The 288358-nt window shown below is 34.6% G+C and overlaps 17 protein-coding genes and 2 non-coding genes across 22 annotated transcripts; 9 read left to right on the top strand and 10 right to left on the bottom strand.

Moving 5' to 3' along the window:
- Positions 1 to 3316: 3316 nt before the first annotated feature.
- LOC132548369 (uncharacterized) lies at positions 3317 to 5416 on the bottom strand. The gene is made up of 2 exons (XM_060212231.1): positions 5277 to 5416; positions 3317 to 3479 (listed from the first exon to the last, which is right to left on the bottom strand). The coding sequence occupies exons 1-2, from the start codon at positions 5414 to 5416 to the stop codon at positions 3317 to 3319; spliced, it is 303 nt and encodes a 100-aa protein (XP_060068214.1).
- Positions 5417 to 26686: 21270 nt separating this feature from the next.
- On the top strand, positions 26687 to 27643 carry LOC132548415 (putative uncharacterized protein DDB_G0291608). Its single transcript, XM_060212279.1, has one exon. It carries the CDS (start codon positions 26687 to 26689, stop codon positions 27641 to 27643), a length of 957 nt encoding a protein of 318 aa, XP_060068262.1.
- A 5587-nt stretch (positions 27644 to 33230) lies between these two features.
- Positions 33231 to 38348, bottom strand: LOC132548442 (radial spoke head 14 homolog). The gene is made up of 10 exons (XM_060212308.1): positions 38214 to 38348; positions 37801 to 37906; positions 37369 to 37455; positions 37021 to 37155; positions 35800 to 35876; positions 35461 to 35609; positions 34772 to 34888; positions 34471 to 34585; positions 34026 to 34088; positions 33231 to 33667 (listed from the first exon to the last, which is right to left on the bottom strand). Exons 1-10 carry the CDS (start codon positions 38304 to 38306, stop codon positions 33584 to 33586), a joined length of 1026 nt encoding a protein of 341 aa, XP_060068291.1. The 5' UTR covers positions 38307 to 38348; the 3' UTR covers positions 33231 to 33583.
- A 1303-nt stretch (positions 38349 to 39651) lies between these two features.
- LOC132548356 (uncharacterized) lies at positions 39652 to 53583 on the top strand. Its single transcript, XM_060212212.1, has 14 exons — positions 39652 to 39742; positions 40016 to 40251; positions 41317 to 41376; positions 41627 to 41698; positions 42007 to 42058; positions 43295 to 43406; positions 43739 to 43951; positions 44210 to 44258; positions 46206 to 46278; positions 48694 to 48742; positions 49370 to 49491; positions 50583 to 51142; positions 51764 to 51907; positions 53374 to 53583. Exons 1-14 carry the CDS (start codon positions 39652 to 39654, stop codon positions 53581 to 53583), a joined length of 2043 nt encoding a protein of 680 aa, XP_060068195.1.
- A 1212-nt stretch (positions 53584 to 54795) lies between these two features.
- Positions 54796 to 60806, bottom strand: LOC132548436 (sodium channel modifier 1-like). The gene is made up of 7 exons (XM_060212302.1): positions 60741 to 60806; positions 59122 to 59194; positions 57731 to 57801; positions 57211 to 57299; positions 56838 to 56938; positions 55818 to 56584; positions 54796 to 54965 (listed from the first exon to the last, which is right to left on the bottom strand). The coding sequence occupies exons 2-7, from the start codon at positions 59170 to 59172 to the stop codon at positions 54875 to 54877; spliced, it is 1170 nt and encodes a 389-aa protein (XP_060068285.1). The 5' UTR covers positions 59173 to 59194; positions 60741 to 60806; the 3' UTR covers positions 54796 to 54874.
- Positions 60807 to 60926: 120 nt separating this feature from the next.
- On the top strand, positions 60927 to 79662 carry LOC132548466 (CCR4-NOT transcription complex subunit 4-like). Of its 2 annotated transcripts, none has more exons than XM_060212339.1 (19): positions 60927 to 60995; positions 65566 to 65634; positions 65848 to 65916; positions 66181 to 66246; positions 67804 to 67850; positions 68262 to 68351; positions 68592 to 68739; positions 69096 to 69260; positions 69720 to 69787; positions 72329 to 72433; positions 72717 to 73037; positions 73348 to 73655; positions 73933 to 74055; positions 74995 to 75201; positions 75493 to 75602; positions 75792 to 75933; positions 76181 to 76309; positions 76698 to 76796; positions 77023 to 79662. In XM_060212339.1, the coding sequence occupies exons 2-19, from the start codon at positions 65611 to 65613 to the stop codon at positions 77031 to 77033; spliced, it is 2232 nt and encodes a 743-aa protein (XP_060068322.1). In that variant the 5' UTR covers positions 60927 to 60995; positions 65566 to 65610; the 3' UTR covers positions 77034 to 79662. The 2 variants fall into 2 exon arrangements, with proteins under 2 accessions (XP_060068322.1, XP_060068321.1); XM_060212338.1 differs by having other exon boundaries at positions 68232 to 68351.
- A 3872-nt stretch (positions 79663 to 83534) lies between these two features.
- On the top strand, positions 83535 to 87413 carry LOC132548350 (uncharacterized). Its single transcript, XM_060212206.1, has 2 exons — positions 83535 to 85798; positions 86106 to 87413. Exons 1-2 carry the CDS (start codon positions 83903 to 83905, stop codon positions 86331 to 86333), a joined length of 2124 nt encoding a protein of 707 aa, XP_060068189.1. The 5' UTR covers positions 83535 to 83902; the 3' UTR covers positions 86334 to 87413.
- An 18803-nt stretch (positions 87414 to 106216) lies between these two features.
- Positions 106217 to 117655, bottom strand: LOC132548441 (condensin-2 complex subunit H2-like). The gene is made up of 20 exons (XM_060212306.1): positions 117637 to 117655; positions 116852 to 116994; positions 116223 to 116324; positions 115971 to 116026; positions 115650 to 115725; positions 115446 to 115514; positions 115053 to 115132; positions 114511 to 114671; positions 113711 to 113785; positions 112790 to 112890; positions 112397 to 112468; positions 110853 to 110922; positions 110085 to 110201; positions 109661 to 109785; positions 108542 to 108611; positions 107985 to 108119; positions 107675 to 107739; positions 107257 to 107358; positions 106876 to 107022; positions 106217 to 106495 (listed from the first exon to the last, which is right to left on the bottom strand). Exons 2-20 carry the CDS (start codon positions 116984 to 116986, stop codon positions 106358 to 106360), a joined length of 1896 nt encoding a protein of 631 aa, XP_060068289.1. The 5' UTR covers positions 116987 to 116994; positions 117637 to 117655; the 3' UTR covers positions 106217 to 106357.
- A 579-nt stretch (positions 117656 to 118234) lies between these two features.
- On the top strand, positions 118235 to 170110 carry LOC132548360 (lipase maturation factor 2-like). 2 transcript variants are annotated; one of them, XM_060212219.1, is made up of 16 exons: positions 118235 to 118383; positions 120348 to 120398; positions 120632 to 120834; positions 121668 to 121696; positions 122148 to 122353; positions 122649 to 122674; positions 123268 to 123420; positions 157448 to 157559; positions 157709 to 157849; positions 158204 to 158309; positions 159691 to 159790; positions 162840 to 162955; positions 164364 to 164488; positions 164599 to 164806; positions 165126 to 165243; positions 165793 to 170110. In XM_060212219.1, the coding sequence occupies exons 1-16, from the start codon at positions 118287 to 118289 to the stop codon at positions 165952 to 165954; spliced, it is 1953 nt and encodes a 650-aa protein (XP_060068202.1). In that variant the 5' UTR covers positions 118235 to 118286; the 3' UTR covers positions 165955 to 170110. The 2 variants fall into 2 exon arrangements, with proteins under 2 accessions (XP_060068202.1, XP_060068201.1); XM_060212218.1 differs by lacking the exon at positions 162840 to 162955 and adding an exon at positions 161743 to 161858.
- LOC132548395 (malignant fibrous histiocytoma-amplified sequence 1 homolog) lies at positions 126691 to 135385 on the bottom strand. The gene is made up of 4 exons (XM_060212260.1): positions 135302 to 135385; positions 131539 to 131875; positions 128494 to 129878; positions 126691 to 128316 (listed from the first exon to the last, which is right to left on the bottom strand). Exons 1-4 carry the CDS (start codon positions 135383 to 135385, stop codon positions 126691 to 126693), a joined length of 3432 nt encoding a protein of 1143 aa, XP_060068243.1.
- A 1120-nt stretch (positions 170111 to 171230) lies between the features above and the next one.
- LOC132548454 (synaptonemal complex protein 3-like) lies at positions 171231 to 177109 on the top strand. The gene is made up of 8 exons (XM_060212321.1): positions 171231 to 171381; positions 173206 to 173269; positions 173957 to 173991; positions 174352 to 174469; positions 174790 to 174889; positions 175440 to 175538; positions 176602 to 176706; positions 177056 to 177109. Exons 1-8 carry the CDS (start codon positions 171231 to 171233, stop codon positions 177107 to 177109), a joined length of 726 nt encoding a protein of 241 aa, XP_060068304.1.
- A 1510-nt stretch (positions 177110 to 178619) lies between these two features.
- Positions 178620 to 191717, bottom strand: LOC132548374 (uncharacterized). The gene is made up of 3 exons (XM_060212235.1): positions 191619 to 191717; positions 182743 to 182794; positions 178620 to 181230 (listed from the first exon to the last, which is right to left on the bottom strand). Exons 1-3 carry the CDS (start codon positions 191651 to 191653, stop codon positions 180889 to 180891), a joined length of 429 nt encoding a protein of 142 aa, XP_060068218.1. The 5' UTR covers positions 191654 to 191717; the 3' UTR covers positions 178620 to 180888.
- Positions 191718 to 193683: 1966 nt separating this feature from the next.
- Positions 193684 to 193765, top strand: Trnas-aga (transfer RNA serine (anticodon AGA)). Its single transcript has one exon. It is a non-coding gene; the product is annotated as a tRNA-Ser (tRNA).
- Positions 193766 to 193947: 182 nt separating this feature from the next.
- Positions 193948 to 194029, bottom strand: Trnas-aga (transfer RNA serine (anticodon AGA)). The gene has a single exon. It is a non-coding gene; the product is annotated as a tRNA-Ser (tRNA).
- A 7543-nt stretch (positions 194030 to 201572) lies between these two features.
- On the bottom strand, positions 201573 to 205643 carry LOC132548376 (pyridoxal 5'-phosphate synthase subunit PdxT-like). Its single transcript, XM_060212238.1, has 3 exons — positions 205436 to 205643; positions 202867 to 203237; positions 201573 to 202112 (listed from the first exon to the last, which is right to left on the bottom strand). Exons 2-3 carry the CDS (start codon positions 203227 to 203229, stop codon positions 201765 to 201767), a joined length of 711 nt encoding a protein of 236 aa, XP_060068221.1. The 5' UTR covers positions 203230 to 203237; positions 205436 to 205643; the 3' UTR covers positions 201573 to 201764.
- On the top strand, positions 205039 to 211811 carry LOC132548375 (pyridoxal 5'-phosphate synthase subunit PdxS-like). Its single transcript, XM_060212236.1, has 7 exons — positions 205039 to 205628; positions 208315 to 208371; positions 208607 to 208707; positions 208898 to 209099; positions 209483 to 209629; positions 209957 to 210139; positions 211384 to 211811. The coding sequence occupies exons 1-7, from the start codon at positions 205607 to 205609 to the stop codon at positions 211686 to 211688; spliced, it is 1017 nt and encodes a 338-aa protein (XP_060068219.1). The 5' UTR covers positions 205039 to 205606; the 3' UTR covers positions 211689 to 211811.
- A 2558-nt stretch (positions 211812 to 214369) lies between these two features.
- Positions 214370 to 221901, bottom strand: LOC132548414 (uncharacterized). Its single transcript, XM_060212278.1, has 6 exons — positions 221834 to 221901; positions 219967 to 220135; positions 219253 to 219377; positions 218469 to 218544; positions 216691 to 216844; positions 214370 to 214680 (listed from the first exon to the last, which is right to left on the bottom strand). Exons 2-6 carry the CDS (start codon positions 220126 to 220128, stop codon positions 214370 to 214372), a joined length of 828 nt encoding a protein of 275 aa, XP_060068261.1. The 5' UTR covers positions 220129 to 220135; positions 221834 to 221901.
- A 978-nt stretch (positions 221902 to 222879) lies between these two features.
- On the bottom strand, positions 222880 to 243697 carry LOC132548361 (synembryn-A-like). 2 transcript variants are annotated; one of them, XM_060212220.1, is made up of 15 exons: positions 243553 to 243697; positions 240840 to 240887; positions 238013 to 238232; positions 236821 to 236890; positions 235381 to 235456; positions 234177 to 234229; positions 233269 to 233449; positions 232435 to 232529; positions 232007 to 232178; positions 230565 to 230663; positions 229725 to 229789; positions 229438 to 229520; positions 228847 to 228994; positions 228333 to 228452; positions 222880 to 228089 (listed from the first exon to the last, which is right to left on the bottom strand). In XM_060212220.1, the coding sequence occupies exons 1-15, from the start codon at positions 243637 to 243639 to the stop codon at positions 227960 to 227962; spliced, it is 1647 nt and encodes a 548-aa protein (XP_060068203.1). In that variant the 5' UTR covers positions 243640 to 243697; the 3' UTR covers positions 222880 to 227959. The 2 variants fall into 2 exon arrangements, with proteins under 2 accessions (XP_060068203.1, XP_060068204.1); XM_060212221.1 differs by having other exon boundaries at positions 232010 to 232178.
- A 1947-nt stretch (positions 243698 to 245644) lies between these two features.
- LOC132548452 (formin-binding protein 4-like) lies at positions 245645 to 272233 on the top strand. Its single transcript, XM_060212318.1, has 18 exons — positions 245645 to 245731; positions 247624 to 247691; positions 248106 to 248153; positions 249114 to 249176; positions 249453 to 249550; positions 249848 to 250181; positions 250684 to 250882; positions 251236 to 251626; positions 252174 to 252284; positions 253170 to 253365; positions 253875 to 254326; positions 254876 to 254980; positions 255290 to 255423; positions 265083 to 265467; positions 268703 to 268742; positions 269108 to 269727; positions 270310 to 270493; positions 271008 to 272233. The coding sequence occupies exons 2-17, from the start codon at positions 247625 to 247627 to the stop codon at positions 270472 to 270474; spliced, it is 3408 nt and encodes a 1135-aa protein (XP_060068301.1). The 5' UTR covers positions 245645 to 245731; position 247624; the 3' UTR covers positions 270475 to 270493; positions 271008 to 272233.
- Positions 272234 to 288358: the final 16125 nt, after the last annotated feature.

Genomic DNA, 288358 nt, shown 5'->3' with positions numbered 1-288358 from the left:
TTCTCTTGGAGTTATACAGTGTAGGTCACTTTCATTTCTTTGGGTAATTCAATGTGCCCACTTATTGACATTGCATATTTACCATTAACAATGAAATGATACAAACGTCCACGAAAACACAGCTAAGAAAATGTCAACGTGTCAACAAAATCATAATCCAAACTCAAATTCAGTAAAAATTGGGCAAAATATGATCAAAAGAAAGAAAGAAACTAACAGATAAACCTATCAGCATCAAAGACGTCCAGCTTCATATCGCACAAAAATAAAACATTTTTCAATGAAACCACTATTACAGCCGTAAAAAAGATCAAAGTAGGGGAAAGAGAAATCATAACGTTTATCATTGATCACATTATTCGTTGATATATCGGCACTCCAATGTGATAAAATATACATATATATATCCCTTTAAGAAGAGTTAAGAAGGACGTAACAGCCGATGCAGTTAAAAATAATTTTCTCAATTTGTGCCGTTTATAAATCTTAACCGTTGGGCTTTGCTTTAAAATTATATCACACGTGTTTACATTTGTTTTACATTTAGGAAAAACGATTCCCGTCATTTCTCTAATAACTCTTCATGTAAACCTTGTTTCTCTGTAATAGGCTGAAGACTTGGAATTTCAAATCAATATCACAATCACGTGGTATGATAGGTTCACTGAAATGGTATGCAGTAAATCACTTTTAATTTTATAATGATAGATTATACAATTTCAGATATTTGAAATTATGAAATTTGCACCTTCAAGTCAATATCCAGAAATGCTAGGTATACAGTGTGCATTCCTTGAATGTTATAACCTCAACCTGTTGAACTAGATTGTGTCTGAAGAATGAACCATTGTCCTGTTACTTCTTAGAAGTTGACAGCAGTTTCTTACATATTTTCGAATTCTGTACAGTACCTGTCAGGTTGTTGGATAACTTAAGTGTAAATCCAGTAATATATTCACATGTTAGATCAAATAAGACACACACAAAAACAATTTATTCCGTTCATATTGTTTGATGAGTCAGTGTTTCAAATTCAGCTCAAGACAAGAAGTAATATGATGATATTCGTAGAGCTAGACCACCAAACAGGTTAATAATCAGAACAAATGCTTCTCTCTTGGCTAACTTATGCTTGTTTTCATACGAGGCTGAATTTATCGAAGAGCTTATAAAATCTGGTCACAAAATCCATGCAAATTCTTTCATTTTAATTTGTTGCTTATGTCTTTAAATTACAAGAACTGGAAAAACACGAAAGACTTTTACATCAAATGCTTATCTTGATATTTCCCAACGATGATACCTACTAGGTAGCAATAAATCAAGCTGCGTAAGAATCATGAAGTGTGATCATTTCCATTTCTAGACATTCCTGCTTCTCCAACCTATGGTATTTACAAGTCACATCGATGTGAAATCTTGTTTCCAATAGTATGATTCCTTCTCAAGATGTCCACAGCTAATTATAAAAAACTGCTCAAAATGGATCTCGATGAAGACAATGGATGAGTTTTAGGATCTCTTCCCGGATCTCAGTGAGGGAATATTTCCTCTCCTTATGACAGTTAGTAGATCTAAGTGTTGTTTATTTAAGTCTGTTAACTTACATCTATATAGCAAGATTTACATTACAAGTTTCGTACTTTCTTTGTGTTTAATGTTTTAACCAGAAGTTTTCTAATGTTATAGATAATTTGGTAGGTTTAAGCTATATTTTTATCAAGGACATTAAGTGCGGATTTTCTCTGTAATAAATGTGTTACCAATGATGAATTGTCTTCAATAAATATTTTTAATGTATTCGTAGTTTTTTCGCAAATAATACAACATTGTTATTTGTCATGTTTATAAAAGATACCGACTACATAATATGACTATGACTATTTCTATAAAAGAAAAAATAGAGTTCAAACTCTAACAATAAAATATGAATATTCCTATTAAGAAAAAATAGTATTCAGAATTTAACTTTTCAGAACGTTGAAATCACCACCTTACCAATGGTTACACAGAACTCGTTGATGTGGAAACGAAGGGAATGTCTGCATTATATGAGAACCACATAAATGGAACGTTAAACTAGATGTTGGGTTATTTATCTGAATTATTTCTCTAAATTCGTTCTATTTCCACTATATATCTTGCATAAGATGAGATGCTAATATACACGGTTTATAATGAAATGATAAAAACTCATTACCACCAGTTAAGTAAGACCGGTGTTTCTACTCTCTGTAGAGTTATATACACATTAATTCACAGACCTGTACTCTAAGCCCTCTTAATATCCTCGTAACGTATTATTTTACCTCCATAACGGTAGTTGTCTTGCATATCATTTCACACTTTAAGTTTTGTATCGTGACAGCCAAGGGGAGGTAACTCTATTATTTTAGGCTTTACATCCACAATGTACCAAGAATTACACCAGTTGTTTGTAGAGTTAGTTACACACAAAATCTATTGTATTTGGGTGATTTTCTTCATTATCCTAGTGATAACATTATAGACAGATCATCCTACTCTTCCTCAATTCGATTGTTTGATGCTTTTCGGACCGTGGTAAATAAATCAAGGTCACGTAAATACGTATTATACATGTCTATTTCCCTATATAATTATAAGCGTCTTCATATTCCACAATTTGTGAATTGAATATATAGAATAATAATGTGCGGATCAGTTTGTTTCAGTGCTGGTATCTTAACCGTGAGGCCATCGAGCAGACTGCTGTTTCCGAGTATATAAATAAAAAATACATTAGATATCAATATACATATCAGCAATTACTAATTGCTGATAAATGATTTATTAGTGATACCATTCATCAAGTAATTTTTATTTTGTTTGAGAGTTATTATCCTTTAACCATAATGACACATTGTTGTCACCCAATAAGACTCGCATGACGGGGTATATATAATACAATGGAAGACTTAAAAGTCCCTTGGGTTATCACCCATAGATGGCCTGTCCAATTGGAATACTTAACTAATTAGATCACTACCATTATTCATTGAAAGCCCGAAGTATGAATCAAATAAAGTCACATATTCCACTTCATGTTTGTCACTGTCGATTGGGCTTAAACATGTCAAAGGTAATCCAGACGTCCACATAGCCACCTTTCCTTTATGTTGACCTTGTGGTGATCTTAGATGTAGTCACCAAAATATTATGTTATTTCAAACAGGACATGGATAATTTAGGAAATTTGTAAGTATTGCACCAGATAGTTTATCACAAAGACATTATAAAACTATATTTGTCATTCATCTATTACACTGGACGATACGAATGACAGGACATCTCTTCCTCACGTGACTGTATGTTCTCGCCTTTCCATACCTCTCGGAGTTCTACTTTCAGCTACCATTGTAGCCATTCGTTCTAGATACTGGTGAACTCGTTTTCCTCGTCGTTTTTCCAAACTTTTCCAACGAAAACTGAGTTCATTAATTTTTTTCTCTGCAATTTTTCTGAAATGCAAGCAAAGATAATTGTAGAAATTTCTTATAACCCAAAGTGCGTGATTTGAAAAAAAATGTCTATTAAAAGCTAAAAAACTGTAGTTTCAGAAAATACCATTTTAAGTGTAATCTACCAAAGAAATTCGAATTTTTTCACTTTTGTATACAATTTTCGGGATGTACAAAACAAAAAACAAAAACAAAAATAATTGAATTGTAATTTGTTATCAGATAGAAAGAGCAAATACTGCTATAAATAGAATATATTTCGATTTGAGCATATTCTCGAAATATATGGGAAACTTGTACAAATCGATCTGCGGACGCCATTTCATTTTTAATTAACACCTGCATGTGAGAAATACTTGAAATATATTTCATATCTTCTCGGTGATAGACTTAACACTCATTCACTATTTAGACAAACACTGCGTAATGAATGGTAACGACATTAAAATCGATTGATATTAATGTTATAAAATAATGAATAAAAAAAGTATTTTTATGGGGTGTACAACAACCAGTAAAATAGAAGTATTACGTGTGGAGTGTTTGTCGTCTGTTTTTAATGCGGAGTACTTGTTTTAATTTACAATTTTTACACTACCTGTTATATCTCATAATGACCATAAAAGAAACCAAATTTAGAAACATTTATTAAAATTCCAATTTCCGGATACAACAAATAATGTGCAAAACCCTGCATCAAAGACCTGCATCATTCAACATAGAAACTTCTAGATGTACGGAGTTATATTTTCCGGAATTAACACCTAAAAATGTTTAGTTAAATTTAAATAAAATAGTACATTAAATTATGTATCGACCGGGTTCCATTGTATATTTTATTTAATGATCGTATCTCATTATACGTTGTCTATAAAGATGTCGCTGAGTAAACTGACGAAAACAAAGTACAATATAAGACCAATAACTTATCGAGCATTTGTCTACTACAAAGTGTGAACATATAATTACTTGCATGTCACGTTTTAATTTATTCAAAATACACACGTAATCGACATTCTTTTTGAATGAGTAATGTAATGAGTTAGATTCCCTAATTTCACCATTTGGTTTTCAATATTGTGGTATTCTAGGTTTCTCCAAGGTTTCAATGATTAAGACCCTTAACATCTCTGACCTAAGCGGAGGAAACACTGCATGCTTCAGTTTACTTTTTACTTTGTATTAATGGTAATTGTATTTGTATAGTATTGTACCTGTGCGATCATTGTTACCAACAAATTATTGTCAGTCATTACAAACAAAAATATTGACGAGTGAGTTCCCTTCAAACAATGATAACTATGTTATAAATAAATATATTTTATTAAACCGGAATGATGATAGGAAAATCTGTGTGTTTTCTCATTTCATATGGTTTTTACGCATGTTTCGGTGGTAATATCAGAGTGCAAATCAACAGTATAAGTAAGTATGAAATATTTTTACTGCTTTGCTCGCAGTCAGTACCAACTAAAGAAATAGACCAGTTTCATTAACCTTGAATAGAAAAATAATATTTTCTAACATTAACAATAATACTACCTTACGTGTTGAAGTGTTTATAATTTTATTTATAAACAATAACAATAATAACATATGGTGACAAATGTATGTCTTAACACTCTAACATGACCAATATGTGCCGACAAACTCTTGCTCAACATTGTTAAAACAAGCGCAAAACATGAAAAGGTCATACAATTAATATCATTAGAGAATGTTGCAAATCGATAATATACTCTAACATAAGTATAAAGCATCATTCACATTGATTACATTTTATTTAAACTAACCAACCTTCTCTCCTCGTACTTCCGCCTTTCTCGTGTCATTTCTTCCTGACGTTTTCGGAATTCTTCTGCCCATTTTTGCTCTTCTTCCCTCTCCTCTGGATCCAACAAATCTTCTTCCTCCAGGATTTTAGTGTCTATCTCCATAGTTGTATATATCAGTTTTGACTTTCGATCTGAAGTAGCGAATAAAGGATACATTATGTAATGGTGCTACAGACATTTCACTATTTTGTAATCTCGATTATGTTCGAAGATTACGAAGGATGTTCTTATAGGGAACCTATATCGACGTAACAAATTCAGATCAGAAAAAAACGTTGTGAGATTTAAATATATTTAGGTATATAAAATATTGTTTTATGTCTTCTCTGAGTAACTGCTTGGCTTTGTATCTCCTATATATTTTGTCGAAATATGTCACACGATATTCACCCTTATTAAATTGTTTTGGATTACATTGTGTTCTAGTTTTCATTGTCACGTTTGCAAACCAACACTACCATTCAGAAGCTTCCACACAAACACGACCGTGTAAATGTAAGGAGAACGTGACACCCATATACTATAGTCTTATTCAAAACTACAAAGCACTGCCGATTGATTAGCTGAAATTAACATATAAAGCAGACTTTTATACTCAACAATTATTCTTTACTGAAATAGTTCAATATGACGTGTCATTCCATTGATTAAACCTTAGCATATCTGAAAGAAACTGGAGGACACGTTTTTTAAGAAAACATGCAGTATATATGAAGAGAGAGAAATATCGAACAATGAAAACAATGTATTTCAGAACTGTATTGAAGATCCAGACAATTAGTGAGGATTAACTTCTATTACAGTCTAGTGTTAATCTAATCTCATAGGTCGTTGACTGATGTTAATTAAAGTGACGGTCTGAACAACTTTTGGAACTATGGTACAAATATCAAATTAGATCCTACAGACGTATATGACTGCATTACAGTTAAGCTGCAAGCAGTATGTGTAAACTTGTATATATATTAGCATAATAATGATACACAGACATGTGTTGCAATTTATACACATAACACGCGCTATGATTACTCATATATAAACTGCCTACCTATGAATTTTCTACATATCTCAAGAATCACACAAATTATTGACGATCAATTTTAAAGTATGTATCAGCAACAATGCAGATAAAACATGGAAGTCTATTCTATATATAAATCAGATATATGGCTGATTATTTTCAAGTAGTAAATTACTCTCAATATAAAGATAACGGATCTACTGCCGGAAAATGTTGATTAAACCCTGAACAATATACCTAGGACTTCCTCCTTTAACATTCATGTTAAATATTAATAATAAACTTACCTTTAGTTAAATAATGTACTACTTTTCATTTCGTTCCTCCCTAACGTTTTCGTTGGTACTCGTCTGAAATAACAACCAGTAAAAAAGATCACATAATTGTGTTGACCCCTGTCACTTACTCTATGGTATTACTATGAACACGGCAAAACAAACCAGTAATTGACGACCTGTCGACAAGTATACTCTTTATAAGAATCTGAAATCAGAACCTGTGTGTGTATTTAAAAGCATGGAACACGTTTGGGCAGGTGACAGAAGAATTTTAATTAAATTTTGGCCGAAGTATTAATGTATAGATAAGAGATTATTTTCAACGTTCATATTAACTTCTTTATATAATATGTAATTAAATTTCTATATCAACTCAACAAAAGCAAGAGCAGCTAGCTATATAAATATGCATTGTATTCGTTGAGAGGAAACTTCTGTTGACTTACATTGATTTCCTTTGTCCTTATCTCGAAATCTAATGACATGAGGTTCATAGTTTAAACATTAACCGTCAACAGCTTATCCTAAAAACAATGTAACAGGCCAGTCTTGAAAAAATGGCTATAAATATGGCTGTCATATCGTTGATCAATACACACTTACCAACATAGGAGATCCTTTACAGTATCCGTGCTTACCCTATATGTTTTACATACTTTCCCAGTCAACAATAACAGTACTTATATCCAACTAGGCCAGTTTGTCGATCGTAAATCATGCGAAAAGTTGATCAAGTCTAACTAGGGAAGGGAAGCATTTAAATGGATTAAGGTGGAGCCATTTATATATTGGACATAGGTTTATATATACCTACGTGCGATATACGAATGAACAGTTAGTTTGAAGGTGTACTCGACATATCAGAGTATTTGCAGTTAATACGTTATTAATAGCCTGTTCACGACATATGACCCAAGGAAAGTTTATGGGTTTCTATACAAAATATTGAATACTTTCAATAATTTCAATGTAGCCAATATGACAACTTTTCAATTGATGCTGAACGTTTTACACAATCCATATGTAAAAACACCTAGGTTTATTCGGTGTCAAGTCGGGTGTAAATACAACGCTCTTGAATTCAAATGTGACGTAAACATATTGTATTGACCCCAAATTGAATCTCATTTTGACACATGATTCAGATAGGATCTAGGCACAGGGGGTCATGTCTAGAAAAACGGACTATTAAATACTGGTTGTATGCCGGATCTATATTCAAATTGACTTAAAAAATAGATATTTCTGTATTTTAAACAAAATTAAAAGTATTTTTGGTGTCTTAATATCGATACGATGATTAATATGCTGACTTTGATATATGACTTCCCAGCTTGTTCAATAGTCGCTAGAATTGAGAAGAGTACTGAAATCACTTGAAGTTTTATTTGATAAGGTTAACTATAATCATAATGTATTTCGTTATTTTTTTCATCTCACCCTAAAAATATTCTGGAACTCCGCATCTTTAAACCTGTCTCTCCTATAAATGGTGTCTACATGCTGCAGTCAATTTTCTTTTCATGGTTTCTTTCAAATAAGACATTTTCACAAATATGATATCAACAGCTGAAGAACAGATTTGTAAACAAGGTTTTAAGAAATAAAATATCGCTTTCATAATTTCATATAGAAATACACATTAGTAAGGAGCGGCGTTTTGGTGCACGTTAGTGTGCCTAATCGTTTGGTAATACTGATAACAAACTTCAAACCCGATCAAAGGAGGTGAGGATGTGAACAAAAGAAAGACGCCAGAAAACGTGGATTAGAAATAGAAGTCCTTACATCAAAAAAGGGAAGGCACAGACACTTCCGAAGGGTCATTCTCCTTGTTGTAACTTCAATTTGAATTAAATATCGGCATTCTCACTATATGACTTGTCAATACAATACGTAAGATATTGTGTATTGTCTGCTCTTAAAAGGCACAACTATTAAGAAATAAAATAATGTAGATGTTATGACTGTTAACATCTTGTTTACAAACGAGAAATCATTAAGTAAGTGATTAAAAACGGGGGTAATTTTCACACTGCACTAAGATTCTGTAATTATTCAGGCTACCTTCAGAATCTGTTCATATTCACACTACACTAAAAATCTGTAAGGTTTCATACTACACTCAGAATTTGTCAGTATACAGACCACACTAAGAATTTGTCAGTATACAGACCACACTAAGAATTTGTCAGTATACAGACCACAATCAGAATTTGTCTTATACAGACAACACTCAGAATTTGTCAGTATACAGACCACACTCAGAATTCGTCAGTATACAGACCACACTAAGAATTTGTCAGTATACAGACCACACTCAGAATTTGTCAGTATACAGACTACACTCAGAATTTTTCAATATCTTATGTTGAATAGTGTCATAAGGATTAAGTATTCAAATATGATCTGAATGAAGAATATGCATGTCACATGTGTTTAACATGCAAGCTGTAAAATACCCGTCACCCGATCTCTATACCGTATAGTGTGTGTAACGTTACAGGACGAAGGGGGCTATCATACATCTGATATGTCAACACCGTAAAAGGGTGTATTCAACATGTACTTTAAATATAGGTATAAAATGTCTGTGGGGTTTACATATATAAATGTGTATGCTTAACCTTCACAGACTAGAGTGATCGCACAATGTACACTGTGTATGGCAGCAATACCTGGAAAATCGTCTGTAATAACGTGTGTTGTTCCCTGTCCTTTACATGTCATACGAGACTATCAGTTCTCCTAATTACATCAATACAAGTTTTACTCAATGACTCCAGAACATTTCGGGCAAGTAATACATTTCTAAAGTATACATGTTTCCGAAAACGTTTCTGTCATGTTTCAGGACAAAGGAATTAATTCGAATTCTCTAATCAAACGTTGTATATTTCGTTTCTATTTGAGAGTAGCCTTTTATATGAAAGTAGAAATTAATTGAAACTTTCGTGACAACGAAATATTTAAATTAATTATATTCTTTGTTCATCAAAATGTTTGAACTGTTCGCATTTGCTTATAGCATTTGTCGAAACCGCCTTGACAGTTAACAAAAATTATTCACATGCAAATATACCTTAATTCTTCTACTGTAATCGTTTTGACCTTATTTGCAAGGCTGGAATTTGATTTCCGTCATTATGGAAGATGTGACTACATTAGCTATTTAATCAAACAGGTGTCATACGTCTAGCAGTATTCGTTTTATATCTATATCCTCGCAACAAGAAGTGTTCGATGATAGTTAGTATGTCTGGTAGTTTCATTGTTACGAATCTTTATCTCACTCGGGAACGTGACATTACTTACTTGGGTTGAACAATATTTACATGGCGGGTGTCCTCGATGAAGCAGAAAACACTTACCCTTCCGGAACACATTGTCTTATTCTTCTAGTACTTTTTCAATGGTGTTCGAGTGAATCTGAAATGCTGTCCTAGTTTTATCTATGTTTAGTTCAATTAAGATTTTGCTCAAAGGTAGCCATATCCTTGTTTTTATTGATCAACGGCCTCCACCATGTTCCTTTTGTGCTATATGTGGTAAAAGCTATGTTAACTCACATTTAAAACAGGATTCAACACAAAAATTATGTTTTATCCTCACATTGATGTCGTGAAGATGCCGTCCTGATTAATAAGATTGATGTCTGGTGTGATAGGATAATTGAACATCGACGTGGCCGTTGCTGTATAAAGTAACGTCAATAGTTATAGGTCGATTGAGGAAGAATCTGCCCGGAATAAATCCTCCTTATCCCTCAATACAATGTTCTAGTATTGATCGTATAATCACGCTAAAGTATTTCAGAGATCAAACGATCATTAAGCTACCAGACGATCCAACTTGGTGATATGTCTATCATTTCAGTCTATATCAGCTGTAGGCTGGGTAGCCATGGTATACACGTACCAGATGCCTGGTTCTACTCTGTATCAGATTGGGAAGTCATATTTGTTGGGTTTTTTCTGTAGTCTACAGATTATTTAAGGCGATTACTATTGTGGGTTCATCCTTGCAAATAAAATGCTTTCGGAAAAAGCTACCATTCGAAATACAAGAAGGAAACAATAGTAACCTTCGGATCAACCACAGATAACACTTAATGTCTAGGGATGATTAGACTCGTTTACAAGTTTTATCGACCGTGGATAGAGCTTAGAGTCTAGACACGAGATGATTAGACTCGTTTATAAGTTTTATCGACCTTGGATAAAGTTAATATTTAAATAAGAGATTTTTAGACTCGTTTATAAATTTTATCGACCTTGGATTAAGTTAATATTTTGAAAAGAGATGATTAGACTCGTTAATATGCTTAATGGGAAAATAGAAATTACTGACGTGTCAACAGAGCCTTAAATGAAACTCAGATGCTTATCGACGACGATAGAAATCTCGGTTAATCAAAGTAATTTCACGTTCCGAAATTACAACAGAACTTCCAATTATACTATAAGAACATTTACACGTACACCTTCATATCGCACAAAGAAATGTAAAATTTCAAAATGAGATCCCCATGACTTCCCGATGAACTCGGTTCTCATTTTGAGCGCCTGGCCTTAATTAACAAATACTTTCATGCTGGTTGTCGTCGATTTAGCAGAAGGCATTTCCTCTCAAGAACAACAGACATTGTTATAGTATAGTCACTCTTACCTTCTATGTCATATCTAGTCTCTCTTCTGTTATTCTCATTATGTAATGGACTATTCTTTCAATTATGATTTATGGAACAACTTTACGTGCACATTCAATGGAAAATCATTTTCATATCAATGTTATTTACCTGCGTATTTCATGACCGTCTTGAACACTTGAGTCAGAGTATATTTAACATAGTTATGGAAATTGATTTACACTATTCAAAATAGGAAAACTGATTAGATACCTTGGAATGCTCATTATAAAAAAGGAACAATTTTGATGTGGGCATGAATATTTTCATTGATCACATTTTACGATACCTTAGAACCTGTTATATCTCTGAGTGCATCTTGAAACATAATTGAAATAAATTGTCTTTGATATGGATTTTATTTATTTTTTTTTATCTTTTGTATATATAACCATCGAAATTGATACAAAAGTTATTCACTTACTTACCATAATATAAAATACAAGGTGAACTATTTTCCTTGATTTCTAACTTTATTAAATTATTCTTGTTTGTCTTTAAAATGCTCAAACCGTCTCGAGTTTTGTTCCCTTATATAATTTAAGTTTAAATACACGTTTACTTGACAATCTCGTCAGTAAGATTATTCGTAATCAAGTTAAACTATTGCTTATAATAACCAAATATAAATTACATTGTCAATGTAACATCGGATATATATCACTCATGTTTTACATTTCATTGCCGTTACCTCAAAAAATCTGACAGACAAACTTGGCATTTGTTTGTAAATGTCAGATTTACGATTTTACTGTCAATTAAATGTGATATTTATTACCACGGGAACGAAGACTACGCCCGTTAAATATTAATGCTTTCATTTTACACCGTATAAACAACTACTTTCTCTAATTTAGGGTGATAACCAGACAAGTTGTAACAAGCAGAGTGCGCTTAACATAGAAATTTAGACAGGGATTATGAATTTTACCTGCTGTCCTCATTACATGAAGATGACTAGATATGAGATTTGAGGATTTTTTCTGCATTGAAAAAAGTTTTTTCTTACGTCCTTCTTAGTACGACTTTTGTAGAGCAAAGGTTCAATGTTATCTCTCCTGACCGGCTTTAGAATGGTAGTTACAACGTCCTGCTGAACGGTTAGCATTGTGGCAGTATAACGACTAATTTGCAAGTTGTGACCAGGTTAGGGTGACCTGCTGATGCCTATGGAAGTATACCTACGTTTGGAAGCACTGAAGTTTGCATCGTTTTGTAGATTAAAAGAAGGCAAACATTATCAGCCTCCTACATGGGAAATCTGTCCTTCATTAACCATAACTATAGATAGGACATTTAGTAAATTAAAACCAAACTGAACTTAATGTAGACATCATAGCATAAAATCCAAGCAAAATACGGCACGTGCAAATATTACCATGAGACCAACTTTGATCTCTTTGATCGAACCGTTATATGGGCACCTCACAACAACATGCATTTACTATATTGACCGGCTATCAATCGACATAAAGGAGAAACCATTACAATTCTTTATATAAAATTTCATACCATTTCATTCCCTTTTTTTATTTTTTTATTAAAATTCCGTTTTCGTATTTATAACATTATCTGAATTCCTAATGAATGGTTTTATTCATATCCAAATGACTTTTGTGGATCAATCTGCCCTTGTACTTATCGTACAGTGGTATACTATCCAAATCCATCACACTGCCCGGGTGGTATAGACGTCACACACGTCACTAGTAGTAAAGATTGATGCCGACTGACCATTCACAGCAGGTGATAAGTGTCAACGATACCATATGCAAGGTTACCCTACTCGCTTACTGTAATAGTCGGTTAGGAATGCGACGCGATAGGGAATCCCTTCAGCACTCAATGGCGACGGTAAGCAATAAGTCCAGTGAGAAACACGTGTGTCAATAACGTGTCCAAAATGAACGCTTGAAATAGCCGTTTGTTTACTGAATAGGTCATGACTGATAGCCTTTGAAAAGTGTTTATGGTATTTAATGATGGACTGTTTTTGCAACGATTAAAAGTTTTAAAAGTTCTAAAAATCCCTTTGATATGCATTGCGCTATAGAAAGATAGAGCATGGGTTTGTATCATGTCAAATCGAATAACAAATTCTTACAAGTTTATAGCCCATGAACATTTTGGGTCTCCTGTAGTTGCTGATGGCTACCTCACAGAATAACATACGCGAGATCCGTCATCTAGGGTAGTCGGGGTTTAGTGTCCTACCCAAGGATACAACTATGACAGCACAAACAGGCCCGTTTTTCACCTTCCTGAGAAATGTGGACCGACATGGCCAGGAAGCATCGAACCACGTAACTCGGGTCTCCACCTGGAGTTATCTAGACTAAAGCCCCACCTGCGGAACCGTCGTGGTTCCTCTTAAAATGAAAAGTAACATGAGAAAATATATAATACCACACTCAATTTTACATTTACACTATACGGAGGTACAGTGTCGTGTATTCTTTTTGCAATATTCCGCACAGAGAAATCTAGTTTCTCAATGCAATATCTCAACATTACCATAAGTAATATGTTGGTAGTAACTACACTGATAATAACTACACAATCCGTACGAGGATTTCTTTTGGGAGGGAAGGGGGTTGGGGGGTTGGGTTTATCCAAACCAAATCCCATATACGTATTAAATTTTACCGCTTCTAAACTGACATCATATTTCCTACTGTTTATGATCAAGTGACGTGACTAAAATGATATATATACATGTAGGAATACAAAACATGTCAAATCAACAATTAGCTTACTTTAGTATATCTTTATTATATCACCGTTTCAAGGACTTTAATATTGCCTTGTAGGAACATGTCAAGGCCAACTTCTGTGACAGAATATGCATGTTCGGAAAACAATTTAACGCAAAAAGCCAAAAAAATGAAAATTATGTTTTACATAACAACTATAAAATTTAGTTTTAGTAGAAATAGATTTCATCGTATACTATGGCTAACCTGTATTACCTTTGTGCGTGTAAACACTCTTAGCAAGCCATGTTGTAAACGATGAATATGCTAAAATCATGCTCTTCAGCTATCATATCAAATTAGATTGGTTCGATCACCTGGAAAACGTCGCATGACAAATCGAACATCTGCTTGGTTCACTACCTTCAGCAAACTCTCTTTTAATTGTATTTGTTCTGACATTTTAAAAGGGTCATGGTGGTACATATTTTATTTACTGATTTCAATGCAGTTGGTTCACCTGTAAGATGATGTCTGTACCAGTAACTAATACACAATAGATGTGAGAGAATCTGCATTGATGCTATGTCAGTAGAAATGTCGACAATCGTGTTTCTGCCATCCAGGAAGGTCTACACGTTGGTGTCAAATCACCATGTGACGACACTATGTAGCATACACAGCACCGTGTCACGACACTGTGTAGCATACACATCACCATGTCACGACACTGTATAACATACACATCACCATGTCACGACACTGTGTAGCATACACATCACCATGTCACGACACTATGTAGCATACACATCACCATGTCACAACCCTGTGTAGCATACACATCACCATGTCACGACACTGTAGCATACACATCACCATGTCACGACACTGTAGCATACACATCGCCATGTCACGACACTGTGTAGCAGACACATCGCCATGTCACGACACTGTGTAGCATACACATCGCCATGTCACGACACTGTGTAGCATACACATCGCCATGTCACGACACTGTGTAGCATACACATCGCCATGTCACGACACTGTGTAGCATACACATCGCCATGTCACGACACTGTGTAGCATACACACCGCCATGTCACGACACTGTGTAGCATACACATCGCCATGTCACGACACTGTGTACCATACACATCACCACGTCACGACACTGTGTAGCATACACATATCAAACGTTTTATCGACTCTGGGTTCATACTTCCTCAAACATTCTGGGAATCCAGTAATGAAATGCTATCCGTATATGATGATGTTACTCTCGCACCACATATGACATTTTTCACAAACTAGTATCAATTTAGCTATTTTCTACCTTAATCACCATTGATTTAATTACATGTTGATATCTGTTGAGGCAATAAGGATATTCCTTATTATAAAAACTTAACGGTAAACAAAACGAACTCCCATATTATTTATTACGTTACAATAGACTCCTAACTCTGTCTTTTAACGTTAAAATAGACACCTAACTCCGTCAAAATAGACACCTAACTCTGTCTTGTAACGTTACAATAGACACCCAACTCTGCCTTATTACTTATCGACATGTAAGCAAAATTCAAATTCAAAATCGGATACCTCTGATATCATACACTCTTAATTAAATTGATTAATCAGATACAATCTTTATACTTCCGTTATTAAAACAAAGTTGTAATCTTCAGTTTTTCTCATTTATGAATACTTTGAACCAGCACCCGTTAAGATTTATTCTCTTTCGTGTTTTGTTAATCTACATGCACTTTAGATCAATGTGTTTTACATAACACGCCATGTCCATTACGTAAAAAGATACTATCTTCACCCGTGTAGATTAACCTATGTAGCTCCACCAGTGGCATATCAACCTACTTTTTTCGATGGCTAGCTTACATCGATTCTCACCTTTGCCATATGTGTAAATGTAAATTTTATTCATTTATTCTTGCCAATATTTCCATATTGGAAAAAACTAGAACCCTGTTTGAATTCGTTAGATTAGTCAGGGATTACCATCCATAAAATAAGTGATTAAAATCAGGACATCAGCTTTCATTCTTTTGCCTTGAGGAGATTTAACCTTTCCCAGAATCTATTAGACGATGTATCAAAGGCGTGTTGCTTTTACTTTTGATCAGATTATCAGAATGGCCGAATGAAACACCAGATACCCTGTTTTATCAGAACATAACCATGCATTACTTATCAATTACTAAATACGATATCCCTAACAACACTTCATGTAATTGAAAATGCATGTATAAACACCGCCCCTGCATATCGCTTGGTAGTACATTAAACATATCCAGTAATATCCAACTGACATAATGCTAAATATTCAGGCCCCCTTTACTCAAAATAGTGTAAGCACTAGATCAATATAATGATACTTACGTTCTCGTTAATAAAAATCTTGAAATAAAACAAGAGTAATTACTCACCAATTATTGTTCCTCAAATCCATCTTCAGCATATATGTTTTCCTCTATTTCGACCTGTAAGGCCCCAAGTCCAAATCACCATTCAAATTTGAACTAAATGTCAATCTATTAGAACTTAATTTACAAAGTCAATATGAATGTATCATTTTACCTTGATCTTAGAGATATTAAATAAAATCTAAGACTGGAGTCAGTTTATAGTCCAGTGGACTAGACATAAAAATCCGCCAGGATCACGTTGGTTTATAAAGTATTATGAGATTTAGCTATCTTGCTTAGTTAAGTCGGCGTGTAATACACTTGAACCAATAGTCCTAGCAGAGTCAAAGCAAGTGACCATTTGTCACGTACCTACGACATAAACAACCCGGTTTGTGTGAGCTATGTTTATACGTTTCTGTCTATATCAGTTCATATCTATCACACTGTTCAAATACACGGCGGATCAATGACATCACCTACATATGCCACAGATATATAAGACGAGTCGGATACAGCTGTACTGGCGCTGCCAACACCAGAGTGTCACGTTGGAAATTCGAGAAATCGGGCTCAGCATTTAACTGATACATAGCATCCTTATTGACTTTGTCGTCTGTCTTATCGGAATTCTATTGAAGACCATTTTGGTCAATGATCAGAGTAAACACATGGTCAACAACTGATAGTGTATTGTCTTGATGTCCGTGATGGCGACTCTTTCGCTTAAAAGGACATGTCAAACTAAAATAAAGGAAATCACAATGCAACGCCATTGTTTTATATGTATCGGCCAGCTGACACTATGCCACACAACCTCTCTTTTATTGATATTTTTTAATGGTGGTTCAGAAATTATTTATAGGCCGATGATACATTTTTAAATAGCCTTTGCTCCGGTTTTATACATTGCATTGAAGTAATTATTTTCCCGAACTATTTCTGTCACACAGTATCTCTCCTTGTAATTACATCCTAACAATAAGAACCAAGAATAGTTTACGTTAATTGACAATCCACTTTAAAATGTATGGAATCGAACAAAAAACAAGGTCTTTAGCTGGAACCCAAAAAGGCTATCTACTGAGAAGTTTTTGTACCCGGGTAATTTTCGCAACACAGAAACTGTTGTTATACTAACGTTAAAACGACTTTATTATGTTCGCATATATTATGTTATGTTAATATATTTCACAACCCAATGATGTTTGTTTTAGTATTCTTTTCCTTTTAAAAGCGTTTCAAAATTATCATTCCTACGTATAAGTACATATTGTGTATGGTTATAAAGATAGACATGTCAACAGACATCAAACTTAGATTCGATGAAACTAGGGTAAAGTATGGATAAAAAAAATTTACAGAGGCTACTACATAACCATAAGGAGAATAAGAACGGATGGTCCTAAAGGGTAAGCGTTTTCTGCTTCATCGACGACAACCGCCATGGTCAATTGAAGTAAGTAATCTCTTTTTCTATTGCTGCACATCTATCAGTACATCAGTTATGTATTGCAAGTTAAAGTCAGTCTAATATAGGTCATATATATCAATGATTTCAATATTGGTTTAAACATTATTCTATTGCGTCAAAGCATGAAAAGAAGAGAGGAGGAAATCTCACAGACTTAGATGTTTTATTAACTGTATTATGATTAAGGTCTTTTGTATATTATTTTGATTCTAACCAGCAATTAACAAGGTATGTAAGACAGGTATAAATGATCGATTGATTTCCGTCATCTTGAGTAGGTTTTTATTGATCCAACGTGTCATAATCTTTTATTATCTTTATATTTGTGTTTGTTTTCTGTTTCACATCCCGCTGAAAATAACATAAGATTTTTTATAAACAATGTTTTGATGAGGCGGTTATTTGGCCTCGTTACACATTTCATATTACATAAAGACTTATTTCGAACGCCTGCCGAGAGGGACGACAGTAGACAAGTTTAATCGAAATCCTCCCCGTCACGAAAACGGAAATGGGTAGAAGCAAGGGACAACATATAGCTAAATGGAAAGGAATTATGGTATCAAGAAAAACCCTATTAACATAGAAAAAGTTTGGTTATGGTACCGGAAAATAATATATCGATTTCAAGATCCTTGTAAGTAAAACTTATTGAATGCACAATATGCCACAAAGTGTCTACAATGTATCTTTTTTTGATGCTACCTATAAAAAGAAACTAAATCTTTACATCTGATTATTGCTTTCCTTATATTAACGGCAGAGAGTGGATTTAAAAAATATAATACTGAGGATGATTGAATTTCAGATAAATTAGATAATGAAGGGACTGAAACAATGCACAAACATCAGGAGAAAAGCGGTATAGGTAAATCCGGTGTTCATTCTTCGGCAGTTCTTTTTATGATGACTGGTAACTGCACAGGCATATATCACCAGGCATCTTATTCACAATAATTTATCTAATGTGTGCAAGGATATTTTAAAAAATAATAAGTGTCGTCGCTTTACTTTATACATATCTTAATAAAATCAACGGGAACAGCTTTCCACCAAGTGTGGTGATTTCAATTTCCATTCCCACTTCTAGACAACATACCAGCATCGAAACCTTTGGTAATTATATGTCTTAATTGATTTGATATTCAAAGACTTGTTACCAATACCACGAAATTCGTACAAGATGTCGACAAGTGACGAAAAAATTCACAACACAGGGTTTCGAGAGATGCAAATTATTGGAGATGATGGAGATGTTTTAAAGTCGTCATTATGATCTCATTGAGGAGTATGACATTCCCAATGCGATATGGACGTGTTTAATGCTCGTTAGTGCATTGTGGTTAGTTGTTGTTAACCTTGTTCTCAATAAGGAATATGACATTACGTGCTTGCCGATAAGCAGAAAGACACATACCACTTCCGCAACACCTTGTCCTATTCTAATTGTACTTTTTCAGGAGTCTCCATGTAAATCTTTGTATTGTTTATATTTCCCTTATTTTATCGAATAAATCAAGACCCTGTTGACACGTCGGTATTTCCTTTGATGTTCTATCTTATCAAAGCAATGATTACTACGTAAGAAATTTTGACTAAAAGAAAGTGTTAAATTATACAAACTAACCTTTCCCTTGTGTCCCATATGTCCCAATGGTGTATCCTTGTGTTATATGATTACACGATTCTAAATGTTACATTGGTAAGTTTAATTAAGCTCACAAAAGGTAGCACAAGAGAAAAGTCACCGTAAAATACACGCACGAAAGGTTAAGGTTTTCACTGTACGAGTTTAAGCAAACTCATAAAATGTTTGGATATGCAATATTCAAAGAACGTGTTAAACGAACTCGCCAAATCTATGTTTGATCATATTAAGTGCACAGACAGATTTTAAATAAACGTTCAAAATGTTAAAGTAAACAAAATATACAAATAATTTACATTTATAAGAATTCTCCAATTGTTAAAGTATAATACATACGTATGTTTCGGTACGAAGTGCCAAGCTTATTGGGATTATATATACATAGACTACAGGCAATGAATGAAGACAGGTAAAAAGCTCATTAAGTTACAAGTTCACATTTCTAAAGCGAGATTCGACATACCTTGCCCCACATATAGGCGTTTCTTGTAAAATCTAATTCCTCTTTATAACTTTATAATGCTACTCATATTGGCCGAAGATTATATTTGATATAAAGATCACTTAACCTCGTGAATTCCCCATAAAAATTCAATAGGAGAAGGGTAAACTTGAGCTAGTAACTTTTATAAGGTTTAAATATCCATTTTGAAACAGGTCTAACGTGATACAATGATGCCATTGTTATAAGTGTACACTAGTGGTTACAACCCAATATCACCTCAGTAAAACGGAGTTGATGTTAAACAGTCAATGGAAGATGCAAGAATGAAATGAAGGCATAGGTAAGATACATTATTTTCTTTCGATTATTAAGTATGCGCATGTATGGTAGTTTTTTTGACCTCATATACATGTAGTTTTAGTGTCTCGTTACAAACTGAAAATACCTATCGCCTTTCAGAATAGAACAAGTGGTAATCCCAACAAGCTCATGGAATTGATTAGACGAGCTCAGTTAACTAATATGTAATGTGATTACATCGGAATAAGTTTACAGACCAAAGTACAATCAGTAAACACGACGTAAAATGCATCAAACACACTATTACTGTCAAATAATCAGATATTATGGAAGAGTAAGCAGTCACATACATCCAAACTGGTAGGAAGCGACAAGTTAGCAGTAAGTTGTATCAAACTAGTTTTCATCTACAATATTCAAAGCGCTTTTAGTCCACACGATGTTTAAACTGGTTCTAGTCTACGATGTTTAAACTGGTTCTGGTCTACGATGTTCAAACTGGTTCTGGTCTACGATGTTCAAACTGGTTCTAGTCCACGATGTTCAAACTGGTTCTGGTCTACGGTGTTTAAACTGGTTCTGGTCTACGATGTTTAAACTGGTTCTAGTCTACGATGTTCAAACTGGTTCTGGTCTACGGTGTTTAAACTGGTTCTGGTCTACGATGTTTAAACTGGTTCTAGTCTACGATGTTCAAACTGGTTCTGGTCTACGATGTTTAAACTGGTTCTAGTCTACGATGTTTAAACTGGTTCTGGTCTACGATGTTTAAACTGGTTCTAGTCTACGATGTTCAAACTGGTTCTAGTCCACGATGTTCAAACTGGTTCTAGTCTACGATGTTCAAACCGCTTTTAGTCCACGGTGTTTAAACTGGTTCTAGTCTACGATGTTCAAACCGATTTTAGTCTACGATGTTCAAACTGGCTTTATTCCACGATGATGAAACTGGTTCTGGTCTACGGTGTTCAAATCGGTTTCAGTCTACAATATTCAAATCAATTCTTAACTACAATATTCAAATAAATATCGAAAGTACTTGAACCAATTACCTATGTTTGAAAATATGATGATATATTTCACTTGCTCAGTCATAAAGTTACCATAGCTAATGAATCACTTTAAATGCCATATATTTCATTTTATTCTTTGAAAAGTCAGGTCACTATTGGATTACAGTAATATTGCTGTGTCATAGATGCTGACATTTCTGTCTGATATATTACTACAGAAACTGTCTTTTATCTCTTACAACAATTTCATTATGTCTATTTACATGTACGCCATTGAAGGATAGCCTTCAAATGTTTCAGCGTCAAAAATCAGTATAGCTACGACTTGTTCCTGGAATAATGGTCTTTTGAAATTCTGGTTTTAGCTTTGTTCCCTGCTGTTATCACATAAGGTTATTGAATCCTCGTCCTTTCCTCCTTTTTCACAAGAAGGTCATTGGTACATAAAAGAAATCAGGTTGGGAATTATTTTCTCATGGTTTCAAAATAAAAGGTTCCTTCTTGATGTATAAACTAAACAGTAATGAATGAAACACGTTGCTATTCCATCTAATAAGTACAAGAAAGTCATGACACACATGTAAATATTGACAAAACGAAATTATAATTAATCATTAATTACTTTTATGTACTTAGATGACTCTCTAAACGGATGTTTTTCATGTCGGCCAAGTTTATGATTCAATGACGGAATACCATTTTACGTAGTATTATGGTAATTTTGTTTACAAATTTTACGTAGAATGAGTTTGATTGACCCGTTACGATGGAATATTACTTTTCTCACGATGGTATCGAGCCAAATTTTCTTAGAAATAGTTTTTTGAAGCTGTCAATGTGAAATCCAGTTGAATCAGAACTACTCAAGGAAATCAAAATCAAAATTATCACTTTGTCATAACTTACGGGATGAAATATTTTCACCTGTCAATGTGTGAAGCCAGCCAGCTGCTATTCAATAAAATTGTTCATCTTTGTGTTCGAAACTAATTCAGTATGAAAATGTATTCATTTTATTATTTAGTAATCATTATGATAACTGTAAAGTTTGTTTAATTCAAGTACATTTCACGTCAGAGATCAACTGATTATTTGATATCATAGAACTCCAACATCAATCTACTTTTGTATTATAGACCGTGAAGAAATCGGTTTTAATGTCATTGATATATATCTCTTAACACAATCAACTGCTGATTCCCATCAGTATAAAACATGTTTGCACCAAATCTAATTTGTGGAGGAATGTAAAAATAACAAATGGGCGTGTTTTAGGAATTTTCAAATGAGGTAGATTGTGTTGATGATATATATCACCAATCATGAAGACCTCCTGTGGGTTTGATTAATTTAAAGCAGAACCAACAAACATGCTAGGTAAATTTAAAATACTGAATTATTCATTTTGTTTAGTAGTTTATTCAGTGCAGTGTCCTTCTATATACCAGTTCCATGCGCAAACTTCTTGGTAGATACATACTCAACACCTGTGAACAGGGAAACTATGATACTTGGATGATATATACGCAGGTGCATTGTTGACAACCTGTAAAAGGTAAAATATTTGACATCAACAATTAATTTCAACTACGGTGTAAGTATTTTTTTTAATTACTTAAAGTCAACATATGCTGCACTCAAATTAGGTACTGGTACTCTCAGAAACTAGGATGACATGCTTTTATTTGTTATGTAAAACAATATTTATTATTAAGACAGAATACACTTCGATATAAAGGTTGTACATTGTACGTGAATTAAGCTTTGTTCTACTACACTACACTATACCTACACTACACCACACATACACTAAGCTACACTACACTACACTACACTACACTACACTACATGACACCTACACTAAGCTACACTACACTAAACTACATGACACCTACACTAAGCTACACTACACTACATGACACCTACACTACGCTACGCTACACTACACTACATGACACCTACACTACACTATACCTACACTACACTAAATGACACCTACACTAAGCTACACTACACTAAACTACATGACACCTACACTAAGCTACACTACACTACACTACATGACACCTACACTACACTACACTACATGACACCTACACTACGCTACACTACACTACATGACACCTACACTACACTATACCTACAATTCACTACATGACACCTACACTAAGCTACACTACAATACATGACACCTATACTACACTATACCTACACTTCACTAGATGACACCTACACTAAGCTACACTACACTAAACTACATGACACCTACACTACACTACACTACACTACATGACACCTACACTACACTACACTACACTACATGACACCTACACTACACTACATGACACCTACACTAAGCTACACTATACTACATGACACCTACACTAAGCTACACTACACCACACTACATGACACCTACACTACATGTCACCTACACTTTACCTTTTAATAGTTTGGATATTCGTGTTACCTGAATTACAATCTCTTCATAATGGCTAACACAGTGTACGGAAAGCAATTCAGTATTGCTACTGTACACCATGCCACAACAGGCGTGATCAGCCATGATTTGATACAAAGTAACAATCGGTCAATTATGTTTCATGTTCCTGGCTACATACAAATTCATCATTCAGCTTAGTGCATTATAAGTATTTCTTTAATAAGCGTATTTGTTCAAAGTGGCATAACATTTTAAAAGATTATTTCTGCACAGGAAGTTCGGGTTTTTAATGTTCTATCGATATGATCCTTTAAATGATCAATACATTTGACCACAATGTATTTTTGCAGTGTCAAACCTTCCAATGATAAGCTGACCGTGCTGATACTAGTGTGTAGCTGGATAAAGAAATGTATACATGTTTGTGGGCTTTATCCTTTATTTATTGTGTCTGAAGTGATCTTGCATGTTTACTTAGACTGTTTATTGACATATACAAGTAGTCAAATCCTCACTGGTATTAATAAGGAAGGCGAACGTTGACATTGTCAAGGATTCCTATTTCAGTAGTAGGTTTATATTTTTTACAACCAAAACAGTAAGTATATTCTCTTTTCTTTCTTTGCGGGGGAGGGAGATAACTAATGCCCACTAAACTTCTATAAGGTTTTAAAGGTGATATCAAACATTTTTTTTTCTCTGTCATCCTTCATACATGAATCAAATTTATCTATAACAGTGTACTACTCTAATATCCATTAAAAAGAAAGGCCACCATGACCACTTTACCACCTACCAATGTCCTTCCCTTTGTCTTCTCAAAGAAATTATATCGCTACAGGGTTTCAACTTCCTATGTGGAGTCAGTCGAATTCAGGATCTATATCCTCTTCCTTTCTTAGTGCATTATCTGGTCGCCATTGTTTGATCCTCTGCACAAAATAAACACATTGCGTGTATTGGTACTGAATGCATTTCTCACAGAACAAATAAAATTATAGACTTGGCTGCCTTGAATCACGTGATGCAAAGTTCTACTTAGTCGATACTCTTTGTCATGTCAGGTGTCTTCTCTGGCTCTCCTTTTGGTAAAATTCAATATTCCATAATCTAACTTTGTCCAATATTTACATATTGTGTACCATTTATGACATGTTCTGTTATAGATATATCGACCAACCTTTTCATCATCAAATTATTGGCATATATCTGAATTCATTATTATCATTTATCATTTCTGATCGATTATTTAATACATAAGTATTTAAATAAGTGGAATTAAAATTTAACGATTATTTATTTTTGTAATTGTGTAAAATTTGAATCTAATTTCCCGGTATTCTATTTCAAATAATCTATGAAGGTACTTTCGTGGTAATTTTTCGATAAATTAAAGTAATTCCAGGATATCATCGCCAATGATATGTCTCCTGTTCTAACGTAAATTCATTATATACACAATGCTAAACACACAGTCAACCGAACTTTATTTTAATGAGACATTTTGCTCTAGGCAACTAGTTATATACTTCATCACAAACACACTCATGAATAAGCAATGAGTGCGGGATGGTTACTATAGTCTTCGAAGTGGAATCCGATGTTTAAGTTCCGGAGAAATGATTTTGAAATAAATGACAGATTTCGCATAGTAAGTTTTGGCCAATCCCGTCGTGTTACTTGTTATAGTCTCATTCATAACTTTGAGTTCTTTTGTGTGCATGTTTTGTGCGTGTGCTGAAATGACGGTGAGATAGAAATGTTTCTGAATAAATATCTGCTATGAAAAGTAACAGAAAATCACAAAAAGGTATTTAGTTATGAAAAATGCAATTAACTAACACCGAGAATAACACACCCAAAGACACCCACAGACACCCACACACATACACTCACATACATCCACAGACGAACACATAGATACACCCTCGTCCTCACCCACATACTTCCTCCCTAACATAAAAAGAGTGAAGCTTTACTGCTATCTTTGATATGCACAACACTTGATCTACAAAGCCATTTTGTTCAAATGCTTGATGTTTGGAATGAAGAATGCTTGTTCCTACTTGATGCACAATTTAGTGGATTGCGTAGCTTTACAGAAACAATGACACACATGACAATAGGTGTTATCTTTTTTCGTGTTTTAGATGATTCAGTAAGTATTTCAATTATTATGAAATATCATCTAGACATTTTTTCAGAGTATCTACGACGTAAACAGGAATAACGAACCCGAGGTTCATTGTTCAATAAACACACTCGGCGGATACAAATGAATAATTTTCTATATGAACAATTCCGTAAGGAAATCAGCACATGCGCATTATCCGTCTGTTCAGTCCATTTTGTTTGCATAAGACTCTCAGTTAATGAATGTTTCTGGAAACTGGCTTTGATGAGGCGTTAGCGTGATTCTCGCTTAATATATATCTTACATTTGTTTTGTATGACGCAGACTAGTTGAGCTTAATGCAATGTAAAAACCTGACCATTGAATTTGTTTCATTAAATATGGTAAGATAAAAAGGCATAACTAAGTGTAGCTTACATGTTACAAATGCACAATATTTGACATCAGAAGATCAAACATTATTTCTAATCTTATTTCACTTTACATTAAGCTAACAAGAATATTGACTTCTACCTGCTAATGACTTTGAAATTCCCGCAGGGATCTTAACTACTATAATCCCTGGTAAACGAGATTACACGAGATTACAACGCCACAATCAGATACTTTCCGTTCATACTGAACAATGGATGTTATAGGGAAACCATTAAGCTCTCAGTAGGGGATGACGCTGTGAACTAAGGGAACTCCGGAAGTGAAACGTTTGTTTTGCAATATGAGAAAATTAATCCAGTTTATGTCTTTGCAGGATGGTGTTGATTATGCAGTGAGGACAACTACATCAACAGAGGTTGGCTTGATATTACCAGAATGACGTCTGCAAGCGATACAGTTCTTGACGAAAAACTGTCAAGAAATAAATCTGTAACGGAGCCCTGGATTACAAGTCCGAGAAATGATGACAATAAGACTGAAGGAAGTGTAAATAATACGACAGAGGATACCAAAAACGGCAAAACAGCGTTAAAGGAAACAACAGAAAAACCATCAAACTCGACTAACAATGAGGATGAAACATCACAATCTGTCAGCGAGACTGCCAATAACGAAAGTGGTAAGAATGAACATAGCAATAATGATATCAAAGAACCATCGCTTGTACAGGAGAAAGCAGAACAGCAATCACATGAAAGTAACAATGTCACGTCTGAAACGAAGGAGATTAAACCAGCTATTATCGGAAACGTGATAGTAAACAAGTCCGCAAAATCCAACGGTATTGTTGATTTTGAACCAATCACAGATGACGACTTGGACATGTACGATCCAGAGTTGTTGATAACAGAGGAAGAAAAGAAGGCCTTTGAATATATGATCGAACAGAAAAAGGAGAAAATCGAAAAAGATAAAGCACAGTTTGAGACATGGGTTGATTCCATTACTAGGCGGAGAATGTTTGCCTTAAGCAGATTGCGCAAGCTTGGAAAATGTCACGGAGAACGTTTCCAGTTTTACGGAAAAGTGCAGGAATATGTGAAAGAAGTAGAAAGTGTTCTCAGTTCAGTGTCTTCCTCCACAAAAGTTCACTCAGGAAACAGGATCACGACAGCGCAATCCAGTAAACCGCCCTCTTCCACTTCCTCACCCACAACGACAAAACAAGCAAGTAGACATGTACCACAGACAGAAAGTCTCCAAAGGGAGACAACTGGATTCGTTAATGTGCCAGAAACAGATCAGAAATCTGATTCGATAAGTAGTAACAGTATGGATAACAATAGTTTTACAAATGATGAAAGTCCCAAAATTGTTCCAGTACAATCATAGGGTTGATATTGAGTATACATTGACGAGTGTTTACCTCAAACAGATTACTTTTCGACGCTATCTTTATAAGTTTACATTTATGCTGGTGATTATGTCCATTGTTCTTCCATAGCTACGTATGTATTCCATTTATATTTCTACATTTACTCCATTGTTGGCTTTGTTGATAGATAAAATGTTCTGTCTTAATTCTTAGTCTGTTATGGTCAGTCAATTATTTGAATCAAATTAATTATATTCTCTATCTTTATACGCCTCTTTGTTATGGGGATTCTACAAAAGACACCTGAATAAATATCAACATGTAAACAGAATTAAACTTACACCACAAAATAAAGATAAGTCGCGATCATCTACATGATTTTTATAAACATTTAAGATATTGTTTCAAAATTACATTTCGCGATAATCTATTTTTACGGTTCCGTTCGGTATAAGTACACCGTGTCCATTACATAGTTTATGTAGCGGGATGTTGCTTCACTAAAATAAAGGCAGCTACGAGAAAAAGTTCGACGACGTTGTAACACGGAATTCTAAATATTATGGCGCTTCATGTTACGATTAATTCTAGATTTCTTTCAATTTAACTAGTTTACAAAGTGCCGAGGACTGGTATCAATTACATATTATTTCGAATTGGTGCCAATGAAGAATTTATATAACAATGATAAGATGTGAATTAGCATAACTACGGAAAGGATCGCGTACGGAGTGTAACAAAATACTATAAAATCTTGCATTTTCGTCGGGTTCCAATGCCATGGTTTTTTTTTTTTTTTTGATGATATCAAAGTGAAGTGTCATGAAAGGGTATATAGCTTACGAAGAGGAATAGTAAAAAACCGATCAGAGGCGTCATATATATACAAATCAATGATATGGTTTATTATCAATTGCCAATACATCATATACCAATAGTCTTAAAGTAAATAACAGGCAAGTGACTAGGGATATACCCCTTTTTCTTTAATCATTTTATTGTGAACATTTAAATAAATCTATAATGAGATTCACGTGGTATATCTTAAACAAGTATCTTGTACAATTCTTGGAGGTACAAACTATAGACACTGGAGATGGACTATAAATCCCCGAGGTTTGCCATAACCTCCACGTTTTCACACATATATACTTGACCTATATTTCTGAAATTGTAAGACATATGAAAGTTACTAGATTTATTTAATTGTGAGTCTAGTGAACATCCACATCTAGATTTTTACATTTCTTTTGGCCGATTTCGATTTTCCTCAGTCGTCTCTTGGGTTTCAAAATTTAGGGCCTAAGCATCACTGATGAGTCCTCGAAAGACGAAACAGCTGTATGATATAGTTTAATTCATTATTTGGCTCTACTGCATCCAGTTCTAATTTTGAATTACAATGTGATTTTCACTGGTGTATCTTTTGCACTATCTTGTACCTAATCTTCGTGCTACGAGCGCTCAAAGAAATCAGCAGATTCCCTAACAAGTAAGTAGTGGTTACAACTAGGAGGATGGAAAAAACTACAGAATTGTGCAAAAACTATGCATCTACATTATTAACCATACCTTAAAAAATAAACCACATAATAGCAAAACCGCAGTTAAACCTGAATACCAGTAATAACGTTGTACCGACTACTGGAAAAGGTGCAAGTATATATGACTATGTATTCGGGAAAGACAAAACACAGCTTTTACCCTCCAATTAATGTACGTTTTCAAAAGGCGTATAAATGGTGATAAAATGAAACAAAACCATCAAACATATTATCAAGAAATATTTCTTTGAAACACTCGCGAGGAAAAACTCTTCTTCTTACATCCTATGCGACGCCTAATATACATTAGAGTGACAGAAATGGAGAAAGGATGAGTGGTAACAGGAGCTATCAATAGGTGTAAATGTTGGGCGGAAACTTTTCTCTTAATCAAGCGTAACATGTTATGAGACCACCCGTTAAAACCCCTGAAGATGTTGATACCTAATAAAAAAGTGAACCACATGGTTAAGAATAAGAACCAAAATATTTAAGAGTAGCCAACATTTTAATCATTGTTGTTTCGATAAGCTTTACATTGATTATCGTTGACACCACACATGTGTCGCTACCTTTAAAACTGTTATTTAGTAATTTCCACAAATTACGGAAACACAGTGAGGATAACTTTTAACATACATTCCTTATATTTCAATAACAATAATGTATCAAGATTTTAAAAAAATATCAATCCATAATTAAATTTTACTAAATGTTATCGTAAATCAGCTCGGAAATACATATCATTATTCATTTTGCTATCGATCGTAATATCACTTACCTTGTGTAGATTCGCGCTGGTGTAGTTACATACCCTGAGAGAAATAGATTAAAGAGTGACACAAACCGTCGAGACTTCAGGAACTTTCAGTAAACAACTTCAGATGTAAATGATGGTCAAACTACACGTATACGATCGATGAAACATTGACCAAAAACTCACTTTTCTTGGTTAGAGAATACACAAACGACAGACACAATATATTTTTCTTTTGTGACAAAAACAGGTGAAACGAGAGGTAAATCTGCGATTAGAATTTAGTGGTACATGGAAATGGAAAACTTGTTTGGCTTAATGTTAATTAACGTCATATCAACAATTATGGTTATTAGGGATGGTCTCTTCTATGTCTGCTAAGTGAGTCTTTGTTGACTGTGCGTGCGTTTGTGGGAGGCTGCGCTAAGCCTCCGTGAGTACCGCGGAACTGGAGTCGACACTGCTGTCATACTGAAGAATACTGCTAAGGTAGTTTCTAGGTACCTCACTGACCAACATGCCAAAGGCCAGTCGCATGTCAGAGCAACAAGAATACGTGTCTTCCCAAAGAGCACAGTATGACAGCAGACCGCGTCATTCTGATAAACATAAATCACCACGGGCAGGGAGAATCGAACCACGGACCTAGGATCTTCACTTGAGGTGACGCTCGACCAACTGAGCCATCACAGTCCCTTTCAAAAACTTGAAAAAATTAATGCTAAGAAAGAAGAGAAAATATCATATCCCAAATTTCGTCGCCTCTTCCGAATCATGCAATGAGGACAGTATAATTCTTACGGACTACTTACAGGAAAACCGATGAACGAATCCTTATCAGACGATATAGGTGATATTTTTTAATCGCACAGAATGTAAGTCGAACACCACTTCATAAAAATGTGTTCCAGCGTAAGCTTTGAATAATTTTATATGTTATGTTGGACGATTAAAAGTTCAGATACAAAGTTAAAGAAACATCGCACTCAATTTAACAACGGACCACCCCATAATATCCTGCTATATGTTTACTGGTATCAACCTTCGCAAAATAAGGATTGATACCATCAACTAAATATGGCGCAATATATATCGGTTGTGTAATGTTCAATCAAATACGACACAGTTAACTCCCTTGCATCTGTTATTCGACAATGGAAATAACATTCACATAACATGTGTGAAGTGACATACCAATAGCAGAAAAATAATTTGCACTTGGATTAATACAAAATACAAATTCCAATTTCCTTTTTCCATAGGTATTTGTTTTCCCGTTATATTTCATAATTGGTTTGTTTTCTGTTGTATCTATGTTTATTTTTGCTATTTCCTTGTTCCCTGTTGTATATTTGTTTATCTAACAATTATATTCTTCCTTTTTAAACTTCCTTTCGTTTGAAAATTTCATTCCTTCCTGCTGTATTTCCTTTTATCTAATAATTACCAATAAAATGCCACTCCTTTTAAACCCCTTTAAAAGCTAATTACACCAGTTCTCGATTTTCTAAATCTTTTGCCATAGGCTCTACATAATGGGCCAATTAATATATAGAAACTTTGTTGTACGAAAACCTAAAGTAAGTGCATTGCCATTAAATATTGTCATACCTAAAAGTGTGTCTAAAATTTTCACATTTTTCATTTTTGAAATTGTTTAACTTTTCTTTATTTGCAATATTTTAATACATATTTGCGATCATAATTTGCAGATGTTCTTATTTATTCATAAATAATATAATTTGATAGTGTTCACCATTGTTTTGATGAAATAGTGAATCCTTCGGAATCTCACATGGATTCTAAACATATTGAAATAGCTTACTACAGATTGAAATGTTTGTAAATAAAAAAGTGGTTGAGACAATTTCCCATAAATCTCTAAGTTGCTAACTGATATATGACCACAATGTAATGACTACTGATTCAATACTGGTCACAACTGCCATGTGATTTTAGCAGGATTTTGCTAAAAGTGGTGTGAATGCCAAAGCATAATCCTTGCTGTAAGTCTTTTAACTGTAGTCAGATGATGTCTAGACCCTAGAGTCTCTTGTTAATTTCATTTTTATCTTTTCATACCTATTCTAGCAATGTTAACATACTGGTGTAATTTGTTTTTACTCTTGCAAAAAAAAATTCAAATAAACACAGGGCCAGTTTAAATTTTCCAAAAATTAAAAAAAAAAAAATTTAAAAAAGAGTATTTAACAGATGTTTGATTACCACACTGTGTATATCAATAACTAGTTTGATAATGATTACTCTCAAATATTACTTCAGCAACAGGATCCAGTGGTAATATGTGGGCAATAGTTGGTCCTGAACAAAACTTGTACCAATGAGACGTTTAGGATAACCACTATGGCAGTCATCGTGAAACAATTATCAGTAACTAATGTTTTATTCTCATAAACAATACAGTGTAGAGAATACAGTTATATGACATAAACAATGCATAGTCAGACAGGTGGAACATTAGTATTGTGAATAAATTATCTTATTAATAAACTTAGTTGATGATATCCCTAAATCATGTTGTGTAACATAATTGAATAATGTATGAAATTAAAATTTTTGGACAAAGGGCATGGCCCATTGGTCATGAAGAAAATTAGAACTCATGTGACATTCAAGATGGTTGCCATTTTGTGAATTGCTTTGAATAGTCTTATGAACAGAAAGTGAAAGTCACATTGTGTCCATGTGTAGTCCTTGCTGCAATTTGGATCCCAGACATGTCTATAAAGACCACAAAAACAACTGAAAAAATACCTTGTCATTGTAATTTTTGATCAAGAATGGACTATCTTTGTGAAGAGCTTCATAAATCTCATTTGAAATGGAAATTAATGTAAGGTTCTATTTATCACAAAAGCAATTTTCTTGTTCTATATCAATTTTTTGTAACATCACAATGCATATGATATCATGAAGTTATGTTACCACAATGGTAATAACAAAAATGGATGTAATAGGTGTTATAACATCGATAACTTGGCAGTATGTGACAAACATATCCATTTTTTAGTAACATGATGAATACAGATATTTGTACACTTATGTCTGTATTCACTGATTTTAATAATTTTATCCATTTCTTTAAATTCTTTAGAAGATACCAAAATGCTAATGGCTCATAAAAAGAAACCCCTTCAAGGAATAATACAAACAGTATCTCAATTGAAATGATAATCCACACGATATTGGTATATTTATATGTTTGTATTGATAGTATTTTACATGATATATACAAATGATGACATCATACTTCATTTACATAATTGTTTGAACATACTTGAATTGAGATACAAGATGAATTTACATATCCATCAAACACTTCATAAATAAGACATTTTTTTTATGAAAAAGAATATCAACGGAGATTTAAGCAATGGCTCAGTCCTTAAGTTGTTACTCTAAAGCAAGACTTCTTGTTTAATCAGAAGTTCAGAGTTTTATCACAGATAGTTTGACACAATATTTCCTCCAAATAGAATAGGTGTGGTTTGTAGAGACTTTGGTACAACATTTCTGGTTTTTCCAAGGATCAAAAGACATAATCCATCCTTTATCTAATTTACCACTAGTGGTGTACAAGTAGACATTAGTACAAATCATTTGTAGTTCCTGATTTTGTGATGACTGGTTTGTTTTCATGGTTTCCAAGTGATGACCTTGACAGCAATAGTGGCTGCCTTGACGACAGCAGGTATGGGGTCCAACATTCTAGCTTTGATCTGTAAAATAACAATAAAAATTCAAGTCAAAATATTGGTGCCAATCCAGAGTAAGATTAACCAAAAATGTGTTCAAGTTTCTAACTCTTCATATGTAATATGTATAAAGATAGAAATTGATTTTGATGACACAGATCTGATCAGTAGAAAAAAATGTAGTGTAAATGCTGCACAACCAATATCTTCAACTTGGTCCTCATAATGAATTACTAAAAGTGATGAATACATTTATGTTTTAATAAATTATCATAAATAATGAACTTTCATATCTGAAATAGCATATTTCTTATTTTTTTTTAAATTTCGGTAAACAAAAGTGAATGCTTTGTAATGAAACTTCCACTTGAATCTCATTTACCTTTTCAACATGATTCAGTAAAACCTTCCTCCCCTCAGGAGCTTCAGACAAACAGGTGAGAGCCTGCACAAGTAAACAAAAATTATCAAAATACCATCTGACAATGTAAAAGGGTTACCATTAATATATAATGGACTTTTGATAAGTATTCATATATTGAATTATTAATTGGCCATGATGTGTCCTAACAATGTCTTTAGATGACCTAAACCTTAAATGTAAGACATTGCTATCACAACTCATATTCATATGAAGATAAGATTTAAATCTCCTCTCTTATCTCTATGTAAAACAGATGATGTATTTTGTCATGTGATTTTACGCTAAGTGAAGAGTGGTTGTGAATACTTCATAATGGAAATAGACACACTTAATCAGAAATACTCCGTATGTTAAAAATTGTCTCTTTTAACAAAAATAAAAGGCAAAGAAGGTGTAAGCTGACCTTTAAAGCGTTAAGTCGCACCTCGCTGGTATCATCATCCACCAATTTTACTAGAGGTTCTATTGCCTTAGCATCATTGATTGCTGTGTACTTCCCTTTTGTGGTTATAGTTATACTGAAGGAAAAAGGACATTATTTCTATTTAATCATGAATAAGAGATACAAATATATTGGTAAATAAAAATATGAATATGATTAAAATCTCAGTTAAACAATATTTTAATTCAATCTGCATGTATATTATACAAAAATTGTTGAATAATAGCTGTTATTACAATACAAGAAATACACACAAACTTACGTCATCAGGGCACCAGCAGCATTAGCACGTACATCTGCAATTGGGTCAGCTAAAAGTTTGACCAGAGCCTGGACAGAGTTCACTTCCACTGCTTTGTTCTTCCCATCCAAAGGCACACTGAAAAACAAGTGAAACTTTCATACATTATACTGTATAGTTGACTGGATTCATTTGCTACATATGACAATAAATAAGAGGCCCAAGAAGCATAAATCCCTCACATAGCTAATTCAGCTATTCAGTTACTTAACAAATATTCAATATGTCACATATTTTCTGACATTGTTCCCTATTGGGTTCTGGCCTTGTGGTCAAACAGAACTTAGATTCACTATTGATAAAAATTTCTTCAGTCCAAACTTGGACAATAACCTTGTACAGAAAAAAAATTTTAAGAACTTAAAATTTCTCGAATTATGTCCCACCCCTCTCGCCCCAGGGGGCCAGGATTCAATGTTTTAACAATCATTCCTACTGCAGGAGTAGGTTTTAAAGAACTGCCCATACTCTATTTCCCCTATTGAGCCCTCCACTCCCTCCGACCCAGTGAGCAATAAAAAAACAAATATGCTTTTAGAAAAAACATAGATTATGTAATTTTCTAACAAATTTAATTCAATTATTGTTCTATGTTTGCACTTCACTCCAGTCTTCAGTCTAAGATTAATTTAAAGAAGAAGATTCATTACCTCAGATCCATAATGTCTCTGGCAGCTTTGGCTCGGATTACTGGTGAGTGGTGGTCAGCAAGCTTTGTGAATGTTTCCATAGCATTGGCCTTCAGCGCTTCTTCTGTATCCACCCTCATACAGTAGTGCAAAGTGTCTAGTATACAAACCTGTAAAAATGACATATAAAAATTGTTATTCACACATACTCTCTATGAATTCAGATGAAAATAAATGATATATTGATAATGTTTAATAAATTTGTTTCATTTAGACTGACAAATGTCTTAAAGCTTAGATTTACAGAAATGGATACATGGCTCCAACTGGCAAGCATCTTTATGCATCAACTCCACTCACCTTAATCTGTTCTAATTCAAGAGATAATTTCTTCACTAAAATTGGAATTAATTTGGCTGTCACTATTCCTTCTGCTCCTGTGAATTTACAAAAAGGCATTCAGCTGATGAATATACTTTGCTATATACTTTTCATCTTAAATGTGGTTTCAGTTACCATTTTGTTCATACTACTTTGAATAGATGGATATATCTCTTTATTTATCAAATGATATTTCATATTCTGTATGAAAAGATATTGAATAGTTACAATCTACAAGTAACTATAGGAAACCTTATGTGAAGTTATTGGAAAAATCATCTGCTCTTGATTTTGTATTATGATGTCGTAGATAGTGTAGTATTTGATCATTATGATATGAAAGATAATACTGTACTTTATTGTATATTATTGTGTCATTGATAATATTATACTTGATTGTATATTATGTCATAGATAATACTGTGCTAGATTGTATATTATGTCATAGATAATACTGTGCTAGATTGTGTTTTAGGATATCATAGATAATACTGTGCTAGATTGTGTATTATGATGCCATATATAATACTGTGCTAGATTGTGTATTATGATGTCATAGATAATACTGTGTTAGATTGTGTATTATGATGCCATATATAATACTGTGCTAGATTGTGTATTATGATGCCATATATAATACTGTGCTAGATTGTGTATTATGATGCCATATATAATACGGTGCTAGATTGTGTATTATGATGTCATAGATAATACTGTGCTAGATTGTGTATTATGTCATCGATAATATTTCTTTAACTGTGTATTATGACATTATAGATAATGTTGTACTTTATTGTATATTATGCCATATATAATACTGTGCTAGATTGTGTATTATGATGTCATAGATAATACTGTGCTAGATTGTGTATTATGATGCTATATATAATACGGTGCTAGATTGTGTATTATGATGCCATATATAAAACTGTGCTAGATTGTGTATTATGATGTCATAGACAATACTGTACTAGATTGTGTATTATGTCATAGATAATATTTCTTTAACTGTGTATTATGACATTATAGATAATATTGTACTTGATTGTATATTATGCTGTATGTGGTTGTGTTTGATGATGTTATAGATAATACTGTTTTTGTAGTTGACATATTATAATGTCGTCAATATAGCACTAAAATGCCTCTTGGTGACATATATGATAATGATATGTAGTTTACTTTGATGCCATAACATACCTGGGGGTGTTTCTGATATAATTTGAATGGCCAAATGTGCATTTTTTCTTGCTACATCTTCTTTATCATCAAACAACTTTGATATAGGGATAATAATTTCATGATCAAGAAAGGCATCTCGTCCAATGGCATGACCTGATAAAAAGGAAAATCAACGACAATTAACAAAAATATTTTGATTTCACATGAATATTTTTTACAGATTACATACAAGTAATTATATATATACATATACAGAAAAAATTTACAATCATGCATACCTAATGTCCTGTTCATTTAATTTGCTTTATTGCTTGATCACTTATTGCTCTATCACCTGTGTTTGCATTTTTGTAATCAGCAACTTACCACCAATCACATAAAGAGATTCTGTAGCCTTTTGTCTCACAGTGATATCCTCATCTGTTAGTAGCTTTTTCAAACTCTCGGCAATCCCTTTATTAAATAACAAACAAAATCTTTACAAATGTAAATCTCTAAACATAAATCAGTTACACAACAGGTCTTTTGTGGAATAAAAACAATATAGTAAATAGATAACTGATTTCTACATGCAGGTGTCTTGCCATAAGATGAGTATTATGTACAGGATACAGCAAAATGAGAGAAAAAATTATCTTTAGTATTTGGGTGCTCAGATCGACAAAATACAATATTTTCCAAAGTCAAAATTATCTGTCACTATATGGAAGAATTAGGACTGACAATATCAATAAAGTGACATCTATCATCTATCTAATTTACTGATTAGATTACTCAAATTAATTAGCTAAAGCTTACCACATCGGAGTGCTTCTGCAATGTGTTCGGGGTCATGTAAAAAATCACATAGTGACATAACAGCCCTCTGTCTTGTAAGTAAGTTGGTGTCATTTAATTCGCGGTTCTGAAAAAGAAAAAGAAAAAGGGGAAATGAGAAAGGCCAAAACATACATTGTGGTCTCTAATGTTAGTAGATTATATCAGATTTTTATACAAAAAAGGTACTTAAACATGGGGATATTTACAACTCCTCTGAGATTAATATCAGCGTAATCCTTTCAGGTGTAAATTCCCTGGGTCTAATTCTTATAGAACCACATGTCTTCTCAAAAGTCCTAATACAGTACAGTTACAAGTTATTCAACATGTTCACACTCATGAGACATGATTTTCATCTGTTCATGTAAACAACTTTCGCTTTGCCAACTTACGAGTCTCGGTAAAGCTCTATCACCAAATGCATATGGAGTCCGTGTTGTGTCTATCTGTGGAGGATATAAAGGAGATATGACGGTGTGTGCCATGGTCACAGTAATTTCGTGTTCACACCTACAACACTGTGTTTATCTTGTGTTTATAACGTCTATATCGTTCATTTCCATATGCTCACTTCCGAGTCTAGTTTCCACGGCGACACGCATGCGCAAAGAGGGCATATTTTTTCATTTCCATTAAAGCTTATTTTCGTAAATGACATCTTATCTTCTACGCACAGCTTACTTCCGATAAAATTCTTCATCAAACATTGTTGCTAATGTGATCAATCTTAACTTCGCACACCAATATAAGTTCATATATAATGCATCGGCGAAAAATAATCAGCCTTGTTTTCGCACTTTAAATGGCCATGAGCGGGAGATATGATTCATTTCAGTCTAGTCGGGAAGTGAAATGGTAGTCTCGGTGACATAAGCTAAACTAAGTGAACCAGAAAAACACTATGTTGATAGTGTAAAGGTATGTCTTACTGCTTATATAAAAGTTTTCTGGTATAACTCGAAGTCTGTGACTGCTGCAAGGTTCAACACGCTAGTAAAACAAATCCTGTTTAAAGGTAACCAGTTACAGCCACAATTTTCCATATTTCTTTCATGAGTCAAATTGGGACATGTTCTTAACCAAACTGATATGTACTACTTATGGAATGATTCAAGAACGTACGAATATTAACTTTTTAAAATGTATTATTCCGATAAACATAAATAAACACGAATTTAAACAATTATTTAAAAAAATCATCACGAGATAGATTGAAATTATCACGAGAAAGAGATTGATTTAAGACATAATATGCTTCATAAGTTCGTGTAGAATTATAAGTTTAGTACACATACTTGCAAAGCAGAGCAGTAGGTTTAACATAAAAGCTTATTAGTAAAGTAAAAATTAATGAATCACAAGTCTATGACAAAAAACTATGAAGCACATGAAAGCTGTGTAATAAAAACTGATAAGATAGAATTATAAAAGACAGAGCAAACAAAGCTTGATGCATTACACACTGCTGCAGATGACAAACTCACATAAAAACAAGGATAGGTTCATATTCACAAAGACAATAAACTATCAGGTCCTGGTACTGTAGATTAAGTTAAGTTTATTACCATCAAACCATGTATGTGTATACTTGATAGTCTGTTATTTATTAGCATGTATAACAAACTTATATATATGTCCATGACTATTTTAAATACATTTATGTTAGTAAAATCTTCTATTTTTAGATGTTTAACGTCTTTTGACTTTCAAAATAAAAGTGTTTTAGGCTTATTCAAACAAGTTTGTCTTTAAACAGAACTACATGTTGGGATAGAGTCCTGCTTTTGAAAATTATGTTACATTTCCATTTACAGTGGTAAGTGAAAGTTCATGGGAAGAAAGAGCAAAAAATCAAAGATAGCAAACCTAGAACTTGAAGCTGAGAAGCAGCAAGAGAAAATAAGAAACTCAATTTTGAAAGGTACAAATATTTTTCTTTGATTTTTGTAAGCATGTATATAGTAGTTTTCATAATGGTTAACATTTTACTGTTCGTATAACAATATAGTTGGAGATGAAAATAGGAATGTTAAGATGTATATGTTATTTCCTGATTTTGACTCTTTATCATTTTTGAAGAAAGAATTCATATCATTTTCATATTTCAATAACACTGACTCTTACAATTTCATGTTTTTCCCAAAATTTAATATGAAAGACATTGATTTAAAATAAAAACCATTTTTCATTTCAGTTTTTCGAGCAAGGCTTTCTGACCCTTGTGGTGGAGGGGCCTTGCTAGTAGGCAAAGACAAGAAAGTGTCTCCATCTGAAGACTTACAAAGCACTAATCACACTCAGAATGATAGTTTCTCCAGCAGCATGAGTGACAGCGATGACAGCCATAGTAAGGCTTGTCAAGTACATACTCGAACTAGGAGGAAGAGGAGGTGCAAAAGAAGACCTAAAAGGTCAAAGGTTGCATCTAAAGTAAGATGTCATTAGCAGTTTTGTTTAGTAAAAGATACAATTTTTAATTTAAGCAAAACTATTTACATGATTAGGTAAGATCACCACATTTATTCCATCACATACAAGATTTATATTAGAAAGTTAGAATTAGCAGTGTCCGATACATACATAGGAAAATAATAAAATTGGAAACACTTACGTATCAGAACATTTTCTTCAGGTTGGTAATGTCAATAGAATAGAACTTCTAATAACACAACTTGTGTTATAAGATCTTCTATTCAATAGGGGTCACATAAAGGTTTGACTGAGCATATCAATACCATAGATACCACCAAGAGCATCAAATTCATATGTGAGGAAGAAATCAATGGCATTAATTCATTCTTTGACACCCTCCTGGTAAAGAAAGATGACGTTACTATCAAAGTATTGGTCTATAGGAGAAAGACACACACAGACAGATACCTCAACTTCCGCTCACACCACCCCTTGCACCAGAAGTTGAGCATTATAAAAACCTTGCTCAACAGATGTGAAACAAATGTCACAGAAGAACAAGACAAGAAGGAAGAACAAAATTACATTTGTAGTGCCATCAAAACATGTGGATGCTGTGATTAGGCAATCCAGAAAGTTAACAATTAATCTGATAAAAGCAAAAAAACTAAAAGACATAACACCAAGGAAAAGAACAAAACAAAAGTGTCCATCCCTTACATCAAAGGTCTGTTAGAAACCTGATTCAGAGGATTTACTGTGCTCATGGTATTACAACAGCCGTGGAACCTCATAAGGCAATCCAAAATATTCATCCGTATGGCATGATTGTCTATTATGAAGTTATGGACCAAGCCATTATTTTTGACTTCATATTGTGTTTCCATGTAGGAAACCATGTAGGCCAACTGAGGTAGCAAAACTAATTGTGGAGTGACTTAACATCTGATATGAAAGTATTTATGCTTTATCAATTAGAAATGTTTCCAATTTCATCATTTTCACATATATATGTATTTATGATGCAGAACATATTTACAAGTTAAATCAAAATATAGGTATATATATATTTCACATGTTTAGGTACAAGACGAAAAGTCTGCAGTAACGAGGCATTTGAGGGCTGCTCATGATGTCAGAGATGTAAGACATAAGTTTCATAATAATTCATCATATTTGCCATCTGTTTTCAAGTCTAAAATCTGTTTTTATATCATAGTCTTATCAAATTAAATGGAAATAGATTACAACAAAAAGTAAAAGAACAATTGACAATCAATATTAATTTGTTAAAACCAGTTATTTGCATGTTAATTTTATAAGATAAGGGCTTGAAGGAGCATTGTTGTGTTTGATAAACATAACTTTCTGTTTATGTTATAATTTTGTTCAGGCCTTACACTTGAATGAATCAGCTGACAAGGGACAGGACAAAATAAGTCTAATAACAGTGGGCAGATTAACAGTAAGTTTTAGAAATAAACATTACAATATGAAATTACAAGAGATTTGATCATCCAGATGATGAAATTGTTAGAAATTATGTGATGTAACATGTACAAAAGGAAAACTTCTTGACCAGGTATTTTCGATATTTTCATCATGTCTTTCATAAATGATGGTTATCAGATTTTGTTTTCTTTTTGATAGATCATTCATCATATCTTCTATCTGTATTTAATAACAGGTAATAAATATTTGTCAGTATGTTAGAGAAAATTTCTAACATGTTTAAAGAAAATACATTTATGTGAGACATTTTACATTTCACAGAATAAAGTTGGACTATTTAATAAGGGAAGGAAGTCAGAAACAATATCCAGAGGTAAAGGATTTTCATTTTATTAAAGATGTAAAAAATAAGATCATAATAATGCAAAATTATAGATTATTAATTTGTGACGTGAGCTTTAAAACTTTCATTCAAGTTTGACCAACTGAAAAGACATGTCAGGATGAGTATGTCTTGGTCATCTATAATTGATGCCATGGTACAGATAAAGCCTTCAAAACTATCAACTTTATTTATACTCACTATGTGTTAATCCAGGTCAAAGTGCATAAAGGCCCATTTTGCCTTTTGAAGAAAATCAGATTATCTTGCATGATGAGGCAATTGACACTATATCTATGTTTAATCAGGGAATAAAAATCTGATTGTCTGTGAAAGCCAAGTATGTTACCACTGAACCTCCTTTCACATAACAAAACTTCCATACAATAACTTATAAGTTTATTTGAGCCCATCAGACAGTGTAAAAGTTTGATTAGGAACGCTTTGAAAACTTATCAGAAAGTCAAATGTCCAGTTTACAATAGAAAATTAATTTCTATGCAATCGCATCTTCAGTTTCATTGGGTTCATTTAGTTTCTTTCTTTGATGATACTCAGCGTGTTTTCTGGAAATGTGACATGCCTCTTATATGATGTTCAGTGAAGGTAGCCACCAGCTACGAAAAGGAGACCCACAGAAATGGCCCTGGCTGTTCATGGGGTGATAAACCCATAAAAAAAAACAAAAACCAAATTGCTTGAGATTGCTTCCTGGTCTAAAGATCAAAATGATATGTCACGTTAACTGAAAAAGAATGTTTTTATGCTATTTTTCACTTGCTTGCAACACAGTCCACTTTAAATGAATTCTTGCAATTAGATAGATGTATGGAAATTAATCAGATGTCACTGTGTCAATGTCCTCTGAGGTACTAGTGCATGATACATAACAAAATCTTGTAAATCAAAACTGAGTTCAAAACCGCACTTAAAATGTAAAAAGACTGAAAAGTTGAAAACAACTTGATAGATATTTGAGTATCAGGGATAATAAAGCTTTTGTACAGTAATTGAAAAATAATTGTCTATTTTTTCTACATTTTTCATGGACATTACTCATCATTTAGAGGTTTTATGTATGAAGCATGGCTCTGCTTAATTTTACCTTTTTCACAGCCATTGGCAAAGGAGTGAGCAGCGTGTATTGTATGATCAGCTAGCAGGATGATATCACATTGAAAAGACCAAAAAGGTTTGCAGTTCTACTCTTCATGATTCATATTTCAGACATTCATGTTTCGGATTCTGTAAAAAGGAAAACAGAGGATGACCTCAGGAACATTATAAGCCACAGTGATGAGAATGGGCCATCTTTAGCCACTGACATTGAACCATCTAGGTAAAACTGCTCAGGATCTGCCTTGTTATTGTCAATCCACCTCTTGCTATAGAAATTGAACTATCTGGCACTAAATCATTGTGATGTGACCCATGTTATGCTTGATAAATTCAATTGCCTTGGTAACTTATCAAACTAATAGCTGTAATAAATTTTCCAGAGAATAATAATGTTATTTTCCAATAGCGTATGCATAGAAATTATTTCTTTTGTTTCTGTGAAAAAAAAATCTACAAATTCTTGGAAAAATGATTAAAGTCCGTCAAAATATATTAAAGAACAGAATATTTTTATTTCTGTTGATGTAGATTTTTTGTTTGTTCATTTTTCAGTTCTGCTATTATAGACAATGTAAGTCAGAGGATAAATGAAGATAACCTATTGGGTGCCAGTTCTAAACAGACACATGCTTTAAAACACAGTTCTGAACAGAAACATATCAGGTCGAGTACTATTCTGAGCTCTGGAGATTGCAGTAGAAATAGTGCTAAAATGTCTATCACTCCAGTAACAGTCCCAATCAGCAAACAGGTCAACTTAGCAAGGTAAGAGTCACATGGACCATGATTTAAATTACAAACATTCCTTCATTTAAGTTTCTGTTGTTTCAAGTAACTAAGCTTTTGTTTTTCATTGTGTCAGCATTACATGATATTATTTGGTATAGTTTTTCAATGATAACGTATACATTTGATGATAGTCAATGTTGATATGATTTAGATTATGAAATTTAGTGAATCAACAACATAGTAATTTCCAAGATAGCTTTAAGTCATTCTTTAAGTACTTTTCTGTCTCTTCAGTTCCAGTAAGAGTACAGGAAGTGTTGGCCCTGAAGAAAAAATGCCAGAGGTAATTCTTTTATAAATCATTATACACGTATGTGTTCCTGAAGTAATAAATTGTCCTAAACCAGTAACATTAACTATTGATATGCTCTGGCAATACACTTTAAATGAAAAAATATGCAGCAGTAACTTACTTATTTGATTTTAGTAGTAATAGTCATTGATCTCTGCATAATAGTGATGACAAGAATAAAGAATCTTTCTTTTAGTTAATGCTGGTATTCAGTTACAGTGCAGTAACAGGGCCAGGTGAGCTTATGGCTTACCACAGAGTCTTTCTTCCATCAACTTTTCCTATCAATTGTTTCAATTCATAAATGACACAGCAGATTTTGTCTAGGGGAAGGGAAACCATTTTTTACATCAGCTCACCTGGCCCAATGGGCCAAGTGAGATTATGACATACAGTAGTGTTCATCACCCATCCATTAACTTTTCCTACCCATTCCTGCTTTATAGTCATGAACAACTGAGCAGTTTTGACCAAGTTTAGTCAGATGCATCTTTGGGAGAAGAGGACTCTTCTCAACCCCCTGGAGCAGGAGGGATGGGGCCCAGTAAGGGAAAATAGAGCAAAATTTCTGTAGGAATGGCAGGATACTATTCCAATTTGGTTTGAAGTATGCTTGGGTGATTGAGACTTTTGTATAAATGGTTTGGCTGACCCCCTTGGCGCAGAGGGGTTGAGCCCAATGGGGAAATAGAAACAAACATTTACAATTTGTTTCCTTTAGTTTGGGCAAGGCCATCAGATCACAGGTCAAGTTCAAATTTGAAATATCTTACTAGCAATTATTTTCTTATGACATTATGAAGCAAAGTTGACCAGAATCTAGAGAAGTTGCCAGAGAAGCCAAGGTCAAAGGCCAAGGTCAAATTTTGAACATTTAAGCAATAAATATTTTGCAATGATAATATGACACAAAGTTGATCAAAATCAAAATAGAAGTTGCCTGACTTCAGATCAAAATCACAAATTGGAAGTCGAATCTTGAATATTTGTCTGATAAATACTTTGTTTCAAAGTTTGAATATTTTTACTGTTTAATATATAGTGAAGAAATTTGAAGCAAAATTGACTAGATTCAAATGAAATTTCACATGATCACTATTCAAGGTCACAAAGGCATTATTTGAATATTTTGAATATTTACTGGTAGATTTTTATAACATTACATAGCAAAGTTAGCCAGAACTAGACTAGGAAGTTGCCTTATTAAAGTTCGAGGTCAGTGGGTTCAAAGAACAAAAATGAAACAAGTTATAGGATTACTTTGAGATCAGTACCAACATTCTATTTCTTAACTTGTAAAAATATTGTCTGAATGAAACAAATTGAGAATGACTAATAAAATGAAGCGTCACTATACTGTAGAAGGAAGCTAAAGGTGATGAGAATGGCATAGAAGATTAATTTATCGCATAACACACAATTAGTTACACAACTTCAGTGCAAATAAACAAAGTTCGAAAAGTGTAATGAATATATCACATATATTTTGTTTTTGGTGTATATTAGCAGTAATTCTATATCAGTATTAAACTTCCAGTTAAGATCAGTTTGAGTCCTACACACTCAGTGTCATTGCTAGGCAACAATTAAAACTAAATAATTCTAGTTTCATTTTCTTATTAGATGTGCGCTACATTAAGATCATCCAATTTTGAATTGGCCAAGGGTAGCTTCATCAATTTGGTTTCTTGGAACTGACCACAGAAGAGATATTTTGATGTTGAAAATACTTTAAAAAATCATTATAAAGGATTCTTAAAACCTATGTCTGAACATCAAGATATCAGTCAGTTGTACCTTTAAAGAAAACCAAAACTGAACAACTAGCAAAATACAGTAACTTAGAGGTACTCTCTTATAAAACAACATTAATCACTTAAAATTTGTTTTAAATCACCAATGTAATCCGAGTTAATTGTGAACTATTCTTTTCTGTAGACTCCACCATATGAGGAAATTGCAGTGCAGCTTATGCATACTGTAAAACCAAGGCTTGTGTTTCCTGGACAAAGTAAGATATGTTTTCATCACTATGTCTTCTTGTACTTTTATTGTTGTACTGTTTTTAGCACACAATCATCATGTCATCAAATTTCTGATGAATAGTTCCTTTTGGTCAACAAAAGTGCCCATTTGATCATAGAACTGATCAGAGAAACAGAACGCCTTACAGGTGGACAACTTGGATTTTGACAAAGAAAGTTTGTTGCCATTAATACTTTAAGATACTGAATGAAACTTTCTCAAATTTCATATGAAGCTACAGGTTCCTCTTGGTCCAAGGAAATTCTCTGAGACATTCAATTTTGAAATTGATCAAAAAAGAAAATGGCTGACAGATAATAATGTTAAATTGAAGTTACAGCTATTTCATGAGAAATGGTAGTTGATGAACTTTTCTCATGTTTCTTATGTTGGTCCCCGTAATGCCTTGTATTGCATCAACTTTGGGGCTGATTAAAAAAGATTGCAGATGCAGGGAAAATTCAGGGAGCTGACGGCAATTTTTCATTAATGTCAAAATGGCTTATCCTATGTTAAATTAGAATTAAAACAATAGGCCCAAAGGGCATGCATCACTCACCTGACTGACTCAGCTATTCAGCATTTAACAAAATATTTCAAATGTGACAGATAATTTCCCTATTGGGTCCCAGTCATTTGGTTCAACAGAAGTCAATATTCACTATTCATAAAAACTGCTTCAGTCCAAACTTGGACAATATCCTTGTATCGGAGAAGGATTTTTAAAAACTTACATTTCACCAACTTGGCCCCTACCCTCCCACCCCAGGGGGCCAGGATCTAATATTTATACAGAAACGATTCCCCATCACCCAGGAATACTTCAGACCAAATTTGGGCAATATCCAATCATTCTTACAGGAGGAGTAGCATTTTAAAGAATTTATTCTATTTCCCATATTGGTCTCTGCCCCTCCCTCTCAAAGGGATCAAGACCGAATATTTATGCAAAATTGATTTCCTTTCACTCAATAATACTTTTGCATCATATCAAAACATTCCTTCAGTAGGAGTAGGATTTTTATATTCCCCTATTAGGTCTTGCTCCATAAGGCCAAGAAGCACTAATCATACAAAACTGATTCCCCTTAACTCAAGAATGGTTCCAGCTAAATTTGGGCAAAATCAAATCATTCCTTCAGAAGGGGCTGAGGAATTGTTCTTTTTCCCTTAATGGGCCTTGCCCTAAACCACCAAGACCTACCGTTTATACAAATTGATTCCCCCTCCCCTCAAATAAGATTGTTTCAGACCAAATTTGGGCATTCCATTCATTCCTACAGGAGGAGTAATAGGAGTGAAAGGCAATACTGAAATGGCTAATTATCTTTGAAATAGTATTTTGCATATTGTTAAACGTATAAAGCTTTGATGCAAGCTACATCGTATGAAGCTTCAAATGGTGTTATTCAAATGGGCATTACAGTTGTGAAAGCAGTAGGTATTTTGCATACATAAAAACAGAGAATTCATTGATGCAATGAACACAACAAGAAGAAACTCTCAAGGTCCTCAGGTCAGAGAGCACAATACTGAAATGCCCAATTATCACAGAAATGAAACATATCACACAGGTTATACATACATGTTCTAGAGTCTCTGTAAACATCATAATTTTTGTCAGTTTTTACCAAAGTTATAGCCCTTGACATTAGTAATTAAAAACTCCAGTGTATCATTTGCCTAGTATAGAAACAGTTACAATTTTGTTAACGTGTAATATTTACATCAGAGTATTATGAGCATTGAAGGAAGAAAACCTTTCTGACAACCTTTATACCAGTAGTTCAAAGGTCACAGAGGCATTACAGTGCTGTAGGCATTAATGCAAGCTGCAGTTAAAAAAAAAACAAAAAAGTTACATAGTTAAGGTCAAACATCACAAGTGCACAATACTAACATATTTAATTCTTTTGGAAATGCTAGGCATTTGTTTACAAATATTACATTAATGTATTAAAAGCAATGGTGAAAAGTACAAATAAACAAAGTTCTTAGTGTCATATGGCCAAACGTCACGTCACAGATGCATTACAATCCTTCAGTGACCAATATTCTGGAATCAGTTTGTCTGTATTGCTATATTGTACTTCAATGTTTGGTGTATTGGAATAAAAGTCTGTTCCTCTGTAGACCAAATATTGTTACTCCACTGCTTTTGTAAATGTCATTTCCTTTTCAATCACTTAGTTCATCAGATTCAGTCATAGTTGCTATAGTGATAACTAGCAGCTGGTATACAGAGTGAGCCCCAAGATGACAATTGTTCCAGTTTCAGTAGTTCATGTGTGGTCATATACAGAATTCCAAGAAACTTAACAAAAATTAACAATAACTATGTAAAATATCAAGGTCACCAAATCTAAATTGTGTTACATAAGTATATTTTTTCATATACCAGGCATATTGGACAAGACGCGAGAGGAGTTACAGAAATTAATGAGACAAAAGTAAGGATTTTATATGTTGTCAAACTGCCAGTAGGTACACATACTGTTTTCTATATGAATACTTTATAGAAAGATGTTGCTAATTAACCATTATATAGATGTCCATGACTCATCATTTTGCTTGTACAGTCCTTTTTATTTTTTCATGTCTGGAACCCATGATACATATGATGTCTAGACTGATATGGCAATAAAATAAGTTGTCAATATTCTAGCTCATTGTGAGAATATCCCTGTATTTTGTAACTAACATTCTACACCTATTGTTTAAGTAGAAGGAAAAATTTCTTTTGTTGTCTGTTACATGTACTGGTCATCAACTTATTTTTGCAAAGTACTAAATTTTAACCAATGCTCATGGAAATGTTTATCAATTTCCACATAACTTTTTCAAATATTTTTGAAACAATGTCCTTCCTTTCTTTTTAAATTTGTGTGCAGAAATATCAGGAAATCCTTGACAAGAATAGGTAGGTGACCAGTACAGTATAATTGACTTAAGTAAATTTTCATGTCTCTATCTTTAATAATTTTACAATTAATTTATATCTCCAACTTGAAGTTTAACTGATGCAGGTTTGTATTTAGATATACAATGGTATGTACAATGGAAAAAGCTATTTTCAGTGCTCCAAGATCTGCAACTCCAACACCAAACTTTTTGAAACTTGGTGGCACATGTACAGGCTCAGTAAAGAGGTCCCTTCTGGAAAGATTTTCGCCTGAGAATAACCAAGTAGAAAGTGAAGGTAGTATTGACATGCCAGGATACTTGCTTTTAAAATGTCATTTCAAGCTGAAATTGCTTTCTCTATTTGTGATTGGTCTGCAATAATATGATTGTTAGGATGAAACCCAATGATGTTTTTTTTAAAAAGAAATGTCCTTCACACATATTGAAGGTCATGGGATCTATTTATTTTGAAGGCTCAAAAAAGTTCTTCTAATTAAGCAAAATAATTTTAGATTTTTGGTGTTATGGGATAAAAATTGTTTCTTGTACCTTTGAGTAGTATAAAATCTGTTCCAAGATTCAAAATCTATAAATTATGAAGCTGTCCAGAAGGCTATGGTAGATGAAAAATGTTTAGCCTGGATTGCAGTATGAATGGCATTGAATACTTGAGATACATGCCCACTGGGCCTCTTGTTTAAACATGATTTTGCAAATCCTACCTTAAAACCCTATCCCCATCCTAGTCCCCACCACTCTCCCATCAACAATAATAGGAGTTAAAAATAAAAAGAGATTGTAAAGTGTAGATCATGTGTACAGTTCTGTCCAATGTACAGTCTGTCCATGTAGAATTATAATAGAATCTAACATGGGCCTGTTCTGTGGACAGTGATATCACAATCCAAATTTAAGCATTTAATGGTATGTCAGCACAAGGCTTGCTAAATTATTTTTCTCACATAAAAATAGTAACAAATTTTAAGTTTATTGAACCATCACTATTGTTCCATGAGATATGCATCAGAATTGATGATGCTATCACTTTGCATAAAATGATGAGTCTACCCTATTGAGTGTAGTGTCATAGTGCACACCAGCTGTCTTTCCCTACCCATGTGAGAGAAACCAAGAGATCACACCTGTGAATTATATGCAAATCGCTACAGATTTTTATGAGTCATAGTAATATTTTGTTTGAAATTAGATTTTAGATATATACTTTACCATTACATAATTTCCATGTTGCACCATTATCTAATTACCACAATAAAAGTTGGGTTTTAATTTCTTTTTCTTAATATTCTACACCATACATTTCATTGATATATAACAGAAAAACTTATTCTCTTCAGCAATTTCTTTTTCCTTCTTATCTATTTTCAGGATACCTTAACAATGCTGGACAATCAGAGATCATCCAATCAGAACCAAGGCTCTGTGATATTACAAAGCCATTGAAAAATAACATCTCTTCAAACATTGTCACTGATGCACATGTCTTATTGAAGTGTAATGACTTAGCTATTACAGAGACTAAATGCTCACCATTACCCAATAATGGGAAAACTCAAAACTTCAATCCAGATGCAAGGAAAATTTTGTGTCAAAATGACTCAGAAAGAGCAAAGAAATTCATCACAATTCCACAGTATAGACAAGATGAGCTGGATACAGACTTTTATAATGAATCACAACCGATGAAAGTAATTAAAACAAAACCTGGAGGCCCTCTACAGCTTCATCCTGATATTCATCATGACATTTTCTCAGGTATTCATCCTGATGTCTCGATGGATACTATTGAGTATACCACCAGAGACCGAGACTCCAGCCAGCATGATTCCCAGTCTTCCAGACCTAGCCTTCACAGTTCCCAGACTTCCTCCATCAGTCATCCTGAAAGGAGAGCCCTAGACTACAACCCGGTGCTTAGTACAAACAAGGTAACTTTCTGTAAGAATTAGAAATAGCAGTATTCATGTCTGTGCAGAAAAATCCGTAGGTTGATTCAGACTACATGCATTTCCTTGCCTTTGTGACCAGGAACTATGGGATCTAGTTTTGCTAGGTGTGCTATAAATGAGAGAGCAAAGGAATAAGTTCCAAGTCCAGGTTTAAACTATCAAATAGTTAAACACATTTGAATCCAAGAAATTGATTGAACAGCGTTGCTTAGAAAAAAATCAGTTTGTTCCCCAAAACACAAGACGGATAGTGGAGCAACCAGTTTAGGGCTGACTTCATCTATGTTGATTATGTGTTCACACTTTAGATAGCAATGGCATCACAGTTATTGACTGACCTTTGACTTATTTGCTTTCACATTGTCTTTCCATCTGAAAAAACTTATACCCGGATTTGGAATCAGTTACTTGCAGTGAAATTCCCTGGATATTGACAACATATCCATTTTTAATGAATTAGAAGCTGTGTGTTTACACATTCTCTGCCCCTATGTCAAGCTTTTTGCTGTACTGATAGCATGAAGCAAACGGCAGTGACTCTGGGAGATCAGAATGGTGTATACACCGTTAAATATGAATACATTTTTTACATATTTACAGGCAGTTGTTGCAGAGTTGCGACACTATCCACAGCATCTTCAATTGCAGAATGGTACATACTACAGTGACAGTCTGAATGATTTGTTGCCAGCAGAGCAACAGCAAAGTCATAAGGTACACAGTCATGATGGATCAACGGGGAAAGTCTATCATAACATACATTCAGTTAGGGTAGGCAATTATTTCTTAAATTTAGATATTTGATTCGACTGCTAGGGGCCAAGGACAGTGCCTCAAAGGGGGAAGTTTGCTGAAATTTTGCTTTCAAAATGCTACTCGTCCTCCATGCCTTATTTGATTTCAATAAACTTTGGCCTGATTCATCCGGGATGGAAATGATTCCTTAAATTCAGGATTTTGATTTGACCAATGGGGCCTGAGGGACAAGGTCCCAAAGGGGGAATAACAGAATTTTGCTTGAAAACCCTACTCCTTCTTCCTGCCTTGGTGGATATCAACAAGTTTGATTTATCAGTTGGGGAATAACAATAAATAGGAGGTTAGCTGAAATTCTGCTTTAAAACGCTACTCCTCCTTTATACTTCTGTGGATTTTAAGCATCCTTGGCTAGATTCATCAGTCAGGGATGGAGATTATTTCTCAGAAAGTTGATTCAGCTCTTAGGGAATTGAGGGCAGAGCCCCACAAAAGGAAATAAGACAATATTTTGCTTCAAAACACTGCTCCTTCTTAACAGCTGGGTAGATTTCAACCAAATTTGGTCAGAAGCATTACTGCAGTTGGGTTGCTATTTCTTAAATTATTAAAATTGATTCAACCACTGGGGGTGGGCAGCACCCAAACTGAGAAAGTAATTTAACATTTGTTTCAAAATGCTACTCTTTCTTCAGGCTTGCAGGGTTTTCCATAATTTTGTTAGTAGTAGGCTGTGTAGGAGGCTGGCCTGCTGTGTACATGTAGTTGTGTACGGAACATTATTACGGAACTGGATTGGTGTAGGCAGCCAAATAAAGTAGCCGGTCAAATTGGCCGACGACCGGCTCTTATGGAAAACCCTGGGCTTGTATGAATTTAACCAATGTGGTACAAACAATGTGAGTGGAGAATCATTTCTTAAATATAGAAAATTGATTTGACCCCAAGGGACCTGTGGGTGGGCCCTAAATGGGAAAGTTAGATAACGTTCTGCTACAAAACACTACTTCTTCTTAATGCCATGGTAGATTTCAACCAAATCTGGAAACATTATCAGGGAGTCGCACCGAAATCAAACATGCATGAAATGATCCTGAAATTGTTCTGACCAAATCTTATTTTTTTTTCGCTTTGGTCATGAAAATGTTCATAATTTAAATTCATCAGACTACCATCAGTGAATTCTGTGGTTTGCCCATCCATTTTTTGATTGTCAGATGACCATTAAGGGCCATGGCCCTCATGTTCTTCTTAACTTTATGGAATCATTTTTATGATATAATATAATCACTAGAAAAGTTTCAACTTGGCTTTATAATCATGTTGCTAACGATTTTTTTAATTAATCTTATTATCGATCACCACACAGTGCCAATGGATTTCCTTATAATCTTTCACCCCACAAATTTAATTTTCTTCAATGATAAAAGATTTATAGATTTTTTTGTTTTCAGACAAGGGTGCCAATGGATTTCCTTGATATGTTGGATAGTCCCCAGCCCAAAGTCAAATCACCAGTTGCAGTCATGAACATGTTGAAGTCAACAACACCAGACTCTGATGGCTCCCCTCTGTGGCTTCCTATTCCACCTCCATTTCTGAAAAAGCCAACATTTGACACACCAAGTCCTCCAGATAAGCTATACCCTCGTCTTCTGTACTGAATGATATCTGCAGCTACTGTCAATGCTTGTAAAAATGCTCCACACCATCACAATATCTGTGGAATTCCAAACAAATTCACTGGACTGACATTGTGAAGTCAATTAATATTATTTTCCAACATTGTGAAGAAATCTTTGACAAGTATATAGAGAAAACTTCCCTAGAACTGTACACAATATGTACATAAATTGCAAAGTACATTGCAATACTGAAAAGTTCATTAAGTCTCTTGACTTGGGTAATATTGCAAAGAGAATCCCTAACAATTGTATCAAGAGAATTTCCTTTCAACTGGTAATATTGCAAAGGGAATCCCTGACAAACATATCAATGGACTTTCATTTGACTGCTATTATTGCAAAGGGAATCCCTTGCATGTATATTGAGGGAATTTCGTTTGAATGTTAATATTGCAAAGGGAATCAACGGATTTCTTGTAGATTGTATAACGAAATTAAGTATCCAATAATTATATTGCGGGAGACTTGTGACATTTCTCACAATATTTAGGAACACTCCTGCACTGTTCTGGGGGACAGGGTGATTTTATGAAGGAAACACTGACAACTGTAGTGAAACATATTTGTTTCTTTGATAGATGAATTGAAACATTCATTTGTTTAGATTTAAGTTTAGATTTCTGTTGCATTAATTTTGTGGTTTTGTTGATAAACAGCTATAGATATGTTCATTTATTTTGATTTTTTTATATTATTAAGTGTATAGACTTTCATTAAAGGTATCAATTTAAAGTCCACATAACTTAAAGTCAACATGACTCTTCCTTCTTTGGTGCATTATGTTAGAGACTCTCCCTCTTTCTCTCCAATTATATGTTATGTAGTTCACTAATGAAATTGAAAGATGTACACTATTAGATATTTCAATTTGTAAATAAATTGTATATAAAATTCTTGAATATTCCAATAATTGCTGCAAGTTAAATAAACAGAAATATATATCAAACTTCTGGGTTTGTTTCTCTTTTTTTTTAGGGTTGGGGGGGGATTGAGAGAGGGGGATGGGTATTATTCTCTCATTCATTGGCTTTTTTTTACCAATGGTTACTTTTATATAAGGAAAGGACTCTTTCAGTTCCTATAAAAACTCATTCTTTCAGTTACCTATTTTTATTATTTACTTTTAAAAAAATGCCAACATGTAAACAATTCCCCTTGATTTACTAATAATGAACAACACAATACAAGCAATAATGAAGATAGTACTGTATTTCACATTTTTGAAATAAGAGTGTCTGTTATTTCCCTTTAAGCTTTAATTTCATTTCAGCTATGGTAAATCTGGTGGTTCCTCATCCGAATCAAATTCAGCATCTTCATCTCGAATCCATTTCCCTGTAAGGTCTTTCTTCCACCCAGCACTGCAACATCAAAGATGATTTATAATTATGGAGTTTAATACTTAGTAAAATTGATCTTATTTTTCAAATCAAAGGATAATGTCTAAGACATGGAACATCAGAGACAGGTTATGCTCCCAGAATGCAACAAAATGCAAGTATGAAAAATAACAAAGGGAAATAACTCCTAAATTATGCAAAAAAGATTGGTAGTTCTTATGATGGACGGATAAAGTGGCGACTATTGGGATAGCATAAAAAGTACTTAGTGAAAAAAAAAAGTGATAACAATTTTCTGATTAAAACAGAACATGGCCAATAACGCACTACGGTATATATATTTATATATATACTTCAGAAAAAATTTCACCAGTGCTTTCTGAGAAATAGCAATGATAGACTTTTTTGTCAAAATATAAGATGGTCACCTGTTAATCACTTTGCTTTCCTATGTCATATGAAATTAGAGAAAGACCCCTCCCTAACCTCTGAAAAATAGGAGATAACGAAACTGAACTGTCAGAATCAAACATCACTGCCTATAAGCCATTTTGTTTTTCCAATTAGTAATACTATGAATAACTACAGATCAATTGACCTCTACACACAAACTTTTGAGCACTACTCAATACATTACAATACCAATCTTTTACTGTCAAACCAACAGATGGGCAGCCGCTGCATTCAATATCAAAGACGGCTACCTGTCAGCAATTTCAATTTTCCAATTTCATCTGAAAATCACAGTTGAAAAACTAGGAATAAAATGGAACCATCAAATTCTCCAGAAATAGTGATAACAAGATTATAGACCATGTACAAAGGGCAATTTGAACAATTCTCCTATCTGATGATAATGGGCTAAAACCTCACCCTCTACATTGCAGATACATTTCAGCCTTTTTCTTTCTTTCCTCAGACCAAGCTGCAGTTTCTGATTGAGTGGAAAATTTCTCATCCCGTGTCTGTCTCTTGTGTGGAGGCGGTGGGGGAGGATTTCCCGCTAAAGCCAGAATTTCTGACTGGTGTAAAGGTTTCAAATTACATCCTCTTGCTGCTGGATGTTCACAGGTAGCACTATCACCAACAGGAAATGCTGCACTATGTTTACTATAATGAAAACTGTTGGGTGGCAAATTTGGTTGTAAGCTTGTGTTTTGTGAAGGTAACTGAGGAATGGCATTACTAGAGGCTGCAAGGCGATCACCGTATTTTCTATCACTTTGAGTTCTACTCCTAACATAGGGTTTACAGTTTGAAATGTTTCCATCATCTGTTGACTTTTCCTGCATAAATATCTTTTTAAGTTGCTTAGAATGTTTAACTGGACCACTGTCTGTCTGTTGTAATATCAGGTCCCTGAAGGATTGATTAGAAAAGGACTTTTTACCTGTCTTATTGTCATCATCTTTTGGATTATATGCTCTTTTACTTGGATCTAATTCATCTTTTGAATTATTTCCTTGATGATGAGAGAGAGAATATTTATTTCCAGGTAATGCTGAGAAAGTTGTTGCAACAGGTTCCTTTGAAATTGAGCCAGTGAAATCCAGTTTTTGTTTCCTTTCATGAGGTCGTGGTTTCTTGGCCCTTGGATCATAGGGTGCACCAATTCCTAATCCCCTACAGCTTGTTTGTTTCTATAACCATAAAATAAAAAAGGTATCTAGCATTTATGAATTTTCAAAGTGCTTTCAAGCTAAGTTAGAAATTTAACATCAAAGTGTTATCACATACCAGTAAATATCAAGTTAAAAATATACCAATCTAAAGAAATCAGCCAGATGTGTACTTTATAATTCATTGTTAATTGGAACTTTCACTTTATGCCAACAATCAAAATTTTCCCAAAGGACCTGTTCCTGACATACATGGAACATCAAATGTGATTACCTGATGTATCACTGATGAGCCGTCTTTCATGTACTGATCATGTTTGCGCTTCTCTATCAGGTTCTTCAATTCAACTTTCTTCTCCGCTTCATACTCTACATCTAAATTTGAAAAAACACCCACAATCAAACACCTATGTGTATGGTATATTCATAAAAGCACATTAGAGAACATTAATAACAATCAATAAAAACAAATTTTCAAGTGTCAACATCAAAAATTATCAATCTGTTCTGAAAACAAGTTTTCACTATGTTTTCCTACATATATTATAGAATGCATACTAATGTATGAGCACTAACTGTCTTTTATTACTTCTGGCCATCAGTTAACTACACTTCACACGCAAGCTTACAGAAACACATATTCTTACTGGCCATGTGCTTCTTTCCCTGTCTGTGTAATATCAGCATATCCACAGTATCAAACACTGGTCGGTGTCCACAAACCAAGCAGGCAAACCTAGAAATCAAATCAAATAATTCATAAACAAACTAAAATGGCATATTCTTATCAATAATGTCTGAACTTTGAAAAATCTCAAAACATGAGTTATCCATAAGCCATATCAAGTTCTGAATGTCAAAAATTAAAAACATTTAAAAAGTTTGATGGTACAGAGTTTTCTTTATCAGTAATGAAGTAAGAAGAGTTTTAAACAGGGCTAAAATAAAACAATAGTGATATCAGTTCTTTTCAACCATGAACCTCATACTTTTCAAATAGATGAAGAAACATCTGCATGACTATAATCTACCATGTAGTTCTTGTCTTCAAATCTAACATCTTTATATACATCTATCACATTAATTAAGATCTACATGTTTTAGCATCACATGCACTTGACTCCAAAATTGAGCAATGAAAATTGTAAAAATATAAGTAAAACTCACCTGCCATTGCTCATCAGTAAAGCTTCATCTTCTGGTACTGCTAAACCTAATAATTCACGAACTCTTCTTTTCTGTAAAACATATATTAAGAGTTATCTCTCTTCTAAATTGGGCACACATTTCTTCATCACAAGCACTGCTGGTGTAGTAAAGCATTACAGTTAACTGTCTCAGAAAGGGAAAGGCCCTGCAGGCATCCAATGAGGACTACAAATATGTTAGGGAAATTTAATATTATTGACTTTCAAGTAGGTGAACTCCAGACTTTTCTTGCTGAAATAAGTTATTGGTAGACCTAGGCTGATATCCAAAGTTAATCAAAAGTTTCCTGAAATTTTCTAATCTAAAAATGCTAGATTTAAACATAGAAATGAAAATGGATCTCCAGTGTATCTTGGCTCCCACTATCATATGATCTTTATTTGTGGTTTAAGAGTTTTCCTTGCTTTTCTCTTTTTCATGTTTTTGCTCAAAAGTTTTGAAAAATTGGAAGAAATTCCCGTAGGAAATAATAATATTCTTTCAGAAAATAATGACAATAATTTTAAAATGCCAAATCTAAATCTAAATCTGGTTGCCTGTCCACCAATTTTATTTTTCTGATCAGTCCAAAAATCAGAAGGCCACAAAAAAGGACAAATGGGAACCTACATCACATTTGAGAAAATAGCTATAACAATCTTTCATAGTCCATGGTGTCCTCTGTCCACCATTTCGTTTGTCTGATCAGTCCTCAAAGGGATTAAAAGGACATACATCCAATCCTTTTCAACAAAAAGCAATACAAAAAAAAGTACCAAACTTTCATTATTAAAAACCAAGATGACTGTCTGCCATTTTGTTTTTCTGATACATTCCAAAATCAAACAGGCACAAATATGGACTGAGGGGAACCTACACACAAAATTTTAAAAAGATTGATCTTGCCTTCTCAAATGACAACAATAACAAAAATTGTTTATGGTTGTTTAGTGATATGAATAGCCAACCACATGATGATGGTGGACTAAAAATAAAATGACCAAATCAACCCTTGATCTATATCATATACCGGTAACTTTGTACCAAATTACAGTCCAATATCTCCATCCATTAAAGAGCGAGTGAGTAAATACAAAAAAAATGACAGCCATGGGCAACATTATCTACCCTGGACATTTCATGCCAAGAGTTTCTATTGAAATCAAATTCTCAAAATTGCTCTTTTCAATATTTTTCTGACTGATCTATGAAAATTGAAATAAAAGCAACGAAACTTATCTGCCTATATAGACGTTATTAGAAGACTGGTATGGAAACAATTATGTAATTATACACACAGCTGTAATATGTTATACTGTATACATGTTCTTAAAATTTAGCTTCATGTAAGCTCTGTTTCTTGTACTCACCCTCAGAATTCCTAACTGATTACTATCATTCCCTTCCCTCTTAAAAGACATGTCTCTTGTGTTAATACCAATTCTGCAAAAAAAAAAGTATATTTTCAGTTTGTTTCAAAATGAATCATCTAATGCCTGTTTGAAGAAAATGTCAAATGCTTTAATAATGAACAGCTGAACATGCATCCCAGGTTCTTTCTTAAGAACAATATACAAAACTGAATTGATCTGTCGATTTGAGTCCAAGAGTTTGGTATTTTGTCATTCTCCAAAATTCTTGGTAGATTTTAATGATTTACAGATGGTTTTAGAATAATTTTTGTTTTATATGAACTTAAAAGTTCACTTTATGCAGATGAGACTTCCGTTTACCCCAATCAATTGAGCATAAGACATTTTGGAGGCTCAGGAATAGTGTTTGGCAATGCCCTCAGAGCATCACTGCAACCCCTGGAAACTCAAGGACAAGTTCTTTCTTTGATGGGAAGGATGTAACTTTGGTGAATACTAGCTGCAATAGACCAGTTGGATAAAGCAACTTCTCTTTTGCTTAATCCATTGTTTTAGTGCAAGAAAAAGCCTGAGGACCCTGGTTTAATTCCCAGCAAAAACATTGAAATAATTACTGACCTCTATCATGTTTGCAATATTTATTAATGCATACGAGTGTTTACTTTAACGTATGCCTTGTAAGTGATAATCATGTATGTGAACCTCAATGTCAGTATTTGAATATTGTTTTCTAATTATGTATTAGGATACTGTGATGTTTTTTTATATTGCATGTTATTGTGTCTTCAGGTTGTCCATTTAGATGTAGCAGGAATAAAGGAAAGCAAAATAGTCCCTCCTCATTCTGATACACTTATGTTGTTTTATACAGTGCTGTTGATTATACCATGCCAATTTTAACACAAGTGCTGGTACAACTGTAAATCAATTGCATTCTTCATATCATGTCCAATCTCTTCATGACTGAACATTTTGATACAAACACATTTTCTGCAAATCAAATTATAATGAGATTTTTTTATAAATACCTGCATCTGGTTTGAAGATCATGTCTACCAAAGACCTACTAAATTGATATTATCAGATTTTGTATAGGACATTGATGCCTTTGCTGAGCATTCAAATTTAACATTTAATTTCCATTTTTGTCCAATCATTTCGCTATCTTTTCAATCTTCTTTACCTGCTAATAATGCAATACAATGTTCCAGTAATTCCAACTGATTTTTTTATCTTCATTACTATTTTCTATTTATTAGATTAATTCTATCATGTACAGCACTTTTCAAAGAAGACCAGACATGTATTTTTAGTTTATTTTATTTAAGTTACTATTGATTTCCGTGCTGTCAGTACATATATAGTCTTTTTCAGTTTTAAGGTAACTTTCCCAGAATAGCGTGACAAACCCAAGCCACGACATCAAATGTTTGTACACGTGGATTTGCGAATAAAAGTAATTCAGTTTAATGGGGAAACCCCCAGCTCAGTATTCTAGTGTTCAGTATCTGCTGTGTACATGAGCGAGGCTGTTACATGTATACGTAAACTGAAAATAGAATGTGGAATTTCAATAGCACCGTTACGAAAGTGTGAGATATCCACGAGTTACGTACACGTTGGAATATAACGTGCCATGTCTGTGTCTTTAGATCAATGAGCCGTAAGCACAACGTAAAATATCAATAAAACAAGTTTACAAGCGTCTGTAAAATTAATAACCAAACGCTCGAGAGATCATGAACGGAAATATCGCGAGAAATTTATTACGAAACATCCGGGTCTTACCTGCGCGAACAGAGCTGCGCAAAGAAGTAATTTGTGTCATCGTCTTATTTCGGAGAAGCATCCCGTGAGCAAATTTCGGTGTTGTAAGTAACTCGAGTTCAATAAGGCCCCATAGATTCGCCAAACAATATCTTCTTAATTATTCTATTCAATGGACTTTAACAATTTATGCTCATTAGCCGTCACATAATATATCGCCAAAAGAAAACGCCCGTAACCTCGGACGTAGTACAGCCCAAACAAGAACCGTCGGGACAGTCTGTTTTTGCCCTTTTCCGTAATTAGATTGGATAAATGCCAGTCTCATGATATGAAGCAGAAAATGCACTTTTCGAATTGACAAAAAGATTGGAATATGCCTTTTTTGAAATGTTACTTAAAAAGCCCGTACAGTGTCAAGGTTGTAATGGCGCTGAAATGTTTGATCGAACACCTGCTGAAGAAGCGCTTTGACGTGCGTTCTGTCCTTCCCTCGTCCTGAATTATGTCATGTTGTCAGTTTTTCATCAGAGACATTTTGACGTTATTTCGACCGAGATATACAAGAACATGTTTTTACTTTCAGTTTATCATTCTGTATAAATCAATGTCCTCTTCGATTTCTGATAATGATGGAATGCTTTCTCATTCGTACATGATGTTAGTTTAAAAGATTATATTGAAAGGAAATCTGTTATCTTTCTTAGTAGTAATAAATCATTTCATTACTTGAAGCATCAATTTAGAATCCTCTGCCTCCAAGACATTTGACATTTCCATGGACAGCTGTTTTCAGTATATCCAGACATATATATTGAGTTCACAAATCTGGCAAATCAGCACACAGCTGCAGCACCCATATTTATCACTGGCCACAAGCCGATTGTTAACTGATATCTTTCAAACTCGGTATGCTAAATCTTCACCATGCCAGAGATTAAAACTGAATTACAAGTACTTTGTTTTTTAAGATGTTCATTCTTACATTCCACACATACTCTCCTATACTTTATCGAAACAACACTTGGTAATCTATCTTTGCAATAAAGCAACATGCACATAAAGGTACCCTCACTTACTTATAATCACAACAATTTTCATAATGTTCCATTTAATTCTTAATTGTTAAAAATACTGCCAATATATTTTATTAATGCTACAAATAGTTTTCAAAGCTACTGATGAGAAAATCTCCATTAGATGTTGAGTGCCAAGTAAAGTTAAACCAGACAGTTTTTTAAGTTAATTTCAATGTCATACTGTAAGCAAATAACAAGAAAAAGAGTTTGATGAAATACTCCATACCAAGCTGCTGTTTTATTTTTGCATAAAGATAGAAAGAAAGCTTACCTTTCAGACTCGCTCGATGCCAAAATGACTAAATTCAAGATGCTTGTGGGAGAGCGTCACTGGTGTCGCAATATAACTATTAACTTTATCATTTTCATAACAATTGCAATACAAACAGCTTGCAATATTTCACTCTACATCACTCTAGATGACAACACAAGAGCATCTCAAATTATTATGGGAGACTGATCAAGTCTCACTAGATTTCTGTTAGTCAAAATTTTATGTGAAATGGGCACAATAAAAAGGCAGCTTCATTTCTTAGATTAACATTGTATTACAAATACCAACAGTATATATCAACATTACACATTCTTTTAAATGGAATTTTGGATGTTCTATATATGACTGACAAAAATATGTTGGAAACATCTTCCAATAACTACCAGGGTTTCCTTTTAGTTCATATGCTTTGTACATGTAGGTATACCGTAAATTTGCGGGTATAGTGTGCACTCGGGTATAGTGCGCAGGTACTTTTTTGGGGTCAGATTAAAAAAAAAAATCTACAGAAAGATTAATTGATTACTGGTTACTGCGATGAAACAGTTGTGGTTTGATCCATTGATAATTAGGAAACCACAATCATCGTGACCCTAACATATTTAATTACCTTATATAAACAAATTCACACAGGTGCCTGACTTAACAAGCATGAAAGGCTTGGCTAATTGGATAATTAACGGTTCTTAACAGGTAACAAACATGTTGAGTATGAGGAGATTGACGACACCCGGCTTCGGCTGAACGCGTACTATTGCTCAGAAAACGATGTTGTTTTTACTGTCTGAAAAGTTTCAATCATACCTTGTCCCATATCTGTACCTACCACGGTATCCGAAGGTACTTAATTATTGATTATTTACACCGACTTCGACATGAGGAAACTGCAAACGCCGAGAGACTTCAAGTTTCGTGCCGTCGGTCGCCACTTCGACATTCCAGAGTGAAATATCAAGGCACGGAAGAAAGAAAAGACCGTCTAAAGTCCCAACCACTGACCAGAAGGGCTGACACAGGTGCGACAGCGAAACACCCAGAGCTGGAGAGAGAGCTGTTCAACTTTGTATGCGATCGCCGAGATCCCGGCATCGCTGCCAGTACAACAGAACTGCGCGTGCGGGCCATGCAAATCAAGAGAGGTCATGGGGTCACCAACTTTGGGATCGGTGGGATGGGCTGTCCGATTTATGAACAGAACGACAATTGCCCAAAAACTTCAGGACTCATTGAATTCCACAGATACATCATCAAAATGAGGCAGAAATTCAGACACTACTATAGCCCCGACCAATAGTAAGACCGTCACTATTCGAACGACGGGAAACGAAAAAAATTTAGATTCACCGTAATGTTAGCGTGAATGGCCGATGATTAAAACATTCGAAATTTATTTTATTTTATTTATTTTTGTTGTTTTTATCTTCAAACTATCATATAAGACCGACGACTTTTACATGTAACTATGTGAAGGGAGGTAATCCAATATGGCGGACGCAGAACTCGGGAATGATAACCCCAAGAATGACATGTTCCTGCGTATAATGCGCACCCCCTTTTTGACACGACAGTTTTAGCTTGAAAAAGTGTGCACTATACGCGAAAATTTACGGTGTTTGTAGTTTAATTGAAATACATTATATATATTTGAATCGAAATTTGTAACAGAAAGATGAACATGTAAATATACAAGTGTATATTGCAGATCATGATAGGACTAATAATAATACATTCAATCAATACAAAGGTCAGTCAGTTCTCCTTTACCTGATAAAGGTACAGACATAACCTGATTGTTAATGATCAATAACATGGAGTTATGATAAGATAACATTTCTAATAATATTCGTGACATATCAAATGATATAGAATATTTTCTCTTGCAGCGAAGAACTACTGTTCACGTTTTCACTTGCCCCGTTTTTGTACAGAATGAACTGTTAATATTTTTGAACATAGAACTTTTTAAAAAAATCATAAAGTAGAATTTATGAGAAAGTTGGGGTTTTTTTTTTTAATTTTTAAGAAATTGCTCTATACATGTGAAAGCCAGTTTACAAAATTTTGTCTTAACTACAATTTACATGTAATATATGTGTTTTATATTGTGAACTTGATCTGAAGTTGCAAAAGTTTGAGATCAGCAATGTAGTAATGTATAATTTCATTTTTATAACATAATTTTATAATTTTTCCTTCAATAGAAATCTGCCTCCATGTTATAATAAAATGTGTAAATTCTCCTTTGGTTGGTTCTTAATTTTTTAATTTTGGTATCATTTTTAGAGAAATTTTGATAGGCTTCTTAACACCTTAGAAAAATACATTTATACTGAAGAGAAGTTTTTATTTTTTAATGAAACAAAAAACTTCTTTTACATTTGAAGAAGTCAGTGCACATGACCAAATCATGACCATACTGTTTACCATATTTGACAATCCTGAAGAAAAATCCTGGAGCAGACTCCAAATTTTAGAACTTGCATAAGTTTTATGATAGTAATTGAAAAACATGGCTTTATATCTCAAGAAAATGTCAAAAAAGCCCCATTGAAATAGGACATGATCATTAGTTCCTTGATACAAAACTGACAAGCTGGAAATGATGTTCAAGTAGATCTGTGTTATGGTTGAAGTATTGTTACAAAGGCATGTTTCCTAACACTAATGCAGTCTGCAGCTATATGTATATTGATTATCCTAGAATGGGACTTTGTGTGTATCAGCATGTCTGGCTCCAAATATAAAACTACTGTTCTCAAGGCTGGGGTAGTTAGAATCAGGAAATGTTTTTGTTCTTCTATTACTGGGGGAATTCACTGCATGATTGTTTAATGACTCTGACATATGCAAGCCCATGATATATTATCATTCATTAATAAAAATCACAGCTGATAAGCTCTTTGTTCAGTTGAGAAAATAAAGCTGATTTTTGTTTGGTTTTAGCAATATTTCTAAGGTTTATATACTTACATATATATATATATGAAAGATATTTTAACAACATTAACTAAAATATATCCACAAGACAGAGTGTGGTCAAGGTTTTGATATCAGATGGTAGGTTTACCATATAGAAATATATGTGTAATATTTTTTGTCTACATTGTTACCAGTTACCATTAGCAGACAAAAAATATAAGTAAGCCTTCTGTAAGTATTTCTTCAAAATATATTTTTGTGCTTTTGTGATGATTATTTTATACTAGGAGACCTTGTTGTGGATGTGTTGTATATTTAATGATGATGTGTACATTATACACATGCATGTTTTGTTATATTTGATAGATGTAGCTTAATCATTAAGTAATATTTATTTTACAGAACTGAATTTGGAAATTGCGTTGTGTTAGTTGGAACCAATATAGCATGGCTGCAGAAGAACAAATAGAGGTAATTTAATTTGTTACATCAGTCTTGAGTTACATATAACATGATGAGAGCTTGAAGTGTCATTGAGAGCATTTTGTTTTGTAAAATGATTTTTAAATCGAAAGTTAAGGAATGTTTAAAGATTATCTTCATGTGTATGAATAATTGATCTTACCGTTTAAAACAATATGGTGTACTTAGTAGATACTCTATATTGTCATTATTACATTACAGTGTCCACTATGTATGGAACCTTTGGAAATTGATGATATCAATTTTTTCCCTTGCACATGTGGATACCAGGTTAGTATAAAGACCAGGAATGGAAGTATTCTTAAGTTTATTTATTTATATTTTTTACCTTAATTGAGTCGGGGAAAAAAAGGTTTAACATGACATTTAACATCTTATAAAATGAATTAATTTTTTGGTTGATATTGTGTTAAATGTATTTTGGTGAAGAATGGTAGTACAAGGTGTTGGGCTGTATTACAGAATTTATATTATTTCTGTGTGCTGTTTAATTTGTTAACACTGATGCTAAACTATGGTCTTTTCGTGTTTCAGATTTGCAGATTCTGTTGGCATAGAATAAGAACAGATGAAAATGGATTGTGTCCAGCTTGCAGAAAGGTACATTACAGATTACAGAAGTTGTTGATGTGTTAGGTATATTGTTGATGCTTTACTATGAAAAGCCAGCTGCATGATATGCTGATCACTAAATGCAAAGGCGGTGGTATGATATGCAGATTATTATATGTAAAATACGTGATGCAAAATACTTTGCCTATTTATTGAAGGTTTTCAAACTGGAAAGGATATACAAAGCATCCATGGTTACCAATATACCTATAAAGCATGCAGCTGTTTAACATTTAATATTACCAAAGGGCCTGTTTCATAAAAAAAAAATACATTAACCATTTTGTAAAAAGCATTTTACGTTAACCCTTTTGTTAAAAGCATTTTGCTGGAAACATTTTGTAAAGAGTACTTCATATAAAACATTTAAAGTGAATGATTAAAATAATTGGCATGAACTTTTTACTGTATATGTGGTTTATATAGCGACTTAACAATATCACACTGAATTTAGTCATCTTGAAACAAAAAATATCTTTAAAAGGATTGAAAGATTCCCCATAAAATGAGCTTTTTGCATTCAGTATTTCACAAAGTAACTTTGCATAATGCATTTAACACATTGGACTGGCTTTAGGTTTATAAGCATATTGCTTTGACTGTAACCATTCTTAAAAGTATGTGCACTTGTAGCCTTTCAAGGTTTCATTCAGATGATAAAGGGTGCACATATAGGTGCTGATATCAACAATACTTGGAATAGTTGCTTTTCTGATGTTGAAGAATGATGTGATGAGAAAATAAGGAAAATTGGACAGAGAGAGGAAAATTGCAAACATTGACATGTTTTGAACCAAACCTTTTTTTTTCTTTTTCTTTTTTGCACAAGTTTCAAATTGCACCTGCTTTTTAGATATTTGTAGTCTTTTTCTTTGTTTTTTTTTCTCTATTAATTATACCAGGTATTACTGTTGGATATCTCAGTGTTGTCACAAAATGTATCGGTCAGAAGAAAAACCTTCAGTTTTAGTATTTCAAGCAAAGGAAAGCTATTCTTCAACATCTCTAGTTTATCTACTTCATATTTATGTATTCATATACAGCATATCTAAACTTATATGTATATATGAAAATTCTTGGGTCAAAAAGAAGTTCATTGTTTAAAATAGAATCTTAATGACATGCTTTGCAGGCCTTTTGAGAATTCAATTACTAGTATGTAATCATAAACATAGTTTCTTGTCAAATTAGTTACTATTGCAAAAAAATTGAAAAGTAATTGTGCCATTTACACTTTCCAGTTCATTCTGTATTTTCATATTTTTTGTCATGAATCTTTATGAATCAAGTTTTTCAAGGTTACACTTCATCTTTATGTTTTGGTTGCATTTAAAGATATATTTCTCAATTTGATTTGGAGAGAAAAATTGCATTATACTTTTAAATACCCATAATTTAACCAGAGATGTTTAGATAGTTTAACTCTTTCCCGTCAATGCCCTTAGAACATTGGTTAAATTAACTTGTGTTCTTAGAACAATACATTTTGAAATGATAATAAACTGTGCTGTTATACAACTCACAAGAATTTTTTTGTTTCCTCAGCAATATCCAGAAGATCCAGCAGTGTTTAGGCCCCTCACAGATGATGAGTAAGTATGAGTCCCAATGATGATACTAGCAAAACTGCCCCTAGTTGAACTGGCTTAATTTGGTTCAGTAACAACTAGCAGGGATTGAGGGTGTGTAATTCTATTTGTGATTTTAGGATTATTACAATTTTATTTTCTTGATTTCCAACAAGATTCTTTATTACAAGACAGACATAAGTGTGTATTTCATTCTTCAAAAAGAAATGGAAAGAAACACAATGGTAGTTACAGTGACATGAGCGGTACACCTGTACAGGAAATTGTCCCTGAGTAACTAGACCTGGACACATTTTGATACATTAGCCTATGGCTTACAATTCATGTAAAAGGTTGAATTATACCACTTTGATATTGTTGTTATCAAATTAATTGTTTATTTAGGCTTGATCTCATAGAATGTTCTCAATATAGACTACAAAGAATCAAAAAGGAAAGAAAGCAGAAAGACCTACAGAGGAAACAAAAAGCAGCTGAAAACAGAAAACATTTAGCAAATGTCAGGTATGTTTCCTACTACCAAAACACCAGTTACTGAGATTTTACAGATTTTAAGTTTTGTGGGGGCTTCAATTATTATTCAGATTAAAGACTCAACAATTTTTCAGAAATCAATTTATGAATTTTACAGTATTATATCAAATTAAAAAAAGAAATGATATGGCATGTACTAGATGTATGAAGATTCTAAACAAAGAAATATTTAAACATACAGATTTATATATTTATGCTTGTTTATTTCAGGGTTGTTCAGAGGAACCTTGTATTTGTTGTTGGTCTTTCTAAAAAATTAGCAGAACCAGAGGTGTTAAAAAAGCATGAATATTTTGGAAAGTTTGGAAAAATTCATAAAGTTGTCATCAATCAAAGTACTTCCTATGCTGGAGCACAGGTAATGTTAACGTGGAACACTTCACTCTTAGATATATTCTGTTAGGATTATTTGATCCCAAAAAATTGGTTATGTGCATATCACTTTGATATGATTACAGAATATTTTGGAGGGAAAAGTAATTTTCCTATTTCCATCTAGATCATCTTTGGTTGGTAAGGACAAATCTTCCAGAATAATGTTGGTAAAAACTTCTACTACCATTTACTAAGTCTCTTGTGACTGTTGCAATTGCTTTTTACATATCTTAAATTCATAAGCATTGCATATTGTCCCTTCTTTAAAACCAAACTAAAATTTCTTCCAGTTTACATTTTCTGAGGCTTTTATATGAGGTCGTATGTATGTTTTTGTAGGGTCCAAGTGCTAGTGCTTATGTGACATACCATCGTTCAGATGATGCTCTCCGTGCCATCTTAGCAGTGAATAATGTACATGTTGATGGGAGGACATTAAAGGCATCATTGGGTACCACTAAATACTGCAGTCATTTTCTTAGAGGTGCACAATGCCCTAAGCAAGTAAGTCAACATAGTATTCTCCTTATCCTTGACGCTGTAGACATGAACTCTTGTGTCCTATTGCTTTAAACAAAAACAAAAAACAAAACAAAAAAGACTATGATACCTCATTCTGTAGACTAGTGAAAGTTTGGGGTTATGGTTTTGATGCTTTCTTCATATGCAGTTTATGATTCTCTGGAAGCTGAGAAATGGCACAGTCTGAGCTGTCATGGTTGAGTCCTTGGGTGAGATGCTTTGGAAGTCTGGAAGTCAACAACTTGTATAAGGAAACCCTGTGGATTTCACTTTATCCTTAGGTTGGATAACTTAAAAGAAGTTCAATGCTGTGTTGATATTTGATTTCCTTCAGGAAGTTTGTATGTATTGAGATGAGAACTTCATGATTTCATAAAGATTTGGCCGTGTTGTAAACTTAACAAGAAGTGCTTGTTAATGGTATGGTATCTGTGATTACAGGATTGCATGTATTTACATGAATTGGGTGAAGAAGCAGCAAGCTTTACAAAAGAAGAAATGCAAGTTGGGTAAGTAGTTATTCCATGTTTGCAGGATATGATCAGTGCTTGAAATTAACTTCTTGTTCAAGGTTATTTTTATTGATCCAATTCATGTTAGGGTTGTAAAGAATATCTACATACTTTCATTAGTTAGTTATGGTATTTGGTTGCAGGCCTTGCCCTGTGAACAAAAATCATGCACCTATGATTAATAGATAAACTCTAAGGAAAATGTACACATTCTACTCACTTTCAAAGATGTATAAAAAAAGAAACAATAAATTTTGATGTGGTATATATAAATTTTTATAAACAGTCCTTTCTTTTTAATTAAATATATTTTTTGATGAACAATAAACTGTCAATTTTATTTTTAAAAAGCATACAATTTAGCCCTTGTATAGGGAGACATGTATAATAAGTCATCCATAAGTCTGCCATGTTTTCAAAGGTTAGCTAACATTCTTTGGAAGTCATCATGCTCATGTTTGGCATGTTGTTTCCACACGAGAAGAAACCTTTTCAGATAGCTTTGGAACTCATTCTGTCCAGTCACATTATACGTAAATCAATTTTTGAGTCCAATATGTTATGGAGTAAATATATATATATAATAAAAGAAAGAAAGAAAAACATTGGAATTGTTTTAAGTATTTATGTTTCGAAATTAAAACTTTTGAACAAAAATTAACAGACAATATGCTTAAGACTTTTCTCCAATAATGAAGATTAATTAATTCTTTGAAGATGGCTACACCTTTTATGATACTATACCACCAAGATAAAAAGAGTTCACTTTTTATTCATGAAATAAAAATTAATAAAAAAGCAAACAAGATTTTAAATAGAAATCAAGAAGAAATAGACGTTTGCTGTCATTTACTTTCTTGCCTTCATGTTACACAATATGTGTTTTTCATGGATCAATTTTGAATGAAATAACCTCAGCATTTACGTTCTTCAGATGTTACAGTAATTATTTCAAGACTGATACATAAACATTAAAGGCACTAATGAATTTTAAAGGAAGCAAATTAAAATCTTTCTGTATGGTGTCAAGAAACGACAGCACTAACATCACACATCCTTGGCCATAGAAATTGCAAGAGTGTTAGCTGACATTCTGACTAAGGCTAGTCTGAATCAATAGTAGAACGCATGACTAACAGATAAATTACCATGTTTCTGATGCCTTTATGCTTAAAACTGACAAGAGGTGCTTTGGGAACAAGTTCAATCATCATATCAGTTAAAGGATCTCCTCCGATTAATTGCTTTCACAATTCTGTAAATTAGACCAAATTATGCCATTACTGCAATGGCGGCAGAGAACATCACACGACGTCCCATGATCTTGATTAAATATCATTGCTTGTAAGTAAGCAATTAAACTTTTATCTGTGTTCAGTCATTAATTAACCTCCTAACACAGAGGCAATAATAGCACATTATCATGATCCCATTGTCTAGTAGCAATGTGCACATCTTTACCATGGCACAAAAATACATATACAATACTGAACAGGTAAATGTTTTATTTGAATCATAAGTGTCAATAGATGTATTATCATAGCTGATGGTCTTTGAAAAAACTTTGATGCATCTAAAATTTCAATTTATAAAACTCCTTAGATTCACGAAGGGGTAAGTTAGTAGTTATATATAGGAATATAATTCAGAACTGGAAAAAAAATTTCATTAATTGAGAAATTTGAATCATCAAAGATCGATTCATAAAAGTTTTACTGAATTTTGATATTTTTCTATCATTGCTGTCTATCACTACCCACCAGCTAATACCATATTTATCATGAATAAGCCCTCTCCTTTAGTGAAAAAAATATTGACCAAAGTAGGGAGGAGGTTTGACAACCTTTGAAATTGATTTAGCTTACTTTTAGCTAAACTATTGATACCCACTGCAGACAATATGACAAGTAAAATTCAGTATCCAGATATACTGATGTTGACAATGTTATAAAGCAATAATTAGAAAACAAATAATATTTTAAAGCATTCGACTGCTTCTCATGGAAACATACAATAGGATAAGGTTGTTTCTAACCTATAATGCCTAAAAACTTGGGATGTCAATTTGATAGAACTTAATATTTGAATATTTATGTGATTAAGTATTGAAATATTCAAAAATTTGTTTTCAAGTCATTTTCATATGGTATGCAACTTTGAGAAGGGAATCTTTACAATCTATCATATGTTTTACCAATATGAAACATATTAGTATTTAAAAAGGCTGGTATTTTTTTTTAATATCACTAACTAACACATCAATAAACTTAACAGAAACAGGTCATCAAAGCATATACCGGTAGATCAATTTCAAGACATATTTATCCTGATGACAAACTCAGTTGTGAAAATGCAAAAATAACATGCAAATGTCAGGGAAAATGGGAAGACAAAAGTATATCCTCTCATGTTTTTAAGTTCAGACAGAAGCATTCATAAATGATTTTCACTTTGTTTTGGTTTTAATCGGCAAAGAATTAGTTTTGTAAAACTCAACATTGAGCCATGTTTCAATAACTTTTATTTGTATCTTTTCAGCAAACATCAAGAGTATGAACAAAAGCTGCTCGAATCATTTATGAACTCCCAAAATACTGCAAACAATCATGTGACAGGAACTAGCAATAAAACTATACCAACAAGGTAAGTGATGCAGACTTGCCTGTCCTTGGGGAGAATCCTTTGTCTCCTATATAAGGAGGGGCCTCAAAGTCATCAGCATTTCTAGAGGTGGACTTTGAATTGCAAGTGTTAAGTTGTATCTGATCAGTTTGAAATTTTTCTTCCTCAGTTTATTCTTGTTGGCAAATTTATGTTGTTATTTAATTGGTATTATTATATTTGAAAAAATTATTTTTAGCTTGTACTGTTATTTCGTTGCACTAGATATGAATATATATATATTTTTTTTTTTTTTTTATTGAAGAAAAAAGGCAACGTCACCTATCCCAGTTAATCAGACTTCAGGGACACCACCACAACAACAGGTTTCCACAGCTGAACAGATTCAACAGCAACAAACGCCGCCAAATAACACACCCCCACAACACACACAGCCAATTCCCAACACATCCAACAAAGATGCTTGGCCATCACTACAGACGGGAAGGTCTGAGCAACGTCTCACCAATGGTAACAGGTCAAACCACAACCAACAGAAATCAGATACACAGCCACTACCCAACCACAACAGAGCCCCTGGCAACCACAAAGCTCGCACAAAGACAGATGCAGACATAGAAAATAAGTGAGTCCAAACACCTTTTCCATGTTGGATTATTCAACTTCATAATCGTTATTAATCTTAGAAATCAGTGTAGAAGTCGTGTTCTTGGTGATTTTAAAAATTTCATATTATTTGTGATGCAACCCATTCTAGATGTTGAGTCTATCTTAATATATTACAAATATATATGTGAAATGTTTCTTATTTTAGGTCTTAACTAGATTCTAAAATAAAAATAAAAATTTGGTCAATATCAGGATTGTAAACCATTTTTATAGAAATTGTCCGAATTGATATTCATGTGTATATTTTAACCATTTTACTTTTTCAGTGGTATACTCAATGCAGTAGACAAACCAACAGACAATTCAGTAAAGTCAGATATACCAACAGCGTCAACCCCACAGAACACACCGTCCGTGGGAACAGGGTCCCCTGTGTCCCTACCCCCAGGGCTAAATACATCAACTCACAGCAAAGCCCCACTAGGTACACAATTGTCTGCACGATTGATGGCAAACCCAGGACTGAAGCCTATACTTTTTGACAACCCTGCCCAGAGTCTTTCACTGTTTAGTAATGGCAATGGCTTTCATGGCAAACGATTCCAAAAATTACCTGTGCCAACAGCACCAGCAGGTTTGTAAATCATGTAATTCTACCAGGCCTAAACAGACTATCATGTTATTATCAAAATCAGAAAAATAAAGGAATTAATCCCAGATCTTTATCCTGTCTGTGTAATTGAAATTTGATCAAGTTTATATGTAATCTTAAATTGACTATTAACAGTTGATTATAGGTCACAAAATAATTTAATCTGAAAGGTATGCTACTGAAATTAATGCTAATAGATTATGTGAAAGAAATATGAAAGTGTTATTTTCAATATTTATATGTCTATGATGCATTTCAGAAGTTCCAGAGCCAGTATCAACCCCTGAAATTGCAGAGTCAATCCAAGTCACAAGTTGTACTGATTGGCAGGCTGCTTTTGGATTTGGGCCTAAAACCAGAGACTTGCCAGATGATGATTTAGGTAGGGTTACTTCCCTTGTACTGCAAAATGGTTTGTCAAAAAATCATATACACATTTTACAGATAAATAAAAATATATGTGCCTAAAATCCCTTTTTCCCATAGTGAATCACTGTACTTGATGCATTTATCAAGGTCATTAATGATCTTTTATGTTAAGCAATTCTTGCTGTAGAAAATACTTCTAAGCTACTTCTACCTTCAAATCAATAATTGGGCATGTTATACTGTTGTCTTTAAACTCTTTCCATACTTAAGACATATACAAGGGGAATCACATAAAATGCTTCTTTATCCTTCATTACATCCTGAGACATAACAATAAACATGCCTTCTTTCCTATAGACATATGACATGATTTATGTTATTTGCCTGTTTGCATGGTCATATGTAGAAATTAGTTGGTAATAAGTATCAAATATAGAATCATGGTATTTGACTTCATGTGGGGAAAGCAAAATCATTTGTTAGTAATGTGAAATACAGCTTGATTTTGTAGAGATACTTTCACTGACAACAAAATAGCAGACTTTGGGTTTTGGCTGGGAAAATGTATCAAACAAACAAAAACTGTATAAACACATATTTATATAGATATTCACATTTGAATACAGTTGAACAAAATGAGAACAAATTAGATAGGAATGAGAGATAACTTACAGTGAGCAGATAGCACATTCTTACTTTCCTTCATTCTACTAAACAATATCACTGTATTTCCGTTTACATATGATGACATAGATATATCAACACAATACATTTGTTAATCATCCTTTTATTAAAATGGGTGTTACCAGGTATTTGCTCAGAAAAGCATCAGGTCCAAATGGCCAGCGCAAGAACAGGTTCGGTAGCAGTTGTGAATTTTGAATGGAGTGTTGAAGGAGTTAATTACTTCAATACATTGTATTTTCATCAGTAGCATTTTTATCCTATTCAGGTTTTGATCCATGGGATGAGTCATCTAAAGGTTTGGCAGACTTGCTAGAGAAGGAAAATGGTATCAGTCAAACCCACAGACCAAATTATTCAGATCAAAATAATCGCTCCAACCATCAACCCCAAAGCTTGCCACCAGGCTTTTCATTAAGTCAGCTACAGCAGCAGCAACAGCAACAGATGCACCATCCAGCATTTCTGAGACCAGGTAGGTTAGGTTATATTATATGTGAAGTAAATATTTACTTCTCAAATCATACATTGTGTAGTTTTAATCCTGATATATTGAAAATATGTATGGTTGCACTCTATAATCTGTTTAAAGCTTTACAAGAGACACACTCGTACAAATTGCATTCAACACAAATTTAGAAAGAGTGTGGTTCAGTAAACTTCATTAGTGAGATAATCATATGAATGACCATATTTCTGCTGATTCCAGAAACTGCTTTTGTGAATGTCTTAACTTCTCCATTTGCTTATGATGTGTTTTGGTTAGATGTAGGTAACAACGGAATGCTAGGTTTTATACAGCCAAATATGCCTCCACCAAATTCATACCACAATATGTTTGATGATGGAAAAGAACAAAATCATGTCAATGCTCAGGTATGTATACAAATAATTTCAATTTGAAATTTTCATTATTTATCTGATGAGAAAAGAAAATCAAAGCTAAAAGAAACCTTCATCTTCAAAGTATTTGAAAAAGTTCTTGTAATTATCATATTCAGGTTAATTCACTGCATAAATAGATATTACATTTATCTTTTTTTTTATTTTTTTCATCTTTCTTAGCGAGATGTGTTCAACACTAAAGATTGGCAAGATGGTCTACGAGCTTTATTGCCAAATATCAACATTAGTTTTGGTGCAACACAGCAAGCAAATAACCCAATGTCTACACATACTTCCTTACACAGTCAACAGCAACAAAAAAGTGAGTTTGTGTATTAATTGTGTCTGCTTCAATAAAGGATGAATTCTATATGTATTGTTGCTTACTAGGTTTTTATGTGAATATTGCAGATATGTTGTATCTTATTGGAAAGTAGCAAAGGAATGATTGTGTGACCATGATGCCCTTGTTAACACCAATAACAATAATTGAGTTATTTGCAGCTTCATAGAATTAGTCAATTTAAATCTTAAATCATAGTTTTCTTAATGTGTTTGATATGTTACAGGCTCAGTGTTATCATCAGACAGTCCGCCACACTGGTTAAAATCCATTCACCAGCTTACAGACATAGAGGGAAGCCACACAAACAGCCAAAATCACAGACTACCTTTTGTGCAACAGTTCCCCATCAGAAGTAAGCTATTGAAACAGGAAGTGTAGTTTTATCAGCCTAGAGCTAAGCATTATGTTTCCAGAATGGATCTCTTAGAAAGCTGCAGGAAGATTGCAATTTTTAAAATATTCTTTTGTGACAAAATCAAAATATTGACACCAATATTGAATAGAGTCATTTGATTTTCTTGTTGTCTAATTAAGGTTTTCTGTCCCTAGAGGAAAAGGATAGGTATTGTTTTAAGCTACACATAACGGGTGAGGACAGTTGTTAAATTTTGAAACCTCTGTAAATTCCAGTTTGAAGTCATAACTTACTCCAGATACCTCCCACATATTGGTATGAATTCAACATGTTGAAATCACTCAATAGCTTTGCATTTGAATGCATATATCGTTAACTTTTGCAGACACAGGCTGGCCCACACAGACACAGACCCCTCCCCCGGGCTTTCAGACATCCATCAGACCTCCCACACATCCCACAGAACCACACAAAATTTCTGAAGGTAATCATATGAAATGTTTCCTTTTATCAAATCTATGTTCTAATTTTTTATGTTTCATAAGGAAAATCAATTGTTTTGTTGAAGAAATAGTTTTATTGAACAAATACTTTGGTTAATGTTAACATATGTGGAGTTCTTTTGTCATTGGTGTTAAAAACAAAAGAAATTGCTGTCTGGTATGTAGTGTTTAATGTTGTGTATAAATTAAAGTTTATTATCTTCGCAGGTTTACAGTAGCTTTAATCGCCGGAAACAGACAGAAGACAAAGATGTTCTTTTTTATTTCTACAAAATCAACTCTCATTGCTTATCTTCAACTCCATTGACAACTTGATTTATGATGGGCAGGCAGGAAATTTTGGCATAACTTAGCCAGAACACTAGTGACTCTTACGTATCTATTTATTTTGTGATGTTCAAAATGTTTGTGAATAGAAACAAATTCTTAATACTGTCAATTGATACTCCTAGATGAGATGGGCTTTTCAGATTGACAAAAATTCCTATTTCAGGTTACAAATATTTACTAAGGCAAGAAATGTTTATATTTTAATAGGAACTGTTGTGTGCTACAACAAGACATTAACTGAAAAAGGGGAAATCTCCTATGTTTTAGGAATAATATCCTTTGTTTAATATAACATTTTTAATCAAATGTAATGATATTTTTAAATGGATATAAACCCATTATTGGGTCTTGATGAAATTTTATGTCGTAAGTTTTTGCACATTCAGGATAATGTTTAATTATTTACTGTAGATTACTTAGATTTTGTACATGCTTCCATGCTCCACTCAGGGTGCAAATTTTGTACAATGTATAACTAGGATACTTGAATTTGATTGATGCGAATTTAGGAAAATACATGGCTGACAATGACCTAAGCAATCTACAGTAGAACTTAATGCTTATAGTATTGAAAATGCTTAATACCATAAATAGGTAAAAGGCCAAGATGAACATAACTAAATACTAGTACCAAAACGAAGGTAACTTACGCAACAGCTTTATGTTTGATTTAAGTGTCGTTCAGAGCATTTCTTTGTCCTTACCTTTTCATGTCTGATGAATACTTCTTAAAACTATGTGTACATGAATGTTCTCCATGTTGTTCAAACATTTCCTCAGTCATTGTTTATCTTTATGGCATCACAATTCATTATTCATATCTGATACAAATTATATGGAACTTTTGTGAAACATTCATTGGCCTAATATTTATCTAAACACAGAATTTTTTTTCTGTATTCTGAAAGGCTGAGACATCCTTGATAGTGACTCATCAATGGAGTAACAACCATTATTTAGAGATCGGGATCAACATATTTTTTTGATGATTTTTAGTTGGCTGATATGTTTTTCTGCTTTCATAATTTTTCAAAAATAAAAAGTGGGGTTTTTTTTTTAAGCTTAATGTGAAATCTTAAGATAAATTATGTAACCAACTTTAAAAAAAAACCTGTTTTGAAACCTATTCAACAGTATGTGTTCATAGTACATGTATATCATATGTATGCAAAACCACAAAACAACAGATTCTTGTGTAAATGCAGTTGTTGAAATGTCATTACCTTTCTATAAAACAGATGTGACTCATGGTGGACATCTCATTATCCTAACTATTTGTGATTAGTTTTTATCCTACAACTCATTCAGAGTGAGACAAGCATTGTAAATGTGATTGCATATGTATTTACAACATTACTACTGGTTGTGTGTTCCTGCAACAACTGCCCATCATTATCAAAGTGTTACCTGTCGAAAAAATAACCAGACACCAGTACCACACAGGACTACAATTGTTTTTAATATCTCTTTTAACTTTACATCATGTAAACTTTAGGTGAATGAGATTAATTCCGATGTTCTACGAAACATTGTATATTTTGCATTGGTATATGAGGGAAAATATTTCAAATTAATCCTTGATAAAACCATTTACCGTTCAAGAAGAACAAATAATAATAATAATGATGATAAAAGACTATTTAAGGTAAATGACACAGTGAGTTTACAATACTCTTCTTGCAAGTGGTTGACGTTAGAAATGTACAATATTTACAATCTTTTATCTACTTCAGTCTGACTGAGTAAACTGATGAATTTATGAAAGTGTAATACAAAGAAAAAACATTTATTTAAGATATGTGTAAAAATGTTGGAATTGATTCTGCTATATTTCACTCGTTTGTATAAGTCCTGCCTGGTGTAACCAGTTTTCGCGATCATGTTTTTCTGTAGGAATAGAATCTTCTCATCACGTTTCTTCATGAGCTTGGTCCATTTTTTCCAAGTTACAAATCTTTATAAATATCTCCAGGTTTGTATTCATTTCCAGTATTTCGAGATTTGACTTTCTCTTCCCCTCCACACACATAATAGCAAACAGGCTGCAATCATTGATTCTGTTTTACATTTAATATTTATATGCAGACATTTTGTGACGAATAAGGTTATTGCACAACTTGAGAAATTATTGAAGAGCTTTTTGTCACACAAGTGTGACCTTATGAGGCTAGGACCTGAATGAAGGAGATATATTAGATAAAAAGGCTGTACGTTGTTGAGTCCTTAGCATTATGATTTCCCATATCACACATGATTTTAAGCTTTACAAGTATGTTATAATGATTATTACAAGAATACCCATAGCTTAACCTACACATTGTGCAAATGTTTGAATTTTGGCAACAGCTGCCATCTCCACGTTATGTAGTATTCTGAGGAATTGTACAAAACTAAAAAGGAAGGGTGGTTTACATGCCAAAAACTAAACAGGCTGACCATTTTATGCATGGTACCATTGACAAGTTACAGCCTATTGGTATGACCTTTACATAAGGATAATAAAGTATTAATGAAATACCTCAACTTTGTTATTATCTGTTGTAAGCATTATTAAAATGTTAAATGCTTCGATCTTGATGGAATCAAGTATTTAGATGATGGCAAATTTTATTCATTGAAATTCATGCAAGTTACCTGGTATAGTGTTCTAAAAGTTCTTAAGATTATGACCGATGTATTTTCAAGATTACAGGGTCAAATGTGTTTTTAAAAAACGTTTGAGAATCTTCCAATGTTTCAGAAATCCAGGGATTCTGTTCATTTGCAAGCTGCTAATCAGAAAGATAATGAATTTCTCAAAAAAAAGATTTGTTAAAAATAAAAAGCCTTTTCTGTTTTTTTTTTTTTTTTTTCTGTCTTGCAATTTTTTAAATGTTGTGTTACTACTTTTGGGTATCCCATTTAACACCTGTCCTCATATTACCCTGGCTTTTCCAAGGACTTACAACCCATTTGGAAAGAATTACTTTCCTGGAAAATCCAAGAACGAAGAATGCTCGCTCTTAGTCACCAGGGCTATGTCATATTCATGTCTAATGTTTATTGACACTTTGTACAAGGGTGATAGAACGCGAGGTTATTTTGACACCATTGCTTTAATGTCCATCTCGGCGATAGATGGATTCCGAAAAACATGATATTTGGTGGAAAGGTGTTTCTAGGCTGAAGTCCAAACAAAAATCGAAAAAGGAAATGAAATTTACCTATAATTCATATAATTTGGTTCATAAATGTCTATGTATGGAGTTGAGTCTTTATGTTGTGAATATTGGTTAAAACTGATTGGATGTGCCGACTTGAATGTCGTTGGTGTACATTTCAATACTTTTGTGATATTAACACCAGGTGAGTGATGAATGCACATTGGGCCTCTTGTTACGGAAAACCTGTCAGCTGTAGTAGCTTAATTTTTCTATGGATTTTCATCAAACTTAACACACTTCTGGAATGCCATTACATGTGTGGTGATTTCGAATTTCAGAGGTCTAGAGTCCAGGTCACTATTTTTCCCCAATGCCATGTTAGCACTATTAACGGCTTCATGTTTTGATGAATTTGTCAAACATAACCCACTTACGAAGAATCATTAAATCTTGGACAACATCGAATTCCAAGTGTCCTAAATAGGGTGAAAGTCAAAGTTTCTGTCAGATGTCAGATGTTTCGTGACTTCATTCCTTAATGAACGTTATTAGACTTAATACCATCATCCATCTTCTTTATTGCGCTTAAATCAATGTGGAGATGCGAGGGGAATTGTACTTTTTGTCTTCAGTTACGTGTACTATTTATTCATTTGTGCAATTTTTTAAAAATCTTATATGAGTTATCTCCCTTAGACTGTCTTGCATAAATTAAGATCATGCCGACTTGTGCTCAAACACATATCTTTTATTTTTGTTTTGTAACATTCGGTCTTTTCGCGATAACATAGGAACGTGATCTCGTCACTCCGTACAAGCACGGACATAGTAAAACGAATCTTAGGCTGCTAGGACGGAATTTTCAATCTATATGATGATCAGGAGATATTTCCTACACAAATTCTAAGATTCTCAGTTATTACATATGTATAGTCAATTAAATACTAAATACCAAAAACATGTCACTATTTAAAAGTTGAAAAGACATTAAAATTTCCTCTGTATATATTGATTCTGGAAAGGCGCACAATTTTTCTACTCCAAGGCGGTCCACAGACACGGTATACATAATCCTCCGTTTCATCGTTTTCTTTCTGCTTCGCTTCCTTTTCTAATGCCTTCTCTGCTTCTCTTTCACATTGTGTTAAGTCGTTTCTTATTCCTATTGAGGAAAGTTGACTATGATTTCTTATTTTTCTGATATTTTTAAAGATTCCTTTCTTTGGTTGTTGTGACTCAAAACAAACTTGAATGGTGCAGTTATTACACCTAAAGTTATGGATATAGAGGCATTTGTTTTGCCTGCGTCCATTATTTACTCATTATGATTATTATTTGCACCGAACACACACACAAACATTTAACAAGCAATCTAGAAGTATTAATCTATTATGTTTTATAATTAGCTTTTTTTTTTATTTGAAACGACGAAATATATTGACCAATTTCTCTTAAGTGTTATAATTTCATACAGTGACGTCGCTTCTTAAACATTCAAAATATCTCGTTTTAAATAAATTACTTATATAAGCTGTATTACAATTAGACGTCCCTGATTCCGAGTAGTGAAAACGAGACAATCAAGCAGACAAAATTCATACGCATGTGCTGAAAAATAAGAAAAAGAAGTTCATCAAAATCGGATTTCTTACTCGTCCTATAAAATGTTCACATCCTTTCTCCCAAACAACAGTGGTATTCTTTTAAATTTACAGCCCAGCCATCCTCACCTCCTCCTAGAGGCAATTTACTAATCAAAAATCATATCTGGTCCCGTGTCCTTGTGCATGTGTATTCTATCAGTTTGTAGTTGTGTGTGCGTGGGTTTTTTTTTTTTTTTTTTGTTAAAAATATTTCATATTTGGAATTAATAATATTTCCCGCCGTCATCGATGTCATTTGCGTGCGCACTGTACTGATAGCCAAAGAATTTCGTCAGAAATTTCTGCGAAAGTGCGTCCTAAATATTCACCGCAATTCTGCCCTTTTATATAATAAATTTCTGACTTCATAATTATCTCAGACTTGTGATATCAATGTGTGTATCATTTTAGTACAAATCTTAATTTTGCTATCAATAATTTGTGACCCGATGTTTCGTCTAATTTTCGTACATATATGTTCGTTCGGCATCGAAAAGAGAGTCGTTGGTAGCATGTCATGTGTTTTCTTTTTCTTAAAATCTCAATGAATCGGATCTCCGCTAAAGATTAATATTGTACATGCTAGCGTGTTCTAATTGAGCTACGGAATATGTCGTATTTAAGCCTTTGCAACAAATCATACACGTTGTGTAACTTTCTTATGATAATTTGATGCGCTTCACTGCCTTGTTAAGGATTTCTCACTAACTTTAGATTCGCGCCTCATACTAATGACATTTAAAAAGCGCCTGCCAAGACTAAGACCCATATCATGTACGTTAGTTTTTCAATTCAACTTTATTATTACAATTACGTGTGAGATTTGATGACCTACAATAACAACATAGATATGACGAAATTATAGTTGTATACGTTACAAAAATTAGCCAAAGAATACTAAATTAATCAGGTTGCAATCTTCCTCCGTTCTAATGAATGTTAAATTTAACAGATCTGAAGAATGATTTTCACAATGGATGACGACATAATATTTGTTAAATTTGTGTGATCACTTAAACTATGGTTAATTAAAGATATCCGCAACTTGGAGATAGAACTTGGGCCTTACCGTTTTATTAATGGATCAATGGAAGAAAGAAATGCAATCCTTCATCCAGTGAATTACAAGCCGGTTTTTCTTTCACAGGATTCTTGATTTTTTTTTAAATCATGTTATTAACATTAAAGATCTAGTTACATTAAACTAAACATGCAGTCTAGATAGTTAAATTATTTTTCCTTTTGGCAAAACCTTATGTAATTACACAAGTTGTCTACCTTCTATCTGATGCAATGCGAAGCATACGTCCTTAACCTTGGTCATATAATCTAAACTTAGCAAAACGTCAAGTTGAAATTAATGCGTTTTCCTTTTGCGAAAATAATAAAAAAAAATGTCTACGATTAGCAGAATTTTTAAAATTATATTAACATCATATTGATGATGAAGTTATAAACCATATTCTTGTCTGACTGGTCATTTGACGAAACACTGGTTATTTTACTGGTGGATTATTTGTTACGCGTATGTATATAGTGCGAGATAACGCAGATTCTCGAACTTCCGGGAAGATACTATTTTTAGAATAAACATGAACCTTAATCACAACATGAGTAAAAGAACAAGTATGTCATATTTACTGTCGTAACCAGAGAATACTGAAGTTATATTTTACGAAGATGAATTCGGAAGTGAACAGAGGAACATCATCCACATATTCAACGAAGTCATACAGTTGTAAGAGTGTTTTGAATAGCGGATTTCTTGATCTGAGTGAGTATATTCAACAAGGTTTTAGGACAAGTCCCGCGCTCGACGATACACACAAGTGGAACTTTCATAACTTTGTATCTACCATGTGTGAAAGTGTTTCTATGTATGACTTTGTTATTCTTCCTATGTACAACATGTTTATTATCAACGTATATCAAGCCGTTGAAACAGGATGGATGACTAAATAGCGTTGTGTTATGAATCCATATGGGACAAGATGGCGGTGTAAGGGCAAAAACCACCCCGCACCTGAAAAAGGTCACGTAACTCAACCGTTTTTGCGGTTAGATAGTACAGGTGAAATTACATCAGACAGTTGTTCGACTGACCGATACATATCGGACATGGGTACCCTAATTGACTCAGCATTGAAATTACACGGACGAATGGAACCAGTAACCAATAAAGGGTTCATGGATTGCAGAAGTACATCGAACGTTATGCCAATGAATATGGATAGTGATTTTCTGTTGAATCAGATAGAACATAAAAGAACTATGAATCAACGCAATAAATCTTCACAATGGGGCTCTGCTCCACATTGGAGCTGTTATAGGAAAGCATCATCCCGACCTAATAGTTGTGCCTTTTCAGATATAAGAAAATCAACTCACTTTTATAATCCTGATTTCAAAAACTTTCAGTATCAGAAAAATGGATTCCACCCAGCAATGACAGGTAATCACCTTGGACAGCGATACTCATATAGAGCTTCTCCAAGACGTCAGCATTATGATGGCCATAGGCCCAACTGCAGTCCAAGAAATTCATTTCTGCCCAATAGAGTCCCTAGTGATTGTACTAATTGGAGAAAATCGTCACAAGAAAAAAGTTGGCGAGATGATTGCCAAGTCCATTGTGACAAAATAGAAAGTAAATCAGAACTTTCTCATAAAAGTGATAGTTCTAGTCATACTTTGAGACATTCCAAAGAAGTCAATGATCATGTTAAAGAAACTCAAAAACCTGTGATAAACATTAAATGTGCAATGCCAAATCAGGAAAAATTACATGAAGACTTGCATGTTAAAGTGGAAAAGCATGATCAGTCTGAAGTCCCTACCACCACAGACAAAGAAAATGACAAAGGCAGCAATGGACAAAAATCTGCGTCAGTGCAAATTGTGGATTGGTTTGAATGTGGTCAATCAGAGGAGTTGGATGGGTCAGATATTCCTCAGCGAATTGGTTTTAGGGTTAGGACTCTCTCTTTGGACTCGGAACCATCTGCTGACTCGTCTGGTGTCAACAACAAAACTTTACAACGAGAAACATCTGTTTTAAGCGATATTTTCCAACCAGATGACACAGTGTTTCATGTAACATGCAGGATTCAGGAAAAGGATTCAGTGAATAAAGACAAAGACAGTGGAAATTCCTTAGAAATTCAATCAAATGAAAACCAGCCTGCCACAAAAGATGATCAATGTGATAGTGTTAAAATGACAATTACAGATTCAAAACAAAGTACAAATTGTGCAGAAAAGAAAAGTGAACCATCACATTTAGATAAAGACTGTGAAAGAAGGTTTGTACTCTTGGTCAGAAACAATAATAAAAAAGGATCATGTCGTCCATCAGCAAAGAAGCGAAGACGTTCAAAGGCTAGAAAAGAAGATCCAACTGAAATCCAGAGCTATCATATAGGAATTGGTTCCCAAAAAACTCATTTCCAGGAAAAAAATTGTAAAGACAGTTCTCAGACAGCAAGTGCAACTACAAAACTGGGGCCTACCAATACTGTTGCTTTTGTACTCGGTATTGATTCAAACAACTCGCCTTCCAGTTCAATGAAGCAACATTCCTTTCTTGTGTCATTTGATAGTGAATCTGATAGTTTTTCAGAAAGCAGTGGTGATGATTTTTCTGATAGTGATGGTGAAGATGAAGATCATGAACTTGACTTTTTTACTTGTCCATTACAACTTAATGTGATTTGTCCAGTAAATAAAACTTGCACTAATGCTCCCTGTCAGGAACCTAGTCCTACCAAAAGTTTTGAAAGTGAAGAAAGAGAACAAGAAATACTTGATGTCAACATTAAATGGAACATGAACTTTTCCATTAGTCATCAGGAAAAATCTAAAACAAAGGTAAAAAGTTCATAAATAATACAAACTCTCAGCAAACTCATAAACGTATTTTGATATTATCTTTCCTGCTTTATTTTGGATGGATGTGTCTATTCACAAACAAAAGTGAACTTTTTTGAGATTTGAAGATAAGAAAAAGTCTGCTGGTTTTGATAAAGAAATCTGTAATATATATATTTAATGACCAATACTGGTTGTAAACTCTTTACTTACCTTTGCAGAAAAAGAAAATCAAGAAAAGAATGTTTCATAATATTACATTCATTAAAAAAAGACAATTTGTTTATTGATTCTGGACTTTTTGCAGGTAACCTTTGCGGAAGGAGACAAGTTATGTACAGTGTATGATGTGGAGGACGAGGATAGGAAAGGACACTGGGAGGAATTTGTTCGTGATCGGGAACGATTTCAACGACGGATTGCTGAAGTAGAGGAAATATTAAAGCCTGTATTATCGACAGAGAGGAGAGATATTATTTATGATAGATATTTTAAAACAGAATTGGAGGGATACCATCTTGTGAATGATCATTAGATATTAAGTTTATTTTTAATACTGTGATTGATACCAGTACATCATTTTGGGACACCTGCGTTGAAGAACTTGTTTCCTTTCTGATTTTATTTATTTTGTTTGAATATCCCACTTACAATGATTTATTTTATAAAAGCTTATCAGATTGTTAAATTCCTTCTTGAAAAACAGTTTATTTATTTTTTGCTTCAAAACAGTGGAAATTGAAATTAATGTCAAGGAAGTTACGCAGATTGAAGATATGAAATAGTCCGCCTTGTTTCCATACAAATACTGCATCAAGTATCTCTTTGATTCCAATATGAACCTCCTGACAACAGCAAAGATGTTTAGTTAAAACATTCTGTGATGATAGCATTAGTATTCTATAAGAATTCCCTGTAGTATTATTTGGGATTGATAATGACCAAGACTCAATTCTGATTTAAAGAAAAGAAAGATAATTAAAATAAGTTATTTACGTCCTAAGAACAAGCGAATTCAGGGTCATTGAGACAACTTGATGTAATGGTGAAAAGCTGAAGATAAAGGAAAATGAAGGTGTGGTGGTCATAAGTGGTTAGATCTTGTGAATCTTGAGAGATTAAGAGCCTGTTTCTGTTTTAACAGGAAATAGTTTAATTTTGCAGGTTGTCAGGAAAGTCTTGGAAATGTTTTACCTATTAACAAAGGGGATGAAAATCTCTTAATTTTATTTTTAACTACACCATTATAGATTCTAAAGTAGCATTTATTCTAACCAATCAAAAGCTGAATATACTTAATAAGTTATATAACAATTACATGACACCAAGATATCATGTCAGAAGCATTTCAGTTACTGAAATATACAGACACAAAGGAACTACAGGTTATCTTCTTGGTCTATATGGAACATGTAATTACCTTTGGGATTGAAACTTAAATTCATGCTGAACTCTATCCAATAAATCCCCTTTCTTATTTAGTTACCAGTGTGTTTTATGTCTTGCATATATGAAATCCTAATTTCCTGGGGTTGATAATAACCTGTGATTTTAAATCATTTTTGAAATTGTTACTAGTAAGATTTCATTCAAATGCTGTGTACTGGTACTCAATCAATACAATATTTTAAAATAAATAAAAGATTTAAACTTCAACTATTGTACCTGTTTTTGTTGGTGATAGCATATGTAAAAATGTGGATCTGTTTCTTTGGGTAGGATGGCACAGATTCATTTCAGATTTCTTTAGCCATTTGTAAGTGTGCAAGGAAGATCAAAATCCTCATAAATAACACCGCTACATGACACTTAAATGATTTTTAGAAAATATGAATGGTGACCTTGATTTTGACACACAATCTTGAAAATCAATTGTCTGAGGTATGATAATTTATTAGTGTGTGTTCAATCAAGATCAGATTAATACACCCGGTGTAATTAACAAAACTGCTTTGGCATGAAAACTATGGGTGTGGTTAATTAATGCTGAAAAAAAAAGAAAAAATAGTTGGGCATAGTACATATCCAGAGCCGAAATGAAACTAGATTTTACCCTAGTATATATATATATATATAATTTGCTATAATTCTGAAAATCCACAAAAACATCATCTGTCATCTAAGAATCTATATGTTCCCTGATTTTAGATAGTGTGGTTCAATGTATAACCATTCTGATTGCTGAAGTGCTCTGCTTTCAATAACACTGGGCCTAACGGAATTCACAACATTGATGCACAAGGAACTGAAAGTACCTTTAAATATAGCACGTCGTAATCTTTAGGTTCAGATATAAATATGTGTAGTATGATAGTTCCAGGAATAAAGATGTTAGTCAGGTTGGTGGGTGTTAAAAAGTTTAAAAGACACGCATATGCAATGGTACGATATACCTGTAGACGTGAACAAAATGGACACAAGCAGAGGCAAACATTGATAGTGATAGGTATTTCGTGGACTGTGTAGTAAATCGTTTTATTTAACAGATTTTACATCTAATGCGGCTTTTGAGCGGACAAGGTAGATCTGGTCCAGGTAAGGGAGATAAACATCCGTATATACTAGTAAACCAATTGCCATTCAGATCACGAAGTGGTCAACGTCAAATTCATCTTAACAATTGTTTCTGAAAACATGTCAACATCACATTTTCCAAACATTGCGAGATTTTTTCCAAAGAAAGAAGTATCATACTAGTCCGAATTCTATCGACTTTTTTTTTATAACGGTCAATATATATATAAAAAAAAAAATCGGCTGAAGTTCAGAATGATTCGGACCGGGATAATACGCTTCAATGCGTTTTTTGGTCAAGGTCATTCGAAGTCAAAATTGGTAGTCCTTCATCCCAACAAGTCACAGGCCTTATATCAGTACTTTTCTTCCCTTTGTTATTAAAAAAAGGTTGCTTAAAAGTCTAACGCATTTGAATTATGTGACTTTGAGATTGGGTGGAGGACAATCGTTTGAACAAAACTGGTATCTTCTAGGATGTTTCAGACCAATATTGGTCTCTTAGTTATTGAAAGTAATTTGTTACGAGGTTTTAAGATATTTAATAGCACTGATATTGAATGTACATAAACGTAATTCATTTGAGCAAACCTAGTAGTACATCATCCCAACATAGTTCAGGTCCATTCTCTGTAACTTGGGCTGCAGTGTCATTGAGACGAGTTGTTTTAAGGGGCGTCAGACTGACGACATAATAAGCACAATTTTAACTTATTTCAAAATTTGTTGCCATTTCAAGTCGATATCATTAAAATCTTACTCATTTTTTTTTCAAAATAAAAAGTTAATTTACGGAATTACAAATCTTGAATTGACTCGAGTAGCGCGAATTAATGATAAATATTTATGTATTTTAAAAAGTAACTAAAAACCGCAATAAGCATTTTCAACAAATGTCATCGTCAACTTGTTCGGTTTTTTATTTAGCATGGCAGTTTCAGAAATTTGGAAATCAACGCAATATATCGTTTTACGACCTTGAGATTCGTTTGATGTAGTAGTCTTCTTGTCTCATCCATAACATGTCACGCAGGGAACCTTCCATTTTGCAATGGAATGTTCCTGGGGTGCAGAGAGCGAAAGCGATCATAACCCCTAGAGTTTCGAGAAACTCCGAGAGAACTTGTTGAATCACATGGGAGATTAGTTCATAGCTCACTGAACCTGTAGATTCTGTGGCTCTAATGGTGTGAACAGGTAGTGGCATCGATTCAGAAATGTATTTCCACGCCATATTTGGTTCCTGTACTAATATACATATATAGGTGTTAGTAGTGGTATAAACTCCTCGCGAAGAACCATACATAAATATAATTGATTACCTTTGACATTTATTGAATTTTTCCCGCCAGTAACTTTATATGAACGAGCATCTTGCCATTGGGATTTCCTACTTGATATCGCGTTGGGCTTACAATCAATGTTTAATCTACAGAAGAAAACAGAGGTCGTAAAAGAATCGACTGTCAGTATTCTAAATATGATACAAAAATCATACTTTAAGCTGTGTTATCATCATTCTTTTGGCTATCAAAAGTTTAGCGTGCGGGGCACTGGCATTGAAGGGCGCCTGTGTAGACTGAAGTCACAAAGCCACCTATTTGGGTTCGATTCCATGAACGAATACCAAAAGATCCATTGTCCGACCACGTGGGTTTCTCGGGATACTCCGGTTTTCTCCAACAGCAGGACCCTTCGCGTTTTAATGACTAACATTAAATATTATGTGAATCGGTCTCCCGTTGGATTCGTTGTGAAATACTTTGATAAATTATGTTTCTTCTTTCTGGCGATAACACAGGCCTCAATATATTCTCCACTTTATCGATTCGTCGTTTAAATCGATCCCGATCACGGCCTACTTCTTCCCAGTGTCCTTTCCTGTCCTCATCCTCCAACTCGTGGACAATGCATAACTTTTCTCCTTCTGCAAAAGTCACCTACAACAAATAATTTTGGAATAAAAGTAAGGTATTCTCCTTGCAATATTTTTTTTGTAATTTACTTATATGTACTCTTCATTTATTACCAATGCATGTTTCTCTTCCTTGTTTTAGATGTTTATACCGTCTTGTAAACACATCGAGTTCAGTTGACCTCTTGTCACTACAAGAAATGGATGATGTATTGAACGAATTGGTCGATGAGTAGTAGGCATACAAAGCATTGTACTAAATCTAACTGAAGACCATAGTCAATAGGGAAGGACTACTGTTTCCTTTTGTCTGTTAACTTCATAATACAGTATATACCATCCAGGGCGTAACCATTATGACGTCAGCATTGTGGGCTACCAGTGACTGATTCAGAAAGTTAAAAATCAACTTATAATCAACATAAGACAACAATATTAGACTGTCTTATTATGGCACATACAGTGGTTCTTAATGCATCAGAGTTTGCAGGCCAATTCTACCATATTCTACTTCGCAATATTGTGTTTGTCGGTAAAGCTGTGGCATTTATCATAACATGAAAACCATACTACATGCATATATCACATATATCTATGGAAGTCACCTGGGAAAGATATTGCGACCAGTGTCCTTGAATTTGGACAACATGTAAATTACATAGTTTAACAGAAAATGACGATGTCTAAATGTATACAAGAAAACAAAAAGAATGTGTTCAGAATGTAAAGTAATAACAAAACGGTAAAGAAATACTTTTTTCTGTTTTTTTTTTTTTTTTTTTTTTCGCAATAAATAGCCAGGGTTATATGTGGACAGGTGTCAAGGGAGGTAACACAGTTGAGTACACCAGATTATCCCTAGTATCCTGGTATTCCGTCGACCCTTTTTAACACTGATCGTGCATTCACACGTAAGGGTTTTACAACTTTAAACATCAATATTGTTAGAAAATTTCGATAAATTTAACCTTTGTGCACTTTAAAAGTGGGTCAATGTCATCTAACGGACATCCCAGCACGCTAACAATTCACGTAAATCTCTGTGACGTTGGAAGAGTATGTTTAACGAAAGTAAAAACCGTTCATAGCGACATGCCACTGGTCCATCTTGACTACATCTCTTGGTCATGTAATCTCTATGACGTTGGACGTTTTTTTCTGGCAGAATAAAGACAAGAGTACCATGAAACCTATGAATGTTCCCCGAAACAACTTTATGTAACGCAAAACCTTAACAAACCGCTATAATTCTGTATTTAAGGGGTAGATTTAAATAAAAGAAAAGTTATATTCCGGACACGATACTTTAGCAAATGGTAATAACTCTGTAATTAAGAAGATGCGTGTTCGGAATTGTGTACACTGCACAATGTTTAAGCATGGCCAATGTATACACCGAGTTTCATTTTTCTAGATTAAAATGAAAGCAAAGTTAAGCTCCGGACAAAAGTTTTAACAAGGGACAATTAGTTCGGTTAGTAATGAATTATTGTAATTACCAACAAAATCAATGCGTGTGGAAAGGAGCTGGAACAAGCAGAAATTTCTGAAGTGTAATAGTTCTAAGTGAAATCCAGAACTTCAGATTCCGTAAGACAAAATCTGAACAAAGATACAAACAAGTCTTAAACGGAAGTGATAGGAGTCCTTGGAGTCAGACGTTGTGTTTTGAGAAAGTATCTGTTAGTCGATAAACAAGAAAAAACATGTCGGCCGTTCAGAACGAAAAAAAAAGAGAGAAATTAAAACAGTTTGAAGTTCAAGTACCCGATAAGTGTATTATAAGTACCTGTTTGATTGTATATACCCGAGTTTCACGCTCCATTGTAAGTTGACATCTAAGATATTTCTCGTTTTTCTTCACTTTCACAAACTTTGGTTAGACTGACAACACACGTGTACGAACACCAAATACATTTCCTCGCTGAACATGGTACTCAAAAATATCAAAGATATAGTTTACGAGTTTCTCAGTGTTTGAAATGGTGGCAAATTCGATTTACACAGTGTTGAACACAAGGAAGTGCTGTTGAACAGTATACATAGATCAATATAGTGCCATATGGTTGATTTACATATATACACCGATAGCCTTGTCATGTCAATCTAAAATAGTCTTATAATGTAACTGAAATTCTAAATATAACATTTCGTAATCTTGTTTTCTTTTATAAAATAACACGATAGTTCCAGGTCATCAGTCCTTACTTAAACGGCATTTTAATAGGATCGTTCAATTGTTTTCTAATATATAGCTTGTTAAACGTCATGAGTTAGCCTATGATAGCAATGTGATTTGCTAGTTTAAGTCCTACACCAAGTATTTAATCCACAATTCTAGCCGAGGATTCATCTCAAGAAAAGCATTCCCTTAAAACATTCTTCTATGTAGATTGACGTCTGCAGATTGTGCTTTCCCTGATCACAATGTAATAATGAAGGAATAGAGTTCAATTCCACATTCAAATGTGATTAGGAACAAAACCACCTTCCCGACACATGGGTTTCTCGGGGTAATCCGGTTTCCTCCTACAGTGAGACCATTGGGTTTGTAGCGACAAGTTGATCAAACTTTCATCAAAGTGTAGTTAACAAAGGATAACGAGACACTCCGTATTCTCCGAGAACACCTCTTACTGTTACAACAGGGTTCATTATACACCAATAACTGGCCTTGTGTAGGAAATGGTCATGACAATATCTAAATAATAAATTATCTTAAAATAAAACTGAAATAATTATATACTAAATAAAGCACGTCGTCACCTTTAATTCATTTATAAATATAGAACGGTAGTTCCAGGAATAAGGCCACCGGCACTTATTGAATCATTGAGACTCTTAAATGCCATCCAGACCGGTAGTGTAAAGAAGAAATGTCATCAAGTTTAAAAAATATAGTAGCTTGGAATTCCAAACCAAATAAACAGTATTCATGCTACGTTCAAAGTTCGTTTGAAATAATCCGATATTTGAAAATCATGATGTTAGTGAAGTATGGAGCTCGTGTACTCCGAGTCTAGATTTTGCCATTTCTTTCGACCAATCAATTTTTTTTAACTCAGCCGCCTCTTAGGTTTCAACATTTCAGGCCCTTACCCTGCTGAAGAGTAATGGACGGATAAAAGTTCAGCTCTAATGTATCTAATAATAAATCATATTCAAACGTGCTATTCTCTTGTGAGTATTTTGTAAAATTCTAATGGAAAGTCTTGACAACTGAACAGATTCCGGAATAGCTGGACATTTGAATTGCTGGTATGTTACTACTTAATAAAAGTGAAAATAGTGAGAGCCTTTGGAGGCTTGTGTGTCACTACTAAAACAAAGTTTAAGCAAGCTTTGCAAGCACACATCCTGCTGACAATTCCTTGTAGATCTTTTGTCCCAAAACACAATCCCACACTAGGTTTTCTAGTATCCTAACATTGTCTCAAGTTTCAACCTGATCGGCCATGCCTTACTTACGTCATCATCTAGCAACAATCCGAATTGTCAGACGACGATGACAAACAATATAGTTCCCTCCGGTTACACCGGCAGGGGACTTAGAAAGTGATTTAGTAATAGTGAGGTTGGACGGAGGCTGATATGTTACTACTAAGTAATAGTGAGGTCCGACGGAGGCCGATATGTTACTACTAAGTAATAGTGAGATCGGACGGAGGCTGATATGTTAATACTTAGTAATAGTGAGGTTGGACGGAGACCGATATGTTACTACTAAGTAATAGTGAGGTCCGACGGAGGCTGATATGTTACTACTAAGAAACAGTGAGGTCCGACGGAGGCCGATATGTTACTACTAAGTAATAGTGAGGTCCGACGGAGACTGATATGTTAATACTAAGTAATAGTGAGTTTGGACGGACGCCGATATGTTACTACTAAGTAAAAGTGAGGTTGGACGGAGGCTGATATGTTAATATTAAGTAACAATGAGGTTGGACGGAGGCTGGTATGTTAATACTAAGTAACAGTGGATTGGACGGAGGCTGATATGTTAATACTAAGTAACAGTGAGGTCCGACGGAGGCTGATATGTTAATACTAAGTAATAGTGAGGTTGGACGGAGGCTGATATGTTACTACTAAGTAATAGTGAGGTCCGACGGAGGCCGATATGTTAATACTGTTGGACGGAGGCTGATATGTTAACACTAAGTAATAGTGAGGTTGGACGGAGACCGATATGTTACTACTAAGTAATAGTGAGGTCCGACGGAGGCTGATATGTTACTACTAAGAAACAGTGAGGTCCGACGGAGGCCGATGTTACTACTAAGAAATAGTGAGGTCCGACGGAGACTGATATGTTAATACTAAGTAATAGTGAGTTTGGACGGACGCCGATATGTTACTACTAAGTAATAGTGAGGTCCGACGGAGACTGATATGTTACTACTAAGTAACAGTGAGGTTGGACGGAGGCTGATATGTTAATATTAAGTAACAATGAGGTATTGATATGTTACTACTAAGTAACAGTGAGGTTGGGAGGCCGAGGTTACTGATATGTTAATACTAAGTAACAGTGAGGTTGGACGGAGGCTGATATGTTACTACTAAGTAATAGTGAGGTCCGACGGAGGCTGATATGTTAATACTAAGTAATAGTGAGGTACGGAGGCTGTTACTACTAAGTAATAGTGAGGTTGGACGGAGGCTATATGTTAATACTAAGTAACAGTGAGGTCCGAATAGGAGGCTGATATGTTACTACTAAGTAATAGTGAGGTCCGACGGAGGCTGATATGTTAAAACTAAGTAACAGTGAGGTTGGACGGAGTAATGTTAATACTAAGAAACAGTGAGGTCCGACGGAGGCGGATATGTTACTACTAAGTAATAGTGAGGTCCGACGGAGTCGGATATGTTACTACTAAGTAATAGTGAGGTTGGACGGAGGCTGATATGTTAATACTAAGTAATAGTGAGGTTGGACGGAGGCTGATATGTTACTACTACGTAACAGTGAGGTTGGACGGAGGCTGATATGTTACTACTAAGTAACAGTGAGGTCCGACGGAGGCTGATATGTTAACACTAAGTAATAGTGAGGTTGGACGGAGGCCGATATGTTACTACTAAGTAATAGTGAGGTCCGACGGAGGCTGATATGTTAATACAAAGTAATAGTAAGGTTGGACGGAGGCCGATATGTTACTACTAAGTAACAGTGAGGTCCGACGGAGGCTGATATGTTAATACTGAACAGTGAGGTCCGGAGGCGGAATAGTGAGGTCCGACGGAGGCTGATATGTTAATAGGCTATATGTTAATACTAAGTAACAGTGAGGTTGGACGGAGGCTGATATGTTAATACTAAGTAATAGTGAGGTTGGACGGAGGCTGATATGTTAATACTAAGTAACAGTGAGTTGGACGGAGGCTGATATGTTAATACGATATGTTACTACTAACAGTGAGTAATAGTGAGGTCCGACGGAGGCTGATATGTTACTACTAAGTAATAGTGAGGTTGGACGGAGGCTGATATGTGTTAAGTAATAGTGAAGTCCGACAATGTTAGGTTGGACGGAGGCAGTGAGGTATATGTTAATACTAAGTAACAGTGGATTGGACGGAGGCTGATATGTTAATATTAAGTAACAATGTGGTTGGACGGAGGCTGATATGTTAATACTAAGTAACAGTGAGGTCCGACGGAGGCTGATATGTTACTACTAAGTAATAGTGAGGTTGGACGGAGGCTGATATGCTATATTACTAAGTAATAGTGAGGTCCGACGGAGGCCGATATGTTAATACTGTTGGACGGAGGCTGATATGTTAATACTAAGTAATAGTGAGGTTGGACGGAGACCGATATGTTACTACTAAGTAATAGTGAGGTCCGACGGAGGCTGATATGTTACTACTAAGAAACAGGACCGACGGAGGATATGTTACTAAGTAATAGATATGTTACTACTAAGTTAACAGTGAGTTACTACTAAGTAATAGTGAGGTCCGACGGAGGCCGATATGTTAATACTGTTGGACGGAGGCTGATATGTTACTACTAAGTAACAGTGAGGTTGGACGGAGGCTGATATGTTAATATTAAGTAACAATGAGGTTGGACGGAGGCTGATATGTTAATACTTAGTAACAGTGAGGTTGGACGGAGGCTGATATGTTAATATTAAGTAACAATGTGGTTGGACGGAGGCTGATATGTTAATACTAAGTAACAGTGAGGTCCGACGGAGGCTGATATGTTACTACTAAGTAATAGTGAGGTCCGACGGAGGCCGATATGTTAATACTGTTGGACGGAGGCTGATATGTTACTACTAAGTAATAGTGAGGTCCGACGGAGGCTGATATGTTAATACTAAGTAATAGTGAGTTTGGACGGACGCCGATATGTTACTAAGTAATAGTGAGGTCCGACGGAGACTGATATGTTACTACAAAGTAACAGTGGGGTCGGACGGAGACTGATATGTTACTACTAAGTAATAGTGAGGTCTGAAGGAGGCTGATATGTTACTACTAAGTAATAGTGAGGTTGGACGGAGGCCGATATATTACTACTAAGTAATAGTTAGGTTGGACGGAAGCTGATATGTTACTACTAAGTAATAGTGAGGTCCGACGGAGGTCGATATGTTAATATTAAATAACAGTGACGTTCGACGGAGGCCGATATGTTACTACTAAGTAATAGTTAGGTTGGACGGAGGCTGATATGTTACTACTAAGTAATAGTGAGGTCCGACGGAGGCCGATATGTTACAACTAAGTAATAGTGAGGTCCGGCGGAGGCCGATATGTTACTAAGTAATAGTGAGGTTGGACGGAGGCCGATATGTTACTACTAAGTAATAGTGAGGTTGGACGGAGGCTGATATGTTACTACTAAGTAATAGTGAGGTTGGACGGAGGCTGATATGTTAATACTAAGTTATAGTGAGGTTGGACGGAGGCCGATATGTTACTACTAAGTAATAGTGAGGTTGGACGGAGGCTGATATGTTACTACTAAGTAATAGTGAGGTTGGACGGAGGCCGATATGTTACTACTAAGTAACAGTGAGGTCCGACGGAGGCCGATAGGTTAACACTAAGTAATAGTGAGGTCTGACGGAGGCCGATATGTTACTACTAAGTCATTCATTCCAACAATTTTATGTCATCTTGAAGCGCACTACGTACGGATCACAACTGAAAAAAACAATTGATTGACAGTCGAGCATGGTTTTTTGGAGTCTTTATCTCATAATTGATAACAGGTTATAACTCATTCGTTGTTATGATGCCACTTTATGATAAACCGACATCACCTAACAATTATAGTGATATCACCAAATAAATGATTAAATAAAATTAAAGTTCTGTCTGCAGAATCTATGGTAAAGATTCTGAAAATTAAAGTTCTGTCGGCAGAATCTATGGTAAAGAATATGATAATTAACGTTCTGTCGGCAGAATCTATGGTAAAGAATCTGAAAATTAAAGTTCTGTCTGCAGAATGTATGGGAAGAAATCTGAAAATTAAAGTTCTGTCTGCAGAATGTATGGTAAAGATTCTGAAAATTAAAGTTCTGTCTGCAGAATGTATGGGAAGAAATCTGAAAATTAAAGTTCTGTCTGCAGAATCTATGGTAAAGAATCTGAAAATTAAAGTTCTGTCTGCAGAATGTATGGGAAGAAATCTGAAAATTAAAGTTCTGTCTGCAGAATGTATGGGAAGAAATCTGAAAATTAAAGTTCTGTCTGCAGAATGTATGGGAAGGAATCTGAAAATTAATGTTCTGTCTGCAGAATGTATGGGAAGGAATCTGAAAATTAAAAAGCTGTCTGCAAAATCTATGGGAAGAAATCTGAAAATTAAAGTTCTGTCGGCAGAATCTATGGTAAAGATTCTGAAAATTAAAGTTCTGTCTGCAGAATGTATGGGAAGAAATCTGAAAATTAAAGTTCTGTCTGCAGAATCTATGGTAAAGAATCTGAAAATTAAAGTTCTGATTGCAGAATGTATGGGAAGAAATCTGAAAATTAAAGTTCTGTCTGCAGAATGTATGGGAAGAAATCTGAAAATTAAAGTTCTGTCTGCAGAATGTATGGGAAGGAATCTGAAAATTAAAGTTCTGTCTGCAGAATGTATGGGAAGAAATCTGAAAATTAAAGTTCTGTCTGCAGAATGTATGGGAAGAAATCTGAAAATTAAAGTTCTGTCTGCAGAATGTATGGGAAGGAATCTGAAAATTAAAAAGCTGTCTGCAGAATGTATGGGAAGAAATCTGAAAATTAAAGTTCTGTCTGCAGAATCTATGGGAAGAAATCTGAAAATTAAAGTTCTGTCTGCAGAATGTATGGGAAGGAATCTGAAAATTAAAAAGCTGTCTGCAAAATCTATGGGAAGGAATCTGAAAATTAAAGTTCTGTCTGCAGAATCTATGGTAAAGAATCTGAAAATTAAAGATCTGTCTGCAGAATCTATTATAAAGAATCTGAAAATTAAAGTTCTGCCTGCAGAATCTACGATGTAAAGAATCTGAAAGTTCAGTTTCTGTCTTCGAAGGCTATGGTAAATAAACTGAAAATGAAGCTTCTGTATTGTATTTCACCTAGTTATTCCCACTGGAGTCAGTCAAGGCTCTCCAATATTGTTCTTCCCGTTTTATGAACATTTTACTTATTAATTTTGTTTTGGAAGTTATATGTCACAACTCAAGAAATTGTAACTGAGCACTAACCGAGGACAACACTACGTCCCCAATATTAAAATGATGGGACATAAATCGGAGAGAACTCAACCCTAAAGCTGAAACCGTAGTCAGTGTAAAATCTACATAGTTCATAATGACGGGCGCCAAGAGGTACAATTATCTACATTGATTTTAGAAGTATCACGTGTCATCAACAATATTTGGCAAAAAATAACGAGAAAACAAAATTAGTCCATAGATATAATGTGAAAATATCCCTGATTAGCGAAACCCATTTCAGTTTCAAATACTGACCCTGAATAATCCGACAATCTGTGAACACCGGAACCGTATAGTTAGGTGTCATAACGCACGAACTGGACTAGTCGTGAGCTTATGTATCGCGTTTAACTGGCACAGAAAAATCCCGTAGGATACAATACGTATCTGATCTGAATAGTCTTGGTACCAGTTCATGACGATGTTTAAAAATTGCTGGTAACGCCAAGTCGTTACGAAGACACGAGTTATTGATCCGGGGCGAGTTGGCACCGGTGTAAAAATTGCCCGTACACAGTTAATAGGCTGCTTTTGACGTCATAAGCATCAATTATGCTAAAATCAGGCACTGGAATATTCTACATGCCAGCACACACACGGCATCCTGTCTAAGACCGCTACGGGATAATGAATGATATGTATGGTTCCTAGATGTTATATCGGAGGTGGTATCGGACGTTATTCCGGTCAGCTTCAGATGGTCACAGCTACTGTAAGTACAGGGACAATGTGATGACATAAAACAGCATTAATTTTTCATGAACATGTATACGACTCAACAGTACAAGCTGGGTCAGTGAGGCGTGATGGAGGGTGTTTACTGTTGACAAGTGCAGTGATACCACACATATTGATTCTGGCTACTTCTCAACATTACAGAACTGTACTGCTGTTCTCTGTTTACTCATAAAATATGCATGTCGTTCGTTGTACACTGGATCAACCAGATACATCTGTTATACAAGCCCAGCAGAGAAGTTAGCGTTGTTGCTGTACCACACTGTGGAAGTGTTGGACTGTCAGACCATAACGTCCTAATTAATAGTTACAAACTGGGATATCTGTAGCGACTACTTGTAGCCATGATTCTTCAGTGGTATAGCGTGGTCAGTTATGTCTTCCTTATACTGGTTTCATTTATACAAATGGTCAGTTTGGCCATTTTGTGTAGGTGTTCCAGGCGCTTAATTGGATTTCGATATCAACAGATGAAAATGATATTTGTATGGACATTACTACAATACTTTTTCCGTCTCATTTTTGAAATCTGCTACAATTTTCCACTAGAGGACAACAATGTCCTGTGCTGGACTCTTCGCCTGTGTATTGAAGTGACCACCTGTTTAGCCTGGATCAGGATTGCCATTATCGCTGGATATTACTATACTGTGCTCAAAACAAAGTCTGATGGTATGGGAGGAAGATGCACAAGTTTCTTGTGTGTAATCAACTGGTGTGCTCCCGTCATGCCTATTCTCTTTTATGGAGTGTCCTTTTGCTCTCCTGACTTTTACAAAACTGACGAGTGCTGGCGAGGAGGTACAGCACACATTCTCAATATCTATGAATTTGTGGATCATGTATTCCTGCTTGTGGGAGCATTGTTTTTCCTCTGTGCTAATTATTTCTATATGTGCTGGGAACGTCCAGAAACCCTTCTTATTCTGTCGGGACATGTGCCTAACATTAAAGAGAAAAATAATCTTGTGACTGGTTTTATCGTGGTTTCACTACTTGCGGAAATTGCCATTTCAATTCGTGAATTTGAACACAAAACACATGACCTCATTGTAGTGTCATCTTGGGGTGTGATCGGTCTAGCTGGGTCCCTGTGTTTCTGTTTCCTTGACTCGGAGATCCAAAGAGCCTTTTTTGCCAAGGGTGATGGTAGTTTGGCAAGTTCTGCTGGCTCACAGGGTTCTGATATCAATCTCACACAAGAGGATGTTCTCGCCAACACGAAACCATCACCCATTGAATTTCCTGGGAAGTCGAGACGACATCCAGATTATTCCGGCGCTGGAACATTATCTCTACGTTCCTGGAGTTCTGATGAAGAAAGTTATGATAAATCTATATGACTTCTATCTCCAAAGGCCTGAAATCTGCAGACTGGTCAGAGTGATCTGGTACTGATGTTTAAAGAAACATGGTGAAAACATGCTGCACAATTTCTGTACCAAAAAGCTTTTGTGGTGTGTGGAATATTCTGTACAATTTTAGTGGCTTGTGCTGTTCACCATACAGACAACTGTACAGTGATCTAGTGTGAGCACATAGTGTAGTGATCAATAGTGAATAAGTACAAGGGAAAAAAAACTCAGGATTCAACCATTTATATAATGTAAAAGCAATGAATTTTTAATGATATATAATCTTTAGAAGTGCAATTTGTTAACACACATCAGTTCAGAGAAAAAATGAATGTGCAAATATAACACCAAAATCACTTAAATTGTGCCCATCATCGTTTCGGAATATTTTCATCATGAAAATCAACAATTCACCAATGAAACTGCTATATATCCATTTGAAAGACCATCTAAGACTTTGCAATCGATGCAAAGGTCAAGAGCATTTATGATGTTATAGCACTAGTCCACTCAAATTTTTACATCCTACTGATATAACATCGGATATTTGTGTATTTAATGAATGATTCCTTCATGAAGAAATACAACTTCGCCCAAATAATCTGCTAGATACGAGGTCAGAGTCTGCTTTAATTCGATGCAGTGTGCATGGAGTAACAGAAAAAAGTTACGTACATAAAACCCTGGCTGGGTAAATGGCATCCATACTTGTGTTGGCTGCAATAGTAAGGTTTTACTACGAGTAAATATCATTAAAAACATATTAAAAGTAATAGATCATTTTCTGTTTTAACACCATCCTTTGCTGTACAGATTCCAGTAAAACTCTCATCATTTAAGCTGAAGATGTTGAATGTAGGTTATTGCCGTAAGAATATCACACTGATCGTCAAGAATTATTCAGTACAGTTAAGTAACAATATGCAAACATTTAGTGACATTGACTGTAAAACATTTAGTGACATTGACTGTAAAACATTTAGTGACATTGACTGTAAAACATTTAGTGACATTGACTGTAAAACATTTAGTGACATTGACTGTAAAACATTTAGTGACATTGACTGTAAAACATTTAGTGACATTGACTGTAAAACATTTAGTGACATTGACTGTAAAACATTTAACTGACACTGATTTTATTACTGTCCACCTTATAATTCCAGAGCTTAAGCAGGACTGAGAATAACATGGCTTTAATCATACCAAGACATTGAGTACTGTAACAAATGTGTAATAAATCCTATGGACTGCTTGCCTGGGGACAAATATGCATTTACAATAAGCATTGTCATTTACCTTAACATTGTGTTGTACTGCCCTATGTGTGTGTCTACTTGATTATGTGTGGTGCTCTTCTGATATTATTTCAGTAAAATATTACATACAGAACTTTGGATATCGGATTGTTCATGCTGTGTTTGTAGTCGTACAATCATGGTTTGAATATTTATGAATGATCACATGTCAACATGTACTGTTTTAAGCTATCTTACATCATGTAAACAACTGTAGTCTTATTTCATTGTGATGTGAAACACTTAAGGTATTTGTCAAAAGAAACACTTGTGAAGTTAACACATCAAGACTTTTGAAAGAAATTTCAGAATTGTATGTCAGTTAAATCATTATGCAGCATTTTCTGTCAAATTGTGCAGGCTACACAGATTTAACTATTGTATGTGTTTTTAAACAATTTTTGTAATAAAGAAAAACAATTATCAATAAATTAAAGGAATGTGTAATGCATGACTTACAGGAATACTAGCTCAACTTCTTTAGAAGGTTGTGTTTTTGTCAAAGTATTGATGGAAGCTATTTGTAAATGTAATATTGCCATTTTGTATGTTTAACTATATTATATAATCAAGAAATAAATCAACTTATGAAGTAATAATGATTGCTTGCTCAAGCTTATTAATCAAGATTATATGTGACAAATTGTGAAGTAAATTAACATGTAGATGTGATGTTATTAATATATGCAGATTTATTACAATATGCTTTAATCCAGGTAGTTTAGATTATTGCTTTTTGTCCTGCTAACATCCAGGGTCATCGAAGAAAGTTCCAGGTTTGGGTGGTGGAGGAAAGCCAGAACCTGCAGCCAGTACCTGGTGACTGCCTCACAAAGGTCTCGAACCAGCAACCAAGAGGTGGAGGGCTAGAGATAAAGATGGTCAGACGCCTTAAACACTTGACCACCCTAGCCCCTTTTAATCCAGTTGTATCATGTATGGGCAATATACCATGAGTATGGTGGTGATATATTAAGGACATTTTCTTCATTTTGTCACATCCTAGAGAGGCACTTACCTCCTTCTGTAAGCCCACTAACATTTAGTATGATTTATGTATAGTTACCCAGCTGAACATTTTATATCATATATCTATTTTAGTCTGGGGTAAATCTAGAGTTCTCTTTCTTCAATAGATGTCCACTGTTGTAACATCATAAAACAACAATGTAGTTGCGACATCATAGACCAACAATGTAGTTGTGACATCATAGAATAACAATGTAGTTGCGACATCATAGAACAATGTAGTTGCGACATCATAGAATAACAATGTAGTTGCGACATCATAGAACAATGTAGTTGCGACATCATAGAATAACAATGAAATAGGTATTCTCTTTTAGTACCTTAAGGGTAAAATTGTGATTGATTTGTATGTCCTGAAGAGGCCCAAAGTAGGGCAAAACTGGTTGACCTTTTAATTAATAACTTGATGAACCTGGCCCCTTTGCCTGTTGTGATTGACTACTACTTACTCGTGTATGGGTAGTTTCTACCTCCTTAAGAAATATCATGTCCATGTTCTAGTTTGATATATTCATAATTTATTCCAGTCAACATTCCTTCCTCTATGAAACATTCAACATTCTATAACATACGGTCATCCCATACCATTATTTACAAAATGTTTTTTAAAGGTCTAAAAAGACTGGAGTACCTATATAAACTGATCTGAAATATTATACTACATGTATAGTATTGATCCTTCCTAAAACCATCATTCCTTAGCAAATAGATTCTATATTAAGAAAATTTTGTGTATTATGTAACACCTATTATCATAGAACTATTCATAGATGTTTTTACTATGTATTCATTTGCATGTCATGTATATATATGTGAACACTTCAGATTTGTCTAAAGTTTCTCTTATGCCTGTGTACCATTAACTTTGTATAATGTGAGGGTATGTGAAGATACCTAGACATATATAACTCATACATGTGTTGTTGATTGACTCCTGGTGATATGTGGAAAGAACACTATAATAGTGTTATTGCTTTACTTAAGATTCCTCAGTATAAATGATTAACACAGAGCTTGTTTTCTTTTTAACTTGATGATGCATTTCGGAAAATAGTTTAACCTACATGGAAAGGTCTGTCATTGTTTTAAAAAGTGAACTTTCTTGTTACTATATACAGGGAAACGTTTGCCCAGGGCGGTTTTTGCCCTCGCCTAAAACTGATCATTTTTGCCTAATGTTAAATTAGCACTAAATTACATTAAACATGTTTTTTAACTTTAGTATCAAAATTTGGCTCACCATATATTTTCACCCTATTGGCAAGAGATAAAACAGTTGAAATTTAAACTGTGATGAAAGTTTCCCTGTATTTAATATTTGATATTGGGGAAACAAAACGGTTTTAGTGGATGTTAACAATGAGGACTTGTGTATTATACCTTGTAAGCTTCAGCTCATACTCAGCAGTTATGTTTGGAGTGCTTACACTTATTTTAACATTAAAGTTAATTTGATGGCAAACTTGTTGTTTTGTTTTTTAATATATATATATACTAAGAGCCTAAGTGAGTGAAATAAATGGTCATGTATTGCTGATGGCATTTCATATCTATGTAAGTTCCCATCAGCTCAGAAATATAAATGGGAAAACAACCAAACTATACACATTGAGGTAAAATGTTTCAGTGGTAGATCTCTGTAACTTTGCACTTTTCAATTCAGTTTGAATATATGTCATTAATATTTCTTTGATTTTCAAAGCAACAGTAAACAGTCCAGGGTAGATAACTCTTTTTAACAATGCAATTTGTTCTGAGGTTTGTTGGTCTGTAACTGCAATGTCACTTGAACTGTAGCAATCTTTTTCCAAAGTGACAATAATAAAGCAAAGTGAACCAGAGGCAGTCATTTGAAAGTTGTCCTTGCTTTACATTCACCACAATACCAACCTATTCTTTGTTGCCTTAATATACAGGAAAAAACACAAACAACCATCAATGATAATAATAGTATTTCCATTGTGAGAAATGGCTCAGAAGTATACATGAATTTGTCTATAAAAAGTTTGTATAGAGGTTTGACCAAGACTACACTGATTTGAATCTATTGTGTGTTCTTTAGGACAAGTGGACATTAACCTCATTACATAGAGACATCAGCTTATCACAATCACAAAATATCGGACATCCACATTAAAGGGAAGTTCAGAAGCAATACCTAATTCATGTTGAATCAGCAAACAGAGAAGTAGGTATGTTATAACAGGTATGGCTTATTGTGTACTACATGCACATCTGATAGAATTATGATAAATATAAAATGTCATTAAGGAGAAACAGGTAAGATGTGGTATTTAATATTATATTGATTACATTGAACACATCAAACCTGTTTTGTTTCCTTTATGACGACATTCTTTTTAAACAAAAAACAAAGTTGGAGTTGCTAAAATTTGTTTAAAAAGTTGCCATTACAATAAAATGCAGAAATTCAATTAAAGCATGAATCCTTCCCTGCCCACAAATTAGCATAAATAGTTGACCAGATCTATAAACAGTAATAGTGGCTGTGAATTTCTGGGTCATAACACAGGAGTTTAAGTATTTTACTACTTAATCTTAAACAAAATTTTATCAGACAACTGAGATCGCAGGTCCAGAAGAGGAGGCAACCTGTTAATCAACAGGTGAATAAATACTGTATGTTTAGTAATATATAGCAGCAGAGGCATTAAAAAAGTTCCATCCCACAGCGTTTGTGATTCCTGAAGAATCTCTGTATACAGAATAGATAACCTAACACTGCAAATTTTCACCTACCAAAGAGGAATTCACAAGATTTTGTGCTACAGTTATATTAGTTTACAGCAGCAATTTATCATTAATACACTAGGTTTTATACATGATGATATATTTATTGCATAAGAATATGAACCTTTATCTGAAGCTTTTACACTTCTGTTAATGAGTAGTTGACATGGTCTCTTAAAATCTTTTAAAAATGTCACAGCCTTTGATAACCTTTATAAAGTGTCACAGTTCCTCAAGGGTCAAGAAGCTAGAGATGGTGCTTGGTATTCCTCTAGTTGTTCAAACATGCGAGTAGTAGATAAAAGTTTCAATTCAAATTTGTCTATTCCCTCTTCCAAACTTCCCTTCTGCACAATTCTCACATTTTCTGTGTTTGCCTGTAAAGATAAAAGTCAACATTGAATTTGATTTCAAGATTGATGTGAGTAGAGTTACAAACACATGATTTCAATGTTTTTTTCCTCTGAATTTCACATTAGGTATTACTGTAAACAAAATCTAGTACAGATGCTCACTGGAATCACATTTTCATGATGCAAATCTAATTTATAAATTAACAATTTGATTGATTCACAATAATTTGTATCATCAGTTTAATCAATTTTTATCAGAGATAAAATGTGTTTCATTTTAAAACGTCAATAATGACCTTCATATTTGATCTCTGTAACTATCCTTTCTTTTATTGAATTTCACAGACATTTAACGCCAACTTTTGAAAGTAAACTGAAACAACAAATCAAATATGAACACTTACCAACATCAAAGTTGACAGAAATAATCTACATATTTCGAATGATGGCTTGCCGGCAGCAACACATTTAAATGGAACAATCTTGTCATTAGTCAGATTATCTAAAACCTTGGTCCCATACTTGTTGATATCAAAAGGCTCGTGTGTTTCCTGTGAAGAAAGTGAAAAACTACATTTAGTGGAATGGAATAACTTCAATATCTCAGCTTAATTATTCCTTGATGTCTTGGGTTAACAATCTCATGATATTTCAGCTAAACCATTCCCGGATATCTCAGTTTTAACTCACTTTTAACAAAGCAGAAATGAATTCCTGAAAACCCAGACAGCTTTTCTATTGGAATAGTAAAACTGAAATTCCCATGAAACAATATGAATACCAACCTCCTCTTCTAGTTTGGGTATGACCTTGTCTTCCCATTCAGCCACTCTTTGTGACAGCTCTGTTATCTGGGCGTATTCCTGAGCACTTGCCATGTACTGCTCCTATTAACAAAAAGATAAAATTTCATTAACCAAATATCTGTGAGATAGGTCACATGAATGACTCCACTCTCATTCATATAGGTATCAATGTTTGACAAATTAGTCATTAGTAACTGTGACCTTAGAACACAGTTTCAAAAAAATCCTCTAAGTTTTAGTTGAAGTTGATCTTTGTAGCAAGTTTCATCACAATCTCTAAAGAAGTTGCTAGAATGATGACAACAATACCCCCCCACCATTTCTAGGAAATATTGCAACTTGTATCCAGTAGTGACATGTTGATGTGTTTTGTGTTGGTGATGATATGATGACTTACCACATGCTGTCTAACAAGCTCCTCATAATCAGTAACAATTTCTCCGATTTTAAACGCTCCTGATTCTGAAATAACAATGACAGAATGATACAATTTATTAATCATAGCTTTTCAAAACACTGTAAAGACCACATCAGTTGGTAACAAGGCAAAGGACAAGGATTTTATATACTGACCTAAGATGTGTAATGTTGTGTTTATAGTAAAAATGTTTTAGATTACCAGAGAACATATAAATTTACCTGATTTGCTGAGTGATATTGTGTTAATAGCGAGACATTTAAGATTATCTAAGAAATTGGAACTTTACCTGACCGGCTGGGTGAAGCTGGAAAAACAGGCTGATCTGAGAAGGCTGATTCAATAGCGTTAAATAGATTTTCATCTACCAACGGAGCATCATTGTCTATGTCATCACCGTCGTCTAACCTGTCCATCCCTATATCTGTAACATATTATTTCTGTTTTACTCTTCTGAGTTACCGTGTTATAATCACTTACTTAAAATCAAAAGTCAATATTACACCTGTGAGTTGACTTGGAAGGAATAAGTAAGTTTTAGGTAAGTGGTGTTTAATGCTTATTAATTACTGTAACAGATATAAGTTTAAATTAATGAAGTTCTGAAGTAACTGGTGTGAAATTTGAACACCCCTATAATTAAATAAGTACTCACCAATGTCAGATTCAAATATCCTCACAAACAAACTGAGAAAGATTTAACATAACTATAAATAATGACCAATGTTGTCCAAAGAGATTCTTAAACCACTATACTGACCTGTGTTGTCTGAAAAGATTTTTACACCCCTATAGACACTAACCTGTGTTGTATGATATAATTTTTACAACCCTCTAGATACTGACCTATGTTGTCAGGCTGGTCATTCTGGTTGACTTCCTCATCCTCCTGGTCCTCTTCCAACACCTCACGGCTCTGTGCGACACAAAACTTCATTAAAACTCTAGTTAAAACTGCCCAGCATTACTCTCAGATCAGGTCTATTGACTACACCAATTATTATTTATCATATGTGTCCTTATTACAGAGTGGAGATAAATTGGACTGAAAACTTCCTTCATTAACTGTTACTCAAAGAAAAGACACTTCCTGTACATCAGTATCTGTTATGAGAACAAGCAAAAAGGCTTAGCAACCAACTAAATATAGCAAAGTGATTCATGTCTCCTGTGGAGTCATTACATTAAAGAAAACCCATCAAATAGCTGGTCTTCTTAAACATTAGTGTAGAGACTAGAAAAACAATAATCTGATTGATCTGACCTTGCTGTGATCTTTGGATTAAAGATCCAGAACTGTACCTAACAGATGTTCCAGTAATGATATGTCAGTTTATACAACAGTGTGAACAATATATGACTAAAATTCAGAGATATAGTATAGTAGAAACATCGGATATTATTTAGGCATTTCATTACCTCCAACATTTCTTTGTTAAATTTATATGTACTTGAGGGCAACCAGCATTGATATATGTACATGTATAGTAATGAATGAAAGATGGGGTATGTGTAACAAGGAGTGTGTGTGGGGATGTGAGGGTGTGTGTGGTTGTGAGGGTGTGTGGGGGATGTGAGGGTGTGTGGGGGATGTGATGTGTGGGAACAGGGAGGTGGTGTGTGTGTGGAGGGTGTGTGGGGGATGTGAGGATGTGTGGGGGATGTGAGGGTGTGTGTGGATGTGAGGGTGTGTGGGGGATGTGAGGGTGTGTGGGCGATGTGAGGGTGTGTGAGGATGTGTTATTGAAGGTGAAAGGGTATGTACTATTGTATAGGCGTCTTTGAGTTTTAAACTGTATGTTGTATGATAATTAAAGAAAGCTGACCTTGTAAACATGGTTATGCTAAAACTGTTTGATATAATGTATCATTTTATATTTTTGTAATGTCTATTTATAACAACATAAAAAACTAAATAAAATAAATAAATAAAAGATAAAGAAAAAGACAGAAATACTGATTTACCACAGATTTTCTCTGTTCTCTCAGAAGCCGTTGTCTCCTCTTGTATTCTATCCAGTACTGCTGCTCAAATTCAACAAGAACTGGTACTTTCCTTGGGTTCTTTGGAAACTTGCTTTTGTGTGAAACTACAAATCATAACAATAACAATAATAATTCATTTTTCACAGTGATAAATTTGAAACTTCCAGATTATCCCATCTTATTTTTAGCACACCTATTTCAAATTTACCAAAAGGTTCAAAGAAATAAGCAGAAAATAATGGAAAATTCACCATCTTAATTAAAGTAGTAATTAAAGAATATTTTATAATTTCACTAAAACTTGTTTTATTCTACAAAAGTAGTTTGAGTTTAAACACATATTATCAATATTTCACGAAAATACAACTTATTTTAACTTCATTTGAAATTTAAATGTTCTCACATGTTTCTGTGATAAACTCGGACAGGGGCTGAAGCTTTGGTTTTTTCAATGGTGCTTTTCTCTTTCTTTTCTTTGAATTGACATCCTGTACACATTCAGGTATTTTAAAGGTTTTACCTGAAAAAATGACAACATGATTTTAACATGATCCAAAACTACTGGAAAAGTGTTTTAATGCAATAAGGTTTTCAATTTTAGAAAAGAAACAAAAAAGAGGTTAGATGGACTTACACATACATATCCATCAGAACCACCTGAAACAGTCGAACGTCACTTTCATTCTTTCATTCACAATCAAAATCTAATCATGTGTAGAACTTGAGGTTACACTATACCATAACGTAAATATAAATTGAATCTATTGTTTCTGACAACTTACTTTTCAACATGTTTTAATTCATCACATAAAGTAATAAAGACTAAGTCATGGTTCCCCATAACATCTTCCCATTGTTAAAACATACACATGGTGTGACACTTTAAGTTTGATTTATAGTCTTTTTGCAATTAAAATTTTTCTGGCTGGTCACAAAATTGAACTTGCACAACTAGGGACTTACAGAACTCATTTATCAAATTTGACAGAGATCTACCCCCAAATTTCTATGAAAAAGTGATAGCAAGAATGAATAAGAACAAACATTAATCAAACCATCGATGAAGGACCATTTGAGCATTCCACAATTTGATGATGGTGGGTTAAAAATATACTTGTTATTGGAGTAACTAGGGTCTACTATATAACTGAAATTATTTCTTAAAGCTTACTTTTCTTAAAAGCTTTTTCTGTTTGTGTTGCTGCTTCATGTTGATCAATTGGATCCCAGGCATCAACATTCTGTCAAATATAGGTTAAACATATATATCAAATTTCTGTCAAATATAGGTTAAACATATATATAAAAATTCTGTCAAATATAGGTTAAACATATATATAAAAATTCTGTCAAATATTGGTTAAACATATATATATATATAGGTTAAACATATATATCAAAATGTCACTTTGGTATCAAACTGTATTATATTCAAGAAAAAATATCAGAAATTGTCAGAATCCTGAAAATGGAATTGCTCAAGGTTCTAAACATCATATTAAAGTTATAAAGAATTCTGTCAAGAACAAAATTTTCAAGACACTATCACTAGAGATGACTATTGAGGCCAAAAAAGTTATCATAACCATGATAGTCAAGTGACTATTGCGATACTATCAGGACAGTTTTCAATTTAAAATGTGTCTTTTCTAACCCAGAAATAAAGGTCACCAACCAATTTAATGTATCAGTATGCTCAATTTAGCAAGAATTGAAAAAAAATATTTAAAATTTTCATACAATCAAGTAGGTTGCACAGTGATATTTGTTACACTTTTTTTCCCTTAGTATTCATCTTATACATAAACAAGAATATATATATAGGCCTAGTAACACAAGGATAATATAGCTATTTACCAAATGAAGGTGCCTGTACTTTCACAAACAGGAGGGTAATTGTGATCAGTTTTGAGACATATTGTTATTAATTTTCACGTAACCAAACTGCTGCCCTACCAATGTGTTTGTCGTTTTATTGGCATGGGAAAAATTATAAAATGCCACTACCTCCTGCCATGTTATATCAAATTGGTCATTTCAGGGATGGGTCTAAAACATGGACCTACGGTTAGTTACCATCCTCCTTACTACAATTTGTAGATGTAATTTAATCTTATCAGAAACAATTACAATGTAACACTTATTCAAGATATATAACCTCATCATTGTAACTACTTGTGCTTAAAATTCTGTCTCCTTTCTCAGCAGGTGATTGATTGTGTCTTGGAACATTAGCACTACTCCCATTTGAGGTACCAAAACTGTTTTCATAAATAAACGAAGGTTTGCAGCCATTTGGCAATAACTCCGTCAAGAATCTTGTTTTCAAAAAGTATTTTTGTTTAGTTTTAAAAACTACCATTAACAATCAATAGTTGACCAAACTATCACTATAATTATTGACTTGAAAATAAGCTATCGACCTATTGCCATCGAGCAAAGCTATCGCAATACATCGATAAGTCAACCTATTGTTACAACACTACTATAAACATACAAATTTTAACATTTTTCGTACTGAGAGGATTGGACATAAACATGATTGTGCTAATTACAATTATTGAATGTTGTTTATGTAGCAATCATTGTGGACGTGCTTGGGGTTAATTTACCATAAAAACGATAATACACTAAAATTTGACAGCATCAAATAAGGTATTATTACAGTAGCTGTCTCATTTTGTTAACTTCAGTACGAATTTCTAATATACATACAGGTTTAGGTGGTACAACTCGCACTGTCTTGGGACGTCTTTCTGATCGTCGTATCTCTTGAGGTTCTACATCCTAAAATATTAAGTGGCAATTAATGACAACATACAAAGCTGTAGTTTAGGATTTCAGTGTATCAGTTTACATCTGTTTTAAGCAAACTTAAATATCAACCACAAATATCACAACTAGGTTTCTATTCCCATAAAACATTAATTCAACAGTTATATTACTTTCAATGTATCTATTCATTAGAGCAGCAAGTTTTTACATTATTTCTTCTGCCCTTTGATGATATTAATCATAACTTATTAACTCAAAACAAATGTTTATTTCATTCAAAGCAATAACAAAAGCCAATCAAAGGACAAATGAAAGGTAAGATGAAAGTCTTACTGGTGCTTCTGTTTCCAAAGGAGGGACATCACTTTCTGCAGGAGCTCCATCCACTTCATCATTAGGTACATCAATCAATGGTTCATTTTCATTGTCATCGTCTGGGTAAAAATTGAATAAACTTAAAACATTATTTCGAAACTTAAAGATGAATAAAATGCCATAGGATCTGAGTTTGTATTTGAACAAATACAAGCCTAATCAATTTTCAAGTTCAACAGTAAAAATTCTAAACATGTCTGAAAAGACTTGTCTGGAAGCAACCTGTCTAAACTTCAACTTATATCAATTTGAGAGAGGTAAACGATAAACTGGAGACAGAGATAAACAGAAAACTAGAGACGGTTAAATGGAAAACTAGAGACGGTTAAATGGAAAACTAGAGACAGGTAAGCTGTGAACTAGAGACAGGGGTAAATGGTAAACTAGATAGATGTAAATGGAAAACTAGAGACAGGTGAGCTGTGAACTAGAGACAGGGTAAATGGTAATCTAGAGATAGAGATAAACAGTAAACTAGAGACAGATAATCAGTAATCTAGAGATAGAGATAAACAGTAATCTAGAGACAGTTAAATGGAAAAAATGAGATAGGTAAGCTGTGAACTAGAGACAGGTGTAAATGGTAAACTAGAGACGGTAATCAGTAATCTAAAGACAGAGGTAACGTTAAACTAGAGACAGAGGTAACGTTAAACTAGAGACAGAGGTAACGTTAAACTAGAGACAGATAATCAGTAATCTAGAGATAGAGGTAAACTGTAAACTAGAGACATAGGCAAAGGGTAAACTACAGACAGGGGTAAATGACTCTACAGACATAGGTAAACAGTAAACTAAAGATAGAGCATCATCGCACTATATGGATTGGTGTGTTAAATATTTAACGCCAATTTTGTTATATGGAATCAAGGAACAAACCTCCAGATGGATCATCCATGGCCATTGGTACATCTTCAGATACTGGTGGTTCTATAACAGTCTCCTGTGGGATATCTGCAGACAGATTAAAATGAATTATTTAAGTTCTATTTTAGGCCAATTAAGTTTTGTCCAACGTACTTTAGCAGGAGAAAAACAAACTAAGCTGAGCCAAGACATTCACTTTGCAGTGATGAGGCAGTCAAACTGACTAACAATTCAGCACACTGACTAACATTTCACTATACAAACAAACATTTCACGACACTGAAATTCTGCAACATTAACAATTGATCACACTTACATTTTACAACACACTAACTAACATTTTAGTACAATGACAAACATTTTACTATATTGACTAACATTTCACAATACTACCATTTCATTACACTTATCATTTTACGACGCAAACATTTCACGACGCTAATATTTCACTTAACAGACCAACATTTCACACATAAACATTTCAAAACACTTACATTTAATAGCAAACATTTTACTATATTGACTTACATTTCACAACACTAACATTTTTACTGATCAACACACTTGACCTTATCACTGCCGCACCTGAACATACACCTTATTGTTGAATAAACTGGCAGTCACCTCAACAGCCTTTTTATTGAATCATCTGTCAGTAACATGGAAATCATGTTGACTGGCTTCAATACTTGATATCTACCTTTAATCTTACTGGCTTGCCTACTTGATTTATACCTTTGACTATGGAGTGACAAGGCAGCCGTGTTGACAGACTTCAATACATCTACGTTCAATCTTACTGACTTGCCTACCTGACCGATGCCCTTGACTATGTAGTGATGAGGCAGCCATATTGATTGACTTGTCTATGAGAGTATAGTGGTACAAATCCAGCAGCAGTATCCCTGATTGGTGGACAGAGCTCGTGTTCATCCTGAAGTCATTCCTACTGGCAAGGACTTCACCTGTTTTACTGCAAACGTCATCATAATATCAGGAATATGGCTTTATGTTCAAGTACATTTATTAACAATCTGTTAACCAATTTGAATGAAAGTTGATTTAGTTAAATTTCACCCAAAAGACAAACTCCAACAAAAATGAAATTAAGCATCATGTTGAGCTTATGTGTGCAAAATCATGTTTAAATTCAACAATGTATTCTATTATATTTACTAATATTTATCTTAAATGTCTCTAAAAAATAATTACGTTTGTAGGAAAGTTTTAATGAGGAATATTAATTAACTATCTCTCATAGTATTCAAATACAACCTAGGCAAAAATCTCCGCGCAAGGGAGACACCTGCAAGATAGGCAGTTGTAATTTTTCTTCCCTACTTAACAGACTTACCTGAGGAGTGGGTTGTCCCCTTTCTCCCCATCTTCTAGAGGAATCAGGCAGAGAGGCATGTGGGGCATGGGCTCAACAAACTGTAAGAAAATATGTACCATAAGGATCACAAATTTATAAAACCTCATTATTCCTCTCTGGGTTTACAAGTTAAAATCATCAGCCCTACCATAACAATGCTTTCTTTTATCTGATCAATCATATCAATAACATAAGAAATTTATGAAAATTTTATTTTGAGAAAAATGTGAGGAAAGAATAAACCGGAAAAAATTACTATATGTGCTTAAAAGTAGGTGTACTTGTAGTAGGTAGTTTGTGAAACTTAAACAAAATACCTCATGGGTCATTTTTACACTTCTATACCCAATACATTTACTGTATTATATCTACCTTACATCCGTAGCTGTCTTCCTTGATCCAGATGTTGTTATGTTCTTGGATGTCATCCAGACTAAGAAACTGCCAAATTAAAGAATAGTTTTGTATTTCTAATACAGGTACTGTATAGTTCTCTATATTACCTGTACAGTATATCAAGGAATACATGTATAGCTGACTACAGAGCACAGCATAATTCATAATATAGATAATTACCTCATCGGTGCCGTCATTAAAATTTGCATCCTCGTCATTTCCATCTGCATCAATCGAGGAGACTTTAGCTTGTTTTCTGTACATAGACAAATGTCAAGAGACTTTGAAGTATTATGAAGAAGAAAAAATGTTAAAAAAGAACATTGGAAGACACAACATTGAATTATGCCATATGACGACAAAAAAAAAGTAACAAACAAACAAACAAATAAAAAAAAATTAGTCTGTATTCATATAAAAAGAAATTTTATTTATTATCTATGACAAAGATTTGAACTACAAAATTAACACCAACACTGATTTCAGATAGAGATGTCTTACTTTTTATTGGCAAGTAAATCAAGGACCTGGTGTACCAAAGTGTATAGATATTCCACCTGAAATGATATTTACATATAATTATTAACAAGTAATTCACATGCTTTATTAAGCCCATGTGCAGCTGATGGGAGCTTCAGAAAGATTTCACTTTTAACTGCATCAACATAAAATGACAGGCTAGGTTTATCCATTCTCAAATTTGAACAAACATTCCCTGATCTAGCATAAATGTGATGGTCTATTATCACCTACCTTTTTACTGTAAACACAGGCAGAACCCTGAATGACCATGGCTGCCTCAGCAAAGTTCATTGTAACAAGTCCTCCATCAAAGGCCACTGTGATGTGCTCCAGCTATGTAAGACATAAATACCTGGATATTCAAAATGTTATAAGACAGACTGACAACCAGTGTATTGATGCTTAAATATATTTCCTAAACACATTTTTGGGGGCAATATTGTATCTTATTCTGATAATGCTTTTATAAATGGATTCCAATTTCCAATTTATGCAACAATATTTAATGTTATTAACATTTCTTGGGAACTGAAGAGATTTTGTATCACCAAAAATATAATACGCTTCCTGATTATTGGTAAATTTCATCAGGTTACATATTATACCAAATGACAGTTAAATGTAGAGTAGAATGTCAGGCAAATGAAATTTCAGAATCCATATACCGATTATCCTGATGTCTACAGATGATATCTCAAATGTTTTTTTAAATTCATTAAAGCAGCAATTCTGAACATTCTGGGTCTGTTTTATTTATATTTCAGATAAATCCATTAAAATTAAACTGTCATACATGCATTTGCGTTATTTTCTGAAGTAAAAAAATAACACTTTTAATGAAAACTAGTCTTTAGTTGTACCTCCTCTAAGTAATCCTCCAGATTACCAGCAATGTCTACATCCCAGTTCTTGGTGAGGTCACGGATAGGTTGGAGCATAGAACAAAACTTTGCCATAGCATCAATGTTCTGGGTTTGTGATTGTTGGACAACCATGATTGAACCTGAAATATAATACCATCTTTCATTTTATATATCTTGATATTTTAACTTGACAATACATACACATACTGTACTTCTGAAATCTTTTTATCAACTTTGGAAACTGGAGCCAACTTTAAAAAGAAGAAGTTGTGTAAAGTATGCATCTCTGAGATTATCATTTATTTATTGGACATGGTAACTGTCATATCTATTATTAACAAATAGGCATGACTTTAACTGGTGGAACTCTTTATGTTTACATTTCCTCTTGGTGTGCTCATTTACACAACACAGAATTTGAAAGAATCATTATCTAAAAAAGTCATTTGTTTCCTATGCATTAGAAATATTTTTTGGGTGCTGTTCAATCTATACCTGGGGCACTACTTTACACACATATAAATCTAGAAGTGTCCATCTGAAGTTAAACCATGTAAATTTCAACTTCCTTTCTTACACTAGTTGTGACTGTGACCAGTCCTGATTTCAAGTAATGTATGTAGTTGGCAATGGACACCAGGGGAGAAGACAGAAACAGGACATATATTCATAATGCACTCCAAGAACCATTACATGTGCATTAAAGAGGTGGTTTAGAAGCATACATGCTTAACTGACATAAGATTAGGTAAATCAGTAGACTAACGGTCAACGTATTTTACCTTGTGTGGATGTACCTAATTAATAAGATAGTAAAAAGTAAACCAGCTGATGTCCCCTGGTGATCCAGTAACGGCAAACCGCATATGATCAGGTCACGTTTAAGCATACAAGTAAGCCGATCAGCTTGACATAGGGAGACACTGACATTCTTAAACTATTGCAAACATTTTGTTAACAGAGAGAACAAATATTTTTGTGTTTGAAGAAGACTTAATGCAGCTCTTACGTCCCAGTATCTGAATCTCGCGCGTTTTGTAAACAAAACTTCAAGAATTGAGAAATAATATTTAATTCGCTCAATTCAGTGAAAAGTAGTCCAATTAAGGAAATGTGGACCAATCGGTAGAAGGGTAACATCCATCTGTTTCAATTAAAATATTAACATACATATCACTACACAACATATTAGTGGCATTGATTATTATAATATATAAAAATGATATTAAAACAAATAAACATTATTATTTGTGATTTGACATTAGTTTTTGTGAAACCACAGCATCCGAAATGACATCAGAATTCGCAGAACTACATGGCGGATTTAGTTCCTGCCGGGGTGTTCCAAGGCACTTCCACCGCCGAGAGAGTATGATTGAATGAGACTCGCTGACTATTTACTTTTACATTTTACCTGTTGGAAGAGTTGAAAATGACGAGCGGTATAAGCTATACTAGAGATGTGTTCCTCTGGGGCATATCTGGAGTCTATCTCATGGCGTTTGCATCTCTTTATGTGCAGATACCTGGTATGAAGTACAAAAGAGTATCTATGAAAAATACACATCTCATGATCTAGATAAGTAAATTGATATGGCACTTAGGAATGACTGGCGTTCATTCGTCCTCTGTTGCTACAACGTAGTTACTTGCAATGTGCAAGACTTTCCAAACACAAGTTCAACTAAACCGGTTTATTCTTTCAATTTTCCAGCATGAAGACAGCTATCAATAGGTTACACTGAAAAATATAACCGACATGTTTCCCTCAAAACGAGTACCATCTAGCAGAATCCTTTCACCAGAAGTTCTCTATAAAACACAGGGACATGTATAGTCTTAAATCCTGGAGTCAGTTTTCAGTCATCATTTCTCTATTACCCTCCAGGTGTTCCAGTTAATGATTTGGTTGTAAATATTGGTATGGACTGTGAACGCTGCAATTATGATATTTTTTTTCTGATGTTTTCCTGTGTATACTTAATTTTCCATTGTTACTATGTAGTTCTGATATTCCAGTTTTGAATGTCTGTTTGTGTTGAAGATAAACATATTCTATCATGTATCTAAAGGAAGAAGTGTGATAAATGATAGTATTAAAGTCTAGCTGTCATTCAGTTTTAACAGTACCATCAATTAACATACAGCAACAGTAACATTAAAGGATGAATCATGTAAAAGATGGTCCTAAATGCTCAGAGCTTATCCCTGTACAATGACCAGGTTAGGAATTAGTCATCAATATCAACCTCCCACTCTTAGTGAAGTGATCTTTGACATATATCTGTAAGCTTTATGATTACCTGATGTTACTTTATGTTGTTTCTGCCAGTAGGACCTACTGGTCCTTTCAGACAGCTCAGAATGGTCCGTTAATGCTGGGTATCTGGTCCATAGCTAGCTGTGTGGTCAAACCAGAGTGGATGGTTTTCCCAGGGCTTATCAAGTCTGTTTTTAAACTGGTTTGCTTAGTTAGCCGAGATTACCAGTACTTGTTGCGGAAGACTGTTCCATGTGTCAACAATGTGAAAAAATGTATTTCCTGATGTCTTAGGTGCAAGGCTACTGGGACATTTTGAGCAAATTTCCCCATGTGTTGCTGGCCATATTTAACTGCACCAGTTTCTCTGTGATGCACATGTATCTTTATTGTATTTATACAGGAACCAGCAATTTTTAACACATTGTGTGTTGACGGTACCATATGTAACAGAGGTCATTAATTATTTCAATGCCTCCGCTAGGAATCAAACCCGCGACCCCTGGCTTACTAGTCTGACACTCAACCAATCGAGCTAAAGAGAAGTTCTCCCTAACCTAGTGATATTTTGCAGCTAGTATTTTACCAGGGTTACACATACAAAGTTAATGATATACCTTACATTGATATTTTATGTAACAAATTAGTTTTACTGTACCAATAAATTTGTAATTTATGTTTATTTATAGAACTACAAAATTTGAGTAAATATGAAATCCTTAGAGCCACATTGTCTTTTTTTTCTTTTCTCTTTTTTAAAATTTTGTTTTGTTTTGCTTTCTTTTGAAACAGACCCCCAAAATTCCCAACATTTACTGATTTAGTTATAAATACTGTGTTTGAATATGGCATTTTATTCCTGAGTCATTTTTTATTAATTAGTAAACCATTTAAAGATGGATTTTTGGCAATAATTAGCATGATCAATACTTTATGATCATTTCATATTTGTATGTTATAGAAATAGCTTTACTTGCCTTATGAACTTATTGCATTAAGAGATTGTGTTCCTTGATACTTGGGCTGATTCCCCCAAAATGTTTTGTTCTACAAACTGGTATTATTTCTTCGGTCATATACATTATAAAATCATGCAACCAATAAAAGCGTTTGGATATTTTGAAAATATCAGATCACATATACACTATGGTTAAAACTTGTAGAAAATATTGTATTTATGCATTTGATATACCATGTACATATTTTAGTTGATTTTGTTTTCTGTTGGTATAGGTTTGTATGGAGAAAATGGAATATTACCTGCAAAACTTGTTCTACAAGAAAGTATGTACATGTATAAAATGACTGTTACAATTATTTGATATCCACTCATTAGTTTTTGTTACCAAAGTTGTCTTTATTCATAAGTGATTATGCTTCTCAAATAATTGCATTAAAGTTATACAAAAATGTTTTTCAAGTTTGTAAAATGTTTAATTTAATTTTGATTTAAGTATATACTAGTTAATGAATTTAGTTTATTTGAAATTTTTGCATCAACTTGATTTTTTTTCTAGAGATAGATTCAATAGAAAAACTCTTGGATGGAGCTCCAACTTTGATGAAGTTGACCCCACACCTTGGTCTAAATGCACAGGAAGGGATGGATCTCTTGTGCCTAATGGGAATGTTGGTGTCCTTCCTTAGTCTGGTGTTCAGTGTGGCACGGGACACTGTCGCCTACCCAATCCTATGGATGTTATACCTGTCTCTGTACCAGGTATGTCTTAATCAAGTGTCTTTCATAACATCATGGTCTGACTTGCATTGAAACAAAACAATTTGAACAATGACATGGTCAGATCATAATGTCGGCTATCAGTTATGACCTTATGCATTGTGAAAGAAAGCTGATAACTGAATTAAGTATCAAAGGTGTCAGTATTCATAAAAAGTCACAACATTTAAGACAAATCTAAGAAATTAAAACTGGAGTACAAGAATTACAGTCATGATGTTAACAATTTACAAATACTTCTTGCCGAAAAATTATCTTAGAATGATGTGGTAAGTCCATTGTATTGTTACATATATGTGCTGTAAAAATACAAAAATGTTTTTCATGAAAAAGGAAAGTCAGCTTTAAGTTTCACTTATAAAACTGAACAAATCTAGTGAGGATTGTATGATGTAGATATAGTCCTTCTTAATGTGCATAGGGATATTGTTTATATCAATGTGGATGTTTATATCTTCCTGATAGATTGGTATGATGTTTATATCTTCCTGGAAAATATGTATGATGGTATATCTTCCTAGTAAATGTTAGATGTTTATGTCTTCCTAGTAAATGTCAGATGTTTATATCTTCCTAGTAAATAAGAATGATGTTTATATTTTCCTGGTAAATATGTATGATATTGACATCTTCCTGGTAAACAAGTATGATGTCTATATCTTCCTGGTAAATATATATGATGTTTATATCTTCCTGGTAAATAAGCATGATGATATATCTTCCTGGTAAATATATATGATGTTTATATCTTCCTGATAAATATGTGCAATGTTTATATGGTCCTGGTAAATATACATAATATTTTATGATTTCAGGTAGGACAGACTTTTTTGTGGTTTCAATGGTAAGGGACTGATACTCATTCATTTCAATTCTTTTTTCTTCCTTTGTTATCTTCATTCATTTATTCACAAGCTTCAGATTATACAAAGTCTGCTGTTAATGGATGACAGTATTTCACAAAATTCAGTGTTAATAATTTTCTGATAAATCTTATGACAATTGGATAACTTAAATAATGTCAGTAATAGGTTATTTAATGATTATATCAAGTGTATGGTAATTGAATTATATATTAAAACCTTGTTAACTATTTTATTTTGTTTATTGAAAAGATTATAATTTTGCTGGTTAAAAGAACTTATTTGAGAGTTTTGCTCTGCATGTTTACGAATATTTTTTTTTCAATCATTTATAATTTATATTATTGCCTTAAAACGTTAATGACAAGCTAAAACACTGAAATTGTTTATGTTAAGGAGAGAACTTCTACAAAGATTTCTTTGATTTTCCAGGGATATTTTACTCCTGGAGGCAGGATTTCTGGCCATCTTAGTAGCTCCACTTAATCTTCAGTTACCAAAGAAATGGAGGATGTCCCCATACCACCAGCATGATAGCATCACACTGTGGTTGATACGCTGGCTCCTCTTTCGTCTCATGTTTGCTTCAGGAGTGGTGAAGCTGACCAGTAAATGTCCAACATGGTGGGGGCTAACAGGTACAGTTGTCTGTTGTTAATAAAGGTATAGAGTATCTCTGATGGCAATTCTTTTGTTGTGAAGTATTATAAGAAACCTGTAGGATGTCAGTAAATTTGTATCTTGAACAAGCTACTTTGTTAAAATGATTATAATAGTTGATGTCAATATATTAATTTGTGTTGCATACCTGGGGTGACATAAAATTGAAGTTTAGAATTATCTCCCCTTTGATTAGTTAAATAATGCTGAGAGAATAAACCCAATATGTTTTGTTCCTGTGTATTTCATTGGCATTTTATTTTTCTGTTTCAGCTCTGTCTGTTCATTTTGAATCTCAGGTGAGTTATTGGTGTAATTTTATTGTTGGTTTGGTTGTACAAGTAACACTACATTTTTCTGTCAGCTGCTGTGTCAAGATAATGGAACTATATGTATATGTGGACAACTTTCCCAGTGGACAAAACTGTCAGTAGTTACATGTTATCCTTGAAATATAGGTCAGCACTGATTTGAGGGGAAAAGCAATTACAGCCTGAGTGAATACTAATTTGTGGCAGGTTTGTGTGCCTTGGCAGATAGGCTCAGCCATGATGTAAGCTTAGAGACAGGGATGCAACATTATTTATACCAATGTTTGTGAAAACATAGCATCACAATATGTAACCTAGATCAGTCCCAGAATAAATCTGTATCAATTGTGATGGATTTTCAAATGATTGAGACCAATAACAATGTATATGACAATTTTATACCACACATTAGATGACAGATTTGTCTGTGCCTCCTATTCCTAGTTAATTTACATGTAATTGTCTCAATCACCCAGCACATTGTTGGTATCTTGGTTTAGGTGATGGACATTTGTCTAACCTCAAGGAACCAGACATCACTGTTTGACTTGTGTTATAATTATTTGTGTTGCCTGTTTCAGTGTATTCCAACACCTCTTGCCTGGTGGTGGCATCAACTTCCTCTGTGGTTCCTCAAGCTCAGCTGTGTGGCCACCTACATGATTGAGATCCCCGTCCCTTTCCTCTTCTTCTCCCCCATCAGATCCATGAGGATATTTGCATTTTATTGTCAGGTAAGTTGGTCCACTTGTTTAGGTAATCAGTGATCAGAATATTTAGAAAGATTCTCTTAATGATTTCTTTAATTTGGTGATGTATATGTGATAGAAATGTCACAAAAATCTAGAAGATTATGTATGATGTTTCAATGACTTCTCTGTCACCATGATACATTGTGTAGTCACATTTAAAGATTGATAAATGTCCTTTCTTTTCAAAACATTTTATGGCATCACTGTAGCACACTTTGGAGCGTATGTTTACATGGAACTGTGTAGCATTTAATAGTAAGCTGTAAATTTACATACAAAACAGCATAGAGAAATACATCGCCATTGTAGCAGTTTGGTTGGTTTCATTTGGTTCCTGACACATGAACATTGTAAAGAAATAGTTTTACAAATTTTTAGAACAGCTGTTTTATTAGGAACAATGTGGTTTTATAATTAATAAAGTAGTCTTGTATTGTGTTTGTAATGACCTTCATCCCAAAATAGAATATTGAACTTTGGATGAGAAAATTTTAGAACTTGGTGGTACTTGTGATCAACATCACATGTGATTCAGGATTTGTTTTTCTTTTCAATGAGCTCTTTAAACTAATATATCATTCATCTTTCCTTATTTTTGTGTACAACATCCTGGTGTATTAAGTAAAGCCAATGGTGCACAGATCTTTGAGAGAGAAAGGGACATGATCCATTAAATTTGTAATTCACTGTCTCGAGAGGAACTTGATACATAAACCTTGTAATTTATGAATTCTATAGGGACCCATCAACCTAATATACAAATGGAAAACAGATAAGGGAACAAATTTCTACATTTAGATTGTTTAATTTACTAACTCATATGCCTCTATTAAAGGACAATTTGTAAAAGGTGTTTGTTTCTACACAAAAGCAGTAAAATATATCAGTAATACAAACTGTAAAAATATTTCCCATCTTCTATAAAACAGCAGTAAATACATATATAACAAATGATACAAATTAAGTATAAAAATGTACATTGTTTCATTACAAAAAATGTAAAATAAGCTGATATCACAGATTCTGCAAGGGAAAAAGATAAAAAAAGCATATTCATCGTAAAAACATGAATATGATATGAATGGGTAAAACAATCTGTGTTCTTTATTTCTTTTGTTATTTACATTTATCTAATTTGTTATCTTAATAGTCAGTCATGTTTTATGAGGGACATGGAACTTCATCAATAAATCATTTTATCATATAACGTTTCTACATATAATTGATACCAAAAACCATTCAGACAGGATTTATTTGACATTGTTGAGATATGGAAAAGTTTCTAGGTGGTGAGTACACCATTCTGACAAGGGATCATGGAAATCCTTATATGTAACTTATCATTATAGATATATTTCCATTTGTGTACTGAAGTTGTCTATCATCCAAAAAAAATATATGAGGTATTTGTGAGATTTGGCTGTCTCTATTCAAATCTCTTTAATACTATCTTGTCATTTACAGAAGTGTAATTAAAAACTGATAATGAAATGTCACTTAGATATCTTCACCATAAAAAAACAACTTTTCAGCTAAAGACATCATTTGTGTTTTCAGTTAGAGAAGAAAAATTTAAAAAAAACAAGCCAGAACTGTAAAGATATTGTGTTTAAATTGTATTTCAGTTTGTCAAAGTTTAAGCTGTATGTGATATTAAGAACAGTGCTGTTGGATATTTACGTTCAGTCTCAATCTCATTTTTATATGACATGGTAATCAATTGTTACTCACAGGCAACCATTGTATCACTCATTATCATATCTACACAAGATATCCAGTAGAATTTTCTGATACACACATTGTATCACAGCCTCATTTTCATATCTACACAAGATAACCAATAGAATTGTCTGGTATAGGCACTACATCACAGCCTCAGTTTCATATCTACTCATGATAACCACTAGAATTGTTTGATATAGGTATTGTATCACAGCCTCAGTTTCATATCTACACATGATAACCACTAGAATTGTCCTGATTTAGATGTTGTATTACAGCCTCATTTCCAGCTAGCCCATTTACCAATAGAAACACTCTCTAGTATGCTGACTACATCAAAAAATCCTCGTACTCAGTGAATGTTGCCAGACAAGGGAACAAGTTCAAAATTGCAATGGAAAAAAGGAAGGAGTCGGGTCTAATGATTGGTTAACAGGTTACTTAGGTGATGTTACTTTGAGGAGAAAAAAAAAATTTGAAGAGAAAACCCTGACATATTCATGCTTCAAAACGCTCTTCTTGTATCTCCAGTCATAATAATTTGCACCATATTTCACATGCATCTCAAACCTCCAAAACACAAAATTGAATAAATACAAGGTGACCTGACACATCTACTATATCTATCCCTCAGTAAGTTCTTACATCATAATAGACCTACACCTGTCTATTGTAGTTTTAGTAAAAATTACAACAAAAGCTATACCATTGTCCTGTAGTAAGCTTTACCCCCTTACTTTGAACCAGAAGTTTTGTGTTGGGTTCTAAGGTTTGTTGCAGGATAGACATAATAAGTGTGTACACAGTCAGATGATATTTAGTAGACAGATCACCTGTGTTAGATTTACATACTTACCTTATGGTTAATGATCTAACAGATACTACAGAATGGTAAATATACTGACAACAAAGTCAAAGTGAGAACTTTTACTGTGTATCCTTTAGTGATCACATTTATTCTATACTTACTAGCTACATCTAGTGTTTTTATTTTGCCACGAGATTCGTAAATTTTAAAAACTTTTTTTAAGCGTAAATGAAACAATGGTCAGTTAAATAAGAAAAAGTGAAAAATTGTGACAGATAAATGATTTACCATCAACACAAGTCAATGATACCACACTTAACATTGTACCAAAATATCTGGGTATTGAGTCATACCTGTGAGACCGTGCTTATTCAGCTGTAATTAAGGTTATATATTGATATAAATTTTAGATTTAATGATAATGATTACTGATTGATATGTTGATACAACCACTTAGGTTCAATTAAAAGTATCGTCTCCCAGAAATGTTAAATTTTTGACACCATTAGTCTGACATGCTACACATGCTTTATTCCTACTACAGATACCATGGTATTATCAATTGAAAACATATTATACTTACCTTATATTTGGGATACAACTGAACTTCATATGATCCTACAATTTCTGTACTACTTTTTTTTTAGTAGGAACTTTTCAGATATTTTACTGTTGATAATGATATTAGAAAACTTATTAGTCAAGTGTGGTACATCAATGATTTATGTTTTTATGAACTTTGACTTTGTTTTTCTTGTATAACAGATGATATGATGGTCCCACAAGTGTTGCTGTGCTCTGATTTTCCAGGACAAACCCTGAATCCTTGTCACCACATCTGTAATAGTTTGTGTCAAATCTCTGACGATAGATTCTACTCCATCTGTATCATTACCTTGTATTGTAACAGATAAAATGTCTGCCTCAGTCTTGTTATCAGAAGCAAGACGTAGCAGAATCTTATCGTTTTCAGTGGTACACAGAATAGCATCCCGCCAGTCTGCTCGAGTGATCACCACTTCTTGCAGTGCAGCTGATATTCTCTCGAATGTACCATCTGGCAGCTGACTTGGGAACTCGTATGTGAATGACATGACCTTTGTCCCATGGGGCAGCATATCTTGCCAGTGATTCTCCAGGTCTTGCCCCGCCCACTTCTGGCTGTACCACGGTACAACTAGAAGTGGGGTACAGGCATTGCTTCCCATGGGGACAGGAGGTTCAGGCACACTGTAGCAGATGTCTAGGAGTGGCATCAGAACCAGAATGTCATGGAACTGTTCGTAGTCAAGCTGGTGGTAGAACCAAAAACAGTTCAGCATTGGTCGTGACACCTGTCCATGATTCAGAAAGATTTCTACAGAAGCTTCAAAATGCTTTCTGTCAAAGTTACCTTTGCTCATGAACACCTTGTTTTTATGGTAGTTAAAGAATGTGTGGAAATCATGACGATAGATTGTAGTGATAAAATCAACGAGGAGTCGGGGTTTGTGGAAGAGAATCAGAGACATGCCAGGGATGTCGTGGAACCACAACACTTCTCCTATGTCATGCAAGTACATCAAACACTCCTCAAGGTTTTCACCTTTGATATCAAAGGTCAAAGCCATGTCCTTGACTTCTTTCAAACGGAGGTAATAAGACTTCTCCTGCTTGAGTTTGACCTTGAACTTGTTCCAGTGATCCGGTATGCGTCGCTGAGCATGAGGGAACAGAGTCGTATCAATGGCCATGAGTTCTATCTGGTTGATGAGGCTGCTCACTCCAGGCAGTCCCTCCACTGAACTGATGACAGAAATTTCCCGATCAATTTGTACTGGATGTTTGATTAAACTTTCAAGTTTACTTTTTTCTGATTCTAAATGCTGCATGAGATCATTAGGCTTGCTCTCTCCACCTTTTTGTATTTCTGCCTGTATCTGTGTAAGCTGTTGCTGCAGATTTTCTAGGTGGCACTTCTGTTGTTTGTCCACCTCACTTTGAACTATGTCACATGTTGCCTCTTTAACTTCCTCATTCTCGCAAAGGTCAGCTTTAGTACCTACAAGCTTGACCACTGCACCAGGTGTGTGGATATTGAGAAGGTCAAGCCACTGACCTATCATCTCATAATGATTGTCACTAGTATAAGTACTGTGGTCATACATAATGACCACGAGTGACTTAGAATCCAGAAATATAGGATAGCACATCTTGTATGTAGGGTCACCCCCAAAATCATTGATTACAAATTCCACAGAATTCTCTGTTCTCCATATTGTTTGTTCTATAAATCTGGTCTTGCTCACACTCACATCCACTTCACCATTTTGAACAATGGGTTCATCTTCTGACATTTCATCTATTGTCTTTTTGGCTGTTGTAAAATCATCAAGGTGATCATGAATTTCAACATCTTTCTCATCCACGTCATCATTGATCCTCACTAGTGTTTTCCCATCATTATTGACTTCCATGTGTACTTTCTCTTTTTGTGAACCCTCTTGTTCCATTTTGTCCTTGATTTCCTTAATCTCTTTCAGAACTTTCTTTTTCTTCATTTTTTCTTTCTCTTTCTTTTCCTCCTTCAATTTTTTAAGTTTCTTTCGAATTTTCTCCCGTTCTTTTTCTGCCATAAGAGATTTTCCTTGGACAAGACCCCACACAAAATCTGTCTTTCCACACTGTGATTCTCCTAGCACCAACATTTTTTGCCTTTGAAGATTCTCAGTTTTGATGATAGCAAGTTTCTTTAGATATTCAAAGATCTTTGCTGGTTTTTCTGTCCTCCACACCTCCGGTGGAGGCTGTACTAGTGGGTTATTATACAACCATAAACCATATTTCCGGAATTTGTCATAGCTATGAGCACACGTCAGACCTTTGAGTAGGTGTAGTTTCATGGGTAGAGCAGCTATACTGTTACCTGTTGCGTCTAGTGTTTCTAATCCAGACAGATCACAAATCTCGTCAGGAAGTGCAGTGAGTTTGTTCTCACATATGATAAGTGTTTTCAGTGTTTGTAAATAGCAGATAGACGAAGGGAGAGTTTGCAACTGATTTGACCCGAGGTCAAGTTCTAGGAGATTATGTAATTGACCTATGGTTGTCGGTACTTGCTGCAGTTTGTTGTTGCTAGCTCGTAACTTGATGAGGCTCTTTACATTCCCAAGTTCATCAGGGAGCGTCGCGATCTGATTATAGGACAAGTCCAAGAAGACAAGATGGTTAAGCTTGTACAAGCTCAAAGGAAGTGTCTGTATGAAGTTGTGACTTAGGTTAAATTCCCGCATACTGATGTTGTAGATTTCCATCAGGTTGTTGATCTTGGTATTCTCCAGGTCTAGAGATCTTAGTGCAGGTAGTTCAAATACAACCATAGGTATGTGTTTCGACTTGATTTGTCCTGTACTAAGGTAATTTTCCATGTATGTTTGGTCAACTAGCTTACAGAAATGACGATAGTCAAATGCCAGTGTGTGTAGTTTTGGCATTTCTGGGAGAGTTTCGGGAAGAGTCTCAATTTCGTTGCCCCACATCAGAATTTCTTCCAAGTCTTGGCAGTATGCTATTTCTGGGGGAAGAGTTGCTAAGTTGGTGTGCTTTAAATTTAAGCTAATCAAGTTTCCAAGGTTACCGATTTCTGAAGGTAACATGTTGATTTTGTTTCGACTAATATCTAGGACTTTTAAGCTGGTCAGTCGCCAAATCACCGGAGGAATATATGGCAGGTTGCACTCAGAGATATTTAAATCTTCTAAGTGAGTGAGATCTTTCATTTCCATTGGAAGACCAGAGAAATCATTCGGACGAGCACAACGAATCCCATTCTTACTGATGTCTAGTTTTTGTAGATTCTTCCATCTTTTAATGTCAGGTGGTAGAGTCCTCAAGTTGTTGTTGTTCAGATATAGCTCCCCAATGTTGGCTTCTGTTGTAGTAAAAAGAAAGAAACATTTTAAGAAGTGTCAACTATTTATTTTGTATTGGCAACTACATGTACTTATAATACTGGTAGGTTTTAAAAAAATCCTCTTGTATATTGGGATGTAGACAAATTTGAACAAAAACAACCCAGAAAATTTTCTATATATGCAAAGGTTTGGCAAATATATTAATAAATACATATGATACTGAATGATATAATGGAAAAAACATTTTATCAACCCAGTATTATCTGGGTTATCCATACGATGTAATGCATTTCACTCTAGTACATTTATATACTAAAGCAGTTTTATTTCCTGTAGAAAAAAAGTAATTCTTCTTTGTTTATCATTCTCATATTGTTTGTTCCTGTTCAGTAGGAAAAAACTGTTGTACAGTCATTTATTGCAAAAATAATAAAAAAAAAAAAAAAAGAGAAAATGGATTCCAAACCAAAATGTTAAGAAAAAAATCAGAAACCATCCAATAAGTCAACCAACGATGGACTTCAAATTCATCAATGATAACATTTCTGTTACTGGAAAACCTGATTTTGAGTTACTGGACAGCAGGATAATTGGTAGTGCAAGCATCATTTAGAAAATTTCAGAAAAGCAATGAACAAAATACAACTGGAAACTTTGGTATGGCTGAAAGTGAATTGTGTGTTCATTGTTAAGGATGATTTTGACCTATATTCATGCAACACAAGGTTAAGATATTACAGGTCATGTATCACAGGTCAAGGTCAGTTTATTGGGTAAAGGTTAGAGGACATGATATTTTCATCATCACAAACTTGAGTAACCTGAAATTGCCCAAACAATTGACATGCAGCAAAGATATTAAGGTCTGCCAGTTTCATTATGTGTAATAAACATTATTTTTTTTATTTTGGTAATTTTTTTCCTGGCATTTTCAAATCAAATTGTTGTTTTGATTAGTTTCTTCTGCTGAAGCAAATGACCATGCAGCAGCGACGACATCAGTCAATATTACCTACCCTCACTAAAGTCTGTTGAAAAGCTGTTCTCTTTGGGATATAAATTTAATAGAAAAGAAATACCAACAGTATGATTGTGTTATTCAGCACATAAATTAATTAGACTTAAAGTACATACATATTTTTATACACATTTTATCTTACTCTTATCAGAATGGAGAAATTTACTCAAAATAATGAAATCTAACACTACCAGCAGCTGATTCCTATCACAATTCTTCGAGTCAATGTCACTCTGACAGAACACTGATGCCTTAGCAAAAGGAAGAGTGATGGAGACTAAGATAATGTCACCAGCCAAGTATACCTGTATATGATCTCAGCCTGTCTAATGTTCTGTGGCTTCTCACCACATATTTATACTGCTGTGATAGCTATCTGGTGAGTAGCATAGTAATAAGCCTAGCCAGATTGTTTCCTTAATTAAGGATTTGGTTTATACTAGTTGTTTCTAGGCTGAAAAACATAACAAAAATCTCTTGCCAAATGTTACATGAGTTAGAGTTTGGATCATGTGGAATTGTAATTATATTCATCAGCATTCCTATCATATATCTCCAATAAAAACAATTGTATCTTTTAAAATTCTGATTACATCATTTAAAAACAATTTGCCAAAAAACTTAGGAAACATTTAACAGTATATAAGGGTGACACCCACCGTGAAGTAGACTAACTGGGACTACTGTAAGTCCTTCTCCTGTGAACACCTTCTTCTTTAGTCCAGACTCCGTTAAGTCTGGCACTTTCATAGTAACGGACCGTTTCTTTTTGGCTGATTTTGCAGAGTGATCTGAAGATGCACTCTTTTTGCTGCGTGATGGTGATGGTGATTTATCATTGCTTTTCTTAGATCGCCCAGATTTAGGAGGCGAGGTTGATGTTCTGCGCCGCGCAGACCGTGGTGGGGAGGCACTGTCAGACGTTCTTATTGTAGCTCTCCTGGGAGATTCTACTTGTAGACTGTCAGACTCAAAGTCGGACATCTTCTTGGCTTTCTGCAAATACAGAAAATATGTATTCCAATGGTAATTGATGAAATTTACAATGTATATGCATTATTAAACTTATCTTGAATTCAACAGATATGTAGCGAATGATCTCAATACATTAGATTATGATACATAAGGAATATATAATATGTGTTTATACTTATACCCAGGTAATACAGTGCTTGAGAGGCTTGGTGTGGCTTAAATGTAAAGTATTTAATAAAGTACTTAACTATCAGCAGATTTTATATAGTTCTACTAACTGAATTTGTGCTTTGCAAGATTACAGTTGAAATTCTTGCTAACCATCCTATAAAATTTACTTGTTTAAGTATGAATTTGATATCACTGGGATTTGGTTAGATCAGGGTAGAAAGTTTGATCTGATCTCATGACACATCAAATCACTTCTTAGTTCTATAACAGATATTTATATTACCAAGAGGTGTGTGCTGGCTGTAACACGTGTACATTATTTGTTAAAATAATGTCTTACAGGACCTTATTTTAGAGGAGGTTCAAGAAATCGCTGCTCTGTGTCGTGACTTCTATGAAAAAAATGCATCATTGTTTGCTTCAAATATTTGGTCTAATATCGCAAACTTGAACCATCAAAATAAAAGTACAGAATCATTTACACCTGATTATTTGGTTTGTGATGTTTTAGATGGATCAAGTATAAAGTTCAAATAGATTGAATTGAGTTTCTACTTGATATTAAATACTACGTGGTAACACCAGGTTAGCTTTATAAGATATATCTGACGATATCCTGTTTATAGAAAACAAATGATATACACATACACAATATCAAACCTCCTCACAGTCTCTGGCATAGTGATCTAGTCTTTTTGTTGCCAGTACTATAACATTGATATGTATTAATGTTTCGGATAGAAATTTGAATTAAACACTCTGGTTTAATGATTGGTAGATCACCAGTATAGAATATCGGAGTGTAGACAGTGTCGTGTGTCCATACTTAAAGCTATGGATTTTCTGTCAAACACCTGCCAATAAACTTCTGTATTTGTACTTGTACAAGTCTTGTTTTAAATATATGAATATTTGTACTTTATTAAAGTAGACAGACTGTATACCTGTACCAAAGGTCAAGTTACCTGTACAGGAGTGACCTTAGATTATAATAATGCAGTATGTAACACTGGCTAAATTAAATGAAGCAAATAAATTTTGTTCCACCTGCAGTTTAAGGTGTATTTCCAAATCTGTCAGTACATGAAAATACTTATGACTTTAAAAAGATTGGCAAGATTTGTTTAATCCTGTAGTTCTTATGCACATTGGAGACATGTATTGCTGTAGTATCACTGTACTGCTTGTATTTGTTACCATGTATTTCAAGTGAAAAGCTAGCAACGTTTTCATTCTTTTGTTACAAAACGTTATCACAGCTTTAGTGAATGAAAAAGCCTTCTGTTTATTTGACAAATTTGGGGATATAGGTACATGTATTACAAATGATATTTAACTCTTTGTAAAATTCCATTATCAATGTTCTGAAAAATCATTAATTTTGTGAGGGATTTGTTATTATTGATTTTGTGGTTTTTCCAAATCCAGCAAATGATAAGTCCACTTTTAGAATCATTACAAGTTGATTGATTGAGCACTATTATTAAGTCAAATGAAATGTCCATAAGATAGTAATACATGATTTTACAGTAAAGAAAACCTAAAATTCCCCTAATTAATTCAATGGTAGTCCTCTTTTCATTGTTTTTTCTAAAGATTTCTTGACTTACCAGATCTTCATTAAGAATCTCCTGGATTATACTGTGGTGAATGTTTCTAAGTATTGAGTTTACCAGCATACTGACAAATTTTCGTGCCAGAACCTTGTCTCCAACAATATCTTATCGGTGGAAGTGAGGTCTTAGTGAAGAAGAGAGTATAGAAAAGGTCATATGATTTATTCTTTGTGAAGGAGCCAGGTAATATCTGTAAAGCTTTGCAATGTCGTTATACACCCATAACACTGAAGTATCAATGGTTTCCTGCAATTTATTATTAGCTACCTGTGTGTGTATTCCAAACCGTATGGCAAATAAATGACATAGTTATACTACTGAAATACAAGCAGTGAGCACAGAAGGAAGTATACATAATGTATTAAGTTATATGTGAGCACAGAAGAATAAATTCATAATGTATAAAGTTATAAGTGAGCACAGAAGGATGTAAACATAGTGTATAAAGTTAAAAGTGAGCACAGAAGGATGTAAACATAGTGTATAAAGTTAGAAGTGAGCACAGAAAAATGTATACATAATGTATAAAGTTATAAGTGAGCACAGAAGGATGTAAACATAGTGTATAAAGTTAAAAGTGAGCACAGAAGGATGTAAACATAGTGTATAAAGTTAGAAGTGAGCACAGAAGGATGTAAACATAGTGTATAAAGTTAAAAGTGAGCACAGAAGGATGTAAACATAGTGTATAAAGTAAGAAGTGAGCACACAAGAATGTATACATAATGTATAAAGTTAAAAGTGAGCACAGAAGAAACTATGCATACTGTTTGTCATATCAATGTTACATCAAATGGCCTTCATGGCAATGCTGTATTAAATGGTCACAGATAAACCTATTTTTGTAATGCTAGTACATATCTGCAGTCATAAGGTGACAGAATTGCATGTAGGTGTTTGACTTGTAAAGGCTGGTAGTATCATATTACAATACCACTTGCTATAGGCGTGTCTTGGATTTTATCACAAAATTCAGGTAGAAACGAATGAGAAACATGCTTATAGTGTTAGTCATATATGGAAGTATTATATAATGGTATGTGTTTACCAGAAAAGGTATTAAATTGAATAAAGTGTGTTTTGCTTCTAGAATATAATCAAAGCTTTATATAAACTTGTAGAAACCTTTAGTATAAAGAGGAAACTTTGATCAACAACTTGTTGATATGCAGGTATAATCTCATTTTTGAATGGCTTAGTCTTCCCACAAAAAAATGTCATAGAAAACAAATTTACAAAGTTCTTCCAGAGAAGTAACATAAATATATAACACTACAGAACCCCTCCTTTTACATGGTTATTGTCAGCAAACCATATTGTCACAGACTTTTTTATGATATAAAACAGGTATGAAATTCTTCATTAAAAGTCTGTCTTTACCATATTTTGCAAAGAACAACCTATTCATTTTTAGATATGTTTAAAAATAATTAAAATAACTTTTATAAGTATTTTAGAAACTTCACAGACACAAGAAAAGCTTACAAGTGTGTATATTATTATATACTAACAAACAGGTATAAAATGTCATAAGTTTAGGATGAAATAACATTCCTGAAAACGTTTTATTCTATCATTCCTTCATCAGAAGTGTGATAAGTTTGTAAGTTTTTGTCAGGATTTCATTGACCTGACATATACCAGACAAAAAAACACGTACCTGAGATTTAGAAATGCCATTCTTGGTGTCCCGTTGTTTGAATGAAACATGTTGAGATCTCTTAAAGTTAGCACCTTTTATCATAATTCCTTTTTTTATCACAAACAACTTAAAAGTTCCTTATGGAATCAAAGAATTTGAAAACAGAACACTTTGTCAGAATTATATTTTCTCACAAAAAAACACATGTTCTTTAGAATTAAGAGGAAGCTCTGTCTTGTATCCTAACTTAGAGACAGGAAAGATGATGCCTTCCTTAGACCCTTTTGCTGGTTAACTGGTTAATATTCTTCTACTGCCCTGTCATCAATATTCCAATCACAATGTTATCTCCTCACACAATGATACTATGACTGTCACTTGGCAGGGATCATCAGCCAAATGGCCTTAAATCCCTGGTTGAGACTGTCCCTTTTTATACACTTTAATATAAAATCCGTGTTTGAATGGATGTGTATTGAGACGTAGGTGTTGCGGGCTACTTCTACAAGATTAAGGCGCAAGACTACAAGAGGTCGATAGGGTGAAATAAATGCTGCTCTCCCCTACTTTATAACATGGATTGGCTTGTAATCAATGATGGGGGTCAGCATTTATAAGATAAGGGGTGAAATTTGAAATTAAACGACAGGTAATTTTAGCTACTTATGTATACAGTATATAGCTGTTTATTGTCACGATTCATTAAATAAAATGTAGATTGGTTTTGGCAAAGTGACATTACTTATGATTTAAAAGGCCATGGTAAACATTTTAAAAGGTTTTGAGTTGACTTACATTTCTTCCAGGTTCTCTTTACTTGGTTTTGGTTATCTATGTACTGTGTTGTGTGCACTTTTACTGCCATACATAGTACACTGAAGTTCAATATTAATCTGATCAATATTTCTCTACATCAATCTTCAAATTTGCAAGTTTTGAAAGATTGACATATGACTGAACAACAGTTGAGTAATTATGGATCAGTCCATGTGCCTATAATGTCAACAATATTCAAACAATCAAACTTTTATGACGCAAAATCCGAGTTGGCTTATTACAACAATAAGAAAAAGAATTTATCCTGATATTGAACGATATGTATGGTATATAGCCTAGACATTGTTCAATAGATAGGGCAAGGAAGGTTCAGTCTATCCTCTATCTGTATAAAAACATGTTACATTAATTTTCAGAATGATTGAAATATATTCAATTCACCATTGTTTTCTGACACAAGTAGCTTAGTATTTAATGTAGACATGAAGAATAGCAGGTGGGGGGTGGGGGGGGGATGTTTGGTAGGAGGGTAGTTATTGGGGTGTGTGATTCATGTTCTAGTATATCATTAAATATATATTCTAGGATGCTGATGTTTGGTAGGAGGGTAGTTATTGGGGTGTGTGATTGGTGTTCTAGTATATCATTAAATATATATCCTAGGATGCTGATGTTTGATAGGAGGGTAGTTATTGGGGTGTGTGATTGGTGTTCTAGTATATCATTAAATATATATCCTAGGATGCTGATGTTTGGTAGGAGGGTAGTTATTGGGATGTGTGATTCATGTTCTAGTATATCATTAAATATATATCCTAGGATGCTGATGTTTGGTAGGAGGGTAGTTATTGGGGTGTGTGATTGGTGTTCTAGTATATCATTAAATATATATTCTAGGATGCTGATGTTTGGCAGGAGGGTAGTTATTGGGATGTGTGATTGGTGTTCTAGTATATCATTAAATATATATTCTAGGATGCTGATGTTTGGTAGGAGGGTAGTTATTGGGATGTGTGATTGGTGTTCTAGTATATCATTAAATATATATTCAAGGATGCTGATGTTTGGTAGGAGGGTAGTTATTGGGGTGTGTGATTCATGTTCTAGTATATCATTAAATATATATTCTAGGATGCTGATGTTTGGTAGGAGGGTAGTTATTGGGGTGTGTGATTCATGTTCTAGTATATCATTAAATATATATTCTAGGATGCTGATGTTTGGTAGGAGGGTAGTTATTGGGGTGTGTGATTCATGTTCTAGTATATCATTAAATATATATCCTAGGATGCTGATGTTTGGTAGGAGGGTAGTTATTGGGATGTGTGATTGGTGTTCTAGTATATCATTAAATATATATGTAGTAAGCACTTCAGCTACAAGTCTATAACTTTTTGTACAGCTATGATAATTCTAGTTTCTAGCCTAGGAATCGAACCAGGGACCCCTGGCTTACTAGTTTGACGCTCAACCAATCGAGTTCTCTCTAGCCTAGTTGTATATTGAGGCTAGTATTTTACCAGGGTTACCTACTCCCCCTCCAGAAAATACCTTGTCCTTGAGTTTCCAGGGGTTACAGTGATGCTGGTGGGGCATGGCTAAGTACTATTCCCGGGTCCCTACATAGGCGCCAATGTAACAGAGGTCATTATATATTTCAATGCCTCCACTAGGAATCAAACTTGGCTTACCAGTCTGACGCTCAACCAATCAAGCTAAAGAGAAGTTCTCTCTCTAGCTGAGTGGTATATTACCGCTAATACTTTACAAGGGTAACACTATCTAGGTGCTAATGGTAACTTGTAGCATGTATAACTCTGCTAACTCTAGTTTCTAGCCTTTAATTTGTATAAATGGTAACTCTAGCTACTAGCGCCAATGGTAACTTGTAGCATGTATAACTCTGCTAACTCTAGTTTCTAGCCTTTAATTTGTATAAATGGTAACTCTAGCTACTAGCCAATGGTAACTTGTAGCTTGTATAACTCTGCTAACTCTAGTTTCTAGCCTTTAATTTGTATAAATGGTAACTCTAGCTACTAGCCAATGGTAGCTTGTAGCTTGTATAACTCTGCTAACTCTGGTTTCTAGCCTTTAATTTGTATAAATGGTAACTCTAGCTACTAGCCTATAACTTGTTAAGCCTTCCTATGTGAGCTCAATGTTTATGTTCCAGTCTGTCATTTATGGTCTCATTTAAACTCTGTGTTGTAAGTACAGAGCATTCCATTGTAAAGTAGCAGGTGTCTGTCAGAGATTTCCAGTAGATAATTATTGCCATTAGCTATTGTTGTATTAAGTTTGTCATTAGGCGTATTGTTATTAGAGCAGGGTCTTATCATAACACATGACATTAACCTTTGGTGGAAAGCACGAGATGAGACATGCATACAGTACACAGTACAATACATGTATTTGAATAGACCTATAATTATACCGATGAAGTTTGGTGTTGGTTAAATTCACACCTATTAATTAGATCTTATAATTAAATCTTTTCTTGTTAGGTTGAGACCCAATATCCTGTTTTTACAACCTATCTTTCTTTTTCAGTTGCTTGTCAAGTATGTTTTCAACTAATATGCAATTCCAGTTTTTAAAAAACAATTTTCTACTGCAGCCTATTATCATTGCTCTGTAATATATAATCCTTGCTTTGCAGGCTGGACATCAGAATTGTATATGCATGCTACTGTCATGACATGACCGTAAGAACAACTAAAATTTGTATCTTTCTTCTTCCTGAACAACTTTTTCACTTCTAACACCTCATTTGACAATATTGTATAATTGATCAATGTCTTAAATGTTCATCCAAGTGAGGACAGTGGATAGGTTCTGTTACCAGATCTTAGTGGTAAAGACATGTTACCCTGTTGTCTGTGTAATGTTACCCTGTTGTCAGTGTGATGTTACATGGGTGGAATGTGATGCAGTGTCCAAGTTTCAATGTTTCAGTTAATACAGCCTGTTTTGAATTTAACGTTACCAGGTGGGGTGTCATGCTAATGTGTCTTAAGTTACAACATTTCAGTGTGATGACACTTTACAGTTTCCTTATAGTCAATATAATGTGACTGCATGGGGTGTCATGCTAATGTGTCCAAGTTATGGCATTTCAGTGTGATGACACTATAAAAGTGTCCAAATACTATGTAGTCAGTATCATGTGACTGAGTGGGATGTCATGATTACATACCATGTTTAGGTTTTAACATCCATGTGTGACCCAATCAGCCATGAACATTGTCTTCAGATAGCCCTAGCTGTAAAAAGACCAAACTTGGTTGGTCGTGTGGCATGGTGGAAATGCAATCATCTTTCACATTCACTTTCTCCTGGTATTCCAGTTTCCCCCCACACTAAGAAACCCACTTAGATTTCATTCCAGGCTTACAAGAGGGATTAGTACATGTATAAGCCTTTAACTTGTTCCTCAATTATTGTAAAACAGATGAAGTTTATATTTAAACAAGCGAAGTATAGTTTTTCATCACCAATTACAATATGTCAAACAGGGAGGATATAGCTTTAATAATAGCTAAGTATATAGTACATAATCCTTGGGTTGTAAGTGATCAGTACTTACTGGCCCAGACTTCCACTGTCCTAACATTGGCTTAGGGATTTGTGTCTGTTTGTTTTATGTAACCAAACTTGGGTATAATATTGACACTTTGTCTCTATAGGAGCTTTAATCTTGTGTAACACTGTAGACAATATACTACAACTAGACTACTTTTACAATAAAGAACTGATGTAGATGTTGTTCTAGGTCTGTTCTATCAGGGATCACATCCATACTTGATCATTACTTAAATAGAGAATACTCCTTGTTACTTGATGAATAACTGTTTTATTTCATGGGATGGGCCCTTTCATATTTTTCACAGGTGTGCATTTTTTGACACCTTTCATTGATGTCGGTTTAAATATACCTGCTTAGTCTTTATGCATGTTCGATTATCATTACTTCATCAGATGACAAAAAGTTTGAGACCAAAGTTTTCATACAACACTTGAAACACTCGTTTGATTAAATTCTGATTGAGTGTTAAAAATACATTACAGTAAATCAAATGTTTCCTGCCATTTAAGAAATAATGAAATATACATTGTAGATTTGATTGCAAAAATGAGATATATATATATACATTTCGGATGAATTGCAAAAGTTATGAAATAAATTATATCAGCTTTAAAAGTTTACTATTTCCTCTTGTCTCTTTGTATATTATTTTATTGCCATTATTTTATCAGTTGGGAGAAGAAACACATTTTCTAGAAGGTTTGTAACAAAGATTTTTACATTCCTTAGCTAAGTAATTCAAAATAAAGTCCAAATATTTTCTGTACAGGAATTGTTTTTAAGCTACTTATATCTCATAAGTAGCTTCAAACCATTTCTGACAAAGGTAAAAGTGCACAGTGAAAAAAATCATAGATTTGATTAACATTGTTATTTTGAGGGACAATGATAATCATTAACAACTCTGGAAATTGGTAGTATTCTTACTGCTTGCTTTCTCGTACATAATCTTCTACTTTTTTTACCTTCGTTGTCTAACCCAGTGCTGAGATGTGTTTGAATGCATACCTGTGGCACCTCTAACAAGATTTTTATTAAATGTTCAGGTATGGTCACACCTGATTAAATCTGCTTTATGTAACGATGAACGGTTTAATACCAGACATCCAATGTGTGAGCCTTCAGTCATTGAAATATTTTAATTTCTATATCTGTAGATGTATACTGAGATATTATGTTTACTAGCCCCAGGTAGACGTTGTTTACTGGTATACGGTAGGCAGGCTGTATTGATCAGGCTATGTACCATTATGGTAGCTTTATCACTTTGATATGTGTATTTGATTGTAGTATACAAATAGGTTATTAATGTCTTTACAAGGCCATGTGAATAGTTGTATAGGGAAACACATGATTGATAGATTGATTTGTACGAGATTATATTAAATATGGACGCTTATGAAGGTTTATTTAATATCTTTTACAAGTCAACAATCAACATCAGCTCTTTACAGATTTTATTGCAATGCTGCTAAGAGGACAAATATTTTTTAGGGGATATTGGAGAAAAACTCAAGGGGAAAATTAATGTGCCATTGGTTGAGAACCTAGCAGACACCATCCCACTCGCAATGTGATTCAAACACTTTTTTGAGGTGAAAGTGGTCTGAAGCTCAAGCATAACTGTACATTTGACAGTCACACTATCAGCTATCACATCTACCATGGCACCAGTATAGCACTTTGATATGATAGATTTAGGTATGGAGAAAGTAATTGAAACTAAGAATTTAGATAGGTGTTTTGTTTGATATAATATCAATTTTCAACAAAAGTAGATATACAGTTGTAAAGGTTCTATGAAGTGAAGGCCGTATTTTGGTTATTGCTCTTCATACAGACCTGAGAAGGATTTTGAATTATTCCAATGGAAACTGCTTTTCTTCACTAATAAGACATATGGTCTAACTTTACATATTCAGAGATTCTAGGTAACTACCACCTAAGTTGAACCTGTATTTCTACTATCTATATCTGTACACGTGACTGTACAAATATATTGATTTATACTTTCTATGGGGACTCGGGTTTGAAGTTTATTGATTTATAAAGAGCTGTGTTGAAGGGGCCGCTTGGAAGGTTATCAATACCTGTAGGCCAGGTTAAGTGGTATTGACAGTTAGAAAGCTATTTTTTGGTCGGCAGAAGACAAAAATGACTAGAAAATCAATGTGTGTTGTCTGTTGGTATGAAGGTCATTTCTATAGATACAAGTTTGTTTAGTGTAACCAGGATATACTTGTCAACAAATATACCTCCACCATATATCATCAGAATTATTTCATTTCTTCAAGATAAAGCTGTTTTGATAAACAAGATGAGTAAAATTGCTGTACAGAAAATGATAGATATAATCTAGTCCTGATGTAATTTACTATACAAGACCATGAGAGAACCACATTTTCTGTATTTGATCATTACCTACTGGTCACAGTCTGATCTAGTTCAGTAAGTTGATATGACAAATGCGTTCAAGTGAGAGTCGTATAAATTTTGAAAGAAGCATGTGAATTTATACATATTACAAGAACTTCTGTGAAGTCATTCTAGTCTGTACACAATACAGAAATGTCCCAAACAAAACTTGGTTTATGATTTTTCAGAAAATATACTAGATATTTTAGAGCAGCTTTTGTATTAACCATTAGGACCCATGGGCCCATTGTTAATATTTTATCATTCATTCTGAAGTATCTTACTGTATGGTAACTTTCTATCCACACCTGTTCAAGTTTTCACAAAGAGGCTAGAACTCCGTATGTAATTATACTACATATGAAGTAGATGGTAGAATAGTGGAGACCAATATAAACTGAAATATTGTGTTTGTCAGGAAAGTGAGATATTTAGATTCTAAATAGGTTTTTAGTGTGAATGTTACTGGTATGTTCGCTTAACATATAATACTACATTGGGTATAAGTACAAGAAAACACATTCATTGTGCCTTGTTGACAAATTTCATCTATTATTTGGAAGTATTTCTTTAAGATAAACTGATCGTCTCCTTTTACATGTAGAACATAATCATATTTCACACATGACAGAAGGAAGAAACATTCCCAACTTATAAATCTATGTGTTGTAGTGACTGATGTAAATATTTACAAGGAGAATTCTTTTTGGCTTCATTGAAGTCACTAAGCTGTCATCTTAGAAAACAAAAGTGAATTTCAGAAATTTGAATTGTTCACAAAGTACCCATTAAAGCAGATGATAATATAAACAACAGAATATAAAGGTTTATTTTCATTTTCAGGTAAAAGTTCCTGTTAATCTGTTGTAGATCTTCGTTACTATGGTATTGTGTATATTGTTGGTTAGTCATTAACAGGTATTCTTTCTGCTGCCAGGTCTACTATAGTTGTGTATTTATTTTGGGGGTTAATTACACTTAATGGTATTTCTGAATGACCCTTGGTTTTTGGGATTACCATTGATATTTAACAAATTGCTTACTAGGGTAATTTTTTTCAATTTTATGTTAATGTAATGCATGACTGTACATTTCTGTTCATGAGATATATCTATATCTATATAAGTTTCTAATTACTACAATATGAAACCAGAGTAATTGACTTACCTTGTTAATCTACGGAAAGGCAACTGATTACGGGCTGATTACTCAGTAATTCCAGGTTAATCCGATTGTCCATTCATGTCCGAGAGTGTCCACTAGAATGTTACACGCTGACCAATTTTTCCATAAAAACACACAATTAATGGTCCATAATTCCATTCCCTGAAAAACTTGGTAACATTTTGATTTAAGTCCACATTTCCATCCTGGAATTCTCAAACATGATCATAAAAATAGGGAGTTCTGATCACCATTCATTAACGGACATTGCACTTGGTGCCAGTGTATTAACCCTGTTTGTTAGGTTGTATACAACATACTATATCAGTAGTCAAGTCGTGACCACTCGTGGACGACAATACATTAGCTGTACTAATCTTTACTAATCCAATAGGTGTTGTGTGCCAGCGTTTCCACACAAACTTTTCACCTGTTTATGTTGGTAGAATGACTCTCTGATAACCATCAATGCTATCAATATCTGGTATTCATACCTGAACTGTCAAGGCCTATACAAATATTACAGCAAATCATTTACACACAAATTAATCACGTTATTTCAGTGGTATAATATATATTGTCATTGCATATGCTTCTGTATTTTTAAATATTGCGTTATTATTTTTCTTCACACAAACTGATCGGGAGTTTAAAGTATAGGTGTCAATGTCATAGACAATTAAAGCTGTTTGGTGAGAGAGCTTTTAAAACAGGTTCTTACTAGATCTATCTATTGACCTGTCTCTCACAGGTGGGGTACACAGTGGGGGCATGCTTGGGATTTCACCTGTTTTACAGCTGAGAGTTGAGGTACACAATAGAGGCATGCTTGGGATTTCACCTGTTTTACAGCTGACAGTCGAGGTACATGATAGGGGCATGCTTGGGATTTCCCCTATCTTACAGCTGACAGTTGAGGTACACAATTGGTGTATGCTCGGGATTGCATCCATCTTGCAGGTGACAGGTAAACATTGTACACCACAGGAGGTTGGGGGTCGGGGGGGAGAGAGGGGGGAACACTCTGTCTCACAGCTGTATTCCTAAGGAATACACAAGTTTGGTATTAGTAACGTATAAAGTATAGATGACCAGAAAGCATCAAAGGAAGATGTTTATCAGGCATTAATATTAACATGTTTTACCATACTAAGTATTCATTCCTTCCTCTAGCAGTGCAACAATTCAAAATATAGAGCTTATAAAGTAAAAGTTGATGTCATAGATAATTAGACATTGTTGCATGTACAATGTCTACAGAAAACATGGAATCCAATACATTGGACAAACTGGAAACACTGTCTGTGAACACTCTCCTGGCCGGTAAAGCCTGGTGAAGATTATCCTTGGATTTTCTGGTCATCTATACTTATTGTGTGAATAATGTTTTGAAACCTGTTCACCATTACCTATTTGATGGACAGCACCTACAAGAGAAAACATTCACATCTTATAAAATGTTGATGATAATTACGTCCGATGTAAACTACTACCACAGCTGTTTTATTAAAACATATTCATAAGCCTTCAATGTTTTGTTATCAAAACACATCAATCTTAAATTACATAATGACAATCATGAATACCTAGGTTAAATTAATTGTTTTTAAGAACAAACTTTTTAAAATGTATACAAAGAAGTTTGATCAGTACACTCTTGAAAAATAATTGCCAGCAAATGAGTCTGTCTTCCATTCCTCTTAAGCAGGCTTATAAATGGGAAAGAATGTTTGTACAATTCAGAATCAGATATGTTTGAAAATCTGAAAATCAAGTCACAACACTGTTCATATTTTGATAATTTCATGCTAATCATAACTGGATGAAAAGTTTTCAAAGATTTTTTTTTGTAATATACAGAAATCAATATTCAAATCTATATCTATGTATACTTCGACATGTTAACACACAGACGAGGGAAACCCTTTACCATACCCCTTTACTTGTCAATGTTCTAGATGATCTAGTCCTATCATTATACTGTTGAATTGACTGGCTATAATAACACCAATAGGTAAGACAACCAATTCTGTCAGTCATCTTAGGTATGTGACACATGTTTACTTAAATTACAAACAGTCAATGTAGACAGAACTTCCCTCCTTACTAACACTGATAATGTAAATGTTGTATGTGCTGTTATAGTCATCCAAATGTGTCAATTCCTTATTGGGAAGAGCTAACATGTGGATAGATTTAGAAAATATGTCTAAAATGTTAAAATATTGCTCTCTATCATGAAATATTATTAAGGAATTTTTTGGCCTTCCATTCGATAACGCTGAGCTATTCATATCACCCTGAATCCATGATCTTGTTGAAATATGATCAGGAAAACAAATTAGCAGACAGGTAGCCATGTTGAATTTTGACAGTTGAAATTTACAATTTCTTGAAAAGAATGGAATAGGTTCCCCTTGGTCCATGAATGTGTCTTTTTCATTTTGAGTTATTTTGAGTAATTAGGTTTTACGTGCTGACAGGTCACTATATAGATGATGTATAAGGTTTTACAAGCTGACCAGGCACTATATAGATGAGGTATAAGGTTTTACAAGCTGACCAGGTACTATATAGATGATGTATAAGGTTTTACAAGCTGACCAGGCACTATATAGATGAGGTATTAGGTTTTACGTGCTGACAGGTCACTATATAGATGATGTATTAGGTTTTACGTGCTGACAGGTCACTATATAGGTGATGTATCAGGTTTTACGTGCTGACAGGTCACTATATAGATGATGTATTAGGTTTTACAAGCTGACCAGGCACTATATAGATGATGTATAAGGTTTTACAAGCTGACCAGGCACTATATAGATGAGGTATAAGGTTTTACATGCTGACCAGGTAATATATAGATGAGGAATAAGGTTTTACAAGCTGACCAGGCACTATATAGATGATGTATTAGGTTTTACAAGCTGACCAGGTACTATATAGATGAGGTATAAGGTTTTACATGCTGACAGGTCACTATATAGATGATGCATAAGGTTTTACAAGCTGACCAGGTACTATATAGATGAGGTATAAGGTTTTACATGCTGACCAGGTACTATATAGATGAGGTATAAGGTTTTACATGCTGACAGGTCACTATATAGATGAGGTATAAGGTTTTACATGCTGACCAGGTACTATATAGATGATGTATAAGGTTTTACATGCTGACAGGTCACTATATAGATGATGTATTAGGTTTTACAAGCTGACCAGGTACTATATAGATGATGTATAAGGTTTTACATGCTGACCAGGTACTATATAGATGAGGTATAAGGTTTTACATGCTGACCAGGTACTATATAGATGAGGTATAAGGTTTTACATGCTGACAGGTCACTATATAGATGAGGAATAAGGTTTTACAAGCTGACCAGGCACTATATAGATGATGTATTAGGTTTTACAAGCTGACCAGGCACTATATAGATGAGGTATAAGGTTTTACATGCTGACAGGTCACTATATAGATGATGCATAAGGTTTTACAAGCTGACCAGGTACTATATAGATGAGGTATAAAGTTTTACATGCTGACAGGTCACTACACAGGTGATGATTGAGGTTTTTTTTACAACCTGACTGGTCACTAAAATGGTGATGTATTAGGTTTTTAGGTACTGACCAGTCACTATAGAGGTGATGTATCAGGTTTTTTACAACCTGACTGGTCACTAAAATGGTGATGTATTAGGTTTTTAGGTACTGACCAGTCACTATAGAGGTGATGTGTCAGGTTTTTTACACCCTGACCAGTCACTAAAATGGTGATGTATTAGGTTTTTAGGTGCTGACCAGTCACTATAGAGGTGATGTGTCAGGTTTTTTACAACCTGACTGGTCACTAAAATGGTGATGTATTAGGTTTTTAGGTACTGACCAGTCACTATAGAGGTGATGTATCAGGTTTTTTACACCCTGACCAGTCACTAAAATGGTGATGTATTAGGTTTTTACGTGCGGACCAGTCACTATGAAGGTGATGTATCAGGTTTTACATGTTGACTAGTCACTCTCTGACAAATCACCCTCTGACCTGTCACGGTAGAGTTGGTATATTAGTTTGTTACATGGTGATATGTCATTTATGGTTGAATGTTAAGCACATATGGTTTAAGGGAAATAACTGTTGAAACTTGAAAACACCAGTCATTAAGTTTCAAGGGAGATAACTTCATTATACCTGGTTTCCTTATAATCTGTGTATGTTACTGAGCTTTTGTGGAAATATGTTTACCTGTATTACTTTAATACCAGTTTTCTGTTTACAAATACTCAATATAGGTAGCTATCCAGTAAACAAACATACCTGTTCCTTTTGTATCATCTCTGTTGCTTCTAACATTCTTATGTCCCCTGAAAATTTATAAAGTTAAATTAAACAATGCCTGTTTTTAGTACAAAACATGTGTTTGATTTACACTACTTCAAATAGGAATTGGCACATAAACTGAAATTAGCAAAATACATACATTCAGCTAGGTTGTGTATCAGATGTTATCATAACAACGAACTTAATGTAATATTAACTATATAGAGAAACTTTCTTCAGTCATTCCTTTGTGCATTTCATCATTAACTTGTAATAAAAATATGATGTCATTGTAGTGTTCTCTCCACTGATTTTTGTTATCATGATAGCCTCAGAAAAAAACCTACATATAAGCAAATTTTAAAATTTCATAGTATTGACATTCATATTAGTTTGAAATTTCAAAGTTAGGAAATTTTCTTACACAGTTAAAACATTGATATAAACTAAGTATGAGTATGTATGCATTATTTAACACCTGTCACTACAAAGATTTCTGACATTACACCTGTCTTCCATCACATTGTAGGTATCACAATCTGATGTCTCATCAGTCCACTTTTCAATCTCAGTAAATGGAGTTTTGGATTGAGGGATTATTGTCATGTTATCACGATTGATGTGATTATTTTGTCCCTTCCATCAATAGGTAATTGCACCATACTTTTGTATAGAAGTGATGATTAAACATGAACTGTTTATCTTTACCTACATATACAGCATTATAGATAGACCTAGTGCATGTAAACAGTGAAAACCAATACAGATTAAAAGGGTATTATTTGTTTAAAAAAATGCTGTTTTTCATTCCCAATGATTTTATGACGGTGTAATTTCTTAATATTAATTGATTTACACATCATATGCATGTACTTCATAAATTACAACACAGTCCATGAGATACCACAACCTAGTATATATAGTCATTTTAAATGTTAGTTGAAGTTTATGAAACTATTTGTTCATTCAGTCATTTTGTCTGAAACTTTCTGTTCAGCCGTCTTCTCCACTTTTAAGTCTGTAGTTCTCTGTCCATTCGTCCTCCACTTGCAAAACTGTGACTGTCCATCTGTCCTCTATTTTCAGTCTCATGGTGACCTTTTGCAATATTCTTTTGTCTGACATCATCCAGTGTGCATCTGTAAACTTTTTAATTTTTTTACTTCATGGTCCTCAACCTCCATGATCAAACTGACTGAAATTTCAAAAATCTTCTGCGTACCCAAATTTGGGAGAATCAAATACTCCCAATGGATGGAAGGGTCTTAAGTTGCTTTATCAAAATTATAAATTTCATGAAGCCAGGGTCTCACATTTTCCCCTGGGTAGGAGATAAAATTTACTATTGTTTATACAGAAAAACGTCATTTTTGAGCCTAATTTATGTATTTTCCATTGGAAAGAGACTGAGGTAGAATCATTAGTATAGGATTAAAGTTTCATGTTATGCACATATCAATGCAGACTAACCCCCAAGGGCTGATTGGCATCGTCAAAAAGGATAAAACTGACTGAAATTTTAAAAAATACTTTTCAATGCCCAAATATGGTAAATTCAAATACTCATCATGGTTATGGTAAATTCAAATACTCATCATGGTTGGAAAGATCTTAGTAAAACTTTTCTGTCTCTGTAGAAATAGTATTTTTCATTTTCTTTACACGTTTGTTCCAATTGTTTTCATTCGTAAGTTCACTCAGGTGACTGTTTAGGCTATTTGGCCTCTTTCTTTCTTTATTTCTTTCTTTCTTTCCATGGCATGTAATGTTTCTTAATCATAGTGAAATATTGTACCCTTTTTTCCATTACACAAACCTGTACAAATAAGCCCTATATCTGATATTATGTATTCCATCCCCTCTCAACTGTTGAACTGATCACTGATAGGATTTGACAGAAAGTGTGATAATTAATGGAATTACTGATTGCATCTCATTATTGTTTCCTTTGGTGTTGATCACAAAAGTGAGATGTTACCAAGTGAAGTGAAGGGAAGTAACACTTGACAAATAAGAAAAAAAGAAATACCAACATGTCAACAGAAACATAATCCAGACTCAAATTCAGTTGAACTAGGGCAAAATATATACGAAAGAAATATTTACATGGAGACTCTTGTACAAGAATTAGACCAGGTGTTCTGGAGGAGTAAGTGTCTTTTGCTTCATAAAGGACACCCACCATGTAAACTTTGGTCAATCTAAGTAATTAATGTCATGTTCTTAAATGAGAATAAGGTACACAACAACAGAACAAGAAAGCTAACAAACCAGCATTAAACAATTCTGGCTTAATATCACACAAAGAAATAGGATATTTCTCAATGAGTTCAGTATAACAACCATAAAACTTCCCCATTATATCAATCTACGTGATTTGAAACCCTGTTTTGTGTTTGTCTCTCAGCTGACAACAACATATTAATCGTGTGTACAGTAACCACCCTTCCTTTACAAAATTTGCAAAAGTCTTGTCCAGTTTACTTGTCCTGAAATGTGACACTGATTTCTCTGAAAGTGGATCGTCTGCTAAGAGGGCAAATTAATAAAACTAGAACAAATAAACTGAAACATCATACATATCACATATTCACCATTTAATTTTTAAGGTTACTCTAGTATAAGTGGTGTTGAAATGTAATTCTTTAATTTATGATATAGCTCAGTTCATATGTGATTTGAACATAAAAATCTGTCTCATTTGACCAAATACAGGAATATTCTCAAATTGCAAGACTGGTCTGGAATTATTTTTCATTTATCAATGTCAGACTTTTAAATCGTGAAATAGAATATGTTCTATCCTAAAGTCACTTACTGAGGAAAAATATTGTAAGGAAAATGAGATTTAATAGCAATAGTAACTCACTATTGTGCTCAATAAAATGGCTTTTAATTTGTTAGTTTGACAGTGTATATCAGATTAACTTGAATAGACTTAACATTAACAGCTATTAGCAGTGTCAGATTTCTCATATAACCTCAGTATGAGGTATACCTGGTTGTAGAGGTCAGAAACATTGTCTAGTCTGTCATGTGTCTTCTTTCTTACATTTTACATGCAAAGATTTATTGTTCAATATAGGATCTTTTATCTATGTCTCCGTATGTTTATACAGAGAACAATCATGTTTATACATTGCACATCGAGGATGGTAAATATTAAATATGGAAGTCGTTTTATCCATAAGCTGTTATTAGACATTAAAATTCTGCTATAGATATGTGGTACTTATCAAAATTTCTTCTTAATATTTTGAGACCAATGTATGTTGCTTAGAAAATCTTACTTTGATTTTATATAGCACAGAAGTTAAAAGTTTGATAAAAATGATTCAAAATAAAATGGAAAACTCTAAACATACTAAGAAGGTTTTCAAGGCTTGAAGAACAATAGACATTATAGTGTATAGTGTTGACACCTGCCTTATCAAATATACCTGGTTTGTGTTTACACACTAACACTGGTTCTGACTCAACATTACAAACTTATCAAAGGTATGCACAAACCCCTGTTTGGCACTAGATATGCAATTCTTCAACTCCCAAACAAATTATAAAACATTTTATCACTGATGCCACATTTCATCTGAGGAAATTAAATTTGTGTTGGAGAGAGAAAACATTTATAAAAAGACCTATAAAAGGTGTGTGCCATTTTAACAGATACAAGCACAAGCACTATCCTCCTTATGTTGAATCTGATAAATGTTGCCAAGGTTATTAATTCATTTCTGAGGACTTTTTCTTTCATCTTGTTTCATTTATGAAATTTGATGGTAATTTTTAAAGTTTTAATTTTTCTTTACATGTTTTTAAATACTGAACCAATGAATAAAATGAATATGGATTATTTATGGGAGAGAAAACAGTCTTGGATACCAAACAAGTGTACGATTTTCACATTTTATCATAAAGCTAGTGATAAGTAATCTGTTATAAAACCTGGACCTCATTAGAATATTGTTGTCTCAATAAGCAAAGAAAAAATGTACACGATAATGTCTAGAAATTTCTGAACAAATTCAATGTTTTAAAAAAAAGTTTTCAAATTTATTTAAAGCAAACATGCTTTTTAAGAGCTCTTAGTGTTATCTGCATTAAATACACAGTGTAATTTATATTATAATTCAATGCATATAAGTTATTGTGTAAATTTTATTGGCAATATATAAGATCTAAGTGTTACAGTCCCAAAACTATTATCATAAACTAAAGATTAAAACATGAAAAAAAATGGTAATTTACACAGGAGTGCCCGAGACATGATGGTGTAATATGTAATCTTAATAAACTTAACACAAAACACAAATTCATCTTCCATTAAGGATATATTATTGTGTTGATGCTTCTGCAAGGATCTTATAAACTTGCTGTTCTTGATAAGTTTTCAGACATGAACTTTAGTCTAATATAGTTTTTTTTATTAAAATCAGCCTTATACACATACATTACAAAATATAGCACATACTGATCAGGAAACAAGCTTTCACCTTATATTAGACATAAGCATAATTTTATAAAGTTTTTAAACAACACAAAATTAGGAAACTATTTATTGAATGAGAATTTGTCTCTTACATTATAGTAAGTAAATTTATGAATAAACAATATTGAATGGATATCCACCCAATACTCAGATTCTGGTTGCAGGTGGGTGGATGGGTAGACAGTCAGTGAGCTAATGTAGATGTGCAGTATTTGAAAGATTAATGTAAGATCAATCTTCAATAGGATGTAAATTATGATAGGTATGATGAATTATTTACCTGATTTGAACCTCACATTGATGCTGAACCTGTAGATGGTGCAAAGGTAAAATAGACCGCTCGGGTAATGGTGAGGCTGAACCTGTAGCTCAGGAAACAGTAAAGCTGAACCTGTAGATTAGGCAAAGGCGAATCTGAACCTGTAGCTCTGGTGACGTCAAGCTGAACCTGTAGATTAGGCAAAGACGAATCTGAACCTGTAGCTCTGGTAACGTCAAGCTGAACCTGTAGATTAGGCAAAGACAAAGCTGAATCTGTAGCTCTGGTAACGTCAAGCTGAACCTGTAGATTAGGCAAAGACAAAGCTGAACCTGTAGCTCTGGTATTGTCAAGCTGAACTTGTAGCTCGGGTAATGATAATGCTGATTTTGTTCCTGAGGTAATGATGAAGATGAAACCAAGTACACAGTGTGATTATAAGGTCCTGATCATGAATTTTTCTCTTGAAAACATTTATCAATCCACATTTGAAAGTATGAATTACTTGGCACAGGTATTGACTTAAATGGCACACAAGATGTTGGTAGTGCCACTTTTAAGTAAACAGTCACACACACATTAAGCTGCATCAATATAAAGAATTCCACACAGGAGAGTACATGTAGTAAAGTACCACATCCAAATAGTAAACCGTCTTATAGACTAAATAACTTTACCTGACTCTTTACAAACTTGTGTGTATTTTATGAAGTGTACAAACAGCCAATAACATAACACTCACCAAAGTTATTGAGTGATGCCAAATTTCATACAAAGTCCTTATTTATACTTTGTCAAGTACCACCGACTGTTATTGAATCAAGCCAAGTTCCAAATGAGCTTCTTGTTTGTATTTTTCAAAGTACCACAATATGATAAATTTACTGAAAGGATTCTAGATCGTGTTATTTCAACAGTATTAATTGCCATCCAGCACAGAGGCAGTAAGTACTTCCCACATCAAGGTGACCAGTACTGGGTGTTTAGTGATTATCACAGTCTAAGACTGGTTACATTGCTATAAATGATGCACACTAACTAAAGGTTATCAAAACAGAACCTTTAAAACACTTTGTCATTGGACTCCATGTAAAATACAGTCAATGCTATTTATATATATCTATCCAATGTTCCTGAGCCTCGTATCATTTCTCACATCTCGGATCTGATTCTACGCACCGAGCTACAACATTGTATAGGTATTCTTGTATGACTACTTTAAACGATTTACGTGGTCCTGAAAGGAGTGTGTATTTTTAAATTGATTTTTATCTGTCTTAGAATTGAAGATTTGACGATACTTTACAATTTTTTTAAATAAAATAAATGGAGTATCATGTTTTGTTAATAAATGTAAATTGTTTTGTAACCTTAATTTAAATTGATTATCCAGCTGTTCATGGGAACATCCAGACACTTCAAAAGCATTTACAGGAGGTATAAAGATATGTGTTATTGCTTTGAAGAGTAAACCATTATTTTATATATAGTGTATCAAATGTCAATAATTTCTGCTGGCTCTGACTATTATGTACTTGTAAAACAGACATGTATTAATTCATCTGGACCAACCAGTGTGGGAGAGGGTATAGAGTAATCCTGTAACTTAGTAAACCAGAAGGGCAATTGGTATGAGATTAACGTTTATTTAGACAGATCAATGAGGAGAGGGTTTATAGTAATCCTTTATCTGTGTAAACCAGTAGGGCAATGGGTATTAGTAAACCTTTATCTGGACAGATCAGTAGGATAGAGGGTTTATAGTAATCCTCTATCTGTGTAAACCAGTAGGGCAATGGGTATTGGTAAACCTTTATCTGGACAGATCAGTAGGGGAGAGGGTTTATAGTAATCCTTTATCTGTGTAAACCAGTAGGGCAATGGGTGTTGGGTAAACCTTTATCTGGCAAGAGCAGTGGGAGAGGGTGTATGGTAATCCTTTATCTGGACAGACTAGTAAAGGAGAGGGTATGGCAGAGACCAGTGGGGGAGATGGTATGGCAGACCAGTTTGGGAGAGGGTATGACAGACCAGTGGGGAAGAGGGTATGACAGAGACCAGTGGGGGAGAGGGTATGGCAGACCAGTTTGGGAGAGGGTATGACAGACCAGTGGGGAAGAGGGTATGGCAGAGACCAGTGGGGGAGATGGTATGGCAGACCAGTTTTGGAGAGGGCATGACAGACCAGTGGGGGAGAGGGTATGGCAGAGACCAGTGGGGGAGATGGTATGGCAGACCAGTTTGGGAGAGGGTATGACAGACCAGTGGGGGAGAGGGTATGACAGAGACCAGTGGGGGAGAGGGTATGGCAGAGACCAGTGGAGGAGAGGGTATGACAGACCAGTGGGGGAGAGGGTATGACAGAGACCAGTAGGGAGAGGGTATGACAGACCAGTTTTGGAGAGGGTATGGCAGAGACCAGTGGGGGAGAGGGTATGACAGACCAGTGGGGGAGAGGGTATGACACAGACCAGTTTTGGAGAGGGTATGACAGACCAGTGGGGGAGAGGATGAAGGGTAATCCTTTCTTGACAGACTGGTCAGATTGGATGGTAAGGGAGTAAAAGATTGACATAATAAATGGAATCATATGAAACTTATATAATAATTAACTTGACCTATTTCTGTGTTGGAATGTTGAAGTCGTGAGGACTGGTTGTTATGATGGCAGTGGCTTAAAGCATTGATACAGTATTAATACACAGAAGGTTAAATGTTCCATGAAATGTGCCTGACCAACAATCTTTGTGATCACTCCTGAAGTCTGGTGGCATACATGTGATAACACAGGTTTCATGAATACATGTTTTGTCAATCTTACCCATATAAACTTTGTACCTACATATGTCTATATTCATGATAAAGACAGTTAAGGTACTGAGGGGTCTGTTCTCAGGCCTGATACATAATCATTGATGTGTAGATAACAGAAGATCTGCCATACTGAAATTTCATCATGATAATTGCTAAATTCATGAAGAAATTAATATCTTGTTTAGTTTTAATTTTACAAACTTGTATTTCACAAAGAAGTTGGTTTTGCCCATGTACAGGTGTAAATTCAATGTTCTCATTAAAAGTTTATTGCCTGAAAAAGAAGACTTATATTTATCAACCATTTTTTTTCTTTTATTTATTAGAAAATGTAGAAAAATACTACTATAACATGTTGGTTTTCAGCCAGTTATTATTTAACAACAACTGTGTGATACTGACCAGTCACGTGTTTGTATGTATGATACTGACCAGTCACTTGTTTGTTTGTGTGATACTGACCAGTCACTTGTTTGTTTGTATGATACTGACCAGTCATTTGTTTGTGTGATACTGACCAGTCACTTGTTTGTTTGTGTGATACAGACTAATCACTTGTTTGTATGTGTGATACTGACCAGTCACTTGTTTGTTTGTGTGATACTGACCAGTCATTTGTTTGTTTGTGTGATACTGACCAGTCACTTGTTTGTTTGTGTGATACTGACCAGTCACTTGTTTGTTTGTATGATACTGACCAGTCACTTGTTTGTGTGATACTGACCAGTCACTTGTTTGTTTGTGTGATACTGACCAGTCACTTGTTTGTTTGTGTGATACTGACCAGTCACTTGTTTGTGTGATACTGACCAGTCACTTGTTTGTTTGTGTGATACTGACCAGTCACTTGTTTGTATGTGTGATACTGACCAGTCACTTGTTTGTACGTGTGATACTGACCAGTCACTTGTTTGTTTGTGTGATCCTGACCAGTCACATGTTTGTTTGTGTGATACTGACCAGTCACTTGTTTGTTTGTGTGATACTGATCAGTCACTTGTTTGTTTGTGTGATACTGACCAGTCACTTGTTTGTTTGTATGATACTGACCAGTCACTTGTTTGTGTGATACTGACCAGTCACTTGTTTGTTTGTGTGATACTGACCAGTCACTTGTTTGTTTGTATGATACTGACCAGTCATTTGTTTGTGTGATACTGACCAATCACTTGTTTGTTTGTGTGATACTGACTAATCACTTGTTTGTATGTGTGATACTGACCAGTCACTTGTTTGTTTGTGTGATACTGACCAGTCATTTGTTTGTTTGTGTGATACTGACCAGTCACTTGTTTGTTTGTGTGATACTGACCAGTCACTTGTTTGTTTGTATGATACTGACCAGTCACTTGTTTGTGTGATACTGACCAGTCACTTGTTTGTTTGTGTGATACTGACCAGTCACTTGTTTGTTTGTGTGATACTGACCAGTCACTTGTTTGTGTGATACTGACCAGTCACTTGTTTGTTTGTGTGATACTGACCAGTCACTTGTTTGTATGTATGATACTGACCAGTCACTTGTTTGTGTGATACTGACCAGTCACTTGTTTGTTTGTGTGATACTGACCAGTCACTTGTTTGTATGTGTGATACTGACCTGTCACTTGTTTGTGTGTGTGATACTGACCAGTCACTTGTTTGTTTGTGTGATACTGACCAGTCATTTGTTTGTTTGTGTGATACTGACCAGTCACATGTTTGTTTGTGTGATACTGACCAGTCACTTGTTTGTATATGTGATACTGACCAGTCACTTGTTTGTGTGATACTGACCAGTCACTTGTTTGATTGTGTGATACTGACCAGTCACTTGTTTGTATGTGTGATACTGACCTGTCACTTGTTTGTGTGTGTGATACTGACCAGTCACTTGTTTGTTTGTGTGATACTGACCAGTCACTTGTTTGTACGTGTGATACTGACCAGTCACTTGTTTGTTTGTGTGATACTGACCAGTCACATGTTTGTGTGATACTGACCAGTCACTTGTTTGTTTGTGTGATACTGACCAATCACTTGTTTGTTTGCGTGATACTGACCAGTCACTTGTTTGTATGCGTGATACTGACCAGTCACTTGTTTGTTTGTGTGATACTGACCAGTCACTTGTTTGTTTGTGTGATACTGAAAAGTCACTTGTTTGTTTGTGTGATACTGACCAATCACTTGTTTGTTTGTGTGATACTGACCAGTCACTTGTTTGTTTGTGTGATACTGACCAGTCACTTGTTTGTATGTGTGATACTGACCAGTCACTTGTTTGTATGTGTGATACTGACCAGTCACATGTTTGTTTGTGTGATACTGACCAGTCACTCCTTTGTATGTTGCAGCTGATACTACAGGTCCTGATCATTCTGACCGGTAACTACAACTTCTTCAACTTGCTCACTATTATCCTCTGCTTTTCTCTACTGGACGACGAGCACTTTGGATATAAAACAGGTAATATATATATTGTAAAATGATGCAGCCTGGAAAATTAAGTTTGCAAATCATCTTTAACATATTCATATACCAGATACATATACTACAAGTGAAGTAATAGAATATATGAGTGTTTTACAATAGAATTATCTGATTCAATTTTACAGGAAGAAAATCATCATGGCTTGGCAGAATGATAAACTTTTTAGCTTCAGTACTTGTCTATGGCTTCATTGGCTACCAGATGTTGCATCAGTTTTCACTCAAAGTCAATTGGAGTCCTAGCTTCTCGGTGTCTTCTAGTATAGGTAAGTGTGAAGACTTCTACTGAATGGATGGTGATACCAAGACAATTCATAATTTCACTTCTTCATTTCATGTGTTTATTGTTTGTGATAAATAGATTTTCACAGATATTGAAAAAGATAAGCTGTGAGATACTTAAGAAATGTTAAAAGATATAAAACTGAAAATAATCAATTGTAATGGTCATTTCTTTCTATTATATATGTCCAGGCTTCTGGTTCATTAGCAAACACAGTACAGAAATGAAACACCAACACTTGTCTATTCCATCTGGAACAAAATACCTTATAATGTAACAGAGATGGTCCTTCTGAGAGAAACCAATTTCCTAGCAACTGTAAACATTCTGATTTCAGCATTTTCACAGCCACAGTTTACAGCGTGGTTAGACTGGATAGTTCCCTTGACCATGACCCTTGGGGCTGTTTCGCTGAGCTATGAGATCGTCATAGCCATTGTAAGGTAATATATATAAGATTAAATAACTGGACGAGTTTCGTGCTGATAATTTGCATGTCATGAGGCTTTGCAACACAAGTGTTATGTATTTATAGAGACAGAATTTATCAATATTAGGGTACAAGATGTTACCTTGGTAGTTCATGGGAATGAAGTTCACATTGGAATATGAATTTTTTCCGTCAAAAAGATTAGATTTTATGGCTTATAAAAGAAGAAAATGAAAGAAAATAGGGAATTAAAAGCTTCAAAATTTCATTTTTAAAAAGATATATTGACAATATAAGAATCCAAAAGTTTCTCACCATTTTATGAAAATTGATATTATAGAAAACACTCACAAAAGATAGATCATATTTCTATGATATTTTGTACTGTCAGGTAATAGTGATGTATCACCAATACATTGTCATGACTATCATTCTGAAGCTTCTTTTATGTTGAGGCAGATTATTACTGACATTGAGAACTTGACCAGATATTATATATAGTCATGTGGAAAGAACAAAGATGACTATCTTGGTGACATTCACAACCTTACCGTTTTAAGTCTAGGGTTTTCGGTTTGTTGGTGATATATCAGAAATATGACAGATTAAACTTCAGTAATATTCTAACTACAAGTCAGTAGTCACATGGTGTTGTCTTCACCGTAAATTCTGTCAAGAAGATAAAGACATCCTAATCGCCATTTGAAATAAACATACAGCAAACTTCAATTATTCTCCCATTTTTTGTAAACTCTGAAGCCTTTCCACAATGTATGCTGTGTTATCAGTCGACATTATCACACAGTTATCACTATTACTTGCAGGAAAATTTCCTGAATTTCATGTATGTACACTAGAACTTTGTGAAAATGATCCATTCAGAGAAACATTTTTAGTTTTATCCATATACCTTGACCTACATCCTATCCCAAATCTGTCGACAACTTGAAAGTGGGCTGAACTTTCTTGTTATTCATGGTTAAAAGGAACAATATGATTGGTTAAACGTAAATGAAGGGATAATTTCAAAGTAAAATTTCAGATGTCATTTCTTGTTGAAATTCTCTTGTAATCTTGATTTTACATCTTTTTAAGCCTCAAATAATTTTAGAATGGATATAATTTGCTTATTTTATGCATGTATAGAGATAAGATCAAGAATTTTGTCATTTTAGCATTCAACTTTGTCTCATGTTAAAACAAAAATTCATCATCTTATCTCTATATATGCATAAAAACATGCCAACTACCCCATAAATAGAATAAGATGAAAATGTCTACTTATTATAGGTCTGTGATGGGAAATGATTACTTGTGTTATGATGGAGAATAATCACGTTTAATGACGGAGACTAATTACTTGTTTTATGATGGAGAAAAATTGACTGTTGTAGGAGTATGATGGAGAAGAAAGCTCTGCACTGGAGGTTATTATCTGTTGCCCAGTGTGTGCTGTTTGGAGCTATATCTGCAGGAATGCTTGGCATCAGTCTGGTCAGGAAGTTATCTCCCTTCTTATGACTTGTTAAATAGATATATATATATATATATAGCTCATAAGATTAGATTTTGATTAGGGAATTAGCTTATCAAACAATTTATCATTAACAAGAATTATTCTGTTAGTATTAAATCAATCACAAGTTGTAGGCTGAGTGGTTACAGATGTTGATTAAAAAAATGGCTTTATGATTATTTATATGACTATGATTTGCCTAGATACAGGAAGAGCCAGCAGCATGTGCTGTCAGTATGCTTTAATTATGGCTATTTCTTATGTAATTATTGGCTAACTGTATCGGGATTGATTTCATTTTGAATTCTTTTCTCTGTGAAATGTCTGTTGTGTTTCAATTCAAGTCTTTGTTTCTTGTCCTGTTTTAACTACATTTCTTCCATACATTTTGTATGAGAACAACTTTTATCACAGCACTCTCTTGTTATCAGTGTAATAACACCCATTACATAAATTTTGTGGTTTCCACACTTGTAATAACACCTTGAAGATCTGTGAAAGACTGAAGGTTGTCATTGTTTTGAATGTGACGTTTCAACTTCATGACATCACCTGAATTGTGATGTCACCAAAGATAGAGGTATGGAGTGACAATATCACCAATTTAGATTTGACATCAGACTAATGAAATTATATTTACATGAGTTCTTATAAGACTCTTTCATATGACGGGGTGTTGGATAAGGTTATTCAATCCAGAGGGGCCACAGAACGTCGTAAAAGCCTCAGGTTTTACCACATTTAGTGACTTTGAGGGTGAAATATCCCATCCTTTACCTGGACATATAAAGGAGCATTTTTCTCTCATTTCTCATTCAAAAATATTTGGAAAAAAATAGCTTCAGACATGGTCAACGTACTACAAGGGATGCCATATTACATCAAAATCATATTTTTTATTCTGTAATTAATTGAAAATTAATTCTCAATACCTTAATTTGGCAAACAAAGTTTGCCCAAGAAAATTCAAATGAAATGTAAACAGTCACTACAAATAACTATTTGTACACCAATGTGTATACATTGTATGAGGCGATGACATTAATTGGGAAGGGACACGTAACATTACTACGCATGTGTATCTGTATTGCATGGATGGGTGTATGATACAAAAACAGCGAAACTGGGTGTATTGCCCTGGACACACTAGTATTACACAGGCAGAAAGAGAGATTACACATACAGTTAATATTTAAGTTATATGATAAACAGAATCTCGTACTCGTTTCATTTCATAAGAGATTTATGAAACTTGTCACAAATTTTTTTTATTTTCCTTTGCTTCGTTTAGATAAATTTCATGGAAATTCTTGTAATATCCTCAATGTGTTCGACCCCTTAATTTATTACACCAGCCAATCCTGAACAATTTACAATCAAGTTTATCTTAGTGTTTACATTGTGATGAGTGGTGTATTGTGATGTTGTGACTCTATCTTTCACTGTAACACCTACATTGTATGTTTTCAGTTTTTCTGCACTGTTGATAAGTCCTTGTTCAGAAATAACCCTACACATTACCATTTTATCTCCATTGGTTCAAAGATTATTACTACATAGACTAACACATCTTCTCTGTAACTGAATCAATCACTTATCGAAGGATCCATTGTTGTTACAGTATAAACTAACTCGGCTTAAATCTAAGAAGTTTTATTGGGAAAGTTTAATCTATTCTTGTGTTAAACTTTACACTATCCCACATTTTCTTTTTTCTAAATTAAAGAAAAGGCTAATTTATAACCTTAGTAAATTATGTTCTGATGTGATATGGTAAGAATTATTTTCGTTTTCACATTCATTTTTAATACGTGACCTGTCATTTTGAGATCTTAGCAATATCACATCATTCTAAAGATATGACATTACACATGTTTTCAAATCTTATTGGATGTTAAAGAATTAATGGAGAAATTTGTTTTGCCCTTAGGTTCCACATACAGTGGTCAGTAAGCCAGCACAGCAGTACATCCCTAGGGCTTTTTTTACCTATAGGTCCAAACTCCAGCCCTACCATCTCACCAACTCTTATGGGCTTTTCAGAAGGTACCCACTAGCTCTAGTCATCTACAATGGCAGCATCTGAAGGAAGATAATGCTCATCTGATGACAACTTTACCGAGCTTATCTTTGTTTTAGTGTGCTAAAACTGCAGTTCCTTCCAGGATAATTTATTTACTAAAGAGATAACACATTGTTAATGTTCATGGTCAAAATTTTTAGAAAATTCACAAAGAAAATTTCCAATACCAGTTTTAATTCCTTCAGATCCAGCCATCATATACAAATATATACTCTACAGTTTGCTTGTGTGTTACTTACGGTTCTAGCATGCTTCTTCTGTTTGTTGCTGTGTCTGCTATTCCTTGTGTGTTAATTGTGAAATTACATGTTGCCATGCTTTCACTATAAGCTTTTGTGTAAATATTACTAAGAGTCTATATCATGTCTTTGCAAAGTTCATTTTCAAAAAACAGAATGTGCATGGCACCCAACAAATAAGAAATGATAAAAATTAACTTGACAAAAGATTGTCCATAGCCATGGCTTCTAAAATAGTAAAGTGCGGTCGTCTACTTTTAAAGTGTAATACAGACTACTGTGAAGATTGGATAATTCACTGCCCCAATATCATTACAGGGAGAAAATTAAAGATTTTATAAGTAAAACAGTAGCTTCATAAATAATCATCTATAGCCTAGATATCTTCAAGTAACAAGATGCCCCTAGCAAATTTAAAGTTAAAGTTTAAAATTTGAAAACCCAATTCAGATAAATCCTTAATCAACATCTTGTAGCCACTAGCTATTTTGTTGTGTTCTGTTTTTAATAGTGTACATAATTATATTGTCACACAATGTTGCTTCCAGACAGAATGATAATTTTACATACAATATTTGATGAATGAACACAGTGTTTGACAAATTTTATCCATGCTTTTCTAACATTTGACCTTGACCTTTGAACTAAGGACTTCAGTATATTTAACCTTTGACCTGATGGGTGTGACATGGTATATCGTTGCAGGTTCCCTTATCCTACCTGTCCAACTCCTCCTACTATAGTGTCCCCACCATCTTCAGGAATGCGCACGAAAAGTTTGAGCCCTTCCAGATGACTAGCTCTTACGGATTGTTTAGGGTGTAAGGAATTGTGTTGTAACTGTTTTCTGCTTCTGTGAATCACTTGTACTTTGTGCAGTAGATTTGAGAATGAGGAAGTTGAAACTTCCACTATCACATGACCTACCAACACCTTCCATCCAATAAGGTTTTGATAGTACAACTATTGACAATTAAAACTATACTGTACTAAACTATTAATAATGTGTTACAGTACAAAGTGATTCACAGAAACAATGGTTCTTAACCAGTAGTCCTTTTAACCTTACTACTTAGGGATGGGTTTATCTTCAATGACTTCCTACAAACATCAGAGGTATTGTTGTTTTATCCTGTCACCACCTGTTTGTTCCTTAACTCCTCATTGACTTAGTTAATACTTACTAATTTTCTATATCCAACACTGAAATAACAAAGGGAAAGTCGTATATCACATTGGTATCCATTTTTTAAAAAATGCCTTTAGTACATTTCTCATTATATTTGTTTGGTTGATGATTGTGTGAATTTGATACCTATTAAACTATCTATGCTACCTGTTAATTATTAGTATTAATTGTACCTTAACTAATGTGGCACTTTTTTCTGAACCAAGTGCTAATTTCTTTACCAAGTTTAAAACAACCTATTTGTATGTCAATAACATATTGTAAAATACATTTTATTTTGTACAATATGAACATTTTAATGAGTAAAGGTATTAATAAGCATCAAAGATGCTTTTATTAAGTTGGGAAAAAGCCTGTGTTGATTGAGACCTTACTTTGTGCCATGTATAATGTTCTTACAACAACTTATTTTCAAAAATTGTTTATGAGATGTTATACTTTGTAAATATTCCTCCCTTAAATTTTTTTTGAGGTTTACTACTTTCCTTCCATTGTATTGAGGTTAATATTGTACCAGGTCATCGATTTGTCAGAGTACAGACATATTTTGTCAGGGAACAGATATAAAGGCTAATATTTTGTCAGGGAACAGACATACAGGTCAATATTATATCAGGGAACAGACATACAGGTCAGTATTTTATCAGGGAACAGACATACAGGTCAGTATTTTATCAGGGAACAGACATACAGGTCAGTATTTTATCAAGGAACAGACATACAGGTCAATATTATATCAGGGAACAGACATACAGGTCAGTATTTTATCAAGGAACAGACATACAGGTCAATATTGTATCAGGGTTAGGACATATAAATAATTGTTTTGTCAAGGATTTGTATCACAGGTTGCAGGGTATTTCTCATTACCTGTTCCAATAACAAGAACCGTATTATTATTGCATGACTTCAGTCGCTTTTCTGTGAAGATTCTTGTATTTACTTTTTATCTGTACTTGGTGTATGTTATATTAACGCTGTATATGAGACCTATTATAATAAGTGTCCACAACAAATGCATGTACAGTTTTACTTTTCAGGATGACTGGTGTTGGAGGTCGGCCTGAGGTCATAGTTGAAGGCAGTGACAGCCTAGAAGGAGACTGGAAGGAATACGAGTTTATGTACAAACCTGGGAATCTGTCACGTATACCTCCTGTTGTTGGTGAGTACAGATCTGACCGTCTTGTGATGTTGACAGCAGAGTGTGTATCTGAAGTTCAAAGCTCTGAATGTCTGAACCTCTAAAATCGTCACTATTATAAATTTCTTCAGCCCCTCATCAGCCCCGTTTGGATTGGCAAATGTGGTTTGCAGCCTTAGGAAGCTATCAACACAACACATGGTTTGTCAATATGGCTTACAGACTCCTTCAAGGTCAACCAGAGGTCATACAGCTACTCCACCACAATCCATTTCCAGAGGAACCACCAAAATACATCAGGGCTACTCTCTATCATTACCACTTCTCACAGAATAATGGGTAGGTGTCTTATGATAATTTTACTGTTGTATCACACTTTCAATGATAGAACAGTTTCCAAAGTCTTCTCGCCTCATTTACACAGCAGAGTACAATATGGTTAGAATGGTATGGTATTTTTTGTTGTATTAATTAATTAATTATGTTCTATGAAATAAATGAAATATAGATAAGAACAACAGGCAAAGTTACACAAAATTAAACAGTTGACAGTACAACGATACCTACATAATTTCATCATGAAAACATTCTCATATGGTATTGATGATTTTTAAAACATTAGGAGCTGAAAATGTTTACCCATATATTTATTGTACAGGCAGGACTGGTGGGTAAGAGAGAAGAAGAATGAGTACTTCCCTCCAGTGGAAAAGGATAACCCTTCCTTAGTACAGTATCTCAAACATGCAAAAATCATACCAGAGGAAGACACCAAGGTAAGTCAGAATTACCTCCCTTGTCCTGTATTGTTTAAGTGTTCACATTTTATTTTAAACAATACTCGATATTTCTCAGGCTACCTGGTACATAAAATTCTGTTAAGCTTTTTATTATGGGGAATTAGAAAACAAGCAGTTAGCTCATATCATTTCAACATAATGCTTCTAGAATGTGTAATTTTAGAGACCACCTGACTTCTTTACTGATATTAGCTCTGCTCCACATTGCATTAAAGTAATGAATACATCATGTGTTTTCTGTTGTAAAGTGTATCCATGTTTGCTTATAGCCGATAGAAATGGCAAGCCATGCTAATTTTGTGTTTAAGTAATTTGTGATGTTGACAACTTTTGTACATGTATACTACCATCATTGTCTAGAGATATATATTAAGGAGACATGCAAGGGAACTGCAAAAACATGAACTCTTAACATATCTTAGTGTCACCAAAAAACAAAAAAGGATTACATTGAGGTTTTGATATTAGTTGCAATTGTAGATCTCACTTAAGAGAACCTAATATTTCTTATTTGGATTTTTGTAGGGCAAACAGGACCAGAAAAAGAGACAAATTCTGCCATCCTTCACTCAAAGATTTGTGACTTTTGTCAGAATGCTTGTTGGGCAAACAGATGGATTTACATTTATTTTGTCAATAGTGCTGGCTTCATTTATCATCAATATATACAGCAAGTACTTCTGGTAGTTATATACTCAGTGTGACATCAGGAAGATCATTGCTCAACATCTCTAACTGATAGGAAGAACAGCCCACTGTACAACTGTGGTGGTCCAACAGCTCTTCTGTTACTAATTGTAAATTGAATGTGAACTATTTCAAATTTCAAATCAGATATAGAAGTAAAAGTGAAAGGCCAAAGAAAAAATTATTTTGTTAAAGGTTTCATAAAGTTTCGACTTTATAAGATAGTAGAAAAATGCAAAAGTAGTTGAAATAAAGTTCAGAGAGAAAATAATGACACAATTTAGTATTTCTGCAAAATAAATGCCTTCTGGTTTAAGCTTGATCAGATGGAGAAAATTGAAGTAAATCACTATATCACAATACAACAAACTTTTAAAGTCAACTGAAGAAAACAGATTTCAACTTGGAATGTGTCTCCTCACTGATAAAGTTACTTCCCCTTCTTCCATTTACTGAGAGAGTTCATCATCAAGCTCTACATCATTTTCTGTTTATTTCTGGTTTGGGATATTATCCTTGTTTTTGAGATATTGCTTGATTTGTCTGTTGGTTAGTCTCTTTGTTATTGATATTTTGATGGAATACTCTGGTACTTGTAAAGCTATATGTTCATGCTGCTGAAATAATTCCATTGGGTTGAATTTCATATGAGATATCAAATTATTGATATTTAATACTAGTCTGTACCAAAGAAAATATCTTCTTTATTGATTTGATTTTTACTCTAAAGTACAACATTCCTGTCTTTTGTGACACTGATTTGCTTTTGTTCAACATGTATTTGAACTTGGTTCAACCAGATCTGTTTCACTCACGTTTCTCTCCAAAATCTATTTCCTTCAATTGGACCACTTAATTCACCATGATCTTCTGTAGAAATTTTGCTGTTATGGACCTGGACCATGAAGTATTCTGAACTTTTGTCTTTATCATTTTTAGTTTCAAGTTATTTTGTTTAAATATTTGGGAGTGATTACAATATCAATTAGATAAACAGTGGTTTTATCACATTTTTCCACAACAAAACAATTTGTGCAATTTTATTCCATTTTATGTACTTGTCTATTATTACCGGTAAACTATGGTATGTTATTTTTATAAACTACTATTCAATTTAAATTATGAAAGATAATGTTTACTATGTGATGACTACTTTGGTCCAGGGTTTGATGCTAAATTAAAGTAAGAGATAGGTATTGTCAGTCTTATTATTTAATATATAACAATCAGTCATATGATATATCTGACATGACAAATATATTTTTAATAGATTAACACTCATTTCCTGTCATTATTTTGTAATATCATAATTAACTGCTATACTATAAATCAAATGCTTGGATGATGTTTAATCTTAAGTCTTTCTGTCTCCTAATGTTGTGAGCATTTTTCAAGATCCAAACAGCATTTACTTTGTTTAGATTAAAGACTATTTCTTGCTTGCCTAGTTTAAGTTGTTGAAAAATTATTTTATATTCATGTTTTCCAAACTGTTTCAAGTTTTGTATGTGTATCATTTTCATTAAGAAATGATAGAACATGGCTTTTTCAGGGATTCATTGCTTTATACTTTTTTTTTATACTAAATTGAATTCTTTTTGTGTAGACACAAAACTTGTGTTATATAGTATACCCTATATACAAAATGAACTGGATTAAATGCTGCTCTGGTCTCAATAATTCATCAAGTTATGCATACTGTAACACCCTGAAGAACATAGAGTGAAAATATTATTGATGAGAAATGGTAAAATTATCAGAGATAAGTCCGAGGTAATCAACGATATGTATGCGTGTTGTAATCAGTGATATATACTGGTTATCAGTGATATATACTGGGTTATCAGTAAAATATACTAGATTATCAGTAATATATACTGGGTAATCAGTGATATATACTGGGTTATCAGTGATATATACTGGGTAATCAGTGATATATACTGGGTAATCAGTGATATATACTGGGTTATCAGTGATATATACTGGGTAATCAGTGATATATACTGGGTTATCAGTGATATGTACTTGGTAATCAGTGATATATACTGGGTTATCAGTGATATGTACTTGGTAATCAGTGAGATATTCTGGGTAATCAGTGATATATACTGGGTAATCAGTGATATGTACTGGGTAATTAGTGATATATACTGGGTTATCAGTGATATATACTGGGTTATCAGTAATATATACTAGGTTATCAGTAATATATACTGGGTAATCAGTGATATGTACTGGGTAATCAGTAATATATACTGGGTTATCAGTGATATATACTGGGTAATCAGTGATATGTACTGGGTAATCAGTGATATGTACTTGGTAATCAGTGAGATATTCTGGGTAATCAGTAATATTTACTGGGTTATCAGTGATATGTACTGGGTAATCAGTGACATGTACTGGGTAATCAGTGATATGTACTGGGTTATCAGTAATATATACTGGGTTATTTATGCCATTACAGCCATTAATTACACATATAGGCTGTTCTATCTTTAGAAAACTATTTGTTATGTTGACTATTTGATGTCTTATTTTTTTTACTGAGCTTTTTCTGCTCAAGTGCTGCATAATTTATGATACCAAAGTGTGGAATCCTGTTTTCTATTTTTACATATTAGGCTGATCATGTCCTTGATAGTAGAGCTGTGTGAAATTGAAGATTTTGATTATAGTTCTCCTTTGTGTTGGAAATTCACTAGTGGGGTATTAGTCTCTCCCATTTTGTACCAGGATATTTGAATTCCATTGGCAATATAGAGATATTTTTTTCTTGTGAATGAAACATTTGTTTCTACTTTATACATTATTACGGCAGCCAATATATGTCCTCCGGTATACTTTACAACATTTGTATAAATCTTTAAGCTTGTTTATTTAATATTCGGTTGACTCTAATTACCTCTATATGGAAAGCTTTTTCTAGTCAGAATATAGTGCCACTTTATACAAACTGGGATAGTTTGAACTAAGAGAGTTTATACAAAATGTTAATACTTATAGGCAATAGAAAAACTAGCTTTAGTAGGAATTAATACTGGTGTTTTTACTCCAAACTTCATAGAAATTGTATCTAGTTTTGAGTACATTATAAATGTATGAACAATCAAGGAATTATCACTGAGTATCAGGTGGTTTATTTACTATCCATCTAGAGTTCAGGGGTTCAAGTTTTGGTCTGGTCATCAAATGTTCCGTGGTTAGAGTCTTGGTCTGGTCATTTAGAGAACCTTGGTTAGAGTCTTGGTCTGGTCATTTAGAGTTCCGTGGTTAGAGTCTTGGTCTGGTCATCAAGTGTTCCATGGTTAGAGTCTTAGTCTGGTCATCAAGTGTTCCATGGTTAGAGTCTGTCTTTTTATCTATATTTTAGAGGTTAGAGTCTTGATCTGGTAATTCAGAGTTCAGGGGTTCAAGTCTTGATCTGGTCATGCATTTTTTTCCTCTCCTGTTCCATTTTGCATCCAACAGATTTTTCACTGGTTGTGGTATCAAGCCTTTTTGATGACAGAATTTGTTGAAGGAGAGAGAAGTGATTACAGTGTCAGTGTCTCTAGTTCAAAAGTCCCATGTTGGAGTCCAGTCTAGCTAGTCCTTGTTTTTTGTTTTTTTTTGCACAGGATACATTCGTTTAATGACTTTTACTGTAATTAGATATAATACTATCCATGTGTACAAACTATTATTGTGGGATTGTATCTTTTTACTAACAGTGAGATTTAGATATCCTGTAATACATTTCAGAATGAAAACAAATTTTAGTATTAAGACTTTGAAAGTTAATGATTTATTTTATCCTATTACAAAATTATTAATGATAATAACATCTGCATGTTAAGGCGGTTACTTGCCATTTTGGTGTTTTGAATTATGCAAATCCTAACAGTTTATTTGAGAGAAAGTTTATAAATTTTCCTTGAAATACAGATTACTTCTCATAGTTTGTTCTAAAGTGTGATTTGTGTTTGTCTTGGTGCTTAGACCTGTTGTGTTACTATTGTACCTAAACAGTTATGTGTGTAGTGATAACATGTACCATTATCTGTAAAACTGCTGCCTGCATTTAGTGTAAGTAATCTTGTGTATTCAAGCTTTATTTGTTTTCAGGTGCATGATGTTTTTCTATAGAAAAACACAATAAAGCCTTTTATGTTAACATACAGATTCTGTTGTATTTTAATATTACTCTCTTTGCTGAATGAAGCAGTGCTCTAAACTCTACATGTAAAACATGTATGTATAAATAATTGTTCTTGGAGAAACTTTTAAATCTGCTTCAGATTAAGTCATGCAATATTGACGTGGCATTATTTCATAACATCCAAGATAAAATTACATTAACTACGGCGTTTGGTACAGAATAGTGTCATTTCTCTGTATCTGCATAAAATTCACTCTTTCTTTTTACCAACTGGCCTACCGAAAACTTATTTGAAGAATGTGTTTGGATAAGATTTGTCTCCCTTCATCTGACTGCAACGGACGCGTTCTGACTAGTATTCGCGTACTGGTGACATATATTAACTTTCGTCTATTCAGTTTATAAAAGTTATCAGTTGAGAGTTCTCTGTAAGTAAGGCCAGATTGGTTGAGTAAAATATTCATCTCCGTTGCAATTTATAGACCTATTATATAAAAGGATCTACAGGAAGGGAGAAGTCGTTTACAGTTAGTTAAGAGCACATTTAGCACCTCCATTTCACAATGAAATCCACCCTAAAAGCATTAACAAATAGTTTTTTTTTCAAATGTTAAGTCTACAATCTAGAATAAACCTGGATACATATCACAAAAACTGGCCTTTTCTCGCGATAGAGCTTAATCAGCAGACAGATCCCCTACTCCTCTCAATGACACACCTTCCTTTGTCCTAGATTCCCGGAAGCTTTGAGCTTGGGCAGACAGTAGAGAGAATAATAGGAAATTACTTTTAGTTACGCATCACCTTCTTTTGTAAGCGAGTCGTGGCAGAGAAAATACTCTGATTTAACGTTCTTATTTCGCGCCAACATTTCTTTGATTCTAAATATGTATTCATTCGCATTTTCATTTAAATCATCATTTGGACACGTGAAAAAATGTTTCATTAATTTTGTATTTTTTTGGTGGTAAATTAAATGAAATAAATGTCAAATATACAGATTTCTCGCGAAGTGATTAAAGAAGTACAGGTACGAATAGATCTATTTCGTGTACTATAAAATTTAGCAAGTACTCTGCCGGAAGTAGATATTTCGTCTGCTTAATTCGCATCCGGTGAAATTGATATCAGAACGATGCCTCCTACACGGACTCACAAAAAGAATAACAGTGGCTCTCCGATTCAGCAAAAGCAACAGACAAAGTCCAAGATAGAAATAGACGATCGGGAAGAAGATGATGATATAGAATCGAGGGAACACAGTCTAGACAGTAGCCCATCACGAGGTTTATCTCGCACTTTTCGCTTTTAAGTTTCCGATACCGAAGATTTCCATGAATCCCTCAAACTCACTTCTAGATTTCAAAGTGTACTGCAGTTATCGTTTTAATAACATTGTCAGTCACCTTTAAGATAAACCTTCGAGATTTCTTTTGTATTTAATTTAATATTCAGATTTTTAATCTTCACATTTGCCTATTACGAGTTTTTTAAAAATGTTTTTTTTATGTCTTTCATACAGACAAGGGTATCGTCTGGACATCAGTCTATATCGGAATGACCATTTTGTCGAGTCGTATCACATGAACTTTTGGTCTGCGTTACCTTGCACCCTGATAATTTTGATAGCCATATCAGGCCACGCTTCTAAAAAGAATAAAAAAATTGTAATTTAAACAATTAAAACCACATTAAACTATTATGAGTATATATTTCATTGGTAAATTTGTGTATTTTTTCTTAATACACATTGTTACATGTCAAACATCCTCTCAGATATGATGAAATAACCTATCAATCCATCCTTGGATGCCTCATCCGTCATATGAATAATAGGCAATGTTTTGACTCCACAAATCCAAACATGCATGCCTTATAAATTGTATTGATAAATGATGATTTTTAAATTATCACTTATGATGATTCTTTTTTTTTAACTAGCAAGTGGTATAGCTTGTGTTATTAAAAGAAGTTCATCAACAAATATGGCTTATTTTAGGAAAAAAGGACTAAACAATAAAAACTATAATCTTAACCTGTAGAAAAGGTGCACAGGTATCCACCATTTTCTCACCATTATTTTATTTTGATGTTTTTATCAATATGTAGTGCCCATTGAAACAATGATTTTATGTTAAATGTGTATTTCTGGGTCATTTTAAGTGAACTCCAGCATCATTGTGATTTAATGATGTCATCAGAAACAGAAGTGCACATTTCAGATGAGCGAATTTGAAGTCTTATCCATGGGTATCTTTTTAGACAAATACTGGTCTTTTACTGGTCACATTTTAAATAAATTTTATAGTATGTAAACATTTCTAGTCATTTGTGTCTCTGATTAGTGTCAGTTCATCGACATAGCATAGCTAGCAAAAAATTATTGTTAAGGGATCAGAAACTAGTGTGCCAAAGATATTATGAGGAAAATATCAAGATCCCAAATGTTGCAGAAGAGACAGCAGATCTATTTTGTTCCCATCAATAGTGTTCCCTTTGTTAACAAAATTCCCAGCTTCTGCAGGGGCCGACACTTAGTCACCTCTTACGAACATGTAATTCAATGCATTAGACCAGATGTCCCCATAACAGAGAGCCTTAGAAACAACCCCTGATCTGCATTGGGTGCCCCACATTAGTGGTGCAGTGAGATACGATGGAGCATGTTTATTTTCTGTCACCTGCAAGGGCCAGAAGTAATCATAATAAGATCCCTATAAAATTCTACTACACAGTAACACAACCTGGAATATAATCACACTCCTACTTTTACACTCTGTGATTTTCTTAGTCATTTTGGAAATTGTCACTTGGTGACTGGATTGCTGAATTCCATTTCCTCTACAAGAAAAGATTCCAGATTTATAGATTGGGGAATGGAGTGTTGATAATATTTCATGAGAAAAAAATAAAGATTGCACACAACATTTGACATCCTTGTCCATAACAGTATTTTCACTGCAAATCCATTGTTCAGATTGGTCAAAAATGGGTAAAAATATAAAAACTTGTTACATTCACCTAGTTAACTCAGTGAAAATAACACTGATATTACTGTAAAACTGTACTAATGTATTCTAATTTAAAATTTCAACTGCACTGTCCTCTAGATGAAACCCCAATAATACCAAGACAGGGAAAGAAAAGGACTGCTGAAGACCAAGGGGAGTTCAAGTAAGTGTGATCATCTAGAAGTGTCTCGGTATTTCTTATAAAATGTTAAATGTTATATTTAAAAAGTTGTTTTCAACTGAAGGAACACAATCTTATTCTTTTAAGCATTGTTTTCATTCACATTTTGCAGTATTTCATTAAGTGGCTGTTCAGACGTGTTGTAAACAGTCCTACAACCATGTAGAAACATACAGGTTATTCAAATATTTTATGACATTCTTTTAGACAGTTAAGGAATCATCAGGTAGGCATCAGTTTATTGGGTCTCGACAACAACATTCCGTAATTACTGCACTAGATTTACCTTGACTATTATCAGGTGTCATCAGGGATATCCAATATCAACTATAATGACAGAAACTTTTAAAGTTTATTGGTACAGCCTATTTTTTTTCACAAGAAAGAGTTAACTAGTCACTACATTTTTGAGGTATAAAATGGGGCCCACTTGAAAGGTAGCCTGAGGTATGAATGAGGTTATTTGTTTGAGTGGTCTTGTGGTACTGAAGATGGTAACACTATTTCTAGGTATTAGGTCACCTGGTGAACCAAAGAGGTTTTCTTTGAATTCTCTATGTGCCCCCAACAGAGTCAAAAATACTTTAATTAAATTTATTCTATTTTGTTGAGATTCCAATCTTGGATTTTATGTTGCATAATTTGATTAAAATTTTGTCTACTTTTCAGCAATGAAATGCAAAAGATGCTGGAATGTTTTGGAGGTAATGTACTTTTAAGAGATAAGGTCCAGACAAGTGGCACAGAATTATTTGTGATCAAAAGTATGTTATTTGACTGGACTAGGTCTATGAGGGTGACAAAGTAGCTCAACTGATAAGATTTTGGCAGTCTTGGATTTAAGTTCAGGTCTGGTTGCGACATTTGTTTTAGGATCAAGAACTGGGTTTTATTTGACTGAGTCCATTGCAAATGACCCAAAAGCCAAGTTAGTTAGAAATTTATCTTGGAGGGCCTAGATTTGGTCGTAGCACTTTTCCTGGACCTTGTAGTACTGTTATTTTTTCATTATTTTTACTTTATACTTCATTTGAGTAACACATGTTTCTGGTATTGTTTTATAGCTGACATCACAAAGACATTAGTCAATAAAAGAAAGCGTCTTGAGCAATTTACACAAAATTCACTGAAGGCCAGTAATAAAAAAGTTGAAGAAATTTGGAAAATGCAACAACTTGAAAGGCAAGTATGCTTCACACCTTTGCAAATTATTGTTTATTTTCAAAATCCACTTTCATGTGAAATGTTTAAAATAGTGAAATAGTTAACTAACAAAAACTTCTTTTGAATTTATTTTCAGTTTATATTAAGTTCTTTGCAGATATAAGTTTAAATTTTATCTTGCCATACATAAAATGCATAGAAAATCAAGGTCTTAGTATTTGGCATGGTACTTAGTATAAGTTTTCTCACATGAAGGACCTTGACTTTTGTTTACAGTTACCTGAACTTGTTTTGATATTATCCAAATGCATTTCTTATATTATTGTTAAATATTTCAGAGGGAAGCTGCACACCGAGTACTGTAGACAAATAAATACTGTTTTCAACCAATGGGAAGCTGATCTTGAGAAGACAAAAGAGCAAGAGGAAAAACTTGTGGTATGTTTAATGGAATTACTATCTTAAATCTTTTTCAATCTTGCTGTGAAATCAATATTCATATATACCTCATTAGAACCTTACAACAATTTCTTTGTCTAGATAACATTCAAGTTTAAAGACAAATGTTCCATTTTAATACCATTATAGACCGCCATTTTCCCAGTTAGAATCATCTGGATTACAAGTTTATTAGATTGTCCAATTTGATAACTGCATGACTGGTCATACAGAATTACATCCCTCAAAAACAAGTTTACGAAGCAGTCACAGATATTTTATACATGAAGCTTTGATTTGGAAGTGAAGTTAATGACAACACAAGTAATTATAAAATTAGTGATTATGCCTTATTGAGAATTTCATGGGAATATTCCTAATTTTACATTTTATTTCAAAAAAGCATTTCTTGATCCAGAAATCAATTTTCTGGACTGGTGAGTATGAATATGGTTGAGTAAATCACACTAGGTTAAACTTGAAAACAAAATTCAGAGTGAGCGCTTATAACATTAGATGTACTGAAGATATGTATACAATCCAATTGTAGGCACTTTTCAAGCAGCAACAGAAGCTTTTCCAGCAAGCTAGAGTGGTCCAAAGTCAAAGATTGAAGACTGTCAGACAGCTCCATGAACAGTATACAAAGGTAAGGCTATTACTGAAATCTGGTCTAGTATCTCTTATTATCATGTATATAATATACATTCAAAAGCAGTTGGCATAAATGTGTCTTGTAAGCAAATTCAGATTGTGGTAAATAGCACTATAGACACTATGCATAAATTCAAGCAGGCCACCATGATGTGACCTTACATATTCTAACAAAACTGTCTGCAAATAATGCTACTGTGGCCATTATAGTGTTGATGCAAAATATCAATACAGTTGCTGTGCCCTCTGACCTCCAAATGTTAACTCTATTTCTAACATTTCACCTGTTAAACCAAATTTACCTGAAGTAAATTATGATAATCAATGTTGACTGTTTTAAATTGGTAGGTTTAGCTAAAAAAATAAGAGGATAACTCTGTTTTAACCAAAATTGGTTTCTTTTGCCTCCCAAAGCAACTGCAGCCATTGTAATTGAATTTTGCAATTCCATGATAGCCACCATGATCCACAGCTGTCTGGAATATCCCCATCTTCATTTTAGTTAGATATTGAAATAAGGATATATATTGAAATAAAGACAATATATTATCAGGTTTCTTGCGCTTCTAAATAGCCCAAATCTTCAGAAACACATTCTATGTTTTTGAGAGGAGGGGCTGATATCATACTCAAAGATCACAGTTATTACAAAGTACTTCAATTAGATCACAATATCTTCTACAGTTACTCATGCATTGATCAAGGAATATTGCAGTCACATTTGATTGTCATTGATTTAGTGAATTTGAAACATTCAGAAAGTTTTAAGTTCAGTATTCATTTGCCTTTTGAACTGGAAAGATCATGTTATTTCATCCTTTTCTCCAAGTGTAAAAGGAAATAAACATACATGTGTTATCAATTATTTCATTCACTTTGAAAAATAAATTTCAACATTGGCAAGAAATTTATCTCACAAATGATATAAAATGTATTTTTATATTATGTTGATTTGTGTTGACTGTGGGTAAAACAAAATACTAGCATTAGTTGGATATGTAACCTTCAGGGGAAAAAAATGACGTGGCATTAGAATTATTGTGAAACAATTTTAACAGGGGATGGAGGATCTTGGAACATGCCACAACTCTCAGCAATCAACTGTTCAATCAGAATTGAAGAAGGAGATGACACTTTTGCAGAAGAAAATTCTGATGGATACTGTAGGTTTAACCATTATACAAGATTCATTAATCGGTTTAAATTTCATTAGAAACACCAAAACAATACCATCTGAAGTAGGTCTTATACTAAGATATGCGCAAAGACACAAGACAAATTATAGGCTATCAAGTGTGACAATTTTAGAAGCCATTGGATCCACAAAAAAAAAATTGAGAGGACCAATAAAAAGTGTGTCAGCATAATTCATTTCAGGACCTCGATTTAAATAAGACTGAAATTGAAGAAATATTTTTACAATATTTTTTTTCTGTCTTAGTATATTTTGAAATCTACATTTTGAATTGCATATAAAAAGCAAAATATCTTTTCATTCATTTTTACTTACAGCAACAGCAGGAAATGGCCAATGTGAGGAAATCTCTACAGACAATGTTGTTTTAAGAACCTGACACCTGTGTTTCTTAAGTTGATTATTCACACAGACAATACATAAGGAATCATGCATTTGGCTGAGAGTCTCTTAATTGGACATGTGTTATAAACCTATGTTTCAATGTTTCTTCCATTTATATATTTATGAATTTCTGTACAATAAAGAATGTAATGCTCATGGTAATATTTGGATGTTTATTTCAAAGAAAACAGATCATGAAACTTGATGAGTGAATACTGATACCTAGCATATATTTTAAACTATTCACTAGACATAAGCCATGTAAAAAGATTTTGCTTATTCTGAAAAAGTGCAATGTTTTGAATCATGAAATACTGTTATATATTGAGTGTTACTGAACTGAAAATTACATCAATGCTTCTATAGTAATAACCAGATCCAGATTTGATGTGATTTAACTGAAAACATGTTATTTGTGTGTTTTGAATGGCAGAAACTCATCAGAGAATGAAACCAAATTCACTGTTAATTACTATTTAAAGTGCTTGATTGAGGCTAATGGTCAGGTTTGGATATATAAACATTTGTTGAAATGTTTTTATATCATAATGCAACACAATTTAACCTATGTTTTACATGTACTTTAATACTCCAAAAACAGACTATCCTAAACATTTGAAATTCAACAGCCATTGAGGTTTCTTATTTATTTCAATTCTTTAACAACCTTATTCGGCGTGGTAGATGTAAGTCTGAATTGGACAAGTACACTTTTGACAAAGTGTCCTGTACATGATGATGCCAAATTAAGAGTCCTGAAATTTTGTTGACAAGTGTTTACAGATGTTTGCAGTTGTGTGAGACTGTTGATGGTTGTGTGACTTGAAGTGTTCAGCTGTGTGATACTTGGTATTATACTAGGTTCTGGTTTACTTTCAATCAGATTGGGGATTAGGGATTAGTGTAAGTGCTATCATGGATTGGGTTCCATAGATAATGGACTATTGCTTTGTCTTGTCATTCCTTCAGGAGTTGAATGTTATTTGGAAGGAACGGAGTAGATGGGGAAGATGTTCATGGACTTATTCTGAAAGAGCGTACCAAGTAGCACGCTAAGAGAGAGAGAGTTTCATAAATGGTAGACTGCATAAGGATGAAAAGTCTAGTCATTTACCTTTAGACAGGAAAGCTATTTTCAGAGAGATGGCATGTATAGAGAGGAAGTTACTTTCACCTGTCTTGAGGATCAGACCGAATGAAGAGAATTCCTAAATCTGCTAAAGAGATGTCCAAACTCTCTCATCAGTGTGCTGAGGGAAGAAGTGATGCATTCACTTGAGCACTTTCCTCTATTGTCAAGCTAATAATTTCAATATAAAGTAAATCAATTTTCAAAAATTCTTTGTTAATTGGAAACATATGCCCCCTGGTAAGAGGGTTTGAGTAAACTGACTTTACAATATTTATTTGTTCACATCCTTATCCTGATGATGACGATGATGATGATGTTGTTGCAATGCTACATCATATGATTCAAAAAGGAAAAAAACAACCATCAAAAATATAATTTACTTTATTCCTAAGTTGTTTTCGAATAAATAGTTAAATATTTACAAAGTACAACATAACAATTCCATCAAACAATACTCTCTTAACATATGGCAGTATCTATTTAATACTGTTTAAAATGAGCAATTCTGACAACAAAAATACTGTGTCGCGGTTTTAATGCACTAGTCTATATATTAGCTAACAACGAGTAAAGCAAAACAGCAATAACAACATCAAATCAAAACATTTGTAGAATGGCTATTGGACTAAATACTGTATTGTACATTTACTTAGAACTGTCCATTTACGTTATGGACGACAAACTTTAAACAATTGTGAATTACAGGTATTTACAAAATATACCATATTGTTATCACATAGATCCATGATTTTTTTTTTTTAAATTTTGTTGTAGATTAATTAATTCAACATCAAATAAATTGGAAGTATTGAAATGGTTCTTTTTATTTGCTGCGACCGACTGTGTTTGAATCAATTTAAAACATATTTCCTTTGATTGTTTTTATGTTAAACCTTGTCATCTGGGACAGTCTAAAATTAACATGAAGTAACAGCTTTAATTATATAGATCTAAAGATAGTAATGTACTTCTCTAACCATAACTGATACACATCAGGGAAAAAGTGAATTGACATTTTACAGATAAGCAACATTGTTTAGGGAGAAACTGTTTAAATCTTAGTTTGCAAAATGTTTCAATTAATATTTTTGATATATATTCACCCGTAAGTGATATTAACATTTTATTGATAGTTAATTGAGTTTACTAAATTACATTCAGCAAATGGTTGTGCAAATATATCTCGTTACAGCGTTTGAACCACTAATAGGAATGATAACACTTGTGTTATAATATTGACCAAGTCCTTTGTTTTAACTTCTGTACATAAACTTGGATAATGTATGAATAACATATGGTTAATATATTTGAAAGTGGGACTGCAAAACGTAGAATATTGATTTTTTAAAACGCCTGTTTCTTCTGTCAAGCAAACGGTGCCGTATCGCTGTGTATAAAACGAACTTGTGATATACATTTACACTTTCGATCAGCTTCTATTCAATGATATGAATGTTGCTATGATTTCAGCACACACAATTCTTTTAAAAAAAGTATGTTATATTGATAAAAAAAACTTGCCTAATATACTCGTCAAGTTATCATCTATTCATTTTTCAACATTCGTTCACTTATATCACAAACAGCTTTACTGAGAACTTCCTCAGAACTTATGTTCTGGTAAGTAAATAACATCAAATTTAAATGAAAACTGACATTGATATATAAACACTAGTTACTTGTACAATCAAAAATACTTAGATAGTTTATGTAATATTCAGTGTTATCATTTAATTGGTATCGATATTATTGATAGTGAAGTGTTTCGAAACATGATTAACGACTTTATCATTGAGGTATATAGAAACAATATAGACATAACAAAAGACGAACATAAATTGATACAGGTAGATAAAAACACAGGTAAAATTATTTCACAGGGATTATCAGACATCATTACCAATGATCGATATCAGAACGTGACTCCACACGCCTGATCGAGTGAACCCGATAGATCGACAACCGAGGTAACAACACACTGATAACCGGAAGTAAATACTTGTTTAAAAAGACTTTGTTTCGTAGTGAGATGTTGGACTAGTATCTGATATACAGTACATATACATTTTTTTACTTAGTCCAGAGAATGAATGAACTTAACACCGAGAAGCACAGAAAGCCGTACACAGATTGAAATACATAATAGTTCAAACGAGTATGCATGTAGCCAAATACTGTACTAATCCCAGAAACGTTGGTATATCGTCTTGTACTTATCGCAGTGACGTTGTCATATCTTTTGTAAGTCATGATTGAAACTTGTTTTAGCAAGCAATAATTTCTAAATGTTTTACTTGTTAATGAAAAATACAATAGTTTTTAAAGATTTTGATATGAGGATGCATGAGCAACGCTTTGTCTTAGGATTCTCTAAACACATGTATAATTACCTAACACCGATATCAGCATCATACAGTACTGTTGCTTCATCATGATACATAACTCATAATTTCAAGTGTATCCTAAAGACTTTTGGAATCTAACTTGCCTTGCAATAAGCGTCATGTAAAGCCTTACGAATGTTTACCAACGCTTAACAATTTACCTATATGTTGGTAATATGACTACATGTGTATTTTTGTTAGTTCTTGCTTGCGTGATGTGACCATGCTCATATTAATTTTTGCTACAATTCTATAAAGCTGGGCTTCCGTTTGCGTCCATATACGCCGAGTTCTGTCCAAAACAATACAGACTAGGAGGATATTTGGGTACAGGTGCGTACCCATTTTCCTGAACTTCGTATCCACCAGTGTTCTCAGTTTCGTTGGTCTGACCATTTCCTGTTCCGTTTTTATTGGTTTTCTCGTCTGTGTTGTTATTGCCGTTAAGTTGGGAGAGTTTGATGTTCTGGCGGTACTTGGGCTGCTCCCAGGGCCAAGGAGGACGATTCATCGGTCGTGACAGTGGAGGGTCAACATTCTCGGACAGCCATTCGGGGTGCACGATGAAATTGGACCTCGAAGAAAAGGCATTCTGAAGCAAAATAAAATTCAAAGTTACTGCTTGTTTCATTTATACCTTAAAAGTTCTCCGAGATGGATAACATAGTTCAGTTTTAATTTTTTTTCTTTCTAATCGTGGTGTTTTAGCTGTTGACTACAATGTTATTCAATCAACGAGATGTGATTTCACTTTCTAAATGTTAATTTCCTCTTCTTTCTCTTTACTGATTGCTGTTCTAGGTTAAAGCTACGTGTTTGTATGTACTCCTTCATGATTAAGGAGCAAAACTAATCTGTCTAAGAAGTACAATGCACGACAAAACCATTTATTACTAAAGCTAGATTATTTCTACATCATCGCCACATATCTAAACTATTTCATATTTTCATAATCTTTTCTCGAACCAAACTGTTTAGTTATGAATTCTTATTTTCATCTGAATCCAAAGTATCTCATTATTAAAACCTCCATATTTACATTCCTGAATCTGAACTATTTCCTTATACCAAAACAAGAAAACATTTGAACGTTTGAACTGACACGTATCGGTTATTCGCAATAGTCAGATCAAGTTTATTTCTGTAAACGGAATGCTATCAAATCTCATTTATTAAGTACAACATGAATTAAACCGAGGATAAGCCACTAAGCCCTACACATGTTGCTGGAAAGTAGCCGAGTCTACCTTATCAATACTCCAGATTGCCCACCACCTTTGCCGTGATTAGTGGAATCAAAGGAGGCCTAAGCTCGCAGATTTTATATTACAGGGGGCGGGGTGATAAAACGGAAAACCGGTATATACTTATTGATAAGGCAGTAAAAATTAACGTAGTTTATTAACAAATACATATCGGCTAAATGTATAAATATTGACCACGAACGAAATGAGCTATCTCAGCGCGCTTTTTTTTTCGTAGTTTACAATAAATCACTGTCATCGACTATAAACTTTCATCCGTTCGGGAATTGTCTTCTTTTCACACTGTCCATATTTTCAAAGAGACCATTGGTGGAAAAAAATCATTAGTTAACTATGTCATTATTTTGGAGCCGCCCATAGCCAAATGTTTCGTAAGCATTTGTTATCGTATTCTGGGCTAAGGATTTCTTGTCTTTCCCGTTGTAAACCGGGCACGTGTAGTAGCAGTAGTAAAGTAGATATCATTATTTAATAATGATGAGCTGCAAAGCTCTAGAGCATGATAAAGAATTGATCGATCAATTATTTTGTTTTTTTCCTAAGCCTTTCCATGAGTTTAAATCGAGTCGTTTATGTAATATAAAGTTATCCTATTACCCAGATAGATTAACATACGACTTAGAGACATTATATAGGCGGTATATGATGTTTGTACACGGAATACAGAATTAATATCATTCTACACAGTGGACATTCCAGTTTCACATTTCATTGTGACTGTGTGTACATATAAAGATTTAATGTCAATAAAAGTTGCGACCAGTGTTGTTTTCCTAAACAGGCGTAGGTTTGGGTATTGTGTTTTAATGATATGATTAAATAAGTCTCCAAACACTTACCCCGAATAGACTGTCTTGGTGACTGTAGTCCTGGGTGGGTGGACGTAGGTCCCTGTAAGTATCAAAAGAATGTCAAAAACAAGCATTTATAAAGTCAGACGGCATCAAATCTTAGTTGATGGAACCGAAAATTCTCAGTTCAAATTACAAATACTCAATTTAAATTACAATAAGTGGCTATTTCTTATAGTCTGGATGAAAATAATCAGACACTTCAGATGTTTGAATGACATCTATGATGTTACTGAAACATATTTTCACATATTCCCATGACTGTCATTTTTACCTAAAGTTGATGTAATCCATTCGGACGTTGAATAATATGTAGAATGCCAATACATAACATAATAAAAGGTTATATACAGACGATAGTCTGTAACGAATTCTCAGGCCCTAGTCACATGGCCTGTTAATATGTTTCTGGTGGATCAGGGCTTGTATAATTTAACTGGTAGTTATAGTATAGTAAACAAGCCCCCACCGCCCGGAAACATTGTTACAGTCTCCTGTAGTCTCGGTGGTTCAGAGGGTTGTGTACTGTATACTAATGCACGCCTGTAAAATGCATAAAAAAAATCCCCAAACCCCCGTACAGCTCTATAATTCGCACCTGACTCTCAACTTCCCTATCAATAATCGAATGGATTTTCTCTATCATTTGCAATCACTACGTTGGTCGGACAGAATCAGTATTCAATTATCATTAAATATATAGTAAGCACACCCCGCTTCATGTGCAGACTGCAAATGAATTGAATTGTACGTAACAGGCAGTCACAATTATACTATAAATTATACATGTGTCGGTGTCACGTGGTTAATTTAACAACTGCATGTAATTAATTACGACCTGGTGTTGCATATCATCACATATACCCACAGGGACACGAAACATCTCATACGACCCTGGCCTATTGGGTTTAGGAGGGGGGGGGGAGAGATTACAACGACACATCTGAAAATAATAACAAAACACATGCTGCGAACAGCAGATTTTTGTGCCTTTTATAAATAGGAAGTAATGTGGTAGAGATTTACTTTTTAATATCTTTCAGATAAGATTTATTTTATTTTTGAATACATAAAAGTACATCAATCAATCACATACATTATAATGTTCTGCCTAGAAAGGCTTACGCCGAGACACTTTAGCTACGCGTATTTTAACATTTGATTTCCAGGTAATTATCACAAATCTTTTCATAAAACATATCTATTAAGCCTGTATTAGCACCAATCAACAACATTATTTATACCCACAGTAGTTACAGTAGTACTACAAAATAATTAGGATCTAACTTAGTCATGTGAAAATATAAAATGACAAAAGCATAATTTGTAATAGGAATTCAATAAATAATAAATAATGATTTGCATACCTTTGCAAATTTGCTCCAATGAAAATTCTCAGTGTCATTTCTAATTTCCGATAAATATATCTTAATAGACACCTATTCATTATGGTGATATCACCTGTTCAATATGGCGATATCAACCTTAAGTATGGGAACAAAATTAAAATAGCACCCCATACCAATTGCCCATAAAAACACATTCCTAAAAACACACACATCACGAACGATTGCTTCAGTAAGTATTCTAGAATTAGCAGTCTGGCAAAAGCAAACATTAAAATCGTTATGGAGTTTTAACTTGAGAGTTAATATTGAATTAAAACAAGTGTGATACGGTGGATTATTACTGTAAAGATGTACACACGGATAACTTTAAATTGTCGACCATAGATCTATCGACTATAGTGGCAGATCTATCTACCATAGTCACAGATCTATCGACAATAGTCACAGTTCTATCCACTATAGTCACAGATCTATCGACTATAGTCACAGATCTATCTACCATAGTAACAGATCTATCGACCATAGTCACGGATCTATCCACCATAGTCACATATCTATCTACCATAGTCACAGATCTATCGACTTTATTCACAGATCTATCCACTATAGTCATTGATCTATCGACCATAGTCACAGATCTATCGACCATAGTCACAGATCTATCGACTATAGTCACATATCTATCGACAATAGTCACAGATCTATCCACTATAGTCACAGATCTATCGACTATAGTCACATATCTATCTACCATAGTCACAGATCTATCGACTATAGTCACAGATCTATCTACCATAGTCACATATCTACCACCATAGTCACAGATCTATCGACTATATTCACAGATCTATCGTCCATAGTCACTGATCTATCGACTATAGTCACAGATCTATCTACCATAGTCACAGATCTATCTACCGCTGTCACAGATCTATCTACCATAGTCAAAGATCTGTCTACCATAGTCACAGATCTTTTGACTATAGTCACGGATATATCGATTATAGTCACAGATTTATCGACCATAGTCACAGATATATCGACTATAGTCACAGATCTATCGACTATAGTCACAGATCTATCGACTATAGTCACAGATCTATCTACCGCTGTCACAGATCTATCTACCATAGTCACAGATCTATCGACGATAGTCACAGATCTATCGACTATAGTCACAGATCAGTCTACCATAGTCACAGATCTATCTACCATAGTCAAAGATCTGTCTACCATAGTCAAAGATCTGTCTACCATAGTCACAGATCTTTTGACTATAGTCACGGATATATCGACTACAGTCACAGATCTATCGACTATAGTCACAGATCTATCGACTATAGTCACAGATCTATCTACTATAGTCACAGATCTATCGACCATAGTCACAGATCTATCTACTATAGTCACAGATCTATCGACCATAGTCACAGATCTATCTACTATAGTCACAGATCTATCTACTATAGTCACAGATCTATCGACTATAGTCACAGATCAGTCTACCATATTCACAGATCTATCTACCATAGTCAAAGATCTGTCTACCATAGTCACAGATCTTTTGACTATAGTCACAGATATATCGACTTTAGTCACAGATCTATCTACCATAGTCACAGATCTATCGACAATAGTCACAGTTCTATCCACTATAGTCACAGATCTATCGACTATAGTCACAGATCTATCTACCATAGTAACAGATCTATCGACCATAGTCACGGATCTATCCACCATAGTCACATATCTATCTACCATAGTCACAGATCTATCGACTATAGTCACATATCTATCGACAATAGTCACAGATCTATCCACTATAGTCACAGATCTATCGACTATAGTCACATATCTATCTACCATAGTCACAGATCTATCGACTATAGTCACAGATCTATCTACCATAGTCACATATCTACCACCATAGTCACAGATCTATCGACTATATTCACAGATCTATCGTCCATAGTCACTGATCTATCGACTATAGTCACAGATCTATCTACCATAGTCACAGATCTATCTACCGCTGTCACAGATCTATCTACCATAGTCAAAGATCTGTCTACCATAGTCACAGATCTTTTGACTATAGTCACGGATATATCGATTATAGTCACAGATTTATCGACCATAGTCACAGATATATCGACTATAGTCACAGATCTATCGACTATAGTCACAGATCTATCTACTATAGTCACAGATCTATCGACTATAGTCACAGATCTATCTACCGCTGTCACAGATCTATCTACCATAGTCACAGATCTATCGACGATAGTCACAGATCTATCGACTATAGTCACAGATCAGTCTACCATAGTCACAGATCTATCTACCATAGTCAAAGATCTGTCTACCATAGTCAAAGATCTGTCTACCATAGTCACAGATCTTTTGACTATAGTCACGGATATATCGACTACAGTCACAGATCTATCGACTATAGTCACAGATCTATCGACTATAGTCACAGATCTATCTACTATAGTCACAGATCTATCGACCATAGTCACAGATCTATCTACTATAGTCACAGATCTATCGACCATAGTCACAGATCTATCTACTATAGTCACAGATCTATCTACTATAGTCACAGATCTATCGACTATAGTCACAGATCAGTCTACCATATTCACAGATCTATCTACCATAGTCAAAGATCTGTCTACCATAGTCACAGATCTTTTGACTATAGTCACAGATATATCGACTTTAGTCACAGATCTATCGACTATAGTCACAGATCGTACTCTAATATAAAAAAGAAAGAAAAAAAATAAATCTATATAAAAAAATACTTTTAACAGGTCCCATATATTACAGTGAAGTAAATAGTTGATGTACTTCGTCGTTAATAATGAGATATTATTTTAGTAAGGAGCAGTCACACAAATTACAATTCAGCGGTAAAGATATAGTGACCTTGTTACAGAATCCTGATATAATTACATGTAAATTAATTAGGATTTATGTACATGTATACATTATTTGATGATAATTTCGACGTGGTTGAAAGCCATAACTGTAACGGGAAGGCTGCCCCCTATATGAACAAGGAAATAATATATCAGTATTGTTTCATGTACGTACTACAGTCAAATGACAAAAACTGTAAAACAGAATTACCATTGTCAAGTGTTGTCACCTTCAGTTACGTGCAGAGTTCCAACTACCAAATCAGATTTAGAATACCTGTTAGTTTAAGGAGCGATCTATAGTCCACATACAATTAATAGTATGAATGAAATGGATTACCGTATGTATTAAGTAAGTTGGAGACTATTTGTCCGCAGCAACACACACTACTCTGTGTGATTTATCAAAAGGTAGCGTACAAATAAAAACAGAATTTGTTTTCACCGAAAGATAATCAGTTACAAAGTGGTTCTAGAACAACATGTAACATTATTTATAATCCAGGGTGACTAAATCTCTTTAAATATACCTAACATTTCCGAATATTGCCGATAGGAATCTATATTGTGTACATATCAGTGTATAAAATGTTTTTTTCCTAATGTTATTCTTCACAATTTGCCAAAGCATGGGTGCACAAGGTCTTTATTTCAACAGTAAGACCCAGCCTCAACATTTCTATGTCATATTCGACTTGAGATAAGTGTGTTAGTGATGCGTACCCGTGGGACTTTTAACACTGGCCTCAAACCAAGTGACCCTAAGAGGACCAACAATAACGGCTAGTCCGATATGACACCTATATGTTGAATTGACATGGGTTGGTTTTGTCTGTACCAGACGATCTGCACTATTGGTCACAGTACACGGGAGGGCACTGGGAGGCCTTTAGGAGGGATCCGTGTGTACAACATTTTATCAATCAGAATAGAACAAATAATAATGAATGGTTTTTGTACAGTTTTAATTGTAAATAATTGTCATGCTGTTTTAGACGGAGGACTTTATGTTATAATAACGTCTATCTACTTGGAAGACCCACAATATCCCTGACACAGTAACCTACTAAGACACGTACGTGGATTCCAGCCCTTACAACACCTGTGCATTACACGTGTTCTCTAATTAAAACATGACCTTGCCATTCAAGGTGTCCACTTCTTTTTAGAACAAAAAAAAATTAGTTATTATTATATTTTTAGGACACGGTCCCATTGAACCGATTTCAACTCCCCACATTTGTTTCTTTACACCTTCTTCCATGGCTGTTGGAACCGATTGAAGAAATATTAAAGTCATATTATAGTAAAAGCAACTTTTTTTCTTCCTAAATCCACCCATGATCTTTGCAACCCGACAGCATCATAATTGCAAATACAGATGTTACATTGTGAAAAACAAAGTGCACTGAAACCAAAGCACCTGGGCTTAAAATGGTTCTTATTATACACAAACCTATATATCCTAACGAAAGAATTTCAAATCTGACCAATGGGTCTGGTTAAAGAGAGTCCACTGCGCACAGTAACCATATAGTCTAGACTAAGGTGGCTACACTGCGCACAGTAACCAGATAGTCTGGACTATAAGGCGGGTCCACTGCGCACGGTAACCATATAGTCTAGACTAACGAGGGTTCACCGCGCACGGTAACCAGATAGTCTGGACTAAGGCGGGTCCACTGCGCACGGTAACCAGATAGTCTCGACTAAGGCGGGTCCACTGCGCACGGTAACCAGTCTATACTAAGGCGGGTCCACTGCGCACGGTAACCAGATAGTCTGGACTAAGGAGGGTTCACTGCGCACGGTAACCAGATAGTCTCGACTAAGGCGGGTCCACTGCGCACGGTAACCATATAGTCTAGACTTAGGCGAGTCCACTGCGCACGGTAACCAGTCTAGACTAAGGCGGGTCCACTGCGCACGGTAACCAGTCTATACTAAGGCGGGTCCACTGCGCACGGTAACCAGATAGTCTGGACTAAGGAGGGTTCACTGCGCACGGTAACCATATAGTTTGGACTAAGGTGGGTCCACCGAGCACAGTAACCATATAGTCTGGACTAAGGAGGGTTCACTGCGCACGGTAACCAGATAGTTTGGACTAAGGTGGGTCCACTGCGCACCGTAACCATATAGCCCAGACTTAGGCGATTCCACTGCGCACGGTAACCAGTCTAGACTAAGGCGGGTCCACTGCGCACGGTAACCAGTCTATACTAAGGCGGGTCCACTGCGAACGGTAACCAGATAGTTTGGACTAAGGAGGGTCCACTGCACACACTACACTAACCACAGAGACCGGACTAGGGAGGGTTCACTGCGCACACTACATTAACCACAGAGGCCGGACTAAGGAGAGGCCACTGCGCACACTACACTAACCACAGAGGCCGGACTAAGGAGAGTCCACTGCGCACACTACACTAACCATAGAGGCCGGACTAAGGAGAGGCCACTGCGCACACTACACTAACCACAGAGGCCGGACTAAGGAGAGTCCACTGCGCACACTACACTAACCACAGAGGCCGGACTAAGGAGAGGCCACTGCGCACACTACACTAACCACAGAGGCCGGACTAAGGAGAGTCCACTGCGCACACTACACTAACCGCAGAGACGGGACTAAAGAGGGTCCACTGCGCACACTACACTAACCACAGAGGCCGGACTAAGGAGAGTCCACTGCGCACACTACACTAACCACAGAGGCCGGACTAAGGAGAGTCCACTGCGCACACTACATTAACCACAGAGACCGGACTAAGGAGAGTCCACTGCGCACACTACACTAACCGCAGAGACGGGACTAAAGAGGGTCCACTGCGCACACTACACTAACCACAGAGGCCGGACTAAGGAGAGTCCACTGCGCACACTACACTAACCACAGAGGCCGGACTAAGGAGAGTCCACTGCGCACACTACACTAACCACAGAGACCGGACTAAGGAGAGGCCACTGCGCACACTACACTAACGCAGAGACGGGACTAAAGAGGGTCCACTGCGCACACTACACTAACCACAGAGGCCGGACTAAGGAGAGTTCACTGCGCACACTACACTAACCACAGAGGCCGGACTAAGGAGAGTCCACTGCGCACACTACATTAACCACAGAGACGGGACTAAAGAGGGTCCACTGCGCACACTACACTAACCACAGAGACCGGACTAAGGAGGGTTCAATCTGCACTATAACCAGAACGGAATAAGGTGTGTCCATTGTCATTCTTTTTACAACGAAGGAGTCTTTGTGTAACCTCACCACAGTCTGGTCCAAGAATGACAAATTTTGTACCAAGTTCGGACTAAGGAGGGTACTGTGTATTTTCCAACCAAAAAGTATACGGGTAAATTTGCCCGGACTAAGAGAGTTGCACCGTGTACATAATCCATTAAGGTAGCTGCCTTAGCTGTTTACCCAGAGGGGTTTACAGAAGGTTGAAATGACTGAAGTGTCGGTACGACGGAGGCAGGTACAGGAATAATAATGTAATTGTGAGGTGAAGTCTGTTTGAATAAATCTAACCTCATATGTAGTGCTTGGCGCCAGGTTAAATGTATACTGTGTATCGGTTATAAAATCGATCGAACCACAATTCTTATTTGCTCAGATTTTAATAGATTACGTAATATTAACAAAAGGATGATACCCGAACACCGGAGGTGGAATACTTATAAATAGTGTAACCAAGTTGTAACACAATATCATAATCGACAAGACGACCAGCATGGAAAGAAATTAAAGCGATTTTAAAAATATACTTCAATGGTTGTATGAATGAAAGTATCTTGTTACGTTACAAGCTGTGCCTGTTTGATTCGCTCATGTAACCGTTGTCAAAAGACATGTAGAACGTCCATGCTATACCCTTGTTCTCCTAGTAATCCCCCTCTGTAACACACATCCTCTACCACATTGCGTCCTCTCCCTCTCTCCCACAAAGGCACCCTCACTCGTACGACATATTCCCTCTCCCAAATAACAATTTTAAGATACTCATATGACACGATATCTCTTCCAGATGACACCCTTGCCTACAATCTCATGTTTCCCTCTTCCATATTTAAAATGCCCAAACGACATACCCCTATTCAATATGACACTCTCGCCAAACACTCTCAACATGAATGATAAGTTACCTGCAGATTGGGAAGGGATATCGGATATCAGGGTGGTGTTGACTTAGCTCCCCCACCCCCAACCCCAACCCCTACCCTTTCCCCTTCCATACCTTCAACCCTATCCCACCCCACGAAAATACCAATCGCCTAAAAACAAAACTAATACTTTCTTTGATTTTTAGCTGAGGTATTTATTTCATTTAGAATATCGTTATGTCGATCGCCCGTTGTTCATATATCAGGTGAAATTCCCATTGTTGAATGAATTTAAATGTCCCTATTTATATCCATACAACATAGACGTATCTAGTTTGGTTGTTAAGACCGTAATTACACATGTGGTATTGTAACTGTGCACTAGTAATATAGATCTGACAGACACGTTTATGTTTATCAAAATACAGAACAAATGTAATTCACAGAACTCTAACAAATTAAAGGCAGGTACTTACTCGACTGTTTTCTGTTTTTCGGCCAAACTGGTCATTTTGAGTATCTGAAGGCCCTTGGTGTTGATCTCCTGGTGAACAGGACACTTGCCAATGTACGACTGCAGTCGACCGGCTCCTAATCAGATCTGGCGCAAAAACCAACACGTAGTAAGCAGATCAGAAGGCTGTATTGTAGACATGGTATCGTAGTACCGTAATTGTGTCGGTTACAATTACCGTAAATTATTAAATACACGTTACGAGAGCACGATGTACGTCTCGTCCTAGGAGAAAGGAATATTGAGGAAAGAAAGATAATAGAACCAAGAACAGAGAGAGAGACACAGAGAGAGAGAGAGACAGAGAGAGAGAGAGGGAGAGAGAGCAAATGGAGAAAAGGAAGGAAATGGTTAAAAGGAAATGAGGCACTAAGACATGGAAAAGACATAAGAAAATTAAGTGATGCATCCTGTTACCGTCAGTCTTGACCATTCGTTCTCCGGATTATCTTGGAAACTGCTCGTGTTTCCAGGAGCTTTCAGAAACGATAGGAAACAACAAATAATTTTAGAGAGTTTCCAAAGTTTTCCCTTATTATAGACCCGACCCGTTATATTCCGGCTCCTTATAACATAGTTTTAGTACATAAGCACGTTTGATAATCTATGTTGTCACAAACAAACCTTAATATCACGGCTGGGTAACAATAGAACATTATAATCAAGGTTTACCAATAACTGAACATCATTCCACTAAATCACAGAAAGTATACCTATCTCTTGTGTCGTGTGATATTGTTCTAGTTCGAATTCTTATAAAATTCAAAATATCACATGTAGAGTTTGGTCTGTATGATGCCTTAAAGCGAGTATATAGCTCTATATATGGTTACATCTAGTCATAGACTAATGTTACATTATCCTAACTACGGTACTTTTAATTCTCTAATGCCTGGGACCAGCCTACCACGGAGGTTACCATGGAGGTCATATATATTTCATCATGTAATCGACATGTTTTGCTATAGTTTTTATGTTGTATTGTCAATGGTACTAGAATCTATATATTGACTTACAGGTACAGTTAGTGTATTGGTTTAATGAACGTATTCACTGCTAACTACACAATTCTAAGCTCTTAACAATATTCTGCCTGTAAAAATATGTCAATTTGCAGTGTCTACGCCATTGACAATGATTTCAATAATCAATTATTTGATTTAATTTTTTTACATCTGTATGATACTTAACCATAATATGCAATGAAATATCACCACACGTGATTTCGGGAGATGCAGGTTGATAGAAACTATGGGGAAGTTTTGCGGTTGTGATGTGCCATATGGAGCTGAACGTTTTTGGTGCTTGGTTAGTCTGCCTGTTGGTTCTGTTGTTATATAACTTGTTCTTGTTTGAGAACATGATATTACTTACATGGCCTGACCAAGATTTATATGACGTCTGTTACTGACGAAGCAGAATATACTTACCCTTCCGGAACACCAACTCTTGTTCTCCTTGTACTCTTTCATAAGTTTTCGTCATCCTCGATAATCAAAGGGTTACGATAACTTTCGCTCTCTTAGCGTGCTGATAGCGAAAGTGATTGTTACCCTGGAGTATCCAGAAAGTTTTCGTGTAAAGCTTTCTCTTGTTTATATTTTGCATTAGTTTTATTTAATGTGAGTTTGGATTATGATTCTGTTTACTAGTTGGTATTTTCTTGTTGTTTTATGTCGTTATGTTATGCATTTGACTGGTACATTATGTACAAGTTTAAACCATGACATATAACTTTAGGTTTCTATATGTCGTTATATAATGCATTTGACTGGTACATTATGTACAAGTTTAAACCATGACATATAACTTTAGGTTTCTATATGTCGTTATGTAATGCATTTGACTGGTACATTATGTACAAGTTTAAACCATGACATATAACTTTAGGTTTCTATATGTCGTTATATAATGCATTTGACTGGTACATTATGTACAAGTTTAAACCATGACATATGAATTTAGGTTGTTATATGTCGTTATGTTTTTTTGTGGAAATTTATTGCACTACGCTGCACTTCCCAGCAGTCGTCGTGGCCGAGTGGTTAAGGCGATAGACTAGAAATCTATTGGGGTCTCCCCGCGCAGGTTCGAATCCTGCCGACGACGTTCTTTTTTCTAACTATATCAATCATTTTCGTATGCAAGGATTTTGTGGGGGAAACAAGCAATAAAACACAATCATGTATAGACACTGATTATGTCGACAACCTGGCCTTTTTGAAAAAAAAAAAAATTAATTTAGCAAAAAAAATGTTAATTAAAAATAAAATAAAACAAAAAAGAGATAGCGTCGTCGGCAGGATTCGAACCTGCGCGGGGAGACCCCAATAGATTTCTAGTCTATCGCCTTAACCACTCGGCCACGACGACTCCGCTAAGATTTGTTCAAAAGTGTTGAATATGCCATTTTTCTAATATAATTCAAGTACTCTGTGAGAAAGTTATCTGATTATGTTTAAATATTAATTCTATTGTCTTAGGGATAATGTTGATGACACACAGAGTTCATATCATCGCAAATAAACTTACACTGGAGATAGTTATACAAGTATAGTGTATAAAGAGAGATAACTCGTACTCAAATTCTTTGTCCTACCCCTACACCTACTTAATGATTTTAAGAATAGTTTGAAGTGGTTTCCTTCTATTTTTCACAGTCTAAATTCCTTCTGTCGTATCAAAACTTGACAAAAAACATTTGAATCTCAAAACCGTTAAACCACTAGCAGTGGATAGGCTTCTCTGTATTGTTTAACTGACGAACATGTCTTTTCTTTTGCCAGTGTATTTTCCAAATTTAGAACATTATATATGACACAGGATATAACTAATACATCTACATTATTAGAGACATGTGTCGGTACAGTGAGGGACGTTCATTCTTCCGTGTTTGACATGAATTGTGTAATACCAATGAGAAGTATCATCTAGATTTTTAGTTTAAACAATATTTCATTCAAGATTCAACATTGAGATATACATGTATATACTGAAAGGATAAAGAACCGCAGGGTACTATTTATTCCGATATTTTGAAAACGCGTTCTCCAAATAAAATGAAACTTTGTGGATTGAGTAATTAGGTCATATTACCCCTTGTCATGTATCGAAGATTTAGTCACGGTACAGTGCGCAGCTCTGGTAAATGGAGGAAGGAAAAAACAAGAATCTCGTGCACCGTGTTGTTCTGGTCTCATGCAGCGTTGGTCAAGTCACTCTTCGTTAGTCTTTATGCAGACCAACTGCTTCCCTAAAATTAATTGAGAATTTGATTCGTTTTAAGAATGGCACGACTCACAGAAGTTCAGAGGGGTCAGGCCATTCAGATGCTGATGCAAGGACAGCTGCAAAATCAGGTTGCTAGGCACTTTGGTGTTAATGTTTCAACCATAGAACGTCTTGTAAGACGTCTTCGGGAAACTGGGCGATTGTCCGATCGACCTAGGTCAGGACGTCCGCGCGTAACGTCACGACGTCAGGATCGCTATATCGTCGTCTCTCATGTGCGTAATCGGCGCCTTACTGCCATTGAGAGTGCACTTACTGTTCGTGGAAATCATGGGCGTCCTATAAGTTAAAAAACTGTAAGGAATCGATTACGAGAAGTTGGTGTAAGAGCACGTTGCCCCTACGTAGGTCCACACCTTACCCCTGCTCGACGTCAGCGTCGTATGGCCTGGGTCGCTGCACATGCTCCACGACGGTTTCCACTGAGACAGTGGAGACAAGTTTTCTTCACGGACAAGTCTCGATTCTGTCTTTATCGATCTGACGGCCGTCAACGTGTCTACCGACGTCGTGGCGAACGTTTTACGGACGCTTGCGTTGTAGAGAGGGATAGGTTTGGGGGCGGTTCAGTGTGGGGAGGAATCTCACACGGGTTAAAATCACAATTGGTTGTTATTGATAGCAATTTAACAGCAGCTAAGTATAGAGATGAGATCCTCCGACCCCATGTTATCCCTTTCTTACAGCAGCATAATCAAACCCTCCAGCAGGATAATGCTAGGCCCCATTTAGCAAGAATTTGCCAAGTCTTTCTGGCCAACAACAACATTCAACCTCTAGATTGTCCGCCATATAGCCCTGATTTGTCCCCGATCGAGCATCTTTGGGACCAGTTTGATAGACAAGTTCGAAAGCGCCAGCCACCCCCTGCTACTCGAGAGCAGTTGACCAGAGCTCTGATTGAAGAGTGGGACAACATCCCCATAAGACGGATTAACGCTCTCATGAACTCTATGACCAGAAGAATAAGGGCCGTGACCACAGCAAACGGCGGACACACAAGATATTGATGACTCAGTTCAATTTCAATTTCAAAATCCTATAGGTCCATTCAATTTAATCGTTAGTACCTCTAAACCAATTGTCAGATGCAAAATACAGACTTTGGAAATTTTTAAGCTTTAATTTATCTGTAAGTATACAAAATTTCGTTTTAAATGAAGCCCGATATCATACTTAATTTCTGGTTTAAAGATCACCCTGCGTTTTTTTTATCCTTTTAGTATATAATTCAAGAGGAATTGGTAACAAGCTTGAAGCTTATGTAAAACCATCTCCTAACTTGTTTTTACCATAGATATATTAACAGGGTGGTCTTGTTCAACTAAAAAAGGAATGCTGACGTCAAAAATAAGATTGCAATGCGAGTACTTATCATGTGTTTGAAATGTTATAGCGTACAACTTCCTATAGATTTAACAGTGGCCTTCTATGGGTGGGTCACATGCAGGTCAGAGTCGAGAAGAGATTTGATCAATAAGAAAATAGCAATAGTGTTCAGCATATATAAAGCGTTTTATCTTGATTACTGTGATTTTTTTTTTGTTATTTTTTCATTACGACATTGGGAGCTTCACTTTTTAGAAGGTGATTGAGTGGCGTTCGATATCTATTCCCGAATGGACGTGAAAAGTGAAAGTGTCACAATCCGACCTCGTGGGTTTCCTGCGGGAACTCCTGATTCTTACCTCAGTAAGATATTTAGCGCACTTTCTTCTGGGTCAACAAGAGTGATAAATATAGATTGAAAAAAAAACTTGTTTCGCTTTTCTTGTAAAATAGGTAAACTTTATAGAATTCCCTTAGCCTACTTGAAATATTTCATATTAAATTAATACACTTTAGATTAATGATACAAAAATCCCTTACTTGAAATTTTCCTTAGGGAATTATAACAGTTTAAGTTAAAATATTCTTTCCTAAAATTTTCTTCAGTGCAAGTTGTTAAAAAGTGAGTGCTGAAAAGAGCTTTTTTAAAAATAGTAACGACGTTAATTTTGACTCATAAACAAGGAAACTCGAATGAGAGCATCTGGTGATGTAAAATGTGTGATGTTTGATCGAAATCTCTCAAGGAAGGAAATTCCTGAAGCAGTGAAAAGGATTTCCTAAATATTGTAACAATCGGACTTTGAGCCTACAACCCCGAAACTAAAACTCGTCCGAGAAATTACTGTTATTTATATAACTCTACAAATCAGAAACTCGAACTCAACTGAGATCTAATGAGCCATTGTAAGTGTAATCATCGCTCAGTATCCATGCAAAAATAAGCTTTAAGAGCGTCGACAATGACGTTGACTCTGAAGTTCTGAAACTCGAAGTTGTCCAAGATAAGGTGACCCTTTACAGGTGTTTGAAAATTTATTGGACTTTACGCACATTAACATCTATACATCCCCTCAGACTGTACGACATTACGTACGTTAACATCCCTATATCCCCTCAGACTGTACGGCATAACGTACGTTAACATCCCTATATCCCCTCAGACTGTACGACATTACGTACGTTAACATCCCTATATTCCCTCAGACTGCACAACATTACGTACGTTAACATCCCTATATTCCCTCAGACTGCACAACATTACGTACGTTAACATCCCTATATCTCCTCAGACTGTACGACATTACGTACGTTAACATCCCTATATTCCCTCAGACTGTACGACATTACGAACGCCAACATCCCTATATCTCCTCAGACTGTACAACATTACGTACGTTAACATCCCTATATCCCCTCAGACTGTACGACATTACGTACGTTAACATCCCTATATTCCCTCAGACTGTACGACATTACGAACGCCAACATCCCTATATCTCCTCAGACTGTACAACATTACGTACGTTAACATCCCTATATCCCCCTCAGACTGTACGACATTACGTACGTTAACATCCCTATATCCCCCTCAGACTGTACAATGTTACGTACGTTAACATCCCTCTATCTCCTCAGACTGTACAACATTACGTACGTTAACATCCCTATATCCCCTCAGACTGTACGACATTACGTACGTTAACATCCCTATATCCCCCTTAGACTGTACAACATTACGTACGTTAACATCCCTTTATCCCCTCAGACTGTACGACATTACGTACGTTAACATCCCTATATCCCCCTCAGACTGTACAATGTTACGTACGTTAACATCCCTCAGACTGTACAACATTACGTACGTTAACATCCCTTTATCCCCTCAGACTGTACGACATTACGTACGTTAACATCCCTATATCCCCCTCAGACTGTACAATGTTACGTACGTTAACATCCCTCTATCTCCTCAGACTGTACAACATTACGTACGTTAACATCCCTATATCTCCTCAGACTGTACCACATTACGTACGTTAACATCCCTATATCCCCTCAGACTGTATAATATTACGTACGTTAACATCTCTATACCCCCATCAGACTGTACGACATTACGTACGTTAACATCCCTATATCCCCTCAGACTGTACAACATTACGTACGTTAACATCCCTTTATCCCCTCAGACTGTACAACATTACGTACGTTAACATCCCTATATCTCCTCAGACTGTACCACATTACGTACGTTAACATCCCTATATCCCCTCAGACTGTATAATATTACGTACGTTAACATCTCTATACCCCCATCTGACTGTATAATATTACGTACGTTAACATCTCTATATCCCCCTCAGACTGTACAACATTACCTACGGTAACATCCCTATATCCCCCTCAGACTGTACAACATTACGTACGTTAACATCCCTATATCCCCTCAGACTGTACGACATTACGTACGTTAACATCCCTATATCTCCTCAGACTGTACAACATTACGTACGTTAACATCCCTATATCCCCTCAGACTGTACGACATTACGTACGTTAACATCCCTCAGACTGTACAACATTACGTACGTTAACATCCCTATATCCCCTCAGACTGTACGACATTACGAACGCCAACATCCCTATATCTCCTCAGACTGTACGACATTACGTACGTTAACATCCCTATATCTCCTCAGACTGTACAACATTACGTACGTTAACATCCCTATATCCCCTCAGACTGTACGACATTACGTACGTTAACATCCCTCAGACTGTACAACATTACGTACGTTAACATCCCTATATCCCCTCAGACTGTACGACATTACGAACGCCAACATCCCTATATCTCCTCAGACTGTACAACATTACGTACGTTAACATCCCTATATCCCCCTCAGACTGTACGACATTACGTACGTTAACATCCCTATATCCCCCTCAGACTGTACAATGTTACGTACGTTAACATCCCTCTATCTCCTCAGACTGTACAACATTACGTACGTTAACATCCCTATATCCCCTCAGACTGTACGACATTACGTACGTTAACATCCCTATATCCCCCTTAGACTGTACAACATTACGTACGTTAACATCCCTTTATCCCCTCAGACTGTACAACATTACGTACGTTAACATCCCTATATCTCCTCAGACTGTACCACATTACGTACGTTAACATCCCTATATCCCCTCAGACTGTATAATATTACGTACGTTAACATCTCTATACCCCCATCAGACTGTACGACATTACGTACGTTAACATCCCTATATCCCCTCAGACTGTACAACATTACGTACGTTAACATCCCTTTATCCCCTCAGACTGTACAACATTACGTACGTTAACATCCCTATATCTCCTCAGACTGTACCACATTACGTACGTTAACATCCCTATATCCCCTCAGACTGTATAATATTACGTACGTTAACATCTCTATACCCCCATCTGACTGTATAATATTACGTACGTTAACATCTCTATATCCCCCTCAGACTGTACAACATTACCTACGGTAACATCCCTATATCCCCCTCAGACTGTACAACATTACGTACGTTAACATCCCTATATCTCCTCAGACTGTACAACATTACGTACGTTAACATCCCTATATCCCCTCAGACTGTACGACATTACGTACGTTGACATCCCTCAGACTGTACAACATTACGTACGTTAACATCCCTATATCCCCTCAGACTGTGTAACATTACGTACGTTAACATCCCTATATCCCCCTCAGACTGTACACCATTACGTACGTTAACATCCCTATATCCCCCTCAGACTGTACACCATTACGTACGTTAGCATCCCTCTATCTCCTCAGACTGTACAACATTACGTACGTTAACATCCCTATATCCCCTCAGACTGTACGACATTACGTACGTTAGCATCCCTATATCCCTACATGATGTACTATACAAGATTGATATCCTCAGAACATCTGTCGCGATGAAATGGTTACAGGAAAACTTTCGCCTTAACGGTTAAACATTAACGCATAAACATATGTAGGTATATCAATGTTACGTAATGTCTTAGCCACTTTGTTAAAAAAATCTCCTTGAAGTCCATTAAGTTGGCTTACGTGGAAAGTACGTGGAAAAAGTAATCTACCATTAACTTTATTACCATAGTTTATTGAAACAATGCCAACAACACCGAATGTCATCAGGAGAATAAGTAAAAATATCGTACTTTCTATCACCCACTGTATGTATGTGTAAGTTGCCTAATGCGAGACCCCCTTGTGAGGTGCCTAAAGTGGGACTCCCCATGCTGTTCATTTAGACGTGTTTTCATGTCCTCTGCTTGAGGGCACGAGAGCATCCGCTACATGATGGCCATCCTCCACAGTCCAGGGTTTTCATCACTTTTGCTCTCTGCACCCCTGGAACATGCCATAGCAAAATTGAAGGCGCATGCGAAGGCTATTTGATTGGTTCCAAGCTGATACGCTTCTTTTGAAGATTACAAAGGAGCAACACCCAAATTCAAAGCCATTACAATATACCGTTTGATGTGCATCAGAGGATCAAACTAGTATTTTCGTCTTGTGGCATGTGGAACCTTCAATTCTGCCACGACTTCCTCCTGGGGTGCAGAGAGCGAAAGTGATTGTAACCTCTGCAGTATTGAGGATGGCCGATGGCACGAGATGATACTCTGCTTGAGGACACAGAAGCAATAAAAATCACATACGTTATTAGACGTCGTTTTCTCACTATAACTGCCGTAGATTTACTTGGCAATAGTAACAACATCCACTAAAGTAAGGTTTTAAGTTATGTTCCCTGACCCACCAAGATCGTCAACATTGTTCTCGCTACATGAAAATACATCATTTTCAAATCGTTATCATCATTTTCTCCATTGCCAACGCCGACCATCTGCCTCAACATGCAATATGTCAGAATGACTTCGATATCAATGTATTGACGATGCAGGTGTATATGTCGCTGGTTACTAGTATCGTAATAAAATTATCCAATACAACTCGTTATGTAAGAATGTGTTATATTAATATGCTGACTGAATAAGCACTTTATACTAACACCCATTAAGGAATTATAAAAAAAAGATGACTGATTTTTCTATGCTGATTTCATTCTTATACAAACTGAAATTATTGGCGTAAAAACATTTGGTTGTGAATTGGCGTAGTGCCGAAACATGGGTCTCGTCTCAATGACGTCACGGTGATTTTGTGCCTTGGTACGGTGATTGTTGGAGACATGCCAGAAAAAAAAACCCATTAACGTTAACTTCTGGCAGGACACCTGTATAACTTTATTTACCAGTAAGTTCCAAAACAGTAATATAACAGCAAAAGAAACCATGATTGCACGAAAACATTTTCTGTTTATCAATACTTCCATTTAAGTAGCAATGATAGAGACAACGGCATCGTCTTACCATACTACAATCCGTTAAACTATATACTAAATATAGCTACTCTTAACGTTGCTCCTTTACTTTTTCGATCATCGTTAGAAAATAGGAGTGCCATCGGAGGTCGTCTGTTAATTCAGGGTGAAAAGCTGTTGCCATAACGTCGCCTTGTTGCACAGCGACGATGACGTCCTTTTGTTCTGGTCGTTCTAACACTGCTAGAACTTGCACATCGGAACTCGTCGTTTTAAGCACAGCTGGAGCCCGGATAAACACACCATGGCAATTTGAATCGGAAGTGCCCATTTTAGAGTTTCCAGCCAGAGATGGCGATCGAACTGTCACTTGTGCTTCAAAGCTGTGGACTTGTCGTCCGAAAAAGTTCCTCGATACGACTGTGTCTAGCATCCCAAGCTAGAAAAAAAAGTTATGTTCAATGATTTTCATTAGTGAATATTTCAATCTACATTTTTATTGATCATAGACGCACAATTATATCATTGAAAATGTTGGAATACATCATACAACATGTTGTGGTAACTATGTTTACCGTGATAAGTAAAGTTGCCTAACCGATCTTATCCCATTATTTTTATCATTGCCTACAGCATACTATATTCAGATATAGTCATAACGAATTCCAATAATGCTTTCCACTGTCTGGAAAACTACGTCAGATCTAACGATGCTTCCAACCAGACCTGAGATACATGACATGAAGAAGCAAGCCTTTGTGGGCGCCCTATCCTAGCAGATAATATCAGTAATAAAATAAACTAAACAATAGACTTTTCAAACAAGTGTGGCGATCAAACGCATATTTCCAGACAAGGAAGTGTTACAATCAAATATCCAGACAAAGAGGTATGGTGACCAAGTCCCAGCATTTGTGTTTATGTTTCGCATATCATATTTTATAATCCAAGCGGCAACCGAACTTCGGGAAAGAAACCAATATGTATTTAACATATATATATACGTATGTATCTCCCTACAATGTGCTTTGTCGTCACGCGTCTCATTAAAAAACATTACAAAGTTACATTGATGGCAACTAATATGAATAAAACATTTACCAGCTGTCACTATCAAACGTATACCATTCACCAGTTCGATAATAGCTATATACTCAGATTAATCAATATACATTTATCAGTTACCGACATACCGTAGGCTGTCCGCCATCCTTTTGGTTTTCAGTAAACCTTGATAAAAGAATCATTCCTGCGCATGTTCCCCATACCACGTGACCTTTTGTTTGTATCCAGTTTCGGAGCGGTTCTTCCATGTTGTTTCTTTTCAGGAATAAACTGATGGTTGTGCTTTCCCCTCCCGGTATAATTAGGCCATCCATGTCAGAGACTAGATGGTCTGGGTGACGTACCTCCATCACTTCAAGTTCTGGTGTCGTGTGCAAACATTTTTTGGCTTTCATCAGCGCCACTTTGTGCTCTTGAAATGCACCTTGAACCTCCAGAATGCCGATTTTTCTGCGTCTGTTTTCATTTCCGTTGAGACCAGTTTGCGGCATGATTAATTCTAGGAAATGGAAATAATAATAATAATGAATAAAATAGAAATGTCGGCACCCTCCTCACATCATGTCATGTATTTTAGGATGGTGCAGTGGTAACGCACTCGCCAGTCACATAGACTTCATCTGTCCCACCAAGTTTTCCTAAACTTATCTTGGAGAAACAATGTTTGTTGAGTAATTATGAATAACATAACCAGACAAACATAAATGAATAGGTTCTGTGTTGGAATGGGGTTTAATTTCGGATGTCCGAACATATTTCAGGTTATTAACCGAGTCAGTCTCATCGTTGTAGAAAATGGGTAATCGCGGTGGGATGATGGTAAATTAATGACCCACAATGCACTGCGGGTGTGATATGTAACAAAATTTTATCTCTAACAACCATTAGCCACCAAAAATTATATTTTACCGCATATCTCGAGACACAACAAAAAATTCGGGGAAACAATTAAAAAGATCAATCTGTAATCACGAAGGTCGAAGCGCCATACCAAGTTTCTATATCTGGACACAATGGAAAGAAGTCCGGAAAACAGAAGTACAAAGGACCAGAACTGCACCTGAAACTTAATTTTTCAACCAAGATCGATTCAAACTTCACTGGTAACCCTGTAGGTTGAAGCCACACATCAAAGACATTATCTCTGCACTTCAAGTTTAAATAACATTTTGCACAAATGGCCGTAACTACTTCTAATATTGGACTTGTCGATCAGGATTCGAACTCGACCAGAAACCCCGTACGTTTTATAATCTCTGATCATAACGGAGAAAAGTCTGGCAACTGCAATTTTGTAACATGTTATCGATAGTCTGTGACTACCTTCCGTAAGTTATGTTATCGATATTCTGTGTCTATCGTCCGTGTTTAAATGTTATCTATATTCTGTGTCTGTCGTCCGTGTTTAAATGTTATCGATATTCCGTGTCTATCGTCCGTGTTTAAATGTTATCGATACTCTGTGTCTATCGTCCGTGTTTAAATGTTATCCATATTCTGTGTCCACCGTCCGTAAGTTATGTTATCGATATTCTGTGTCTATCGTCCGTGTTTAAATGTTATCTATATCCAATGTCTACACATCGCAGTTTAATGTTATCGATCTGAATGCATATATTATCTAAGTGTTAATAAACCTCCACATATGCAAACTCAAAAGATAATAAAAACCAAGTATCATATATGTAAGTGCATGTGCTGTTTCTGTTCTTTCCAAAAAGGGAAGGTCGAGTAGTGTCCAAAATATTATGTAATCAATCATACCTTCGTTTCAACAAGTACCAATTAAGATTCGGTGAAATCTCCTTTCAGCCATTAATGTTGTACATTTTAAAATATCAAAAACCTTTACTTCTTACTTTGAGAAGATAACGTTCTGTTGTCATGAAGAAATAACAATAAATAAACAATGATATATTTTAGAGAGGATGTACTAGGTTATTATTTTTGTAAAAACATGTTCTGAATAGATGGATTCTACATCAGTTAAGCGCTGCCCGACCATTAATTTTGTGATAATTAAAACCCTTCTAGATCTAACATCACATAAAAAACATATTGGCAGTTTCAACGAAAAGCGATATAAGAAGCTAAATCATCAATTGTATATAGCCCAAACTTACTGGAGAGGGAGGGGAGGACGGACAAACCAGTCAATTTTTAAGTCTTAGATATTAAAAACCGTCAGATTCGTAATGTTGTGTATACATGTATTAGCTATAATTATCTCCCTTCTTAAACTAATCTTTTCCTCGCCTCACTCCGCGGTAGAAAAATGTCATATCATTACCGATTGTGTTTAAACCACGTCCCTGATTGTACCACCAACAAATAAACATCTACATCATAAGGACGAAACACCGATGTTATCAGGCTATTTCTATCTGTCAACATAACAGCTGGCCCGGTTAGACGACATGTCTAGACTTATAAAAAAATATTACACAAGAAAATAAGTAACACAGTACGACATGCTCGTTACCTACCAGTTGTCTTGTAAAGATTATATAACTGTGAGAAATTATGGTTGTGTAACGGTAGTTTGAATGTTACGAAAGCACGTCCATGAAACCCTGTAAACAAGGTTTGTCGACCTACCTCGAAGGTTATAGAGTAGCCAGTAGGGTAAACACTAGTACATGGTAGTCGAAGCATGCAGTAAGTTTCATCAGAAAAGACCATTCTCAGATTACTTACCTGATGAAATATCATCCACGTGTTGGACTCCGGATACGTTTTTGTTTCTCAGCCCATATCCCCGACAGGCCTGGTGTGGTTATTTGTTGGTTCCGGTGATTGACTTCAACAGTTCGCAACTGACGACTCCGCTATACAGAGATATTCTGCACGCTGAATATAAGAAAAAACATGACGGAGAAACTCCTCAATGGTGAGTATGTCACAGATACAATAGTTCTTGACCACGTTTACTTCGTGTGTTCTAAAAAAAGGTACACGTGGTTACATAAAGTTTACGGCCATTTTGTTCAGTATATATTCGCTGTATATCAGGCTTTAATTCATAACATATATTAGCGACATAAATGACGCATACAGTTAGTATGTTTTAGAAAGAAATGGCATTTCGTCTGAAAGCTCTTAATATTCAGCTTAAATATTAGCCAACTTGTGTAGTTTTGTGCTTGTTGACTACAAGTCATATTTGTTATATAAAATTGTCTGTTAGATGCTTACATAAGGACACGTACTGCATGAAGTAATTAATGTAGCCACTCAACAATCAAATGAGTTTGTTTATTCTGATCCAAAGCAAGGAATTATTGCTGTGTTTTCAGTACCACATCACAACCACATTTGTCACAATGTAACAGTAGAAGTCACATCACAACAAAAGTTGTCACACATCACAACAAAAGTTGTCACATCACAACAAAAGTGTCACATCACAACAAAAGTTGTCACAACACAAATAGATTCATCACAACCGAAGTAGTCACATCACAGCATAATAAGTCGCATCACAACCATATTTGTCACAACACAAATAGATTCATCACAACCGAAGTAGTCACATCACAGCATAATAAGTCAAATCACAACCATATTTGTCACAATACAAATAGATTCATCACAACTGAAGTAGTCGCATCACAGCATAATAAGTCACATCACAACCATATTTGTCACAATACAAATAGATTCATCACAACCGAAGTAGTCACATCACAGCATAATCAGTCACATCACAACCATATTTGTCACAATACAAATAGATTCATCACAACCGAAGTAGTCACATCACGACATAAGAAATCACATCACAACACATGCAGACACATCACAACATAATTAGTCAAATCACAGCAAAATCAATCACAGCATAATCGGTCACATCACAACCATATTTGTCACAATACAAATAGATTCATCACAACAGAAGTAGTCACATCATGACATAAGAAATCACATCACAACACATGTAGACACATCATAACATAATTAGTCAAATCACAGCATAATCAGTCACATCACAACGACACAACATAAGTAGTCAACAAAGCATCAAAACTGAAGAAAATCAGACCTCAACCAAATAGTCACATCATAACCAAAGTCAGTCACATCACAACCAAATAGTCACATCACAATCAAAGTCAGTCACATCACAACCAAATAGTCACATCACAACCAAATAGTAACATCACAACCAAAGTCAGTCAGACCTCAACCAAATAGTCACATCACAACCAAAGTCAGTCAGACCTCAACAAAATAGTCACATCACAACCAAAGTAAGTCACATCACAACCAAATAGTCACATCACAACCAAAGTCAGTCACATCACAACCAAATAGTCACATCACAATCAAAGTCAGTCACATCACAACCAAATAGTCACATCACAATCAAAGTCAGTCACATCACAACCAAATAGTCACATCTCAATCAAAGTCAGTCAGACCTCAACCAAATAGTCACATCACAACCAAATAGTAACATCACAACCAAAGTCAGTCAGACCTCAACCAAATAGTCACATCACAACCAAAGTCAGTCAGACCTCAACAAAATAGTCACATCACAACCAAAGTCAGTCACATCACAACCAAATAGTCACATCACAACCAAAGTCAGTCACATCACAACCAAATAGTCACATCACAATCAAAGTCAGTCACATCACAACCAAATAGTCACATCACAATCAAAGTCAGTCACATCACAACCAAATAGTCACATCACAATCAAAGTCAGTCAGACCACAAACAAATAGTCACATCACAACCAAAGTCAGTCACATCACAACCAAATAGTCACATCACAATCAAAGTCAGTCAGACCACAAACAAATATTCACATCATAACCAAAGTCAGTCACATCACAACCAAATAGTCACATCACAATCAAAGTCAGTCACATCACAACCAAATAGTCACATCACAATCAAAGTCAGTCAGACCTCAACCAAATAGTCACATCACAACCAAAGTCTGTCAGACCACAACCAAATAGTCACATCACAACCAAAGTCAGTCACATCACAACCAAATAGTCACATCACAATCAAAGTTAGTCAGACCACAAACAAATAGTCACATCACAACCAAATTCAGTCACATCAGAAACAAAGTCAGTCACATCACAACCAAAGTCTGTCAGACCATAACCAAATAGTCACATCACAACCAAAGACTGTCAGACCACAACCAAAGTCTGTCACATCAGAAACAAAGTCAGTCACATCACAACCAAAGTCTGTCAGACCATAACCAAATAGTCACATCACAACCAAAGTCTGTCAGACCACAACCAAAGTCTGTCACATCAGAAACAAAGTCAGACCATAAACAAATAGTCACATCACAACCAAAGTCAGTCACATCATAACCAAAGTCTGTCAGACCACAACCAAAGTTTGTCACATCAGAAACAAAGTCAGACCATAAACAAATAGTCACATCACAACCAAAGTCTGTCACATCATAACCAAAGTCAGTCACATCATAACCAAAGTCAGTCACATCAGTCAGTCACATCAGAAACAAAGTCAGACCACAACCAAATAGTCACATCACAACGAAATAGTCAATCCTTATCAATCCTTGGCTTCAGGTGTGACCTGTGATGTCACCAATCTCACAATGAAGGATGTTACCTCCACACAGACAGGTATGTATAAGATGGGATGGGAGTGTACTGGCATTAAGTTACAGGTGGGAGACAGGTGTGTACTGATGATAAGCTACAGGTGGGAACAATGTTATATCTTTGGTTATTGTGTTATGATATCATTCGTAATGATTTATTTTGACAATTGTTGAGATATGCAAATATTGCAATAATATACTGCTAGAAAATAATCATTGGTTTACTGTAATCAACTGGAATGGAATCTTATTTTTAGGGACATTCAAGGTCAAGGCTGGTTTAGCTCAGATGGCCAAAGGTGGCATCATCATGGATGTTACAACACCAGAGGAAGCCCGCATAGCTGAAGAGGCTGGGGTAAGATTACACTAAATCCTATCTAAATTTGGCATCATAACAGATGTAACTATGCCAGTTGAAGCTTGAATTGCTGAAGTGATTGGGGAAAGTTTACACTAAATCCTGTGTAATTTTTGAAGCAAACAAAGGCAGATATTTGGGCACTTATTTGATATTTGCCTGTTAATATACTTTCTGACAATTTCAGGCATGTGCTGTCATGGCACTAGAGCGTGTCCCTGCTGATATACGAAGAGAAGGGGGCGTGGCTAGAATGACTGATCCAATGAAGATAAAGGGAATAATTGCAGCAGTGACTATCCCAGTAATGGCCAAATCAAGAATTGGTCATTTTGCAGAGGCTCAGATTCTTCAAGCTCTTGGGGTGGACATGGTAGATGAATCAGAAGGTATTTAAAAAGATTGTGGTTAGAAATTTTTAGAAATTATTTTTAATTTGACAGTACTCAAACAAAATATCCATGTCTCTAGTCTTTTTCCTGTGTTTTGTACAGTTTGTGTAAGAGCCCACCACGGACCGATTTTGAAAAATTTTAATCGTATGCATCTGAACTTTGAAAAATAACAGATTGAAATTAAAATTGATAGTGATAGTCTCTATGTTTAGAAAATGTGTTGGACAACGGAAAATTCTTAAGATTGATTTTGTAATCTTGCGAGATTGAAGCTTGTGTATGGAACCTCACAATGACAATAACATGTATTTTCAACCACTGTTGAGGACAACGCTTTGTTTCGTGCTATTTAAACACTACATCATGTATTGTTGCAGTGTTAACACCTGCAGATGAGGTGAACCACATCAACAAACACAATTTTGAAGTGCCATTTGTTTGTGGAGCCCGTGATCTTGGTGAAGCATTACGCAGAATTTCAGAAGGAGCTGCCATGATCAGGACAAAAGGGGAAGCAGGAACTGGTATGAATCAGTAGTGTTATGATAGTAACATGAACAAGACTGATCCAGCTCGTCTACTTAAGTTTATTATCAAGCAAATAATCAAAGTGATTTTATATGACTCACAATGGGGTAGCATCATCATTTTGTGTGGCATAAGTGTCACAAATTGATGTCATAAATTTTGATACACATTTCGTTGCTAATGGTGATGATGTGATGAGAATGCTTCATAACAAATTACAGATTTTTGCTTTATCCTTGTCTGTGGAACAGACCCATGTAAGATTCTATAAATCTTCATCAGCACCAGAAATTCCATTTTTAGTCATCTTGTATCTTACACAGGGGATGTTTCTGAAGCTGTGAAACATGCCAGAACAATCAACAAACAGATCAAGACAGCAAGTGCCATGGACTCAACAGAATTATACAACTATGCCAAGGAACTTCGTGTGCCACATGAGCTGCTGAAAAAAACTGCAGAGTTGGGGAGACTTCCTGTCGTCAATTTTGCAGCAGGGGGCTTAGGTATAAACTTCCCTCAGTCCTGTAAATAGACAGTTAATTGTACCATGTCCTGTCTTTTTATCTCTAATCAGCTTCTCTCAGTCCTGTAAATATACAGTCAATTGTACCATGTCCTGTCTTTTTATCTCTAATCAGCTTCTCTCAGTCCTGTAAATATACAGTCAATTGTACCATGTCCTGTCTTTTTATCTCTAATCAGCTTCTCTCAGTCCTGTAAATATACAGTCAATTGTACCATGTCCTGTCTTTTTATCTCTAATCAGCTTCTCTCAGTCCTGTAAATATACAGTCAATTGTACCATGTCCTGTCTTTTTATCTCTAATCAGCTTCTCTCAGTCCTGTAAATATACAGTCAATTGTACCATGTCCTGTCTTTTTATCTCTAATCAGCTTCTCTCAGTCCTGTAAATATACAGTCAATTGTACCATGTCCTGTCTTTTTATCTCTAATCAGCTTCTCTCAGTCCTGTAAATATACAGTCAATTGTACCATGTCCTGTCTTTTTATCTCTAATCAGCTTCTCTCAGTCCTGTAAATATACAGTCAATTGTACCATGTCCTGTCTTTTTATCTCTAATCAGCTTCTCTCAGTCCTGTAAATATACAGTCAATTGTACCATGTCCTGTCTTTTTTATCTCTAATCAGCTTCTCTCAGTCCTGTAAATATACAGTCAATTGTACCATGTCCTGTCTTTTTATCTCTAATCAGCTTCTCTCAGTCCTGTAAATATACAGTCAATTGTACCATGTCCTGTCTTTTTATCTCTAATCAGCTTCTCTCAGTCCTGTAAATATACAGTCAATTGTACCATGTCCTGTCTTTTTATCTCTAATCAGCTTCTCTCAGTCCTGTAAATATACAGTCAATTGTACCATGTCCTGTCTTTTTATCTCTAATCAGCTTCTCTCAGTCCTGTAAATATACAGTCAATTGTACCATGTCCTGTCTTTTTATCTCTAATCAGCTTCTCTCAGTCCTGTAAATATACAGTCAATTGTACCATGTCCTGTCTTTTTTATCTCTAATCAGCTTCTCTCAGTCCTGTAAATATACAGTCAATTGTACCATGTCCTGTCTTTTTATCACTAATCAACTTCCTTCTGTCAAATATATTAGAAATGAACCTCAAATTTGTAAAATAAATAATAGCTATGCCAATTTTTTTAATTAATGTAAGTAAATTAAGAAGTCTATGACTGTGTTGTAAATCTTGTATTAACATTTGGTGTCTCTGTTGTAGCCACTCCAGCCGATGTTTCTCTCCTGATGCAGCTTGGTGTCGATGGTGTATTTGTAGGATCAGGAATTTTCAAAAGTTCAAATCCGGCCAAACGTGCAGTTGCCATGGCTCAAGCTGTAACACACTACAAAGATCCTAAGATATTGGCTGAGTTAAGCTCGGACCTTGGCGACGCTATGTTCGGTGTTCCCCATGGAGATAAATCTGCTGATAAATGGACTAAAACAAAGAGCACTGTTGGTGCAGACAAAATGAAAATCTGGGATGCTACACTTGGTGACCCAGCCAAACTTAATGGACAGTGATGGATGTTAAACATTTTTGACAAAGGAAATAAGACTTTTTTTGTGATCATTTGTAGTTTGTTTGTGGATAAGAGTCAGTCATATATATGTTTTTATTACCAGAGTAATTTTTAGTTTTATTAATACAGTGATAAGAATTCAGATGTCACTTATTTTGACAGATGATTCAATTTACATGTACATGTTTGTTTTTATTTGTTCTTTTTAAAACATTGTAAAACCTGATTTTTTCTGTCCATCAATATAAGCAGCACAAACTTCTACTACCCTTATATATCATAGACATGATGATCAATAAGATTGTAAAGGGAAGGGTAATTCATTCTTAACCATTGTCGCAATAAAATACATTTAAATCAGAATTCTAAACAGAGGGCACATAATAGTGAAAATAAAAATGTTTTTAATAAAAAATTGTGACTTGTTTTGTTTGGACGTGTACACTTACTGCGTAGATACATCGTGATTATAATGGTTTTAATTTTCATATAGTTTAAAATTTTGTTATTCTCTCGTTGAAATATACTGTTGTATACCTATATATATTATACTTATTATTAGCTGTTACATTTACTGCATACTAAAGTACACAACCGTTTTCAACTGATTTTGATCAGATTCACAAAATATCCTTTAAACAATCATACCCTTTACAAAATTTTACAGGGTGGCCGAAAAAATGACAATATAAGGGAAATCACAAGAAAATAATTGCTAATTTCAAAGAAAATAATACTGAAATCTATCGCATTTCCCTAATGAGAATGTGCTCCTCCTGAATCGACCAGGAAAGGTCATTGCACGAGTCACAATGAGATTCAGTATGCACATTGGATTTGTATCATGGACATTGCTTTAATTATTAACTTTGTTCATTCCAGGTTTGATAACTTAAAAAAATCCTTTCAACAGAAATGATATCTATACCATTGTTTATATTTCGTAAACATTTTGTCGTGTTTAATCTGCATTGTAAACATGAAATCCAGTGAAATAGGTTAACCAGGTAATATATCGGGAGATCATATATATTCACTGTCTTAACACAAAAATTGCTCAGTCTGGTTTTTTTCTGAAAGATTACTGTGAATAATCAAATTCTATTCAATCAATGGCTCCTTTACTTTAAATTGTGAAATTTGTCCCCATTTCGCTCTCCGGACAACTGTGTGACATTACTTCTCTGAAACCTATGTCGTGCATCATCTGAGATGTTTTCAATGATACGTTATCCCTCTGTACTATACATACCATTACAAGGTGATGTGCATGCATTTTCCAGATTTTCTTCACAACCAAAGTAAGAGTGATTCCATGGTTTTCTATTGAGTACTCTAGTTTTGTTCCATATTGAAACCTCCATCTTGTTCCAAATTAAGCCTAGAAAAAACGGTGATTTAAATTTATAAAAGTTGTGTCAGAGTGGTTTGTTAGATAAAGAAAGTTTGGTTTAATTTATGCAAAGCAACATCAAGACATTAAACATATAACACTATAAACATACAATTGAAATACCCCTTTTTAGGCTCTCTTTGAGACTTGTATATAAAGATCAATACAACAAATGAAGATCAACTTCCTGTTTTATTATGAACTACTGACATAATTGTCTTTATGACATGAAACAAAAAACAAACTAAATAGGAAACAACATGTATATGCAATGAATATCATTTGGTTTGATGTATCAACACCATATATACATGACGGATATAATAGTGTAATAAAGATTTGGTTTTTGCATGCATACAAATAGCTCAATATTCATTTAACATCTGAATTACGCATACCATCAGTAGACTATTATTATTAATGCCTCCTCATTCTCAATTACACTAGTAACAAGTGCACATTATAACTGTACATACAAACACTTGCACATTGCTTATTACACATTCAAATGCCTGCACATTGCTTATTACACATTCAAATGCCTGCACATTGTTTATTACACACGCAAATGCCTGCACATTGCTTATTACACATTCAAATGCCTGCACATTGCTTATTACACACAAATGCCTGCACATAACTTATTACACACACAAATGCCTGCACATTACTTATTACACATTCAACTACCTGCACATTGCTTATTACACATTCAAAGGCCTGCACATAACTTATTACACATTCAAATGCCTGCAAATTGCTTTTTACACACACAAATGCCTGCACATTACTTATTACACGTACAAATGCTTCCACATTGCTTATTACACATTAAACTGCCTGCAAGTTACTTATTACACATTCAACTGCATGCACATTGTTATTACAAATTCAACTGCCGCTCATTGCTTAATACACATTCAACTACCTGCACATTGCTTATTACACTTTCAACTACCTGCACATTGCTTATTACACATTCAAATGCCTGCACATCGCTTATTACACATTCAAATGCCTGCACAATGCTTATTACACTTTCAACTGCCTGCACATTGTGACAATCATTATTAAACAAACATATACTCATTACTATTTACATACACGATGACAAACATGAGCACATAAACCTACAAACAAATATGACTAGATTTTAATATCAAACAAACATAGCAGAAAATGAAGGTTTCAAAATTTTATGATAGGATATAAACATCTGTGTACTGGAAAATGGAAGATGAGAATGACATGTGTCAAAATGAATATATGCAAGTTTACGAACTTATCATTCAAACCAGGAATTTCACACGTGAGCTTGGGACCAAAGTCCCAGCAGGGTCCTGGATTTCCTGCTTTATCAGTTGAGTAGCTGCTTCCTGTTTGATACTTGTTTCTGTACTTTTGTTAGAGGCAATGTTTTGATTTGCAGGGAAAGGAATGGGGATGACAGAGATTCCAAGGTCAATTAAGGTCTGTGAGGTCACATATTTTACGCTCTGGGCACTGCGCATTCTGATTACATCCCAGTGGTCAGTCATCTTGTTGGTAGCACGCTTCTTGAGGACCTTGCCTGCCTTGGTGGTCACCATCAGGTATTTACCTGGAATGAAATGTGATGAATTCCTGATGTCAAATGAGTTAAAACAAAAAACTGACTAATTGATGTAAAGAACTTCAACCCCTACAATAGAGTAACCCCTACATACTCCCTTCTTATGAAAGTACCATTCTGAATATCAAAACTTGCTAGTCTTCATACATATTCAAGAGACAAACATGCCAGGTCACATACAACTCCACTAGTCTGCACCTCTCTACATACAAACATGCTAGGTCACACACAAATCCACTAGTCTGCACCTCTCTACATACAAACATGCTGGTACACATACAAATCCACTAGTCTGCACCTCTCTATATACAAACATGCTGGTACACATACAAATCCACTAGTCTCCACCTCTCTATATACATACATGCTGGTACACATACAACTCCACTAGTCTGCACCTCTCTACATACAAACATGCTAGGTCACACACAAATCCACTAGTCTGCACCTCTCTACATACAAACATGCTGGTACACATACAAATCCACTAGTCTGCACCTCTCTATATACAAACCATGCTGGTACACATACAAATCCACTAGTCCGTACCTCTCTATATACAAACATGCTAGGTCACACACAAATCCACTAGTCTGCACCTCTCTATATACAAACATGCTGGTACACATACAAATCCACTAGTCTGCACCTCTCTATATACAAACATGCTGGTACACATACAAATCCACTAGTCTGCACCTCTCTATATACAAACATGCTGGTACACATACAAATCCACTAGTCCGTACCTCTCTATATACAAACCATGCTGGTACACATACAAATCCACTAGTCTGCACCTCTCTACATACAAACCATGCTGGTACACATACAAATCCACTAGTCTGCACCTCTCTATATACAAACCATGCTGGTACACATACAAATCCACTAGTCCGTACCTCTCTATATCCACTAGTCTGTACCTCTCTATATCCAAACATTCCAGAACACATACAAATGTACCTCTCTATATATAAACATGCCAATACACATACACATCCATGTGTTTGCTTACAAATATACATTCATACATAGATGTCAGCAAACACTCAAATCCACCAGCCTGTGTACAAACATACAAGTATAAAAAACAAAGTACAACCAGAGATCCCAGAGAGATCTTGGTGTCCACCATTGTTTGATCTTTATATGCTCTTTGAATGTTGAATCTTTTCCCTGTTTGCTCTTGTCTTTTCTGTTTTTGCTCTAAATGATTAAGACATTTAAAGATTCCTTTGCAGAAAGTGATGATAATCCAAAATGGCCACCTGGAAGCCATTTTGTTTCTCCTGATCAATCCAAAAATCAAACAAGTGAAAGAAGAGACCAATGGAAACACAAATGAAATTTGAAAGATATCCATTCAGTACTTCTCAAGAAATAGCAATAACAAACTTTCAAAGTTAAAAAACAAGATGGCTGCATGTCAGCCATTTTGATTTTTATCAGGTCCAAAATCAAATGGGCATAACCAGGGACAAAGGGGAACCTACATCTGAAATTTAAGAAAGATCCATCAAACACTTCTCAAGAAATAGCAATACCAAACTTTCAAAGTCAAAATCCAAGATGGCCCCCTTCTGGACATTTTTTTCTGATGAGTCCCAAAAATATATGGGCACAACTAGGGACCAAGGGGAACCTACATCTGAAATTTAAGAAAGATCCATCAAACACTTCTCAAGAAATAGCAATACCAAACTTTCAAAGTCAAAATCCAAGATGGACGCATTTCGGCAATTTTATTTTTTTGATCAGGCTCAAAATCAAAAGGGCATAACTAGGGACCAAGGGGAGAGTATGTATGCAAGTTGAGAAAAATCCATCCAGTACATCTCAAGAAATAGTGATAACAAAAATGGTTTACAGATGGACAGACCACTGACGCAAAGAGATTTGAATAAGACTAAAAGGGATAAAAAGTACTAATTCAAATGACAAGAACACTCTGCACATAAAGCCAATGCCCAATAGCAACCAACCCATTCACAATACCTTGTGTCACATCAGTACAGTCCTTCTTGTTAGCTTGGTCAAAGAGGAGATCCCTCTTTCTTCTTGTCACGAATGAAGCCCTCTTCACTGCCTCATAGCACTTTACTTCAATAAGACCAACTCTGGAAACCTGATCTGATGCAAGCTTGTCATTCTGCAAGAGTACAAATTTGATATGTTACAGTTCCTGTAGTATCTAGTTATCTAACAAATAGGCCAGAGATACACTAGTATAGTTGTATTTTTTTCAAATTTATCTTGACAATACTTTTAACACGAAACAGATGCTCATGCTAGACTGAATTCCATTCCCAAAATTACACTGCTTTCCTCACTGTGATAAATGTTCTTTGTCATGAAAAAGATATCCTATAGAGATGTTGGCTCCTACCATTGTTTGATATTTATTTGTACTGAAAAAGTTGTATTGTTTCCACCTCTTTTATGATATTAAATTTTCAAATTCCTCCTATGATCTTTAGTTGTCAAATCCAAGATGGCTTCCCATCTGCAATTTTGTGTTTTCTGGTCAGCCTTTAACAGAGCCTATTTATGAGATCTAACAATTATCCGTTTAGTACTTACAAAGAAATCATGCAAACAAATTTTCACTTTAACAAAACTAGGGATCAAAAGGAACCTTCAAATGACATTTGCGAAAGATCTATCCAGATATGGCTGCCTGTCAGCAAGATTGTTTTGCTGGTCTGATCTATAATCAAAACGGTACAACAAGAGACCAGAGGAAACTTACATATGAAATTTGGGAACAATCCATCAAGTACTTCTCCAGAAATAACAATAACAAGTTATAATTGCCAAAAATAAAGATGGCTGCTCCTCGGCCATCTTACTATTATTGTTAAAATCCAAGGTGGCTACGTTTCAGCCACAATAATTTTCAGATCAGTCCCAATGTCAAATAGTCACAACTATGGACCAAGGGGAACAACTTAAAAAAATATATATATAAGTCATCCAGTGCTTCTGAAGAAATAGTATTAACAGGAATTGTTTAAAGAAAGATGGATCACAAAGAAAAGGTGGTTTGTACAGTTCACTATCTGACAATGGCAAATGGCTCTACTGAACTTTCATGTCAATTTTAGGTGAACCTGTTAAACATATAATAGTCCTCTGTAAGTCTATCTCATCATAACAATGGTTGTACACTCTACTCAAATATCCCTTCTAAGACTGGATTTTACAAGCACTCCTTTTTTAATGGTTAGATTGTGTAGGGATATAACATAGATACATACAATGTAACAGTGGTGTTTATCTGATGGCGGAGCAGAAACCATTGATGGACAAACAAACTACTACACTACTTAGGGTAGGTGAAACTTTTAAAAAACAATATATTATACAGGGGAAACAGCAGTGGGATATTACATAGAATCTATTTCACTGAGGTGCTTACGTTGGGTAAAATTGGTTGGTTGTATGGTTGCAGGTTTTTATTTTCCTGGTTCTTCCATTTGCTAGATGTTTGCTTCACCAACAAAGGTCAGCATTCTGATAGCACTGGAGTATAATGTACAGCTAAGAGACACTAAATTTTCTGAACACAGATGTTTGACAAAAAGTGGTGAAGACAGCAAAAGAACAACACAGGGTTTACAACCCTCAGATGTTTTATCTGTGGTGTGGGAGGCAGCTCTATATGGAATCTACTTCACAGGGATGTTTGACTTCAGGTGCAAGTTGTAATATAGTGTCTACTTCCCTGAAGTGTTTGACTTGAGATAGGGGAGACAACAGAGAGACATACAAACCTCTCCCCGACAGAACCTTGGTAAGGAAAACAGGAACTCCACACAATTATTCCCATCTCGAAATCCTCTCACAAGCCTACAAAAAGTAATTAAGATATAAATAGTTGAAAATATTCAGTGTCTTTTTATTTGTTTTTTTATTCGTTAATATCATTATTATTTTTCCATGTATCATAAAAACAATTTAGCACATTTGAGAGTAAAACTGGTATGTCTATGATTGTAATCTTATAGATCTAATTGTTCATTCAATGTCTTATTATCTAACACAGTAACGTTGCAATCAATTGTTGTAGTCTAGATAAACATACAAAATGTATAAGCTAGTTATATTAAGCCAAAGTTTGAAATTGATGAAGTTATGACAAAGAAAACAAAAATATAAACCAAGGACCATATTGTACAACAAAAAAAGTCCATTTACCCCAAAACAAGTATGTACCTGTCTGGCTCAACATGTTTATGTCCGCAAATTTTCACAGCCCCAAGAAAAATCTGTTGTAGATGTGGTACAGGAAGAAAAAGATTTTTTGGGGAAAAAATTAACTGTGCAAGTAAGGGATTGCATACTGCGACATTTACACAGGACACAAAAACCAGCTATCACACCAAAACAAAATTGAACTAAAAAGTTTAAAAGCATCAACAAAGAAAATGAAAGTCTTGTGAAAAATGAGTGCTGAGTTACATACTACAAACTTGACAATCCACAATATCAGGATTCTCATAAAGTTATTGATTCCAATTTCTAAAGCTGATAGTAAAGAGCCCTCAATCTTTATACCTGGTCTTTCCTGGAGCAACACTAATCTTCTTGACAAGCTGACCATCCACGAACACATGATAATATGAATGTTGAATGGTGTCTTTCCCATAAATAGCAATCACAAATGGTGTCACAGGCCATTTCTTGAAAATGAAAACACAGACTTAATTTCTTAATTAACAGAAATGCATTGACATCCATATTGCAGACATGTAACACATCTGCCATGTAAGTTTTCTCTAATGTAGAGATTAACTCACTAGTGAACTTTAAACACTAATTAAAGGGAAAGAATTTTAGGCAGTCTCAAAAGAAGGTATAAAATAAGGAATTTATTTTCTTTTTAAGAATTCTATTCGATATTCCAAAAAATATTTGCTCTTCTGTAGATGTTCAATTCAGTGGGGGATTTGTAAACATTTCTAATGGTGAAATTTTCACTGAAATACTGATATTATACCCTTCAAACATTTCCCCAAAACTAGTTCAGATATTTCTTTATCACTTTTAAAACTTCCAAAACTTTTGAATTAACTACAAAGTCAACTTCTGGTTGGATGTAACTAACAAAATCACTTAACGGTAATACCCAAGTTTTTCATTAAAATCACTCTGTGGCCATACCCGAGGTTTTCCAGAAAATCACATTGTGGTGGCCACTCTAAATTTTTCATCAAAAAAAAAAAAACCCAAACTAGTGTCACCCTGACATTTTCATTCAAGTGATCATACCTGCATTTCATTTTCACCGTGGATAATCTCGGAATACTCGTGTTGGTAGCTGAATGGTGTGAAGAAGTTGCTCTCTACATAACAGATGTTATCTTTGTTGTACTCTGGCAGGGTGGTGTCTCCTACTCGTATTGACAGGGTAAAGTCTCCATTTGTTGGCATGTTTGCTCTGACATATTAAAGATCAGATTATATTACAATATCACATAAAGAACAGATGATGTTTAAACAATATCTTTTAACTACAAATTACCATCTCGTAGTGTTGAATATATTATACATGTACCTGGTAATAACCAACTTTACCTATGAAAATAGGTCAAGGTCATTGATACAAGGAAACTTTGTTGCACCCAAATCAGGTACACATTGGCCAAATATCAGTGAACCAGATGTTCTGGAACTTGAAAAGAAGATCCTTGAAGTTTTTAAAATATTTGACACTTGTAACCTTGAAATAGGTCTAGGTTAATAATATGAGGAAAGTACATCATACTCTAACCCAGGAACATCCTGACTAAATATCAGGTGTTAGTTGCTTATAGATTTCTTAAAGAAAGTTGACAGACAGACTGATAACAAGCAACAGATCCTTCACCATACCATGGACTCACTGGCACAAAGTGCCATGTGAGCTAAACAGATTGTTAAGCAAAACTCTGTTTGTGAAACACATAAATCATTCTATTGTGATTAAATCTGTAAAGTTTGAAAGAGATTAGTAGAAAAAATATGTACATTGGAATTATTCATATCATTTGTCAAAGTAGAGTTTTCAAAATAGGACATCCCTTTATTCATTGTGAAGTCAAGTATTAAACCAAGCATTTAAGGAATGATTTGATATTAAATATACAACAAAGAAGAGTCCTGACTTTGTCCTCATCACTATCTATACATAGATGGAGCTAGTGTGTCAAACTTTTATGAAGAACTTTCTGATATGGTCCTGATTGTATGAGTTTTTGTTAAGAATGATAACTGGATGACTGCACAGCATGGATAGGACTGATACAATCAACTCAACTTCAATCAATGGCACAAGGACATAACAGGTCAAATTTAGTTCAAATTAACAAATTTTAGGAGATTTCCTGATAAAATGGTGTTTTAATGCTTATTGGAAATTGGGAAATTGTATATCCTTGTCCCAATTAGGGTCATATAAGATGGCAGTATGTCACAAAATCCAGAGAAAAAATGTAGTGTGGGAAGGAAGTAGAAACCCAGAGAAAAATTTATGTACTTGTGTCTTAAGCTCCCCCTCCCAATAAAAAAAATAAATAAATAAAAAATAATAGATCGGGGTACTGATACACATTGATGTCAGGCAAATGGTCCCATACAATTATCATTCTGTCTTTATTTCAGTTTTCCTTAATTATATAGCCCAGTACAGTTTGGAAAATAAGAGTACTACCATGCACTTAGGGAAATAAATTAATGGCTTTATACCAATGACTTAAAATTATCTTAAGCACGTGTAAACGTGTAAACATTTGGAGACGCGCTCACCATTGTAGTCCCTCATTACATTAAATGTGTATGAGTAGTAAAAGTTGTGAGAACATGTCATTCCATGACGTAGGTTCGTTACAAAAATTGCCTGGTCAAAATTCAAAGTTTAAAGTTAAATTAATTTTCAGATTCATGAAATGTTACATATGATTGGAAGGAAAGTTTGAAATCATAACTTTAAGTTTATACAAATGAAAACATGGAAAATACACCAATAAGTATTGTTAAGCTAACAATGCTTGTACAATGTACTCTCCTTGACAACAGCTCATGACATATCGCAGTGAACTTTCCTATTGCACATACACAATACTTAAGTTGATACAGTGCTTATACCTGGAATACTTACATTAGTATAGTTTACAGTTATGGTAGGACCAGAAACCCGACGTCGTTCCAGAGGTCGCCAACTGCACACGATTGGTAATACACTGGAAACTCCAAAAACTAATTTAATTAAAACGAAAGTGAACCCTTCAGAGCACCTCGCGTAATATTTGATTCTACATGTTCCGAGTAGACAAGTAAACTACTGTGAGAAAAGGTCTGCTTAATCTTTATCCGGATTGTCGCATTGGACTTTATTTTTATACATTAAAAAAAAAACAAAAAAACGAAGACCTAGATTGTATCGAGCCCAAAAGCAACATATATTTTGACCTCTCCTGGTCAAAAAGATCAAAGACAGTAGTTTGTAATAGCTACTCGTGCTGAACAGAAAGGCGTCTGATCATGATAGTCCCAATCAGATTTTTTATTTACCACCCCTATAATCCACCACGATACACAGCAGTATACGGAACCCATTTTGCTTTCAAGATGGCCGTCGTGGCCGCCATCTTAAATACCTTCAATTGGTCCACATGTGGTTATAAATAAAATTTGAACCCTTGAAACATTCAAGATGGTTGTTGTGGCAACTGTCTTGGAAAATATTTTTATCCTGAACATAAAGTTGAATAGAGAAAGAATTTCTCTCATGTCTACTCTGTTTGGTCCAATGATAATCCTAGATGAAGTTCTGATCTGTACAACATTCAGGATTGACACCGTGACTGCTATCTTCAAAATCTTGGTTTAATGACCTTAGCTTAGGTATCCAGTATGATAATAAACAGGCTCTACCAACTGAGTCAAGAAAGCATGCTCTATCAGCTGGGTGAAAGAGAGTACATTTAACACTATATGCAAGCCATACTGATTTTGGAGTGTTTTCAGGGTATTTTTTGTATATTGGTACTCGGTTCTGTATCAGCTACTTCATCAAGAAGTTTATTTTAGTACTGGTGAAGCTGTATTTGTTAAGCTGCAGTGTTAGTAACAGTGATGTTGATAGGTTTTATGTCTTGATGAAAATGTTACTGGTTTATGCAGTAGAAAGAAACACAAGAAAAGTACTTTCAGACATGACTTTATTTGGATTTTATATGATCACATTCTCACAATAAATTATAATTGAAGCTAATATTGAATATTTTAAATCAGCACTTTTTAAAAAATAATGTTTATATGTTATAGAACCTTACATTACAACATCAGCCTAACCACAAAATATGGCTGACCTCTCACACAGGCACCCAAGAGCATTCATTTTTTAAAAATCTTTTTCTTTCTTTTTTTTCCCTACTAGATTTATCCATTTAAAATGTTTCTCAATGCTATACAACAAAGACAATTCCAAGGACATAATGCTTTGTTTTTAATATTTACCGTTAACAATTAAGTAAACCTCAACACTTACATGATAAAAAGTATCACCATGATATTAGTGAAGCACCTAATGAATACTGTAGTGTGCTTTTGTTTTTGTCGAGTCACAGATGTGTTCTTCTGTTCCTAAAACAAATTTTCAGAGTATAGATTTCAGGCAAGATCATTAGTGTCTAAAATCAATCATAACAATACATGTTAGGTCTATCAATCAAATATTAATGAATAGTAGACAAAATACCCTTAAGTCTGTTATAAGACTGCTTTTGACATGAAATGCAAAACATGAACGCTGATATAGATGTGAAATATTAACAAAATACTATAAAGTCTATTGTAAATTTGTTTTTTACTTTTGTGTGGGCATGGCCCATTTTGTGAAATTGTTTTATACATATTTTACATAAACGAATCAGGTAATTTTTCTGGAGTATTTTAAGCAAGTTTTAAGAAAACTATAACATTGTCTCATGAACTGTATCTCTCTATATGTAAGCAACTTAATATGAGCACCGATGTGATATAAATGTCTATTTTAAACTGATCAACTGTCTTTAAAAATAATGACATTTCTCTACATCCATTATCCAAGCAGTTCCAAACACAACATCTGTGTAGAAAGATTGCCTTTTCCTGAAAACAACTTTACTCCACTGTAAGCAATGTATACAACACGACCATATTAAGTTTTCATTTTCTGTTGAACAAAAAGTGAAATATGTAAGCGACCATAAAGTTCCGAACTTGTCTATTCAGTCACAAAATAATCATAGAGATTATAACATTTACAATGTACTTCATCTCTCAAATGTTTTACTGAATTTTGATATCAATAATTACTATAAAACAAGTTTTGATTGGTCCATTTCATTGATCCACATTCACACTTTGCATACTCATGATTTAGCTTAATATACAGAGTCCAGACACTACCACAGAACTGATCGACGTACAATAATGCACATAACACAATAATGATTTAAAGTCAAGCCTGTAATACCTATTTAACATTCTCACAGAAGTAGGCAGTGTACATTTAGTTCTCGAACAATGATTTCATGGTATTCCACTCATTCCTATAGTGGACTATGATGAAAGTTTTATAAACCAAATACTTATACAGGTACTATATAATATTTTGCAATCTGTAAATAACTTTCTTTCCATTTGCTTTGCTGAAAAATTAGATAAATTACAATAATTTAGAAATTCTTTGGGCAAGAGATATATTTTAACAGTTTTATAAAGTTTTGACTGAGATCTGAGGTTAAGTGAGGATAAATGGTATTTATCTAATCTTACACTTAATGGCCCCATGACATGAAAATGAACCTCTAGTACACATTACACAATACACAAATAAAACAACAATAGGTGCTATGCTATACCACCTGAAGGAGGTGAATATAATGGTAGGAATTGAGATCTAAATGAGTATTACTGTTAACCAACTTTCTATTTTAATATGCAATTGATAAAAATAAATTTGCAAAATGTTAATAGTCACAAATTAAGACAGGGATGACAAACAACTATTAAAGCTTAACAGAGTACAGTTATAGTCTGTTTTACAAAACTCAATTGTTACAGATCAGAGTATAGTTTGTTTTACAAAATCAGTTGCTGTGAACTTGTGATGTAGAAATTATTCAAGATTATAGCCGAGGAAGAAAGCTGGTTTACAATATCATACTAAAGATCAACATGTCAACAAAAATTCTGTAATCTGTCATATAACTGCAAACACAATTTCATTAGAACTTGAGAGAAAAGAATTTCATGAATGTGTCTTTAGTAGCATTACACAAGTATGTCACAATTTACCTTCAGTATGCTAGACTAGAAACTCATACATCACTGAAACATTAAACAGCGATAGCAACGCCTTACTCATACCGTCATTTTTAACACAACAGGAGTCACAGTTGGTGGTTATTATGCCACTATGACGTCATAGCAACTGCTAGTAGCCATTAGATGTTTTTTTTTTTTTACTTTATGTAGTTGAAACATCAGTCTGTACTGTAAACGTGTAGCAATATATTAAAGCTCCTCTATAACCTAGGTTGTAAAACACCAGACAATGACGTGACTATTTACATCATCACTATATACAGTTATACAAAACCTGTGTAATCTGACATTAACCTTCTTACTCATCCATATCACTGTAATCTGACATCTCATCACATTTGGTTTCACCTAACGATAAAAGGTGAATTAAGTCACACAGTAACGCGATCTATGAGGTTACCTCCCTTTACCAAATAACATACCCAAGATAATTAATGATTTTACAAAGTAATACTTATAGCTAATTAAATGTTTAAAAGTTCAAACTTTCACATACAATCACAAGAGGACTGGAAAGGAAGGACATACATATACAATGTTTGACATTTCTATTTTCTACATGACATCTATAACAGAATTTGAAATCAATATGCCCATTATATCAATAATCAATGTAATTCCAAGTTGTATAGCTTTGGTTCTTTTTCCAAACACTTTTCTTTTTACTCAAAGTAACAAACTTCAAACTATCGTCGACATACCAAATCTCTCTGCTGTTTGGCTTCTCAGTGACTACATTTATACATGTACCTCTGAGAGGTGCTGTTCACAAGTCTTGCTTCTGTACTGTTCCTGGCCTACACACAACACTTACATCTATACTGTTCCTGGCCTACACAGGTCTTATTTCTGTTCTGTACTGTTCCTGGCCTACACACAACACTTACATCTATACTGTTCCTGGCCTAAACAGGTCTTATTTCTGTTCTGTGCTGTTCCTGGCCTACACACAACACTTACATCTATACTGTTCCTGGCCTAAACAGGTCTTATTTCTGTTCTGTAGTGTTCCTGGCCTACACACAACACTTACATCTATACTGTTCCTGGCCTAAACAGGTCTTATTTCTGTTCTGTACTGTTCCTGACCTACATACAAATCCTATTTCTGTACAATTCCTGGCCTACATACAAGTCCTATTTTTGCACTGTTTCTGGCCCACACATAAGGGTCTGATAGCTCAGTTGTAAGAATATTGGAGGCGACAATCTGAGGTGTGTGGTTTAACGATCCTTACTCAGAGCAGTTTATATTTTTCAAGATGCTGAGAGGCCGTCATTTGCTGTATTTGTTATGTCCTTGGACACAGCACATTACTCAACTGCTCTGAATAGCAAGTGACGGGCCTCCTGTATGTTGTTCATTGAAGTAGCAACCAGCTGTTGACTATGAAGAAACCACCTATGCATTTAAGTATTGAAAAAGTCTGTTTGGTTGTATGAAATGTTAATCTACAGATAGTGAATAGTCGAAATTCCATCATTCAAATATCACATAGTGCATCTGTCAAGTAACCATCAAGATCTTCTAGATCACTAACTTATATCTTTGTCAAAATTCCATTTTCCAAAATTTTCTTTCACAGAATCTATAATGATTTATTAAATTTTTAATCAGAAGATATAGTACGCATGTTTGAGAATCATTATTTTAAATATTGATCAAAATTTTTTTTTTCAAAGCACTGAAGATTTAAAACCAGATCATACCTTTCTTATATTTTATGTCCTCTAATATATCAACACAAAAAAAATTAAAACATTATAAGAAGATGACATTTCCAATATTTTCAAAATATAACAGCCGTAGACATTGAGAAATTTACTACCAGTTTCATATTCCTTATCAAAAATACTTTGCAATAGAAAACCCTGTAAGAAATAAGCTCTCTCTTCTATGACTACTGCCACTATAAGACAGAGGAGAGGGAACCCTCACCACTATCATCAATATCTTGGCAGCATTCCCTCGCCTCATTCAAATCTCAAATATCTCTCTATGATATATGTTGGCTTAATACTTTATACTACTCTACCTTGATCTTTGATTCATCTGGACCTGGATTTTCAAAATGACCTTAAAATTTATCCTGCAGGTGTTAATTGTAATCGCCATTCATATAAACCCTGTGTCTCTTTCTGTAATATAGCAGATTTTAATTTTGTTCATTTTTTTAGGAGACTTGCACCTTCCAAAAATGCTCCACAAAATATCTTAAATTGAGTGAATTAATATACATATAATAAACACAAAAAAGAAATATATGCTTGATACTTTTCAGTTTTATACCATTGGAAAAATTCCATATTTTTAAACTACAATTACCCCCTAGATCTTTTCTGTTAGAAATTTTTCATTAGATAGCCATTATCAAAATCCAAATACCCAGGTAATATGATTTTGTTTCATGTTCCTGTAATCTCTTGAAATTATCAAAACAATGAAATCTATTAAACAGAGGAATTTATGATGTATACCATTTTCTGTTTTATTAAAGTACATTTTAGAAATTTTACAAAACAGAAATATATATGAGAGATTATAGCTTTATAATATGATAGATATTCCAGATCATCAGGCAGTGTTTTTCAGATCTAAAGACAACACAAGGTAGATTATTTAATGCTGCTTACAGAATATTGATTCCACAGCCAGTGTAAGTTTGTTCAAACATGTGTACAAACACCATCTATCTGCCAACCTGCGTAGTTAAAATATTTGACAAAACTTTGCTTGCCGTAATTTGTGGCGCAAAAAATGTCATCAGGTTCTGAATTCCAGCTTCAAACCCGGCACTTGTCAAAATTGGCAAGATTGCAACCCAGGTATATGTGGAAATATACCGTTCATCTGTCTTTATAAAGAGCAGACGATAAAATGGCCCATTCTGGCCTTTCTCTGATAGGGTTCCTAATCCAGCTCCTCCTGCTCCCCTGTTGCTCCACTGGGGTTGGTCATGTTTTCCATCAGTTCTAGAACATGTTCAACAGGCTGAGGACGGCCAGACTCATCCACACCACTCGGCTGTATTATCCCTTGGCTGTGGACAAAATAGAAATGATCTTTATTTTTTCAGAATTTTATATCATCATTTCCTTCGACAAATTCAATTAGAATTTAAAATATGCTGGTATTGGACAAACATGTCAAAAAACACCCATATGACTTAGCAAATCACTTCTCACAGTAGTATTCATCAAGTCTATTTTTTTTTCATGTAGCACATGTATATCAATTTATACCAGACAGCAAACGTGTATGTAATACAGATATAGGTACATACCATTGGAGTTTGTGCATCATGTTGACCAATTTCATGGCTTCAAACTCCTTCTGTTCTTCACTCATCCCCTCAAAAGGGTCTGGTTTGTCCTCCTCCCACCTTCCAGTAACAGGATTTACCCTAAAATGAAAAACCAATAATTTGTGTTTAACTATCAATTAAAAGATATTTAGAATGTCTGTGTCAAACAATGATTAAATTCTGTGTAGCCAGTCCTTTTTTCAGATTTTTTCAGAAAGACTAAACACCAAGATTAAAAATCACTTGATGACTTACAAATATACAAATTTAATTAACGAAAAAATAGGTACAATCTGTCTTAACACTACATTGATCAATGTTTCCTAAGTCTTTCTCCAGATTTAAAACAGGTTTTATTATCTTCAGCAGAACTTCATATCTCTTGTATAAAAATGATTCCAGATGGTCTGTTTTAATTATATGTTGGGCAAGGACTTTCTTTTATTCAATCAATCTTTTTCAGTAGATACTGAAGTAGTAATCATGAATTTACATGTCTCGCAGTTGGCTATACTCTTCTGTGTCCGAGTCATCCGAGTTGCTGGAGTAGTCTCCCCCTGACTTCCCTCCGAGCAGAAGACCCCGATTGGCTAGGAGCCCAGCACTGTTCCCATAGCCAGTGTACTTCACCATTCTGTTGACTAAAGGCAACAAGACATACACAGATAAAATAACTCTGCTGGCATCTATATTTTAAATATGGCTTAAAGTTAAATTAATAAAGGAGTGTCAAAAATTCTTCAAATCTGCAAATTATTTAAACTGTGATTTTTTGAGATCAGAAACAACATTCTTGTTATATCTTTGATAGAAGAATTGGTGAAACATTCAAATCAAAATATAAACTACTCTAGCAACTTACTATTTAACAAACACACACACTAAACTTTGGTTGAGTCAATTTCATATACATATATTCATATTAGAAAATGGTTACCCAGTATATATTTCTACAAATGTGACCACAATCTAGGTTTCCATCCAGTAAGTGAAAAAACTACTTAATCCATAGGATGAACATATTGAATTTGTATCTTCCATGTCCAACAATTATGTATGATTACAAAAACCTAACCATCCTTACCACTCTCTTTACACAAAACAAACAGAAAATCAGCAGCCAGGTCCTTCACATCTGTGATCGGTGATGTTAACAGCTTACATAGTCTGTAACACACAAGGAATTTAATAATTTCGAAAATACTAAAACACAAATGAATACAAATATTATGCTACATATCTTACATATGTGAATTTTTCTTAATCCAGACAGAACAAACAGTTAACTAAGGCTGTCTACTTGAATATCTAAACTATTCAGGTATATGTGTTAAGATCAGGGTGTAATGGGAAAGAGGGGAGACAACTTACCTGTTTCTAAGTGTATCTCCATCTTCTGGTAATTTCTTCACCTCATCCTTCAAAGGTGGTAACACCTGGTTGGAGGAAAAAAAAAAACAACTTAAAATTAAGTTGAATATATATATTGTTTTCCAATATCATATCCCTGTAGCAATCTCATGAAACAGTACAAGCTAGGACAAAATAGGCACAAAATGGCACAACCAGATTCTGCTGTTCCACCCTTGTCAATTTGTGGTGAAAAGGATGCACAACAACAATTGTATCTTGTGCATATGAGCTGAATTGTGATATGCATCAGCACGCAAACTATTCCTGTTGATTTGGAAAGACCGACAAAATCAAACAAAGATGTTGGCCACGAAGTGGAAAGAATGATGGTGTACAAAAATTATATTGGGTAATGAATTATGTGTAAATGTAGAATTTTCAGGAACTAAGAAAATTGTCTTGCTTTTATTTCATAAATGTGAAACGAGATTTTTGCTGAAACATATCTTTTAAGTGTATCCACTTCCTTAAATGAAGACAATATTCTTGGGGTGTTTCAGTAGGCCATTTTGTCAAATTGTTTTGCATTGGAGCAGCTTCTCTTTTGAATGTAATCACAGACCATTCCAAAAACATATGTATATACTATTTAGAAATCAAGTTTTCTCTGAACATTTATAAATGCTTTGAATAACTCTATAGGTTGGTATCTAATAAGGTAGTCAGAATTATTCTGAAATTCTTTCAACATTATATATTTGTTTGGATTTAATTAACATCAGAACTGCCACTATAAAAAGTGAGGAGTCATCATTCAAACAATAATGGGGGAAAGAACTCATGGAAGAATATACCTACCTTAGAGCGACAGAACTTGCGGATAGCTCTATTAGCCCTACATGTCTCACACAGGCAATGAAGAATAGGAGTGAGGCTTTCCTTCAGCGACTTCATCGGCTATAACACAAACAAACTTATTTAATACATTTGTATAGTTGGTAATGCCATAATTATCCTGCAATATGCCTACACATCACTTCTTTCTCAAGTCAGCGGCTGGACTTATTACATGACCTAAGAGTCAAAACATCACATCTTTCTCTTAGTTAGGGGCTGGACTTATTACACGGCCCAGGAGTCAACACATCACTTCTGTCTTAAAGTCAGGGGCTGGACTTATTACACGGCCCAGGAGTCAACACATCACTTCTTTCTCAAAGTCATGGGCTGGACTTATTACACGACCCAGGAGTCAACACATCACTTCTTTCTTAAAGTCAGGGGCTGGACTTATTTCACGGCCCAGGAGTCAACACATCACTTCTTTCTCAAAGTCATGGGTTGGACTTGTTTCACGACCCAGGAGTCAACACATCACTTCTTTCTTAAAGTCAGGGGCTGGACTTATTACACGACCCAGGAGTAAATTTGTACATGGCTAAAAGGGTTAAGGTTATTATTTGTTGGTGTAACTATAAAATACCTTAAGTTGTAGTAATTTACGATCAGTTGATGTGAAGTTGCATCAGACCATGTAAATTACTAAAGAAGGTATGACTGCTGTGTACAAATAGTTCAGTGTCTAATAAAGAGACAGAATAAAATTTGTAAGTATTACCACGTCTAGCCTGTTGTAGAAGAGACAGAATAAGATTTATAAGTATTACCACGTCTAGCGTGTTGTAGAAGAGACAGAATAAGATTTATAAGTATTACCACGTCTAGCGTGTTGTAGAAGAGACAGAATAAGATTTATAAGTATTACCACGTCTAGCGTGTTGTAGAAGAGATAGAATAAAATTTATAAGTATTACCACGTCTAGCCTGTTGTAGAAGAGACAGAATAAGATTTATAAATATTACCACGTCTAGCGTGTTGTAGAAGAGACAGAATAAGATTTATAAGTATTACCACGTCTAGCGTGTTGTAGAAGAGACAGAATAAGATTTATAAGTATTACCACGTCTAGCGTGTTGTAGAAGAGACAACAAGATTTATAAGTATTACCACGTCTAGCGTGTTGTAGAAGAGATAGAATAAAATTTATAAGTATTACCACGTCTAGCCTGTTGTAGAAGAGACAGAATAAGATTTATAAATATTACCACGTCTAGCGTGTTGTAGAAGAGACAGAATAAGATTTATAAGTATTACCACGTCTAGCGTGTTGTAGAAGAGACAGAATAAGATTTATAAGTATTACCACGTCTAGCGTGTTGTAGAAGAGACAACAAGATTTATAAGTATTACCACGTCTAGCGTGTTGTAGAAGAGATAGAATAAAATTCATAAGTATTACCACGTCTAGCCTGTTGTACAGAAAGTCCAGCAGGACTATAACTGCCTCCATATTTTTCCCATCAAACTCTACATCTTTATTCTCCATGCCACCAACGTCAATCTCGTTAAGAGGGATAAGTAACTCCTCATAGCAGTCTCGTGGGATGTTTGTTAGTAGGTTCACCGTGTGACTAAAAATAAAACATCACGTATAATTCACAACAAAGGTGTGACCAGTATATCAATCAATGTACTTTTATCTAGTACAGTACTGATATTTGATTTTTGATGTTACACAAATAAGATATCAACTTTTCAAAGCAAATCTCAGAACATTCAATGTTTTAACTAAGATTTAACCTAGGATGAATAATAACTTCAATCTGTGTTCTACACTGAATTCCAGTTTTAATTATTTTGGAAGTAAATGTGTGATAGTTTAGTTACCTCTTCAGTTCCTCCTGACGATCTTTGCTCTGTGTTCTACACATCAATAGGTCCCGCAGTACACTGACCAGGCGCATGAAGTGAGCTTCCTCTTCCTGTATCGAGACAATAATATGTTGTTAGCGTTTTTTTTATGATTTATGTCAGACTGTTTGAAAAGTAACAAGTATGATAATATTTACCAAAACTAGTAGAACTCAAAGAGTGCTAGTAATTCATGACAGTATTCAATATGAGACAAGTGACAGAAATATTGAATTTCTTAGGCCCTTTTATCAAATATTTTTACAGGTTTAATAACATTTCAAATGAGGCAGTAAAATATTCAAGTATGTAATTACAGTATCACATTTTGACTTCAAACATTGAATTTATAGTCAGAAACTGAAATGCATTACTTGAGAGGAAAAATGAAGAACTCTCCAAATAGAGTACTTTTAAACCATTATAATCTAGATAATAAGCTAAGACCACTTATAAACATTAAATCTTAAGTTTTTAATAAAATCAACATTTATTTACAGCTGAAATGAAAACAAAGTAAACCAGGACTCACACAGGTTAACCTCATCCTCTATTTTGTACACAAGTGAACAAGGATGATGTTTGACCTTTAACCTTCACAAATGACCACAAAATCAGGTGTAGACCATGGTGATTTGATGCTATGGTGTGAATAAGAACCGGTTCAGAGCTTGCACATATTGCACAAATGGACACACAAAAAGATTGCTATATACCCCCTTAAAGTGAGGATTAACGTTTTGGAGTAAAACTACCACCTGTTTGGATCTATGTGTATGGCAACCAATGATTTCCTTTGAATTTTCTCACCTCATCTAAAGCATTTTTATCAATCGGGACTGTGATGTTAAAGAGAATTTTGAGGATTTCGCAGCAGAGATCAACTTCCTGTTCTGTGAGTCCAGACTGTCGAGCATCTGCATCCCGTAGGATTAAGTCAACAACTTCCATCAGATATGTAAACCCGTGCAACTCATAACGGATCAAGGGTCTAAATGAAATATAAAATGAATAATGAAATAAATAGGAAAATCCACGGTTCATATCAAAACAGAAATATGACATGACATAACAAATGAATATTATAATTACCAAATAACAATGTTGGAGAGTAAGAAAGTGCATAGATAAAGAATGTTAATGTTTATTGAAAACAAGAGGCCCAAGGGCCTTAACAGTCACCTGATTCACAAGGCTTCTTGTATTATGTCATAGAAATGATTTTGTTTAAAAAAGTAAGATTAATTATGTTGTAGACATAATGTTCATGTGAATTGTGTATACATAAATTCCTGTACCAAGCTAAGGCTTCTAACCAAGTTTGAATTAAAAAGTATTATCAAAACTAGTTAATTAAATTTCCCTATAAAAATGGTTAACTTAATCCAAATGAAAAAGTCTCTATGATTGGGTATGATACTGGTGTAACAGCTGTCAGTTCCGGCTAACAAATGTTGGTGTAACAGCTGTCAGTTCTGGCTAACAAATGTTGGTGTAACAACTGTCAGTTCTGGCTAACAAAGGTTGGTGTAACAGCTGTCAATTCCGGCTAACAAATGTTGGTGTAACAGCTGTCAGTTACGGCTAACAAATGTTGGTGTAACAGCTGTCAATTCCGGCTAACAAAGGTTGGTGTAACAACTTTCAGTTCTGGCTAACAAAGGATGGTGTAACAACTGTCAGATCTGGCTAACAAATGTTGGTGTAACAACATTTACCTTGTTTCAGCACACAGGGCAGTCAACAGGAACAGCATCCTCATATCAAAGAACTGTCAAACATAACAAACATTTTTTTTCTCTTCAATTTACTTGATGTAAAGTTCAACAGGACATACCAAAAGTACATAAACTTACAATTTCTTATTTTTTTAAGAGTAATTCCTACTTGATTTTAGAAACAATATGCCGAAGAGCATTGAAAATGCTCTTAGCATAAAAATTAAAAGTTGGTTGTTTATAAGCGTGAAAACAGGAGGTCAAATTGGCCACCATCGCTCATCTGATATTCTATTCTTTTCCAAAATATATTTAAAATTTCACTTTATTGACATTTATTGTCTTTATTACTGAGAAAAAGTTGCTTGAAGGCAATAACAAATTTGTGACATTGTGACATTGGACATGGATCAAGGTAATTTCTTTTTGAAAAGAGTACCATAATTTCTTGCGTATAGCCCGCATTATAAAACAAAGCAAAAAAAGTGTATCCCTCCAAACAGAATTGGCAATATGGATGCGGTGCCAACGATGTTTAATGTTTATACATTGTAGCCTTTTCTTCTTGTTATTTCTTATATTCAAAGTTCCCCTGTTACATAGATATTTTACGGCCCGCAATTTTCAGTGGTTTTGGAAAACATTTTGTCATATAGCCTGCTTCATGAGATAGCCCACAGAAAGCATTTTTTAATGTTTTAAATTGTATAGACTACTGGCAATATGCACAAAATTAAAGTAGTACTTCTTCCAAAAAGAAATGTAGCCAAATATCATAAATCTGTGACCTTGTTTGAAGGTTGTAACAAATTTAACCTTTCTGAACTTGAATATAGGTCAATGACATTCTTTTCATTAACTTTGTGAGGCTTCATCCATGGCAACTTTCAACCAAATATCACTCCTCTTAGCCTTTTGGTTATTGAGATTAAAAGTGAAAAGGTGATCACAGACAGACACTGTACTATTGCATAAGCTCACTTGGGTCATTGGGCTGGATGACCTAATAAAACTGGTGATCTACTGTTAGTACAAATTTTTTCTCTAATAAACTAAAAAGAAAATTTATTTTCAGGAATTACATCACTGGTTATTTTTAAAAGAAGTAAACATTTGTTAAAAACAAGAGTATTATTAATTTTCCATGTTTAAATCTGTAATATTTGTGTATTAGTGCATGATGTACCAGTGTCACCAGCATTACCTTTATTTCAAATTTAAGATCAGGGTCTTTGTACGTCTTCAGTCGCTGTATGATCCCCTCCACACATCCATTTTTACTACAAAGAAACAAAATGAAATTTAGGATATAATTTCAAGAGGCAGTACACGTACATAATCCTCCAAAGTAATATTAATGCTGCCATTCCATTATGTATACGTGTAATTTTGGAATCTTTTACTATTGAACTGCTGTATTAAAGTGCATCATGTTATTTTTTTCTTCCAATCCATTTTGTTGATTCAATTTTATTTTTATTTGCAACAGGCAGGATGTTCAAACAACTACCAGTTATGCACACAATCTCTTTGTATAAACAGATAGTTTTATCCCATTTGTTATTAGACTACAGCAATTACTGTAAAAAAAACCCTGCATAATGTGCGCAAGTATTTTTTGGGCTTGAAAATAGTATACATGCTTCTACTTGCATTATGTGAGCACTTCAGTCAAAATTGATCTGAGAACGTTCAGCTAACATCAGACCAATGACATAAAGTTAAAATATTGAAAGTATTCTCTTTAAAATTTGTTTTTATCTTATTTACTGACTTTTAATTACCTTATATTCTATTATAGGCACAATACAAATGAAGGAAAAAACCTGTCTAATATTTGTGCACTTCTTGTTTATTTTCTTTGACATCAGACATGCTATACTTTATCATTCACTTGCCAAACCAATTAATCCATATTTGTTTATCTTACGTACACAAACACTTGTCTTCATGCTAGGCCTATCGGTAATTAGCAGTGTTCAGTGTTGAAATCACAGTTACAAGTACTTATCTACCTATTAATGACGAAACCAGGTAATCACAATCTCCAAGAGTCAAGTTTTCTTTCATGTCTTACTGTCACATCGTGTGCACGCCAGCTGACCTAAATTGAGGCCCCATCTCTCCAAATTTTGCCAATACCCATGAAAATAGACATGTGCTCATGGCTTCTGCCAATTTCTGAACAGTTGATCATGCAAGTGTTTCACATTATAATCAACAATTGTAAGGACCCAGTTTTCTGTCTTGCTAGATGCTATCACATCTTTTTTATAAAACACCTTGTCCTGAAGTTGTATGATACTGACCTGGATAGTTTGCATATATATATATAAACAGCGATTATCTTATTCATCATTGTTGTTCATAATGAAACCATCAGATTTTGTTGTGTTAAATTACACACCAGATAATCCTGACAATCAATGGTGACGGCCACATAGAATCTTAAAATTTTCCATAAAAAAACCCTTGAAAATCCTATAGCTAAGTAATGTGCACACTCCCACTTTGGATGTTTACTTACTCAGAAAAACTGTGTACATTATGTGGGTTTTTATGGTACTGCTTTACCTCACTGTGTATCACAGTCAGGGATAGCACGTCCACATAGCATTATCAGTTACTTTCTTGAAACACTCACCTGCAGACTCTCTGGACTTGAACATTGTTGAATATTAAGTTACAAAGACACTTCTGTGCTTCCACCATCACTACAAAAAAATTTATCAACATCATTGCTTAATATTATTCCAGAGTGAATTCTTAAATTGAGTCTGATCTAAATGTAAAGACATTCAACTTCAAAGCTGTATCTGAAAGATATTGAGGGAATCTCTACTAGTGCCTGATTTTTGTTGTGTCAATCCTAAATCTGAGATACATTCATGCCTTAGTTTGTACTCAATCCAAATACATGTAGTCATTATCAATTTGCTGTAATTTCCAACGTTTATATTTCATATATCCTAGAGACAAAATTTCAGGAAGGACGGTTTGTCAATTATACACAACTTATTAGTACAAGTCCAATCTAAATACAAATTCTGTTCAGAAGATGTAGGGGGTAAGATTTTTAAAAATGACTAACATGGCAACTATTGTAAATTTTATGGCTTGGGATTTCAATAAGAATCATCTCATGATGAACTAAAATTCATGAGTTCAGAATCCTGTCACAATAAAATTTAAGAAGTTTTTCAAGGTAGCTGCCATGGCAGATAAGAAACATCAGTATACAAGTATTCATATGACTGACTTATGAAATGTATCTATATAAGTCATGTGTAAAACATGACAAGCCACTGTTTGAACACAAAATACATCAATATCTAATATATGTAACTAAAAAATTTGACAATTCACTTGTCAGTACTGTCGCTATTACTTCATTGATCATATATCTACTTCAGTAATACGCATCCAACGAACATTTGTTTGTTAGGGTCCAGTACCAATATTAAACTATATCGTCTATATTACTAGATTCTATCTTTCACACTGAGTAATACGCATCATAACCTATGTTGTGGTCCAGTATATCCAAATTATTGTTCATCTGTTATTTCTGTCTACTTTGTTTCTGTCTTTGTTTTTGCCCGTATTGTCCCTAACTTTGTGTTTGTTTTATGTTTTATATATGTGATGTAATTAAAGTAATATTTGTGTGTTAAGAAAGGGGAAAATTGCCACAAAAATCATGTGTCTGCACTCTAGCTATTACTTCATTGATCATGTATATATATTATAAAAGTCAAATTTATAAAACTTAAGCCTTAAGTTCAACTCTGACCGTCTTTGTTTGACCTCTGACCTCAGCCAGTAATACCACTCACCATCAGGGTCACCATTCTGTATGGTTACACACTCGCCCTCCTCTTCAGAGTAATGCTGGAGACCTGCCATCTTCATCATCAGGTTGAGAGCCACCTCCGATATCATGCCTGCCAATTTCTCTTTCTCACGACTAAACAGTCTCAGTGTCTCCAGGCATAGGATGTGGCATTTGGCAGCACCCTGTACCCGCAGGAGGTCCAGGATGGCCTCCACACATTTCTACAAAATCAAATCATTATTTCCAACAATATTAGTAGTTTTTTTTTTTAGGAAACTTACAATGTATCTGGGATTTTATCTTTCCCTCCATGACCTGGTCTCTATGCTTTATACCCAACCTAGCCTCTAACCTTCTAGATCTAGCCTTTATAATCTATCCCCAACCTACCAAGCCCCTACCATATATATACCTCACAGATCTAGTCCCTACATTCTATCCCCAACCTAGCCCCTTCCATACCTCCTAGATGTAGCCCCTATATTCTATCCCCAACCTAGCCCCTACCATACCTTCTTATCTAACCCCTACATTCCATCCCAAAAATAAAACCTATTCCATCCCTCGACCACACCCTTATATTCTATTCCCTATAATCAAGCCCCTATTCCAACTCCTTGATCTTGTCCCTATATATCAGATTTGACATGTGCCACATGCAGTTTTCTGATGTTTGTAGATCTGTACGGGTGCAATCTCTTTGAGATATTGAAATCAATCTCAACATAGAAAAGCTAAAATGCCAAGAGGAAAAACAGTGCTATACGTTTTGATAATCAATTTGATCATACGAAGATTTAAAGAAATAAGTTTAAAACTTCAAAGAGAAAACTCTGAACAAAAACAAATTAATGCTGAAAAGAACAATGGCTAATAACTCTTCGAAATATTGTTGAATCAAAATGCTATTTATACAAACATTGCCTCTTATTGTTATGGTTTTAAAGCCTAACAAATCAATGGGATTTATATCCCCCGCTTTCCAAACATATTGTGAATAAATATTTCAGAGGTTAGGAGTAAACATGTCATAATGCTATATAGAATGATATATTCTCTTGAGCTATGATGCATTGCTTTAAAGCCAAAGAAAGATGTAAAGGATTATAGAGAGTAGATGTTTTATTGGACAAATCAAATATCAACCAATAAAGTGAATTAATTGAAGAAAACTTGCATACTAGTAACTATAATGGAGCTAAGCAGATCAATGGTCATTAGCAGGTATAGTAGTCCACACAATATGATGATCAGTACAGGGGACTGGAAATAGATATTAACAGATGATACTGATTGCTGAAATCAGTCTTATGTGCCCTAATATGCATCTGCTGACCAAGTTTCATCTAAATAGGATCATATTTAGGGAAGTTAGAGCACGGCAATGAATCGACCAATGAAATCAAAGGATACCTCATTAGCATGCATAATTATTAACAGATGATACTGATAGCCAACACAGTCTTAATGACCCCAAGATGCATCTGCGGACCAAGTTTCACCCAAATTGGATGATATTTGGGAAATTAGAACATGGAAATGAAAGTGTGACAGACAGATGGACGGACAGACAAACCCAAATTAGTATTCCCCATTTCTGTGAAAGCGGGGGATAACAAGTTTCAAATCAATCTGTTCAAACATGAGGGAGGAAATAATTTGAAAATAAGAAGAGTAAATTTCTGGACAAGATTAATATCATGAAAACAACAAGGGTAGTAACTCTTTGAACCCCAAACAAATCAAATTACTGTTCAAGAAAACATATCTAATGCTGATTATCCTACTTTATCAGTTATGGTATATAACACCATGACAAAGTCATTAGTGTTCTTTTCAGTTACAATAACTACATGTATAAGCCACGGGTCTGGTTTTTAGTGATTTTTTTAGATTTGATCCACATGTAAGATGCATCGGGATATAAGCCGCACCCTTGTGGTAACAGTTATATTGACCAAAGTTTGTTGATATAACAGACAATGCAAGCCAATTTATCAAGATCATCAGTGAAACATTTAAAATAAGTTTTCAAATTAATTATACACAGATAATCCATTATTTCATCAACGAGTTTCAAAAATGTATAAAAGCAATTATCAAACTTGTTTGGCTTGAGAGCCTTCAAAGATTGTCTACACACAGAAATAAGGCCTAACATTCTGAACGGTTTACTTAACAATATCTCCATATGTGTCTGTACTGTTAAATATTAGCGAAGGCACTTGCACGCTGACAGAATTCTTATAGTCCAATATCATTTCTTGTAAGTTACACCAAGCTATTCTTATTGTAAACAAGTATGGTGGTCATTCTGGAATTTGACACGATGACCTATCAATCCCAGGATGCAACATGCTATTGTTAACTTCCGCAATGGCTTCCGAAATACATAATGGTCCGGAACCAATGTCCAGACGATATCCTTCATATTGCTTTTTTTCCATTCTGCTGATTAATTTTGTCCACATATAAGTGTTTAATCCGTATGCCCGAACACTAAGGCAAAAAACACAGCTTATATGATAGATTATATTACATCAGTATCTAGGAGAACTATTGTTAGTTTGTGATTACAAGAGTCATATGTACAATGAGGTCTCATACTTAATGGTAAATTTCAATAACAAATTTTTAACCAAGAAAATCAAAATCGGCTCTTAATTGTATCTTCATATTTCTTTAAACAGGAGTAAACATATAAATTAGTATCATTCAATTTATAATGTCATAAAGAAATTGAAAAAGATTTCTCCAAGCTCTCATGGAATTGTTTTCAATACTTCAAGAAAATGTCTGTAGTTATACATATGTAATTATATATATACCTGTTTTACATCCAAAGTCAGTTCAGGAAAACTGAAGGTCTGTGCATTCTGAAAAATACCAAACCAAAACCCAATGACATATAATAAACATTCTGATCAACACATGACATGGATTAAAGATATCACAAAACAGATGATCTATACCATTCTACAAATCTAAATTTCAAAATTCCCATATTTCTCGTTTCTACAACATGCCAAAGTTTCTTTCACAAATCAAAATCATGAAATAGGTACCTATTTTTCTTTCTGTCTAGTGTTAGTTCAAATCAGTTAACATGTGTTTCAAAAGATAATCCTATTATCGTATTTTTCAATATCCCAAACAGGACATAAGATAATATATTCACCGATTAGTAGCCATACTAATTTGTTAGTACCATCCATGTTTTTAAACACTGTCATGATTCTGAGCGATGTGGACTCTTGTAGATCAAACCATTTATTAAATTGTTTATTATCAGAGTCTGAACTAAATGCAATAGATCATTTATCCAATGTTATTTGACCGCTAGCTCTGACTCCTGGTTTATGTATTCCATTACCATAGTAACCAGACAAAAATTGTTGGATATCAAATTGATTGATGAATTTGGCAGATCATGAATCATTGGTTGAAAAGATAAGGAAAAATGTCTGCTCCAGAGTTCAAGTGTTTGATGACAAGAGATATTCTTGACAAAGTTGTGATAGGCAAATGTTAATTGAACAAAATTTCAGAATATACTGCAGGCATGCTAAAGAAAACAATTAAGGACAAGTACAGAGGTCGTAAAAAACATAATTCTGTAATTCTAAGCATCTATAAATGTATTTAGATAAACACTTTCCTGCTTTATTCTTTGTAAACAAATACAATATCAATATTATATGATGATATACTACAATATCAATATTATATGATGACATACCACAATATTTATATCATATGATGATACACACAAAATATCAATATTGATAAAAGAAATTCTGTATTATTTTCTGCTTATGATCTTTATCAACAGTAATCAAAATTTCGAAAAATACAGTACAAGCAAATATAGATTTGATTTGGTATCACAGCATATTGTGTTTACAACTATGGATAATCAAATTGAATAGTAAAATAGATTACTTTTGATTTAGTTTACCATTAGTTAATAATTAATCATGAGTACAGGACCTCTTGCAATTTCTAAACAACATCCATAAATATACTGTGCAGAAATGTATTAGCTGCAAAGCTTTTTGTCAATAGTAACTTATATATATCACAACATAATCCTGCTGAACACCTTGACAAGAATCAAGCCCAGGTTCCTGCATGATAATCTATGCTCAACCAATAACTGATGAATTAGCTATTTCCTTAGTCAATTTCGTGATTAGTTTCAACTTTTGGAAATTTTATTAGCCCTACCCAACAGGTACAGTAGAATAATGTATCCATACCTGAAGTTCCCTCATTGCTAACTATCAACTGCACAGACTGGAAATGCTTTGGCTAACAAAACTGTAGTCATGTGACAAATGGAGAAAACTTTCTGTTTTTTTTTCTCTTGGTTTAAAGGCAATTATTGAGCAACAGAAGCATGATCAATAAACTGAGTGACAGAAACTATATATACCACTATGTACAATTCACATTTTGTACACTGACCCATCAGATGAGTGACCAAGACCTTATTTAACACCACCCTGAAGGTGGACTATAGCCACTTGCTATGTATGTTATAAATGAACATCAAAAGGCAACTTGTCAACTGAAACTTTTGAACTAGGGTTTTGGACTTATATCTGGACCTGAATTTGTATATATACCAAATCTAAAGTCTACACATATAGTACTAGTGTACAATTATGTCATACTTACACAGTGTCAACAACTCATATGATACCATAAGTTTGATATTGGTCATATCATGACCTGCTTAAATTGTGAATTCAGCTAGAATCCTCTGATATTTCTTTACTTTCGCTAAGTATTTAAAAAATCTAAAATCAATTTTGGATTTAATTAGCCTTAACAATGTTCAATACAAACATAACATAAAAAGAACACCACTGAAATACAAGCAAATGTAACAACTATTTACTAATGGCAAAGAATTGATTACAAAATCATTTTCCTTGATGTACTTTAAAACACACCTTCATAATTGGTTTTCATGGGCTTTGATCTGATATGAGCAAATGTTTAGAGTTACAGAGTAACACATGTAAATAATATTTGTGATCCTGGTCATTCTTATTTACGTTTACATATGCATATGTTGTATCTGTCTGCTGGACCTAATGGGCCTCTACAGGCAGGTCAGAAAAAAAATTCAACATCATCATGATCATGATTACTTAATCAAGATGTGCATAAGACATTGCATTGGACATATTTTTGTATTGCCACTTAAATCTTCTGTTTGTGAAATCAAAGTGAAAGAACAATGAAATTTATCGTACGGTACACACACGTCTAATGCCTTGGACTAATCTAAAAGATCACGTCATAATACTCACCAATATATACTTCTTATTATATAATTACTAGACTGCTAAATACGGATCATTAGATGTGTTTCCTGGATGTTTCAAATGTTATTAGAATAAAAAGAGAAATAAACGGTAAGACTACATTATTGGAATGAAATGAGTCGCGTGCGTAATTATGAGATACCTCGATATAAATGGACCTCATTATAAATATTCAGATCGATTCTGAACGATGTTTTTGTCTCACCTTTGTCGTAAAAGCCTCGAGCACTAAACATACATCCTGTTCATTTCCAGTCTGCAATGTTTTTAAAATATTCGTGTCAATGCTCATATTTGTTGTAAATCACAAAGACCGTGTTGAAATCTGTTAATTCGGTGGAGATGTTGTTGACATTTCCATCTTTACTACGCCAGGAGAACCACTGCTTCCTCCTTGTACTCTCACGAGTAGCTCAATGATCATTAGACGAACCATTTCTGCGTTGCCGACGTACAATCAATAGCATGCATCTATTTGTGACAGAGGTTGGCGTTACCCTATTCTCTAGGGTGATGGTATATCACGTATTAAAATATCATGGCAAATAAACAAATAGATACACAAGATAAAAATAAAATAGACATAAAAAATATACAAAAGACGAACAATAAATGAACATAATTCCATACAAATTTAGATTATCAACGCTTTGTAGTAGACGTTGGCGTTTAATTGTTCTCTAGAGTGATTGTATGGAACGACTTAAAATATCATGGCAAAATAATCAGTAAATAATATAAAAGATTAAAAAATGGATAAAAGACACTTTTCCATATTAATTTGACTTACATGGTTATAGCCAAAATAATAAATTGAACTGCACCATGCAGCTGTCTCGTGCTGGCCAAAAGTTTGGAACTGTAAGAAGCGATTTTGGAAATTTGAAAATTGTCCGAGAAATATAGGCTATTACCTGGGCACAACAACCACACATAAATTAAGAAATTTCGTTATTCTCGATATTTAATGACTTAAAAATAGAACAAAACAAAAACGTAAAGAACTGGTGTTAGTATCAACACGGATTGGGTCAGAGAGAGAGAGAGAGAGAGAGAGAGAGAGAGAGAGAGAGAGAGAGAGAGAGAGAGAGAGAGAGAGAGAGAGAGAGAGAGAGAGAGAGAGAGAGAGAGAGAGCGCTGAAGTTTGGATTAGTAACAATTGGTTTGGAAATTCACTTCGTGACAAATAAGCGCAACGCAATACTTCATCAGTACGGCATATATACCTTATATTACAACTAAATTATTTTAAAATCAAATGCAAAATATGTACTTCGTTGAAGATCTGACACCGTGTACCGTCTGTTGTACACCAGATATAGGTATCTTTGAAGCGAAAGTTGACGAACACAGGTAACTCGGGCTTCGATTTTTAAAACATCCGAATCCGACATTTAACTTTTTTTAGCATGAACAAACTTGAAGTTGAATATCAAAGGAAGAAAAAACATGTGAGATATCTGTATATCTTCTCTGTAAGGGTTCCGAGTTCTGACTATCTATCCTTCGGACTGAGGCGTATATAAGGCGAGAAGTTAAGTTATTTATTTCATTTCAAAAATTGTTGTAAATAGATAAGGTTAAATTTTAATTTAATTGATCCAAACTTATGGTTGCTGTCGGAAACGATATACCAATACCAAGAAATGTGTCGCTCCTATTGTGAAATTGAAATAAGACTAATGCACATTGGACAGAGGATAAAAGTTTTTTGAACCCCGAAGTACGAATATAATACCAAACTATTTTGTGGAGTTCACTCTTTCGGCTACAGTTACATAGTGTAAAACCAATATATAATTAGTCAGATTCTTCCCAATTATATTTCCTTTAATATTAGTTAGAAAATGGTTTATTGCCTTTCAGTTCGAATTATTTTGACTTTCTAAATTGATGACCAATATTGAGATCAGTAAGAAAGTGGAGATAAAACATCAGAATAATTTAAACTAAAATTTTTGATATTGTCTCGCTAATGAAATCAGAACATGGGTTTTTTCATTTTCAAATGACTGTTGATTTTTTCACTTAGATTACACTAAAAAGGGAAACATGATGAGAAGATCATGATAGGCCTATGTCATTTTGATATATCAACATAGGACTTTCGACATTCTGGCTCACTGATCTTCGGGTTGGTTAAAATCTTTTCCGGATTAAATCCTATCACCGGTTCGGTTAAAATGATGTTTTAGACTGAGTACGATTTGTAATTTATTTCCGACCAATCATAGCCTTGGTAACATCAGCAAAAATTCGGTCAGTCTCGGAAAGGATTTGGGTCAGGTGGAGATCGCTTTGACATTTTACACGAATTAAAACGCCAAAAATGTGATACACTGGACGGAAATATCAGCTTACAAACAGCATATAGACTCCAGAAAGTTAGTGAGAATTTTACATCATCACAAAATAGTTTCAGTTGCGTGAAGCGAGACCTTACATGGCCAGGTCACCCGTCTGCATACATAGCCGATCGATTGCTGGAATCGTGTTTCTTAGTCTAATGCACCATGCCATTTTGTCTGATGCAGCAGACTGGCTGCATCTCATGTCTTTTAGTTTTGTTGTCATGCCACTTTGTCTGATGCAGCAGACTTGCTGTATCTCAAGTCTTTTAGTTTTGTTGTCATGCCACTTTGTCTGCTGCAGCAGACTTGCTGTATCTCAAGTCTTTTAGTTTTGTTGTCATGCCACTTTGTCTGATGCAGCAGACTTGCTGTATCTCAAGTCTTTTAGTTTTGTTGTATATTAACGTCGTGACAAGTTATAGGTTCTGCTTGCTCATTTTTTTCATTTCGTGTTAACTTTATCTGTATACCATACATATGAATGAAAATGTGAGCTAAAAGTATATATTACAGACGAAAATGTCTTAACAGAACCAAACCTAATCTTCGTAATGACACTTCTGTTTGTTAGAACTTGAAAGAAGACGCTACAATAAAATTTGTTATTGTTTAAGAATTTATATGGAAAAGGCAGGACATGAAAGGTGTACAAAATTTGCTTACCTATGGCCCATCCTATCGAAAATGAAAAAAAAATATGTATCAATATTTGTACAGGAAGCAGATATATGTTTGTTCCATTGAATTAAGAGGAAATGTGCAATACCTGAACGAGCACAATATCAAAACTTTTAGTTTTTCTTTTTTTAAAATAGAAATCTAAAGACCATTTTGTGATTCTGATACATTGTATTAACAATTGTTCTGATAGCTTCACATTGCAAATCATTTTTCATACATAAGAATATAACATGCACTAAGCACTATATGTATCACTTGGTATGCAGTACTTAGACATGAATGCTTGCAAATAATTGCCCTGTCTATGGCCTCAGCATAACCTTGCAAAAAGAAGCAATCATGCCCTACAAAGCAGGGATGGGGGATTAAGTTCTTAAACACATTGCATTTACAATTCTTCTCAAGCCAAGCTATCTTTTGAGAAGTATCAGATGGATCATTCTCAAATTTCACGTGAAGGTTCCTTATAGCCTCCACTTGTGCCCTTTTGATTTTTGGACTAATGAGCTTATCAGTATGGCGGAAGATGGAAAGGTATCCTAGATTTTGACCATGAAAGTTTCCTATCACTACATGAGAGGGATTGAATGGATCTTTCTCAAATCTGATATGTAAGGTTTTGTTGGTCCCTAGTTGTGCCTTGTTGATTTTGGGACTGATAAGAAAAAAGGGCTGAAAGGCAGCCATATTTTATTTTGATAAGGAAATGATTTAAATCACTATTTCTTGAGAAATACAGGATGGATCATTCTCAGATTTTATTTGTAGGTTCCACTCTTCTGCCTTAGTCTATTTTGGAACTGATAAGAAAAATAAGATGGTCAATATTCAAACATCTTTGATTTTATAGATACAGTAGTTATAATTGCTATTTTTTAAAAGGAATTATCAAATATCTTAATATTATAATCATGAGGAAAATAAGAGAAAAGACTGGAAAACATCAAAGTTAAAGAACAAAAAAAGAAATTCTAACAAGGTAAAAAATCTTGATAATATTAGTGGTGTTTGGCACCTTATGAGGTAATGTTATAGAATCAAAAAGTCTATAGTCACATTTTACAGCTTATGCAAATTCATCACACAATGATTCTTATGAACATGCTTAGAGCAGGCCAGAAGCATTCATGTCTTACAGGTCCTTTTTAGTTTATAGAAAAATTGTGTTGCCTTGCTGATCAAATTGGTACAATTTGGACATTTCCATTTACTTGAAGTATATTTATTGGTATATTCCTTTCCAGCATGGGAAAACAGAGGGGGAAAAGAAGAACGGTACTACAACTGAGTGATAACAAGGACAGTTTTCTAGGTAGGAATGCTGTCTGCATGAACAGCACATTTTGTCTATACACATAACAAAAATTGATATAATGGTACAATCACATTGATGGCATTTTAACAAGTAATTATTTGTGAAGTGAAAATTTGAAATAGATACTTGTTGTCTATCATATTGTGAGGAAGTAGCTTTTGAGTGATTACCAATATAGTTGAAGAAATGATTATATACTGCAATGTACCTTAGCTTATATTATACCGGTTTCTGAAACCCATGGGACTCTGCTCTGTCATTTCTGACAATGACATGATTTTAACTTAGTTGGAAAAAAATATTTACATGTATGTTTTATTTGTGTTCCAGGATCATAACTCTAAAATCATATAATTGTTGATATATCTCAATCTTTTGTTTTGATACCTTATTATCATTTTGTCTTTACAGCTCGATATGGCTATGGTCGACAAAATGAAGAAGATGATGATTCCAGAGGTAAACATTTTATATGTAGAATAAATATTTTGAGATCATAGTATTTTTCAACAATAGGTCTATATCTGCAGTGCAGTAGAAATGGTATGTTTTGTTCACATGTATAAAGTGACTTTATCACTCGTTGTTGCCTACCTTGTCTATTAGACATGAAATTCTCTAAACAACCTCTCCTGAATAAGAGGTCAAAGGGTCATGATGTTTAAGTAGCAGAATGTAAGGATAAGGGGCTATCAAGTCTCTTTTAATGGATAACCTTGACCTACTTTTAAGGTAACAAGGGTTAAATGCATTTCAATCCCCTCCTGAATGACCCGTAGGAGAATGAGATGCTTGGAACTGGAAAGACAAGATTGGTTGCATGAACAAATTCTTCCTATAAAATTTCTTTTTAATGACAGAATCTGCAGAACACGTCATTAGTACAGGCTGCAGAACATCTGAGCACTACAGGCTTGAGAACACATGAGCAGTACAGGCTGCACAACCTGTGAGTAATACAGACTGCAGAAAACATGGGCAGTACAGGCTGCAAATGCATGAGCAGTACAGGCTTGAGTGCACATGAGCAGTACAGGCTGTAGAACCTGTTAGCAGTACAGGCTGCAGAAGGCATGAGCAGTACAGGCTGCAGAACATGTGAGCAATACAGGCTGCAAACGCATGAGCAGTACAGACTGCAGAACTGGTGAATAGTACAAGCCGTTGAACATGTGAGCAATGCAGGCTGCAGAACTGGTGAACAGTACAGGCCATTGAACATGTGAGCAATACAGGCTGCAGAACACATAAGTAATACAGGCTACAGAATGCATGAGCAGTACAGGCTGATTGGACTTCTTATGTTCTATTACAGACTGAAACACAACCGTTTAAATGTTTTTCTCTATTAGATCATAAATACTTGTGAAATTGTCATCAAGTCAGGAAATTCAACCTTATTGATTTATTTGGTCTTAGGTGCATATGCTGATGGTGGATATGATGAGGATGAACAAGGATCTGATGAAGAGCTTGATGAAGGTAAAAATTGTCGCTGCCAGAGAAATTATTATTACAGGAAATCATACAGAATGGTACAAGTGACCACATAGTTTCTTATATCTTTTCCAAAGTAATTATGGTATTTGTAAGAATTCCTTCAGTTTTCATATAAAATTTTACGGCAGGTACAAGGTAAATACTAAAAATAATACGGAAATGTTAAGCGTTAAACAGAGTTAAATATACTTAGGCACATGTGACTTATCATATGTCACTTACTATGTTTTGAATGAAGCTGAAATTCCTCCATTCTAGGGCCCTCTACAAGGGATGGAACCTCTGACTCCCTACCACCTGGCCAAGTGAATGGTGGGAAAACAGACATAGATGACAAAGTGGCTGACTTCCTGGCTGTAAGTTGTAACCAGGGACAATGCCTAAATTAATAGGAAAATTCATTGAGGAGAAAAACCTATCATCAACCATGTTAAGACACAAGCAACACTGAAGCCTTTAAGCTAAATGGGGTTTTTTTTCACAAAAACAAAACAAATAAAACCAAAAAAACAAAAATTGTTGAACAGAGTAGAGAGCATTACACAAAACATTATTTATTTGACATTGGTGTTGAAGAAAGGGAGCTGAAATGTGTCTGTAGAGTAAACAAATGTAATCATCTAGTCTATATGTGTGATGTTTTTTGTTTTCAGGAAATTGATGCCTTACCTGTCCCAGATGATGAAGAGGAAGAGGATGAGGATGAAGAGGCCCGTCCAAGCTTTAAGGTAGAAATTCCTCCACCTAGTTTCAAACTCAACACAAATGCGCAAAGTAGCAATGATCAGGAAGAAAACTCTGTAAGGAATTTCAGGAACGATACTTCACACACGAAGACTTACAATAAAAGGGAAGAAGCAGCTAAAGACATGGAATCTAGATCCAAGTACAAGAGTATGTTTGTGAAGGGGGCATCTGAGTTCATGACACAGAAGGAAAATACAGAAGCCGTAGCTAAAGAATCCAAGGAAGAGCAATGGCCTGAAGGTAAGTCATCAGTGTGAAATAAGCCAACATTGTTACTAAGATATCAAACTCAGTTATTACATCTTTTTTCTTGAACAAAATATTGAGAAGTGAGGAAAAACAGAATTTTTACTGTCAGAATTTTGACAAATAATACAATGTTTGATTTTTTGACGTGTAGAAAAAATAGAATTTCGCTAAAGGTTTTAAGGCTAAATTTAGCGCAGTTATGGTTTCGGATTATTGTTCATTTTTGCCATTGGTGACTAGTCGCGATCATGGAGTCAATTACCCTGAATTAGTGGTCTTTGGGACTGCAAAAACTTGTCATACTATAAGTGACAGGATAGTCATATTTCGGAGGGGACCAATGTAAGACTGAAAGTAAGTGTTCATAATATCATGACGGTTTTGATTTTGAAGTTGTCTTTAGGTGAGGTTTCATTGTATGCTATAATTTGAATCGTGCCAAATCAAGTTTGTTTTCAGTATTTGTTTTACACTTATGGCATTTCTTCAATAGAGCCTGTGTCAGTTTGGCAGCAAACACTGGATGAACACACTCAATGTTTCTACTACTGGAACACAGTCACTAATGAAGTTACTTGGGAGATCCCAGCAGAATTCACCCAGTATCTATTACTACGCAAAGAGTATGAGGAGAAAGTTGAGCGACTCACCAAGGAAGGCCGTGTCAAACCAACAAAGCCCAAACAGGACAAGTTAGTAAACTGATGTAGAGCAATAATGTCCAAATATGGATTAATATGGGAATAAAATTACTTTCATTTTTGGTGAAAATTTAGGAACAGATTGCCTTTTCATGTGACAATTTTCTGATATTGGAAAAAAAAAGGTTAATGATAACCAAAGCCATTTATTGGTTTAACCAGTTGGACCAGGGTTGTTTATGAAATAACGACTGACCTGCAGATCTTTAACATAGTCTTTCCAGACCTGTATTGATATCTCAATTTATGCCCGAAAGGTTACATTTAAAGGTCTCAGAAGATTTCATCTGATTTACTGAAGGTGCAAAATTTATGTCAGGTTGGTAAATTTTTTTTTTTTTCAGTCCTGACAGTGTGAGTTCTGGAAAAAGTAGCCTGTTTGGTCCAGAGTTGCCATCTGGAAGTGTTTCATCTCTTGAAGGAGGAGACAATTCTGGGGTTTCATCAACCTCCAGTTTCCTGGTTCAGAAGAAAACCAGTGGTATTCTCAAAAACACAGACCACCAGCATTCTCCAAAGCCAGACAGCACAAAGCCCTCTAAAGCACCACTGGTTGATGCTACTTACTTTGACAACAGTGATGATGATAGTAGTAGTAGTGCCTACGACAGTGACGAACCTAAAAAGTCTACCAAGAAGAACAAGGAGGACTCTGACAGTGCTGAGGTAGACATGGATCTCGACGACATTGATGCAGCCCTGGACATGGCATTTGACAATAAAGAAACCAAAAAGGTGACTTCTGTGAATCAAACATTACAAAACATTTCTGAAATTTAATTTCATATGAAAAGTGGTAAGAAAATAGTCATAGAGTCTGGATATTCTGAAACATTTTCTTTGGTTAGATATCTCAGTAGAATAGAATAGGATTACAGTACAGTCAAAAAAGTTGGTCATTTCATACCATCTTGTACGGTCATCAATGCTAATACACTTCTCACTGGTCATTTGTCTGATGAAGGTGACAGTGTAGTCAGCATAATGTTATACTTGCAGTTTCTAGTGATCGTGTTAAAAGAATTAATATTCTATGGAGTCTGGATATTTGTACTGTACATTTGGTGCCATAATGTATATTATACTTGGATTCAGTGATAGTGATTAAGTGAAGTAAAATTAATTTATTATTTAGAGGTGCAAAATGAATTGATATAAAACAAAAGACAACTTTTTACAACAGTTATAATTAGGCTGTGTATTAGTGGTGAGTATTGCTAATACCTTGTTATGCAATGGATATTCCAATATTTGATGAATGTTTTCGTATTTTTTATACCAGACTGAAAGCAAGAAGTCATCCAAAGAGGAGTCAAAATCTAGCAGTGCAGAGAAAAAGAAGGAACCTAAAGGATTGAAGCAGAAGAGCTTGGTGGAGGAAATGAAGGAACAGGTTAGTCCTAATTGTATTACCTCCCTGAGTGAGTTGGGTTTTAGTTTCTCCAAGAGAGGGCTACAGCAGGGGTACCAATTCCTCTCATACTAGTACTAATCATAAACTTGAGTGATCGGGTAGTGCTGTGGTAAAGCAGCTAGGATAGGTGCAATTCCCAGAATGAAAGTAGAAAGGTATAGGTCACCTGCCCGACCACATGGGTTTTCTTTGGGTACTCTGGTTTCCTTCCACAGTAAGGCCCTCCTGCGTTTCCATCCAGGCCAACAAGAGCGATAAATTTTAAGTTGGAGTATCTTGTTTTGCAGTCGTTGTAAAATGGGTAAAGTTTGATATAATTTGATTTCTTTAAATCATGTCACTTACCTCAGTGAATTTGAATTCAATCTCTGGTGGGGAGGATTACAGCTGGAGTACTTATTTTTTTATACTAGTACTTATGGTATTAACTTCCTTAGAATATCGGGCCTCAGTCTCTGTGTGTTGATTACAGCAGCAATACCACTTAATACTTTTAAAGAAGTGAGTTAAATTGTTGAATGCATTTTCCACTTTGTTGTTTGTAAAAGTTTTATGTTTCACTTTATTTTCAAATTTTGCAATCAATTTAACCCTCAATGGTACACTTCTATAAACCAGACAATTGTTTAAGTGTCATCTAGTTAGTTATACTATATTGATGTTAAAAGTATAGAAGTGATCATTTAGATATTTTTAAGTATATTTTGTGTCTTGGAGGAATCAAGTGTTATAAAACTGCATTTTGTTCTCACAAAAATTTCTTTTCATAAGAAAGTTAATAAGTTATTACAATATTTCAAATATATTTTTCCTATTAAAAAGTCTGATAACACACTATAATCGTAACTTCTCCAATGTGTGCAGGTCCAGAAACGCCAGGAGATGGAGGCACGGAATGCAGCTAGACGCAAAGCAGCCATTGAGGAGATGATGGCACGGGAGCTTGAGAGGCGTGTTGGACCACCACGAAAGAGGTCAAGTGAAGAAGATCTTCCACAGACAGTTTGGGATAGTAAGAGGCCCAGAGGCTCAGATGTCAGAAAGAGAGATCACGAACATGGTATATACTTTACACAGAACCATTGAGATTTAAAAATACAACATATCAAAGAATGATCATATAATTTCTCTTAACATTTCAGAGCACAATTTGTGAAAACCCTTTAAATGATATCACTATTATGTTGTACACTTAGGCATTCATAGTCAGATTTTGACAAAACGTCTGTCATCATGTTCCATATTTGTATTAGATTTTGAATTTTTTGTTTTTGATGTCAATATTTTTGAGCTTTGCATGAAGAATTGTTACATGTCATAGTTGTGCTGAATTGTCTTAATATCTAATTAAGAAAAAGTGAGAGAAATATTCCAGAACTAGACTGTCTGTACTTTGAATGCAACTGCATGGAAAGTTATTTAGAGCACCGCTACTGACATGCTCAACTATATATACTATCCAACTCAGTTTGAGCAATGTTTGGATCCAATATTCTTCAGTTTCTAACTTTATTTAAATATTACATTAAATACTCAACTGTGTGTTTAACTCTGATTTTATGTATGCAGGATCACATCGATCATCAAGTGAGAGAGATCATGACAGAGACTCTAAGAGAAAACATGATGACAGGAAGGACAAGAAAAAGAAAAAAGATGATAGACATTCTAGAGATAGAGATGAAAAGGGAGAAAAAAGAAAAGACAGAGACAAGGACAAAGACAGAGATGAGAAAAAGAAAGATAAGCATAGAGATCGTGATGAGAAAAAGAAAGACAAAGATGGAAAGAAAGACAAAGAGAAGAAAGAGAGTAAAAAAGAAGAGAAGAAGGAGCAAAAGGAAGATACTGAAGTAAAAGTAAAGGAAATAAAAGAAGAAAAAGTTGTTAAAGTAGAGGATGACAGTGTTAAAAATGTCCCTGTGGTGGAGGAGCTGCCCCCAGAGACTGAGAAATTCCTAGAGAAAGCTATGGTCAAGTCTGAAGATAGGTTAAAGGAGGTTCAGCTAGCCAATCTCAAGGTATATTACATAACATTTTTGATGAAAGGAATATAGGTTAAAGGAGGTTCAGCTAGCCAATCACAAGGTATATTACATAACATTTTTGATGAAAGGAATAAAGGTTAAAGGAGGTTCAGCTAGCCAATCACAAGGTATATTACATAATGTTTTTGATGAAAGGGATATAGGTTAAAGGAGGTTCAGCTAGCCAATCTCAAGGTATATTACATAACGTTTTTGATGAAAGGGATATAGGTTAAAGGAGGTTCAACTAGCCAATCTCAAGGTATATTACATAACATTTTTGATAAAAGGGATATGTTTAGTGAGCTCACAATAAGAATTAAGTGCATATGAAATCCAATGCAAGTTTCTGATGAAATTGAAAAGGAGGAACTGAAGTATTGATACATTCCAGAAAACAAACAATTCACAAGGCAATGCTCTATGTATAATTAAGGAAGCAGATAATATATAACAGTGACTGAACTGATACACTGGTGAATTGGATAAATTCAATTAAGTATTTTAACTGCTGTTTGAAATGAAAATCTTGATTCTTCACAGATGCAAGCATCAGAGTTGGCAGATTTGGCACTCAGCAAGCTGGAGTTTCTTGAAGTCACAAAGAAAGGCCTTTCAAAGCTACAGATTCTTTTAATAGAGCTGGAAGTAGGTACCATGTTATGAATGCTTTACTTGTTTCATTCATTGTGAGGTATATAGTTATAAAGATTTCAGTTTGCAAAGGTGTCAGACAGTTGGAATATTATGCATAATGAAAACATTCTTGGGTGAAAATGCTAATTGTTTGTGAAAATCCTAAGTAAAAAATTCAATTAAGAAAAAAGAATAGTGAAAACTTTGAATAAAATTTGTCTCATATCAAGGGCAAATAAGTCTATATGTTTCAGCCTTTTATCCATAAACCAATTTTCATCTATGATAATTAGAAAGTAAGAATTTACAAAATATTTGCAGACTAGACATCAAGACTGGCAGGCAGGTGGTCTAAACACAGAATTCTTTGTTGCCAAACTTGAGGAGGCAAACTGGCAATTACAGCAGTATGAGCAGAGTGCAGCACCCCCTGGATGGACGTGTCACTGGGACAGGTACGGCCATCTTGTTTTTTCTACTCTCATCTACATCCTCATTTGTGCTGCCAAGTATGGATCTGCTACCCATCCCATGCAATGATCTACCAAAACATAGAAATCATTGATTTTGATGCATTTCACTTCAGAAATGAGAAATTGTTTTCTGAAAAACCTTACTTAATTTAGTTTGCCTGATTGTTCTGTGGCATCATAGAACTCTCATGCACTAAGAAGTGGGACAAATAACTATAATTAGAAGAATTTTATTTAAGTTTTGAAGTAAGAAAAACCCCATAAATAGATCCAGGTCCATACTTGAAAGCATTGTGTCAACATTTGGACAGATTGACTCACTGCCATTGTGTGGTAGCTCTGAAGACAGTGTTAAAAACTGTCACTGGCCGCAGTTCAAAGATCACAGACTTTTGTGAAATGTGCAGGACCTTTGTTTTCATGACATCTGATGATCTGACTGCCAGATATGGTTTCCATGGCAATAAAACATCCTAATCCAGGAGGAGAAAGAGAAGAAATTGATTCTAGAAACTGGTTTGTAAGGATGAAGGTGAGTAAAACAGTATATATTTTATTTGGTAAATTGTAAAATTGAATTTTTTTGAAATTTTGGCTGCAGAAAGGAAAGTTTATGTTCTTAGGTTGATGTCAGTCATGAATGTTTTGAATGGAAAGTAAACATTATTTGGTGTATCATTAAAAACAATTAAAGATTTCAATTTTAAAAAGTAGAAAAAAAAACTTCCAACATGTAATACATTTAATTTTATTCATTTTCAAGTCCTTTTTCACAAGTGAGCTGATATAATGACCCTCTCAACTCTCTGGCTAAGAGAATCTGTTTGTTAGATTGTAATTTGATGATGTATAAGATGTGAAATAAAATGTTTTAACTTTGTATAACTAGAAATGTGACTGGCATCAACAGAAGTTTCATATGGAAGTAAACAAGTGAATGGATTCATTTCTCTTCATTGTGTTCTGCATTTCCTCTGTTTTATATTTTCATTTTCTGTCATTTAATTTCCATCGTCTCTATAACATTTTCCTTTGATCTAAACTCCTCTGATCATGAGGGTGTATATCACTACACAAACACTTTCTTCTCATTGTTTTGTGTTGCCTTTCCTTTTTCATGGTCTCGTCTTTTCACTTGGCTTTGTATCTTCTTTCCTCTGTCATTTCATTTTACATTATTTTGTAATAGATCCCTTTCCCCACCCGACGGGGCTCCTATATCGGGGAATTAAAAAAGGGGGATAATGGCTATCAAGATCTTCTTAGGCTTTTTAAGAAATATTTTTCTTTGGAACGATATTTAAACAGTCACTTTCTGTAAGGTTTGGATGCTAATTATATCAAGGATATTAATATAAAGGTCATTTTGTGGAAATATGAGCATATGATAGGGCACTCATTTTGAAATAGTATCTATCAGATGATTTTTGTTCATTTAAACATTTTGTCAGCCTTTCTAAAGTGACAGCTTTCTGTATTGTCAACCTTCCTGTATTGCAAACTCTCATATATTGCAAACCTTTCTACATTAACAACCTTTCCTTAGTCTCAACCTTCCTGTATCGCAAACTCTCATGTATTGCAAATCTTTCTACATTAACAACCTTTCCTTAGTCTCAACCTTCCTGTATCGCAAACTCTCATGTATTGCAAACCTTTCTACATTAACAACCTTTCCTTAGTCTCAACCTTCCTGTATCGCAAACTCTCATGTATTGCAAACCTTTCTACATGAACAACCATTCCTTAGTCTCAACCTTCCTATATCGCAAACTCTCATGTATTGCAAACCTTTCTACATTAACAACCTTTTCTTAGTCTCAACCTTCCTGTATTGCAAACTGTCCTGTATTGCCAGCCCTCTCTGTATCGTCCTTCTCTCCGTATTGTCAACCTTTCTACATTGGCAGACTTTCCTTAATGTCAACCCTCTCTGTATTGCCAACTTTTCTGTATTGCCAAGCTCTCTGTGTTGTCCACCTTCCTGTATTTTAAATCTTCTGTATTGCCAACTCTCCTTTATTGTCAACCTTCCTGTTTTGCCAATCTTTCTGTAATGCCTACCTTACTTAAATGGCAAACTTTCTGTATTTTCCATCGTTCTGTAATGTCTACCTTCCTGTATTGCAAACTTTCAGATTATTTTTCTTTTGACCTGCAATGAAGTCAAATTAATCCATATACTGCTAGGGTGTAGCAATGTTTTGTTATTTGATGAAATGTCGTTCCTTTTACAGAGCTAATAATCACTTTTAAGATTTCAGTGAAAAAATGTGATGTGATTTCCAAAAAAAAAGACAATAAATAAATGAAAACTTGCTTGATGTCCTTGTTCTTTTTGACTTTGGAATTGTTGGGTTGAATTTCTAGAGCATGTTAATGTGTTACCTTGTTTGTACTCACTTTATATATATTTATTCTCAAGGTCAAAAGGTTTAGGATTGTACACTTTTAATCTGTATATGTTCTCAAGGTCAAAAGGTTAAGGTCACTATATCTACATATACACAGGTTGAAGGCTAAAGAATACTTGATTTTAAAGATATTTAAATTACTGGGCAGTATACATTGAGGAAAAGAAAATTATTTGGGTTTTTGTGCCCTCTAGCCTAAAGCAGGCTAAAGGTCAAATGTCAAATTTGAAACCATAAGTAGTTCTTAAAATCTTTTTTTACTGAAGGAGAACTTTAGACCAGTGAAAATAGATCTGACTCAGCATTTTTTTTATTGCAATGAAGGAGAACTTTATACAATTCAGTTGACATGCTTATTATGTTTAAAATCTCTCTATTTAGATATCTTAGATTTGCACAAAAGAACAAACTTTTTGGAATGGCTTTCAGATTTGGTTAATGATATGTATTTAAATGAAGGATTTTCAATGAAGTCACAGTCTTATCAACTGTTCCACACCTACTTATGATCTAACATATTGGCAGCTATACCTGAAGATATCACTGGATTGTTGAAATTCCATCTAAAAAGAAGAAAAAGTGACATGGAGTCTTGATGCAATTCAATGACATTCATGAAGAGGAGAAAGAACTGGAAGGGCTTTGACAAACGTGATCATACAGTGTCTTGTACCTTGCTACAAGTTGTACAGCTTTTGAAACCATCAACATGAAAGGTATGACATATCTATGCTAACCTGATAAACTCTCTGTCAGAGGAACTTTGGATTTACATGAAGATCATAAACTTAAAAAAAAGACTAGTGACTAAAGACTAATGGATTCACATGTATCTAAGGTCCACATGTTCAACATTCTGTCGACAATTAAATTGGCATGTGTATGCTTGTTGTGTTATGAAAAGACATAAGCTCTGAACATACTTAAATTGCTTTCAATTTGAAAGATTGTTCTAGTGGAAACACTGAGGGAGAGGATTCAGGCTGTGGTAGTGTGTAAACTGGCCAATGAGGACTACTGCTTAAATGTTCTTGACTGAAGGAGAGGATCCAACAGATCAGGTACTCCGATAGTGCAAAGAAAACACAATTCTGGCCAGAATGGGCTTGAAGTTGTATCAGTGTTATGTGCTGGCTGGTCTGAGAAGATTAAAATTGAACTAGAGCTTGGCAAAGAACTATTTAATTCTGACCAAAATGGGCCGGAAGTTGTATCAGTGTTATGTATTGACCGGTCTGAGAAGATTCATATTGAACAAGAGCTTGGCAGAGAGAACTCCAATAATTAGTGCCAGAGTGGGCTGAAAGTTGTATAATTGTAACATGTAGTGTGCTGCCTTGTCACAGAGAATTTATCTGATAGTGGTACAGCTGGAGAGAACCCCAAAGAATTCAGAAAGTAAGCTGACTACAAAGAATTTGAATATTTCTGCATTTAAACCAGGAGCACCTGCGCCATTATAGCAAAGACTCACTAAAGAAGAAAATATTCTCTCATCAAGTCAAACCTAGATGAAGATTTGGACCACCTGTGGAAAATATCTCACAAGAGTCAGTTTACTTGTCAACCATATGCACTTTCAAAAGAAGATTTTGTTGGTCTGCAACCAGGAACTTCTGAAGATTGATTAGACATTCAAAATCACAGAAACTTCATTTGAAGAACGGAAAGATAACCCATGAAATTCATTCCATTGAATGGCATGACTTTCTGACCTTTTAAGAAAGCAAGAATGTCCTTTGAAGTTAACGTCATATCAAATGTGGTATACTTCCCGAAGTTCCAGCTTTCAAGATCAGAGAAGAAGACTTGTATGAAAGAAATGCTACTTTAAAGTAGACTACTTTATTCCGGACATCACTGGGACCAGGTGATTTTTTCGGTTTGTAGAGAGTTCCTGATTGTAAAGGGTCTGCTTTAGAATCATTTCTAAATGTACTTTATCACAGAAAGAATGACAACTGCCATGTAAGTAGTGTTTATAAAGAAGGCAAATTTCCTTCATAGGTATTTATACTCTTGCCATTCTTTTTTCAAGTTTCACATTTAAGATTTTTGTATAAATATAAATCTGATTTACTTCATATGTTTGTTATTTATCCCACACTAAGTCCATGCCTGGCAATAAACACCCACATCCAAGTAAAAACACCAACAAATCTTATACAATTGTCCTGTAATAAGCCCACCCACTTATTGCAAACTGGTGATGTTTTGGCCCCAGTGTTTATCACTGGATGATACAGTACTACATATATATACTTTCAGTGTAAACAACTTACATGAAACATCTCTGGAGCCAATATACAGGGAAATACAGACATTATGTCCAATTTATTTGGCTATGATTTACTGTTGATATTTGTTAACACAATCCTAGTATATTATTCCATAGATATGCTGATTGGATAAGTAGATTTTGATGTAATCATACCACTGGTTCTACAGAGACAAAAGATGTTGTGTTTTTGTCAAGTCTGTCTTTCTTCGAGATTCTTTTCATGGCTCAAGCATCTTTATTGTATTAACTTTATGCATATATGTTCTTTGGAAAAGTTTAAATATTGGCGGTATTGGTCAAAGTGAAGGTCATGAATCTCAATGTCATCTTACTGGCGGGTCATTCCCACACAGAGTATTCACTCTTGACAGTTCCATTATCATGGATTAGCAGTCAATAAAAGATAGCCTTTGAAAAAAAAAGTAGAATTTCACAGAAAATTGCTTGTGATCACTCAAAGTGTATCTATCATTGGAAACTTCTAATACACATATCAAGATGTCTATCCAGTGTCAAGGTCAGTATTGTCTATCGAAGGTCAAGGTTGATGGTACATGTATTTTAAAATCTGGCATCAACAGGATTGTAGCCATGCTCACTTTACTGGTCTAGGAGAGTGACCACATTCTGAATGGGCTTCAATTAAAGTTTGATATGACAGATATAAATGGTTCTAGCTAACATCATGAAAAAGAGCTTCTTCTTTGATCAAGTTGATCAGAACAGATACTACAGTTCTTACCAAAATGGTAAAAAGACTTGAAGGAAGTGAATTTAAAATGTCTACACAAAAAGAAATAGGCTGTTTCGTTCTGAAAAAATCTGACTACACATGAATTTTCATCTTTTTTCTTTACTGTAATGTGGAAAAAGAGAATTATGTATCCATAGCATTAAGATTTTTTATGTTTGAAGTTAAAAAGAAATGGCTTGAAAGTCCAGCAAAAAGAGAACGAGAAAAAAATATAGATCGCAAAGTCCTCATGTTGTTAGTGGGGTCAAAATATGTCTTAAAAAAACCTAACATATTTGAAACAGAAATCACCAACTTAACCTGTGTCAGTAAAATTTTTGTGTTGTACATAAGTTTTAATCTTTGATATACTTAAGATTAGAATACAGCTGAGAAATACCAACCCGTACACACTATACCTCAGTACAAATATGCTTCTCTAGTAACTTGTCTAACTTATTACCATGTCTTTATTACCATAGAAATCTCTAAACTTTTTAGGTCACCTGTGATAAAGTCTCATGGTGAACTATTGAAATCGCCTTCATCACGCGTCATGTGTCGTGCTTCCCTAAACAATTTAACATCTTCAACTTCTTCTCAAAAGCGTCTGATCTGATGTCAATGAATTTTTCAGAAACCTTCCCAGGCCTAAAATGAATCAAATTGTGGATTATACAGTCCCCACCCCACAGGGGTCTGAGGGGTGCGGCCAAAAGGGGTCAAATTCATCTGGATTTCAAAAATCTTCTTCTCAAGACCCAGATATGGTAGAAACAAATACTCTTCATCAATGGAAGCATTTTAAGGTGCTGTACCTTACCAAAATTGTGAATTTCATGGCCTCAGGGTCTCAAATTTCCCTGTCGGGAAAGGGTAAAGTTTACTTTAGTTTATATAGGAAAACTGTATTTTTGAGCATAATTTGTTTATTTTCCATTGGAAATATTTCAAACTTGGTTAGAATTATGAGTGAATGATGATGGCATGATAGTATGCCCACATTGATCATGGCTTACCTCCAGGGACTGATGGGCGGGGCCAAAAGTTGTCAAATTGACTTAAATTTCAAAACTCTTCTTCTCAAGACCCAGATATGGTAGAATCAAATGTTCTTCATGAATGGAAGCATCTTAAGGTGCTTTGATTACCAATATGAGTCTCACATTTCTACCTGGGGAAAAATTTTTTTTAGACTTAACTGTAAATTTCATATAAAAATTGCATTTTTGAGCACAACATTGTTTATTTCCCACTGGAAATAACTTTGTAAGAATTTTCAGTATAGAATGACAATTTTGAAGGTATGCATGTATTGACACTGGCTTACTATATTCAGTGTCACAATTTCAGTTTCATGATACTTGATAACCATCCTTTAACCTTTATATTCAATAGTGTTTATCTCAGGTGACCGTCAAAGCTGCTAGGCCTCTTGTCTGTGAAAAATGTCAGTTGACACAAACAAGATATTTCATTCTATTCCATCTTGACTTTAGTTCTCAGAAATCCTGCACCCGAAGTCTCTAAAGTTTTTTTCTTTTTTCCTTTTTTTTTTTTTTTTTTCTAATTCAGAAGTTTCATTGAAGCCATATTGAACATAGATTTTTTTTCTTTTTACCCTCCAAAAAGAAAGGTAATTTGGTGTTTTTTGTGCTAATGCTAGTGTGTTAATCATGTGGATCACTACTATACATGTGTATTACGATTGAAGGTATACCGTTTGAAAACCAAATTCAGCTGGTTTTAGTCATACTACTTTGTATTAAGGTTTATTTTCATTTAAAAATATACTATCGCGATTTGGTAGGTATGATACTTATTGAAGGTATCTAAGGTTTCAACTCCAGTATGAAGTCATCTACATTAGTTTTGATAGCATTTAATTAAAAGTATCCTGTCATTGATTGATTTGCAGGTGTAGTAGCATTAGATAAGTTTATAATTACATTCAGTCAAATTGAATTATCATGAGACTTATAGCAATGTTCTCTTTATCAAGATAGTCCATCATTGATAATTGTTAAGACACCTGCCTGAAGAGCAAGTGAGCTTACCTTGTGGCTCTGCAGCCTTTGTCTGTCGTCTTTTTTATACATTAGTAGATCTTACTCTATTAATGGTTGTGGTCCCTGAGGGACTCCTCCAAAAATGGGAAATGCTTGTTAATCTTTGAAATCTTCCTTGGTCAGTGAAATAATATTAACCTGGTATTAAAGATTCATCAGTCTGATAGGAAATAATGCTGAATAAACAATGGGAAAGAGGAGTAGACTTATGTATGATATAGGATCCCGAGGCAGCCAGGAGACAGGTCACAATTGGAGACTTTTAAATATTTGATAATGAAGGGAAGAGATGGATGATAAATCTATTCTCTTTCTATTTGGATTATGAAATTTAAAAAGTTCATTTAGTATAAAGACTGTCATGACCAAAAGTGACTGTTAAATTGTTAATAATTTCAAAAATAAACTTCTTTCACCAGAAAGAGCAGCTTCAAAAACATTTTTTATGTTTTGTTTTTAAAGTTAAGTCTATCTAAAGGAAGTCTATGAATTAATCGTTTCAAAACATCATGATCTTGGCTCTGATTTCATAAACTTCATGTATCATGCATGAGAGTATAGTTTAGGAAAGGATAAAAAATATATTTATGATCCAATTGTCTATTGAACATATCCAATCTCCCCAGAGAAATTGCGAAAAGTAAGCTAGTATACTTTGGTCAAGTGTGTATTTATGTTTAACATTTGATTAGACGCCAAAGATGGGACTTTATATTATAGCCCAGTCCTGTGTGTTCTTAACTGGTAGATATTTTGTCCATTTTGTATCCTAAATGCTTAGTAAAGAACAGGTGAGCTATTAAGACCCTTGGGTTCCAGGTCATACAGGTCCTGATGACTGATTACATGCCAAACCTGTTATCAGTGGCAATGGAAATCAACAGTGTTAAAAGAGAAAAAAAGACTGGCGTTTGGATTTAATCTTTAAATCATTGAAAAAAACATATTGAAAATTCTAATTCTCATGTTGAAGAATGTAGAAGTACTGGTATTTTGTATTGAAAATGCAAGTTTTTCTGCCTTTTTTTTTTTTAAAAATATGATTATCTGTTATAAGCTTCATAAGAACTACAGTATGATCCTCCTTCAGTAGTTTATTAAAGAAATTGCATGACATCTGTTGATATATTCAGTGATATATACCAACTGTATCATTTATACGTTACAGTTTTTAGTTCATCAAAATTGATATCTACTAAATGTAGGAAAGACGTTTTATGATCAGTTTGTCCTTCTTTCGTTTGCTCTGTTTTTCGCTATTGTTTGTTTCAAATGGGAAAAAAATGAAGAATAAGAAAGAAAAATGCATGGAACATTCTTTCTACAAACCCTGTCAGAAAATCTATTCAATTTATACTGTAATATTTTGTATTCTGTGTAACAAATTTGAACACTGGGGTTAGGGTGTGTATGCCCCCTGTTATAGTGGATTAGACAACCGTTTTCTGCAAGATTTAGTGGTTTTATCAGAAATCTAAATTTCAAAAGTAAAAATTTAAAATTTAACAGCTGATGTAACTATACTCAAAGTCAAATCAGTTACTCCATATATCTAATTTCAAAAAGGCATGCATTCTTTTAGTTCCCAGCTCAATCCTGAAAAAAACATAAATTTTTAATTTCTCTTCTTCTATAATTGAAAGTACTTGAATGAAAGATGGTTCGACAAAAAGTTTTCAAACAATATTTTTTGTGTTCGTGTTTTGTTTGTTGTTCAGGAGATTTACTCGTCATACTATTGTTAGTATTTTTTTCAGTTTATTATTGTTACTATTTTTTTACCCCACCAGAAATAGGCTAACAATTTCAAATTTTTGTTGCCTACTAAAGCAGATTTCATTTCCTTAAGGGGTAAACTCATTATACAATTAAATTAACATATTTCCTGAAGGACCTAACTTATTTAAAAAAGAAAGTTCATAAATTAATAAGGAGTTAATATCATTTCCCAATGAATTTTATCCATTATCTATGGGAATTAACTTATTAACTACCATATAAGGGAGTTGATCAGTCATGTTACAGTATAAATTGAGATTTGTACAGGTGTGGTAATAGTAACCTTTTACAGAGAATAGAAAATGTTAATGAACAGGAATTTCATCACTTTTATCTTCTCCTCTCATGGGTGTTTTCCTGTGTAGAGCTTACAGGCGTTACTTCTACATGAGCAAGAAGAGCAAGCACACACAGTGGGACTACCCAGATGATGAGGATGACGAAGAGGATGAAAATGATGATACCAGCAATGCAAATGCAGAAAAGGAGAGCTCGGACAAGTTCATTCCGAGGCCACCAGACAGGCATCCAGGTCAAGAGGGGGAACTTCCACAATCACCCGAGTCCCACTCTGTGACGTCTGCATCATCTGAACCAACAAGTCTGTCGTCAAGTACAAGAGACATTGATATGGTTACCTCAACAACAGTTGTCAGTGGAGGACCAAGGTTGGAGGTTGGGTCATTAGCCGACACCACTGTTTCATCAAAGTCAGCTGTCATATCTTCTAGCCATCCAAGATATTCAGAGGTAAGGATTCACTATACCATGTTAAAGTTACGTACTGCTGTCCAGGAATTGGGTAATTTCTTCATTATGTAAATATTGAAGTATGGTATCTGATAAAGGTTAAAATGTCTATAACTTCATTAACAGACAAAGATCAGGGGGACACATAAATACACCAAATGGTCACCAGGAAGGTAAAGGTTTAATGTCACTTAGTGAAGGAGACAGTTATAAAGTCTACAGTAACCAGGACTGAAAAATGAAATCTGGTGAAATTTAAAAATCAAACTTCATTTATTTTACAACAATTGCGAAACCAGTTATTCCATCTTAAATTAATCACTCTTGTTGGCCTGAATGGAAGTGTACAAGAAATCTTTCTGTGGAAGGAAACTGAAGTGCGTGGGAATTCCCATGTGGTCAAGCAGATGACCCTATACCTTTCATGTCTGAAATCTTGTATAATGCAGGTCAGATTTCCCTTGACATAGGAGACAATTATAAACACCAGTCACCAGGAACTTAAAAAATGAAACCTGGTAATTTACAATTTCAATTTCATTCATTAGCTCACCTGCCTAAAACATGTGTTGGCCCAGAATACTGATCTTTGACCTGTAGCATGCTGGAATGACAAGTTATAAAGTTTGTTCAAGTGAATGGCCTTGGCCCACTTTTAAGGTCGTATAGGGTTGTGTTTTAAAATTTTGAAATTACCTTTCTCAATAAGGAAAAGGCCCAGGGTACTGCTACTTCCACATTTGACCTTGACCCCACTTTCAAAGTCACTGGGGTCAGTTATGTTGAAATCTTCAAACACTTTTTCATTACACTGTAGTAAAATTATCCTTGACACTTATACTGAGTCTGTAGCATCAGATGAAGGGCTACTAAACCTTAAGTGTTACCAAGGGCTGCAGAACAGGTGAGCAATTCAGGTCCATATGGCCTCTTGTCTCTGTACTTGACTTGGTTTTTTTGTATAGTGGAAATGGTTTTTTCAAAGACCTGTTGAGGATCACAGTTTGGACCAGTTCACACAAATATTTTCTTTCCATTCATTGCATAGTTCATAACTTAAAATACAGTGAACCTGCAAAAATCTGAATGCAATAGTTCACATGGAAATCACAACATGGAAATCACAATCTGGCCAAAGTTGTTAAAAATGGATTTCTGTAACATCCTTTGTACTCACCAGTCCAGTTGTTAAAATTCAAATTTCAGGAAAAGATTTTTGGAATCAAATTGCTGAAAGCTCAGTGAAATTTTCTGATCCCTCATCATGTTTCGTTTGTTTATATTTTCACATTTCTGACTTGTGAATGAAAAAGTCCCATGACTCATTGTCAGAATTATACGCTTTAAAGGGAGGTAAATTCTGTTACAGTTTATATAGGAAATGAACTTTTTTTGGTGTATTTGGTTTTTTATTCAGTGAGAAATAATTCAATCTTGTTTAGAATTGTTGTCATCAGATTAAAGTTTGATGATAAAAAAATGTGGGTCCAACCCCTAAGGCTAGAAGGGCAGGGTTTAAAGGGGAAAATTTGATTATATTTTGAAAAAAAGTTTTTTAGATACAGATCTGTAGATGAAAAAAAACTTTCCATGGATGAAAAGGACCCAATATGCTGTATAAAAATGAGAAATTTGGTGAAACTAGGATCCTCGTTTTCCCATAAGGGAGGGGTGAATGTTACTTTAGTTTCTGTTGAAATATATAGGAATCCTTTAACTAAAAGTAATACTTTGGGTTGTATTTGATTATTTTGGATAAGAAATAATTCTAGCTTCATTACATTGTCATCAAAATGTGTGTAGTCGTAGCGACCACTGCCAGATCATTGCCTTTAGTGTTTACCTATGGGACTGTTGTCCGAAATCTATAAAGGCAAAATTAATTAATTGTTAAGAAAATATCAAAAAGAAATTCTTGGTCTTGTCTTGTTTTAATTTTTTTATTTTTCATTATACAGATTTCATACATGCCCACTTCTATATGTAGAGAAATGTTGTTACATAACTTACATGATTTAAACATTTATGGTTACCAGGATGTAAATGTAAATTAGTCATGATCAGAATAATGACAAATACATATAGTACATATGGAATCTTTAATGAATTTTCATTTCATATAAGATTTTATTAAACAAGACATAGAAGTTTTTATTTTCATTCTTTCTTGCTTATCATATAACCCCTAAAAGTTATATTTTGTTATTTGCTTAACAACCCTGAAATTCTGCAAATAAAACTCTCATTCTGAGGTTGGCCAATATATTTTAACTATAATACAGTGGAAATTGCTAATTCTTATCTGTAATGAGTTTCATGCACTTTTTAAATTAGTTTCCAAAGCACTCCATAATGATACCTGGTATATATTATAGTAACCACTGTATCATTACATGTTAATAGACAGCTTGGTATATGATAATTCATGTAACTTGCAAATTGTTTCTGATGTCAAGTAATTATTGTGTCGCCTGCAGAGCTGGCAGACACTTAGGGATCACTTTGTCCATCGTCACGCATCGGTGGAGTCTGTACAAAAGTTTTCCAGACTTTTTTCGGTTATGCTTTGAGTTACCAAAATGAGATTTAGTATATGGCTTCTTGTTGGAAGGGTACAGATTAAGTTTGATTTCCGACTGTCTGTAATCCTTCTTGGCAGAGTTATGCCCCTTTGAACTTGGAAAATTCTCTGGGAATATTGTTTTCTGGACTTTCTTTGTTTATGCTTTGAGTTATAGAAATGAAATTTAATATATGGATTCTTGTTGGAAGGGTACAGATTAATTGTGTTTCTTGGCTGTCTGTGACCTTATTTTGCAGAGTTATGCCTCTTTGAAAATTCTTCGAGAATATGGTTTTTTGTACTTTTCTTGATTATGCTTAGAGTTTTTGAAATGAAATATGAGAAATAGCTTCATGGTCGAACATTACAGATAAAGTTCGATTCATGGCTTTCTTTGCAGTCATATGTCCTTTTGAACTTGGAAAATTTCTCAGGAATATTGCTTTGCACAGTTTTTCCTTTATGCTCCTAGTTATAGAAATGAAATTTGGTATTACAGCTTTATGGTTGAACGTTGCACATCCAGTTAGATTTCTGGGTGACCGTGACACTTTATGCAGGCGACACATACAGTTCCGTGGAACTCTTGTTTTGTAATAAACTAGTCTTTACTTTATGTTGAATAGGACTTTATTTCTACATTGATGCATTTGCATTTGAATTTTCTTGCAGGCAACACGATCAAAAGAGAACCATCAAGAAAACCAAAGTTGTAAGTATAGAGAAATATACAACAAAAGTGTTTTATCAGTTAAACTAACTTCTCATGATAGTTTCTTTCTTTTAACGATGGGTTCAAATAATTCATCTGTGGATCAGAATAAAAGTATTGGAATACGATGGAATTTTCTCTGCGAAAACATATGAAAGGATTTGAAAATCTTTTATCCAAAATTCTCTCTTCCAATTCTTTCATCAAAAAATCCATAGTAATTTCTATTTCTTAAAGTGCATGTTTAAATCAGCAGTATTATTATTACGTGCTCTTTCATCGCCTGTCCAATCCGTTTCAGAGAGTCTAGTGATTGAATTGAATTGAAAACCTCAGATCACAATCTACAACGCTTTTTCTTGCAGCACACATTGATGAAGGTCTACAGCAGAGAGGAGGAGGTTTTAACTATCTAAGTGGTAATGAAATGAATATCTTTAGAGGGGAGCCTCCGCCACCAGGCACCGACCTAGAGATGTTACTAACAGCTCCACCCCCACCTCCTCCCCCAGATGACCACAGACAAGGATACGGAAATCAGAGTGAAGATGAAGAGGAGGAACAAGAGATGGACAGAGGAAGACATGATATTCAGAATGGTGACAGTGACATGGATGTAGACAGTAACGAGGCACTGCCCTCTAGTGTCCAGACGTACAGTCCTCATTCTGATGGAGTCATTTCATTTAATCAGCCCAACAGGATAGGGGAACAGATGTTTGCTCAAAACATGGACCAATCTAGTAACATTATCACCCGAGGGCCACAGATCTTCTCCTCAGATGCTGTTATTCCTCCCACACAGGGAATGGGAGACGGGTACTACCCAGCCTCCATGGCAGAGGTGGTGGATAGCAGTGGATCATTTGCTGCAGCCTCAAGCACACAGGACTTTGCGGAAGGAGCAACTGAGTGTCTGTCCTCTGGTCACCCATCCTCACCTTACCCTCCTGACAAAGAGAAGAAGAAGAAAAAGAAAGATAAGGTACAATGTTAATGATTGATCAGGTTATTGTTAAAAGATTGTGATTGTTCTCTCTCATTCTGCTTTCATAGGTAGAAACCCTATTTAAATGAAATAAAACGGACGAATATAGATTTATTGGGTGTATATGAAATGCATCTGTTTTAAACAATGAAAACAAGTTAAAAGAATTGAAAAGGTGTCATCAATCTCCGTGTATTCTACGTGTTACCTTTTGATACCTGTTAAATATCCAGTTAGCCTAGCCTTGCATGCCAGGCACCTGCATGAATTTGTTTACATAAGGTAAATATTTGTGTTGGAGTGACGATCTTTGTGGTTTCCTAAATATTGAATGATCAAAATATCAACTGTCGCTCCGCAATAAGCAGTAATTAAAATATATATATATATATGTAGTTATTTTTCAAACCTTACTCAAAAACTTACCTGTGCACTATACCTGCAAATTTACGGTAGCTGTCTTGCTTTTCAATTTTTTTGAAGGTTTCACTGAAAATTTTTTTATCTGATGTGTTTGAGTAGGTTTACTTTTACTGATAAAAATGGTATCATGGTGAACTGTATATTGTTTTATTGCAGTCTATGAGCAGTACAAGTCTGACACTTAAGAAAAAGAATGTATCATCAATGGTTCTGAAGTGGCAGAAGGTGAAGAAGGAGGTGGAGATAGAGGAACGTAACAGGGAGGAACGTGAGATGGCTATACGACAACAACTTGAGGAACTCAAACAGGAGTACAGCTGAATTGTCTCCTTCACCACATGTATGCTGTTTGTTAATTTTGCCATTACAAGTTTTTAAGATATTTAAAAAATTCAATGCAATAACCAATATATCTTAGAGTTATTTGAAAAAAAGTTAACTCAAGTTGGATGCTCATCCTTCAGCCTTTGTTTTCTAATATAATTTCTTAATGTTACAAACATCTGTCATGTGTGACATCTAGAAATAACATATAGTTACTCGATGTTACAAACATCAGCCATGTGTGACATCTAGAAATATCATATAGTTACTTGATTTTACAAATATCTGCCATGTGTGGCATCTAGAAATATCATATAGTTACTTGATGTTACAAACATCAGCCATGTGTGACATCCAGAAAGAACATATTGTTACTCAATGTTACAAACATCTGTCATGTGTGTCATCCAGAAAGAACATATTGTTACTCAATGTTACAAACATCTGTCATGTGTGTCATCCAGAAAGAACATATTATTTGATGAATATAAATTCACTGTATTAATTATTGATATTTATTTTATTTCTAGTTACGGGACATTTGGAGAGCAAAGTCGATGATATTTGCCAAAAGACAATCAGGAATTATGAGAGGAAATAATGAAAATTGTGAAATTTTTCTTTCACTTAAGGAAAATCATTGAAATGAACATTTTCAATTCCTTGTGATTTTACAACCCTGTCTGACTTTGAAGTCCAAATAGTGCTACTGTTTTTGTATTGTTACAGTGAAGCACTTCCTTACTCGCATTACATTCTGAGAGATTCCGAAGCTACAGCCGTGGAAAAAACCTTTGATGTGCTTATTGCCAGGCCTGTCATTGAAGTATGGATGTGCTTAACTTGTATGTGTTTTAAGTTTTGAAGACTTAAAAATTCAACTTCATCAAATATAGAATTGAGTGGTTAATGGAATAGATGTAAATGACTGGCATGGACTTGGAGTGTACAATAAGTTCTTTGTGCTGAGATGTATGAGGATTTAGATTGGGGATGTTGATACATATCCCCGTGTACATGATGTATGTGATGTTCCTGCTATCAGGAATCTGTTTACATTTTATAAATGTATCATATTGCATCTTGACAAAGGAAATATATTTTGAGTTGTGATTGTGATATCTTTGAGATTTATATACAAGATCAATACAGAGAGAGGATTTCTAACTTGGAGAACATATTATCAAGTATTTCTGATTTAAGTAGGTGAATCTTGACAACCAATTTATAATATTTGCCTTGTACATACTGCTGTATAGATGGTATTGTGTAACAGAGTAATTTTCTCATTTAAAATCAGATATACAATCATTTTACTTTATAAATTTGTTTAAAACAAATTCTTGGGTAATTCAGAATTACTGAGGTATATCAGAACAATCTGGTGATGAATTTCATTGATTATTTAATACAGATACAGTTGTATAGAGTGTGTAGATACTTAAGTACTTAAGTGCTTTGTCATGGATGTTATAGAACACGTATGACATCTCTCTTATCAAAGTTAAGAAAACAGATCTTAGTTGAGGGTTAGTGGAAAGGTTCCTATTAACTAGAATTGAATCTTATGTCAAATTCTATAGCTCACTATTAACAAATGTTGGAGATCTAAGCAGTATTTTGACTGTAGATCTAGTTTGTGACAAGGATCTTTCAAAAGGGATGTATGGACTCTGGTATAGGTGTATTGTTACCTTTCAATTATATAATGATGCATTACAATGATTTGCCATATCAATAAAAATAATTGAACAAGTGAAGCTTTTGTGTTAGTTTACTCACATCAGGGTTTGAGTTGAATCTAAAGGTGAAATAAGGAAAGCTTACCCCTTAAGACTTTAAATTGGTGAATTACTGATAAAGAACGTTTGTTATATCAGACTTCAATCCCGACAAATTACTGATAAACAATGTTTGTCACATCAGACTTCAGTCCTGACAATTTATTGATAAAGAATGTTTATCATATCAGACTTCAGTCCCGACAAATTACGGGTAAATCATGTTTAATACCAGACTTCAGTCCTGACAATTTACTGGTAAAGAATGTTGATCATATCAGATTTCAGTCCATGACGAATTACCAATAACCGATGTTTATCACACCAATTTTTAAACCTGACAAATTATCAGTCAAGCATGTTTGTCATATCAGACTTCACGCCTGAAAAAATACCAGTAAGGCCACCCTAATTAAAGTTCAATGGCCTTCATCTGGCATCATGTGGTGTGCATGGTGTGTTGTACATTGTACACCTGTAAACAATTTAATATTTTTGACATCTCAAAAACTCCACATCCGATTTCAATGAAATTTTGTAGAAACCTTTCCTGGCCTAAGATGGACAAAAAAATGTGAATCATTCAGTCCCCAACCCCCAGGGGCCTGAGGGGTGGGGCCAAAAGCGGTCAAATTATCTTAAATTCCAAAAATCTCAACTACCAGATAAGGTAGAATCAAATACTCTAAAATAGATCTTTGAGCATAATTTGTTTAATTTCTATTGGAAATATTTCAAACTTGGCAAGAATTATGAATGAAGGATGATAGCTTGATGGTATGCCCATATTTATCCTTGCTGACCTCCAGGGGCTGATGGGTGGAGCCAAATATTGTCAAATTGACTTCAATTTTAAAAATCTTCTCCACCCAGATATGGTAGAATCAAATACTCTTCATGAATGGAAGCATCTTCAGGTGCTATAATTACCAAAATGAGTCTCACATTTCTTCCTGGGGATGAATTTTTTCGGACTTAACTGTAATTTTCATAAAAAATAGCATTTTTTAGCATGAAGTTGGTTATTTCCTTCTGGAAATAACTTAGTAAGAACTAGAAATTGTTGCTAACAATTTTGCGGGCTTTTCACTTCTTTGGCGACAATCTACCGAAAAACAAAACATTAAATTCATCAGAAGGATGTTCTACATCGATCTGAAGAAGAAAATTTCAAGAAAATTCAAAATTGAAAAAAAATTGTGAAATTTTGAAAACTTTACCCTACAGCGAGCTTTTTTATTTGACATATTTTCTGATAACTTGTCATGACAAACATTTAGATAAGGAAATTTTCTACTAATAATATTATTGCACAAGCTCTGTACAATCAATGGTTTTCGAGATATTGCCGTTTTTAAGTTTTTAACTTATGGCGGCCATATTGGATTTTTGACCTACATAAAAAATCGGCATCGACAACTTCATATACGTATTTACAAATAGGTGAATAGACTGTGTGTCTAGCTTTTACAATTTAAAAGATTACGAACCCACAATACTGGAAGAAGAATAATAAGAATAAGAAACAACAAAAACAATTATTATGAGTATAGGATGACAGTGTTAATGTTATGCATGTATTGACACTGGCTTACTGTATTCAGAGTCACAATTTCTGTTCCATGAAACTTGATAACTATCCTTTAACCTAAATTTGATATTGCTTGTCTGACTTGGTGTCTGTCAAGGCCGCTAGGTATTTAATTTACTCTCTCATATGTGAAAAATATTTCACTTGAAAATGACAACTATCTTTCACTTCAGTCTTTCCATGGTTTTCCAAAGTACTTAACACCAGCTAAATTCAGCTAAGAGTGGAATGGTAAACCAAAACAAAACTTGGTCAAAATTTCCGCAGTGACAAATAACAATAAAAATAAGTTTAGGAATTCTTATCTTAACTTCTGAATTTATTCAAAATCATGTAAGCTAGTGAAAATTTGGATATAAGGTTGATGTATAGAAAATTACAGAACAGATCTGTAGAATCTATACCAAGAACAGACGGACATCGAAAGACAAATACACCATTACGGCCCATATCAGGTGTTCCGAATAAAAGTATTTCTATTTCAAATATGGAGTCTATCCTAATGTCTCTTCCTTAGCTCAAAGTAAATAGCTGTAAACATGGAGATTTTGGAGTGCTTAACTTTTAGCATGCCATGGGTAGTGAACTCAATCTAATACATCAGTACATCGAACCTTTCATAGTGTGATATCATTATATAACAGAATCATGATTCAACTCAGTATTAATCCACAAAAGCAGTAGGATGTCACCAAGATTTCCAGCTTACATTATGCTAGTTGCTTATGACTTTAAACACTATTAACAATCTCTATCTATGACAGACATATATGGAGAACAGATCACAATAACTCAATTTATCACTAACACCCATTGTTGAGTATTTTACATAACAATGTTTAAGAGGTATTTTCCTTATCTCTCATGAATCATCTTTAACCAAAATCTCCAGAAAATAAGAGAATTGAAATCAAATGGCTGACGAGAGGCCATCTTTAATTTTCATTTGGATTTTCCTCATGTTTCACTTGTAGGTACTCCTTGGTCCAAACCGGTCCCTTTGATTTCAGTACATATTAAAAAAACCGATGTCTGATAGACCGTCTTGGATTTGACCGTTAAACCTTATTATCTGTATTTCCACAAAGGAAAACTTTAATATAATAAAGGGCAAAAAACAGAAGAAGGAATAAGGAAAATATCGAACTTTTAAGAACTTATGCAGATCAAACAATGGTGTCAATATCCCTCTGGGATCTTTTGTTCCAAACATGTTCTCAATGAATTGTTCAGAAATTCATCTGTAGGTTCGCTGTGGTCCTTTTAGTTCTGGTGTAGGTGCATTTTTGGCTCATCTGGCCCAAAGGGCAAAGTGAGCAAATGCTGTGGCGCGGCATCTGTCCTTCACAAGTCCATCCGATATCTGGCATCCAGTGTCAACTTTTTCCTTTGAACAACTACTTTTCAATAACCAATGGACCAAAGGTTTTGACGTTTGGTTGGTATGTTCCGATGTTGGTGTGAAGCCAATGAAATTAGTGAAAAAGACTTATATTCAAGGTCAAAAGGCACAGATTTGTTAAAGCATTTGATATGATTCTTCTCATGAACTTAAAAGACTAGAGGCAAAAGATTTGACTGGTATGTTACTAGGATGCAGCCCAACAAAATTGGCGAAAAGACATGACCTAGACTTATATTCAATGTCACAGGGGTCAAATTTTGTGGTATATTTATACCAGGTGAGCACTGCAGACCCATTGGGCCTTTTCTTTTTCTTTTTCTTGTCTGTGATGATAAGACGCGGAAGAAATGGACTATGGTATTGCTTCTACAGTGATGATTTAAGTAGTTTCAACATTTCACTTTAAAATCTTGCGTTTAGATCTGTAGAAGTGTAGGTCCAACTTAAACCAAGCTTGGTCTAAAAGCAGGATAACACTGTGAACACCTTAACATATTTAAACAAACATCTTCCAGATTTTATGGTCTAGCAACTCTGTAATATAAGGATGAGGACGAAGCCTAAGAATATGTCACCGAGTCTTAAATTCACGGCCCATGAAAAAGACAGGAGTCGACAATGAGGCAAAAGAAAACGCCCAAAGGCGGACGTAAAAATGGACGTCTACGTTGGAAGGCGGGGCGTTTCTGAAAACTTGTAGCACCACTGTGTTAATACAGTTCACTCACTGGCCGACAGGGCTATGCGAATATCATTCTGAATTACATTATAAAAAGGTGGTAGTCCTTTATAAGTGATGGTAAACCCCAAGTCCACGGTTAATTGTACCACAGACATAGATATATCGAGTCCGTTGTTGTTTAGTGTGCTTGGCCTATAGTCTATAACATTTCTTTAAAATATCCGTTTTCTATGGTGTCCCTTTCCTTACGACGTCTCGTTTTACTTACCGGTTCTTAAAAGTCGATCGATCAAACGGAATGTTGTAATGTGGTAGGCGTGGGGTTTGTAATAGAACAGCGCCGTGTGAAAGTTGTCGTCTGTACAGAACACATGGACCGTTTCTAAAGAGAGATTTAATGCGTTTTTTTCATTATACGGTTACGCGATTAAATACTTCACTGAAAACCAAATATTTCAGTCGTGTGTTATAACAAATATATATTTACAATATCCTGTGGAATTGAATGAACGTGTCAGTGTTGGTGTGGCAGGGTGACTGGATCAGGACCAATTATTGTTTTTCCGAAAGCTACTAAAGAATTGTTGTTATTTTTTTAACATTTAAAGACGGAAATGGCTAAAATGCTGCGTGATCAATGTACGTTTTCAATTAATGAGCTGTACGTTTACCTAGTACTTCAGCTTATCCTAACACTGCCACCCTACGGAATAGTCTATTCACGTGTCAGGGCAGACTGCCCGTTGATTTTTGAAGTTTTAAGTATGTTTTTATAGAGGATTTTGTGTGATAAGAGAGTTGCACTGGTTTAGCCATGCTCGATGATCTGCGATATACTTGAACGCCCAAACTACTTAAAACATCATTGTTTGATAATCCGTATTTAAAATACACTGTTTCATAAGAGTACGAGTCATAGAAAGTACCGCCTGTCAATTCTACGTCACTGATGACGTAATTCACGAGCCCAAAGTTTTTACAGTTTGCATAATTAGAGTTTCATCGATTGATATAGAACAATCGTTTAATGTATAATATCACACACATTAAGTCATGGATTTAAAAGATTTAGACCCTGGCTGAATGACATGCCATAAATCTTTAAGTGACTGCTATATATAGACTGACTTGTTTGCCTTTGTACTTTCATGGTCAGTGGTCCGACAGGCCATGGTCAAACAGCCTCGTTAATACGAAGTCGTGCAGTGTACCGATTCACATGTTAACAGTGAGTGTTGATTCAGTGTAGAAAGGACAGAAAACTCATGATCCGAGGTTGAGATGGGAAAAAAAGAAAAAAATCCCAAACAATGCCTCGAACTGCTCGGCAAAAAGTTTTAAAAAAGCAAGCACCAGAGTAGAAATTGGTGTTAAAATTTAAAAGAGATTACTCTTAAACGGTGACGTTATGTATAAAGGGATTCAAATCACATTTGATATGAAGCATCATTGGGCCAATATACTTGTGTAAGTGATTTTTGTATAAACCTTCAGTTGTACTTCCACACTTCTAGAATTCACAAAAAGAGTTGGTCACTATATATTTCATCTTCCGCGTGAATGTCATCAGCTTTGATCGGTTTAAAGTCCACCCGGTCCTGATAAGGAAAATAGATACAAAATGGTCATCAGGACGAGGATTCTGCGACACTGATAATCTTTCTAGTAAAATACTGTGAATGTTCAGCTGAAACAATAATAATATTTATCGTAAAAATCATATAAGTTTTTCTGATTTAATTATTTTTCCAGAAAGACTCTTTTGATCCCGAGTTGAAGCCATCAGGACCTACGGTTTAGTGGTAGCTTTACCTAGCTAGTAATACAAGCTGGTTAATAGAATGAAGTGGTTTAAACATACCCAAGGTATCTAGATCGTTCATCGGATAGAGATACAAAGCCTGAAAGAGACACAATGTTTTTGTAACAAAAAGTAAAGAGAATAGTGAGAATAAGTATAGGGTATCTAGCGCAAGTCTAGCGGGAAGTGTCCAGTGTAGACGATAGCACAAAAGACAAGTGAATGATACATCTTAAAACAATCAATTAAAATGGGTTATACAGCTGTTTCGACTTGTCATTGGTACCAAAAGCCTAAACCTTGGAGGAGGCTGAAGAACATTCAGATTTGTCACAAGTAATGTAATCACATCATACAGTAAATTTCGTAGTTTTCACAAGTCAATGTGTACGAATAATTAAGACAAAGAAGCGAGTGTGAAGTGTAACTAATGTTGGAACAAGTGCGGAGTTCAGCGTGAGAGGAAGTAATGTCTAGAGTTGAAACCATTGAAAAGTGAAGAATCCAAAATAAAAATGTCTAGCGTTGAAACATGTGGAGTGGTCATCATGAGGCCAAGAAAAATGTCTAGCGTTGAAACATGTGGAGAAGTCATCATGAGGCTAAGAAAAATGTCTAGCGTTGCAACATGTGGAGTGGCTAACGTGAGACCAGAAAGTCTAGAGCTGAAACAAGTTAAGTGTCTAGAATGAGAAGTCATCTGTCTATAGCGCTGCAACAAGTGACGCGTCTAGCGTGATGACAAACGAAATGTCTTGCATGAGAATGAGTGTTGCGTATAAACTTGTGCTCTGTGGAACAGGTGAAAACATGAGAACATAAAATGCGTCAAAACGAGACTTACACATATCAAGACGTGTCTGAGAATTATGAAAAGTTGATGCGCGTTGATATCGGTGAGTCGTCCATGTAAATATCGTATCTTGTGTTATAGTTATATATTACAAATAAAAAAATCGGAATCCGAACAAACATTGTTGTGCTAAAGCATCTTATCCCTTTACAAAATATGAACGTATGTGTTTCACAATAAAAAAAATCTGAGCAGTTCTTACACGTTCTGTCACGTGTTCGTTCTAACTGTCATGTGACTGTACGTGAGTGAAACTACCCGTGTGGCCGGTTTTTTGGTTTTGGTGCCTTGAGTACCACCAGCACGTCGGGTCAGTTCAGTAGCTGGGATAGGTGACATAGAAACGGCGGTGAGTTACTTTAACTGATCTAGCTCGTTTATGTTATGTAAATCTCTGTAAATACTTTGTCATATGAGGAATTTTTCATTAAGTTGGTTCCCTATCATATATCTTGACATCCCTGTCACCCGATACCTAATTGTACACGGCCACTAAAACTCTCACTGATACACTTAACGTATGTCTAGTCTGGCTATCTAATGCCTCATATGAACAGGTTGGGTCCTAGAATAATATTTCATTGATCGTTCAGTAGTTTTCCTCTTAGTAAAGAAGGATGGTAAATAATCATGCTTATACAAACCAACCTGGTACAGATAATAAATCCATGAACTAATGTATTTTCCTCTCGGTACCGCGTAGTACGACATCATCGACGATCGCAAATGACAACTGTGTTCACATTACTTATAACCGAACTTCGAAACACGTGGATTTATTGAAAATGCAGCACAGCCACTATGTGGTTGTTGTAAACTTAGGCAGTGCATGTTGTAAAGTCAGACAATCTATAAAAAATGTCTAGTAACCATTCGGAATAAGCAAACTTTATTTTCAAGTCTTTTATGTGATGTCACAGTATTGACACTGATTGTGAAATGGTTGATAGGTGTGTTACAAATTGTATTCTATGGTCAGCAAAATTTTGATGTTGACCTTCTACATAGACCCATGTTGAATGACCACTGATTAAACAGACTGAGGGGTTGGTACTGAACAGGTTTGGCAACATCTATAGAATTCCGAAATCCTGTTTTCTCAGCTCTATCCGTAATTACAACACATCAACCACACGCCCTTTAAAAATAGAAAGGTACAAGAAAGTACAATGCTAAATATATACTTGGCGTTGTTTAAAGGTCACCTGTAGGATGATGGGTTTGTAAAAGTACAATAAGGTGATTAGAGGAAGGGAACAACGCCGTAGTAGACTAATTTAAATCCTGGTGCAAATCTCTGTTGTAGACTAATTAGAATCAGGTGATTTGAGTAAGGGAACAATGCCGTAGTTGACTTATTTAAATCCTGGTGCAAATCTCTGTTGTAGACTAATTAGAATCAGGTGATTACAGGAAGGGACCAACCTCTGTTTTAGACTAATTAGAATCAGGTGATTAGAGGAAGGGACTAACCTCTGTTGTAGACTAATTAGAATCAGGTGATTAGAAGAAGGGACCAACCCCTGTTGTAGACTAATTTAAATCAGGTGGTTATTGACTAAAATTAATTAGGTGATTTGAGAGTATATCAACTGCTCTTGTAGACATTCATTTTCAAAGAGGTAATTTGTTCATAAATCTTTTTTAGCAATTTTGATAAAGAAGACAAATTGAAGATTATTTACATTCATCATTGTTTATTTTTAGCTGTCACATATGAACGGTTTTACTTTGCTTCTTTTAAAGTTCCCATTAGTTGTTCTTAAGACATTCAACAAACCAAGGTCATATGTTCCATAACCTTTGTGTTTAGATACAATAAATTATTTTTCAACTGAGTTGTTAGCTTGTTTAGAACAATTATGAAAGTTGAAAAATGCTGTATGGTTTAGGATGTTTAACAATAAGATTCCAGTCTTTAAATTCTAAGCAGTTTTTTACTTTTAAACTCCAATAGTTATTAGGTAAATAAAGAGTCAGACACATATAAAAAGTGTGTATTACTGATGTGGAACCAGACAAGAGCATATCCTATTTCAGGTGGGTTTAGTTTGAAGGATAGTAGGTCCAGGAGATGTCAAGCTGTGTTATTCAAGTCTGACTAGGTGTTAACTTCCACCCAATTTGCCTCTGTTCATCCCGTAACAAACATGTCTTTCAATAGAGGTAGAAATGCATCAGTTGTGTATCTGAAAGCTCCTTGTTAACAAAATGGCTTGTCCTTGAAAATGGTTTCAACTGTGTGTAGTCCTAGATTTAAAGGGTGAGTCATGTAAAAACCATGGCTCATTATTCACTAACTAAAAGACAATTGTGACATTTTCAGTTTTAATGAAATTATTAAAATTGAATCTCTTGTTAGGACAAAAAAAATCTTGTTCCTTTTGTAATGGATTAAATAACTCTATCTTCTAGTACAATAAAGTGTTCAGAATGTGCTAAAAAACTTCCTGTCCACTGATTTTGGTTATCCAATGGAATACAGGAGCTGGGTGGTCTCTAAAACTGAAGAATTATGTAAGATTTTACACATAGAAAATCGCCAGATATCTCCCATGTCCATAAGTTAAGGAAGTTTAATGATACTACTCATCTGAAAAACAAGATGGCTACAAACTAAGGTGACCATCTCTTCAACTGGATCACAACATTTCATCTAGAGACTTTTGTAGTCCAAGTTTACTTTTAGTTTAAGGTTGTATTTACCTGGGATATTATGTCTGTTAAGTTTTGGAATATTTTGTAATGTTTGATCTGTTATCATTTACAATCATTTGTTTAAATATTTATCTAAGATCTCTTTGGTGTATGTTGTTGATGAAATGATACAGTTTGTTATGGCAGAAAGATGTTCAGAATAGGGATAGCAAGCCATTTAGAGTAGTAGGAAGATTATATCTGTGTGAAAAATTAGTCTTTGTTTGGCCTTAGAACAAATGCTATCATGTACCATACATATACAGACAGTAAGTGGGTAAGATTTAAATTTTGTATGTGTGTATTCTTTAACACCTTTTCTACAGATTGATGAAAAATGAATACCAAAATGGTGTCGCAACCAGTGTTTTATCTATAGGAAGTCCTCGGCTTATGATATTTGAAGATGATATTGGGAAAAAGAATGTAAGGATTATCTTTTAAAATTGTTGTATGTGCATCTAATTGGAGTTATTTATCATTTGAAATTTAGAGAAACTATTGTTTTAGGAATAAAATGTTGAGTTTGATAGATCTGTGATTTTGTGATGTTTGTATTTTCCTGTAGATATACTGTCTGTAGTATGTTTAAATTCACCTGTATTTGTTCTGTCTGAAGGTGGAACCCATGTGTTGAACCCTAATGAAAAGTAACATTGGATACAAATATTCATTTACACACATGCATGAAACTTTGTTGAAAAGAATACCTTGTTGAAGGACATCATTAAAAGGTCAAAAGTCCTAAATAAATTCCAGACCTTGTGTCATCATTTCTTAGCTTAATATGGCAATGTGTTTGTCTTTCTTCTGTTCCATTTGCCCACTGTTTATCATTTAAACGACCTCTAGAAAATCATCAGCAGTGACCTACTATCAATGTCACAGGAGTCATTAAGCTAAAACCTTCAGCTTCAAGAAACTCCAGGATTCTGATATTTGACCAGCAAGTACCTGAGATAGAGTGCTATAAAATTCCTTTACATAAATGACCTTGGCTTACTTTTCAAAGAAACTTAAACCTTCAAGAATCTTCTCAAAGAAGACACAGTCATATTATGTGGCTAACAATGTGGGAAGGCTATGAAATTTCCTTATTGAAATGATCTTGATTATTTTTCAAGGTCATAAGGGTCAGATATTGAAGAAAATTGTCTTTAGATTCAGGAGGTCTAGAGCTGAAGTATGTTGTGTAGAGCAGCAATGCCAGTTGTTTCTTAGAAAACATTGTAAAAAGTCTACAATTGTTGACTAGGCTATCATTGGTAAAAACCAAAGTTCTTCTCAACTTTAAAATCACCAAGGGCCATACTGTTTGAACAAAAGATTGGATGCTATGAAGTTACCTCAAATAAATTACTTTGACCTATTTTATGGTCACAAATATAAAATGTGTGGAAAATCCTAACAGGAAAACTCGGAGTATTAAGATCAAATGTTGTAAGTTATAGCATATAGACCAGCAGTTATTTGTAATGTATATTGGTACCTTGGCCATAGACTCAGGAATATGTGATGATATTGAATAACGATAGCCAGTATTTCACCACAATTACTTTAGTATTCACCTGAGGTACAGGTCCCATTGGCCTCTTGTTTGTTGACCTTTTCATACTTAACCCGTTATTTACAAATCATGCTATGAAAAAATAAAGCGATTCAATACTTTACATTAGATTATAAAACTGTTACTTATTTTGTTTTTCTTAATCTGAACAATCTACTTTTACCTAGGAACCTTTAATTCTGGGTATCAGAGGTTAGTCAAGTGTGCATCAACTAAATGCCTTTGCACTGAACATATTGAAATCTTTGTTGATTTGTTTTCTTGATGATGTTTGGCAACATTTCAAGTGTCAGATTGATAAACTTGAAATACAGGTCTGATATTTTCTAAATAAGTTGAGATGCTTTGGTATTTAATGAACCATGCAATCACATTTGGAAGATAAGTCAAGTTTTAATCAAACAAATAATCGCTGACTTACCAATGTCCCTCATGTTTCCTCTTTTTACCCTGATGAGGTAGTGAGCACCCTGTCTGAAGGGAGGGACAATTGGTAAGATAGTGAGCACATGGGTCTGAAGGGAAGACCATTTGTGAGGTATTAAGCGCCCTTTTTATATTAGTAATATAGTGAGCACCCCTTTCTGTAGGAAAGACTTTTAGTAAGATAGTGAGCACCCCTTTCTTTAGGAAAGACTACTAGTAACATAGTAAACACCTCTTTCTGTAGGGAAGACTATTAATGAGAGAGTGAGCACACCATTCTCAAGAGAAGACCGTTAGTGAGAATGTGAGCACCCCTTTTTGTAGGGAAGACCGTTAGTGAGAATGTGAGCACCCCTTTTTGTAGGGAAGACTATTTATGAGAGAGTGAGCACACCATTCTCAAGGGAAGACCATTAGTGAGAATGTGAGCACCCCTTTCTGTAGGGAAGATTATTAATGAAAGAGTGAGTACACCATTCTCGAGGGAAGACCATTAGTAAGAATGTGAGCACCCCTTTCTGTAGGGAAAAAACTTTTGTGAAAAAGAAAACACCTCTTTCTATCAATATCTGTTGTATCTACCTTGGGCCTGGTAACGACCATCTTGGAGTTGTCTAATGGAGAGAGACATGTTAAACCTGCATTCCTGCTGACTATGTTAGCCTTTGTAATCTTGTCAGCCATTCTACTAAGCTCCTTCTGTGGTAGTGGCCGCAGGCTCCTGTTATTTGTGGATTTTGTAACTAAACCTTATCCCGGGTTTGTTTATTTACTCAACACTTGATATTAATTGGTTTTTGTTATTTCTATAAACCTGAGTAAGGCATTGGTCGCATCTTATATTGTAGTTAGGCGGAAACCCAGAAAATCCAATCATTAATTTTTTCCCTTGATCTACAAAAACCTACAAATAAATAAGAAATAGGAACTCAGAAATCATTCAGATTAAAGAGGTATCTAACATGCCCCCCCAAAAAAAATAACAGGATTGTTAGTGTATTTACTATTTAACAGGCTTCTTTAGGAGGTGCAGTGTGTATTGTACAGTTTATTTAGGTGGGTCGGTGTATTGAACAGCTGATTTTAGAAGGGGTTGTGTATTTAACAGCTGATTTTAGAAGGGGTTGTGTGTTCAACAGCTTATTTAGGAGGGGCAGTGTATTGGATGGCTCATTTAGAAGGCAATATGTATTGAACAGCTTATTTAGGAAGGGCACTGTGCTGATCCCCTTTCTAAGGAATGACTGTGTAGTAAACAGCTTATTTAGGAAGGGCACTGTGCTGATCCCCTTTCTAAGGAATGACTGTGTAGTAAACAGCTTATTTAGGAAGGGCACTGTGCTGATCCCCTTTCTAAGGAATGACTGTGTAGTAAACAGCTTATTTAGGAAGGGCACTGTGCTGATCCCCTTTCTAAGGAATGACTGTGTAGTGAACAGGTTTTTTAGAAGGGGCTATGTATTGAACAGTTTCTTCAGAAAGACTTATTTAGAAGGCGCTGTTTGTGTAACTGATTATTTAGGAAGGGCACTGTGCTGATCCCCTTTCTAAGGAATGACTGTAGTGAACAGCTTTTTTAGAAGGGGCTATGTATTGAACAGCTTATTTAGGAAGGGCACTGTGCTGATCCCCTTTCTAAGGAATGACTGTGTAGTGAACAGCTATTTTAGAAGGGGCTATGTATTGAACAGCTTATTTAGGAAGGGCACTGTGCTGATCCCCTTTCTAAGGAATGACTGTGTAGTGAACAGCCTTTTTAGGAGGGGCTATGTATTGAACAGCTTATTTAGGAAGGGCACTGTGCTGATCCCCTTTCTAAGGAATGACTGTGTAGTGAACAGCTATTTTAGAAGGGGCTATGTATTGAACAGCTTATTTAGGAAGGGCACTGTGCTGATCCCCTTTCTAAGGAATGACTGTGTAGTGAACAGCTATTTTAGAAGGGGCTATGTATTGAACAGCTTATTTAGGAAGGGCACTGTGCTGATCCCCTTTCTAAGGAATGACTGTGTAGTGAACAGCTATTTTAGAAGGGGCTATGTATTGAACAGCTTATTTAGGAAGGGCACTGTGCTGATCCCCTTTCTAAGGAATGACTGTGTAGTGAACAGCTTTTTTAGAAGGGGCTATGTATTGAACAGTTTCTTCAGAAAGACTTATTTAGAAGGCGCTGTTTGTGTAACTGATTATTTAGGAAGGGCACTGTGCTGATCCCCTTTCTAAGGAATGACTGTGTAGTAAACAGCTTTTTTAGGAGGGGCTATGTATTGAACAGTTTCTTCAGAAAGACTTATTTAGAAGGCGCTGTTTGTGTAACTGATTATTTAGGAAGGGCACTGTGTTGAACAGCTTATTTTAGAAGGGGTTGTATATCATACAGCTTATTTAGGAAGGGTTGTGTGTTGAACATCTTTTAAAGGAGTGGCTATGTATTGAATGACTTATTTAGGAGGGAGTTTTATATTTGATTGTCAAGGAGAGAGTTGGATATACAAGTATTGACATATAAATATTTTACTGACCTTATGCATGATGAATGGTTTAACACTTTGCTCTGCTATGGGATTTGGAGAAATAGAAAAAAATGCAGCCTTGAAATTTGTCCGTATTTTAATTTAGTGTAACTCCAGAAGAAAGCTATCAGACAGGGTCAGACTGTTTTCTTTGTTTTGTATTCATATGCTTTTTATAGTGCAATTCATAGCATGTGAATGTTCATTGATCATTAAGATAATGTATTCCAGTGATTCTAAATGATAGAATGAAAATATTTTTCTGTCCAAGAACTGTACCATTCCACAATTATGATAGAATATGTATTTCAACTAAAAATCTACAAAAAACCTAAATCAAGTTGTTGAAAATGATACAAACTAGCTGTATTAAACAAGGACTTCTCACGGAATATTTGGTTGTAATGTAAGTAGGTGTTCCTGTAATCAGTAAATTTATAAGGAACAGGTTTGTAATACCATATGTGGAATAAACCGGTAATGTTGACAGTAAATAACAATACCATCCATTGAGTGCCCAATACAGCAGGGCGGAGGTAGCTGGAGGTGGCAATACAGGTTTGACAACATTCAAAGAAATTTGCTAAAGGCTGAATGGAATAGTGCTTGTGGTTTAAAATAGATTATCAAGTCTGTCATAGTAGTGGTGAGTGGGGCGAGTTGTTCGTATTGCTGGAATGCTGTCGGGACTGGAGTAATCTGTGCCACATCTTGTAGCAGGTAGGCCTATTTGATGCAATATTCTTTACATCTTTTGCACATTTTGCTGCTGTTTTCTTCAGTTATCTATTTGTTCTCTTCCAAAGTTTTGGATAATTCAACATTTTTATATACAAAAATACCCTGAAGTTTTGGATAATTAAGATTTTTATATACAAAAATACTGTGAAGTTTTGGATAATTAAGATTTTTATATACAAAAATACTGTGAAGTTTTTAATAATCCAACATCTTTATATACAAAAATACTGTGAAGTTTTGGATAATTAAGATTTTTATATTAAAAAATACTGTGAAGTTTTGGATAATTAAGATTTTTATATACAAAAATACTGTGAAGTTTTTAATAATCCAACATCTTTATATACAAAAATACTGTGAAGTTTTTAATAATCCAACATCTTTATATACAAAAATACTGTGAAGTTTTTAATAATCCAACATCTTTATATACAAAAATACTGTGAAGTTTTTAATAATCCAACATCTTTATATACAAAAATACTGTGAAGTTTTTAATAATCCAACATCTTTATATACAAAAATACTGTGAAGTTTTTAATAATCCAACATCTTTATATACAAAAATACTGTGAAGTTTTGGATAATTAAGATTAAGACACTGATACTTAACTTTGCTTTGTTAATTTTTGTTTTTAAGTATCTCATTATCATCAAATATTGTTTTTATTGTTGTGTTTTGGAAAGAAATGATGTTTTCCTGGCATGTTAATTTTTTGAAACTTAACAGAACAAGTCCGATGGCTCTCTTGAATGTTGTTGGAGTTTGTAATTGATGTTTTGCCAAAGTGGCCATCTTGAATTTTGACATTAAAAGAATTCAGCTTTTTTTCAAAAAGTGCTGTTATGAATTTCTCCTCTAAAATATCCTGTGTTTGTTCCCCAAGTCCTAGCCTGCTAATTAGTGTTAGTGTGGCATACTTTGGCTGCCTGTGGACCATCCTCTGTCTAGACATCTAAAATTTATCATTGTTTTTTTTCTGTGCTCATCTTCATATATCATATAATTGTTTTGCTAGAAATAATCCATGTATTGACTTGATTTTCCTAGATATTACTATCATACTGATGAATTAAATGATGAGTAAATATTTGCTTCCACAAATAAAGACATGTACCAGGAGACAAAAAAATCATTCTGGGATCCCTTCTTATGGGGGATAGCATTTATCTTCTAAAAAATCAAAGTCACATTTGCAAAAATCAGATATGATATATCAGTGCTATACAGCCTACATATTACACAGATTTCTAAGTGTATTTAAAGCCGGGGAGCAATTTTTTAACTGACATGGGTGAATGATCTCTTTAACTGTCAGAGAAATTTTCATGCCATCATGAATATGAATATACCCGGTAATGTTTGTAGCAAGCAAGTCTTTAGAGCTAGGATTACAAATCTATGGATGAAAAAAATACCTCTATAATTATGAAAGATTTATATCTTCACCTTCAGTTAGCTGTAAATGTAGATGTACAACTTTGACCAATTCTGTGACAAGTCATTGTAGTTTATGAATCATTGATATTTGATCCTGACTGAATTATATTTTCAAACCTTGAATATTTAGGTTAAATACACATGTATTATAGAAAATTTTGTTCCAAGTTTGTTGGAGTATTGACCAAGCTCTCTCACCTGACAGTAACCACACCTGTATTCTATTATCTGAAGTCAGTAGTGAAGAGGGTATTTTACATGATCGTTTTACATTGTTTGATATAAAATGCTTCAAACCATTCTTACGTTTAATCATGACTCAGTACTCAAACCCAGAAAACTTTTATTGATATTCATACATAAAAATCTTAAAACAAAATTCT

The sequence above is a fragment of the Ylistrum balloti genome, unplaced genomic scaffold (assembly GCF_031769215.1).
Source record: "Ylistrum balloti isolate Yb309-2 unplaced genomic scaffold, AGI_CSIRO_Ybal_v1 Utg370010, whole genome shotgun sequence".
Taxonomy (NCBI): domain Eukaryota; kingdom Metazoa; phylum Mollusca; class Bivalvia; order Pectinida; family Pectinidae; genus Ylistrum; species Ylistrum balloti.
Note: the sequence above shows the minus strand (reverse complement) of the source record. Positions and strands in the feature narration are given on the sequence as shown.

Excerpts from the sequence above, each read along its gene's own strand:
- LOC132548369 (XM_060212231.1), bottom strand. The coding sequence starts at position 5,416 with ATGGAGATAGACACTAAAATCCTGGAGGAAGAAGATTTGTTGGATCCA. Across the intron at positions 3,480-5,276 it reads CGGAAGTACGAGGAGAGAAG|AAAAATTGCAGAGAAAAAAA; the intron begins GTTGGTTAGTTT and ends CTTGCATTTCAG.
- LOC132548415 (XM_060212279.1), top strand. The coding sequence starts at position 26,687 with ATGACGTCTGCAAGCGATACAGTTCTTGACGAAAAACTGTCAAGAAAT.
- LOC132548442 (XM_060212308.1), bottom strand. The coding sequence starts at position 38,306 with ATGGCACACACCGTCATATCTCCTTTATATCCTCCACAGATAGACACA. Across the intron at positions 35,610-35,799 it reads TTGAATTAGAACAGATTAAG|GTTTGTATACTAGACACTTT; the intron begins GTGAGTGGAGTT and ends TCATTTTTACAG. Across the intron at positions 33,668-34,025 it reads TACTGAATCATGTTGAAAAG|ATCAAAGCTAGAATGTTGGA; the intron begins GTAAATGAGATT and ends GTTATTTTACAG.
- LOC132548356 (XM_060212212.1), top strand. The coding sequence starts at position 39,652 with ATGGGAAGAAAGAGCAAAAAATCAAAGATAGCAAACCTAGAACTTGAA. Across the intron at positions 42,059-43,294 it reads GTCAGAAACAATATCCAGAG|ACATTCATGTTTCGGATTCT; the intron begins GTAAAGGATTTT and ends TTCATATTTCAG. Across the intron at positions 48,743-49,369 it reads CAGAAATTAATGAGACAAAA|TGCTCCAAGATCTGCAACTC; the intron begins GTAAGGATTTTA and ends AGCTATTTTCAG.
- LOC132548436 (XM_060212302.1), bottom strand. The coding sequence starts at position 59,172 with ATGTCTTTTAAGAGGGAAGGGAATGATAGTAATCAGTTAGGAATTCTG. Across the intron at positions 57,802-59,121 it reads ATCAGTTAGGAATTCTGAGG|AAAAGAAGAGTTCGTGAATT; the intron begins GTGAGTACAAGA and ends TATGTTTTACAG. Across the intron at positions 54,966-55,817 it reads ATGTATCTGCAATGTAGAGG|TGCTGGGTGGAAGAAAGACC; the intron begins GTGAGGTTTTAG and ends TTGATGTTGCAG.
- LOC132548466 (XM_060212338.1), top strand. The coding sequence starts at position 65,611 with ATGGCTGCAGAAGAACAAATAGAG. Across the intron at positions 68,352-68,591 it reads AAACATTTAGCAAATGTCAG|GGTTGTTCAGAGGAACCTTG; the intron begins GTATGTTTCCTA and ends TGTTTATTTCAG. Across the intron at positions 75,603-75,791 it reads AAAATCATGTCAATGCTCAG|CGAGATGTGTTCAACACTAA; the intron begins GTATGTATACAA and ends CATCTTTCTTAG.
- LOC132548350 (XM_060212206.1), top strand. The coding sequence starts at position 83,903 with ATGAATCCATATGGGACAAGATGGCGGTGTAAGGGCAAAAACCACCCC. Across the intron at positions 85,799-86,105 it reads AGGAAAAATCTAAAACAAAG|GTAACCTTTGCGGAAGGAGA; the intron begins GTAAAAAGTTCA and ends GACTTTTTGCAG.
- LOC132548441 (XM_060212306.1), bottom strand. The coding sequence starts at position 116,986 with ATGGTTGTCCAACAATCACAAACCCAGAACATTGATGCTATGGCAAAG. Across the intron at positions 115,726-115,970 it reads GATTTACTTGCCAATAAAAA|AAAACAAGCTAAAGTCTCCT; the intron begins GTAAGACATCTC and ends GTCTATGTACAG. Across the intron at positions 112,469-112,789 it reads CTTTGGAAACAGAAGCACCA|GATGTAGAACCTCAAGAGAT; the intron begins GTAAGACTTTCA and ends TTAATATTTTAG.
- LOC132548360 (XM_060212219.1), top strand. The coding sequence starts at position 118,287 with ATGACGAGCGGTATAAGCTATACTAGAGATGTGTTCCTCTGGGGCATA. Across the intron at positions 118,384-120,347 it reads TCTTTATGTGCAGATACCTG|GTTTGTATGGAGAAAATGGA; the intron begins GTATGAAGTACA and ends CTGTTGGTATAG. Across the intron at positions 164,807-165,125 it reads CACTTCTCACAGAATAATGG|GCAGGACTGGTGGGTAAGAG; the intron begins GTAGGTGTCTTA and ends TTTATTGTACAG.
- LOC132548395 (XM_060212260.1), bottom strand. The coding sequence starts at position 135,385 with ATGATAAAAGGTGCTAACTTTAAGAGATCTCAACATGTTTCATTCAAA. Across the intron at positions 131,876-135,301 it reads ATGGCATTTCTAAATCTCAG|AAAGCCAAGAAGATGTCCGA; the intron begins GTACGTGTTTTT and ends CTGTATTTGCAG. Across the intron at positions 128,317-128,493 it reads AAAAAATGAAGAAAAAGAAA|ACAATAGATGAAATGTCAGA; the intron begins GTTCTGAAAGAG and ends ACAGCCAAAAAG.
- LOC132548454 (XM_060212321.1), top strand. The coding sequence starts at position 171,231 with ATGCCTCCTACACGGACTCACAAAAAGAATAACAGTGGCTCTCCGATT. Across the intron at positions 171,382-173,205 it reads AGACAGTAGCCCATCACGAG|ATGAAACCCCAATAATACCA; the intron begins GTTTATCTCGCA and ends ACTGTCCTCTAG. Across the intron at positions 175,539-176,601 it reads TCCATGAACAGTATACAAAG|GGGATGGAGGATCTTGGAAC; the intron begins GTAAGGCTATTA and ends CAATTTTAACAG.
- LOC132548374 (XM_060212235.1), bottom strand. The coding sequence starts at position 191,653 with ATGACCAGTTTGGCCGAAAAACAGAAAACAGTCGA. Across the intron at positions 182,795-191,618 it reads GAAAAACAGAAAACAGTCGA|GGACCTACGTCCACCCACCC; the intron begins GTAAGTACCTGC and ends TGATACTTACAG. Across the intron at positions 181,231-182,742 it reads ACCAAGACAGTCTATTCGGG|AATGCCTTTTCTTCGAGGTC; the intron begins GTAAGTGTTTGG and ends ATTTTGCTTCAG.
- LOC132548376 (XM_060212238.1), bottom strand. The coding sequence starts at position 203,229 with ATGCCGCAAACTGGTCTCAACGGAAATGAAAACAGACGCAGAAAAATC. Across the intron at positions 202,113-202,866 it reads AGGATGGCGGACAGCCTACG|CTTGGGATGCTAGACACAGT; the intron begins GTATGTCGGTAA and ends TTTTTTTTCTAG.
- LOC132548375 (XM_060212236.1), top strand. The coding sequence starts at position 205,607 with ATGACGGAGAAACTCCTCAATG. Across the intron at positions 208,372-208,606 it reads TGTTACCTCCACACAGACAG|GGACATTCAAGGTCAAGGCT; the intron begins GTATGTATAAGA and ends TCTTATTTTTAG. Across the intron at positions 210,140-211,383 it reads TTTTGCAGCAGGGGGCTTAG|CCACTCCAGCCGATGTTTCT; the intron begins GTATAAACTTCC and ends TCTCTGTTGTAG.
- LOC132548414 (XM_060212278.1), bottom strand. The coding sequence starts at position 220,128 with ATGCCAACAAATGGAGACTTTACCCTGTCAATACGAGTAGGAGACACC. Across the intron at positions 218,545-219,252 it reads GTTGCTCCAGGAAAGACCAG|GCTTGTGAGAGGATTTCGAG; the intron begins GTATAAAGATTG and ends TACTTTTTGTAG. Across the intron at positions 214,681-216,690 it reads CTGTACTGATGTGACACAAG|GTAAATACCTGATGGTGACC; the intron begins GTATTGTGAATG and ends ATTTCATTCCAG.
- LOC132548361 (XM_060212220.1), bottom strand. The coding sequence starts at position 243,639 with ATGAGCATTGACACGAATATTTTAAAAACATTGCAGACTGGAAATGAA. Across the intron at positions 240,888-243,552 it reads TCGAGGCTTTTACGACAAAG|AATGCACAGACCTTCAGTTT; the intron begins GTGAGACAAAAA and ends GGTATTTTTCAG. Across the intron at positions 238,233-240,839 it reads TGACTTTGGATGTAAAACAG|AAATGTGTGGAGGCCATCCT; the intron begins GTATATATATAA and ends TTGATTTTGTAG.
- LOC132548452 (XM_060212318.1), top strand. The coding sequence starts at position 247,625 with ATGGGAAAACAGAGGGGGAAAAGAAGAACGGTACTACAACTGAGTGAT. Across the intron at positions 252,285-253,169 it reads TGGAGGAAATGAAGGAACAG|GTCCAGAAACGCCAGGAGAT; the intron begins GTTAGTCCTAAT and ends CAATGTGTGCAG. Across the intron at positions 268,743-269,107 it reads CCATCAAGAAAACCAAAGTT|CACACATTGATGAAGGTCTA; the intron begins GTAAGTATAGAG and ends TTTTTCTTGCAG.